General features: G+C 39.1%; 1 protein-coding gene across 5 annotated transcripts; it reads right to left on the bottom strand.

Moving 5' to 3' along the window:
- Nucleotides 1-89,395: 89,395 nt before the first annotated feature.
- Nucleotides 89,396-230,905, bottom strand: PPA2 (inorganic pyrophosphatase 2). Of its 5 annotated transcripts, none has more exons than XM_003410473.4 (12): nucleotides 230,686-230,905; nucleotides 211,596-211,660; nucleotides 207,888-207,932; nucleotides 204,499-204,552; nucleotides 203,003-203,122; nucleotides 198,436-198,522; nucleotides 158,877-159,003; nucleotides 122,919-123,046; nucleotides 109,161-109,246; nucleotides 102,330-102,399; nucleotides 90,774-90,810; nucleotides 89,397-89,591 (listed from the first exon to the last, which is right to left on the bottom strand). In XM_003410473.4, the coding sequence occupies exons 1-12, from the start codon at nucleotides 230,867-230,869 to the stop codon at nucleotides 89,563-89,565; spliced, it is 1,032 nt and encodes a 343-aa protein (XP_003410521.3). In that variant the 5' UTR covers nucleotides 230,870-230,905; the 3' UTR covers nucleotides 89,397-89,562. The 5 variants fall into 5 exon arrangements, 3 of the variants coding, with proteins under 3 accessions (XP_010588786.2, XP_003410521.3, XP_064141556.1); XM_064285486.1 differs by lacking the exon at nucleotides 230,686-230,905 and adding an exon at nucleotides 213,330-224,422 and having other exon boundaries at nucleotides 89,398-89,591; XM_010590484.3 differs by lacking the exon at nucleotides 207,888-207,932 and having other exon boundaries at nucleotides 89,396-89,591.
- Between the last annotated feature and the right edge of the window lie 18,967 nt (nucleotides 230,906-249,872).

Genomic DNA, 249,872 nt, shown 5'->3' with positions numbered 1-249,872 from the left:
TTTAAAAGTTTAGGGACTCTTTTGACTGTTTCAAGCAGGAAAAAAATTACAGTAAGTCCCCGGATTACGAACATCCCAATTTATGGACAGCTTGTACTTGCCCTTTAATGTTATATAAATTTGCCCTCACTTTGAAATAACTGAAGCAACCCTCAACTGGCAACAAATTCTTCATCACCAACACCTTCACTTGCTGCACATGCAGCTTTTAAATAAATTCACTGAAACGCCCTCGAGTCTTTTCTTGCACTAAAGTAAGGCCAAATAAGAACCGGATGCACCTGTCCGACTTACCTGTCAATTTGACTTCAAGACACACTCAGGAAAGGATCTCGTTCGTAACCCAGGGACTGCCTGTACATGAAAATAGAATGCACTGAGTTGATAAAGGGAAAATTGTAAGGCAGGAGTTTGGCAAGTGGCTGTTGGTTAGAGTCTGTTAACTCTCTAAATAAAGCTTTTTTGAACCTGTAGTAGGTACAGGTGCAGAATCCATGAGGCTTCCCTAAACCAGCAAGCACTGAGAGGTATGGTGTGCAATATATTGTATTACATTGTGCTCTAAGTACAGTTTTGCTTACTAGGATTTCAAATAAGTTCTTAGTCAAAGGAGGCCTCTCAGTTTATAACATGACTTTTGTCTTTTGAAAAAAATTGGCTGTATCCTCTTTACACAGAAACATTTCAACAATGTTTGTATACACCAAACCACATGATTTTAATGTCCTGCATACACCATGATTATGAACGCAATGTATCCGGTTACTACATGGGCGTTTATGTTAGTTTTGAGTCTGCCATCCCTGATGACTATTTGGTTTCTGTATCTTCCACTGTCATTTGTCAAACTGCTGGCCAACAAGCAAAGGAAGTGCAGTTTGGGGAGCTGGGGAGACGTTAGGGAAAGGGGGGAGAGGGAAGTGAGTTGCATATTGTAAATATCGGATCTATAATTGTAAATATCAAACCTGCCTCAGTTAGAATGAATGGGAAGCAGATGTATAATTTGCTTATATAGGAATATCAGGTTGACTATATAGCCATACTTGAAAATGCTTCTGAGTGGTGTCAACTTTACTTGAATGAATTTTTCATCTTGATTGACGCACAGTGATGTACAGTTCACTTCTAAAGCTAGTGGTTAACTTGGGTAGGAAACTTTCAGCAGTTTGACACTAAGATAATGAACTTCTGTGTGCATTTTTCTATGCTTTTTTAAAACTTAGTTTCATTTCGTTTTCATGAAATGTTTGGTTTGTCCATAAAATCTGAGGATGGTTATAAATACTGTAAGTATTGTAATGTAATGAATGCAGGTTATTTGAAAGCTGTTAATTATTATATCATTCCTGATAACGCTATGTGAGTGTTTTTAATAAAATTTATATTTATTTAATGCACTCTAAGTGTTGTCTTGCTAAAGCTTCTGTTTACTGCCTGAACAATTTGCTACCTCACGTAGGGAAAAGGGAATGAAAAGAAAAAAATTTTTTTAAGATAATGAGTGGCGCAAACAGTCAGGTGCTCAGCTACTAGCCGAAAGGTTGATGGTTTGAACCTGCCCAGAGGTGCCTCAGAAGACAGGCCTGGTGATCTGCTTTCAAAAGGTCACAGCCTTGAAAACCTTACTCTGCACCCATGGGATCACCATAAGTTGGAAATGACTCGATGGCAGCTAACAGCAACAGGGTTCATAATGTTAAACTCTAAAAAAAAAAAAAAAATGAAACTCTACCTAAGATAATATTCAAAAAATTAAGGTCAAGGTATTTCTCTGGTTACTAGCCCAGATACTCAGCCTACTTTTTAGGCTGACATTTTAGCCTGTTTACTTTCCATGCGTTGTTATTGTTGCCGTCAAGTCTATTCCAACACATAGCAACCCCACGTGTGCAGAGCGGAACTGCTCCATCGACTTTTCAAGGCTATAGCCTTCTGGAAGCTGGAAGCAGATCGCCAGGCTTGTCTGATTCCGAGGCAGCTCTGGGTATGTTCGAACCCCCGACCTTTCAGCTAGTAGTGGAGCACATAACAGTTTACACCACCTTGCATGTGTAGACAGTGTAAATCGGGAACAGTAGTAACAGTTCTCCTGGCCTTAGACTGACTGCTCCATTCAGTGTGCCGTCTATGAGGACTATTACGGACAGCACGTACACTCGGTTTGAGTTTGTATTGCCCAAGTCTAAGACCACCTCTGTTTTCAGTGCAATGGCTGCTAACTAAAAGGTCGGCAGTTTGAATCCACCAGATGCTCCTTGGAAATTTTATGGGGCAGCTCTACTCTGTCCTATAAGGTTGCTATGAGTTGGAATCGACTCGTTGGCAATGGGTTTTTGGCTTTGTATCTTCCTCCTTGCCCCTGTTTTTCTCCCCAGGGAGAAATTCCTCTTCCTGCCTATCAGAAAGGCAGGCAAGTGAGTGTCAGGCAAGTTTCAGGCAAGAGGAATGGGGCGAGGTGTCCTGGAAGACATCAGACAGATGTGGATGTCCTCATCCAGTCCCAATGGCTTCAAGGGGCTTCAGACTAATTTTGTCGTCTTGTCTACCTGTTCTCTTCCCTGTGAATCACCCTGACACAACAAAAATGAGATGCTGCTGAATTGCTCCCTAGAACCACAAGATATTTATTAAAATACTTAACAGTTATATGAGTCTTCCAACCCTCCATCCTCCCCAAATTGTCAGAAATTTCATCATGCATGAAGTATGGGAATTCCCTTTCTCGTATTTCCCTCCCTATTTAGCCTGGGCCAAATTTGAATTAAATAGGGAACGGCTGCCATTTAGTAACCTTTGAGCTCATCAACCCTGAGATTCCTCTAGGACTTTGCTTCAAGCCAGGATATCAAGTTACAAAGTAGTGATCTAATGACTTTCTTTTTAACTTCAAACCACTGGGCACATTATCAACCCCCATGTCACCATCATCATCCCACTGAACCTTGCTTGAGAACCACTCCCACTGTCGCATTCACAAGTCTCCACTGCCCAGGGCAAGCAGGATATGGAACTCAGCAAGCTCAAAAGTTTTTACTGCTAGAGCCTCACCCTGAATGAGGCTGGTGATTCTTGCCAGCTGTAAATGAAGGTGCAGGCAGGCCTGCTGCTTGTGAGCGTTCAGGTGGACTTCAATGGGAGGGTGGGGCACTGCAAATGACAACTGAGCCAACATTCACAAAGCCTTATTGACCCCTTGCTTCCCCTGGAAATAACTGCCAAGAATGAACCCCTTCATGCAGGCATGCATGCACATAGTCTCCCAGTCACATAGCACCACTTGCTCCTTCCCTGTCTCTTCAGTCAGTTTACAGTTAAAAAACAAAACAAACTAATGTAATTCTAGCTTTGCTGTGACTCCTGCCTAATTCCCCTGCTCTGCACTCCATCAGCTGCGGGAAACCAGATCAGTGAGAAAAGCCGTTATTCATCAAGGCAACCACCTACCTACTCCTCAAACTGCTAAGAATTTCAAACTGGTTTTGTTGGTTTAATGGCCATCTGGAGCGGAGTCTCCCGGAAAAAAAAGGAAAGTTGACGGAGCACATTTTCTCTCCAAGATCAAGGTAAAAGGAGGACACTTGTCACATGAAGGCATTTGCTCACTAACTTCAATCCCTGGGCTTCTCAGGTAGCAGAGTTGAGAGCTCTCTCTCTGCCTCCCTCCCTCCTGAGAAATACAATTTCAGCCTCAGGTTGTTGTCAGCGTAGCAAGAACACACTGAAAAGAAAATTAACTGCAGTGACAGACAATTTCGGTTTTACCAGAACTGATCAGTTTCAAAAGAACAAAGTAGTTTGTTCCCATATATTCTAGCCCACCCTCTCTCTTACCAGATAATTTCTTAAAAATTTCTCTGGTTGTCTAGTCCAGCATCCAGTCTTTAAAGGAGCCATTCTCTTCTTTGCATATACACTTGATGGCTATGCTTTCTTTGGGTGTTTCCTTTTAGATTGTTTCAAAAGGAATTTCTCTATTTCACTTTGACATTTAACTGTCTAATCAATTCTTAATTCAAACTGAAATGAGATTTCTACTAAGGTGTTCAGTGAAATAGTAGTTACATAAAGACACCCCATATCTGCCCTCCCAACACAAGAATGAATTCAGATCATTTAAATTCACTGAAGTAAGGATTTATTGGCATATTCACTGAGCACTTGCTCTTATTTCTTGCATAGTGTAGTCACATGACTATATAAAAATCACCTAAGTAGAAGTTTAGATAGAAGAGATGCCCAAGGACTGAGCCTAAGACCACTCCAGTGTCATAGTTTGAGAAACAGAAAAGAAAGCCACAACGACAGCGGCCGGGCATGGACAGAGAGAAATGTCCTAGAAACCAAGCGAAGAAAAAGCTTTAAGAAGGTCATGCTCAAATGTGTCAAATGTTCTGAGAGGTCAAGATGAGGCCTGAGAATGGACAATTAGATTTAGAAACATGGAGGTCACTGCTGACACAGAAGCTGTTTTGATGGAATGTTGTTGTTGTTATGTGCCTTCGAGTCAAGCCTGACTCATAGCCCACCTCATGTGACAGAGTAGATAGAACTGCCCAGAGGGTCTTCTTAGTTGTAATCTTCACGGAAAACTGCCAGGTCTTTCTCCAGCAGAGCCAATGGATGGGTTTGAACTGCCAACCTTTTGGTTAGCAGCCTAGCCCTTAAAACATTTGTGCCGTCAAGGCTCCTTTTGATAGAATGGCGGGGGCCGCCTTGGTTAAATAGTGCTGCTGTAACAGAAATACTACAGGTGGATGGTGTCAACAAAGAAAAGTTTATTCTCTCACAGTCTATTAGGCTAGAAGTCTGAATTCAGGGTGCCAGCTCCAGGGGAAGGCTTTCTCTCTCTGTCGGCTCTGGAGGAAGGCCCTTGTCGTCAGTCTTCCCTTGGTCTAGGAGCTTCTCCACACGGGAACAAAAGACATACTCTGCTTGCTTCTCTCTTTTATTATCTCAAAAGAGATTGACTTAAAACAATTTAATTTTGTAGATCTCATCAACATAACTGCTGCTAATCTATCTCATTAACATCATAGTGATAGGATTTACAAGAAAATCAAATCAATCACAAAATGGAGGACAACTACACAATACTGGGACTCATGGCCTAACCAAGCTGACACATATTTTTGGGGAACACAATTCAATCCATGACAGGGGCGAAAGACTAACTGAATGGAATTTGAGAATTGGAGAAGAGAAACTTAAGTCAACATAGGTGGTTTTTTCAAGGAATTTTGTTATAACAAAGGGAGGAGAAAAGAAATGAGGAGATATCTGGAGAGGAAAGTAGAATAAACGAAGGGACTTTTTAAGATGGATATACTGAAGCATATTTGTATGCAGATGGGAATGATTCATAGAGAAGAAAATTGATGATGCATGAGAAAGAATGAGGAAGAATTTCCAGAATTTCTGTACTTAAGTAGGCAAGAAAACCAAAAACCAAACCCATTGCCATCAAGCAGATTCTGACTCATGGCGACCTGGTGTGTTACACTGTAGATCCACAGGGTTTTCTTGGCTATAATCTTTAGGGAAGCAGCTCACCAAGCCTTTCTTCTGCAGTGCCACCAGGGCAGGTTCGGGCCACCAACCTTTAGATCAGTAGTCAAGAGCAAACCATCTGCGCCACCCAGGAACCTTGAGTAGGCAAGAGATTTAAATAAGAGGACTGATGAGGAAATTGAGCCTAAAGACTCAAGCACTTTGGCCAAGGAATAAGGCAATGAGGGGCAGAGCCCAGATCTTCCTCCATTTCCTCCAAGACTTCTCCTGAATCACAGCTGTATGCCATAGAAAACCCCACTGATTTGCTAAAATCAACTTCTGCATCAAATAAATGTCATTTTATTACTATCAAATATGCACCCCAATTCTTACTAAAGTGGTTTATTTTTCCTTAAACAGAGATGCTGGTAGGTCTTTCATACATAAGAGCTCATTTATACTTATAATAACTTTATACAGTGTTAGCTCAGGTCTCAAATGCTAAAAAATCATTTTAAGATAAAAAAATATGTAAATCTCTCTCTTACCTCAAATGCGTACATGCTATTGTTTCCTTAGGAAGCATTATCATCATATATGATACAAAGGCGCAGTGCAATCTAGTCCCAGTTATTGTAGAACTTGAATAAGGGTAAGCTTTACAGAAGTTTATTCCTATTTTGGAGTCTCTGGGTGGTACAAATGGTTAATGTGCCTGGCTGCTAACCTAATGGTTAGTGGTTCAAGTTCACTCAGAGGCACCTCAGAAGAAAGGCCTGGCGATTAACTTCAGAAAAATTAGCTCTTGAAAACCCTATGGAGATCAGTTCTACTTTAACACACATGGGGTCACCATGAGTCGTAACCAACTCAATGGCAACCAGTTTTATTTCTGCTTCATTTTTGCATACACCACCACTGTAAATCTTAGGAAGCTACACTGTATTTTTACTCAAATAATGTGTACCTTCTACATTTGTCTGCCAACCACTCCCTCCCTCCGAGAGGTATTTTCATAAGCGCCACTATGCCAATTTTTTTTACATGTTCCTGTAAAAAAATTAGCATAGTGTGCTCATGAAAATACATCACGGTTGGCAAACAAACATAGAAGGCATGTGTTGTTTGCATAAAAAAAGGTAATAAACAAGTGAGAGGGAATAGAATATTAAATACATTTTTTAATAAAGGCCTATGAAGTGAGTTTCAATTGAGAATTAAGGGTAAACTGTAATAAGGTTTTTCTTGGCCACTTCAATCACAGTGACTGGTTTACTTAATAATTATTATTAAAACCAAAAAAATCAAACCTGTTGCCGTTCAGTCGATTCCGACTCATAGCGTCCCTATAGGACAGAGTAGAACTGCTCTGTAGGGTTTCCAAGGAGCAGCTGGTGGATTTGAACTGCCAACCTTCAGCTCTTAAGCACTGCGCCACCTAATAATTATTATTAGATATTGTTATTTATCAAATCATCTGACCTCTTTAAGCTTTGTTTACACATCTGAAAAATGAAGAATAACACATCAACTGCTATGTTGTTATGGATATTAAATTATTTACATAAAATAGTGTGTTACATAATGCCAGGAACAGAGTAAGCACTCAAAAGCATAGCTTGACACCACTTTCCCCCTCTTCAATTCTATTTCAGGTAATGGGGCCGTTAGGAGGAAAGCCAGGAAATTGGCCCTGCCTCCATCTTGTCATTATCATTAACAAAGCAAGGCACTGTAGTTTCAGAAAAGATACAGCATGATGTCTGCCTTCAAAGACTCTAGCACACAGTCAGGGTGACAGGGCTTAGACAGTGTCCATAAAAAAAAAAAACCAAAACTAAACCCATTGCTGTCAAGTCCATTCTGACTCATAGTGACCCTATACGCATATCCAAATCCCCTCTGTGCTTCTCACTGCCTTGAGGATCAAGTTTAACCTCCTTGCCAAGGTTACAAGGCCCTTTATTACGGGCTCTGATTTGGGCTCTGGCCACATCTTTTGTCGCTCCTCCACAGCACACACTTAGTCCCATTTTACACTCTAGTAATTCTCTTTATTATTACTAAGTGTAAAATAGGTCTAAGTGTGTGCAGTCGAGGAGCAACAAAAGATCTGGCCAGAGCCAAAATCCTCTTTGATGCCCTGGTGGCACAGTGGTTAAGCAGTCGGTTGCTACCAAAAAGGCTGGCAGTTTGAATCCACCAGCTGCTCCCTGGAAACCCTACAGAGCAGTTCTACTCTGTCCTATATGGTCACTGTGAGTCAGCATCAACTCGATGGCAACAGGTTTTTTATAGGGCTGCAGCTGTTGCCCAGCTACCTCAGTAGGTAGAGCATGAGACTCTTGAACCCATGGGTTTGAGCCCCATATTGGGCATGTACTCTCTTTTGGGGCCCTGGTGGTGTAGTGGTTAAGAGCTCAGCTGCTAACCAAAGGTGTTCGAATCCATCAGCTGCTCCTTGGAAAGTCCTACTGTGTCTTATAGGGTCACTGTGAGTCAAGATTGACTTGAAGGCAATGGGTTGTTGTTGTTGTTAAGTCTTTTTAGTTCCTCTACCGGGGAAACTCCTTATGGAAACTTTCACTAACTCCTCAAATTTGGGTTGTATTTCCCTATCTCCCCTTTCTTGCCATTCATCAGGCTATGGCAACGGCTTGCGTAGCTCTCAAAAGCAGGCACTAGGGTCTCTCTGTGCCTTGGTTTTACTCTCCCCTTCCCTGCCCACCACTATCTAACCTAGTACGTGGCATGAAAGAGGAGTTCAAATAATGCATCATATTGTCCTGAAAGAATGAATTATGAATGGATGTTTATTGATACAGGACTGCGTAGGCTTAGAGCCCAGTGAAGGCTGCTGCTCTTAAGAGATACAGGAGGTCAAAGAAGGGAGACATCACCAGAGACTGAAGCAGGTGACACTTAAGCAGCCTGGAAAGACACAAAGGCTTTTGTGAGAAGAGAGGAAGGGGAAACTCAAGAGTAAGTCCTTGAATACAGGAGGCGGGGGGACAGGGAGGAACAAAATCCAAAACAAAAAAGAATAACTAGAAACTACAAAATAATCCGGAGATTTGATCTGCTCAGTTCATCAAAATATGTTAACTCGGGGCCAATCTAAGTTCAGGGCAGTCTGAAAGAGAAAACAACACACATGAAAACACTGCCATCCTTAAGAGGTTTATGATGCAGAGATGGGGATGGGCTTTGGTATGAAGACCAAAATAAGAGCATGCCCATTAGTAGGTGCCAACTAAGTGACTAAACAAGCCTCACAGGTATTCATATGAAGAGGACTGCACAGGGAAGGGCTGGTTCCAGGGAAGGCTTTGAGGAAGAAGTGAGATATGAACTAGACTTTGAGGCGTAGTGGTTAAGGGCTTGGCTGCTGAACAAAAGGTTGGAAGTCTGAGTCCACCAGCTGCTCCTTGGAAACCCTGTGGAGCAGTTCTACTCAGTCCTATAGGGTAGCTATGAGTCAGAATCAACTCAACAGCAATGTTTTGTTTTGTTTTTGAGCTATGGAGGATAGGCAATGGACAGAGAAATACTGTCTGATACCTGTTGCCATCGAGTCGATTCCAACTCATAAAGACCCTATAGGACAGAGTAGAAATGCCCCATAGGTTTTCCAAGACATGCCTGGAGGATTCAAACTGCAGACCTTGTGGTTAGAAGTCAAACTCTTAACCAGTACGCCACCAGGGTTTCCGCTGCCTGATAAGCCCCATATTTTAGGAGAAACTCCCTCTAACAAATCGTAAGATGGGACCCCTCTCCTCTGAACAATATTTTTTTATAATTAGCAAAAGGACTCAGAGGCAATGGGGTATAAAAAAAAAATTGCCTTTAAATAAACCCAAGTTTGAACCCCAGCTCAATTTTTACCAGCTGTGTCCCTTGGGGAAACCCTGGTAGCGTAGTGGTTAAGTGCTACGGTTGGCAGTTCGAATCCACCAGGCACTCCTTGGAAACTCCACAGGGCAGGTCTACTCTGTCTTATAGGGTCGCTATGAGTCGGAATCAACTCGATGGCAGTGGGTTTTGGGTGGGTGCCCCTTGGTGAGTTACATAAGCTTTATAGCAGTTTTTTTCATCTATACCAAATGAAAGAGTAGCACCTCCCTCACAAAGGTGGTGGTGAGGATTACATGGGATTACATGGATTACACTGAGAATGTGCCTAGCAAGATGCATGGCACAAATACAAAAAAAACAAATCTGTTGCCATCAAGTCGATTTTGACTCATAACGACTGCACAGGACAGAGTAGAACCACCCGATAGTGTTTTCAAGGCCATAATCATTACGGACGCAGACTGCCGCATCTTTCTCCTATGGAACCACTGATGGGTTCGAATGGCCAACCTTTGGGTTAGCAGTCGAGTGCTTCATCACTGTGCCAAAATAAGCCCTCCATAAATGTAGCCTTTTTCTTTGTCCCTTCCAGATAATTTAACATGAGGCTGCCTGTTGTGTCAAGTCGATTCTGACTCATAGCGACCATACAGGACAGAGTAGAACTGCCCCCATAAGGTTTCCAAGGAGTGCCTGGTGGATTCGAACTACCGACCTTTTGGTTAGCAGCCATGGCTCTTAACCACTACACTATCAGGGTTTCCAACTGGAGGCTGCAGGGAATATGAATTTGTAGTTACAACTTTAAAGTTATCCTTTCAGACAAGAGGAAGTGTAACAGAAAAAGGAGAGTCAGAAGAAAGTTGTCTTTTTAAGAGCGAATCTGACCTGCAGAGGCAATTAAGCAAAGGCTACAATCATAAAACCCTGGAGGGCATTGTTATTGTTGTTGTTAGGTGCTGTCCAGTCAATTCTGACTCATAGCAACCCTATGTACAACAGAATGAAAACACTGCCGGGTCCTGAGCCATCCTCACAATCATTATGCTTAAGCCCATTGTTGTAGCCACTATGTCAATCCATCTCATTGAGGGTCTTCCTCTTTTTTGCTGACTCTCTACTTTACCAAGCATGATGTCCCTCTCCAGGGATTGATCTCATCTCACAACATGTTCAAAGTATGTGAGACACAGTCTCACGATCCTTGCTTCCAGGGAGCATTCCAGTTGCACTTCTTCCAAGACAGATTTGTTCATTCTTTTGGCAGTCCATGGTATAGTCAATATTCTTCTCCAACACCACAATTCAAAGGCATCAATTCTTCGGTCTTCCTTATTCATTGTCCAGTTTTCATATGCATAGGAGGTGACCGAAAACACCTTGGCTTGGGTCAGGTGCACCTTAGTCTTCAAGGTGACATTTTTGCTTTTCAACACTTTAAGAGGTCTTTTGCAGCCAATTTGCCCAATGCAATGCGTCTTTTTATTTCCTGACTGCTCCTTCCATGAGTGTTAATTACAGATCCAAGTAAGATGAAATCCTTGACAACTTCAATCTTTTCTCCATTTATCATGATATTGCTTATTGGCCCAGTTGTGAGGATTTTTGTTTTCTTCATGTTGAGGCGTAATCCATACTGAAGGCTGTGGTCTTTGATCTTCATCAGTAAGTGCTTCAAGTCCTCTTTGCTTTCGGCAAGCAAAGTTGTGTTATCTGCATAACACAGGCTGTTAATGAGTCTTCCTTCATTCCTGATGCCCCGTTCTTCTTCATATAGTCCAACTTCTCGGATTATTTGCTCAACATTCAGACTGAATAGGTATGGTGAAAGGATACAACCCTGACACACACCTTTCTTGACTTTAAACCACGTAGTATCCCCTCATTCTATTCGAATGACTGCCTCTTGATCTATGTACAGGGTCTTCATGAGCACAATAAAGTGTTCTGAAATACCTCTTCTTTGCAATATTATCCATAATTTGTTATGATTCACAGTCAAATGCCTTTGCTGAGTCAATAAAACACAGGTAAACATCTTTCTGGTATTCACTGCTTTTAGCCAGGATCCATCTGATCTGACATCAGCAGTGATATTCCTGGTTCCACAGCCTTTTCTGAATCCAGCTTGAATTTCTGTTAGCTTCCTGCTCATGTACTGCTGCAGCTGCTTTTGAATGATCTTCAGCAAAATTTTACTTGCATTTGATACTAATGATATTGTTCAATAATTTTCACACTTGGTTGGACCACCTTTCTTGGGAATAGGCATAAATATGGATCTCTTCCAACTGGTGGCCAGTTGGAAGAGATCCATATTTAGCTGTCTTCCAAATTTCTTGGCATAGATAAGTGAGCACTTCCAGCTCCACATCCATTTGTTGAGGCATCTCAATTGATATTTTGTCAATTTCTGGAGGCTTGTTTTTCATCAACACCTTCAGTGCGGCTTAGACTTCTTCCTTCAGTACCATCGGTTCCTGATCATACACTATCTCCTGAAATGGCTGAACATTAAGCAATTCTTTTTTGGGTATACTGACCCTCTGTATTCCTTCCATCCAGAGGGCATAATACATCTTTAAAGGGAACAGAGAGACAAAGGAAAGGAAGGAAAAGTGTTTAACTGACATGAAGCTGATGATGTTATAACAAGAGCTTTCTCCAAATGGTTATGGCTTGAAATAAAAGGCAGGGGACTGGAAGACAGGGGGAACGTTTTTTCTTTTCCTCTGAGCTGAGGAAATGAAAGATCTAAACCAAGAGTTAAATGTGGGCAAAATGTATAAAATTAGCAAATAAGGCATTTTTTAAATAAAAATTAAAGGTAAAAGGAGAAAGGACAAATAGGGTACATCCTGCCTCACAAAAGGACAGGTCATTTGGGAGATAATACAGAGAATACAGCCCTTTGCTGGTGCCAAGTGGGTGTCTCTCTCCTTGCTCACTGATAATCTCCAAATGGATACAAAAGTCAGAGTCAAAGTGAGCCTGCAATGTATCAAGCACATAGAAATGGGAGAAGGCCACATATTGGCCCAAGGAAAACCAAATAAGAAAAAAATATTCATCTTTCTGAAGAGTGGGTTAAAAACAGCTTGGAATTAAACACTGTAAGTCCCAGGATAGGAGATTTGCCTCTAGAGAAAAGTTTCACAAATACACTTACCACCCAACAGAGGAATCCAGTTCTCAATTAGGGTTGATTCAAACCAAGGTCACCACTTCCTAAAAAGAAATTGAGAACAGCTGGTGTGGAGTTGACCTCTAGCTGGGCCTACTGACCCATGACTGTTGGGGCCCACAGAAACAGGACGTGGCCAGAGACCATCCTTCCTGACTTGATCCTGAGGCCCAAATCTGTAATGCAGAGGCCACGGGGCCAGGCCCAGCTCCTCCTCTTCTTTTGGACAAACCATATGCACAGTTTAAGACAGGAAAGAGGCCCTAGGAAACCGGCTTATCACTTGGTGCAAAGAACTAAAAAAGCTAATAGAGAGCCATCTCTAAATTAGTACCAGCCCTACATGCCTCCCCTTACTGTTGTTGTTGTTAGTTGCCATGGAGTCAATTCCATGTGTGTAGAGTAGAACTGTGCTCCACAGGATTTTTTTTTTCCTTGTAATTCACTCAGATTTAACGACCCATTCTGTATTTTGCTATATACAGTAAGTACCTATAACGTGCCAGGGACACTTCCTGCCTTCAAGGACATTACAATCCATTCGAGTAAGTAAAATGTGAATAAAGGAAAATTTAAACTCATGGCCACGGCAAGTCAGTTATTGTGGAACTTGAACTCACCCTGAATGATAGCCTGGCCCAGTGACCTTCCCACCACGACTGCAACTTCCCAAGAATCTTTTCCAAGTATTTTGTTCACACTGAAGATGGGAAGAGAGCATCACACCAAGTGAGAGCTTAGTCACCAATACCAAAGTCAACAAAGCACAAATTTGCTTGGCTTCCCACAAATATTCTCATGTTTAACTTAGTGCTTTAGCTTTAAAGCAGAGAAAGAACAGTCTCTCTGGTGATGAAATCTCACTGGTCTTCCTTCCTTGCCAGAACACAGTGGGAGGATGCTTGCTGCAACCTGCTCTGCTCACTCCGAGATGTAGATGTTGGTTGATTCCCCAATCTGGGTATTTCTTCCCGTGGAACAATGAGTAGACTGTTACCCAGAAGTGGCTAAGAGAACCTTCTCTGGTCTGGGTTCCTTCTTTTGGTGTTTCCTAGTTCTGAAATTCTGAGCCTCCACCCCTGTGATCTCAGGAATCTACCATGTCTGAGGCCTACCTCACCAGCTCATATCAGAGCAGCCCCTTCCTCATTCCATGACCAATAGTCTGATGGCAGAGAATTCTTAGCCATGCTCTGCAGTTGTTCAGACTTGAAAGTGTACAGTCTTCATCAAGTTTTTTTTTTTTATTGTACTTTAGATGAAGGTTTACATAACTAGCTTCTCATTAAACAGTACACATATTGTTTTGTGACATTGGTTAACAACCCCTCGACATGTCAACACTCTCCCTTCTCGACCTTGGGTTCCCTATTACTAGCTTTCCTGTCCCCTTCTGCCTTCTAGTCCTTGCCCCTGGGCTGGTGTGCCCCTTTAGTCTCGTTTTGTTTTATGGGTCTGTCTAATCTTTGCTATACCAGGCGTTCCTTGGAAACTCCATGGGGGCAGTTCTACTCTGTCCTATAGGGTCGCTATAAGTGGGAACCGACTCGACGGCACTAGATGGTTGGGTAATCTTTGCCCGAAGGGTGAACCTCAGGAGTGACTTCATTACTCAGCTAAAAAGATATCCAGGGGCCATACTCTCCTGGTTTCTCCAGTCTCTGACAGGCCAGTAAGTCTGGTCTTCTTTTGTAAGTTAGAATTTTGTTCTACGTTTTTCTCTAGCTCTGTCTGGGACCCTCTATCGTGATCCCTGTCAGAGCAGTCAGTGGTGGTAGCTGGGCACCATCTAGCTGCACTGGACTCAGTCTGGTGGAGGCCATGCTAGTTGTGGTCCAATAGTCCTTTGGACTAATCTTTCCTTCGCGTCTTTAGTTTTCTTCATTCTCTCTTGCTCCCTAAGGGTTGAGGCCAGTGGAGTATTTTCGATGGCCGCTCACAGGCTTTCCATAGGGGTTTTAAGGCTGTTGACCTTTAGGAAGCAGATCACCAGGGCTGTCTTCTGAGGTATCTCTGTGTGTGTTCAAACTGCCAAGCTTTAGGTTAGCAGTCCACTGCTTAACCGTTTACACCATCCAGGGACTCCTCGCCTACTTTTACCTAAATGCATATTCATTTAAAATAGTTTCTTAAATGCAAAAGGCTAAGGCACTTGACTGCTAACCAAATTAGAGATTGAGTCCACCCAGAGGTGCCTCGGAAGAAAGGCCTAACAGTCTACTTCTAATAAAATTTAGCTACTGAAAACTCTATGGACAGAATGGATATACATAAAGGGACCAATGCTCATTGGTGGTTACCAGGGATGGGTATGAGAGGGGGAGGTGGAAGGGCTATTGAGATAGTAGACACTTGTTATTTTTGGTGATGGGAAAGGTAGCAGCAAATGTGGGTGAAGTGTACACATCTTCACCCAGGTAAATAATGTCACTAAGAAGTGCACAAGAGAAAAGGATGTCTTTGGTAAAGGATATGAAAACATAATTTTGCAACAATACCAACAACCAAAAAATACATATGTGGTTATACAAATATGTATATAGGCATATGAGTATAAATATGTGGGTGTATACACATGCACAGACGGAAGTATCTATAGGCATTGGTATACAGAGGTATGCATGTGCATACATGTGTATTTGTATACATAATAAACCACATAGAGGACACAGGTATAGATACTTCTTAGACATAAACAATCACCTCATGAGATTGATTTTATGGGTTTGAAGATGTAGGGCCATAGTCTCGCAGGACAACTTGAGTAAGTGGCATAATAAAAAACCCAGTGCCACTGAGTCGATTCCGACTCATAGCGACCCTATAGGACAGAGTAGAACTGCCCCGTAGAGTTTCCAAGGAGCGCCTGGCAGATTTGAACTGCCGACCCTTTGGTTAGCAGCCGTAGCGCTTAACCACTTTGCCGCCAGGGTTTCCAGTGGCATAATACAGTTTATAAAGTACAGGTTTGACATCCCAATGTGGTGAGTAGTGTTTGGGGTCTTAAAAGCTTATGAATTGCCACCTAGGACACAACTGTTGGTGTTCATTCATCTGGAACAAAAGAGAAAGAAGGAAACCAAAGATGCAGAGAACAAAGTAATCTGCAGCATTAACAGTCTACACAAAGCATGGCCTCATCCACCCTGAGACCTAAAGAACTAGATGGTGCCTGACTACCACTACCCATCATTCTGATCTGGGCCCCAATAGATGGATCCTTATAGAATGAGACAGAAATGTGCAGAATTCAAATTCTTAAAAAGTCTAGGCTTACTGGACTGGTTGAGACTAGAGGACTGCCCTGAGATATGATTTAAACCTTAGACTACAATTATCCCTTGAGGTCATCTTTAGCTAAATAACAGGTTAGCTCATAAAATAAAGACTATCACCTATAAGTCATGAGCTTCTTAAAGAAAAATCATCTATAGGATACCAAATGGACAAAAATTACTCCAAAGTGAAGAAGAGAAGGTAAGGGAGCAGGAAAACTAGAGTACTGGTAATGGTACAACCAGAATAGAATGAATTAGAATAATGATACATTGTGAACAATGTAACCAATATTACCAAATAATTTGTGTAGAAATTGTTAAATGAGAACCTAATTTGCTATGTACACTTTCACTTTATATACAATAAAATATTAATTAAAAAAAAAAACTTCTACAGAGCAGAGTTCTACTTTGACACCCATGGGGTCACCATGAGTTGTCAACTCAGTGGTTACTTTTTTATGGGAGACAGAAATTAGAGTAATGGTGACTAGAAGAACAGGCCTGGTTGATTGAGGGACCTGGGTTCAAATGAGGGTTTCATCAATTATAAACTTGTTTGTTTACCAGCAAGCTACTTAACTTCTGCATGTTTATTTATCAATAAAATGGGTGTTATGATACCCACACTCCAGTAAACTGTTGAGGGGATCAATTGAGATAAAGTATGTCAGTTCTTAGCATTGTGTCTGTCACGTAAGTGCTTGATAAACAGTAGATATTGAAGGTTATTATCCTTTAAATCTTGAATTTCACCTAAAAAAAAGATTAATTTCAAACTAAAATGTGTTTAAAAGTTTCAAAAGTTAACAAAACTCAATTACAACTTTGCTCAACATGGATGAACCTCACATACAAAATGTTGAATGAAAAAAGCCAGACGCAAATATATACAGTTTTATTTAATGTATGTGAATTTCAAAAATAGGCACAATGAATCCATGGCATTAAGAATTCAGAGTAGTTCTTACTCTTTATAGGGAAGATGGGGGGTGGTGGTGGGTAACTGGCAGAGTCACTGGCATCAGGCAGGGCAGCTTCCAAAGGGCTGGAAATGCTCTGTTTCTTTACCTGGAAGCTGGTTACATGGGTGTGTTCCCTCCATAAAACTCACTGAGCTATGTACTAACGACATGTGCACTTCCCTGTAATGTTGTACTTCATTATAAAGTTCACTAAACAAAGTTTTAAAAAGATAACAAAGTCCTCGTTTTTCCTCTCATATACTATAGGAATCTAGGTCTTCGTTAATTCAACAAATATTTATTGAGCAGCTACTATGTGCCAGGCACTATTGTAGCTACAGGGCAATACATCAGCAAATAAGTCAGAGTCTCTGCTTTTGGCTCTGATGGAATCTTTCATATTTAGGGAGGGCAGGGGTGGCAGCACAGTAGAGTGGAGAGGAAAATACTGTCTAAAAATGCTGTCTCTTAAGTTTCAGTTTCCTCCTCAGGCAAATGGACATAAAAAATATCCTGCCTACTCTTCAGAGTTTATTTATGGATTCTAAACTTTACCAGGAAAAGAAAAAAACTTCTTTCCTAAGATTTCACAAAGAACACACTTTGATCTTGTGAACAACGTCTTCAGTGATGTCCTCATAATAGATACTGCAAAGGCTATTCCTTGAGTCCACATAAAGCTCTCTCTAATTCTTTCCTTTGCCTTCTAGTGGAAGTTTCCAGTTACATTCATGTTTTCTAAATCCTGAAATCAGGGATCATGCCAAAAAGCAACTTCAATGGAGAGTGCACTCAAAAAATATTACAATTTCCATCAATGCCCCTCAAGGCTACTCCAAAAATAACTCATAAAACCTAAATTGAAAATGCAGTAGCTCTGCAAAGATAAACTAAGAAAAGTCAATCCTTGAGTGCTGCCTTCCAAACACATTACCAAATTGAAGCCCCTCCAATATTTTTTCATTTATTCATACCTTCAACAAACATTTATTGAACACAGACCATGTGGCAGACACTGTTCTAGACACTGGAGGTAATATACATACATATATATATTATATATATAACGGATGTCACAAATCAGTCGCTCATGCACGGCAAAGCAAAAGTAACATTTTCATGGTAACGATTCAAAATGGAGGTCCTAGACAGCCCTCAACGTTAACTCAATTGAGCATCTACAATATTCCAGGCTTTGTGGGGGAACCACAAAGAGAGTTGGAAATAAGGATAAATATGACACATACCCACCTACTATAGGCTTCTTTTTAAATACAACTGCAGGTTGTTGTTAGCTGCAGTCAAGGTGACTCCGGCTCATGGTGACCTTATGTCTACCAGAATGAACTGTTGTCCAGTCTTGTACCATCTTCATGATCACTGGTATATTTGAGTCCATTGCTGCAGCTGTTGTGTCAATCCATTTCACTGAGGGTTGTCCTCATTTTTGCTGACCCCTCTCCGTTACCAAACATGATGTCCTTTCTAGTGGTCTTTCCTAATGACATATCCAAAGTAAGCAAGTCAGTTCCGCCATCTTTTCTTCTAAGGAACATTTTGGTTGTATTTCTTCTAAGACTGATTTATTCTTTTTTTGGCAGTCTACGGTATATGCAATATTTGTCTCCAACACCACAGTTCAAAAGCATCAATTCAATTGCAGGTAGAGAAAGTTATATTCAAGGAGTACTCAGGTGCTTATGGATAGTGAGTGATGGCATTGATGACTAGTGCTAGTTCTAATCTTTTCAGGTCAAGGCACAGAACTTTCTAAAGATTCTACTTTCAGTTTCAGGTAGGCTATGATATTATTTAAGTGTTTGCAGCTTAGGAAGTTTCCAAACTAGATGCTCAGTAACTTATAAAGAATTTTAGTACAGGCCAAATACTGATCTAAGTATCTCACATGTATTAACTCATGCAAACCTAACTAACTGCCATTTAATGGAGGTATGAATATTACTTCTATTTTATAATTGACAAACTGAGACACAGAATTTAAATAATGTTCTCAAGGTCACAGAGCTAATTAGTGGTTCCAGAGCCTGTTCCCTTAAACCACCAGACAGGAAGGAACACAGATGTGGAGGAATTATGTTATATAATCAGAGCAATAGAATCTTGGTCTGACCAATCAGTACAGTCAGAGGCCCAGTACGTCAGCCTTGTACCCAGCTGTCCAATTTACAGCATAGTTTCTAGGAAGCCACATACATATTAGCCCCATCCAGGCCTGTCAGCACAGTCCTGTGATAATGTCCTGGCTCCATTATTGAAAGGGAAAAGATACCCTGCCCATTATTTTTCCATTCCCTGGCCAAGGGGTCTAGGTCAGCAAGAAAGGGTGAGCGGAAGGGAAAGACAATAGCCTCAGATCTAACAACCCGCCTCAGGATGGTGAATGAAACCCTCCTAGGGCTGTGGACTTCTCTGTGACTCTCTCAAAGTGTCAGTGGAAAACATCACACCATGACGTTATGATACCTGGGATCCGGTTCTGTTCAGCACTTTAGGCTCTGAATGACAAAAGCAAAGAGTGTGGGTGTAGGTGGGTGAGTGACTGCCTGGTACACACGTAGCAGCTGGTGATGTCAGAGAGCCTCGCCTACCCCTTAGAATATTAATTAAACGGAGGTGAGTCACTTGCTTTCGTGATAGCCATTCATAACCAGAATTTTAGAAAAGGGAAAACCCCAGGGCTGCACAGAATGACAACCTACACCGGAAGAACAGAAAGATATCCAAAAGCTGCTCGCCGAATCTACCCATGAGATCTTGCAGAGAAAAGAGGGTGTTCAGCTTCTCTGAGTCACTGTTAATGTGAGCCATCTGGAAACAGAAAGAATGACTCAAGAGAGCACTACTACTACTGGAAATGGGGTCAAAGCAGAAGGGTTTTGGGGACGAGGCTGAAGGATGAAGAAAGAGATAAGAAAGTGCATTTCCTCAAAGTTGATGTTCTTCTCAAATCATTACTTAATGATGACACCAGCACTCTCAAGAGGCCAGAGACTCAAAAATGGCCAAATTCCATCTACCTTAGAGCTTCAGGGACTGAGCCCAGAAATAAAAGAGCTTTCCCTCACACTCCAGTGTGCCCAGCATCTATGTTTGAAAATTAAAAAAAAAAGGAAAAAAAATTTTTTTTTTTTTGAAAATTAGGGAGAGAAAAATTAACCAGGCTAGGCAAAGAAAATGCCCTATCTGCTTTCTCTTCCATCTTCTACACATGGCTTCAATATACAACTATGGATGCCAGGATTAATGAGGGAACTGGGGCAGGGGGAGAGAGAAGCTAGACTAAAAATAGTTCCTTTCCCCACTGGGAAACCAGAAAGTTCAAAACAAAAAACTTCTACCTGCTACTCTGTTAGAAAATGTACGTAAGTCTAATGGCCAGTAAAAAGTTGTTGGACAAACATCACCTCTTTGGGTGATGATTAGACTCCCCAAAAACCATGTCACTTATGGTCTTCTTGAGACCCAGGAAGAAACTTGCTGTATGAGGACAAGAGCCTGGTCTCAAAAGGAATACCATAGCTTTGTTCTCAGACAGACCTGTGTTAAAATTCTGGTTCTGCCATATCTGAACTGGGAGACAAGTTACTTAATCATTCTGAGCCTTATTTTCCCCAGTCTGAAAAATGGAAATGGCCATCTTGCAGATTTGTTAGAAGAATTAAAGGAGGTGATGTGATATGCAAGGCACAAAAACTAGCTGCCATTTTAGAACGGAGGTGCTTCTTTTCCAACAACCAAATGAAGCCACCTCCTCCTTCCTGCCCTGCCCTCTTTCCCGCCTCCACCCAAGAGCAATGAGTACCAAATAAAAAGCTTGGCCTAGACTTTTACATTTATTACATATTTTTATGTGTTTCTGATTTGTCTGTATTTATCCCTACTAGAAAAAATGAAAATGACAAAGAGAGAAGTGTGTCTGAGCACATACCTATTCCAAAGTATAGATTCAATTCTCCTGGGGCATGTCCCCATCTGGCCTCAGGTGCTGCCAGGAGTTTTGATCTCAGTAAGAAGTGGGCCGGATTCACTTGACAGAGGAAGGGACATTCACTTAGAGTTTAGAGTAACTGCTTCTAATTTTTACTTGACTTTTTCCCCAAATGGACCTGGGCAAGTTTATTTTCTGCTTCAAGGTGAGGAAGATTATATTTCTGGTTTTCTGAAAAAGGTAGTATAGGTTCAAGAGCCTGAGACGCACAAAACCCTAAACCCAAGAACCTGTTTTGTTCTCACAAATCGTTGATCACATCCAGGGATGACTTCATGGGTGTGTAACCAGTGCAGTCATTCAGGGCCCCATGCTCAGAAGGCCCCTTACTTGGGCCATAATGCTCTGTTGTCACTGTCTTGAAATTCTTAATGATTTTATATTTGAAATTGTATTTTGTAAAGGAATTCTGATGGGACAATGTAGAATGTGCCAGAAGCTTGAAGCCTGGGTGGTCCTGCATCCTGCCACCTCCCTGGGATGGATTACCTACTGAACACACTGTCAGCTCTGTCCAGCCCGAGTCAACTACTGCCCTCCATCCTCAGCAGGAATGAGCATGGGATCAGGCAAGGTTGGAGTCAGGCAAGTGAGCATCTTGCGGCAAAACGTAGAAGAGACTGTTCTCATGTTCCTGTGATAGCACTGTGGAATGTCTTGTGCATGGCTGGCCTGAGGCTACATTTTAGCAGGGGCAAGCCTTTCACCATCCCTAATCCAGGTTCTGAATTTTGTCATGGAGGTTTTAAGATTCTTGGGGTCTCTATGGATTGGGGTTGTAGGCCTGTTGGAAGGGGACATGCCTAGTCTGACTTCCCTAGACCCTGTCCCCGGTGGCTGGTGGGAAGAAGAAACCACCCTGTATCCCAAAACATGGGTCCAGGGTCTATACTTGCCTTCTAGTATCCCTGTGCCCAAGAGTGCTCCCTCAGCCAGCTGGGAGGATTCTCTCTTCCTCCCTTCAACCTTCCTAAATCTGGGGCTTATATTTGTTTCTTCTAGGAAGTTCTAGGCACCCTCTGGGGATAAGCCAAGAAATCCCAGTTGCATAATTTTGGTGATTCTACATAAGTTAGATGCTCTGATATTTGCATTTTAAACTAGATTGTACAATTTACAGGCGAATAGTAAAATTTATGCAGATAATTTAAAATTTTAACTTTTCTTAACTTAGAACATTAAACAGCAAATAAAAAAACACCAAGACAAGTTGATTGAAGAAAGGAAGAAGTTTATATGCACCATTAGTAGCACTTTTTTCCTACTTTTTTGAACAAGGGGCCCCACATTTGCATGTTACACTGGGCCCCACAAATTATGTCAATGACCTGATTACATCATTCAATCAACAAAGAAATACTGAAGTCTTTTTATGAGTGTCCTCTGATCTCCTTAGCAGGAAGGAATAATACTTTTCTCTATGCCTCAGAGCATTTCACTTATATCTCTATTTTTATTTATTTACTTATTTTTAAATTTTATTTTGCTTTTGTTGTTGCTAGTTGCCATCAAGTCAGTTCGACCCCATGTGTACAGAGTAGAACTACTTACTCCACAGGGTTTTCAAGGCTGTGTTCCTTTGCAAGCAGATAGCCAGGTCCGTCTTCAGAGGCATCTCTGGGTGATTCTGAACCATCAACCTTTCAGCTAGTAGCTGAGCGTCTAACCATTTGTGCCAGCCAGACTCCAGGATTTCGCTTTTGCTACATTGTAAATTCTCTTAAGGACAAGGACTGTACCTTACTCATCTCTGTTTCTGACCTGACACTAGTGCAGCGTTTGGAACATAAAAGATTCTCGATTTAAATATTCTTAATGACAGAACGAAAATGCTGGTGGTGTATCGGTTAAGAGCTACAGCTGCTAACCAAGAGGTTGGCAGTTCAAATCCACCAGGCGCTCCTTGGAAATCGTATGGGGCAGTTCTACTCTGTCCTATAGGGTCACTATGAGTTGGAATTGACTCAATACCTCTTTTTTTTTATGACAGAAAATCAGAGAAACAAAGGTAATATCTGAAGTGCCCTCAAGGAGCTTATCATCTTGTTACAGAAATAAGGACAGACAAAAGATAAATCTAAAATTTCCATGTTTAGCCCAGATTCCTCTCCTGATTGATCCAGCTGCTTACTGGATGAACACCTCCATTTGGATAACCCATTAATATCTCAAACTCAACATGTCTAAAACTTGATCAACCTTCACTTAAACACCTGTTCTTTCTCTTCCTGAGATTTATATCTCAGCAAGTGACTCTACCTTCCAGCCTGTTACTCAAGCAGAAATTTTGGCCTCACGCTGAACTCTTCCCTCTTCCTATCCTCCATATAAATTAACCTTCAAATCTATGCATTTTACCTACTAAATATCTCTTGAAATTTACCTGTTAAATCTGTTCAATTCCAGCACATTTCCATTACCCCAGTTCAGAACATCACTCTCTATTGCCTGAATTATAATTGTCATTCATTCTCCCTGCTTCTATTAATTGCCTCCTCTTTAGTTATGGAAACCATTTAATTTACATACAATATCTTGAAATATTTATTGACTGATAGGCTGATTTCATTATATTGGTGAAATGATAAAAAATTTTACCCAAAAATTGTTTTTAAAATGATAAACCTCTATTTTGTTGCATCCTAGCACAGAACGTAGATATATCTAGTTGAAAACAGGAGCTACATTAAAAGAGCATTCCCGTAAGTCAAGATACTCTGAAGCATAAGTTTAAAATTTAAAAATGAAATTGTACACTGTGTTAGACTATGTTCTCTAGAGAAGCAAAACCAGTGAGACACACACACACACACATAGACAGAGAGAGAGAGAAAGATTTATATCAAGGAAATGACTCACATGTTTGTAGAGGCTGGTGAATCCCAAGTCCTTGGGTCAGGAGTCAGGCTGGAGGCCTTTCATGACTCATGTTGCTGCAGGGGCTGACAAACCAAAGACCAGAAAGTGAGATGGCAGGCTGCTGGCTTACAGGCTGTGGAGGCCAACAAATTGGCAGGTAATATAGTAGGCCACTGCTTCAACTTCTAAGAACCAGAGGTCAGATGATGATATGCCAGATGCAGAATCCAGAGCAAGCAAACAGGCTTTGCCAGAATATCCATATATATATTGAATGCAGGCCACAGCCCTAAGGGAATTCCCCTTACAAAATCAGATCACATCATGGAGAATGACTACATCATTACATAACTGCCAAATTACACCATTACATAACCGTCAAACCACTGAGAATCATGGGCCAGTCAAGATGACACACAATCTTAATCATAACATATGCCACATGAGACCTCTTTATTTCCATTCTTTTCTTGCTTTAGTACAGAAAAATTTCAATATTCTGTTTCTAAGCCTTTTTTTTTTTTTTTTTGACAATAGCTCCAGTTTGCTTAAAAAAAAAAATCATATTTTTTGGTGTTCCATTTGTTAAAATGCTTGAATTAAAAATTCTATATTATTGGGGAAAAAAACTGTCAACCACACAAAAAAAGACATCAAAATGACAGCACTAAAGTCATACCTATCCATAATTACGCTGAATGTAAATGGATTGAATGCACCAAAAAAGAGACAGGGAGAGGCACAATGGATAAAAAAGAACACAGTCCGTCTATATGCTGTCTATAAGAGACACACCTTAGACTAAAAGATACAAACTAAAACGCACAGGATAGAAAAAAATATATCAAGCAAACAACAATCAAAAAAGAGCAGGGGTAGCAATATTAATTTCTGACAAATTAGACTTTAAATTTAAATCCACCACAAAGGATAAGGAAGGACACTATATAATGATATACCAGGAGGATATAACCATATTAAATATTTACGCACCCAACAGGACTTCGAGATACATAAAACAAACTCTAACAGCATTGAAAAATGAGATAGACAGCTCCGCAATAATAGTAGGAGACTTCAGCACACCACTTTCAGTGAAGGACAGAACATCCAGAAAGAAGCTCAATAAAGACACAAAAGATCTAAATGCCACAATCAACCAACTTGACCTCATAGACATATATGGAACACTCCACCCAACGGTAGCCAAGTACACTTTCTTCTCTGATGCACGTGGAACACTCTCCAGAATAGACCACAGATTAGGTCATAAAGCAAGCCTTAGCAGAATCCAAAACATCAAAACATTACAAAGCATCTTCTCTGACCATAAAGCCATAAAAGTAGAAATCAATAAGATAAAAAGCAGGGAAAAGAAATCGAACACATAGAAACAGAATAACACCTTGCTCAAAAACTACTGGGTTACAGAAGAAATTAAGAGTGGAATAAATAAATTCATAAAATCCAAGGAGAATGAAAATACTTCCTACCAAAACCTTTAAGACACAGCAAAAGCAGTGCTTAAAGGTCTAAAGGTCAATTTATAACAATAAATGCACACATTCAAAAAGAAGAAAGGGCCAAAATCAAAGAATTATCACTACAACTTGAACAAATAGAAAGACAGCAACAAAAGAAACTCTCAAGCCCCAGAAGAAAGCAAACAATAAAAATTAGAGCAGAAGTAAATGAAATAGAGAACAGAAAAACAACTGCAAGAGTTAACAAGACTGTAAGCTGGTTCTTTGATAAAATTAACAACATTGATAAACCATTGGTCAAACTGACAGAAGAAAAACAGGAGAGGAAGCAAATAACCCAAATAAGAAATGAGATGGGCGATATCACAACAGACCCAACTGAAATTAAAAGAATCGTATCAGATTACTATGAAAAATTATACTGTACCAAATTTGAAAACCAAGAGGAAATGGATACATTTCCAGAAACACAAACGGAGATAGCACAACTAAATAAACCCATAAAAAAGAAGAGATTGAAAAGGTAATTAAAAAACTCTCAACAACAACAAAAAAAAAACTGTGGCCCTAATGGCTTCACTGGAGAATTCTACCAAACTTTCAGAGAAGAGTTAACACCACTACTACTAAGTAGATCAGAGTATAGAAAAGGATGGAAGACTCCCAAACTCATTCTATGAAGCCAGCATATCCGATACCAAAACCAGGTAAAGACACCACAAACGAAATTACAGACTTACATCCCTCATAAACACAGACCAAAAATCTTCAAAAAAATTCTAGTGAATAGAATTCAACAACTTATCAAAATAAATAAATAATTCACCATGACCAAGTGGGATTCATACCAGGTATGCAGGAATGGTTTAACATTAGAAAAACAATTAATGTAATCCATCATACAAATACAACAAAAGACAGAACCATATGATCTTATCAATTGATGCAGAAAAGGCATTTGACAAAATCCAACACCAATTCATGATAAAAACTCTCAGCAAAATAGGAATAGAAGGGAAATTCCTCAACATAATAAAAGGCCTTTATATAAAACCAATAGCCAACATCATCCTAAATGGAGAGAGTCTGAAAGCATTCCCCTTGAGAATAGGAACCAGACAAGGATGCCCTTTATCACCACTCTTATTCGACATTGTGCAGCAGGTCCTAGGCAGAGCCATCAGGCTAGATAAAGAAATAATGGGCATCCAAATTGGTAAGGAAGAAGTAAAAGTATCTCTATTTGCAGATGGCATGATCTTATACAGAGAAAACACTAAAAAATCCAGAAGAAAATTACCGAAACTAATAGAAGAATTCAGCAGAGTATCAAGATACAAGATAAACATACAAAAATCAGTTGGATTCCCTATACCAACAAAGAGAAGGTTGAAGAGGAAATCACCAAATCAATACCATTTACAATAGCACCCAAGAAGATAAAATACTGAGGAATAAACCTAACCAGATATGTAAAAGACCTATAAAAAGAAAACTACAAGACACTACTGCAAGAAAACAAAAGAGACCTACCTAGGTGGAAAAACATACCTTGCTCATGGATAGGACGACTCAACATTGCGAAAATGTCTATTCTACCCAAAGCGATCTATAGATACAATGCAATCCTGAGCCAAATTCCAATGACAGTTTTCAATAAGATGGAGAAACAAATCACCAACTTCATATGGAAGGGAAGAGGCCTCGGATAAGTAAAGCATTACTGAAAAAGGAGAACAAGTGGGAGATCTCATGCTACCTGATTTTAGAACCTATTATACTGCCGGCAACCCTGGTGGCATAGTGGTTAAGTGCTACAGCTGCTAACCAAAGGGTCGGCAGTTCGAATCCACCAGACGCTCCTTGGAAACTCCATGGGGGCAGTTCTACTCTGTCCTATAGAGTTGCTATGACTCGGAATCAACTCAATGGCACTGGGTTTTGTATTATACCGCCACAGTAGTCAAAACAGTCTGGTACTGGTACAACAGCAGATACACAGGCCAATGAAACAGAATTGAGAATCCTGACGTAAATCCATCCACATATGAGCAGTTGATATTTGACAAAGGCCCAAAGTCTGTTAAATGAGGAAAAGACCAACTCTTTAACAAATGGTGCTGGCATAACTAGATATCCACCTGCAAAAAAATGAAGCAAGACCCACACCTCACACTATGCACAAAAACTAACTCAAAATGGATCAAAGACCCAAATATAAAACCTAAAATGATAAAGACCATGGAAGAAAAAATAGGAACAACATTAGGAGCCCTAATACATGGCATAAACAGTATACAAAACATTACTAAACAGGCACAAAAACCAGAAGATAAACTAGAAACAGGGAGCTCCTAAAAATCAAACACTTATGCTCATCCCAAGACTTCACCAAAAGAGTGAAAAGACTACCTACAGATTGAGAAAAAGTTTTTGGCTACAACAGATCAGATCAGCATCTAATCTCTAAAATCTACATGATAATGCAAAAACTCAACTACAAAAAGGCAAATAACCCAATCAAAAATTGGGCAAAGGATATGAACAAGCACTTCACCAAAGAAGACACACAGGCAGCTAACAGATACATCAAAACTACAATGAGATACCATCTCACTCCTACAAGAGTAGCATTAATCCAAAAAAAACACAAAATAATAAACGCTGGAGAGAATGTGGAGAGATTAGAGCACTTATATACTGCTGGTGGGAATGTAAAATGGTACAAGGACTTCGGGAATTGATTTGGTGCTAGAAATAGAACTATCATACAATCCAGTAATCCCACTCTTTGGAATATATTCTAGAGAAATAGGAGCTCTCACATGAACAGATATCTGCACATCCATGGTCACTGTAGCACTGTTTACAATAGCAAAAAGATGGAAGCAACCAAGGTGCCCATCAATGGATGAATGGATAAATAAATTGCAGTATGTTCACATAATGGAATATTGCTCAACGATTAAGAACAACGATGAATCCGTGTAACATTTCATAACATGGACAAATCTGGAAGGCATTATGCTGAGTGAAATTAGTTAGTTGTTATAAGAACTTAAGAAAAGTTTAAACACAGAAGAAAATTTTCTTTGATGGTTATAAGGGTAGGGATGAAGGGAGGGGGTATTCACTAATTAGATAATAGTTAAGAACTATTTTAGGTGAAGGGAAAGAAAACACACAATACGGGGGAGGTCAGCACAACTGGACTAAACCAAAAGCAAAGAAGTTTCCTGAATACAACCAAATGCTTCAAAGGCCAGAGTAGTAGGGAATGGGAGTCTGGTGACCATGGTTTCAGGTGACATCTAGGTCAACTGGCATGATAAAATATATTAAGAAAATGTTCTGCATCCCACTTCCGTTGAGTGGCGTCTGGAGTCTTAAATTCTAGCAAGTGGCCATCTAAGATGCATCAATTGGTCTGAACCCACCTGGAGCAAAGGAAGATAAAGAACACCAAAGACACGAGGAAAATATGGGCCCAAGAGACAGAAAGGGCCACATAAACCAGAGACTCCATCAGCCTGAGACCAGAAGAACTAGATGGTGCCCAGCTACTACCAATGACTCCCCTGACAGAAAACACAACAGAGAATGTCTGATAGAGCAGGGGAACAGTGGGAAGCAGACCTCCAATTCTCATAAAAAGACCAGACTTAATGGTCTGACTGAGTCAGGAGGGACCTCAGAGGTCATGGCCCCCAGGCCCTCTATTAGCCCAAGACTGGAACCATTCCCGAAGCCAACTCTTCAGACAGGGATTGTACTAGACTATAAGACAGAAAATGATACTGGTAAGGAGTGAGCTTCCTGGCTCAAGTAGACACATGAGACTATGTGGGCTGCTCCTGTCCGGAGGTGAGAAGAGAAGGCAGAGGGGGACAGGAGCTGGTTGAATGGACAAAGGGAATACAAGGTGGAGTGGAGGAGTGTGCTGTCACATTAGGAGGACTGCAGCTAGGGGCACATAACAAGGCGTGTATAACTTTTTGTATGACAGGCTGACTTGATTTGTAAACTTTCACTTAAAGCACAATAAATAAAAACAAAAAAAAAATTCCACATTACTTTAAACAAAATGCAGTTAGAAATTAATGGAATTGTCCACAAAAATCTTATAACCAGTGTAAGCCAGGTGGATTTACAAAGAAGTCCTTCAAAGTCTCAGTTTCTTCCACAACCCAATTTATGAGAAACAAGGAAAGAAAACCTAAGTTCAGCCATGTTTGTGTATTCAACGTCAACATCATAAAAAGTTGTAGTTACTCTGTAAACATAAAAAATGTCTTTTATGTTCTGCATCCCACTTTGGTGAGTGGAGTCTGGGGTCTTAAAAGCTAAGTGGCCATCTAAGATGCATCAATTGGTCCCAACCCACCTGGAGCAAAGGAGAATGAAGAACACCAAAGATACATGGAAAATATTAGCCCAAGAGACAAAAAGGGGCCACATAAACCACAGACTCCATCAGCCTGAGACCAGAAGAACTAGATGGTGCCCAGCTACTACCAATGATCACTCTGACAGGGAACACAACAGAGAGACCCTCATGGAGCAGGAGAAAAGTAGGGTGTAGAGCTCAAATTCACATAAAAAGAGCAGACTTAATGGTCTGACTGAGACTGGAGAAACCCGAGAAGACATGGCCCCCAGACTTTCTGTCTGTCAACCATTCCCGAAGCCAATTCGTCAAAAAATGGATTGGACTATAAGACATAAAATGATACTCATGAAGACATGCTTCTTAGTTCAAGTAGATACACAAGACTAAATGGGCAGCTCCTGTCTGTAGGCAAGATGAGAAAGCAGAAATGGACAACAGCTGGTTGAAGGGACATGGGAAATCCAGGGTGGAAAGGAGGAAAGTGCGGTCACATTATAGGGACAGAAACTAGGGTCACATAACAATGTATGCATAAATTTTTGTATGAGAAACTAGAGCTGTAAACTTTCACCTAAACACAGTAATATATATGTATGTATTTTTTTAGTTGGCAAATAATACCGTTTAACTACAGTTATAAAGTACGTGTGCCCATAATCAGTTTCAAGTACATTTGAGTTCCATAAATTTCTTAGTTTAGTATTTAAAAAATGTCTACACCACATGTCTGTGCTTCAGCAAAATTTATATTTCTATAACCACTAAAATAATTTCTTGTTCAATGTTGAACTTCTAAACTGAATTTGCAATAGCATTCACAATAATTCACATAATTGTTCACCTTGTGTAAGGAAATTCAAGGAAAATTTGTGGTACCTGATATGATCTGAAGTGACCAACTTGAGGACTAGGTGCAATTCCCTGTTTGCAGTTCCGTTTTCACCCTAGAGGCAGCCATCTTCCATACCGTTCCTAAGAGAGGACTGTCCGCTAATGACGTACCTACACTGCAACCCTTCCCTGTCACAGATCGTGTAATTGCTGCACTGTAACCAATCTAAGAAAGATACGTATACCTCTTTAAGCCAATCGCATTACAGAACTGGGCACAGGAAACCCCACCCCTTACAAGTTCCGCTTTAGGAACTGATGCATCATGAGTTTCTGCCACAGAAACCTTTGTTTTAACGGGTTGCCAACACCGGAAGCCCTGCCTTAAAATGATTGACTACCAATCGAGTAATGCCTTTCATTGATTTAAGCCTGTGATTATCAATCAAGTAATGTCTTTCAGTGATCTAAGTTTGTAAATACCAATCAAGTAATGTGTTTCATATCTATTTTTCTCTTATAAAACATCACCGCTGAGTTGCCATTTTGAATTTCTGGATTCCTCCACTTGGAGTTCAGTTTATCCCCTGCTCAAGTTGTCATTTTCTTTCAATAAGTTTCTAGATTTTACACTAGTCAGAGTACAGATAATTACTCTATGACAACCTTCAACTGAATGAACTTCCAAAGGTTTACTATGATTCCATCAATTGGATTTAAAAAAAAAAAAAAAAGAACCATAATTGGACTTAACTGATTTTCTATTTGAAACATCTGATGACACTCATATAAAACTGGTGTCTAACTGGCTGGGAATTTCTCTTCCGCTAATGGAGCCAATATATTGGTAGTTATTACTTAACATTTTATATGCACGCCAGAATTGAAGCTGAACAACGGAGCAGTCATTTGATCTAACGAAAAGTCATGCTTCACAGAGTGAACGGTAAATGAACTTTCTGCAACTGTGCGTATAAGTTGTCGTCATACAGTTTCTTATAAAAACAAAGTTTTGAAATAGATGCTGATTTTTCAGTAAGATTTCTCTCCTCTGGTTTTCATTTGGTTGGTGCTATCACATTGCACAAGTTATCCAATCAACATCAACTTTCTCAGGAAACGATAATTTAGTACTTAATATTTCATTAAACATCATTTTGGTTTTTTTTTAACTCATTGCTACTGAAAGGGTTTACATCAAAACAAAAGAATGTCTCCAGATAATAAAATTAAACAAAGTTATCGACTTAGACCATACAATAAATGACAAAACCACTGTAGCAAGTATTGAGATTTCTCTTTATATGCCTTACAGCAAGACAACCCGACTTCTATTGTCTACACCTTAATTCATTTACATTTAATGCTGTCCCTTGTTTCACACTGATCACGATGGTTTACCAGATCTCACAGGCTTGGTTCATGGCACAATAAGCTAGTACATCATGTAAGATAGCGGTTTCAAATACTTCTCCCATCACTCCCTAAAACTTAAAAGACTTAAATGTAGTTAGTCATTGTACTGCTATACCACGAGGGTCTGTATGCAGGCTTTGAAAGGGAGGTGTCTTTCAGAATTAAGTACATGTTAAAATGAGAAGTCTCTTCACTGACACATATCAAACACTACTAGAAGAGACCATGGTAGAAGCTGGAAGTATAAAGTTCTTAATATGTTAAAAATCAAAATCTAGGACAAATGCTAGAAAGGACAGAACACTAGTACAAAGTCAAACCAGAACGTCTGGTTACCCAACTCGTACTCAATCCTTCTTCCACTGAAGCCAGAGTTATGTCTCCGAAATGCAAATTTGATCTTGTCGCCCCCGTTATTAAAACATTTCAGTGGTTCATTATAAGATAATCTTCAAACACCTTGTGATAAAGCCCTTCATGATTTGCACCCCCGATCTCTTACCAAAGGGGTCCTGGTGGTGCAGTGGTTAAGTGCTCCGCTGTTGATGGCAAGGTCGGCAGTTCAAACCCACTAGCTGTTCCACGGGAGAAAGATGTGGTAGTCTGCCTCCATAAAAATTTACAACCTTAGAAACAGTTGTTGGGGCAGTTCTACTCTGTCCTATAAGGTTGCTATGAGTCAAAATCAACTTGACAGTAATGGGTTTTTTGGTTTTTTTATCTCTTACCATCCCTCACCTCATATAGTACAGTCCAACCTACTTAGAATAAGGAGAAAGGAAGAAGTATAGCGAGAACTAACTCAATTTACTAGTCCAATAAACTACTGTGCCATGATTTTCTTGAAAGAAATAGGATATCTCACCTGTGGGCCTGGCTTACTCTTCTTCTGAACCCCAAGAATGGGTAAGGAGTCTTTCCTATCTGCTCTCATGTGCTTGTACTTTCTCTTTACTAACACTTAGTTCACCCCATTATAATTGTCTATTTTCTTCTCTGATTCCTCTGTTGAGCTCTTTATAGGTGCCTGATAAGGCACATCCAACATGGTATGCCTTGTTTACTGTTATATCATTAGCATCTGGTACAGTACACAATTAGCCCTCAAAATATTATTGAATACACAAGTAACAGTAGAACACAATATACAGTCAGTTCCAAATTAGTAGTGTAGGCAGACAACAACTGCTCAAAGAGTACAAAGGAGTAAGGGTACTCTTGAGATTCATTAGACTTCACTGAAGATATATTTGCTCCAGGTCTCAAAGTACAAATAGTAATAGGCAGGGCCTTGGTTAGAGTTAAGCTTAGAATTGGGTTAGAGTTAGAATGCAGTGGGATGGGGTCTGGGAAATGATGATTGGAGCCGTTTGCCAGCAGGGTATACATAAGAGCAGGGGGTAGAATTGAAAAGAACAGTGGGGACCAGATTGTAGAAGGTCTTGGATTCCAGGCTATGGCATGCCTTATAGGCATTGGGAAGCCATTGACAATTTGTGAGCCAGAGAGTTCCACAATACAGATAACTGGATTAGTGTTGCTAAAGCATAAACTTTGGGAATCCTGCAGCTCTACATTTCCAAAAAATACTTCCTTAATTTAGACTCATAGCTGCCCCTGCCTTCCATAACCACAATCTCAAACCCACAGAATCAAAATAAAATAGACAACTAATTTCTGGGGATGCCCAACAGATTCCTGGGAAGTTGAAGCATACCATTTGGGTTTCTGAAAACACAATGCACCCAGTGTTAGCACCTCAGTAATTGGGAAGGGACTTGAAATCGTCCCAGGTCCCTAGGTGGCACAGTTTGTGCTTGACTGTTAACCAAAAGGTTGGCTGTTCGAATCTACCCAGCAGTACTACAGAAGAAAATGCCTGATGATATGTTTGTTAAGATTACAGCCAAGAGAACCATATGGAGCAGTTCTACTCTGTAACGCATGAGATAGTGATGAGTCAGAATAGACTCAAGGGCAACTAACAACAACATACTTCATTTTAGGCAGTACTATTCAGCTAGTTTCTCAAATATGAATTTGAAAACTCTCGTTATATAGCTAAACAGAGGTCTTCTCATTTATTTGCTCCTTACTCTGAAGGCTAGGGAGTCCCTGGGTGCTGCAAACAGTTAAGCACCTGGCTACCAGTTGAAGGTTCGAACCCACCCAGAGGTACCTCAGAAGACAGACCTGATAATCTGCTTTTGAAAGGTCACAGCCTTGAAAACCCTATGGAGCTGTTCCACTCTGCTCACTTGGGGTCACCATGAGTTGGAATCAACTGGATGGTAACTAACAGCAACAACAACAATCGAAGGCCAACTTCCTCTGGCAGAAACCTCTTGTCAGTTGAATGGGAGCGAGGGTGGAGGTGTAGAAAGTTTCTCTCTCTCTCTCTCTCACCCTAGAGCCAAACAAGTCAATTCAGTGACTCAGAAGTGAATTATTGACTTAGCACAAACCAGTCACCAGCCATGTTATTAAATATAGTGCTCTGGTAATGACTGCCCCATTCCCTGTGCCAGGGTCCAACCTCCTGCTGACCAGGCTGCCTTTCATTTTGAATTGAAGCACCAATTAAAGGAATCCAGAATGGCTGTTTCTCCATTAACACAAGCAACATTTTATCATGTACAGTCTGCTTGGTTGCCCATATGTATCTGTGTTTCTAGCCATAACACAAGAACACATGTGGCACATCTGTCCTTGTGAAGTACCAATGCACGTGACAATTTGGGTGGAGTTCACATCATCAATTCAAAAGGCAAAGGGGAGAAAAATGGTAAATTTCACAGTTCAATAGTAAAATGATAGTACCCTGTTATTTAACTGACATGGCCAACAATCCTGTCTTGAAAATATGCATCTGATAATTTTCTCTTACACCCAAGGACTTTGACCTTGCAGAGACGTAACCAACAATTTTGCTCATCTGGAGACACAGCAGACAATTTTATTTTCCACAGTCTAGATTGACAATTTGTTCTTGAGAAATGAAGCTGACAGAGTTGTACCCATCAGTCACCACCAAAATGTATTTCAGCTAAGATAATGGAGCTTAAATATTTTTCCTGCCTTTAAAATAGCAGCCTATCCCCAAAACTTCTCATCATTTTCTATTTTTGGATAAAAGAAAAACAAATACAAAAAAGTTTGTTTATGACAACGGAAATAAATAATTCCTCACAGCTTGCTTGCATATAACACCTTGTTTTCATCAGCTGTTTTCTACTCCCTGTTTTAAGAACTTGGATGGTGGTTTATTTTGATGCAAAAAATGTGTCGATCTCATTACAAGAATGATTCCCATATACATTCCATACATTGTTGCAGAATAACCAAGGTAGCGTAATCCACTTTATTTGAATGGAATGTAGACATTGAGAACTCAGTGAGATATTGAGGATATCTCTTTTGCTCAGAAATCTAGAAAATGAGCCAGAACTAAAAAAATTAATAGAAGTACAATCATTTACAACATCATATTTTGACTACTATATTCCCAAAGAAACAATGCTGAGTGAATTAAGTCAGACACACAAGGACAAATACTGTATGATCCCACTTATATCTAGAATAAGCAAATGCATAGAGACCAAAGTGGTTACCAAGGGCTGATCAGGATGGTGGGGGAATGGGGTGTGTTGTTTAAGGGGTACAAAGTTTCTGTTAAGGGTAATGGAAAAACGTGGAAATGGTTAGTGGTGGTGGTAGCACAATATGATGAATGTAATTAATGTCACTGAATTATATATGCAAAATTGGTTGAAATAGAAAATGTTTTGTCCTATATATTTCACCACAATAAAAAATAAATAAATAATTTCCCAAAGTAACCAACCTACCAGTCCTCAGTGTTTCAGGAGATTTGACCTCTCAGCAGCCCAACTTTGAGTCTCCCACCATCACCCACCTTAGTCCAGCTCTGCCATTGACTTGACATCGTTGCCCATTGTTCTCCTCTTGCTATGGGATATTCACAGGTTAATGGAGACAATTAGAGGAACATAGAGGAGAATGAAATCTTTCCTTGATAGAAAGAATAACATGGTTATCTTTTCTTTTATACTCATGCTGTTTCTACCTCATCCTCTACATATGGAAGCTATGAAGCCGGAAAAATATTACTAGATCAATACAAGTCAATAAGCAGTAGCTAAGATATATTAGAAACTTCCTAGATGGCTCTAATAAAAATTTTTTTTCCTTTTGGCAAGTGGATTAAATTCCCTTCAATAGCCATAGGGCCTATGCCCTCTATTCTCTTTAAGAAAGCTATTTGAGGCAAAGTACTTTATTAGCCATTTTTAATTGTAGCATACACAAGGGGGCCAGATGCCCTTAAGAATCTAGCCTTTGTAGGAGGGCTTCCAACAAAGCTCCTCCATCGCATTCCTCCATCCTCTCTGGCTCCGCCTTCACCCACGTCTTCCTGCTGTCCCCCTCCATGGAGGGAGTTTTGTTTGCCATGAACAAGTCTGCTTATTATGAACAAAGGGAAATTAGGGTTTCCAGCCCCTGCCTCCCTTTCTCAGAGCATCTTCAGACAAGAACAGCTGCTCAGCATCTGTGGGAATTGGTTTTATTAAAGACACTGTGTGGGGGTGGGGCACTGATTCAATCTAGTGGACAGGAGAAGTCAGAATTGCAGAAAGCTGCACTAGCGCTCTTGTTGCTCCAGACTGTGAAAGGAATCATGTGGCTCCTCACGCAGAGGCCACATGAGGGCAATGAAGAAACCACAATTACTTCCCTGAAGATCCTCTCACCAGGGCGGTAACTGGGCACCCCATGGTACTCAGTTTTAGCCACAGTGATGAACAGCCAGCCTGTCACTACGTGTACAGAAGACATCCTGAAGCTAAAGATCTGGGTGACTTTTGAATTGATTTCTCATAATGTGATCAATAAGATGCATCGTTAAACCCAACCCAACCACCCACCAAATCCTGAAGACATAGTTCTCACAGCTCTGTGAAAGAGCACATGGAATTCTGAGTTCACTGCTTATCCACACCTATGGGCAAGGGAAAAAAACACAAATACAAACACTCCCACAGCCCAATCTCCACATCTTTCCATACAGCCCTGTTTTATTTCAGCTCTTTCTCAAACTGGCTTTTATTTGGGGTCAGAGTCTGGGAAGGCCCTCGTGAAAAGCACATACTTCTTAAGAAAAACTGATTCTGATTTTGTTTTAAATGTAGGCCGTGTGGAGGAATCTGGGGCATAAAGAAAAGTGTGCAGCATTGCGGCTATTGCCACCTAAAGCTTAAAGGAAGAAATAAGGCTCCACATTTCCTGTGCTTTTAACTTCTCACCCTCCCTGATGAGATCCCAAGTCGTAATTCTAAATTTCTTAGGTGCTCACTAAGAGAACCTGACTGCCAGACCAAAAAACCACTGAGAAACGCTTGATGGGTTGGAAAGTGTGGTTAGTTTGTTCTTCAAAACTATGAACTTTAAAAATAACTTAGATCACAGAGGCAAGCACATGCACTTTCCCTAGAAACGGCAATCCACATTTGGTTGCTGGAGAAATGGGCTTAAAATAGCCGATGTGGCTCATGACCCTCTCCTCCCCAGCTACAGCTGACACCTCACAAAAGGGAACTACATTAGTTTTCCAAGGTTGCTGTAACAAAGTACCACAAAGCGAGTGGCTTGTAAGAATAGAAATTTATTGTCTAGTTCTGGAGGCTAGAAGTCCAAATCAAGGTGTTTTCCAGGTTTATCCCTTTTGAGGGATCTGAGAGGAAAACTGTTGCATGCCTGTCTCCTAGCTTTTGGTGCCTCCAGGTGTCCCTTGACTTGCAGCTGCAGCACCACAGGGGGTCCTTCCTCTGTCTCCCTGCCTCTGTATCCTTCTCCTCCTTTATGAATGACACCAGCCTCATAGGATTAGGACCCATTCTACTCCAGTATGACCTCATGTTAAGCTAATAGATAACATCCTCAAAGATCTTATTTCCAAACAGGCTCACATTTATGGGTACAGAAGTTAGGATTTCAGCATACCTTTTGGGGGGGGCAATTTAACCCATAATAGCAATAAGATGTAAACCAACCACAGTGATGCAGTGCTGAAAGTGCTCACTCATCTATGTCAAGAAATTTGGAAGACAGCTACCGGACCAACCAATGGACAGGAAGAAATCCATATTTGTGTCCATTCCAAATAAAGGTGATCCAACAGAATGCAGAAATTACCAAACAGCATCATTAATGTCACACAAGTAAAATTTTGCTAAAAATCATTCAAAAGGGGTTGCAGCAGTACATCGACAAGAGAATGGCCAGAAATTCAAGTCAGATTTAGAAGAGGCCGTGGAATGAGAGATGTCATTGCTGATGTCAGATGGGTCTTGGCTAAAAGCAGAGAATACCAGAAAGGTGTTTACCTCTGTTTTATTGACTATGCAAACTCATTCACCCGTGTGGATCATAACAAATGACAGATAACATTGCGAAGAATGGGAATTCCAAAACACTTAATAGTGCTCATGAGGAACCTGTACATAGATCAAGAGGCAGTCATTCGAATAGAACGAGGGGGTACTGCATGGTTTAAACTCAGGAAATGTGTGTGTCAGGGTTGTATCCTTTCACCATACGTATTCAACCTGTATGCTGAGCAAATAATCTGAGAAGCTGGGCTATATGAAGAAGAGCGGGGCATCAGGATTGGTGGAAGACTCATTAAAAACCTGTATTATGCAGATGACACAACCTTGCTTACTGAAAGTGAAAAGGACTTGAAGCACTTACTGATGAAGATCAAACACTTTAGTATGGATTAACCCATTGCTGTTGAGTTGACACCTCAACATAAAGAAAAGAAAAATCCTCACAATTGGACCAATAAGCAATATCATGATAAACAGGGAAAACATTGAAGTTGCCAAGGATTTCATTTTACTTGGATCTACAATCGATGCTCATGCAAGCAGCAGTTAAGAAATTGAAAGATGCATTGCATCAGGCAAATTTGCAACAAAGACCTCTTTAAAGTGTTAAAAAGCAAAGATGTCATTTTAAAGACTAAGGTGCACCTGACCCAAGCCTTGGTGTTTTCAATCGCCTTATATGCATGAGAAAGTTGGACAATGACTAAGAAAGACTGAAGAAGAATTGATGCCTTGGAATTATGGTGTTGGTAAAGAATATTGAATATACCATGGACTGCCAAAAGAACAAACAAATCTGTCCCGGAAGAAGTACTGCCAGAATGCTCCTTAGAAGTAAGGATGGTGAGACTTTGTTTCATATACTTTGGACATGTTATCAGAGGGACCAGTCCCTGGAAAAAGACATCATGCTTGGTAAGGTGGAGGGTCAGGGAAAAAGAGGAAGACCCTCAGAGATGGATTGACACAGTGGCTGCAAAAATGGGCTCAAATATAACAATGATTGAGAGGATGGTGCAGGTTCAGGTAGCGTTTCGTTCTGTTGTACATGGGGTCGATATGAGTTGGAACTGACTTGAAGGCACCTAACAACAACCTAACAATGACAATGTAATATACAGGCATGAGTCGCTTAACATCCAGGATACATTCTATGAAATAGGACGCTATGTGTTTTGGATGTTGTGCGAACACCGTATTATTTTCTTATGGCAACTTTGACATAGTGGAAGTGTTCATTACCAAGGGACAGGGAGGGCCCTAAGTTCTGCTCCTTGCTGGGTCAGTGGCTGCATTTTGGGGAAGCAAGGGCACTGCAAGACCACAAGCTGAGCTGGAGGAGCCCAGGGACTTTAGGCGATGCCCTGAGGCACTCAGGAAGGCATTAGGACCTTTGGAGGCCCAGACAGCCCTGCAGGCCCAGTTGGCTGAGGATCAGGTCTAGGGGTGTGATGCAAGCCCAGGGTAGGTTCCCCAAGCACGAGCTGGTCCAAGGCTCAAAGGTGACGGCTCACCCCTGACTACGTCCTGTTATGTCCACGACATCCCATTCTCTGACTGGGATTTCTGAACTTATGGGACCATGGGTGTATATGTGATGGGATATTGCCCAAATGATCCTTATGTGATGCATGACTGTAATCCATCGATCAGTTGACAGGGGAGTTCTTTAGGGTGTGGTCTCCAACTATAAATAGCTATTTGGAAGAACTTTCTCTCTCCACTCTTCTTGTCAACTAGCCTAAGGATCTTGGGACACAAGCCTACAGAAGTCTCCAGTGTGCTGCCTGACCAATGAATTTTTTAATTGCTGGCCCCCCACAATCCAGTGAGTACATCCTTTGAAGTAAATCTCTATAGATATATATCCATATATTTCACTGGCCCTGTTTCTCTAGAGAACCAAAACTAAGTTAGCTAATAAGTGCTAAATTATAATGGTATGAACATACTAGGATTGATAATGGTTAGAGGTGAACATAAGGTCTCTGGATGGTCCAAATGGTTTCCATTCAGCTACTAACTGAAATGGTGGAGGTTAGAATCTACCCACTGTCATTGCAGAAGAAAGTCCTGGCAATCTACTTTCACAAGATCACAGCCATTGAAAACCCTATGAAACACAGTTCTACTCTGAAACATATGGGGTCACCATGAGTTGAAATCAACATTTTTTTGGCTTGTTTGTTTGTTTTGTTTTGTTTGTCGAGGTGACCATAAAAAAATTAAGGCTGAGAAGTCATAGAAATTCTGTGGATGGTGTGTATCCACAAACATTGGGAAATTGTGGGTTTTAGTCAAATTTACCTAAATCTTCAAGAAACAGAGAAGCCTCAAGTGACATCTGAGTTATACATCTATTTCCTTGTTAATAGCTGGAGCTACAAATGCATCACTAGTCTTCTGTGAAATAAATGAGACAAGTTATAAAGAGCTAATATACTAAAATTACATAAGAAAGTTAGGATGTTAAAATTAGGCCAACACCAATTATATTGGAAATCTTCCCTCTGAATAAGGCAGAATGCTTAGTGATAGAGCTCATGAAGACAAGCCTGCTCTATACACTGACTAAAAAATTATTTGTTCTGACATGATATGTGAGACTGTTTGCTTTTATACCCACCCAAAAGTAATAATCAAAATTAAAAAAGAAATTTTCTCAGGATACCTACCTTTAAAAATTCACCATGCCAATAACATCTAAATCAAAACTGTCAACAAAAGGAAACCATAAAAAAAACGCTAAAATAGGTCAGCATTATTTTGAGGAGCAAAAATTGAAGCGAAAGATTTTCGCCCATCTAATTACTGGGCATTTTTCAACCTGCTTGACTTTCACATTAAAAATGAGCTCTAACATATTCCACAAAGTGTCAACCCTGTTTCCTAAGCCTCCAACCACTCTTTTATCAGGAACCACTTACCATGACATCTAAGATTATTCATCCCAGGATGCACTTGACTTATCAGTAAAATCATCACTTGAAAGGGAGCAATCATATGCCCTACAATCATACAAGTAGCTGGGAGGTGACAAGTCAGAAGTTAAAGAAAACTAGAGTTATATTGAGGTCAGCTTCAAAAGGAACTCCTTTTCCCCCCAAATGAAAACTTTTGTTTTTTTTCCTGATTATATAAAAAAGTTTGTTGTAAAGTTAAAAAAAAAAAAAAGGCAATAGAGAAGAGAATAAGTAAGAAGGTTAAATATCACCTAAACCCACCAGACAGAGATAATCATTGTTGGTATTTTGAACATCTTTTTAGATGTCTTTTTATGGCAAAAACATAATTGTAAAATTTTACATAAATGAGTTCACAGTTAGTCCAGGCTGCTTACTACCCATAAAGGTGTATCACAGATATTTAAATTCATGTCAATAAACATAGATCAAGATGATCATTTTAATGGTTTCATAATAATCCCTGGTATGGATATGCCATCGTTTAAACAATCACACAATTACACTCTTTCTATTTACTTATTTATTTTTTGGTTACTTTAATGTTGCAATGAAATACTTGTATATGTATGTGCATGAATGCTTGCACTCTTATCCAATTACCTCCTTAGAATAAATTTTAGGTAAAGGATTACATGTGGGAATTGAGGCTCGGAGAATTAGCCCAAAAATACGCTGATATTCTGGCTACTGCTATTGCTGTGAGTAATAGAGTCTTTGTCTCTGACCTAGGAGTTTCATGTCTTTGCCAGCATCCATGAAAGTGGCAGTCTTATTTGTTAGCTTGTAAGTGGGGTAAATTCTCACAACAGCGACACTTTTATGACAGTGTTGGTTATCCCTTGCCAACATAAAGTACTACCTCTCTCCTCCCCTATTAGGCTGATCATTTTTTAAAAAATAGAATCATTTTTTATTTTTAGTGGTCATTCCTATTTCATCTTTTGTAACCACAATTCCATTAAGTGTCATCTTTTTTGTATAAATTTGAAAGAGTTCTTTGTATATGAGGAATATTGATATTTTTTCTGTTAACACATTTGTAAAATAGTTCATCTTTCAACCTACACGTATTTTTTCTAAAGTCAAATCTAAAAATCGTTCACCTCATGGGTTTTAGACTTTGATGTTATGCCCTATCCTCTGCAAAATATGTGAATACTGCCATGTTTTTGCAGCAATTCAGATGAGCCACAAATTTCCTGACTTATTTATCCAGTTAGGTTAAAGTGAAGGGGTTGCACAAAGCAGAGACAAATGCTTCACATCTTAAGGTGGCTTCCTTTGTCCACACCCTAATATACTATCTGGGGTGGGGAGGGACCATGTAGCCCAGTAACACTATCCTGTCCACACTGGGGCACCATAATCCTTTTATACTTGGGAACTTACATCCCTATTGAGAAAGGCTTATACAAACAATCGCTGTGCTTAACAATTCCATTTAAGGGAGCTCTGGTGGCCCAATGGTTAAGAGCTCAGCTGCTAACCAAAAGGTCGGCAGTTCGTATCCACTAGCTGCTCCTTGGAAACCCTATCGGGCAGTTCTACTCTGTCCTATAGGGTCGCTATGAGTCAGAATCAACTTGACGGCAAGGTTTTTTTTTTTTGACCAGGCTATTGAATCAAATTCAGTTTGGCCACATCTTCATCCCCTTTACTTCTCTTTTGCAGACTTCTGGCTATTCTCATATTTTCTTTGTCCAGAAAATTTTAGAGTCATTTTGTAAGGTTCCCCATTTCATTCCCACCCACAATGCCAGTTAGTTGTTAATTAGGATTGCATTAAAAATACCATTTAATGTTCATGATCATTAGCCATTAGAGAAATGCAGATCATAACTACAACGAGATTTCATCTCACTCCAACAAGGCTGGCATTAATCCAAAAAACACAAAAATAAATGTTGGAGAGGCTGTGGAGAGATTGGAACACTTCTACACTGCTGGTGGGAATGTCAAATGGTACAACCAGTTTGGAAATTGATTTGGCGCTTCCTTAAAAAGCTAGAAATAGAACTACCATACAATCCAGCAATCCCACTCCTTGGGATATATCCTAGAAAAATAAGAGCCTTTACACGAACAGATATATGTACACCCATGTTTATTGCAGCACTGTTTACAATAGCAAAAAGATGTTAGCAACCAAGGTGCCCATCGACGGATGAATGGATCAATAAATTATGGTATATTCACACAATGGAATACTATGCATCAATAAAGAACAGTGAGAATTCTGTGAAACATTTCATAACATGGAGGAACCTGGAAGGCGTTATGCTGAGTGAAATTAGTCAGTTGCAAAAGGACAAATATTGTATAAGACCACTATTATAACTTGAGAAATAGTTCAAACTGAGAAGAAAACATTCTTTTGTGGTTACAAGAGGGGGGAAGGAGGGAGGGTAGGAGAGGGGCATTCACTAATTGGATAGTAGATAAGAACTACTTTAGGTGAAGGGAAAGACAGTACACAATATGGGGGAGGTCAGCACAATTGGACTAAACCAAAAGCAAAGAAGTTTCCTGAATAAACTGAATGCTTCAAAGGCCAGCGTAGCAGGGACAGGGGCCTGGGGACCATGGTTTCAGGGGACATCTAAGTTAATTGGCATAACAAAATCTATTAAGGAAACATACTGCATCCCACTTTGAAGAGTGGCACCTGGGGTCTTAAACACTAGCAAGCAGCCAGCTAAGATGCATCAATTGGTCTCAACCCACCTGGATCAAAGGAGAATGAAGAACACCAAGGACAGAAGGCGATTACGAGCCCAAGAGACAGAAAGGGCCACATGAACCAGAGATTACATCATCCTGAGACCAGAAGAACTAGATGGCGCCTGGCTACAACTGATGGCTGCCCCAACAGGGAACACAACAGAGAACCCCTGAGGGAGCAGGAGAACAGTGGGATGCAGACCCCAAATTCTCATAAAAAGACCAGACTTAATGGTCTGACTGAGACTAGAAGGACCCCGGTGGTCACGGCCCCCAGACCTTCTGTTGGCCCAGGACAGGAACCATTCCCAAAGCCAACTCTTCAGACATGGATTGGACTGGACAATGTGTTGGAGAGGGATGCTGGTGAGGAGTGAGCTTCTTGGATCAGGTGGACACTTGAGACTACATTGGCATCACCTGCCTGGAGGGGAGATGAGAGGGTGGAGGGGGTTAGAAGCTGGTGAAATGGACATGAAAAGAGAGAGTGGAGGGAGAGAACGGGCTGTCTCATTAGGGGGAGAGTAATTAGGAGTGTGTAGCAAGGTATATACAGGTTTTTGTGTGAGAGACTGACTTGATTTGTAAACTTTCACTTCAAGCACAATAAAAAGTATAAAAAAAAATTTAAGAGGAATTGCCATCTGAACACAGTAAATATTTGCATATATTTTTTCAAGAGTCCTTTACTATCCCTTACGTTATGGTTTTCTTCATACTATCCCACACACGTATTGCTAAGTTTGATTTTAGGTATTTTTTTATTGATAATTTTTTAAACAATATTATTGCCCATTATGTTTTCTAACTGGTGTAGTTAGTATATGGAAAAGCCATAGATTTCTGTATAGTTTATACCCAGCCACTTAACTTTTATTGATTAGTTGCAGATAATATTTATATCTGTAACAGGTAAGTAGTCAATAGTGATTAATAGTTTAGATTCTAGAGTCATATTCTCTATGTTCAAATCTCACCTCCATTTTTTATTGACTACCTGATTCTGGGCAAGTTTCCTCAGAGCCTTAGGTTTCACATCTGTAAGATGAGAACAAGGATAGTATCTATTTTATAGAGTTATTATGAGGATTAATTGAAAAAATTCACAGTAAATAATTAGTGCAATGCCTGGCATAGAGTATTTTGAATAAATTATATCTACTTGTAGAAGTTATTATTATTGCTACTATTTATTGAATGCTTAGCAAGGGGTAAGCACTGTTCTAAGCATTTTACATGTGTTATTTCATTTTAAGTAATAAGAATAATAATCTTCACTTTTGTTTCCTATGCTTCAGAACATGGATACCAAGAAAATGACTGAACTTTTTCAGAAGTCTGTGAACTGGTAATAACAGGAGATGTTCAAAAGATAAGCCAATGATTCTCAAAATAGTTGTTCTGGGACCAAAAGCATCAGCATTATCAGGTGTATTAATTTTCTATTGCTGCCATAACAAACTATCACAAAGTTAGTGGCTTAAAAAACAAAAGCATTGTCTCACATTTTCAGTAAGTCAGCAGTCTAGGCATAGTGTGACTCAGATGGTTCTCTGCTTAAAGTCTCACAAGGCCAAAATCAAAGTGTTAGCAAGACTGCGGTACTCTCTGGATGCTCTGGGAGTGAATCCACTTCCAAGCTCATTCAAGTTGTTGGCAGAATTTAGTTCCAGAGAGAATTGAAGCCCCTGCTTCCTTGGGCTGTGGGTAGGAGGTCATCCTCAGTTTCTTGAGGCCAACCACATTCCTTGGCTAGCGACCCCCTTCCTCTATCTTCTAAGCCAGCAAGTGCAGAGTGAATGCTTCTCTTGTAATATCTCTGACCTCTCCTTCTGCCTCACTTCTCCTGTCTTCCTCTTCTGCTTTTAAGGGCTCATGTGATTACACTGGGCATACTCAGATAACTCAGGATAATCTCTCTACTTTAAGGTCAGCTGATGAGTGGCTTTAATTTTATCTGCGAAGTCCCTTCACAAGCACACCTAGAATAATGTTTGATTGAATAACCAAAGGATGGGATTCTTGGGGGTAGATTGGGAGGGTAATCTTTAGAATCCTGCCTATCACAAACTGGGAAGTTTCAGAAATTCAAATTCTCTGGCCCCATCCCAATCTAACTGAATCAGGAACTCTGGGAGTGGGGCTTAGCAATCTGTGTTTTCACAAGTGCTGTAGCTGATTCTGATGCATGCGAAAGTTTGAGAACCACTGAGGTAAGTAGATGGTTGAAAACATATGGTTTGATATCAAAATTTAAAGTTCAGCCAAGAAAGTCTATTTTCAATTTTTAAGTGAATCTCCAAGAAGAACTCACCTTAATAAATTATTTTATAATACATGACTATATTAATTACATTATATCAACTATTACTGTTTTAAATGTTATTCAGTGGTGATAGATCTCAATTTAATTTTTAATCAATTAAACTTTTGTCCTCCACCCCTCTACAAAAAGTTCTTAGCCTTCTCTGGGTAGTTCAAATGGTTAATAGACTTGGCTGCTAACTGAAAAATTGGAGGTTTGAGTCTACCCAGAGGAACCTTGGAAGAAAGGCCTGGCAATCTAGTTCCAAAAAATCAGCCATTGAAAACTCTATGGAGCACAGTTCTACTCTGACACACAAGGGTTGCCATGAATCAGGAACCACTTAATGGCAACTGGTTTTTTTTTTTTTTTCCTTTAAAAAAAGAGTCTAGCTTAAGGCAAAAAGTCTTTAATCATAGAGGACAATATATAATTAAGAACATATAAGGAAATTCATAAAAGAGCCTAGAAACTCCTTTAACTCTAGAGATTTAGGGAATCTCAAAAGGACTTTCCAGGGTCTATTAATTTCTTATTCTTTGCCTTCTTGATTTGCTCTTTTATTTCTGATTTCTTTTGACTTCTTCTGAAGTTTTGAGTCTAACTTTAAAATTAAATGAGATTAATGCAGAAGAAACCTGGTACCAAGGGCAAGAGGAGGAGAGAAGACAAACGTTGGCTGTAAAATACAAGCCTTTAGAGTTGGCTTCTCAGTTGGTCTGAGTGAGTGTACATAGTTTGCAAATGTAGGCTAGAGGGAATTTATTTCCCCACTAAAATACTTAAACCCTTTTATTCTATATAACTATATTAAAAACTTTGAAGACATTTTAAGGGAGGCACTGGTGGCTCAGTAGTAGAATTCTCACCTAACATGTGGAAGACCCGGTTCAATATCTGGCCAATGTGTTTCATGTGTAGCTACCAGCCATCTGTCAGAGGAGGCTTGCATGTTGCTATGATGGCGAACAGGTTTCAGCAGAGCTTCCAGACTAAGACTAGGAAGAAAGGCTTGGTGGTCTGCTTCCAAAAATTAGCCAGTGAAAACCCTATGGATCACAAGAGTCTTATCCACAACCGATCATGTGGATGGCACTGGACCTGACAGTGTTTCACTCTGTTGTGCTTGGGATCACCGTGAGTCCAGGTCAACTCCTCGATGGCAGCTAAAAACACCACCACCAACAAAGACATTTCAAAATGAAAGAAGAATAATGCGGCATAAACCCTCTTCGCAAATAAAATTCCAAAGGATTGACATAGCTGCTTTAGCCTATAATAATAAACAATTTTCATTCAAATTTGTCTATTGTCTTTAAATTTTGGGGGTGTGCAATCACAGCTTTATATTAAACCTGATATATGAATTACTATGGAATGTCTTTTTGAATTTCATTTCATACACCTTGAAAAATCTACCAAAACCTCAGTGGGCAGTGGGCATATCATTGATCCCTTTTATCATATCTCCTACCATAGGATCCAGATTCTGGATCAACTTCCCAAGCCATCACATGGCTAGCCTATATCCATAAATTTAATTGAACTAGTCTATCATGTTTTTGGAGCCCTGGTGGTACAGTGGTTAAGAGCTCAGGCTGCTAATCAAAAGGTTGACAGTTTGAATCCTTGGAAACCCTATGGGCCAGTTCTATTCTTTCCTATAGGGTTGCTATGAGTCAGAATTGACTAGGCTGGCAACGTTTTTTTTTTTTTTTTTTAAATCATGTGTTTTCTTGTTGTTTGTAATTTCTAAAACACTTAAAACAGCTCTTGACCATCAGCCTCAAAAACTCCAGGAAGTGTCCATGCAGAACTCCCCAGAATCATCTCTCACACTGCATTCTCCCCACAGGCATACCTAGTGAGGGCTGCTGGGGATGAAGGCCCGGGTAGATGATGGAAATTGCTTAGAGACTTGAGAAAGGAGTGGTCTCCCTTCAATGCCTTTGTAAAAATACCCACCACTAAAGCAATCTCACCATTAAACTTGTCACTTAAGGAGGAGATTAGTTTAAAAGAATACAAAACGATCCTTCTTGCTAACCTTTTCCTTTCCCTCGTGTGTTTCTGAAACAGAAACAGTTACAATTCTATTTCAAGCTTTTTAAAAAAGGCTCAACCTCATCCCCTTGGCATTAGACCTGGTTTATCACTTCCCCCTGCAGGCATTTACACAAGAGGATTGCACATTAATGTGGCATGTCAGTAAATTGAGAGTCTCAGAGTTAAGGGTTAATCAAAACAATTTAGGTGATAACAGTTAGCTCCCTGGAGATCCTGAGCCCTCATCAGAAGCTGGCTGCACATGAGAGGGGAAATAGGGAAAAAAAAAAATGTTAAAGTCAGGGCTCTCTCAGTAGAAATCTCCAGGTCTCAGCTGGCATCCAGGCTCAATTATCGGCTTTTAGCTTAGTGGAAAGTCAAGCCTCCCCAAACCCATTGGTGCTCCAGGCATTTTATTGGCTCGTTAAATATAAGATTTTGCTTTTCAGCTCCAGCCAAATGTGATATGCTATCCAAACAGAAAGAATGATGAGAACTGGAAGGAGCTGACACATGCGCCTTCCTTTCCCCCTTTCTCTGTGCTTCTCTCTTTCCTCCCTGGCCCCCCATACACTTTATTGCAATCACAGGATTCCTGCAGAAATAAACAGCAAGAGGCTCATGTTTTCAGCATGTATGTTAGACTAAGTCAATGAAACATAGTTCCTACCTCAAATGGCATACAAAGTAGATGATACTGAAGAAAACAAACCCAAAGGACAGAAATATTACTAAATAATTGTGATTAAGCAAACTAAAATGCTTTAAATCATCGGTGGAGCATGAGACGATGACATTGGAAAGCTGCTTGATGAGATTAGAAGTCAAGACAAGCTCTTCCCTCAAATATCCATCCAAACAAGGGATAACTTACTCCCTAGATTAATTTAGTATGTAACAAACCTTCAGCTCATTTTGGAATACTGACTTGGTAGGTGTATTCATGGGGATGGGCTTTTCATGTTTAAGTCCAACACAATGGGAGCAGAGGAGAATGAAGACGGATGTGCTGGGGTCAGAACCCAGCAGGCCCCAGAGGTCCCTGTGTCTCTGAACACTTCCAGATTCTTCTCCCTTTTAGAAGTAAGCAGCTTAGAGGAACTGAAGAAACATATCTTAAAACAGTCTTCCGGACCATTCACATGCTACTAGATTATTTAAAAAATAAGTGTTAAAACAATATACCTGATATGAGCAAAGTTGCAGTAAAATGTAGTACATCCATGTGCTACTTCTGGCACTGTAAAGTAATAAAATACCTAATTGATAAAACTCTAAGAGCAATCTCGCAATAATGCATTACGAACCAAATGGCTTTTATACCTTTTGACTCAGTGATCCCACCTGGAGGAATTTATCTAAAAATAAATACATAAATAGAACAAAAAGCCATTTACTATAGTTTCTGTACAAAAATTATGGAGCTCCTAAGTAGTTAGCCCACAAAGATAATTAAGAAATTGCCTTCACCTACAAAGAACTTACTATCTAGTGAGGGAAGACAGGGGCATAAATAATTGCAATATGATGAAATAAATATGTCACCTGAGATATGTGCTAGGTACAGTAGTAACACAAAGGAGATGGGGGTTGAAATAAAGGGGTATTTATTCAACACATACTATAGAGCACCTCCTAAGTGCTGTGGTAGACTCTGAGAATAAGAAATAAGCAAGACAGATAGTCGCTGCATTCAGAATGCCCAGTCTAGTGATTCCAAGTAAAAAGAATGGCAGGTACAGTGGCCCGTAAGGGATGGTGTAACCCATTGCCACTGAGTCGATTCTGACCCATACCCTCTCTATAGGACAGAGTAGAACTGCCCCATAGGGTTTCCAAGGCTGTAATCTTTATGGAAGCCGACTGCTACATTTTTCTCCTGTGGAGTAGCTGATGGGTTCGAACCACTGACCTTTTGGTTAGCAGCTGATTGCTTAACCACTGCACCACTAGGGCTCCTAAGGGATGGTGTATCCTGCTGCCATCGAGTTGATTTCGACTCATAGTGACCCTGTAGGACAGAGTAGAACTGCCCCATAGGGTTTCAAAGGAGTGGCTGGTGGATACGAACTGCCAACCTTTTGGTTAGCAGCCAAACTCTTAGCCACTGCACAACCAAGACTCCTTCATTAGCAATAGATAGTAAGTATTAAGTTCTTTATAGAGTCATATTTCCTAAGAAACGCAACTTCGTTTTTGTCACTACATATACTAGGACAAGTAGGGAACCACAAAGCTGAGTGTGGAGGCAGGGCGATCGAAGAGAATCATAACTGCTTTAGAAAGAGTTCATGGATTATTTTCAGAATAATGTAGTTCTATTCCCCAACAGCATTTTTGAAATCTTTTGCTGGCAACAAAGGTTCACATGCTGAGGGTGGTTGAGCAAGATGCAAAGTGATTTCTCAGTTGCTTTTGAGGTGTTTTTAAGTTCATACCCCGTAAACACATATATTTCCAGAGGGTTGTGTTGTTTCTTATTGTTTAACCTTTTAAGGGTTTACATACCTGTAAAATGTCATTTAATGTCACTGGGATTCATGAAAATTGAAGTTTTTACTTCCGGTATAAAAATAGAGGTTATCATCTACACTGAAAAAAAAAACAAAAAGAATGAGAATGGGTCCTCTCTCTCAGTGGCAGTTTTCACCAGAGGGACAGCATCGGTACAACTGTGACAGTGTTGCCAATATTGAAGAAAAAGGGTCAAGTCTCAAACTTCCTCCAGTAAGGCAAAAAAAAAAGAGGTATTGGGCAAGAATTTCTGGAGTTTCAGATTAGTGTGACTATGAAGGCTAAGGCCTTTCTACCGAAAATGGGGTCTTCTAACCAGCAGCATCAGCACAGGGCTCCTTAGAACTACGTACAGAACTTCAGGCCCCAGCCCAGACCTGCTGAACCAGAATCTGCATTTTAACAATTGGCATTTAACATTAGCACATTAAGGTGTGAGGAGGACTAAACTTAAATCTTAGCTTTTTGGGGCACCGTTATTAACATTGTTTTTTTTAATTTCCTGAAAAACACTATATAGTCCCTTTTTATAAACTGTTTTATTACTCTTTTTAGTACAACATGGCCATTTTATTTTACCTATATAAATATACCTCTGATGTTGTTGTTTTTCTTACGGAAAGTTCATTTGTTTTTAATTTTTTTTTAACGACTCACTTTTAAGAAACTAACCATCATTTAAATTGAGACAGGAAAATACTATATGTGATGGAACTTACAGGTAGCCCATGCATAGTACAAACGACACTGTTGAGGATTTACTAGGAGGCAGAATTGACACGACTGTAGTGAAATTGGATATGGAGGCAAATGGAAATGGAATTGCTAAGAATAGCTCCCGGATTTCTGGTTTAGGCAAGTGGGTGGATGCTGGGACCTATTTGCCAAAGGAAGACAGAGAGTTTTGGAAGGAAAAGTTATGAGTTCAATTTTTGGACCTACTGAGTAGGAGATGCCTGTGGTTTTCCAGGTGGGCATGTCTAAAAGGCAGCTGGATATACAGGTTAGATTTAGGAGACAAGTTTGGACTGGTCATGTATACTCAAAGCCCTACAGCATCAGCATTGAGGCCGAGGACCTCTACTCTCTATCTCTACCCAACACGGGCTGTTGAAAAACACTAGTGCCACTAACGTCCTCCACAATGTCTGTGCCCTATGAACAAAACTTACTGTGTCCGTCAGACATTCTGTTTCCACCAGGAAAACATTATTTTTACTCTCCTTCAGTGAAGAGTAAGTCCAGTCTTAGCAAGCCCAAGTGGGGCAATTTTAGGAAGTCTGGACCACAGTGGGCTGGATCCAGGCAGGACAAATACAGATCTCTGATGCTATCCTAAACCAGAATAAAGACTGGATTTCTCTTCCAAATTCTCTAGCCCAAAATGAGAGGTAGCTGTAGCCATTTCACTGACATGTGCATGACACTACATTTCGCCTCATCTCTTGTGCATCACTCTTTTCTATGAAACATTCCCTGACAACTGCATTGGTACCTTTGCTTCTAAAATAAATATTGGTTTTAGACTAAAGTAGAACTTAGCCCCAAAGGGTAAAGTCTGGAAAACTGCAAGTGAGGAAAAAAAAGAAACATATTAGGTAATGTCTCCCACAAGTCTGAAATCATAAAAAAAAGAAAAAAAAAATCTTTCAGAGAGAAGTTAACTTTTTGCCTTAATTTACATATCTTTTTAGTCTTAACACCTAACATTCCAGCAAGTGACTACATTTTAAAAACTTGGTTCATTAATAAAATCAAGTTACCTCAAAGAAACCATTTGGCATGCTTGAGTTGTTGAATTTTTTAAAAAAGTTATCTAGTATACAATATCAACTATAGAACTTACTGTGATAATTTTTCTTTTATAGACAGCACCACCTCTAGACACCAAAACTGATGCAGGTGCAGGAGAAAAACTGCCTTCACATCTACTTCATAATGTTTCTTTAATTAAAGGAGATATTTAAATTCTAAATACAGACTCACCTTATTTAAGCAAGAATGAAACAGCACATCTTGGGCAGTAGGTTTTGTTTTAGCTGAGCTCAGCAACTTGGGGGATGCTTTCTCATACCCAGAGAAGAAGCACTTATTAATAGGAAATAATATTTCAATGTTGAAATATTGAGGTTTCATTTGGGCCCAATGTCTTGCCTCAGATACCCAGCACTGTCATCCAAATCAATATAGGAGGAGAAAGTAATTGACAAAAACTGTTGCTCAGTGACCACATGTCTTCTACATAAACTCAAGAATATCCAAACAGATTAGTCCGTTTTGCTAGGCAACTTTCCAAATAGCCATCTGCTTATGTATACAGGAAGATCAAATGAGACCACAAAGGTGGGAGGTGGGATGCAAGCATTCACCAGGTGGGAAGAACTTGGACACAATAACATCAGCTGCAAGGGCAGCTCCTTCCTAACATGGCCTCCTCTGTCAAGAAGAAAATATGTCATAGATATCACATAACCAATGTTTCTATAAGCTTCCTTTGGTGATGACAGGTGTGGAAAAATATGATTTCAAAAGTTAGGTGGATGAGAGTTTATGGTCATTGCCCATCAGCTGTATTATTTCACAGCCTTCGTGTACTGAGCTATAGACACTATTCCAGGTACTTCAAATACATGATCTCATATTGTTCCTAATGAGTGAAGTTTCAGTTATAGAGACACAGATCATTCTCCCTTTCCTCTCACATCCTTATCATTACATTCTAGGGAGGGGTAACCTTCATAAGACAAGATGCTGACCTACCAGGCCACAGCCAACTAGAGCAGAGGGCACCCCTGACATCAGATAAGCTGGGCCACTCAAACTCATATTTGTAGGAATTTGGAGTTGGATTTAGATAAACCAGGTTGGTCTCTGTTGAGCATTAGAACTGATAAGTGCGGTAAAACCAGGTCGGACTTATTTGTAAGTCTTTGAAAAGAATGAAGAATGATGCAGAAACAAAAGCCTAATTGGCCCTAACAGATACTGACGGCCTCAGAAGTCACCTTGATGCCTGGCTCTGATTCCTGGATTCACGTCCTATCCTTGTGGGCTCATAAGATAACCGGCATCCTTACAATTATTTCCCCTTTATTAAATTCTCTTGAATGGATTTCATTCAATACAACACAATGATCTCTAAGACAGTATTCTTATTCCCATTTTTCAAAAAGTTACCCACTGTCTGAGAGTTTAAGCAAGTTGCCCAAGATCATGCAGATAGTAAAAACTGGAATTCAAGTCCAAATCTATACGACTCCAAAGTTTGTGCTTTTTGCTACTAGACTGAGTTACATCTAAACATTTCAACATACCGTGGCGTCTGCAAAAGTTTTCTGAATCTACTCGGCTAAAGTCTTTGTGATTTTCAGAAGTTATTGCTGGTTTTCTTAGAGTTTAATATTCAAAACAATTGCTTCTTGGAAACAGATGAGTGTCCATATTTTCATCTACATCATTAAGTTAAGGGAAGTAGAATTTCCTGCTTTCTAGCAGAGCTGGCCTTCTTTCAAGGACTTCAATTCTAATTGCTTTTGCAGAACACGTATACTGCTGGTAACCTACCTCTTCTCAAACAAAGATTTCATTTTTTTGGTCAATTTTCTATGCACAATTTATCATCACTAGACCATCCTTATTGCTTATCTTTATGGACTGTTTCCCAGAAGAAACTGACATATTTTTTCTCTTTTTAACTCGCCATGGATCCAGAGTTACTCATGTAACTTCTCAACAGCTCAGCTTTAGAGTTTAGTTCTTAGCCTTCCTTTATGGAGAAAGAAAGCTCATTCAAGTGATCCTATTACTATTTTGAGCTCTCTTGGCTCTCGTCCTGGGATGTAAGGCCTCATCACCCTATGTAACTGGTTGGTTCACAAGAATCTGGACTTGGGCCACTCTTTGATTAGGTGATTATGTGCATGGTTTAGGTTAAGATGTTTTTATTGTAGTTCAAGCAAAAAAACCATCATAATACTTGCTATAAATCCATCAATATTGGTTCCTTTAAATTTATTTGTTACACTCATTACAACACCAACAACAATTTTTTAAATCATCCAGATGAGGCAAGCAGCTTCGAGCCAAACCCTTCTAAGAAACACTGGCTCTGGCTGATCCTCCTACACCAAGCAGAATAGACTGCATATTCTTCTGAAATTATCCTTGACAAGGTAACCACAGAAGGGGCCACAGATGGACTCGACCCACCTCTAGGTGGAGACAACATTCTAATGAAAGAAAATCAACCTCTTCCTCCATCCTGGGGGATCGAACCCTTGTCTAAAGAAAATGCAGTCATCCCCAAGCTCTGAGTGCCTGCATGAAGGTCAATCCTAAATATTCATGATGAATTTGCATTTTCTTTTCTGCTCTCTGTAAAAGCCCACCTCTCCAAGCTGCCTACAGGCAGTCTTGGAGGCAGCAGTCCCACTTGTTCCTTTCCTTGTGCAACAAAATAAAGACGTCTTTCTGATCTCTCACCTTGGCCTTTTGTTAATTGGCTGTAACAAGTCATGCTGAGCAAAACCCGGGGTTTTCACCCAGCAACACAGACGTCTACCATTTTAATAAATCACCTTTTAGATTTTCCATTTCCTTTAAAAAAAAAAAAAATTTTTTTTTTTTTTTTTGAGTTCACCTAACTTGTCAGGAAGCACTTTTCTGCATTGCTAATTCTTCTTATCATTTGAGTGTTAACTTTGCGTTGCTATATCCACTGAGGTTGGATGTTAAATTTTTAGAGTGTTTCAGTTAATTCTTTAAATAATGCTAAACCTGGTAATTAAGTAGCCTGTTAGTTGAAAATCTTACCCTCACCCCCTGTCATGGATTGTGTACCCCAAAAATATGTGTCAACTTGGTTAGGCTATGATTGCCAGTATTGTGTGATTGTCCACCATTTTGTCATTTGATGAGATTTCCCTGTGTATTGTAAATCCTATCACTATGATGTAATAAGTTATATCGAGGAGATCTACAAGATTAGATAGTGTCTTAAGCCAATCTCTTTTGAGATATATAAGAGAGAGGCAAGCAGAGAGACAAGGGGACCTCATACCATCAAGAAAGGAGCAGAGTGCATTCTTTGGACCTGAGGTACCTGTGCTGAGATGGTCCCAGACTAAGGGAAGACTGCTGCATCACAAGGACCTTTCTCCAGAGCCAACAGAGATAGAAAGCCTTCCCCTGGAGCTGGTGCCCTGAATTCAGACTTCTAGCCTACTGGACTGTGAGAGAATAAACTTCTCTTTGGTAAAGCCATCCACTTGTGGTATTTCTGTTATAGCAGCACTAGAAGATTAAGACACTTTCTTACTACAAGTGTTGACATGCACTTGTCACATGTAAACAAAACCAAACTGGCAGTGGGATAGCAATCAGAATATTATGAGTTTCTTTTATTTGCCTGGAAGGGGTAACAGTGCAGCCTAGCCTCCAGCACCCATCTCTTCCTTGGCAGTAATGTAGGCAGGGATTTTGAGAGTTTTCTTCATACTTAATCAGGGTCCAAAAGCAAGAGGAAAAGCAGCTGGGGTCACTGCAATGGCACATTTTGTCAGTAGGAGACATGCAGCACAAATTTAAACTACTATTTTCTAGGCACACCCGAAGTTGTGTCTCTAGCACCTCCGAGATAGGTCTCAAACATGTTACAGAAAAATCCAGGATGGTATCTCTCCCCTCTGACCACAGTGGGATTAAGCTGAGCTTCAGAGGGACCCGAGGTTACATGCGTTTCTGATGCTTTGTGGACATCTTTCATTTTTTCTTCTCTGGACACTTCTTTTACCCTCAGTCAGGGCTCCTGGAAGATCTGTGTGCCTCTTTTGGCTGGTGGAGAAGGCACAGTGGTTTGGGCCTAGAGAAATGTAAATCTGAGCAACCAACAGCCTATTACTTAAAAAAAAAAAAGTACACTTTTTGAAACAAATCAGTTCATTTCCTTATCAAACCCAAATACATGGAATCACACAATAACAAGAAAAGAAAAAGGGGGAGGGATAAGAGGCATCCTATATTTCATAAAGTGTTAATGCTGACCATCCCTAAGCCTTACTTTTATAGGAGACTCACTGCTAACATTTTATAAATCCCAGCATTTAAAAAGCTAGGCAATTTGCTATTTTGTTACTGTTGCAAAGAGCTACACTGTACTAAATCCACCTGTTCTGAATCTTTCTTGATTCTCAGAGAAACCTATCCCTGCCCAGCTCCATTCTTCTGGGTCACACACTTCATTCTGATGTAGGCTTCTCCCTTCCATGAAGGTCTCTATTTTAGTCTTCCTGGAACAGCCTCATGTTCCCCTCTTCTTCTTCCTTTTATAGTGGTGACAATGATATCACTCCTAGCTGGTTCCTAAACTCTACACTAAGTGAATGATTCATCCTGAATCAGTAATCTTGCCATTAAAAGCTCAGACTATTTTGAACCATAACCAACCTTGTTGGTTAAGATTGTGTGTCAACTGCCTGGGCCATGATTCTCAGTGGTTTGGCAGTTGTGTGATATTGTGATCACTTCCATGTTGAGATCTGATACAATTTGATATAATGTGTTCACCCCCATGATGGGATTTGCCTTCCCTACATGCAATGCTATTGCCTAAACTACCATCCATGGACTTAAAAAATGCCTGATCCACCATTATGGTATCCTACATAGCACCACCTTGGATCAAAGGACTCACTTCACAGCAAATGAAGTGTGGCAATGGGCTCGTGCTCATGGAATTCACTGCTCTTACCATATTTCTCATGATCTTGAAGCAGCTGGCTTGATAGAACAAAGGAATGGCCTTCTAAAGACACAATTACAGCACCAGCTAGGTGGCGATTCATTGCAGAGTTGGGGCAATGTTCTCCAGGAGGCTATATATACTCTAAACCAGCATCCAATATATGGTACTGTGTCTCCCATAGCCAGGATTCATGGGTCCAGGAATCAAGGCATAGAAATGGCAGTAGCACCCCTCACCATTACTCCAAGTGACCCATTCACAAGACTTTTGCTTCCTGTCCCTGTGACCTTATGCAGTTCTAGAGGTCTTAGTTCCAAAGGGATGAATGTCCCACCTGGAGACAAATCACTGATTCATTGAATTAGAAGCTAAGAATGCCAGCTGGCCACTTTGGGCTCCTTACACATCTGGATCAACAGGCAAAGAAGGGAATTACCATAGTGGCTGGTGTGACTGATCCTAATTACCAAGAGGAAATTGGGTTGATATTACATAATGGAGGTAAAGAAGAGTATGTCTGGAATATAGGAGATCCCTTAGGGTGTCTCTTAGTACTACTATGCCCTGTGATTAAATAGAAAACTACAGCAACCCAATTCTGACATGAATATTAATGGCCCAGACCCTTCAGGAATGAAAGTTTGGGTCACCCCACCAGGCAAAGAACCAAACCGGCGCTTGCTGAGGGCAAAGGGAATACGGAATGGGTGGTGGAGGAAGGTAGTTCTAAGTACTAGTTAAGACCACTGCACCAGTTGGAGAAACAAGGACCGTAATTGTTGAGTATTTCTGCTTTGTATATGTGCCTCAAATATTTTTGTTTTCTTCACTTATAAAATACAAGATGTAAACAAGGCCAGTATATTTTTGGTTATTGTGTTCATTGTATCACGTCAGGTGCAAGTATGACTTTATAATTGTCTTTATTCGGAGATTATGTATGGTTTCAGGAGATGTGTACAGATGCCAAGTTGACAAAGGGTGGACAGTTACGGTTAAGACTGTGTGTCAACTTGGCTGGGCCATGATTCTCAGTGGTTTCGCAGTTGTATGATGTTGTGATCACTTCCGTATTGAGATTTGATATAATGTGATCACCACCCCCCCACCATGATGGGTTCTGCAGTGAGTAGCCAATCAGTTGAAAGGGAGTTTCCTTGGGCGTGTGGCCTCCATCAAATATAAGTGGATACTCTGGCAAGGCTGGTGGGCTTTTGCTCACTCTGGATCCTGCAGTTGGCTCCTATTCGTCTGACTTCTGGTTCTTGGGATTTGAGTTAGCAGCTTACCTGCAGTCTTGCCTGCTGATCTCAGAATTCATCGATCTTCACAGCCTGTGAGCGAGAGCCCTGCTCTCTGACCTGCCGATCTTGGGTTCTCCAGCCCCTGCGGCTACATGAGTCAGTGGAAGACTCCAGTCTGACCCATGGACTTGGGATCTTCTAGTTTCTACAACTGTATGAGCCATTTCCTTGATATGAATCTTTCTCGCTATATGTATTTATACACTTTACTGGTTTTGCTTCTCTAGAGAACCTAGCCTAAGACACCAACATAGATTTAATGCAATCAGTCCATTTACCCAACAGTTACAGTCATACTCAACACATGTGCTAGGTAAAGAAGACTCATTAAGGAAGGAACACTATTTGCCAAGCTTCAAAAAAGTTTTAACCTAGAGATTTACTACAGTTAGTCTGTTGAGAATGGTAGACAGTTTTAAAGTTACCAATGACCACCAAAGACTAAAGCTTTCCTCCTCGTTCTTCTTGATATGGCTGTCCATCTCTCTATTCATTTCCTGGCTTCCATGGCACCCACAGTACTGGGTTCATTTCACTCGAATTCCTTGCACTGCACCTTTCATGTTCCCTTCATGGTTTCTACTTTCACCTGTTTCCTCAGGGAATTTATTCATTGGAAGCATTACCAATTATCACCTACATGGGGCTTTTTGGTATTAGTTGGGAATTGTAAGTACTAGAAACCTAATGTGAACAAGCATAAATGTAAAAGAGATATTTAATTTAAGGATCCTAGTCAAGAATGAAGCTGAATCTTGGAAATACCAGGCATCAGGGAACCAAATTCAATGAGATTTTTACCCATTCTGCTTTCTTTCCCTGTGGGACAGTGTCATGGTGCCATTTTTCTTTGTGCAGTCTGAGTTTACATCTTTTTGGTTCCAGAGAGCAGGAATATTGGGCTGTAATGTCTTGGTCTCAATTCCCAATTTCTGATGAAGGGCACTGATTGGCTCAGCTTAGGCTGAGTCTTGAATAAATCAGTTACGTCTGGGGGTAGTCAAGGAGAAGGTCAGGTGCTAACCTTGGACCAATCCAGTTGTCACCTGCAGATTTAATCTTCCCCTCTGGCGACCATAGTTTGCTAGATGTCATCACATACTGCCTTCTCAAAGTTAACAAGCCTGAAACTGACCTCATCATTTCCCACCCAAACTATATCCCCCAATGTTACTACTTGCGAATAAATCATTCTTCCAGCTTCCTTGGTTAGAACCTTGAATCATCCTGTCTTCTCTTTTTCTCCCTCTCCTCTGCATGGCTATCATAAATTTGATAATATTAATATTAATAATAGCTAATACTTATTGAATAGTTACTGTGTGCCACTAAATGGAATATACATTGTCTCATTTAGTTCTCACAGCAAACCCATGAGGTAGATAGTATTAGTAAGGCCACTTTACAGATAAAGGAGACCAAGGCTCAAAAAGATGAAGTAACTCGCCCAAGATCACACAGGTACTAAGTAATAAATCTAGGGTGCAATACTTAAGACTGTTTAACTTCGGGACTCAAGCTTTTAACAATCAGACCATACTATCACCTTTCTTCTGAAAGATTTTGTTACTTAATATCCTCAATATCTCATATCCTACAAATCCCTCTTCAATCCTCTTGTCCACCCACACAAACAGCCCTGGCACTGCCTTTCCCCTACAGCTGTTCCGAGTTCTGAAACTCCCATAGCAACTTGGCATCAAGTGTGAGAAACCCAGACTTCATCAGAGGTTCCAGTGTTACGTTCTTCGACAGTTGTATGTTAAAATCCCTAATAGTTGTTCAGAGCTTTAAAAAAAAAAAAAAAAAAATCAGTTAATGTGTTAGCTCTGTTTTCCCTTTAAATCATTTAATTCTCTGAATATTCCACATTTTCATGACTGTCCAGATGCCTACAAACGTCCCCCAGCATAAAATCCTTTAGATGAGTTTAACTACTTATTCTTGGCCTAAGTTACGGATATCTTGTTTTCCTTAAATTGGATGCCCCTTGCCTTAAGACTTCTATCTACTATTCCTAGAAAAAACTTGCAACATAATGTGCCTCAATTTTCTAAAATAATACTTGTCTGAAAATTCAACTCAGGTAAACCCTCACAAATCCACCACCACTACACATTTTCCCTTGGGACATAACTGTATTGATCTCCCCTCACACACAACCTCTGCTGATCTGTGTTAAATTTCAACTGATTATGGTCAGTAGCTGTAGTAGGCAGACTTTAATATGGTCTCCAATGTTCCCTGCCTCCTGGTGTTCATGCCCTTGTGTAATCTCCTCCCCTGAGTGTAGTCTAAACCTAGTGATTTTCTTTTAACCAAATAGAATAACCAATAAAGATGATGGGATGTCTTACTAAAGATTGTGACTTCTGTCTTGCTCGTAGACTCCATTGTCTTCTCAGCCCGCACACTTTGATGAAGCAAGCTGCCATGTTTCAGAGGTCTACATAGCAAGGAACTCTGGCCAACACCTAGCAAGAAAGCGAATCCTCTAAAAAATCATGTGAGCTTGGAAGCAAATCATTCCCTGGTCAAGTCTTGGGAAGATCCTGAAGTAGAGGACCCAACTACGTTGTGCCCAGGCTCCTGACCTGCAGAAACTGTGAAATAATAAATGTGTGTTGTTTTAGGCTGCTAAGTTTTGTGGTAATTTGTTATGTAGCAAGAGATAACTAACACACTAGTAAAATTAAAACAATCAAAATTTCCCTCATTACACTATTATGTAGGAGCTTCACATAGTTGACTTTGGGGTTAAAATTATTACAGTAACAATTTAACTTTCATGTGTTGGTCAGTTGATAAGCTATTTTTGCTCATCCTTGGAATGGTTCCAGTCCATGGCTCCCAGTGTCCTTTACTAGGAACAGGAAAAGAGGTGAATGCACATCTGTGGCTGTTTTCCCCTGAACACTCCAAACTCTGGGAAGTGGGCACAAATGTGCTGCAGAAATAATGATGAAACTTCTCAGTTTGAAGGGCAGTCTTACTATAATTACTCATGTGAACCTTACCATGGGACTACTTGCCGAGGTCACTCAGCACTCATTTGCCTAAATATTGCATGCTACAAATTTAAGTTCCAAAACTTAGAAATATACTAGTTTACATCATTAATGAGAAATGAACTCCGAAATTAATCCCAAAGTAAATGCAGATTCGGTTGTCAAATAATCTACGCACTATCAGTTGCAATAAAGAAATTACGATTAGCCCCTTCTCATCCTATTATAACAACTTTGGTCTTAATGCCCATTTTCTCAGGACCAGTGAAGTGTAAAAGGGGCACCCACTCTCTAATGGTGAGATTAATTTCCTTAGATGCGAAGTTGTTATACTCCTATTTTCATAAATAACAGGAAGATAATAGTTTTTGTGAAATTATTTTCTTGGAATGAGAATTTTTACATTGATCCTATCATCAAAGGTTGATGTTCTATATAAAGCAATAGCCAAAATTCTGTCTGTGAGGAACATAAACAGAAGCCTCACTGTTTCTTCCTTTCTCTCCAATAATCACCACCTTAACTATATATATGTATATATGGTGTGCACACACACATAAACAGTCAAGTATAATAATGTCTGCAAGTTAGATGTTCCATCCTAGGAAAGGAAAGGTGGTAGATGCCAAATGCAAATTTGAATATAAAAAGTACCCCCTTTCTTCAGGAAATAAGTAATAATCAAACTTGAAATTTCATTTTAAAACTGGACACTTTTTGTGTGCATGCAGATATCAGGAAATAATTCCTTGTTACAAATCTCCACTTCTATGCTGAGGCCAACTCTTAACGCTCCTCAAAAAATATGTTCCCTGTGTTTGTAAAAAGTTCCCATGGGATGGACAATTGGTTAGAGAGGATGACTCTGTGCCACAAAGTATTTGGCCACCATCAATTCCAGCTCCCATGCCACCTGTTTTCTCTGGAATTCTGTCTGTTTTAAATCTTGCATTCAATGCACATTAGAAAAAAGTCCTGAGGAATGGCAATCCCAATTCGCTGCACTTTTTGTTTCACACCATGGGAAAAACATCCACACTAACAGACGCTGGTATAAAGACAATGTTTTTAAAAGCTTGGCTAGTTTATGTTCCTCCCATTTGCTCAAAGTACTAACACATCAGTAACACTGATCACTGAAAAGTTTAAGACTGACACACTTTCACTGTCCAAGATAAGTGTTAAGGGGAAATAGCCACACATTGGCATTCTCCTCTTTCCTGTTCCTAGAATGGTATACTGGGAGCCATAGACTGGAAGCACTACACGCATGAGCAAAAAGAGTCCACTGTCTGACTCACATGTAACAATTAAACAATTTTGCCAAAATAGGTTGCTGGGAGACAATCACAAGCAGTATCTTTTCATTTAAAATGTTAAGCCACACAGTATTTTACTGGACTTATATTTGATCTTTAATTCATAGTCACATCTGGCACAGTGGTTAAGAGTTCGGCTGCTAACCAAAAGGCCGGCAGTTCAAATCCACCAGCGGCTCCTTGGAAGCCCTGTAGGACAGTTCTTCTCTATCCTATAGGGTCGCTATGAGTCAGAATTGACTCGACAGCAACGGTTTAAAAAATTTTTTTTATTACCAGGTTGGGCACTAGTAAAAATCAAATTTGGTTTGAGAGCCTACCAAGAAGTTTTTGTTACAGAAAGAAATCTCCACATGAAGAATACTATTCTGTGTTAAAACAATGTTTTAAATTGCTATTAGTTGGAAAGAAATTTACAGCAAAGAATGGTATGTAAGGTATATCTGCACTTCCACAGTCATGACAACACAGTTATTTTTAAACGCATATATCATGAAGGGGCAAATGCAATCATTTCTGCTTTAAAGGTGATAAAATACACAGGAAAGCTTGGCAAAAACAAAAATTAGGCTTGCATTCAGAAGATATAGTCTCAAGTCAGGAGGCCCTGGATGGCACAAATGGTTAATTAAGCTGAAAGGTTGCTTGTTCAAAACCCCCAGAGGTGCCTGGGAAGAAAGGCCTGGTGATCTGCTTCTGAAAGGCCACAGCCTTGAAAACCCTACGGAGTAGTTCTATTGTGCACACATGGGGTTGTCATGAGTCGGAATCTAGTAGGTGGCAACTAATAACAGTTTCAAGTCAGTCACCACAATCTGCTCACTGTGTTGCTTAGGCAATTAACACCTCTGGACCCTACACTTTTCATCACACATGCAAGACTCTTTCTACTTTGAAAAGTTCTATATTCTACATTCTCTTTCAGATTCCAAAAAGCAGCTTGAAATCTACAGCTATTTTATGTTCTTCAGATTTCTGAACGACAATAAAATCTACTTTTTAAGTGGTTAGGTATATTTTACAGGCAACTACATTGTAATGTAATTGTAAAATATATTTTGGTAATTTGTTTTGAGGAGCAGGAGGATGGACGCCAAGTTGGGTAATGGTAAAGATCAAATTATAGTATGAAAGCCTACCAAGAGTTCTAAATCTTCCTGAGTAAACAAGTTTTAGCTTGTTCTGAAAACTAAAGAAAAAAAAAAAAAGAAAGAAATCAGAGGAGAGTCATTTGATATTGTGGGAAGAAAAGAAAAAATACTAACTTTTCTCTGAGAAAAATATCCTCTGAAACATAGTAGTTTAGAGTAAATGAAGTTTTAAGTGCAACAGATGTCCTTTAAACTATTTTTCATGAGAGTTTACCCAACTCAACTATTTATATTAGATCCACATGGACTGTTTTTCTTATTTCTCACTACATATCATTCTTTTTTGCCCTCTACCACTCCCTAAAGATTATTCAGGTCTTCAATCACTACGTGTCTCTTGGCATTTCTATTCTGAAAATCAAAATATGTTATTTCTACTTTCAAGTTCAGAAGGTCCAATCTCAATCATGGAATTGATATTATCAGTGATAATGAACCCCATATAAGAAGCCACTCTGGAACAAGAATTTTGGCCCTCTGAGCCCTGGGTCTATTTTCATCACTAAGCATTTCATATGCTTATTTTTGCCTCATACGCTACAAAAAAGTAGCAGTGAACATGTGATGATCAGCCTTAATCTTTTCATAATTGTAGCATTTTGAAAATGTAAGTTAAACTTTTCTCTGGGGCATTAGAGGAATCTTGTGTAAGAACTATCAAAGAATCTTAAGCATTACTTCAATAATAGAGGAGATCCCTCCCAGAGAACCTTATTCTATGGGTATCACTTATTCCCTTGGGAAAAAACAAGTAACACTAATCATTTATTCAAAAAGCATGAAATATTCTAAAAAAAAAAAAATTCTAGGATGCATTAAACAAGTATATGGAATGCATGAAGAATGGGGTATCGATTTCTTTCTTTTATACTAGGCAGAAGTTTACTGTATTTATTTTAGGGCTTCATAGCAAAAAGATAATAAAACTTTAGAAAGGATTTCAAGAAAAAACTCAATGACAAATAGAATTCTAATAAGTAAGGATTATGCAACTTGAAAAGAAGAAATTGAATTCTTAATTTTATACCTTGAGATCTATGAGGAGTTCTCTGAGTATGGTAATCAGATCCATAAAAAAAAAAAAATCAGATCCATAGATACTAAAAAGCACTAGATATTTAGGTTAGATATGTTAAGCTTCCTTTTGGGGGGGAATTCTTGAAAGGAATAGATTCTTCCATTTCAACGATACGATACAGGCTTCTAGAACAGAGCAGACAGATACCCCTCAAAATGCTTTAACTGCGGTAATAGAGCACTGACTTAGGATGCAGAAGGCTTGTGATTTCCAGGAACGCACTTAACATTTCTTATCTTTACTTAATGTAATAAGTAAAATGGAAAGAACAATCTGTCTTCCTCATAGGATGCTGTGTCAATTTAATCCAACTTCATGAATTGTTACTGTGTGAAACAAGGATGCAAAAATTATCATGATATGACCTCTGCTCTCAGTGAGTTTATTATCCACTGGGAGAGACACTATGAACAATTTGAATACAAACCAGAAGGACCTGAGTGCTATAATGGCGGAATAAAAATAATGCTATGGGGACCCAGAGAAGAAAATAATTGATTCCAACAGGAAGGGTTGGAAAAAGTTTCAACAGAAAAGATAGCAGTCGAGCTGGGCTTTGAGGATAAGGAAGAGCTCAAGAAGCACTGTGTACAGTGGAAAGAGGGTTAGGTAGATTCAGAGTCAAAAGCCCAGAGTTCTGGTTCCTTTTCTGTCTTCACTGTTCACTAGATGTGCGCAGGACCCTCCTCCACGGAAGGAGTCATGGGCGTGTGGTTTTGCCTGAGTTGCTGTGGGTTTGGACAAGAGGTTAAATCTACTTGTTGATTTCACTGTGGGCTTAGCTGTTTTTGCCCATCTGTGGGTAGAAATGCTCCCCAGGCACGAGATTCTGGCCTGAATCGGACTATTCATGCTCTACTTTCCAACTGGGGACAACTCCTGCTTCAGGGTGGTCATCTCTGGTCTTGCCAACTGCAAAGCTCTTCTAATAGAGGACCACAGATGCATACCTGCCATCCAGTTTTAGAGACTTAAATTGGATAAAAGTCATTGTTGGGCTTTTTTTTTTCCCCATGATTTAAAACTGTACTAGTTTTACTATTTTATCCATTTTTAATTTAGGTTGCTATTGGAAGCTTTTAAAAATGTATCTATCTTTTCATTTTTAACAAACAGGGAAAGGTAGCATAACAGGGGTGGTCTTACAGCTAGCCCTGCCTCAAATAAGGAAAATTTGTACATTTTCATCCAGTGTTGGCTTAGTATAAATACTTTCAGTATAAATGATTTTCAGTTTAGATTTCTGATTCTAATGTGGCCTAATGCCTTAAAATAGGATCCAATATTCAGGATCCAAGTTTTGTAACTAAAACTAAGAATATCATATATACTGGATAAAAACATTAAGATCTAGTAGATAAACAGGTAAAGAAAATTACATAAAATATTCACTAAAGACACTATAACTAGTAAATATGTAGGAAAAGCTTTAAATGTATTATGAATAATGATTGTAACAATAATAATAAAAAATACTCTATCTTAGGAAAGATAATAGAGAAGAAACTAGAAATCTCATAGATTTCTACTGGCAATATAAACTGGAATAACCCTTATGAAAATCTATTTGGCTGTAAAATGTTCTTATTCTCTGACTCCACCTTAGGGAATTTATGCTAAGAGCATGATTGCAAAGAGGAAAAAACTCTTTGTAAGTTTATTGGGTTACTGCAAAAATCTTGTAAATGATACTCCTGTTTCCATCCTTGGCCTCCCCCCTCCTCATAATCTATTTTCAACACAACCGTCAGAGTGATCCAGTCCTCTGTTTAAAACCCCCCCAGTGGCTCCTCATTTTACCAGAGTAAAAGGCCAAGTCCTTACTATGGCTTTTGGGGCTCCGTATGATCTGGCTTCCTGCTACCTCTCTGGCCTCATCTCTGCTACTCTCCGCTCATTCCTTGTACTGCAGCCAGAGGCCTCCTTGCTGTTCCGGGAACAAACCAGTTGCACTCCTGCCTTAGGATTTTTGTTCTTGGTGTCAACTCTGCCGCAGTCCTTATCCACGAGACCCATGTGGGCACACTCGTTTTTCTTCAATTGTTTTTTTCTGGTTCAACTTCCCAGTGAGGCCTACCCTGATCTACTCAATTTAAAATTTCAGCTCACTTCTCCTAACTGAGCCAAACCTGGATTCCTGACGCCCTCCCCCTTAACCCTGTTCTTAAAAGTACTGTTGTTGTTGTTAGGTGCTGTCGAGTCGGTTCTGACTCATAGTGACCCTACGCACAACAGAACGAAACACTGCCTGGTCCTGCACCATCCTTATAATTGTTGTTACGCTTGAGCTCATTGTTACAGCCGCTGTGTCAATCTACCTCGTTGAGGGTCTTCCTCTTTTCCGCTGACCCGGTACTTTGCCAAGCATGATGTCCTTTTCCAAGGACTGATCCCTCCTGATAACCGGTCCAAAGTATGTAAGAAGCAGTCTTCCCATCCTTGCTTCTAAGGAGCATTCTGGTTGTACTTCTTCTAAGACTGATTTGTTCGTTCTTTTGGCACTCCATGGTATATTCAATATTCTTCGCCAACACCACAATTCAAAGGCGTCAATTCTTTAGTCTTCCTTATTCATTGTCCAGCTTTCACATGCATATGATGCGATTGAAATTACCATGGCTTGGGTCAGGTGCACCTTAGTCTTCAAGGTGACATCTTTGCTGTTCAAAACTTTAAAGAGATCCTTTGCAGCAGATTTACCCAGTGCGTGTGTCTTTTGATTTCTTGACTGCTGCTTCCAAGGCTGTTGATCATAGATCCAAGTAAAATGAAATCCTTGACCATTTCAGTCTTTTCTCCGTTTATCACGATGTTGCTCATTGGTCCAGTTGTGAGGATTTTTGTTTTCTTTATGTTGAGGTGCAATCCATACTGAAGGCTGTGGTCTTTGATCTTCATTAGTAAGTGCTTCAAGTCCTCTTCACTTTCAGCAAGCAAGGCTGTGTCATCTGCATAATGCAGTAAGTACTACCTATTTATTTACTATGTTTATAGTCTGTCTTCCTAGCACAAAATACAATTTTACATATTCTGTACTGATGTATCCTAAAAACTTGGAATAGTGCCTGGCACATAAATTTAGGCGATATATAAACTATAGTTGAATGCTGTGATGGTTAATGTTATGCATCAACTTTGCTAGGCCATAGTTCTCCAGTGGTTTGGCAGACATTATGTAATCATCCTCCATTTTGTGATCTGATGTGAGCAGCCAGTAAGTTGGAAGGATAATTTCCTTGGGGGCTTGGACTGCATCCAATATATATCAATGTTCTGGCAAAGCTTGCTTTTTGATACTGCATTCATCTTTTCATCCTCTGGCCTGTGGTTCTTGGGACATGAAAAGCCTTCAGCCTGCTCCCTGGCCTGCATATTTTGGATTCGTCAGTTCCCACAGCCTTATGAGCCAGCAGCCTGCTCCCCGATCTGCAGATTTTGGGTTTGTCAGCCCCTGCAATCAGGAGAATTCTCCAGCCGGCTGCCTGACCCACAGATTTGGGACTTGCCAGCCTCCGCAACTGTGTGAGCCACTTCCTTGAAATAAATCTCAATCTCTTTCTCTCTCTCTCTCTATATAAATACACTTCACACGTTTTGCTCCATTAGCAAACCCAGCGTAAGACATTTGGTAGCAAGAGTGGTTCTAGAATTGGTTTTCTGAATTGGTTCTCAAGTCTGGCTAGACTTAAATACACTGATGACTCTAATTCCAGTAAGGAAGAGGGCACAGCTAATCCGTGGCATGAGCTGGCAGCAGAAATATGTAAAATATCACCACCATTGGATCAAACATTTGTGAGAAACAAGGCTCTGGGTGATTCTGTATTTGATACCTTTCAACATTTCTTTCAAACTGAGAAGTACAGAGAGGGTGGTTGGTTAATAATGCTTTCATTAAACAAAGTGGTGAAAGAAAGAGATGAGCTCAGGGCTTCAGAGTCAGCTCAAGTGACACGTAAAAGACCTGAAAGTTGCCACTTGTACCCTGAAAGAAAGCCTTATTTCTTGTAGTAACAGCTGATATTGCAAAACATCAAACTCAGTATTATCCTAAGGGTGGGTGAATTACAATGTCAATTAAACTCCCAACCTCAAATGGCGTTTGAAGTTAAAGTGAAAGCATTACTTGGGAAGAAATGGGACCCTGAAACTTGGGATGGGGACATACGGGCAGATAATCAGGAACTGGGGGACACTGAGCCCCTAAATTCTGTTGAATCACTTCTGCCAACAGAACCAGATATTTCACTCCCATCTGAAGAGATTACTCTATCTTTGTCTGCTAAGCCATCTTCTCCAGTAAAACCATTATCCCTTCCACCCCCATATGATGAGATTAACCCAGCCGTGATGAAAAGTCTGTGTCTGAGACATCGCCTGGGGCAGCACTGGGGGCATTGCCTGGGGCATCGACTAAGGGAGCTGCCTTACAAGACATTGCTGAATGTCCCCAGCAGTCACCCCCACCACCCATTTTTGCTTCTAGACCTTTCCGAATGGGCCAAAGAAGTAAAGATACTTGTGTCTCATGTGAGTATTCACCAAAAAGTGATCCTGGCAGAAGGGGATTTTAACAATCAAGTGGATAGAATGATGCCTTCTGTGGATACCAGTCAGTCTCTTTCAACAGACACTCCTGTCATTGCCCAATGGGCTCAAGAACAAAGTGGCCATAATGGTAGGGATGGAGATTATGCATGGGCACAGCAACATGGACTTCCACTCACCAAGGCTGACTTGGCTATAGCCACTGCTCAGTGCCCAATCTGCCACCAGCAGAGACCAACACTGAGTCCCCAATATGGCACCATTCCTTGGGGTGATCAGCCAGCAACCTGGTGGCAGGTTGATTTCATTGGACTGCTTCCATCATGGAAAGTGCAGTGTTTTTTTCTTACTAGGATAGACGCTTAATTCTAGATATGAATTTGCCTTCCCTGCAAGCAATGCTTCTGCCAAAACTACCATCCCTGGACTTACAGAATGCCTCATCCACCGTCATGGCATCCCACAGAGCATTGCCTCAGATCAAAGAACTCACTTCACAGCAAATGAAGTGCAGCAATGGACCATGCTTATGGAATTCACTGGTCTTGCCATGTTCTGCATAATCCTGAAACAATTGATGACAGAATAGTAGAATGGCCTTTTAAAGGCACAATTATGGCACCAGCTAGCTAGCAATACATTGCAAGATGGGACAGTGATCTCCAAGAGGCTGTATATGCTCTACACTAGCATACAATATATGGTACTGTTTCTCCAAGACAGGATTCACAGGTCCAGGAATCAGGGAGTGGAAATGGGAGTGCTATTACTCACTATTACCCCTAGTAACCCACCTGCAAAATTTTGCTTCCTGTCCCCACGATCCTATGCTTTGCAGATCTACAAGTCTTAATTCCAAAGGGCAGAATGCTCCTACCAGGAGACACAACATCGATTCTGTTGAACTGGAATTTAAGAATGCTACCCGACCACTTTGGGCTCCTCATATCTCTAGAGCAACAGGCAAAGAAGGGAGTTAACCTATTGGCTGGTGTGATTGATCAGGATTAAGAAGGGGAAATTGGATTGATATTACATAATGGAGGTAGAGAAGAGTCTGTCTGAAATACAGGAGATCCCTTAGGGTGTTTCTTGGTACCACCATGACCTGTGATTGAAGTCAATGCAAAACTACAGCAATCCAATTCTGACATAACTACTAATGGCCCAGACCCTTCAGGAATGAAAGTTCAGGTCACCCCACCAGGCAAAGAACCATGACTAGCTGAAGTGCTTCCTGAGGGCAAAGAGAATATGAAATGGATGGTGGAAGAAAACCTCAAAACCTAGTGCCGTTGAGTCATTCCGACTCATAGCGACCCTATAGGACAGAGTAGAACTGCCCTGTAGAGTTTCCCAGGATCGCCTGGCGGATTTGAACTGCTGACCCTTTGGTTAGCAGCCGTAACACTTAACCACTACGCATGGTGGAAGAAGGTAGTTCTAAATACTGGCTATGATCATGTGACCTGTTGTAGCAACGAGGACTTTGTTATATTTCTTCCTTGTTTTGTTATATGAGTGTGTGTGTATATGCATATATATAGCAAATATCTTTATTTTCTTCCCTCCCTTATCCCATTTATTATTTATTTTTATTGTGCTTAAGTGAAAGTTTACAAGTCAGACTGTCATACAAAAATTTATATACACCTTGCTATATAGTCCCAGTTGCTTTCCCCCTAATGAGACAGCCTATTCCTTCTCTCCACCCTGTATTCCCTCTGTCCATTCAGCCAGCTTCTGTGCCCCTCTGCCTTCTCATCTCACCTCCAGAGAGGAGATGCCAACATAGTCTCACGTGCCTACTTGAGCCAAGAAGCTCACTCCTCACCAGTATCATTTTCTATCTTATACTCCAGTCCAATCCCTATCTGAAGAGTTGGCTTTGGGAATGGTTCCAGTCTTGGGCAAACAGAAGGTCTGGGGACCATGACCTCCAGGGTCCTTCTAGTCTCAGTCACAACATTAAGTCTGGTCTTTTTATGAGAATTTGAGGTCTACATCCCACTGTTCTCCTTTTCCATCAGGGATTCTCTGTTGTGTTCCCTGTCAGGGCAGTCATTGGTTGTAGCTGGGCACCATCTAGCTCTTCTGGTTTGAGGCTGATGTAGTCTCTGACTTATGTGGCCCTTTCTGTCTTTTGGGCTCATAATCGCCTTGTGTCTTTGTTGTTCTTCATTCTCCTTTGCTCCAGGTGGGTTGAGACCAATTGATACATCTTAGATGGTCACTTGCTAGCATTTAAGAAACCAGATATCACTCACCAAAGTGGGATGCAGAATGTTTTCTTAATGGATTTTATTAGATGTCCCCTGAAACCATGGTCCCCAAACCCCCACCCCTGCTACGCTGGCCTTTGAAGCATTCGGTTTATTCAAAAAAATTCTTTGTTATTGGCTTAGTCCAGTTGTGCTGACCTCTTCTGTATTGTGTGTTGTCTTTCCCTTCACCTAAAACAGTTCTTGTCTACTATCTAATTAGTGAATACATCTCTCCCTCCTTCCCTCCCTCCCCAGTCTCATGACCATCAAAGAATATTTTCCTTTCTGTTTAAACTATTTCTTGAGTTCTTATAATAGTGGTCTCATAAAATATTTCTCCTTTTACAACTAATTTCACTCAGCATAATGCCTTCCAGTTTCCTCCATGTTTTGAAATGTTTCACAGATTCACCATTGTTCTTTATTGATACATAGCTTTCCATTGTGTTATTATACCATAATTTATTTATCCATTCATCCATTGATGGGCACCTTGGTTGCTTCCATCTTTTTGCTATTGTAAACAGTGTTGCAATAAACGTGTGTGTGTATATCTGTTTGTGTAAAGGCTCTTATTTCTCTAGGATATATTCCAAGGACTGGGATTGCTGGATCAAATGGTAGTTCTATTTCTAGCTTTTTAAGGAAGCGCCAAATCGGTTTCCAAAGTGGTTGTACCATTTTACGTTCCCACCAGCAGTGCATAAGTGTTCCAGTCTCTCCACAACCTCTCCGACATTTATTATTTTGTGTTTTTGGATTCATGCCTGCCTTGTTGGAGTGAAATGGAATCCAGTTGTAGTTTTGATTTGCATTTCTCTAATGGCTAATAATCATGACCATTTCCTCAAGTATCTGCTAGCCACCTGAATGTCTTCTTTAGTGAAGTGCCTGTTCATATCCTTTGCCCACCTTTTAATTGAGTTATTTGTTATTGAGTTTTTGCAGTATCACATAGATTTTAGAGATCAGACACTGATCAGGAATGTCAGAGTTAAAAACTTTTTCCCACTCTGTAGGTAATCTTTTCACTCTTGTGGTGAAGTCTTTTGATGAGCATAGGTGTTGGATTTTTAGGAGCTCCGAGTTATCTAGTTCCTCTTCTGGCATTTGGGCGTTGTTAGTAATGTTTTGTACACTGTTTATGCCATGTATTAGGGCTCCGAAAGTTGTCCCTATTTTTTCTTCCATGATCTTTATCATTTTAGATTTTATATTTAGGTCTTTGATCCATTTTCAGTTGGTTTATGTGCACGGTGTGAGGTATGGGACTTGTTTCATCTTTTTGCAGATGGATATCCAGTTATGCCAGCACCATTTGCTAAACAGACTGTCTTTTCCTGATTTAACTGACTTTGGGCCTTTGTCAAATATCAGCTGCTCATACGAGGATGGATTTATGTCTGGATTCTCAATTCTGTTCCATTGGTCTATGTATCTGTTGTTGTACCAGTACCAGGCTGTTTTGACTACTGTGATAGTATAATAGGTTCCAAAGTCAGGTAGCGTGAGGCCTCTCACTTTGTTCTTCTTTTTCGGTAATGCTTTACTTATCTGCGGCGTCTTTCCCGTCCGTATGAAGTTGATGATTGGTTTCTCCACCTCATTAAAAAATGTCATAGGAATTTGGATTGGAATTGCATTTTATCTATACATCGCTTTTGGTAGAATAGACAATTTTACAATGTCGAGTCTTCCTATCCATAAGCGAGGTATGTTTTTCCACTTATACAGGTCTCTCGCTTTCTTGCAGTAGCGTCTTGTAGTTTTCTTTGTATAGGTCTCCTACATCTCTGGCTAGATTTATTCCTAAGTATTTTATCTTCTTGGGGACTACTGTAAATGGTATTGATTTGGTGATTTTCTCTTCAATGAGTTTTGTGTGTTTATCTTGTATCCTGATATTCTGCTGAACTCTTCTATTAGTTTCTGTAGCTTTCTTGAGGATTCTTTAGGGTTTTCTGTGTATAAAATCATGTCATCTGTAAATAGAGATACTTTCACTTCTTCCTTAACAATCTGGATGCACTTTATTTCTTTATCTAGCCTAACTGCTCTGGCTCGGACCTCCGGCACAATGTTGAATAAGAGTAGTTAAAATGGGCATCCTTGTCTGCTTCCCATTCTTAAGGGGAATGCTTTCAGACTCTCCCCATTTAGGATGATGTTGGCTGTTGGCTTTGAATAAATGCCTGTATTACATTGAGGAATTTTTATTCTATTTTCTGACAGTTTTTTATCATGAATGGGTGTTGGACTTTGTAAAAAGCCTTTTCTGCATCAATAAGATCATGTGGTTCTTGTTTTTTGTTTTATTTATATGGTGGATTACATTGATTGCTTTTCTAATGTTTAGCCATCCCTGCATGTTGTTGTTAGGTGCCGTTGAGTTGGTTCCAACTCATAGCAACCCTACGCACAACAGAATGAAACACTGCCCGGTCCTGAGCCATCCTTCCAATGGTTGTTACGCTTGAGCTCATTGTTGCAGCCACTGTGTCAATCCATCGCGTCGAGGGTCTTCGTCTTTCTGCTGACCCTGTACTCTGCCAGGCATGATGTCCTTCTGTAGGGACTGATCCCTCCTGACAACATGTCCAAAGTGTGTAAGAAACAGTCTCTGCATCCTTACTTCTAAGGAGCATTCTGGTTGTACTTCTTCCCAGACAGATTTGTTCATTCTTTTGGCAGTCCATGGTATATTCAATATTCTTCGCCAACACCACAATTCAAAGGCGTCAATTCTTCTTCAGTCTTCCTTATTCATTGTCCAGCTTTCACATGCATATGATGCGATTGAAAATGCCATGGCTTGGGTTAGGCACACCTTAGTCTTCAAGGTGACATCTTTGCTATTCAACACTTTAAAGAGGTCCTTTGCAGCAGATTCACCCAATGCAGTGTGTCTTTTGATTTCTTGACTGCTGCTTCCAAGGCTGTTGATCATGGATCCAAGTAAAATGAAATCCTTGACAATGTCAATCTTTTCTTCGTTTATCCTGATGTTAATCATTGGTCCAGTTGTGAGGATTTTTGTTTTCTTTATGTTGAGGTGCAATCCATACTGAGGGCTGTGGTCTTTGATCTTCATTAGTAAGTGCTTCAAGTCCTCTTCACTTTCAGCAAGCAAGGTTGTGTCATCTGCATAACGCAGGTTCTTAATGAGTCTCTCTCCAATCCTGATGCCCCATTCTTCTTCATATAGTCCAGCTTCTCGTATTATTTGCTCAGCATACAGATTGTATAGGTATGGTGAAAGAATACAACCCTGACGCACACCTTTCCTGACTTTAAACCAATAAGTATCCCCTTGTTCTGTCCGAACAACTGCCTCTTGATCTATGTAAAGGTTCATGATGAGCCAAATTAAGTGTTCTGGAATTCCCATTCTTCGCAACGTTATCCATAATTTTTTTATGATGCACACAGTCGAATGCCTTTGCATAGTCAGTAAAACACAGGTAAACATCCTTCTAGTATTCTCTGCTTTCAGCCAGGATCCATCTGACATCAGCAGTGATATCCTGGTTCCATATCCTCTTCTGAAACCCGCCTGAATTTCTGGCAGTTCCCTGTCCATGTACTGCTGCAACCATTTTTGAATGATCTTCAGCAAAATTTTGCTTGCGTGTGATATTAATGATATTGTTCTGTAATTTCCACATTCGGTTGGATCACTTTTCTTGGGAATAGGCATAAATATGGACCTCTTCCAGTCAGTTGGCCAGGAAACTGTCTTCCATATTTCTTGGCATAGACGAGTGAGCACCTCCAGCGCTGCATCTTTTTGTTGAAACATCTCAATTGATATTCCATCAATTCCTGGAGCCTTGTTTTTTGCCAATGCCTTCAGAGCGGCTTGGACTTCTTCCTTCAGTACCATTAGTTCCTGATCATATGTCACCTCTTGAAATGGTTGACCAGTGACTAATTCTTTTTGGTATAATGACTTTGTGTTTTCCTTCCATCTTCTTTTGATGCTTCCTGCATTGTTTAGTATTTTCCCCGTAGAATCCTTCACTATTGTAACTTGAGGCTTGAATTTTTTCTTCAGTTCTTTCAGCTTGAGAAACGCCGAGTGTGTTTTTCCCTTTTGGTTTTCCATCTCCAGCTCTTTGCACATGTCATTGTAATACTTTGTCTTCTCGAGACGCCCTTTGAAATCTTCTGTTCAGCTCTTTTACATCATCAATTCTTCCTTTTGCTTTAGCTGCTCAACGTTTGAGAGCAAGTTTCAGAGTGTCCTCTGACATCCCTCTTGGTCTTTTCTTTCTTTCTTGTCTTTTCAACGACCTCTTGCTTTTTTGTGTATCATGTCCTTGATGTCATTCCACAAGTCATCTGGTCTTCGGTCACTAGTGTTCAATGCGTCAAACCTATTCTTCAGATGGTCTCTAAATTCAGGTGGGCTGTACTCAAGGTCATATTTTGGTTCTTGTGGAATTGCTCTGATTTTCTTCCATTTCAGCTTGATCTTGCCTATGAGCAATTGATGGTCTGTTCCACAGTCGACCCTATTCTGACTGATGATATTCAGCTTTCCCATCGTCTTTTTCCACAGATGTAGTCAATTTGATTCCTGTGTGTTCCATCTGGTGAGGTCCATGTGTATAATTGCTGTCGATGTTTGTGAAAGAATGTATTTGCAGTGAAGAAGTCGTTGGTCTTGCAAAATTCGATCATTCAATGTCTGGCATTGTTTCTATCACCAAGGCCATATTTTCCAACTACTGATCCTTCTTTGTTTTCAACTTTTGCATTCCAATCACAATTATCAATGCATCCTGATTGCACATTCCATCTATTTCAGACTGCAGCTGCTTATTAAAATCTTCAATTTCTTTATTTTTGGCCTTTGCGGTTGGTGCGTAAATTTGAATAATAGTAGTTTTAACTGGTCTTCCTTGTAGGCATATGCATATTTTCCTATCACTGACAGCGTTGTACTTCAGGATAGATCTTAAAGTTGTCATTCCCAGCATAGTAGACTATATGACTGTCTGATTCAAAATGGCCAATACCAGTCCACTTCAGCTCACTAATGCCTAGGATATCAATGTTTATGCATTCCATTTCATTTTTGATGATTTCCAATTTTCCTAGATTTATACTTCATACTTTCCAAGTTCCGATTATTAATGGATGTTTGCAGCTGTTTCTTCTCATTTTGAGTCATGCCTCATCAGCAAATGAAGGTCCCAAAAGCTTTACTCCATCCACTTCATTAAGGTCGACTGTACTTTGTGGAGGCAGGTCTTCCCCAGTCATCTTTTGAGTGCCTTCCAACCTGGGGGGCTCATCTTCCAGCAGTATATCAGACAATGTTCTGCTGCTATTCATAAGGTTTTCACTGGCTAATTGTTTTCAGAAGTAGACTGCCAAGTCTTTCTTCCTAGTCTGTCTTTGTCTGGAAGCTCACCTGAAACCTGTTCTCCATGGGTGACCCTGCTGGTATCTGAATATCGGTGGCATAGCTCCCAGCATCACAGCAACACGCAAGCCCCCACAGTTTGACAAACTGACACATGGGGGCATCCCTGCATACGTCGCATGAATCCCACTTGGTCATGATGAATTACTTTTTTGATATGTAATTGAATTCTACCGGCTAGAGTTTTGTAGAGCTTGTAGAGTTTTGCATTTAAGTTCGTGAGGGATATAGGTCTGTAATTTTCTTTTTTTGTGGTGTCTTTACCTGGTTTTGATATCAGGGATATGCTGGCTTCAAACAATGAGCTTGGGAGTATTACATCCTTTTCTATGCTCTGAAATACCTTTAGTAATAGTGGTGTTAACTCTTCTCTGAAAGTTTGGTAGAACTCTCCAGGAAAGCCGTCAGTGCCAGGGCTTTTTTTGTTGGGCATTTTAAAATTACTTTTTCAATCTCTTCTTTTGTTATGCATTTATTTAGTTGTTCTACCTCTGTGTCAGTTTAGGTAGGTAGTGTGTTTCTAGAAATTCATCCATTTCTTCCAGGTTTTCAAATTTGTTAGAGTACAATTGTTCATAATAATCTGAAATGATTTTTTTAATTTCAGTTGGGTCTGTTGTGATATTGCTCATCTCATTTCTTCTTTGGGTTATTTGCTTTCTCTCCTGTTTTTCTTTTGTCAATTTGGCCAATGGTTTATCAATTTGTTATTAATTTTCAAAGACCCAGGTTTTGGTATTCTTAACCCTTTCAAATGCTTTTCTGTTCTCTATTTCATTTAACCTCTGCTCTAATTTTTATTATTTGCTTTCTTCTGGGGCTTGAGAGTTTCTTTTGTTGTTGTCTATTTGTTCAAGTTGTAGGGATAATTCTTTTTGTTTTTCTTTTTGTATGTGTGCGTTTATTGATATAAATTGGCCTCTGAGCACTGCTTTAGCTGTGTTCCATAGGTTCTCATAGGAAGTGTTTTCATTCTTATTGGATTCTATGAATTTCTGTACCCCGTCCTTAATTTCTTCTATAACCCAGTTGTTTTTGAGCAGGGTACTGCTCAGTTTCCAAGTGTTTGATTTCTTTTCCCTGCTTTTTCTGTTAATGATTTCTACTTTTATAGCCTTTTTATCAGAGAAGATGTTTTGTAATATTTCAATGTTTTGGATTCTGTTAAGCCTTGTTTTATGACCTAATATGTGGTCCAAAGAATGTTCCATGTGTGGTTGAAAAAAAAAGTTTATGTCATGGATTGAATTGTGTTCCCCCAAAAATGTGTGTATGAACTTGGTTAGCCATGATTCCCAGTATTGTGTGGTTTTCCTCCATTTTGTGATTGTAACTTTATGTTGAGAGGATTAGGATGGGATTGTAACACCACACTTAGTCAGGTCACCTCCCTGATCCAAGACAGTTTCCCTGGAGTGTGGCCTGCACCACCTTTTATCTCTCAAGAGATAAAAGGAAAGAGAAGTAAGCAGAGACTTGGGGACTTCATACCAGCAAGAAAGCAGCACAAGGAGTAGAGTGTGCCCTCTGGACACAGGGTCCGTGGCCTGAGAAGCTCTTTGGCCAAGGCAATATTGAAGACAAGGATCTTCTTTTAGAGCTGACAGAGAAAGTAAGCCTTCCCCCAGAGTTGACATCCTGAATTTGGACTTGCAACCTCCTAGACTGTGAGAAAATAAAAAATTTCTCTGTTAAAGCCATCCACCTGTGGTATTTGTGATAGCACCACTAGATGATTAAGACAGAATTTGGTACCGAGAGAGTGGGGTGCTGCCTAACAGATACCTACAATATGGAAGTGGTATTGAAACTGTGAATGGATAGAGTTGTGACAGTGGCAGAGGGCCAGTGCAGCAGATAACTTGCAACAGCAGAGAAGCTGCAACAGCTGGGAACCGGCAGCATCAGAATCAGGAGACCAGCATGAGGTGGCACTGAAGCCAACCCATGGAGAGAGCTGTGTGTTTGTGCGCTGGAGGCTTCCTGGCAAAGTGGGGTTCCTCCGGCCACTTATCAGTGGAGCTACTGAGCTTTGGAACACTTTCCCCAGCAGGGCAGATGTGCATTTGAGTCCCGAGGAGTTGAGAGCTCAAGAAACCAGGAAAGAGAAGCTGAAGGGACAAGGAACACAAGAAGCTGAGCTGCCTCAGTCTCAAAAGGTATGGCCATGACCTCGGTGTTTCAACGGGTGGAGCCATGGCCTCTGGTGTTTCTAAGGATAGAGTTGCCACTCAGAGGGACTGGAAAAATGGTACACCTAAAGCCCAGGGAGCAGAGTTGAAGTCCTAGTAGGGTTGGAAGGTAGAGCTCAACCCCGGAGCTGAGGGGCCTCCGCTCAGATTCCAGAGAGTGTGGCCAATACCTAGAGGCTAGAGGGCAATGTTATTGTGTAAATTGTCTCAGAGAGCAGAGGATTATTTTCCAAAGCTTTGAGGGCTAATGTAATGTGTTCTGCTGACTTGCTTGGTGCCTGTTATGGCTTCTTTCCCTTCAGTTTCTCCCATTTGTAATGGAAATGCCTAGCTTGTGCCTGTTCTGCCATTGTACCTTTGGAAGCAGCTCACTTGTAGATTTCACAGATGAAGATGGATTTTTTATTTTGGACTTTAAGACTTTTGTTTTATGATGGGGTGAATATGTTTTGCATGTTGCAAGGATGTGATTTTTGGGGGGCCAAAGGGTGGAATGTCATGGATTGAATTATGTCCCCCCCCCAAAAATGTGTGTATCAACTTGGTTAAGCAATGATTCCCAGTATTGTGTGGTTGTCCTCCATTTTGAAATTACAATTTTATGTTGAGAGGATTAGGGTGGGATTGTAACACCACCTTTACTCAGGTCACCTCCCTGATCCAAGGTAGTTTCCCTGGAGTGTGGCTGGAGATAAAAGGCAAGGGAAGTAAGCAGAGAGTTGGGGACTTCATACCACCAAGAAAGCAGCACCAGGAACAGAGTGCGTTCTTTGGACACAGGGTCCCTGCACCTGAAAATCTCCTTGACCAGCGCAGGATTGAGGACAAGGACCTTCCTTTAGAGCTGACGGAGAGAGAAAGCCTTCCCCTGGAGCTGACATCCTGAATTTGGACTTGAAACCTACTAGACTGTGAGAAAAAAAACAAAAAAAAACCCTCTTTGTTAAAGCCATTCACTTGCGTTATTTCTGTTATAGCAGCATTAGATGACTAAGAGTATACTTGGCTGTTGTTGGATTGGGTGTTCCGTAAATGTCTATGAGGTGAAGTTTGTTGACTGTGGCATTTAGATCTTCCGTGTCTTTATTAAGCTTTCTGGATGTTCTGTCCTCCACCAAAAGTGGTGGTTGAAGTCTCCTACTATTATTGTGGAGCTGTTCTTCTCATTTTTCAATGCTATTAAGAGTTTGTTTCATGTGTCTTGAAGCCCTGTCATTGGGCGCATAAGTATTTAATATGGTTATATCCTCCTGGTATACTGTCCCTTTAATCATTATATACTGTCCTTCCTTATCCTTTATGGTGGATATAACTTTAAAGTCTATTTTGTCAGCAATCAACACTGCTACCCCTGCTCTTTTTTGATTGTTTGCTTGATATATTTTTTTCCCATCCTTTGAGTTTTAGTTTGCTTGCGTCTTTAAGTTTAAGGTGTGTCTAAGCATATAGACAGATCGTGTTTTTTTTATCCATTCTGCCACTCTCTGTCTCTTTATTGGTACATTTAGTCCATTTCCATTCAAAATAATTATGAGTTCGGGGCTGTCATTTTGATGTCTTTTTTTGTGTGTTGTTGACAGTTTTTTTCCCACTTTTTTGTGCTGAGTAGTTTATCTTTATATATTGTCTTTTCCTCTTATTTGTTGTTATTGATTTTGTTTCTGCTGAGTCTTTATTTTTTTCTTGCATTTTATTTTGATGAGTAGGATTGTTAGTCTCCTTTGTGGTTACCCTTAATATTTACCCCTATTTTTCTAAGTTTAAACCTAACTTTTATTTCTTTATATTGTCTTGGATTCCTCTCCATATGAAAGATCCATAACTACCTTTTTTTAGTCCCTCTTTATTGTTTTAATGTTGCCATATTTTACATAATGACATGACTGTTTCCCCGTTTTGAGCATTTTTTAATCTTGATTTATTTTTGTGATTCCCTATCTGGGTTGACATCTGGTTGCTCTGTCCTCTGTTATAGTCTTGGCTTGAGACCTGTTATTATTGATTTTGTAACCAGAGAACTCCCTTTAGTATTTCGTGTAGTTTTGGTTTGGTTTTTACAAATTCCCTAAACTTCTGTTTATCTGGAAATGTCCTAATTTCTCCTTCATATTTGAGAGACAGCTCTGCTAGATATATGATTCTTGGCTGGCAATTTTTTCCTTCAATGCTTTGTATAAGTCACCCCATTGCCTTCTTGCCTGCATAGTTTCTGCCAAGTAGTCCGAGGTTATTATTGACTTCCTTTGTAGGTGACTTTTTGTTTATCCCTAGCCGCTCTTAAAATTCTCTTTTTAGCTTTGGTTTTGGCATGTTTGCTTATAATATGTCTTGGTGACTTTCTTTTGAGAGCTACCTTATGTGGAGTTCGATGAGCATCCTGGATAGGTATCTTCTCATCTTTCACGATATCAGGGAAGTTTTCTGCCAACAAATCTTCAACAACTGTTCTGGTACTCCAATCATTCATAGGTTATTTCTCTTGATAGAATCCCACATGATTCTCAGGGTTTCTTCATTTTTTTTTTAATTCTTTTATCTTGTTTTCCTTAGAATATACTGGTGCCAAGTGTTTTAGCTTCAATCTAATTCTGCCTTCCAATTCCTCAATTCTGCTCCTCTGACTTTCCGTTGAGTTGTCTAATTCCGTATTATTGTTAATCTGAATTTCTGATTGGGGTCTTTCTATGGATTCTTGCAGCCTATTAAATTTTTCATTACGTTCTTGAATAACCTTTTTAATTTCTTCAACTGCTTTATCTGTGTGTTCCTTGGCTTGCTCTGCATTTTGTCTGATCTCGTTCCTGATGTTTTAAAGAATCTTCATTTGGACGACTCCTTGATCCTTTGTTTTGAGAGCTTGCTGAAGCAGCTTCTTTATGTGATTTGATATTGACTGTTTTATCTGAGCCATCTCTAAGCTATTGTATTGTTTGCTTACTGTATCCTAGCTTCTTCCTTTATTTTGTTTTGATATGCTCAAATAGGCTGCTTGAGTGAGCTAGCTTATTTTCACCTTTGAAGCTCTAATATCCTGTCACCAGATGCCTAGAGGTGTTACCAGGTATGAGTCTAGGGGTCCATTCACTTTTCTTGTGTGGATTCAGCTCAGGTGTCCAGGTAGTTGGTCATCAAGTGTGTTGTACAGGCTCTGTCCTACAGTCTTAGAGGGGCAGGGGTGATTGGTGTACATACAGGTATCTTGTAGCAGGGGTCATGCTCTGAACAAGGCAGTGGCCTGGCAACCATCCCCCAAGTGTCTTGAGGGAAATTGCATCCCTGTTCCCTAGAGTGCACAGGTGGGTGGGTTCTGCAGCCAGACCATGGGCATCCAATAATTTTGTTTGTAAGGATTGTACCACCTCCTGGGACCCCTGTTGCAGATGGCTAGGTGATATAGGTGGAGCCACCAGTCCTTAGGCCCCTCATGTAGGTAGGTGAGGACCCTGTTTAATAGGCAAAGTGGTGTTAAACATCAAAATCCCAGCTCTCCATTGCACAGCTGAAACAGTTGCAGTCTGCCAACAAGGGCCTATTCTCCTGAAACGGGCCCACAAAGGTCCATGCGGGGGTGAAACGTATTCAAATTCTGCAGACCGTTTGTGCCTGGACAAGAGCTGCTTCTGTCTTGAGCTCCCCTGTTTAGTGGAGCTGGCAGATTATCTTTTCCCCCAACTGTTAATTTATTCTTTCTCCAAGGCTGGAAGAATGGCTTAGGGTGTGCAGCAGGACCTATCTCAGATCCAGGGAAGTCAAAAGCCACTGAAGCCAGCTTGGCGGCTGGGGGTGTGATAAAATAAATGCAAGTTCTTAGCTTTTGCCTAGAGTGCCATTTTTCTCTGGTTCCAGAGGTGTGAGTGGGCTGTGCAGCTTGCTGTCTCCCTGAGGAGAATGCTACTGCCAACCCCACCATGGTCACTCTAGGGGATCATGCCTGAGGGTTTCTGCCATGTCAGGTCTGGCAACTCCTTGCTGCTTCTGAACCCTCTCTCCCTCCCTGCTGCCTCTCGGTCTGTTTTCAAACTTTGCCTTTGATGTTCAGGGCTCCTAGCTTGTCATATATATTATCGTTTCACTTGTTTTTTTTGGTCTTTGTTGTAAGAGGGATCACTGGAAGAGTCTGACTACTCTGCCATCTTGGCCCTGCCTCCCCATGTTATTCCATATTACTTATAAAATATATAAAGGAGGCAAGTGCATTTTCGATTATACGCATATTAGTTGTATTATGTTAGGTACCAAGTATGATTTTACTATTGTCTCTATTTAGAGGTTATTTTTTAAGGAGATGTGCACAGGTGCTAAGCTGACAAGGGGTGGACTGTGATAGTTAATTTTGTGTCAATTTGGCTAGGCTGTGATTCTCAGTGGTTTGGCATGCGTTATGTAATCCTCCTCCATTTTGTGATCTGATGTGAGCAGCCAATCAGTTGGAAGGAGAGTTTCCTTGAGGGTGTGGCCTGAATCCGATATATATATATAGATGTTCTGGCAAAGCTCGCTCACTCTTTCTGATCCTGCGATCATCTCGTCATCCTCTGACCTCTGGTTCTTGGGACATGAGAATCCTTCAGCCTGCTGTCTGACCTGCAGATTTTGGATGCACCAGCCCCTGCAACCCTGTGAGCCAGGAGCCTACTGCCTGACCTGCAGATTTTGGGTTCCTCAGTCCCTGCAACCACATGAGTCAGAAGAAGCCTCCAGCCTGGCACCTGGCTCATGGATTTGGGACTTGCCAGCCTGTATAACTGTGTGAGCTATTTATTTGAAATACATCTGTCCCTCTATGTATATATATATATACACATACATACATATACACTTCACTGGTTTTGTGACAAATGAATTTTAAAATAGCATAAAAGGAAGCATGTCTAAAAACAGAGGGCTGGATAAATAAAATCATTGTAATTGGCTGACTTCTGGACTCATATAAATAAATCTCCCCTAATCTTTCTGCTAACCAAGAGGTTGGCAGTTCAAATCCACCAGGCACTCCTTGGAAACTCCATGGAGCAGTTCTACTCTGTCTTACAGGGTCGCTATGAGTCAGAATCGACTCGACAGCAGTGGTTTTTGGCGGGGGGCGGGGGGAATCTTTCTGCACAATTCAATCTTTTGCAGCCAGGTACTTAAAAAGGAGGAAAGAGCCCTATGTAATAGGTATTCTGAATGTAGAAGAGGAAGTATTGACATCTTTCCTTTCAGGGTGAACCTGGATACCTTTAGTCTTGGCATTCAGAATATGGCTGACAAGAGGCAATGTTGGACCTGACATAAAGAGAGCTCATTTAATACATTTTGACTGAAGGAAAGTAAGGCTTATACTTTCAGTCCTGGGCCCCTACCTCGTCTTACGATGAAGAATAACCTAGGAAGTGGGGTATGTTCTCAATAGATCATCTGTACAGGGTAGATGTCAGGTCAACCACAGAAGCCCTCATCTGTGGCTAGAGCTTAGACATTTTATAAAGCTCTTCCACCTTCTGCCACCATGACCATCCTGACTCCTGTCAGAGCACACTCATCTCTTCACTGTTTCAGTTCCCGCAAGGTTGTGACATCCTAAGCGGAGGCTGATCTTTCATTGGGTCTTAGGACATAACACAGGGTGTGAGAGTCTCAGGGTGTACATATGATCATGGGCTTAATTAACTACTTTGTCCAACAGACTTTGCTAACTTAGACATCAAAAGGTATTCTCATGAGGTGTAATAAACTTTTTCCTTACAAACAGTCTATTTTAAGTTAAAAACACTTATATTCAACACTACACTTAGTATGACATTTCTTTTTGTTTTTCTAATGGGAGGTAATAACATTCTATATATGAGTCCACTATATAGGTAGATACCTGGTTTTCTTTCTCTTTTTCTTAGGGGGAGATAATCACAAACAGAATATTGAGAAACTTCCAATATAATCCATTCCTTGATCATCTAAACCAGTGGGTTTAAAACTTTAGTTTATAAGACTTATGGGGAGAAAAGAGAACATATTTGTGGCCCCACTTCTAGGACTTCTGAATTGGTAGGCTTTCAGAGTAAGTCAGAAATCTACTTTAAGAAGCACTCTAGGGGATTCCGATGCAAGTGTTTCACGTTGTTGCTGTTAGGTGCTGTTGAGTCGGTTTCAACTCATAAAGACTCTATGTACAATGGAACTAAAAAAAGCTGCCTTGTGTTTCATAGGCTCCACTAAAAATTACTGATACACATATTGGACAGAATGCAGAAAGAAGGATGGAAAGAACAGAGAATAATCAGAATTTAAATATTTCACCCACCATATAATAGTTAAATTTTTAAAGCATATTGAACCTCTCTTTTCTCTTTTCCTATCTTTGCTCCTTATGAATACCATCTAAATGTTTTTTTAATCTATTATCTCCATTCCATTACCACCCAAGAGAATAATAATAAGTAATAAATATTAACAAGCAGTCACAAGGTATACCTTACCCTTTAGTGTCCTGGTGGTGCAGTGGTTAAGCATTTTGGCTGCTAACCAAAAGGCTGGCAGTTTGAATCTACCAGCTGCTCCTTGGGAATCATATGGGGCAGTTCTACTCTTTCTTATAGGTTCACTGTGAGTCAGAATCGACTCAAAGGCAATTTTTTTTTTTTTTTAATGGCAAGGCAACAAACCCCTTTCTGGAAAAAAAAAAAAAATCAACCAATGTTGCTATTAATAAGTACATAAACTGCTAAAAATGCATACAGCTGTCGATGGAAGAAGAGATTTTATAAAGTAATTCAGTTTGCTCCTTCTGTATGATGCCAGAGCAATACTAAATACACCACATATGAAATGATTCTGTATGTGAAAAATATATAAAAGGTCATAAAATGTCTGATATTTGCAATTATTAAAAATTTGAATAAAATGAAAGCTACATAGTACACCCCTTTGATTTTTTTGCATCCGTTGGTACTGGCTGTTGGTGTTGCTTAAAATCCCCTTAAAATTTGGCCTCCTAAGTTGTTGTAGGCAGTTTTAACAATCATCCACTGTATTTTTATCCCAGGAGCATTCCTTTGTGTTTAGTATAAAGGTTACTCAATTTAATTGTTCCATGGGGATGGGCTGGCAAAAATTAGATAGGTAATCTGGAAGATATTCCACAACGATCAAGAAATACTCAATGAAACATAAAAGTCACCATAGTAATAATGATGACTGTAGCAATGTGGAAAATGCTTATGACATAATGAAAATTAAAATTCCAATATTTTATATTTATTAAGATTATAACTATGTACAAATCATACACTATAAAGACAACTGTGGTGAATTAGAGGGATTGCCAAGTGGTTAAGGCATTGGACTTCAGATCCAGTGGGCTAGTGCCTGCATGGGTTCAAACCCCACTCTCAGTAGATCAACTTGTCGTGGTCTCTGTGGTGGAACTGGTTAGCGCATTTGGCTGTTAACTGAAAGGCTGGTGGTTCGAGCCCACCCAGGAATGCGATGATCCACTCTTATAAGGAACTCTGGTAGTGCAGTGGTTAAGTGCTGGGCTGCTGCCTCAAAGGTCAGTGGTTTGAACCCACCAGTCGCTCTGCAGGATAAAGATAGTCTGCTTCTGTAATGATTACAGCCTTGCAAACCCTATGGGACCATTCTCCTCTGTCTTATTAGGGTCCTTATCAGTGGGAACTGACTCAATGGCCGCAGGTTTTTTTTTTTTTTTTTTCTGGCTAGAGTACTATAGAGAGATTGGTTTGTCTCTTCTGTAAGGCTTACTAACTAGGCAGCATCTGGATCCTACTAACTCCTAGAAGAAAAGGAGCTAAATACTAGGTGTGAGTTGTCCCACAAAAAGCCAAGCAGACATGGTTTCTCTCTTCGAACTTCAATAGGACTAAATAGGTCACATGCCACAAGCCCATTAACCTATACCTTGATAATCTAATTTACTGTTTACAAATACTGCAATAGTAGTTGTTCTCTATTTTCTATCTTTCTATAAAAAAAAAAAAATAGGTTATATTATTTTCACAATTTAAAAAATCAATATATCTATAAAATTATATAAAATTAAAAATAATATATTTTCCCATTATACCCTTTCAAATTCTTCAAAGAGGTTCACACATTGCCAAAGACACCTCGAGTGAACATTGCTATATTACCCTTGGGCTAATCACTTAAACTCTATGTGTCTGTTTCCTCTTCTCTAAAATTGGGATGCCCTGAGCTTTGGCTACATCACAAGGTAGCTGTTTGTGAGACGCAGCATGCATAGTGCAAAAACCATAGGATTTAGAGCCAGATAGTGATGAGTTCTAATTCTGGCTCTGAAACTTACTAGCTGTGTGACCTTGAGCAGGTTATAGAACTTCTCAAACCCTTAAGTATTAAGTGGGCAATATCCACCTGACAGGGCATATGAATGTAAAGCACCTAACAGTGCCTGATACACAACAGAAGCACAGTAAATGGTAACGATTATATCATAACAGTGCTATTATTATCTCAAAACATACTGCGCAAATGCAAAGTGTTGACCATAATAATAGAAAGAAAAAGGAGAGGAAAAGACATGAAGAGAAGTGACGAGAAGAGCAGCACAGTGCCGGGAGTGTGAAAGTACAGAAGCGCCTGAAGAGTAAGTAGCACGACAGGGCCGGGGGGGGGGGGGGGGGGGGGGGCGGGGCGCGTGGAACTCCTGAGGAAATGAGAAGTGCGGGCTAAAGTACAGCCTGATTTTCATTCTCAAGAATAGGCGAAGCCAGTGAAGGCATTTTATGCAAGAAAAAAAAAAGACATGACCTATGTTTTAGATAAACTACTGTTTGGAAATGTGCAGGATAGGATGGAAGGAGAAAAGCTGCAGGCAGCACAACCACTCGGTTTGGAGAAAAGAGAAGTCATCACTGAGCTAGAGAAACGGGGATGAGGTCGGAGGGCTGGATCTGAGAAGCATGGAGAACAGATAGGAAGCTGTTATAAGAATTCATATGAAGTAACAGAAAAAAACAGCATGGTATGGGCTGTAATGAAATGAAGTGAGCAGTTAAACATTGCAATGATCTTCATGAATACTATAATTTCAAGGTTTCAAATAGGGGCCTAACAGAATGTTAATTCAATTCTTCATAAAAAGGCACAAGGAAAGAGGAGCAGCTATGTAAGGCAAAATAATGAGTTCAGTTTTAGAAAGAGAGGTCAAAGGCATTTAAAGAGATGTCCAATAGGCAGAACCTAGGACAGAGACCTGGGTTTCTTATGTATATTTGGGAGTTCAAGAGATGAGAACTGAAATTAAGAGAACCAGATGAGAATCAAAGCGAGTTTAGGGCCTGCAATATCATAAATTACAGGAAAGAGCTTTAATAAATATAAACACATCTGCACAGGCACTAATAGGAGAGACAGAGGCTGGCTAAATGAAGCCTCCACCAGCATACAGATAATCTGGAATGAAAGTAAGAACAATAGTATCTACAAAAACCATATTAACTTACTAATAATTTTTACATTAAGCTATCAAGATAGAAGGTAATAAAAAATCATTGGGTTCCTTTAGGTATAGAAATGAGAACTGGTCGAAACTCAGTACTTCTAAATTTCTACTATGAAATTAAACCAAATCTTCTTTCCATACCAATAAATATCCAAAGGAGACTAATTAAAAAATTTCAATGTTTATTTACATACTACATATTTCAAGAAATGTGGGGGAAAAAAAGAAGTTTCAACAGGAAGTCAGCAAATGCTTATATACCTGCCTGTCTCTAACACTTAGGGGAACAGGACGATTGGAGTCTTGATTGCAGGATTTGAAATGTCTCAATCACTTGTCAAGGAAGTGCCACACTTGCTCTGTGTTTAAAATGGAAGAGGAAGGTATTAGGGAAGGGGAGAAGAGGAAGAAGGACCAAGGAAGGGAGGGATAAGACAAATTTCATTTAGACCTTCAGGAAGCATTTAGGCAGATAAAAACAGTCACGAACTTAATATTTGACATTGCTCTATTTAAAGCTATTTCCCTAAGTTTTCTCATTTGGCTCAAGCCTTACATAAAACTACATTAAAAATTTCAGAATCTTCCACCTTGATTCCATACATCTTTCCAGGTCATTGTAGTCCCTACTGGAGCCCTGGTGGTGTAGTGGTTAAGAGCTCAGCTGCTAACCAAAAGGTCGACAGTTCAAATCCACCAGGAGTTCCTTGGAAACCCTATGGGGCAGTTGTACTCTGCCCTATAGGGTCACTATGAGTTGGAATTGACTTGATGGCAATTTTTTTTTTTTTTTTAAGTCCGTACTGAGCAATACTGAAGTTAGTACCCTAGCTATAGCATGACAGGTCTAGAAAAGCTGTAGTATAAAATTTGACTGCCTGTCAAATACCCCAAATAGAATAGTACTTCAGAGAAACAATCTGTTAGAGTACCATGTAAGGAATACAGCTTGCTGTTCCATAAAATCATGTCTGTGGATTTGCTCCTTTTCTAAACATTTTACAACTTGACTCAGCAAATAAATATTTTTCATTTTTCCTACAAATTTGCACACTGAATATTCTTCTAATATTTTACATTAAAACAAAAGGCCAAAAGACTTGCAATATTTTGAAAGAAAAGTGATACGAGAATATGCTTGTATTTTGAAATTTTTACCACAGAACATTTTTACTTATTTCTCAAAACAGCTTCAAATAATGATAACAAAAAATATGGAAAGCATTTTTAAGCCTGCTAAAGATTTTTTTTTTTAAATCCTCAGTTAAAATGAATGGCTCATTAAAATCATGGGTGATAATAAAATTTCCCAGATTCAGATAATTGGACTCTTTTCAGATTTATCAGAACCAGTTGGAACCTCTTGGTACTTCATCAAAAAAAGTCACTGCATAATCAAACCATTTTCCTAGACTAAAAGTAATAAATGTCCTCCCACTTATTTCCTGAAATTAATTTAGTCTATTTATTTTTGGTTCCTTTTTTTACTGTTATGAGCAAATTAATACACTTTGCTCTTTAAGTATCAAAATATACCATACCTTCTTCATCATTTTCTTTATTCAATGAAGTTGGAACCTGAAAGATAAGAACAGAGAAAGGATCTCTTCTTATAATGAATATGTGGAAACTGTATCCAGAAGTTTTTTTTTTTCATGAAATTATAGAACAAAGTTTATACACAATGGCTCTCCAACTTGAAAAAGCAATTATCCCTTTTTGCCTATTGATTATCATTGCTCATTCTTTCAGTTAAGAAGTCAGATTTAGTCAAATGTAAAAAATATGCATTAAAATACCTTCTCTCATTAATCCATGGGAAATACTGAAGACCTTTTAGTTATTAATAAATTAAAAACATCTTAAATGAAATTTTAATTAAAAAAAAATTGAAAGCATGTTTGAAAATGTTTTTCTCATTAACCCATGGGAAATACTTTAGGCCTTATTGCTGAGAATGTGAAGAGAAGAGAGAGAGGCTTTCTTTCAAATGCTTCCTTGCCTGAGATCTCTGAGAAGAAAAATCACACACACACGTATGTGCGCCAACACACACACGCGTTATATAACTTATTTAGCTGTCTTCTGGAACCTTTAAATTAATTTCTGTTTATTTCGATGTCTAAGTCAAGACCTTAGAATGGATGTAATATAATCTATGGTAGATAAGTTTAAAAGGAAGGTTTTTCTGAAATTTAAATTTTTTTCCTTAATTAAGAATGACAGTACTTTCTGAAGTTTTTTTTTTTCTTTTAACATTTTATTGGAAGATCCATTATCCATAAAGTGCAAAAGTCTATACATTTAAAGAATAATTAAGAGTGAACATCCATATGGTTAATCACCCAAGTAAAAAACTGGAACACACCAGACTCCTCCTGTCACGACTCTTCCCCTCTCATGATAACCACTACCCCTGCTTTCATAGCAGACTTTTCCAATTTCAAACTTAATAATCAACTTTTAAGTCTCTGAACTTGCTTACCCTTAAAAGAGGAAAGACCCACTTCTAACATCTGTAAGGTTTGGGGCAAAGGTAAAAATAGAGGAACATATACCATACAACTAAATAGTGTTATAAATCAAGCTAACAAAATGATAGGAGTCCCTGGGTGGTACAAATGGTTAAACACCTGGCTACTAACCAAAAGGTGGGCATTTCAAACCTACCCAGAGGTACCTTGGAAGAAAGACCTGGCCATCTACTTCTAAACGATCACATCCATTGAAAGCCCAATGGAGCACAGTTCTACTTCTGAAACACATGGAGTCTCCATTGTTTGCATCACTCATCGGTAACTAGTTTTTGGTATTAAACAAAGTGATCAACAGAACATAAAATATGTTCCGTCCTATGATCTTTGCAGTGAACTAGTTCTCATGTAGAATTCTGGACACCTTGAGACATATGTCAGAATGTGGCAGAGTGAGGAAAAGAGGCAGGTGGCCATTGTCCTGTCCCTACTTATCTTCCTACCTTAGGCTACATTCTGCATCGTCAGGGCCTCATCTGCACATGAGGGGCGGGGGGGAAGCGCAGCCCATGCATCCAACGTCTATCTACCCTGTACCTCCAAAAGACCACCAAAGGCCTTGACAGAAGTAACTGTGAGCACATAGTCCACACACTCAAGAGGGTGCACCTGGGGAGATCCCCATGCAGGACCTGGAAACAGGCTTGAAGCTGTCTGAGCAAAGAATTTCAGGGTCTTGGGCAGCCAGACTATGGTCGAAAAGGGAGCATGGGCTCCTGATCAGTCCATAACTTTGGGCCCTCAGTCTTCCTGACTTCTGTGGAGGGGTGTGACTTAACGTGGGCAAATCCAGGACCTTCTAAAAAAGCAGAACCCAAAGCAGAGGCCCTCCTTGCTTAGGTCTAAAGGTGATACTGCATAGGAATGACTTAGCAAGAAGAAAAATGTAAATTTTAGTGATATTAAAATAATAAAAACAACCGAACTCACAGCCGTTGAGTCAACTCCGACTCATACCAACTCTATAGGACAGAGTAGAACTGCCCCATAGGGTTTCCAAGGAGTGGCTGGTGGATTTAGCATATCCCCCAAATTATAAATAAGGAGCCCTGGGGGCACAGCGGTTAAATGTTCGGCTGCTAACCAAAAGGTCCGTTGTTCGAACCCATCAACTGCTCCATGGAGAAAGATGTGGCAGTCTGCTTCTGTCAAAATTACATCCTTGGAAACCCTATGGGGCAGCTCTACTTTGTCCAATAGGGTTGCTATGAGTCAGAATCAACTCGACGGTGATGGATAAATAATAAATGATTTAAAGTAATTTTCTCTTTTTTAGAAATTTATTGTGCTTTAACTGAAAGTTTACAAATCAAGTCAGTCTCTCATACAAAAACTTATACACACTTTGCTATGTACTCCTTGCTGTTCTCCCCCTTCTATTTTAAGAGTGATAAAATGTGCATTGTTCTATTTTCTTTATGTCATAGAAAAGGATGATATGATTATGTAACAATATTGTGCAATATTATATAACAGATCATTGAGATTTTCCAAGTACTTCAAAAAAGAAGAAAAACTCAATTTAGTTCCTGTTAAGACTTAAATCTGGATGTGACAGTAAAATTTGACATAAAAATTATATTCATCAGGATTAAGTCTTTGGAGTTTGATGGCTCCATTTTTCTAAACTGACTAGAGTAGCTTATTTTTTGAAATTATTATCATCTCTTTAAATTGTGTAGGACACCGATGACAAAGTTTCCTGTAAAGTTAGCTGTTTAGCCTTCCTGTTTAAAATTAGCAGCTGCTTTTTGCTTGAGCTGCCAAACATTTCAGAGGAAGAAAATGGATGGTGTATAAAAATAGAATATTTGAGCAGCTTCTAATTAACAAAAAGAATTACAGAAAAGACATAGGCAAGCTACTTTATCTAAAACATTTATAATTTTATTATTTTTTTTTTACAATTTTCAAAATGTTTCTATTTCTTCATTCTTAAAATGTATTTCTTGATTGGTAGAACATATTCAGAACATACAAAGCCTTGTATAAAAAAAAAAATAAATATCATGGGAAAGTCCAACACTCAGAGATAATGGCTATTAAAGCTTGGGAGCAATTTTGAGGATATTTTTCCGTATTAAGGCATGACAAAAGACAGACCAACATTTAAATTTGAAAACAACAAATAGCAATGGGTTCATCACACACATATCACCTATGTAACATTTCACCTACTATCAATGATTTCCTGATTCTTAAACATGATGACAAATATAATACTTACTTATTAAAAAATGGAAGAACAAAGAAATGCACAGACTGCCACTTAAAAGTGCTCTGATCCCAACTCTCACACAGAGAGGTCACGATCATTACATTTTCATTGTCAGAAAATAAGGAAAGATTTTGATGGCAAAAACAAAGACAGACTGAGGCTGCTGAGACTTGTCTGGGAGGCATTCTAGCCTCCCTATTTCAGAAGTATGGTGAAAATGCACATCCCAGGAGGTCTTTAGTTTTTTGGAGCTTCTCCCATTACTACTACATCTAGAGGTTCAGAGATTCATGGGGCTGGGCCCCTGCAGCTGAGCATGAGTGTAGCGTAGTTACTCTCCTTGGCCTGAATCCCAGATTCTATGAATTTTAAACCTCTGGGGCTGCTAGGCTGTGTATGGAGGGCCGGAGGCAGGCCTGGTAATTCCTTAAGCAAGAAAGTGATTCTTTCTCTGTCCTACATGCCTTGAGTTTGTGTATGGAACCTCACAGATTTCCATTATATTTTCAGTAAAATGATCGTAGTCACCAAATATTAGAGAACCTTACAAACTACCTAATTGAAACTCCCCTAACTCTGCATGGAGCCTAGAGGTTTTCAGTTTCCTCAGTGAGCAGAACACAAGGAAATTGCATAAACAGAAGCATGTGGGAGAATTGTGAGGAAAAATTTTCATAGCTGGAAAGAGTGGTTAAGTATTGGAATAAGTTATTACATTACGGAAATATTCTCCCTCTGTCTTTCCTTCTCTTTGTTTGCCCTTCTTCCTTTCTTCCGTCCTGCTTAAGGCTCTGAACTTAGGACTAATTCTTATATGTCTAGAATGCGTTAATTTAGTAAGGTTAACTCTTCCAATTATCTAACTGTTACGGATTGAACTGTGTCCCTCTCCCCACTCCCCCACCCCTCAAAAAAAAGTGTTGAAGTCCTAATCCCTGGTGACTGTGAACATGTGTGACCTTGTTTGGAAACAGGGCCTCTGAAGATGTTAACAGTTAACCTGAGGTCATACTGAAGTAGGGTAGGTCCTAATTCAATATAAAGTGTCCTTATCAAAGAGAAGAGACACGGAGACACAGAGGGAAGATGACTATGTGCCATGATAGAGGCAGAGATAGGAGTTACAAGCCAAAGATGGCTAGTTGACAACAAACTGCACATGTTTAAGTTATACAACTTAATAAGCTTTAACATATATACACTTATGAAACTATCATCACAGTCAAGATTATAAGCATATCCACCACCATCCCCAAAAGTTTTTTCCTGCCCATTTACAATTCTTTCTTCCCTTTTCCTCCCTGGTTCTCTCCTAAATCCTGCAACCACTAATCTATTTTGTGTCACTATATATTAGTTTGCATTTCCTAAAATCTTGTATAAATTTATGATATGACATATGTGTAATAAGACTGGCTTTTATCACTCAATATAATTATTTTGAGATTCACCCATGCTGTAGTACTGTATCAATAGTTCATTTATTTTTATTGCTGAGTAGTATACCCTTGAATGGATATGCCACAAGTTGTTTATCTGTTCATCTGTTGATGAACATTTGGATTGTTTCCAGTTCTTTGTCTATTACAAATTAAGCTGCTACAAACATTTTTGTACTAGTTTTTGTATGGGCATATATTTTTATTTCTCTTGGGTAAATATCTAAGAGATGAATCATATGTTGAACTTTTCAAGAAACTGTCAAGCTCTTTCCAAAGTGGTTGTACCATTTTGCATTCCAAACAGCAGTGTATGAGAGTTCCAGTTCTTCCACATCACTGCCACAATGGATATCGTCAAGCCTTGAAGCTTCAGACGTCTTAATAGCCGTGTAGAGTTGCTCTGAGTTAGAATCCACTCAACGGCAGCGGCTTTGGACTGGCATGCCGTTATGGTTTTAAACTGCATTTACCTAACAACTAATGAAGTTCAACATCATCTCATGTTCTTTTTTGCCATCAGTACATCTTCGGTGAAGAGGCTGTTAAAATATTTTGCCCACTTTTTTAAACTGGGTGTTTTGTTTTCTTACCATTGAGTTTTGAGAGTTCTTATATATGCTGGATACAAACAAAACCAAACCTGTTGCCACTGAGTTGATTCTGACTCACGGCGACCCCATGTGTTACAGAGTAGAAATGGACCATAGTGTTTTCTTGGGTGTAATCTTTACAAAAGGAGATCACCAGGCCTTTCTTCTGCAGGGCCACTGAGTGGGTATGAACTGCCAACCTTCAGGTCAGTAGCTGAGCATAAATCGTTTGCGCCACCCAGGGACCTTACATGCTGGATACAAGTCCTTTTTATCAGATATATGATTTCTAAGTATTTTCTTACAATATGTAGGTTGTCTTTTCATTCTTTTAAGAGTGTGTTTTGCAGAACACAAATTTTTAATTTTGATGAAGTCTAATTTGTCTTTATTTTTTGGTAGATCATGCTTTTGGTGTTATAGCTAAAAAAAAAAAAAATCTTTGTCTAACCTAAGGTCAAAAAGGTTTATAATTTTAGATTTTAGGTTCCGACTCATAGTGACCCTATGTACAAAGAATGAAATACTGCCCCGTCCTGTGCCATCCTCACAATCATTGCTGTGTTTGAGTCCATGGTTGCAGGCATTGTGTCAATCCATCTCATTGAGGGTCTTCCCCTTTTTTGCTGACCCTCTACCAAGCATGATATCCTTCTCCAGGGACTGGTCCTTCCTGATAACATGTGCAAAGTACATAAGACCAAGTTTCGCCATCCTTGCTTCCAAGAAGCACTCTGGCTGTATTTTTTCCAAGACAGACTTGTTCGTTTTTCCGTCAGTCCATCTTATATCCAATATTCTTCTCCTACACCATAAATCAAAGGCATCAATTCTTTGTTCCTCCTTATTCAACATCCAGCTTTTGCATGCATGTGAGGCTACTGAAAATACCATAGCTTGGGTCAGGCGCATCTCAGTCCTTAAAGTGACATCTTTGCTTTTTAACACTTTAAAGAGGTCTTTTGTAGCAGATATTTCCAATGCAATACATTGTCTGGTTTCTTGACTGTTGCTTCCATGGGTGTTAACTGTGGATCCAAGTAAAATGAAATTCTTGACAACTTCAATTATTTTCTCCATTTATCATGGTGTTGCTTATTGGTCCAGTTGTATTTTTGCTTTCTTTATATTGAGGTGTAATCCATACTGAAAGCTGTACTCTTTGATCTTCATCAGTAAGTAATTCAAGTCCTCCTCACTTTCAGCAAGCAAGGTTGTGCCATCTGCGTATTGCAGGTTGTTAGTGAGTCTTCCACCAATCCTGATGCCACATTCTTAATTACAGTAGTTTTATAAAAAGTCTTAAAATCAGGAAGAGTTACCACTCCAACTTTGTTCTTTACCAAAGTTGTTTAATCTATTCCAGTTTCTATAGCATCTCCATATAAATTTTAGAATCAGTTTATTAACTTCTACCAAAATGTCTAATGCAATGTGACTGATACTGCATTGAATCAATAGTTCAATTTATGGAGAAGGGCTATCAAAACAAAAGTTGAGTTTTGTGCCTCTGAGCATGGTATGTCTCTATATTTATTTAGTTCTCTTGGCAAAGTTTTATAGTTTTGAGGCACAAGTGTTTGATATCTTTTGTCAGATTTATCCCAAAGTGCTTCATATTTCTGATGTCATTATAAGTAATTTATTTTAAATTTCAGTTTTCAACTGTTTGTTGCTAATATATAAAAATATAATTGCCTGCTGTATATATATTTTTATATATCCTAGAAATCTGCTAAATTTACTTATTAGTTCTAGCAGCTTTCAGGTAGATTTTATTGGATTTTCTACATAGGCATTCATGTCACGTGCAAATAAAAGCAATTATAATTCTTGCTTTATAATCTGAATGTCTTTTCTTTTTATTGTCTTATTGCACTGGCTAGATCCTTCAGTACAGTGTTGAACAAAAGTAGCGGGAGTGAATCTCCTTGTATTGTTCCTGATCCACAGGGGAAAATATTCAGGCTTTCATCAGTAAGTAATGATGTTAACTGCTGATTTTTTATGGATGACAATTACCAGGTTGAAAAAAACACCTTCCATACCTTCTATGCTTAGTCTTTAGAAAGGAATTTTGTTGTTAGCTGCCATCGCATAGACTCCAACTCATTAGAGACCTTATGACTTTCATCATTGCCTGCTCGTGCGTCATTCTCACAACTGTTAGCATGTTCGAGGCCATTGCTGCAGCTACTGGGCCAAGCCATCTTACCGGGGGTCTATGCCTAGCCATGATCTTGCTGGCTGTGCACTTCACCAGACATAATGACCTCCTCTACTGATTTATCCCTACGGGTGACATGTCCAAAGCAAGTGAATAGGACAATCTTACGTAGTGATCCAAAGATTTTCATGGATGTTGGATTATTCATTTATTTTATTAACAATGGTGAGTTACACTGATTGATTTTTTAGTGTTATACCAAACTCTGCATTCCTGGCTAAGCACTACTTGGTCCTGATGTATTACCCTTTTTTACATATTGCTATTATGGAAACCCTGGTGGCATAGTGGTTAAGAGCTACATCTGCTAACCAAAAGGTTGGTAGTTTGAATCTACCAGATGCTCCTCTGAAACTCTATGGGGCAGTTCTACCCTGTCCTATAGGGTCACTATGAGTTGAAATTAACTCAACGGCAATGTTTTTTTTTATTTTTTTATTCAAATTGCTAAAATTTTGTTTAGAATTTTTGCATCAATGTCTGTGAAGGGTATTGGTCTGCGTTTTCTTTTCTTGCAATGTCTTTGTAGGTTTTGGTATCAAGGTAATGCTGGCCTTGTAAAATGAGATGGCAAGTACTCCCTCAATTTCAATTAGAAGTTTGTAGAGAATTGGGATTCTTGCAGTGTGAACATGCCGGTATGAATTCTTTTGCCTTCACTTTTGAAAAATATTTTTTTCTGAGTATAGTCTAGCATTTTAGGTTAACATTTTTTTTTTTCTTTCAAGATATTGCTCTACTGCTTTCTTGCCTGCATTGTTTTTGACAAGAGATCTGTTGCCATCTTTGTTTCTCTGTATTTTAAGTGTCTTTTTTCTCTGTTTGCTTTGAATAATGTACTGTTAATCACTGGTTTTGAGCGATTTGATTATGATGCACTTCAGTGTTGTTCTCTTCATGTTTTCTGTGCTTGTGGTTAACTTGGACTTCAGGAGCTATGAGTTTATAGTTTTCATTAAATTTGACTCTTATTTCTTTAATTATTTTTTTCTCACCCTTTCCCTCCACTCTTCTGCTTCAGGGACTTCAATTACATGTACACTAGGGCTGTCTGAAGCCCACAACTCCTTGATGCTATCTTCATTTTTTTTTTTTTTTAATTCTCTCTGTATTTCATTTTGCAGCTTCTATTGCTATGTATTCAAGTTCATCATCTTGTTTTTCTCCAATGTTATTAATCCCATACAGCGTATGTTCCATCTCGTACCTTGTAGTTTTAATGTTAGAAGTTTGATTTCAGTCTTTTTAAATGCCTTCCATGTTTGTACATAACTTTTTGAACATACAGAATATAGTTATAATAATTGTTCCCCCCCCCCCTTTTTTTTTTACTAACCTTAACATCTGTGTCAGTTCTAGTTGGTTTGGATTTTTATCCTCAATATGGGTCATATTTTCCAGTTTCTTTCAATGGGTAAATGGTATTCTTAAATATCATTATTTAAGAAAAGAGATTCTTAAATCTATCTTCGGGCGTACAAATTTTTTTTTTTTAGTTTTATTGTGCTTTAGGTAAAAGTTTACAGCTTAAGTTAGCTTCTCAATCGAAAAAATTTATACACATATTGTTTTGTGACATCAGCTGCAGTTCCTGTTATGTGATAGCACTCTTGCCCTCTCCACTCCAGGTTTCCCATGTCCACTCGTCCAGTTTTCTTGCGCCTTCCTGCCTTGCTTTTGGGCTTGACTTGCCCATTTGGTCTCATATACTTGATTTAACTAAGAAGTACATTCCTCACATGTGTTATTGTTCGTTTTACAGTCCTGTCCAATCCTTTTCTGAAAAGTGGGTTTTGGGAGTGGTTTCACTTCTGAATGAACAGGGTATCCAGGGGCTGTAGTCTTGGGGGTTTGTCCAGTCTCTGTCAGGCTAGTAAGTCTGGTCTTTTTGTGTGAATCTGAATTTTTTTGTACATTCTTATTTCGGTCTAGTCGAGGACTCTATATTGTGATCCCTGTCAGAGCTGTGGGTGGTGGTAGCTGGGCACCATCTATTTCTTCTGGGCTCAGGCTGGTGGAGGTTATGGTTCATGTGGTCCTTTAGTCCTGTGGGCTAATATATTCCTTGTGTCTTTGGTTTTCTTCATTCTCCTTTGCTCTGGATGGGATGGGACCAATAGATGTATCTTAGACGGCCCACGTAAGCTTTTAAGACCCCAGATAATACTCACCAAAGTAGGATGTAAAACATTTTCTTTTATGAACAATGTTATGCCAATTGACCTAGAATGTCCCCCAAGATCATGGTTCCCAGTCCTCAGCCACAGAAACTCTGTCCCTCAAGGTAATCTGCATGTCTAGGAAACTTCCATAACTTTGCCTTGGCCAAGTTGTGTTGACTTCCCCTGTATTGTGTGTTGTCTTTCCCATCACCAGAGTTGACACTTGTCCAGTATCTATTTAATGATCTGTTCTCCCCCTCCCTTCCCACCTTTTTAACCATCAATTTTTTTTTTCCTGTGTGTAAATCTTTTCTTGAGTTTTTATAATCGTGATTTCATACAGTGTTTGTTCTTTTGTGACTGACTTAAGTGATACGGCTGCTAACCAAAAGGACGGCAGTTCAAATCCACCAGCCACTCCTTGGAAACCTTATGGGGCAATTCTGCTCTGCCCCATAGGGCTTCTATGGGTCAGAATTGACTCAACGGCAATGGGTTTGGTGTTTTTGGTTTTTTATTTCACTCAGCATAATATCCTCCAGATTCATCCATGTTGCAAGATGTTTCCCAGATTCATCATTGTTCTTTTTTATTGCATAATATTCCATTGTGTACATGTCCCATGATTTGTTTAGCCATTCATCTGCTGATGGGCAGTTAGGTTGTTTCCATCTTTTTGCTATTGTGGATAGTGCTGCAGTTAACATGGGTGTGCATATGTCTATTTCTACAATGGCTCCTATTTCTCTAGAACATTCCTAGGATTGGGATTGTTGGATCATATGGTATTTATACTTCTAGCTTTTTAAAGAGGCGCCATATCATTTTCCATAATGGTACCATTTTGCACTCCCATCAGCAGTGCATAAGAGTTCCGATCTGTCTGCAACCTTTCCAATATTTATTATTTTCTGTTTTTTTAATTTGTATCAATAATGTCAGGGTGAGATGGTATCTCACTGTAGCTTTAATTTGAATTTCTCTAATGGCTAGTGATTGCAAGCATTTCCTCATATGTCTGTTAGCCACCTGGATATCTTCTTTGGTGAAGTGTCTTTTCATATCCTTTGTTCAGTTTTTAACTGGATTATTTGTCTTTTCCTTGTTGACATGTTGAAGTATTTTATAGATTTTAGAGATTAGATCCTTGATGGATATGTCATAGCCACATTTTTTTTTTTTAACCAGTCTGTATGTTCTCTTTTTATCTTTTGGTGAAGTCTTTTGATGAGCCTAAGTGTTTGGCATACAAATTTTTTAAATGATGATATATTTCAAACACATGAAAAATGCAGACTGTAGGAGGAGTAAGTGAAGGGGGATGAGAGATTAATGGCTGGCAGCTGGGGTCTGAACTGACCAGCATTATCACAAAGGGTGATTTAAATAGTACCCCCCCCATTTAAATTTTCCTAAGACATGTAAAAATCCAAGCAGAGCTTGTGATTTACAATTTAACAAAATGATGGCCAAACTAAATGAGACAAAAAAATTTGTAAATAGGAAAAAAAAGAAAAAGCCTTATGCATTTCATTTTTCTTGAGCCAAAATGCATTTGTACCAACAGTCTGTCTGACTTCAGATCTAGATGGCAGATAATTCATGGGAACACAACAGTACTGAGGAGAGCTAATGCATATAAACAAAAATGATTTAGTGATGTTAAGAAAAATAGCCTCATAAAAAAATTAAACTGTTATTGTGTTTTCCAAAATAAAATAAAATAAAAAAGATTCAACTAAACAGTGTAAGGTTTTTGATTCAAATTCCTTAGATTAAAAAAAATAGACTTCAACATTACATTTTTAACTTCATGCTTCCCAAAAAGACTTGCTACATTTCACTGCTAGATTTTCAGAACCTCTGCTAGACTTCTCCATGATATTTTTAAGGTTAAAGGATGCCTTGGCCATTTACTCCTTACCAACTCAACCAATGATCTTGCTTCCTCTTCAGTGCAACGGAAAGGGCTATCACACACCTGCACGTTTGTGCTGGAGAGGAAAAGAGAATGTTATTATTAAACAGGATAAAATAGGAGCAAGTACCAAAAAAGAAAACCAACTTCAAATACTCTGCATTGACTGCATAATTCCAGCCAGTAAACAAGGAACTGAAAGAATATAAACAAGGACATTCTTTCTGACAAGGCTGCAAATATACAGTGCTCCACAGACTGCATTCTCCAGAAGTGAAAACAAAAAATTTTAATATTATACAACTCCTAAGAATTACCAGGTATATATAAAAATGCAGTATTACAATTACAACTTCATCTTTATTGAAGAAAAAAGGAATCGAATTTAACACACAGAATGACGGCTATAAGGACGAATTTTCTGGCAAAGTGAAGTGATGAACACTGGAGTTGGCCACTGAAAAATACTGCAGGATCTCTTTCTCAGACAGCTGTGGGAGATTAGAACTAAAAGTGGTGAAAAGATAATTTGAAAATGAAAATTTTGTGTTTTCTTAAAAGCAGGGAAATTCAGCAAGCGCAAGAATAGCAGTTCCTTCCGATTAGTAAAAGCTCAATAAAATCAAATGCCTTCCTTTTATCTCCACAGCGTGCCACCCATTACATAGTTCCTGCCTCCTGGACGAAAGCAAAGGCATCATTCCTCCCAAACATGTAAGACTGATTTTTTTTTTCCATTTCATCAAAGAAACCAGCAGATTAAGATAAAAGAGATAGTGGCTAAGAAAGTTCAAGTCAAATGATTTTTTAGAAAAGTGATTAGCAGATCCCTAAAGAAGATAAATACAGGCGAAACACACATGCACAAGCACGCACACATATTCCCCCAAGTGAATCTAATATACATTACCAAATTTATTTTCATAATGGATTTGTAAAAAATGTTGTGATATCTATGATACAAATATCTCTAGTTATTTGTCATTTTAACTATATTTGTAATTAAACATTGTGTATACAGTAATTATGGTAAGCAATTATTTCGTTTCTATGGAAACCCTGGTGGCACAGTGGTTAAGTGCTGTGGCTGCTAACCAAAGGGTCGGCTGTTCGAATCCGCCAGGCGCTCCTTGGAAACTCTATGGGGCAGTTCTACTCTGTCCTATAGGGTCACTATGAGTCAGAATTGACTCAATGGCACTGGATTTGGTTTTTTTTGGTTTGGATGCAGACTCAAAATACGGGGTTTACTTTCATTTTTCAGCATCAATAAAATCTGATGAAAGTTGGCATTATCATCTTTATAACTTTTGATAGTGTCTTTCACAACCCATGTTTAAGAAACCTAAAAATTGAAAAAAATACAGAGCATTATAAGTTAGACGTTTCCTTAATAAAAGTCAAAAAATATATTTAAAAAGAACTAGGCAAGTCTCAAATGCTAGTTCTCTGAGAAAAGCATGAAATATATCCTAAATATGGTATATACAGTGACTTTAACACTAAAACCTAAACCAAAGTAAAACATTCCTTGGAAATTCTGGGGAAATGATGATGAGAGAGTAGGGAGGCCTTCTATAAGTAGCATTGCCAGATACAATACAGAATATCTAGTCAAATTCGAATTTCAGATAAACAATAAATTATTTTTTTAGTCCTAAATATTGCATGAGACATGTTTATATTTAAAAAATTGTCCTGAAATTCAAATTTAGCTGGGTGTCCTGCATTTTTAGCTGCTAATCTGATAACCTTATTTCAAATGTAATCCTCTGTGCCTACAAAGCAAAAACATCAACACGGATATTAGAAAAGTGAGAATATTGAAATGAGCACTGTAAATTTTAAAAACACTGAAAAGGTTTTTTTTTTTTTTTAACATCTCCAATAAAATATCTTGACAAGTAACTAGTGGAAACCTAGAAAACCCAAATGGTTTTGTTATTTTTCACCTTGGACAAATTATTAGCATGATTATGAAACACAAAAAACCAAATACACCCTTTCCCTGGGATTTAACGAACTGATTTGTACCTTCAATGTTTGAAAGTATAATTAAAGGCATTTTAATTTTCTCTGAATTGGATCTCATGTACAATTGATTATTTAAAAATCATTTTTATTTATTTTACTGGGTTTTAGGTCAACTTTTACAGTGCAAATTAGTTTCTCATTCGAAAATTTAACACAAATTGTTTTGTGACTTTGGTTGCAATTCCCGCAATGTATCAGTACTCTCCCCCTTTCCCTTTAAACCCTGGGTTCCCCATGTCCATTTGTCCAGGTTTCCTGTCCTTTCCTGCCTTGTCTTTGCTCTTGTGCAGGTGTTGCCCATCAGGTCTCCTATCCTTCACTGAACTAAGCAGTGCGTGCCTCACATGTGTTACTGTTTGTTTTATAGGTTTGTCTAATCCTTGGCTGAAAGGTGGACTTTGGGAATGGCTTCAGTTCTGAGTTAGCAACGTGTCCAGGAGTCATGGTTTCGGGGGTCCCTCCAGTCTCCGTCAGACCAGTAAGTCTGGTCTTTTTTTTTTTTTGGTGAATTTGAATTTTGTTCTACATTTTTTTCCCACTCTGTCCAGAACCCTCTATTGTGATCCCTGTCAGAGTGGTCAGTGTTGATAGCTGGGTACCATCTACTTCTCCTTGGCTCATGCTGGTGGAGGCTGTGTGTGGTTCATGTGATTCATTAGTCCTCTGGACTGATATTTTCCTTGCGTCTTTGGTTTTCTTCATTCTCTTTTGCTCTGAACGTGACGGGACCAATAGATGTATTTTAGATGGCTGCTAGAAGCTTTTAAAACCCCAGATGATACTCATCAAAATAGGATGCAGAACATTTTCTTTATGAACTGTTGTCTTAGTTATGTAGTGCTGCCATAACAGAAGTATTTCAAGAAGATGGCTTTAACAAAGAGAAATTTATTTTCTCACAGCCTAGAAGGTTGTAAGTCCAAATTCAGGGTGTCAGCTCCAGAGGAAGGCTTTCTCTCTCAGTCGGCTCTGGAGGAAGGTCCTTGACTTCAATCCTCCCTTGGTTGAGGAGCTTCTCAGGTGCAGGGACCCCGTGTCCAAAGGATGAGCTCTGCTCCTGGTGCTGCTTTCTTGGTGGTATGAGCTCCCCAACTCTCTGCTTGCTTCCCTTTCCTTTTATCTCTTTTGAGAGATAAAACGTGGTACAGGCCATACCCCAAGGAAACTCCCCTTACTTTGGATCAGGGAGGTGACCTGCGTAAGGGTGGTGTTACAATCCCACCCTAACCTCAACATAACATTACAATCACAAAATGGAGGACAACCACACGATACTGGGAATCATGGCCTAACCAAGCTGACACGTATTTTGGGGGTACATAATTCAATCCATGACAATTGTTTTATGCCACCTGACCTAGAGGTCCAAGACAATGGTCCCCAACACTCGGCCCCAGTAACTCAGTCCCTCAAGGTGTTTGGACGTGTCTAGGAAGCTTCTATGGCTTTGCCTTGATCAGATTGTGCTGACCTCCCCTAAACTGAGTGCTGTCCGTCCTTTTACCAAAGTTAACAACTGTCTACTATCTAGTTAGGCTTATTTATTGATTACGAAATTATTCTTATACTATGTGCCAGGTATTTTTTTAGATGCTGGGAATATAATTTTGAACCATGTAGTTCATGATCTCTAAGGTTTATTAGCTCTCAAACTCTGATGATAGCCTACAAGAGAAAAAGCAGAATCACTTAATGGAGGGATGACTAAGCTGATATACCTATCATAAATGAGATTAAAAATAGTTGATAAAAAGAATGTTACTTTTCTTTTTATAAGATACTAAAATATTTTGTTCTAAATTTATAAATGTTACATAGACCTATATATAACCTTGCTGACCAAAACAAGCACAAATGGCATTACAGTGAAGGATCAGCAATACTGAAACTGCTTGTACACAATAAACCCAAACTAGATTTAAAAATAATAGCTAGATGGGTATTCTTAAATTTATATCCTAAAATTTCTTAACTTAAAACAAATATTATTATTATTTTTAATGTAGAAAAAGCTGTAGAATACACCTGATAAGGGAACAGGTTCTGGAACCTGGGTTTAAATCTTAGCTCCATCATCCATTATGACAGGTTACTTAATTTCTCTGTGCCTGATACTCCTAATGTAAAATGGAGATAACCATGATACATAACTTACAGGGATTGAATTGTGTCTCCCCAAAAATGTGTGTATCAATTTGGCTGAGCCATGATTTCCAGGTACTGTGCGATTGTCTAACATTTTGTCATCTAATGTGATTTTCCTTTGTGTCATAAATCCTGCCTCTGTGATGTTAACGGGGGGGGGGGGGGGGACAGGTGGCAACTGTGCTGAGGAGGCAGGACTCAATCTACGGGATTGGATTGAGTCTTGAGCCACCTTCTTTTGGGAGATAAAAGACAGATGCCAGCAGAGAGGAGGGAGACCTCATACCACCAAGAAAGCAGTGCCAAGAGAAGAGCGCGTCATTTGGACCCGGGGTTCCTGCGTGGAGAAGCTCCTATTCCAGGGGAAGTCTGAAGAGAAGGACCATCCTTCAGAGCCAATAGACGGAGAAAGCCTTCCCCTGAAGCTGATGCTCTGAATTTGGACTTTTAGCCTACTTTACTGTGAGGAAATAAATTTCTCTTTGTTAAAGCCATCCACTTGTGGTACTTCTGTTACAGCAGCACTAGAGCTAAGACATAGGGATTTTGTGAGTATTAGTTGATAATACATACAGAACACTTAGAACAGTGTCTGGAACATAAGAAAAAAAAAATTAGTATAATCAAAACCAAATCCACTGCCATCAAGTTGATTCCAACGCATAGTGACCTTATAGGGTTTCCCAGGCATAAATCTTTACAGAAGCAGATTGCCACATCTTTCTCCTGAGGAGACACTGGTGGTTTCAAATGGAACACAGTATAGAGGTCAAAAAATGCCAACTCTTATTGTTAACATAATCCTTACCATTACCTAGCAGGCTACAGCAAAAGAACTACAGAGTTTAGAAATAAATTTACCCTCAGAGTAAAGAGAATAAGAATCAGCAAGAAGTAAGGGTATCAGGCAGCAGATAAACTAACCAAAGAGATGGTCTCTAGCTGTGTAACTGAAACAACCTGGGACTCAAGTGCCATCGAGACCAGCATATGCTTTTCAGAAGGTATGACTGAAAGGAACTAAGAAAGCAAACAGCTAGCAAATATTCCCTCAGATAGAGAACCCTTCTTTTTGGAGGGAGTCACTGCACTAATATCTGATTTCTAGACCATAAATAATAGCTCAGTCTTTCAGTTACAAGGGCAGCCAGGACTAGAGGATATGTTAACTATCCAGCCTTGTTGCTAATAAATTGTCTTATTTAAATTTAAAAAATTACCTAAATTTTAAGAGCATGCTAACAAAAAGAGGGTGATCTTCATAAGAGGTAGGAAAAGGGGAGCAAAGACCAATGATTTGGCAGTGTTTCTTTAGCTTGCATGATAAATTCATGTTGTAGACAAGATGAACCTTCTCCATGGATTGGATAAAAAGATTTCTTAAGATTAATTCTTTTCTCCATATTATTACTTTATCCTAATTATGTCTTTAATGTCTCTCTTAAATCTCAGACTTCAATCTTTGAGAGGGCAAACCCCACAAGGTTTCCAAGGAGCGGTTGGTGGATTCAAACTGCCAAACTTTTGTTTAGCTGCCGTAGCTCTTAACCACTACACCACCAGGGCTCCTCTGCTGTGAATACAGGGAGTCTAATAACTGTTCGCAGCAGTATACTTAGTATCTACTGCACGTGACCTGGCAGTAGACCTTGGATCAGTATTTGCTCAAAGAGTATACGGAATTTCTCCTGATTCTGGGAATGGGCAACGAAGGTGGGTAATATTCTCAGTCTCCAGAATGACTATGTGCTTTTGCCCCCAACAATTAGGCTTACCAAGAATGAGTTGTTTTTGTTCCCAAACCTGTTTATATCAGTTGTGACTATAATTTCATATTTTAAGTAGTAATTATGTACACCAATGAGAGGAGTATGGAACGAGAATTGCTCTATGACCGCTAAGCAGAATGCTCTAAAAGGCCTCAATAAAGGTGAATCACTATAAACACTTTGTGTCATGTTATGTGTAGCTAAGAAAACTGTAAAAGATTATAAGAACGATCTGCAAGGGTTTTAAGTCATATTACAGGACCTTTGAACTCCTGGTTCAGTAGTGAAATTGAAACTGGAAATCCTAGATGATGCATGGTGTGTATAGTTTTTATTAAGAAAGATAATGTGAAACTACATTGGTGAAACCACACTCATAGAAAAGGTCTTAGACTTGTATCCAAAGACTGGCGAATAAATGTATATTTAAATGTTTTAAATTAAAATAAAATGTTTGTGTTATTTATGTTACTATTGCTTGATTCACCTCAATCAATCAGCTAACAACCATGCTGGATAAGAAGGTTTTACTGTTCTTACCAAGAAATGATGTGGTCGTTAGATAAAATAGCCAAATATTTGCATGTTGGAAATCACTAATGTTTTTTACTCCATCTTTGCACTTATCATAATGTATTGTAATTAAACGTCTGTTTACTTGTCAGTCCCTTGAGAAACAGGACCATTTCTAGTTTTTCACTCTCTATTCTCAATTCCTAGCATCATAATGCCTAGCATTCAGTAATACCCTCTGAAAAGGAATTTCATAGGTACTTTTTAAATGGAAAAAAAAAAAAAAATTCCCCTTAAAAAAATCAGATCTCAGTGATATTATATGGCTGTTTATTACCAATTAATAATAAAATACATAGAAAAGACAAATTCTTACCAATTTATAGTCCCTCTATCACACTTCTTCATAAGTAGTGCTTTCCAAAATTCATGAGCACATTTAATAACTTCAAGAGCAAAAGCCTAGTTACAAAACAAAACAAAACAAAAAAATACAGCAATCACATTATTATTTTATTCAATCTGTTAATTCTATTGCTAACATAGAACTGCTATAGCTATGACAGCCTAACTATGAAGAGCAAGAGCTCTGATGTCAGGCCAACCTGAGTATAAATTCTGGCTTCCTCACTTGCAAGTTATGTGATTTGGGGCAAGTTACTTAATTTCACTAAACCTCAGCTTATTCATCTATAAAATGGAATAAAATGGGGATAATCTTGAAGATGGTGGCTTAATCAGACATACCATGACATTCCCTTACACCAAAGACACAAGAAACTAAGTGAAACAGATACAGATGACAATCTTAGAATCCTGAGTAGCAAACAGAAGGATGAACAATTAGATCGAGTATTGAATGGAAGAAGAAACTGAATAACAACAGCAAACAAGGAGATCACAGGCACCTTGCCAGCCAGCCCAGTGCAGCATGGCCATCTTGAGACAAAGCAAGCAGCCTTCCTGGGTGAAAAGCACAGGAAAGCAACTGCACAGAATCCCCAATAGGAGACAGAGATACTGTGCAGACAAACCCGGAATGAAGCAAGGTGAGAGAACATGAACCAGATCTTTGGAGGGAAAGTGCAGGAAGGCAGGCAAGAGCAACCAAGGATCTAGGCAACGACAGAGCGGGAGGGAATCAGGAACCAGGGACAGAACTATTCACCAGCAGCGGTCCTTGATCATTTGGTAGGTGGTGCCCACAGAGTAGAGGATCCACAAAATGGCATCTGGAGATCCCCTACCCAATTGGAATCCAGACAGGCCCTCCCCGCCATGCATTTGGTCGGGTCCAGATCTTAATTACTGACTGCACTCTACAGGGAGTGCCTTGGTGCCCATGCCAGCAGAGGAGCAGACTCCTTCCTTACCTCCCTAGCCCTCGAGGTGACCAATGATGTGCAACCCTGCCAACTGGGCAACAAGCAGCAACCCCCCTCCCCCCGCTGCCACCCTCCCCCACCAGGCGATCTGCATCACATACTCCTGTGCCACCAGACTGGTGACTGATGGTATGTACCTGCCTTGCCTGCCCCCCTCACTACCCTGCCCACTGAGGCGGCACATACTCCAGCGCCACCAGACTGACAAAAAGTGGCAAGCACTCTCCGCATTGCTTCACTCCCACAGTGATAGGTGACACATACTCAGTCACTCCCACTCACCCACCCGTCCTGCCTGCCCAGCAATTGGTGGCACACTCTTGTGCCACCAGACTGGTGACAGGTGGCATGCACTCATGGGCCACTGGTCTAGTGGCGTGAGTCTCCCCCCACCTCCCCACTCCACCCAGAGATTGACAACAAGCATTCCCGTGCTGCCCACTTGGTGACTGGCAGCAAAAGCTCCCATGCTACCCACCCAGTGACTTGTGCACCCCCACCCTGATCACCCAGCAACTGGTGGTGCATACCTACATTGCCCATAACCTGGTGACCGGTAAGAACAGTCCCTGCACCCACGCCCAGGGATCAGCCGGACAGGCACACATCACCTCATCTGCAATGCCCATCATATCCTAACAGGTACAAGCTATATCCCTGCCAATGTCATACATCCCAGACCCAAACAGCTTCTGGAGGCCGACTGCACATGCACTGAAATCCCCTGATCCCCCACCACCTACTGAGACGTCAATTCATGACACACAGAGGGCTTACCCCGTCCATTTGGGTAGCACTCCCCCATAGCAGCTACAGACATGTCCTCCCCTGACCTTCAGAGCACACATTAACTGCTAACACCAATCTGGAAGGGCTCCATCGCCCCATAAGGGATGTGAAGGGACCCTGACCCCCCAACACTTGTCACCCAATATCAGGGAAAGAATCTGTTCTCTTATCTCCACTCATCCCAGTAAAGGAGACATATGACCCTAACCACAGAGGACTCATGTGGGTGACACCCACCATACCCACTAGCGAGAGGAAATCATGCCCAGTCAACAGATACCACCAAAGTCACACATAGACCAGAACCACAAAACAATAATGCATAAAATAATACAAAGGAAAAAAGACATTCTAAGGAGAAACAGGAGGAACAAAGCTCGTAACATATCAAAACAAAACAAACAAAAAATCAGGACAAAACAAACAAATATACCAATAAAGAAACATATTTTAAATAAATAGATTAATACCTTAATGCCTTGGAAACAGCAAAGAATAACAAATCATATGAACAAATAGGATAAGTTGGCTCAAATAAATGAGCAAAACAAAGGGGCTGAAAACCTTCTTGAGCAAGAAATGGTAATGGAACAACCTGACAAAGAATTCAAAAGACTTATATTTAGGTTTCTTAAAGAAATAAAGAAAAACACAGACAAACCTCTGGAACAATTCATACAGGAACAAAATGACAAACTAAATAGACAATTAGAAACCACATAAAAACAATGGCTAAAAATTCAGAAAGTTAACAATATCAGAAGTATATAAATTAAAGGAAGGACGCAGAAGTAGAATTGAATCAATGGAAGAAAGAATCAGCAAAACAGAGGACAAATCCCTTGGTACTAATTTGTTTGAGGAACAATAAGAAAAAAGAATGTTAAGAAAAATGAAGAAAGCCTAAGAGTTATGTGGGACACCATCAAGAGGGATAATTTATACATAACAGGAATTACAGAAGAGGAGGAGACAAAAAAAAGTACAGAGAGAATTTTTGATGATATATTGGCAGAAAAATTCTCAGAGACCATGAAAGATGAGAACTTTCCATCCAAGAAGCTCAACGAACCACACACAGGATACAGCTCAAAAGACATTCACCAAGACATATTTCAATCAAACTTTCCAAAACCAAAGACAAAGAGAATTCTTGGAGTAGCTCATGAAAAACAAAGTATCACTTACAAAGGGGCACCAATAAGACTGAGCACTGATTTCTCATCAGAAATCATACAGGCAAGAAGGCAATGGGATGACATATAAAAATCCTGAAAGAAAAGAGCTGCCAGTCAAGAATCATACATCCAACAAACCTGCCTTTCAAAAATGATGGCAAAACTAAGGACATTTCCAGACAAGCAGAAATTAAGGGAATTTATAAAAACCAGACCAGCCTTACAAGAAATATTAAAGAGAGTCCTTTGGGCACAGAACCAACAACATCAGACAATAACCTGTGATTAAGACATACAACAGTATTATCCAGATACCAACCCAGATAAAGACTTCACAAAAGTAAAATAAACTGCAAAACTGGTAACAGGGAACCAGAGATGTTAAACTGTAACTTCAAAACAAAAACTGGGAATAAATGGTATAGTTATAGAACTTCCACATGGAGAAGAAGCAAGGTGTTATCAAGATACAACAAACTGTTTTAAACTTAGGAAGATAAAGGTAAATTTCAGAGTAACCACAAAGAAAATTAATAAATCTACCACCAAAATAATGAAGTACTATTATAAAAACTCAAGAATAGATATACACATAGAAACCAAAGTTCTTTGATAGTTACCATGGATGGGAGGGGAAAGGAGGGGGAATCGCTTTCTAGATAGTAGGCATATGTCATTTTTGGTAATAAGAAAGGCAATACTAAATATGGGCAAAATCTGCACAGCTGACCAAGGTAAATAAAGACACTAAGAAGTACACAAGAAAAAGGGACAATTTCAGTAAATGCTACAACATATACAATTCGACAACCACAGTAACAACAATCCAAAAAAATATGTGTGTGATTACATAGCTAGCTATATATACATATATGTGTTTAGGAAGGCATGTGTGATCAAATGCATGTGCATGTATAGGTTTGTCAGTAGGCATCTGTATAAAAATGTGTGGGCCGCATATATATCCATATATATGGATATACATGTATACACATACGTGTATGTATACACGTGTGTATAAATATATATATATATATATATAAAAGCATGCAGGGGCCACAGTTACAGAGACTTTCTAGATATACATGAACAACTTGTGAGATTGGTTTACTGGCTTAAAAGGCTTAGGGCCACATTCTTGTGGGACAATATAGTCTCATGGGTCAGTTGGCATAACACAGTTCATAGAGATAATGTTCTATATCCTAATTTGGTGAGTGGCGACTGGGGTCTTAAAAGCTTGCAAGCAGCCATCTAAGATACAACTATTGGTCTCTACGCATCTGGAGCAAAAGCGAATGAAGGAAACCAAAGACTCAAAGAAGAAACTACAGAGCCCATAGGACTACTAGCCACATGAACCACAGCCTCTTCTAACCTGAGACCAGAAGAATTAGATGGTACCTGATTACTACTACTGACTGTTCTGACCAGGGACACAACAGAAGGTCCCACATAGAATGAGAGAAAAATACAGAACGAAATTCAAATTCCTAAAAAAGGCTAGACCTGCTGGCCTGATAGAGGCTAGAGGAACCCCCAAGACTATCACCCTAAGACACCTTTGAATTTGGAACTGAAGCTATTTCTGGAGGTCACCTTTCAGCTAAATATTAGATTGCCTTATAAAATAAACAGTAACACCAGTGAGTACTGTGCTACCTTAAACAATCAGTTACATGAGACCAGACAGTCAACATTTACCCAAAAGCAAAGATGGGAAGGCAAGGAAGAGAAGATAAGCTAGATCAATGGAAACAGAAGAACTGAATGGAAATAATAAGAATGCCGACACACTGTGAAAACTGTAACCAATGTGACACAGCAACTTATATAAAAAATGTTAAATGGGAACCTAATTGGCTTGTAAACGTCACCTAAGACACAATTAAATATTTTAGAAAATGGAATATATCGGGGATGATCTAAATCAGGGATTGACAAACTAGGGCCTGTGTGCCAAGTCCAGACCACTTTATGTTCTTATATAGTTTAACTGAAACCATCATGTATCTATGGTCTATGATGGCTTTAGCAGAGACAAACGGCCCTCAGAGCCTAAAATATTTACTATGTAGCCCTTTACAGAAAAAAGTTTACCAACCTCTAACATGAATCATGGAGTTGTTGAAAGGATAAATAAAATGCCGTAGGTAAAATGCTTAGCCTAGTACCTGGCTTATAAGTAAGAATGTAACATCAGTATCAAAATTAAAAAGTCTAATTGCATAGTCTAAAATTTTCCAATGTTTTCTGAGGAAAACTTACATTATTAATCCAAACCTGAAAAATTGTTAAGATTTTCCCCAGAATGCTGCTTATATTCCTTATGAAGAGTCCTCGTTAATTAATCAAAACTAGTTCCTCACTCCTTCAGTGACAACTAAACACATTACGATAATGAAGAAAATAAAGAATCTTAAGAATTAAGATATAATAATATTAACGGGAAATTTACCTCTCAAAACAAAAGTTCTCTCAGGTGTACTGTTGCCTGAGTTACGGGAGAACGACTAAATTGTTAACAAAGTGGTCTCGGGTATTCTTTTTTAAGATATACGACAAAAAGCCCAAGTTATCTGGAAAACACGAGGAAAGATTTTTAACCAAATTATTCAAATTACAGTGATTATTCAGAACCAATTCCACGGAGTCCTGGTGGCACAATGGTTAACCACTTGGTTGCTAACCAAAAGCGTGGTGATTTGAACCCATTGGCAACTTTAAGGAAGAAAAGACTTGGCGAGCTGTCCCCTTCCCTTCCCCGCCGAATTCCAACAAACGATTACAGCCTGGGAAACCCTATAAGGCAATTTTACTTTGTGATATAGGGTCACTATGAGTCAGAATCAACTCGAGAGCATATATTACCACCCCCAACAGAGCCAATTTCAGTATCACTTAAAGGACTAGGCAGGAAAAATCTAGATTAAAGGATGGCAGAAGAAAAAGAATGGGAGTCATCCTTTCAATCACGTTAAAGAACCACAATTTAATTTTCCTGAGTTAGACACTATATTTTAAACAATAGAAAAATCAACGCACAAAATGATTATATTCTGAAAAGAGGGTGTATAAATGACCTAGTCTTCATACAGAAAAGAAGTAATGCTTGACTAAAAACGAACAAACTAAAAACGAACAAACAAAAAACTCCAAAATACTTCACGCTTTATGAATTCATGACTTGGCTGACTCACCCTGAAGCAATAACGGTAAATAAAAGTACTATACGGGTTAGAAAATTTTATTATTTGATGTAAAATATAAGATACATTTTGAGGAAAAGCTAAAAATAATTTATTTTATACATTTTCAATATCTTATTTATATTTACTGATCCCCAGTGGTGCAGTGGTTAAGCATCTGGCTGCTAATCAAAATGTTAGCAGTTAAAATCCACCAGTCACTGCTTTGTAACCTTACGGGACAGTTCTACTTTGTCCTACAGGGCTGGATGAGTTGGAATCGACTTGATGGCATTGGGTTTGGGTATTTACATTTACATAAATATAACATTTAATTTAGTGTAGATCCAGCTTTAAATAATAATTTTATATTTACATTTAATAATCCTAAACACCCCCACACGTCTGTCAAGTTTGTCGCACTGTGGGGGCTTGCGTGTTGCTGTGATGCTGTGATGCTGGATGCCACCGGTATTCAGACACCAGCAGGGTCACCCATGGAGGACAGGCTTCAGCTGAGCTTCCAGACTAAGAAAGAGTAGGAAGAAGGACCCGACAATCTACTTCTGAAAAGCATTATCCAGTGAAAACCTTATGACTAGCAGGGGAACACTGTCTGATTTAGTGCTGGAAGATGAGCCCCCCAGGTTGGAAGGCACTCAAAAGATGACTGGGGAAGACCTGCTTCCTCAAAGTAGACTTGACCTTAATGACGTGGATGGAGTAAAGCTTTCAGGACCTTCATTTGCTAATATGGCACGACTTAAAATGAGAAGAAAGAGCTGCAAACATCCATTAATAATCGGAACCTGGAATACAGGAAGTATGAATCTAGGAAAATTGGAAATCATCAAAAATGAAATGGAACGCATAAACATTGACATCCTAGGCATTAGTGAGCTGAAATGGACTGGTATTGGCCATTTTGAATTGGACAATCATATAATCTACTATGCTGGGAATGACAACTCAAAGAGGAATGGTGTTGCATTCATCGTCTAAAAGAACGTTTCAAGATCTATCCAGAAGTACAATGCTGTCAGTGATAGGATAATATCCATGCGCCTACAAGGAAAACCAGTTAATACAACCATTATTCAAATTTACGGACCAACCACTAGGGCCAAAGATGAAGAGAGATAAGATTTTTATCAGCTGCTGCAGTCTGAAATTGATCAAACATGCGATCAAGATGCATCGATAATTACTGGCAATTGGAATGCAAAAGTTGGAAACAAAGAAGAAGTATCAGTAGTTGGAAAATATGGCCTTGGTGACAGAAACAATGCCGGAGATCAAATGATAGAATCTTGCAAGACCAACAACTTCTTCATTGCAAATACCATCTTTCACCAATGTAAATGGTGACTATACACATGGACCTCACCAGATGGAACACACAGAAATCAAATGGACTACATCTGTGGAAAGAGACGAGGGAAAAGCTCAATATCATCAGTCAGAACAAGGCCAGGGGCCGACTGTGGAACAGACCATCAATTGCTTCTGTGCAAGTTCAAGCTGAGACTGAAGAAAATCAGAACAAGTCCACGAGAGCCAAAATACGACCCTGAGTATATCCCACCTGAATTTAGAGACCATCTGAAGGATAGATTTGACGCATTGAACACTAGTGACTGAAGTCCAGATGAGTTGTAGAATGACATCAAGGACATGATACATGAAGAAAACAAGAGTTCACTGAAAAGACAAGAAAGAAAGAAAAGACCAATATGGATGTCAGAGGAGACTCTGAAACTTGCTTTTGAGCATCGAGCAGGTAGAGCAAAGGAAGAACTGATGAAGTAAAAGAACTGAACAGAAGATTTCAAAGGGCGTCTCGAGAAGACAAAGTAAAGTATTATAATGACATGTGCAAAGAGCTGGAGATGGAAAACCAAAAGGGAAGAACATGCTCAGCGTTTCTCAAGCTGAAAGAACTGAAGAAAAAACTCAAGCCTTGAGTTGCAATAGTGAAGGATTCTATGGGGGAAAATATTAAACAACGCAGGAAGCATCAAAAGAAGATGGAAGGAATACAGAGTCATTATATCAAAAAGTATTAATCGATGTTCAACCACTTCAAGAGGTGGCATATGATCAGGAACCAATGGTACTGAAGGAAGAAGCCCAAGCTACTCTGAAGGCATCGAAGAAAAACAAGGGTCCACGAATTGATGGAATATCAATTGAGATGTTTCAACAAACAAATGTAGCGCTGGAGGTGCTCACTCATCTATGCCAAGAAATATGGAAGACAGCTTCCTGGCCAACTGATTGGAAGAGATCCATCTGTATGCCTATTCCCAAGAAAAGTGATCCAACCGAATGTGGAAATCATAAAACAATATCATTAATATCATATGCAAGCAAAATTTTGCTGAAGATCATTCAAAAATGGCTGCAGCAGTATATCAACAGGGAACTGCCAGAAATTCAGGCCAGTTTCAGAAGAGGACATGGAACCAGGGATATCATTGTTGATGTCAAATGGATCCTGGCAGAAAGCAGAGAATACCAGAAGGATGTTTAGCTCTGTTTTATTGACTATGCAAAGGCATTCGACTGTGTGGATCATAACAAACTATGGATAACATTGCGAAGAATGGGAATTCCAGAACACTTAATTGTGCTCATAAGGAATCTTTACATAGATAAAGAGGCGGTTGTTCAGAGAGAACAAGGGGATACTGAATGGTTTAAAGTCAGGAAAGGTGTGTGTCAGGGTTGTATTCTTTCACCATATCTATTTAATCTTTATGCTGAGCAAATAATACGAGAAGCTGGACTATATGAAGAACGGGGGTCATCAGGATTGGAGGAAGACTCATTAACAACATGTGTTATGCAGATGACATAACCTTGCTTGCTGAAAGTGAAGAGGACTTGAAGCACTTACTAAGGAAGATCAAAGACCACAGCCTTCAGTATGGACTACACCTCAACATAAAGAAAGGAAAAATCCTCATAACTGGACCAATGAGCAACATCATGATAAACGAAGAAAAGATAGAAGTTGTCAAGGATTTCATTTTACTTGGATCCACAATCAACAGCCATGGAAACAGCAGTCAAGAAATCAAAAGACACATTGCATTGGGTAAATCTGCTGCAAAGGACCTCTTTAAAGTGTTGAAGAGCAAAGATGTCACCCTGAAGAGTAAGGTGTGCCTGACCCTAGCCATGGGATTTTCAATCGCGTCATATGCATGTGAAAGCTGACAATGAATAAGGAAAACCAAAGAAGGGTTGACGCCTTTGAATTGTGGTGTTGGTGAAGAATACTGAATATACCACGGAGTGCCAAAACAACAAACAAATCTGACTTGGAGGAAGTGCAGCCAGAATGCTCCTTAGAGGCAAGGATGGCGAGGCTGTGTCTTACATACTTTGGACGTGTTGTCAGGAGGGATCAGTTCCTGGAGAAGGACATCATGCTTGGTAGAGTACAGGGTCAGCGGAAAAGAGGAAGGCCCTCAACGAGGTGGATTGACATGGTGGCTGCAACAATGAGCTCAAGCATAACAACGATTGTAAGGATGGCGCAGGAGCGGGCAATGTTTGGATCTGCTGAGCATAGGGTCGTTATGAGTCGGAACCAACTCGACAGCACCTAACAACAACAATAATCCTAAACAAATACCTCCAGGTAGTAACAGTTTTGTTAATGTGTCTTTTAAAAAATATTGAGCCCAGCAATAAATTCTTGGATAGCAAAATATTTACTGTACACTTTAAGTTTTCATTAACACACCTTACTTTACTTACAAAACATATTTTACTTATTAGCATCCACTTAACATTAGTTTACAATATGCAATTTACTTAGTGGTAATAACTTTAAAAAATATTCCATATTTTAGACTTGTTTAGGCTATTCTTTCCATTTATGTCATATTAGAAACACTTCCCGATGATTTCTATGGTATTCAAATAGAAAAATTCTATGACAGTAAGACAATTCAATTGCTTTCTTAATTGTTAAGCAGCTCATTTTGGTCATGATAGAATAAAAACTTAGGAGGGAAGTTCCTGTGTATCTACCCTAAGGGTAAGTAACTCTTCCCTTCCTGAAACCATAAATGGAGGATTTTTGTTCATATACAATTTACAAGGAATTCTTTCATTTTCTGAAATAAAGGAGATAGATAGAGATGTTTTTAGCCTCACTGATTCACTTAGAGAAATCTCCTGAAAAAATATTTAAATAAAAATCATAAAATAATACCCTTAACTATGAAGGTTAGTCAAAATACTTTTTAATCATTCTACATACAAATCCACCATGTATCTGTCAGTTTGTCGTACCGTGGTGGCTTGGGTGTAGCTGTGTTAACTAGAAGCTTTGCTACTGCTATTTTAAATACCAGCAGGGTCACCCTTGGTAGGCAGGTTTTAGCTGAGCTTGCAGCCTAAGACAAACTAGGAAGAAGGAACTGGCAGTCTTACTTCTGAAAAAACTGGTCAATGAAAGCCTTATAAATAGCAGTGGAACACTGTCTGATACAGCACCTGAAGATGAGCCCCTCACGTTGGAAGGCTCTCAAAATGTGACTGGGGAAGAGCTTCCTCCTCAACGTAGAGTCGACCTTAATGATGTGGATGGAGTCAAGCTTTCACTGCAGGACCTTCATTTGTGGATGCGTCATGACTCAAAACAAGAAACAGCTGCAAACATCCATTAATAATCAGAACATAGGATTTAAGAAGTATGAATCTAGGAAAATTGGAAGTTGGTCAAAAATGAAATGGAACCCATAAAGATTGTTATCCTAGACATAAGTGAGCAAAAATGGACTGGTATTGACCATTTTGAATCAGACAATCATATGGTCTACTATGCTGGGAATGACAACTCGAAGAGGAATGGTGTTGCATTCATCATCAAAAAGAACATTTCAAGATCTCTCCTGAAATACAACGCCGTCAGTGACAGGATAATACCCGTAGGCCTATAAGGAAGACCAGTTAATACAACTATTATTCAAACTTATGCACGAAGCACTAAGGCAAAAGATAAAGATATTTAATATTTTTACCAACTTCAGCAGTCTGAAATTGATCGGATATGCAATCAGTATGCATTGATAATTACTGGAGATTGGAATGTGAAAGTTGGAAAAAAAGAAGGACTGGTGGTAGTTGGAAAATATGACCTTGGCGATAGAAACAATGCCGGAGATGGCATAATAGAATTTTGCAAAACCAACGACTTCTTCATTGCAAATACCTTTTTTCAACAACATAAACAATGATTATATACATGGACCTCACCATATGGACTACACAGGAATCATATTGACAACATCTGTGGAAAAAGACAATGGAAAACCTCAGTACCATCAGTCAGAACAAGGTCGGGGGCCAACTGTGGGACAGATCATCAACTGCTCATATGCAAGTTCAAGTTGAAGAAAAACAGAATAGGTCCAGGAGAGCCAAAGTACGACCTTGAGTATATCCCTCCTGAATTTAGAGACCATCTCAAGAATAGATTTGATGCACTGAACACTAATGACCGAAAACCAGATGAGTTGTGCAGTGACATTATGGACATCATACATGAAGAAAACAAGAGGTCATTAAAAAGACAAGAAAGGAAGAAAAGGCAATAATGGATGTCAGAAAAGACTCTGAAAGTTACTCTTGAATGTAGAGTAAGTAAAGTGAAAGGAAGAAATGAAGAAGTCCAAGAGCTGAGCAGAAGAGTTTAAAGGGCTGCTACAGAAGACAAAGTATTATAATGAAATGTGCAAAGACCTGGAGTTGGAAGACCACAAAGGAAGAACAAGCTCGGCATTTCTCAAGATGAAAGAAATGAGGAAAAAATTCAAGCTTTGAGTTTCAATACTGAAGGATTCTATGGGCAAAATACTGAATGAGGCAGGAAGCATCAAAAGAAGATGGAAAGAATACACAGAGTCACTATACCAAAAAAAATTGATTGACGTTCAACCATTTCAGGGCGCAGGATACAATCAAGAACCGATTGTACTAAGGAACAGATCTAAGCTACCCTGAAGGCATTTGTGGAACACCAGACTCCAGGAACTGAAGAAATGCTAACTGAGATATTCCAACAAACAGATTCAGTGTTGGAAGTATTCACTTATCTATGCCAAGAAATTTGGAAGACAGCTACCTGGCCAACCTATTGGAAGAGAACCGTATTTGTACCCGTTCCAAAGAAAGGTGACCCAACAGAATGAGAAAATTATTAAACAATATCATTAACATCACACACAAGTAAAATTTTGCTGAAGATCATTCAAAAGTGCTTGCAGCAATTCATCAGCAGGGAACTGCCAGAAATTCAAGCCAGATTCAGAAGATGATGTGGAACAAGGGACATCATTGCTGATGTCAGATGGATTCTGGCTGAAAGCAGAGAATACCAGAAAGATGTTTACCTATATTTTATTGATTATGCAAAGGCATTCAACTGTGTAGATCATAACAAATGATGGGTAACATTGCGAAGAATAGGAATTCTGGAACACTTAATTGTCCTCATGAGGAACCTGTACTTAGACCAAGAGGCAGTTGTTCGAACAAAACAAGAGGATACTGCATGGGTTAAAGTCAAGAAAAGTATGTGTCAGGGTTGTATCTTTCCACCAAGCCTATTCAATCTGTATGCTGAGCAAACAATCCAAGAAGCTGGACTATATGAAGAAGAACAAGGCATCAGGATTGGAGGAACACTCATTAACAACCTGTGTTAAGCAGATGACACAACCTTGCTTGCTGGAAGTGAAGGCTTGAAGCACTTACTGATGAAGATCAAAGACTACACCCTTCAGTATCTATTACACCTTAACATGAAGAAAACAAAAATCTTCAAAACTGGACCAATAAGCAACATCACGATAAATGGAGAAAGCACTGAAGTTATTAAGGATTTCATTTTACTTGGATCCACAATCAATGCCCATGGAAGAGCAGTCAAGAAATTAAACAATGCATTGCACTGGACAAATCTGCTGCAAAAAATCTCTATAGAGTGTTAAAAAGCAAAGATGTCACTTTTAGGACTAAGGTGTGCCTGACCCAAGACATGGTGTTTTCAATGGCCTCTGGTGCATGTGAAAGTGGGACAATGAATAAGAAAGATTAAAGAAGAATTGATGCCTTTGAATTACCGTGTTTGCAAAGAATATTAAATATATCACAGATTGCCAGAAGAAGGAATAAATCTATCTTGGAAGAAGTATTGTCAGAATGCTTCTGAGAAGGAAGGATGGCAAGACTTCATCTTACACACTTTGAACATGTTATCAGAAGGGTCCACTCCTTGGAGAAGGACATCATTCCTGGTAAAGTGGAGGGTCAATGAAAAAGAGGAGGACCTTCGACGAGATGGATTGACACGGTGGCTGCAACAATGGGCTCAAGCAAAATGATTGTGAGGATGGTGCAGGACTGGGCAGGGTTTCATTCTGTTATAGTGTGGCTATTGAGCTAGAACTGACTGGTCGGCACCTAACAACAACAACAACACATACAAATATTCACATTAGAAATTCTCGAAATTGAGGTAAGTATTGTACCTATACTGGAAGGTACATTTTAAAATAAAAATTATCAAACTCACCTTGTCTTTGAATTCCCCATTAAAAGCAAATTTGTTTTTTGGTTTTCCTTCTGGCACTTTATAATGTTTAAACCAATCAAGGGTAGCTTCCAAGTAACCTGGTTTATACTTCTTCACATCACTAATGTCTGTAAAACGAAAAAACAAAAAGTCCTTTTGTTAAAAATCAAAATTCATTTTATTTAACGGTAGAACATTGGACTCGAGGAGGCAGGAAACACAGGTCTTGTCAAAGTCTGCTGCTAAGTAGCAGCATGATTGTTGACATGTGTCTTATCACCTCTGAGCTTGTTTTTTTCATATATAAAACATTATTCCTTCGTTGTACAAACATTTATGAAGCACCTTCAGACACTGTGGTGGGTACAAACGGTAAGAAACTGAGTATAACAAAGTTTTTTTTCCTCAAGGAGCTCAGGATTCTAGTTAAGAAAAGCAGACAAATAGACAACAAATTTCAGTAAAGTGAGAAAAAAAAAAAAGGTTCTAACAGATATATTCAAGAATGGAAAAGTTACATAAGGCGAAGTGAGAGAAAGCATCCTAAAAGAGATGCACATCACCAAGCATACAAGAGGGGAAAAAGGCAGGAAGGAACAGCACACATAAAAGCAAGGAAGTATGTTTCAGAAAACACGAATGTAGGTAGTTTTGCATGGTCAGGATATCAGCTTTACCAAGTTTCAGGTATGTTTACTCCCAAATCATTTATGCCAACTACATCTGTTGTTATAATTAGGAGCCCTAACAGCCAAACTCTTAACCACTGTGCCACCAAGGCTCCAAACACTATACACGCCAGTACATTTCTCAGTACAAAATGAGTTGTCATTTTAAAAAGTTGAGGAAGCGAAGCCAAGATGGCACAGTAGTCCTGTTGTCCCTCTTACAACAAAGGCCTGAAAAAACAAATGAACTGACAATATACGACAATCTAGGAGCACTGAAGACCAAAGTTGAGGAGCTGGACTGAGCAGCAGGGGAAGGGAGAGACAGTTCAGAAGCAGCAAGGATTTGCCAGACCTGGCCTGGCTGGCACCCTGCAGGCTTATTCAGTTGGCTCCCACGGGCTGAGAAAAACAGTAGTGCTTGGGACGCATTTTCCACATCTGGAGAAACAGGGTGGTGGAGATTCCGCTCAAACCTCCCGGAACCAGGAAGGAGCACTCAGTGCTGAACTGACAAAAGATAAGCACCAGTGTCTAACCTTCTAAAAACCTTCTGCACGGATCAAAAAACCCTCCCCTCCCCTTAGGAAGTAACTCTCTCCCACTTACCTGCCCCCTCCATGCTCTGCTCTGGGTCCTGGCCAGGCTTCAGTGATTGCTGCGCCCCCTGGGTGGTAAGTAGGACCTGTCTACACACTCAGAGCCATTCTCCCAACTTTGGAGAGGGAACAAATTAACAAACTGGAAAAAATAATCTGCCAGCTTCCCTAAGCCAGGAACTGGGGGCTCCAGGACAATGTTAAATAGGAGTGGTGACAAAGGGTATCCTTGCCCTGTTCCTTTCTCAAGGAGCATGTTTTCAGTCTGTGTCCATCAAGAATGATGTTGGCTGTTAGTTTTGCATAGATACCCTTTATTACGTTGAGAAATTTCCCTTCTATACCTATTTTATTGAGAGTTTTTCTCAGGAATGGTTGTTGAACGTTGTCGAATGCCTTTTCTGTGTCGACTGAGGTGATCATGTGATTCTTTTCTTTCCTTTTATGTGGTGGGTTATCTTGATTGATTTTCTAATGTTCAACCATCCTTACATACCTGGTATGAATCCTACTCGGTCATGGTATTTTTTTTTATTTTAAATATGACGAATTCTATTGGCTAGAATTTCATTGAGAATTTTTGCATCTATAATCATGAGAGAGACTGGTCTATAATTTTCTCTTTTTTTGGGTGTTTGGTATCAGGGTTATGCTGGCATCATAGAATGAATTCGAAGTATTGCACCAGTAAGGATTACACCAGTATTACTCAAAATAGTTTGAGCAGTACTGGTATAAGCTCTTCTCTGAATGTTTCATAGAATTCACCAGTGAAGCCATCTAAACCAGGGCCTTTTTTTGTTGGGCGTTCTTTTATTACCTTTTGAATCTCTTGTCATGGGTCTGTTCAGATGTTCAATATCATTTTGTGTTAGTTTTGATAGGTAGTGTGTTTCTAGAATTTGTCCATTTCCTCCAGCTTTTCAAATTTGTTGGAGTATAGTTTTTCATAGTACTCTGTTATGCTCCTTTTTATTTCAGTTGGGTCTGTTGTAGTGCTGCCCATTTCATTTATTTGTGTCCTCTTCTGTTTTTCTTTTGTCAATTTGGCCGGTGGTTTGTCAATTTTGTTGATCCTCTCAAATAACCAACTTTTGGTTTTGCTGATTCTTTCCATTGTTTTTCTACTCTCTATTTCATTTATTTCTGCTCTGATCTTTACTGATTCTTTTATTCTGGTGGCTGTAGGATTCTTTTGCTATTCTCTACTTGTTCAAGTTGTAGGGTTAATGTTTTGACTTTGCGCCTTCCTTCTTTTTGGATGTGTGCATCTATTACTATAAATTGACCTCTCAGCACTGCTTTGCTGTATCCCAAAGATTTTGGTATGATGTGTTTTCATTCTTGTTTGTGTCTAGTAATTTTTTAATTCCATCTCTGATTTCTTCTACCCAGTGGTTTTTAAGCAGAGTGTTATTCAGTTTCCATGTAATTGATTTTTTTTCCTTGCTCTTCCTGTCGCTAATTTCTACTTCAACGGCGTGGTGAAAGAAGATACTTTGTATTATCTCAGTGATTTGGATTTTGTTGAGGGTTGCTCTGTGGCCTCAGATGTGGTCTATTCTGGAGAATGTCCCATGTGTGTTGGAAAAGAATGTGTACTTTGATGCTTACGAGGGAGGGGAGGGATGCGGATGGAAAAACACTAAATAGACAATATCTATGAGGTAACACTGGTGAAGAGTAAGATAGTACACAATACTGAGAAAGCCAGCACAACTTGTACAAGGCAAGGTCAAGGAAGCTCCATTGTTGTTAGGTGCCGTCCAGTCAGTTCCGAGTCATAGCAACCCCATGCACAACAGAACGAAACACTGCCCGATCCTGACCATCCTTACAATTGTTGTTATGCTTCAGCTCATTGTTGCAGCCACTGTATCAATCCACCTCGTTGAGGGTCTTCCTCTTTTCTGCTAACCCTGTACTCTGCCAAGCATGATGTCCTTCTCCAGGGACTGATCTTTCCTGACAACATGTCCAAAGTATGTAAGACCCAGTCTTGCCATCCTTGCCTCTAAGCAGCATTCCGGACGCACTTCTTCCAAGACAGATTTGTTTGTTCTTTTCGCACTCCATGGTATATTCAATATTCTTCACCAACACCACAATTCAAAGGCGTCAACCCTTTGTCTTCCTTATTCATTGTCCAGCTTTCGCATGCATATGACGCGATTGAAAATCCCATGGCTAGGGTCAGGCACACCTTAGTCTTCAAGGTGACATCTTTGATCTTCAACACTTTGAAGAGGTCTTTTGCAGCAGATTTACCCAATGCAATGTGTCTTTTGATTTCTTGACTGCTGTTTCCATGGCTGTTGACTGTGGATCCAAGTAAAATGAAATCCTTGACAACTTCAATCTTTTCTCTGTTTATTATGATGTTGCTCACTGGTCCAGTTATGAGGATTTTTGTTTTCTTTATGTTGAGGTGTAGTCCATACTGAAGGCTGTGGTCTTTGATCTTCATTAGTAAGTGCTTCAAGTCCTCTTCACTTTCAGGAAGCAAGGTTGTGTCATCTGCATAGTGCAGGTTATTAATGCATCTTCCTCCAATCCTGATGCCCCGTTCCTTTTCATATAGTCCAGCTTCTCGTATTATTTGCTCAGCATACAGATTAAATAGGTATGATGAAAGAATACAACCCTGATGCACACCTTTCCTGACTTTAAACCAATCAGTATCCCCTTGTTCTGTTCAAACAACTGCCTCTTGATCTATGTAAAGGTTCCTCATGAGCACAATTAAGTGTTCTGGAATTCCCATTCTTCACAATGTTATTCATAGTTTGTTATGATCCACACAGTCGAATGCCTTTGCATAGTCAATAAAACACAGGTAAACATCCTTCTGGTATTCTCTGCTTTCAGCCAGGATCCATCTGACATCAGCAATGATACCCTTGGTTCCATGTCCTCTTCTGAAATTGGCCTGAATTTCTGGCAGTTCCCTGTTGATATACTGCTACAGCCATTTTTGAATGATCTTCAGCAAAATTTTGCTTGCGTGTGATATTAATGATATTGCCCTATAATTTCCCCATTCGGTTGGATCACTTTTCTTGGGAATAGGCATACAGATGGATCTCTTCCAATCAGTTGGCCAGGAAGCTGTCTTCCATATTTCTTGGCATAGACGAGTGAGCACCTCCAGTGCTGCATCTGTTTGTTGAAACATCTCGATTGATAGTCCATCAATTCCTGGAGCCTTGTTTTTCTTCCATGCCTTCAGAGCAGCTTGGACTTCTTCCTTCAGTACCATGAGTTCCTGATCATATGCCACCTCCTGAAATGGTTGAATATCAACTAATTCTTTTTGGTATAATGACTCTGTGTATTCCTTCCATCTCCTTTTGCTGCTTCCTGCATCGTTTAATATTTTCCCCATGGAATCCTTCACTATTGCAACTCAAGGCTTGATTTTTTTCTTCAGCTCTTTCAGCTTGAGAAACTTTGAGCATGTTCTTCCCTTTTGGTTTTCCATCTCCAGCTCTTTGCACATGTCATTATAATACTTTACTTTGTCTTCTCGAGATGCCCTTTGAAATCTTCTGTTCAGTTTTTACTTCATCAATTCTTCCTTTTGCTTTAGCTGCTCGACGCTGAAGAGGAAGTTTCAGAGTCTCCTCTGACATTCATCTTGGTCTTTCTTTTTGTCTTTTCACTGACCTCTTGCTTTCTCATGGATGATGTCCTTGATGTTCTTCCACAACTCATGTGGTCTTTGGTCAGTAGTGTTCAATGCGTCAAATCTACTCTTCAGATGGTCTCTAAATTCAGGTGGGATATACTCAAGGCAGTGTTTTGGCTCTTGTGGACTTACTCTGATTTTCTTCAGTTTCAGCTTGAACTTGCATAGGAGCAATTGATGGTCTGTTCCACAGTCGGCCCCTGGCCTTGTTCTGACTGATGATATTGAGTTTTTCCATCGTCTCTTTCCACAGATGCAGTCAATTTGATTTCTGTGTGTTCCATCTGGCAAGGTCCATGTGTACAGTTGCCGTTTATGCTGGTGAAAGAAGGTATTTGCAATGAAGAAGTCATTGGTCTTGCAAAATTCTATCATTTGATCTCCGGCAATGTTTCTATCACCCAGGCCGTATTTTCCAGCTGCTGATCCTTCTTCTTTGTTTCCAACTTTTGCATTCCAATCACCAGTAATTATCAATGCATCTTGATTGCATGTTCGATCAATTTCAGACTGCAGCAGCTGATAAAAATCTTCCATTTCTTAATCTTTGGCCCTAGCGGTTGGTCCGTAAATTTGAATAATAGTCGTATTAACCAGTCTTTATTGTAGACGTGTGGATATTATGCTATCACTGATAGTGTTGTACTTCTGGATAGATCTTGAAACGTTCTTTTTGACGATGAATGCAACACCATTCCTCTTTGAGTTGTCATTCCCAGGATAATAGGCTATATGACTGTCCAATTCAAAATGGCCAATACCAGTCCATTTCAGCTCACTAATGCCTAGGATATCAATGTTTATGCATTCTATTTCATTTTTGATGATTTCCAATTTTCCTAGATTCATACTTCATACATTCCAGATTCTGATTATTAATGGATGTTTGCAGCTGTTTCGTCTCATTTTGAGTCATGCCACATGAGCAAATGAAGGTCCTGAAAGCTTTACTCCATCCACGTCATTAAGGTCAACTCTACTTTGAGGAGGCAGCTCTTCCCGAGTCATCTTTTGAGTGCCTTCCAACCTGGGGGGCTCATCTTCCAGCAGTATATGAGACAATGTTCTGCTGCTATTCATAAGGTTTTCACTGGATAATGCTTTTCAGAAGTAGACTGTCAGGTCCTTCTTCCTAGTCTGTCTTAGTCTGGAAGCTCAGCTGAAACCTGTCCTCCACAGGTGACCCTGCTGGTATCTGAATACCGGTGGCATAGGTTCCAGCATCACAGCAACACGCAAGCCCCCATAGTATGACAAACTGACAGACATGTGGGTGGGAAGCTCCGTAGATACATCCAAACTCCGTAAGGGATGGAATTCCTGGGCTGAGAGCTGTGAGGACCATAGTCTCAGAGAACATGTAGCTCAACTGTCATACATAGCTCATAAAGAAAATGTTCTAAATTCAACTTTGGTGAGTAGTGTCTGGGGTCTTAAAAGCCTGTGAGTGGCCAACTAGGATATTCCACTGGTCTCAACCCTTCGGGAGCAAGGAAGAATGAAGAAAACTAAAGATGCAAGGGAAAGATTAGTCCAAAGGACTAATAGACCACATCTACCATGGCCTCCACCGGACTCAGTCTGGTACAATGAGATGGTACCTGGCTTCCACCACTGACTGTTCTGACAGGGATCACAACAGAGGGTTCTGGACAGAGCTGGAGAAAAATGTAGAACAAAATTGTAACTTAAAAAAGAAAGACCAGACTTACTGGTCTGATAGAGACTGGAGAAACCCTAAGAGTATGGCCCCCGGACACCCTTTCATCTCAGTAATGAAGTCACTCCTGAGGTTCACCTTTCAGCCAAAGATTGGACAGGCCAATAAAATAAAATGAGACTAAAGGGGCATACCAACCCAGGGGCAAGGACTAGAAGGCAGGAGGGGACAGGAAAGCTGGTAACACAGAATCCAAGAGTGTTGACATGTCTGGGGGTTGTTAACCAATGGCATAAAACAATATTTGTAGTGTTTAATGAGTAGTTTGTTCTATAAACCGTTATCTAAAGTACAATGAAAATGAAGAAAAATAACCAATGTAATCCATCACGTAAATAAAACAAAAGACAAGAAACACATGATCTTATCAATTGATGCAGAAAAGGCATTTGACAAATTCCAACATCCACTCAAGATAAAAACTCTCAGCAAAATGGGAATAGAAGGAAAATTCCACAACATAATAAAGGATATTTATACAAAGCCAAGAACCAATATCATGCTAAATGGATAGTCTGAAAGCATTCCTCTTGAGAACAGGAACCGGACAAGGATGCCTTTTATCACCAATCTTAACATTGTGCTGGAGGTCACAGTCAGAGCAATAAGGCAAAAAAAGAAATAAAGGGCATCCAAATTGGTAAGGAAGAAGTAAAGATATTCCTATTTGCAGATGATATGATCTTATACACAGAAAACCCCAAAGAATCCACAAGAAAACTAATGGAACTAATAGAAGATTTCAGCAAAGTATGAGAATACAAGATAAATACACGAAACTCAGTTGGATTCCTCAACACCAACAAGAAAATTTTGAAGAGGAAATCACCAAATAAATAACATGTACAATAGCCCACAAGAAGATAAGATAGTTAGGAATAAATCTAACCAGTGACATAAAAAACCCACACAAAGAAAACTATGAGACACTACCACAAGAGACCTACATAAGTGGAAAAACATACCCTGCTCATGGACAGAAGACTTAACATTGTGAAAATGTCAATTCTACCCAAAGCTATCTACAGATACAATGCAATCTTGATCCAAAGTGCAAGGACATTTTTTACTGAGATGGTGAAACAAATTACCAGCTTCATATGGAAAGGGAAGAGGCTCCAGATAAGTAAAGCATTAGTGAAGAAGAACAAAGTGGGAGGCTTCACAGTACCTGATTTTAGAACCTATTATACCATCACTGTAGTCAAAACAGCCTGGTACTGGTACAACAGATACATAGACCAATGGAAGAGAATTGAGAATCTAGACATAAATTCGTCCAACTATAAGCAGCTGACATTTGACAAAGGCCCAAAGTCCGTTAAATGGGGAAAACAGTCTCTTTAACAAATGGTGCTGACATAATTGAATATCCATCTGCAAAAAAAAATGAAACAAGACCCATATCTCACATCATGCACAAAAACTAACTGAAAATTGATCAAAAAATTAAATATAAAATCTTAAATGATAAAGATCATGGAAGAAAAAATAAGGACAATGTTAGGCCAAAATGTATGTCAAAAGAGACTCTGAAACTTGCTCTTGATGGTTGAGTAGCTGAAATGAAAGGAAGAAATAAGGAAGTAAAAGAGTTGAACAGAAGATTTCAAAGAGCTGCTGGAGTATTAAAATGACATGTACAAAGACCTGGAGATGGAAAACCAAAATGGAGAAACATATTCGGCATTTCTCAAGCTGAAAGAACTGAAGAAAAAATTCAATATTGAAGGATTTTATGGGGGAAAATATTAAACAATTCAGGAAGCATCAAAAGAAAATGGAAGGAATACAAGGAATCACTATACCAAAAAGAACTGGTCGACGTTCAACCATCTCAAACCAACCCAATGCCGTCGAGTCGATTCTGACTCATGGCGACCCTATGGGACAGAGGAGAACTGCCCCATAGAGTTTCCAAGGAGTGCCTGGCAGATTTGAACTGCCGACCTTTTGGTTAGCAACCATCTCAGGAGGTATCATATGAGCAGGAATCAACAGTACTGAAGTTCTTCCTTCAGTCCAAGCTGCACTGAAGGCACTGGTGAAAAACAAGGCTCCAGGAATTGACAGAACACCAATTGAGGTGTTTCAACAAATGGACGCAGCACTGGAAGTACTCACTCAAGAAATCTGGAAGATAGGTACCTGGCCAACCGACTGGAAGAAATCTATATTTATGCCTTTCCCCAAGAAAGGTGATTCCATCAAATGCAGAAAGTATCAAACAATATCATTAATATCACATGCAAGTAAAATTTTACTGAAGATCATTCAAAAGCAGCTGCAGCAGTATATCGACAGGAAACTGTCAGAAACTCAAGCCAGATTCAGAAGATGCAGAACCAGGGATATCATTGCCAATGTCGGATGGATCCTGGCTAAAAGCAGAGCATACCAGAATGATGTTTATCTGTACTTTATTGACTATGCAAAGGCATTTGAATGTGTGGAGCATAACAAATTACGGATAACATTGTGAAGAAAAGGAATTCCAGAACACTTCACCATGCTTATGAGGAACCTATATATAGATCAAGAGGCAGCCATTTGAACAGAACAAAGGGTTACCGTGTGATTTAAAGTCAGGAAAGGTGTGTGTCAGGACTGTATCCTTTCACCATACCTACTCAATCTGTATGCTGAGCACATAACCCAAGAAGCTGGACCATATGAACAAGAATGGGGCATCAGGATTGGAGGAAGACTCATTAACAACCTGCATTGTGCAGATGACACATCTTTGCTTGCTGAAAGTGAACAGGACTTGAAGCACTTACTGATGAAGATCAAAGACTACAGCCTCCAGTATGGATTACACCTCAACATAAAGAAAACAAAGATCCTCACAACTGGACCAATAAGCAACATCAGGATAAACGGAGAAAAGATCCAAGTTGTCAAGGATTTCATTTTACTTGGATCCACAATCAACACCCAAGGAAGCAGCAGTCAAGAAATCAAAAGATGCATTGGATTGGACAAATCTGCTACCAAACATCTCTTTAAAGTGTTGAAAAGCAAAGATATCACGTTGAAGACTAAGGTGCACCTGACCGAAGCTAAGGTGTTTTCAGCTGTCTCCTATGCATGTGAAAACTGGACAATGAATAAAGAATACCGAAAAAGAGTTGATGCGTTTGTATTACAGTGTTGGAGAAGAACACTGAATAAACCACGGACTGCCAAAAGATTGAACAAATCTGTCTTAGAAGGAGTATAACCACAATGCTCCTTAGAAGCAAGGATGGTGAGACTATGTCTCACATACTTTGGACATGTTATCAGGAAAGATCAGTCCCTGGAGGAGGACACCATGCTTGGTAAAGGGTCAGGGAGGTGACACGCAATGAGGTGGATTGACACAGTGGCTGCAACAATGGGCTTAAGCATCAAAATGACTGTGAGATGGCACAGGACTGGGCAGTGTTTCGTTCTGTTGTGTATAGGGTCGTTATAAGTTGGAACTAACTTAATGGCACCTAACAATTTTTTTTTTTTTTTTTTAACAATGACAACAACATTCATGTAGATTGCTTTGTGAATGAGGGGGGGAGAAAATTTTAGATGTGAGTGACCTGGAATGGCTTCTGATAAAATGCATTTTTGCCAAATATTGGATGAAATATGGGAGTGACTTATTCAGATATGTACAGAAAAAGCAGTCCAAGGAAGAAGACAGTAAGCACAAATAGTTTGAAGCACGACAACTGAGTATGTTCATAACGTACCAAGAAAAGTAAGAAAGTCCTGTGGCTGGAGCAGAGTGAGGAAAGAGAGAGGGTTACGAGATCAGATTAGAGGAGTGGCCACAGGCCAGTCACACAGGACTCTAATGGCCACACTAAGGGCAACTGGCTTTGTCTTTTAAAAGAGAAGCTATTGGATGGATCTAAACAGAAGAGAGAACAGGGAGATCTATCCGTTGTGTGAAGAACTGATAGTATGAAGGTAAAAGTGAAAGCAAGAGGCCTAAAAAAGGCTACTGAGAGAGTTGAAGTAGATGAAATATAATGAAGGCCTGGACAAATGTACTCATGCAAAGGTGGTGATAAAGGGTCAGATTTTGAACATACTTAGAAAGCAGAGCTGATAGAAATTGCTGATGGATGGGATGTAGAGTCTGAAGACAGAGCAAGAGAAAGGAGTCAAGGATGACTCTAAGGTATTCAACCTGAAAAACTGAAAGCATATTTAAAGTGCCAAAAGGAGAAAAACACCAACCTAGAATTCTGTACCCATTAGAAAGATAAAGACATTCTCAAATAAATAAAAACTGATGGAATTTGTCACCACTAGACTTGCCTTGCAAGAAATGTTAAAAGAAGTTCTTCAGCGTGAAGGAAAATGAAACAGGCCACAAACTTGGATATATAAGAAAGGAAGAGCATTTGAGAAGGAAGAAATGAAGGTAAAACAAAAGCTTCTATTTCTTCTTATTTTTAACTGGTCTAACAGACAAGAGTTTGTTGAAAATTGTAATAACAATAATATATTATTAATGATTATAGCTTATGGATATGCAAAACAGATATACTTCTTATCTGGTACAATGTTAATTTAAAATGAACTTATATGGCAAACTCTATAGCAATCACTAAAAATAATTTTTAAAAACATAATACCTGACATTTATGAAAAAAATTACTAAATGGTCTCAGTAGCATAATGAAGCAGAAGAGAGGAAATAGATAATGAACCTGATGATAGATCATTAGAATTACCCAACCTTAAGAATACAGAAAGAAAAGACTGATGAAAATAGCCTTAGGAACCTGTAGGGCAATATCAAGGGGTCTAACGTCATATCATTGGAATCCCAGAAGGCAACTAGGGACACACTGGAAGTGAAAAAAAGTTTTTTTTGAGGGAATGAAGGCTGAATGTGTCCTAAATGCTGTGAAAGACATAAATGTAAAGATTCAAGAAGCTCAGGAAACTCCAAACAAAATAATCTGAAAGAAAACCATGCTCAAGTGAGAACCAACGACAGAAGAAACTCTTGAAAGCAGTCAGAGAGTATTACATACAGGGAAACAACAATGTGAATGCCTACAGATTTCTCATCAGAAATCATGGAGGCCAGGAATTAGAACATCTTCAAAGTTCTAAAAGAAAAGAACTGTCATTTCATAATTACAGATCCAGCAAAAATATTTTTTAAAAATGAAGGCAAAATGAAGATATCCTCATATAAAGAAAAACCATGAGAATACATCAAGATCAGACATTCTGTATTAGACAAGCTAAAGGAAGTTCTAGCTAAACGGAAATGATACCAGAGAGAAATGTGGAACTTCAAGAATAAAGGCAGACCAACAGAAATGGTATATATCTGGGTAAATTTAATAAACTACTTTTCTCCTCTGAAGTGCTTTAAGATATGTATGACAGTTGAAAGCAAAAATTTTTACAGTGCCTGATGGGGTTCACAATGCATGTGCAGGTAATATATATAACAACTAGAACATAAACCAGGAACAGTAAAGAAATCAACAACGGACATTGTACTTGAAGCGGTAAAATGTTAACTCTTAACAGACAGTGAAAGGTTAGGTGTATATATTATAATCCCTAGAGCAGGTGCCAAAAGCATATGAAAAAGAAATACAGCCAAAACCAAATAGATAAACTAAATGAAACACCAAAATAATCATACAGACCAAAAGAAGGCAGGAAAGAGAGAACAGAGGAACAGAAAACAAATGGGGAAAAGAAAAATGGTAGATCTAAATCTAACCACGTCAATAATTAAGACACCAATTAAATTACAGATTGTTACATTGAATTAGAAAAAAAAAAGGACCCAGTATATAGCATCTACAAGGAACCACCTTTAAATATACATATATATTATACAGAGTAAAAAGGGATATAAAAAATAACACCAGCCACTAGTCAAAATACAGCTGGAGTGCCTAGATGAATATCAGAAAGCTAACTTTTAAATAAAGACAAGTACCAAAGAGGGTCTTCACATAATGATAAAAGCGTTAATTCACAAAGGACACAGAAAAACTTCTAAATATGTACAGAACAACCAAGCTGCAAAACACATGAAGCAAAACCTCATAGAAATAAAGCAAGATATAGACAAATGACCCACCCACTAAATTGGAGATTCAACAATACACCCAGGGATAGAAGAAATATAAAATCAGTAAGGATGTAGAAGACCTGAATATTATCAAAATACTTGAACTGATATTTATAGAATTCACCCACCATTAAGAGCACAAGACACTTTCTAAAATACAAGAAAATATTCACCAGGACGAACTGTATCTTAGGCCATAATACAAACCATAACAAATGTAAAACAAGTGAAAAAAAATCATGCAAAATAGGTTCCCTTATAATAAGGAAATTCAATTAAAAATAAAAACCAGAAAGACATACAGAAAATTCCCCAAATATGTGGAACTAAACAACACGCTCTAAATAACTTTTGAATCAAAAAGAAAGCCTCAGGGGGAAACTAGAAAATATTGCAAACTAAATGAAAATAAAAATACATTTTAAAATTCCTGGGATGCCACTAAAGCATTGCTTAGGGGGAAATTTGTAACACTGAATACTTACAACTAGAAAAGAAGAAAGGCCTCAAATCAATAATCTAATCTTCTACCTTATACGTAAAAAAAAATCTTTTTTAACTAGAAAAAAGAGCAATTGAAATGGAAAGCAAACAGAATGAAAGAAATAACGAAGATAAGAGTAGAAATCAATGAAACAGAAAACAAGATAGAAAAATCAGTGAAACCAAAAGCTGGTTCTTTGAGAAGACCTATACGGTTAATAAACCTCTACTCTTTCCACAATGAGAGGGACTGACACAGTGGCTGCAACAATGAGATCAAACAGCAACGACTGTGAGGATGGCACAGGATAGGGCAGTGTTTTGTTCTGCTGTACACAGGGTAGCTATGAGTTGGAACTGACTTGAGGGCACCTAACAACAACAGTGAAACTGACAAGGAGAAAGAGAATATGAATGAATGAATGAGGGGGAGGGGGGAGAGAAAGAGACAGAGGAAAGGAGAGGGGGAGGATAAAAGGACACAACTACCTATATCACAAATAGAAGAGCAGAGACCCTACAGATGTTACTAAGTATAAGAAAATACTATGAAGAGCTCTAAAACCCCTAAGTTCAAGAACTTACATGGAATAGACAAATTCCTAGAGACAAACTACCAAAGCTCATTCATGAAGAAATAGATAACAAGAAGAGTTCTGTATCTATTGAAGAAAGTTAATTCTTAATTTAATAATTTTAATTAAAAAAAAATCTTTAGACTTAGATGGTTTTGTACTGCTCCCTGAAATGCTCTATCAAATATTTAAGAAGGAAATAATACCAATTTTATGAAACACTGTCCAAAAAATAGAAAAGAAAGGCATACACTACAACTCATTTTCTATTTCCCTGATAACAAATGCAGACAAAGATATTACAAGGAAAGGAAAATACACACTAACATCCCTCCTAAACAAAGGCACAAAAAACCTCAAGAAAATAGCAATCAAATCCAGAAAACTATAAAAAGATTAATATATCGTGACCAAGTGGGGCTTATCTTGAGAATGCCAGGCTGGTTCAATTTTGAAAATCAAAAATCACTGTAATTCACCATGTTGAGAGACTAAAGAAAAAAATCCATGTGATCACCTTAATAAAGTGTTAAAAAGAATGATAATAAACTTTAAAAAAAATGAGTAGTTATGCTTGATAAAAATTTAACAAATTAGAAAAAGGAACGTCTTGATTCAATAAACAATATTTACAAAAAAAAAAAAAAAAACCCTACAGATAACATAGTATTTAATGGTGAAAACTGAATGCTTTCCCCTTTAAACTGGGACCAAAACAAGGCTGTTCGTTCTCATGGCTTTTACTCAGCATCCTAGCAGTTCAACAAATACAGAAAAAGAAATAAAAGGCACACAGACTGGAAACGAAAAAATAAAACTCTCTGTATTCACAGATAACATGATTATCCATATAGAAAATACCAAGGAATCTACAAAAAAAAAAAAAACTTGAACTAATTAATGACTTAAAACAATGTGTCAGAATACAAGTTCAATATACAAAAATTAATTATACTTCTATATATTACAAATGAACAATTAGAAACCCAAATTTCTGAAAGGTATCATTGATCATACCTCTACAGATAATTAAATACTTAGGTCTAAGTCTACAAAATATGTACAGCATCTGCATGGTGAGAACTACGAAACACTGATGAAAGAAATTAAAGACCTAAAAAAAGAGATACACCATGTTTATGAACCGAAAGTCTTAATCATGTTAAAATGTCAAATTTTCCAAAATTATTAACAGATTCAACACAATTCCAACCAAAATCCAAGCAGAAATTTTTGTATGTATCAACAACTTAATTCTAAAACTTGCTGGAAAAAGCAAAGGAACCAGAATAGACTAACAATTTGAAAAAGAACAAAGAGTACTCACACTACCTGATACTTAATATAAAGCCAACTGTGATATCGGCAAAGGACAAACACACAGGTGAATGGAACAAAACAGAGTCCAGAAGAGACCACACTAATATGATAGGCTGGTTTTTGACAAAGGTGTAAATGCAACTCAATGCAGAAAGGCTTCAGTCTTTTCAACAAATGAACCTTAAACCCATACTCCAGGTCTTATAGAAAAGCTGACTCAAATGGATAATGAGCCTAAACACAAAATATAAAGATAAAACATTTTTAGAAGGTGGGAAAATCTTTGTGAGCTTGGGTCACACAAACACATTTTAGATACGGCCCACCAAAACCAAAATCCATAAAAGAAAAATATTGGCAAGTCGAACTTTTATAAAAATTAAAACTTCTGCCTTGCAAAATAACTATTAAGAGAATAAAAACAAAAAAACAAACAAAAAAAAAACCCCACAGACTTAGAGAAGATATTTGCAAATCATATATCTGACAAAGGACTTGTATACAGGACATATGAAAAACTTTCAATGCTAGACAATCAAAAAAACAAACAAGCCAATTCAAAAACAAGCAAAGGATTTGAACAGCCAATTTACAAAAGAAGATAAACAGATGGCAAACAGGCACAAGTGAAAAAACATTTTCTACTATTATTCATCAGGAAAATTCAAATTAAAACCACAGTGAAGTACCACCGCACTCCTACTAGAACTGCTAAAATAAAAGTCAACCGACAACAAGTGTTGGTGGGAATGGAGAGCATGTGGAATTTCTCATGCATTGCTGGTGGGGATGCAAAACGGCACCGTCAATTTGAAAAATAGTCGGACAATTTCTTATAAAAATACACTTACCATATGACACCACGATCCCACTCCTAAAGAAGATAAGAACTTACGTTCTCACAAAACCTATATCCACGTTTACAGCAGCTTTTATTCATAACTGCAAAAAATGGTAAACAACCCAAACATAATCAACCCAGTTAGTGAATAAATAAGCTAACAGTTGTACACACATACAATGGAAAACTAACTAAGCCATAAAAAAAAGAAACTAATGGTACATGCATGAATAAATCTCAAATGCATTACGGTAAGTGAAAAAAGCCTACTCCAACAGGTACAACCGTATGGTTGCATTCTTGTGACATGCTGGAAAAGGCAAAACTATTAGGGACAGGGGTCAGAAACGTAGTTCTCAGAGGCTGGGAGGTGAGGAAGTAGGGTTGAGTACAAAAAGTTTTCTGGGGTGCTAGAACTGTTCTGTATCCTACCTGTAGCATTGGTTATACAACTCCGTGTTTGGCAAATACATAAAACTGTAATCTAAAAGAGTGAACTTATTGTATTTAAATTTAAAAATAAATTTAAACCCAGTGCCCTCGAGTCGATTCCGACTCATAGCGACCCTATAGGATAGAGTAGAACTGCCCCATAGAGTTTCCAAGGAACACCTGGCGGATTCGAACTGCTGACCCTTTGGTTAGCAGCCGTAGCACTTAACCACTACGCAAATGCATTTTTAATTAATAAATTTAAAAGTAAATTTATTAATTAAAAATGCATTAATGCAAATATTTTTAAGTTCCTAAAAATGCGTATCTCAGAAAAACGTAAACACTAACTTGGTAAATCATGTGTAAGAAGACGACTAAGGGAATTTTTTTTTTCTAGATATACAAGCAAAAAGTAAGCAAAAATTTTTAGCAGTAAGTACAAAAATGTGTTCACAGTTTAACACTATTTTATTATATGTGTAAGTATAAAAAGATTAAGCATATTATCTGTTGAGCTATAATATAAATTCATAAATATAAAAACTTGAAAAAATACATATTTGAGTTTTAACACTACATTCGATTTTAATTTAACAGACAGTAAGTTATACTCGAACAGAAATAGAGTTGGTTTTGATAACATTGTTATGGACATTATCTTTTGTTTTAATGGAGGGCTATTTACCAATAAAAACTAGATGAGGGATTCTTCTAATCTAGGGCATTAGCTGTATGACTTTATATATGATTCATATAAATACTAATAAAAACTACTGTTTAATCTCTCCTTTTACATTGATCATTATGAAATTTAAATTTTTTGCAAAGAAAAATAAATGAACCTTAGCACAAAGCAGATCCGTGAATATCTGGAACAAGGCCACCACCATCAATGTAATACAGAACACCAAAGGCTTTATACGATTTCAGCCTTTCCATTTTTACCTAAATTAGAACACAATTTTCTGCTTCCTCTTTTGATGGTTTTCTATAGATCCAAAACTAAAACATAAGTACATAAAAAATGCAGACATAAAACCTGAATGCTATTCAAGCATAGATTTAAAAACAAAAAGGCATTTCAGAACTATTATTAGCTATGGTTTGATAGCTTAATTATCCTTATATTAATGCAACAAGCAAATCAAGATAAAAATGTGTTCTCAATTTTAACAGACGTAAGAGAATAAACAGACATTTTGAAAGTTCGTAGTTTTAAAAGACGATGCATTAGAACAAGGAGATAAAACCAGAGAATCACAAGCTTACAAAATAAATTTTTGAATAGAAAATTAAAAATAACAAACCTGTAGAGGTTAGACTTATATAAAATTCAAAGTGTCAAAGGACACACTTGTAACACTAAATATCCAGTACAGCTTATAGTAAAAGAGGTCATCAAAAAATATATTACCCTGTATTTTTTAAATGACTTTATAAAATGTGTCATAGGTTCTGGCAAATTGTGAGACACAATGGCTTAGTTTTTAAGTTGTTTCCAAATTTGAAAGGTTAATTAACAGAGATTATACGGAGTCTCTTTAAAAGGATCTTTACCAGAAAACTAAAAATACATGATTTATAAATAACCGTACTTTCATATAAACCCTTTGGAATTTTTTAAGTTCCTTCATGAAATTCCAGCTAAAAAGCCAAAGGGGCAACAATGATGTAATATAATACAGAAAAATCTTAAAGCTTAATTTGGTTATTCCAAGTCCACAGATCGCCATTTTAATTTAGCTTTTCTTAACAGTTTTTTCTAAAAATTCAACTTTAGATAAAGGTTTACAGAATAAATTAGTTTTGCATCAGTTAGGACACGTATCATTGTATGACACTGGTTAACAACCCCACAACATGTCAACACTCTCAACCCTGGGTTCCCTATTACCAGCTTTCCTGTTCCCTCCTGTCTTCCAGTCCCTGCTGCAGGGCTGGTGTACCCCTTTAGTCTTGTTTTGTTCCACGGGTCTGTTCAGTCTTTGGCTGAAGGGTGAACCTCAGGAGTGGCCTCATTACTGAGCTGAAAGAGTGTCCGGAGGCAGTACTCTCAGAGTTTTTCCAGTCTCCATCAGGCCAGCAAGTCCAGGCTTCTTTTTGAATTAATATTTTGTTCTACATTCTCTTCCAGCTTTGTCCGGGATCCTCTATTGTGATCCCTGTCAGAGCAGTCAGTGGTGACAGCCGAGGACCATCTAGTTATACTGGATTCAGTCTGGTGGAGGCTGTGGTAGATGTAGTCCATTAGTGCTTTTGACTAATCTTTCCCTTTTGTCTTTAGTTTTCTTCATTCTCCCTTGCTCTAGAAGGAGTGAGACCAGTGGAGTATCCTAGATGGCCACTCATAGGCTTTTAAGACCCCAGAGGCCACTCACCAAAGTAGAATGTAGAACATTCTTTATAAACTCTGCCTTAACTTTGATTTACGTATTTGTACCAAAGCAATTAAAAAATACTTTGATCAAAGCCTAATATTGTATCTTTACAGATATGAGAGGAAAATAAATTTTTCAATTTTTAAAAGCCTTTTTTTTTTTTTTTTTAAATTGTGGTAAATATAGGTAACAAAACATTTGCCATTTCTATAATCTTCACATGTACAGTTCAGTGACATTACAACCTATCTTCTTCCTTCTCCAGAGATAATGTATGTCTTTCATATGATCAAGTTTCTTTTCAGTATAAACCAATTCACTTGTTTATAAAATATAACAAAATGTCACAAATTGTGATATACTTAGCAAAAAAACCCAAAAAACAAAATCAAGTGGTTTGTGAATTAGAATTTTCTTTCTGTCCTTTTTTTAACCAAAAATATACTTTCTCACACCAGGAGGAGTTTCTAGACTTCAATTTTACCCAGGATTCAGTATTAAACACACTTTAAGGCAATACTCTAGTCTTGGCAAAATCAGATTTCCAAATGCCGAAAAGTGAAACAAGATCCATACCTCACACCATACACAAAAACTAATTAAAAATGGATGAAGGACCTAATGTTAAATCTAAAACCATAAAGTTCTTGGAAGAAAATATAAGAGCAATGCTGTGTGTGATGGTTAAAGTTGTGTGTCAACTTGGCCAGGCCATGATTCTCAGTGGTTTGGTGGTCATATAATGTTGTGGTCACTTCCATGATGAGATTCAATATAATGTGATCACCTTCATGATGAGATCTGCTGTAAATAGCTAATCAGTTGAAAGGGAGTTTCCTTGGGCGTGTGGCCTTTAATCAAATACAAGTGGACATTCTGGTAAGGTTCGGGGGCTTTTGCTCGCTCTGGATCCTGCAGCTGGCTCCTGTTCATCTGATCTCTAGCTCTTTGGACTTGAGCTAGCAGCTTACCTGCCTTCTTGCCTGCCAATCTTGGAATTCGTTGATCTTCGCAGCCTGTGAGCCAAGAGCCTTGCTCTATGATCTGCTGATCTTGGGTTTGCCAGCCCCTGCAGCTACATGAATCAGGAGAAGACTCCAACCTGACCCACGGACTTGGGATGTTCTAGCCTCTACAACCACATGAGCCATTTCCTTGATATAAATCTCTCTCTATATACATTATATGCTTTACTGGTTTTGCTTCTCTAGAGAACCCAGCCCAAGACACTCAGGAACCTAAGTTTTTTCTTTTTTTAATGATAGATTATCAAACACAATAACGAATGCATGATCAGCATAAGACGAAATAGATAATTGGGACCTCATAACAATTAAATACTTACGTACATCAAAAGACTTTATCAAAAGAATAAAAAGACAACTTGCAGACTGAAAGAAATCTTCAGGAATCATATATCCAATAAGGGTTTAATGTCTAAATATATGTAAGACTTATACAACTTAACAACAGCAAAAAATTTTAAAAAATGGGCAAAGGACTTGGGAAGACATTTTACCCAGGAGAATATTCAAATGGTTAAAAAAAACACATGAAATGATGCTCAGTGTCTTTAGCTATCAGAGAGATGAAAATCCAAACCACAATGAGATACCACCTCACTCCCATTAGGGTAGCTAAGATTAAAAAAAAGAAAATAACAAGTGTTGGCGAGGATGTAGGGAAACTGGAACCCTTATCCATGTCTGGTGGGAATACAAAATGATAGCTTGGTGATTCCTCAAAAATTTAACATAGAACTACCACGTAACTCAGCAACTCCACTCCTAGGTATATACTCAAGGGATTTAAAAAGAGCAATGGGAAGTGACACATGTACACTAACATTCACCGCAGCACTATTCATACCAGCCAGAAGGTGGAAACACCACAAATGTCCATCAACAAAAAATGGGTAAGCAAAATGTGGTACGTACATACAATTATACTACTCAGCCATAAAGAGAAATAAAGTCCTGATACATGCTATAACATCGATAAATCTTGAGAACAATCACAAAAGACAAATATTGTATGAAATGACAGGAACAGGCAAATATAAAGAGACCAAAGTTTATTAAGGGTTACTAGGGGCAATAGGGAGGAGGAGAGCAGAAGCCATTGTTTGGGAAGTAGTAGGTTTCTGTTTATTGTGAAGAGAAATTTAGCAGCAATATAGGCAAATAGTTGTACAACATGATTAACATACCACCTAGCCCATCAATTCTATTCCTAGGTATTTCCCCAAGAGAAATTAAAGCATATGTGCGCACAAAGACTTGTACTTGAATGTTCATGGTAGCTATATCAGCCAAAACTGAAAATTCAAATTCCATCAACAGGTGAATGGATAAACGGTGGTATATCTATATAATGGAATACATTCTGCATTAAAAACTGATATATGCATGAATCTCCAAAGCATTATGCAAGGCAAAGAAGTTATACATCACAGACCACATGTAGGATGCCATGTATACATTTGTTTAAACTCACTGAATTGTACATTTAAAACGGGTGAATTTTATTTTATGTAAATTACCGTTGCATTGTTACGTGTCACTGAGTCAATTCCAACTCACAGAGACGCTAATTAGCATTTTCACTGGCTAATTCTTTTCAGAAGTAGACTACTGGGTTCTTCTTCCTAGTCTGTCTTAGTCTGGAAGCTCAGCTGAAACCTGTCCACATGGTGACCCTGCTGGTATTTGAATACCCATGACATAGCTCCCAGAATCACAGAAATACGCAAGCCCCCACAGTAGGACAAACTGACAGACGTGTGGGGGGTATGTAAATTAATACTCCAATAAAGCTGGCAACAACAACAACAAAAAAAAGTAAATGAGAAATAATCCTAGTCTAGAGTTCACAGCTGAATGGGTGGGCAGATTTGGAAACAAACAAATTACAAATCTGTGAAATCAATGACATTTCACAAAATCAACCAAAACGGTGTGGGGACAGAAAATAGTGGCAACTACCTTAGCCTTAAAAAGTCAAAGACGCTGCATTGAAAGGTGACATTTAAACTGATTCTCAGAAGACAACCAAGTGTTTCCAGGCACAGAAAGGGCATCTTAGAGGGAGGAAATGCATCTGCAAAGCCACTGAGATTCAGGAGTCTGGCATATCTGAGAAAGGGTAAGAAGCTCAGTGTGTTAAGAACTTTGGGTAAATAAACAGGGCGAATGTCTAGAAAAACAGGTGGGAAGGAGATTATTATACACTTTTACCAAGCTAGAAAACTTAGATTTTTCTATGAACTGTAGGAAGTTAAAAGGTTTTCTATCTTTCCTTTAAAGTAAGATGTTTTCCTTACAGTAAGATAGGTCTGTTAGGCAGCATGGAAGATAAATTTCAGTGACAAGAGCCTGACAGTAAAGAGAAATAGCAGAGAAAGAAATGTTAACACTGTTTAAATGGAAGAGCAAGATGATAGGCTGAAGCAATGGGAAAGTGGAGGAGAATAGATTTGAAAGACATTTCTGGGAAAGAATTTGGTGACAGCTCTTCTGTGGAACTAACTGACTTAATAAGAAAGATCATGGAAGACACAGTGATGACAAAGTTTAGAATATTACAAATGTAAAAATAATGCAATATACATGACTAAAGAAATACAGTTGCATTTGCTAAAAATGTCAAAATTTTAAGTACAGATGAATGTTTTCTCATAAAAATAACTGAAAATGCACTTATTTTAAAGATATTTTCTGACTTTGCTCACAATGTTCATTTTGTTTATTACTACATACATGCATGCCTTGAACTTATTCATCAATTCAAAAACATTTATTGAGCACCTATAACATGCCAAGCTCTGTGCAAGGCTTTTAGTAATGCAAAAATTAGTATGACTGAGCACGAAACCCTGGATGGATATATAACCCACACAGGCAGACATGAACATAGCTGTATTACAAATATTAAACACCTAGGAACAAATCTAACATAAAATTTAACAAAACTTTCACTAATAAATCCATATTGGTTTACTAAAAGATATATAAGAAAACCTGAATAAACGGAGATATAAATACGTCATATTCATGGATGTGAAAAGTTAATATGTTAAGGATAGCAGGAATCCTTAACAATTGAATCCCAAATTTTGTACAGAATAAAGGCATAAGAAAAACAAGTGTGAAAAAGTAGACCAAAAGGAGGTTAAGTAATTCACTCAAGATCTCAAGGGAATAAATAGTCAACTCAATATGCATACTAGATTTACACATGGGACTGTGAGTGGAAGAATATTATCAACTAGAGTGGCCAACATGCACAGAAGGATAGATTAATAGAATAGCTCTCCACTTAGAGGAATCTATCAAAATCACTGTATATATCTTATTAGGAAGCTATGGTAACTAAAATGACTCGGCACAGGAATAGATCCTCAATACCAGAGAATCCAGAAACAGACTCTTTGTATAGGTAATAATATGTGATAAAGGAGACATTTCAAAATAATCGGGGATAAATAGATTTTTTTTTGTAAATATTGTTTAGAAGATTGTCTCCTTGGAGAAAAATAAGGTAAACTGCACATGGATTAAAGATTCAGTTGTAAAAAAATTAAAGTATAAAGGAATAAAAAAAAAATAGAAAAACATCTGAATATTGGGTAAGAATTCTTAAACAAGTCAAAACACTTAAGCCATGCATTAAAAAATTAATAAAATAGAATACATCAAAATTTAAAGCCTCTATAAGCCAATACAAAGTTTTTTGTCCATGGATGGAGAGAAAATATTTGCCACCCAAATAATAAAGGATTAATACCCAAAGTTCCCAAGCAATGCCCATGAATCAAGTATCAATGCAAGAGGAGAACGGGCGAACAATGTGGATATGCAACTCACAGAATGGGAGACAAAAGAGCAAGTATATGAAAAAGACGGTTATTCACAGTAGCAAGCAGAAAAACTCAGTATTAAAACAAGATACCATTTTAACTTATGAGATTGGAAAACACATTTTAATTCAAATATTGTTGAGGAAGCATTGAATTCCATACACTGATGTTGCAAACATAAATTAGTACAGTCATTGCAAAAAGAGATTTTGGTAAAATCTAAATGATTTAAACCTATGGTCCAGCAACGGCATGTCAGGAAGCTTTAAAACCAAACTGGGGTTCCAAGAGGTTAAGTCATTTGCTCAGGATCTCGAGGGAATAATTATCTCAATAAACATACTAGATTTAAATATGAGACCGTGGGTAGAAGAATATCAACTAGAGTACCCAGCCTGCACGGAAGAATAGATAGATTAATCGACAGCTCTCAACTTAGAGAAACCTATCAAAAGCATCTCAGATAGCTTTATTAAACTATATAAATTCACATCTCTCACTTTCCCATCCAAACCCCCAGATTTACTTATTTACAATCAGGAGAAAAAAATTAAAATGTTACTTTCATACGGATTAAATCCAAAAATCGTAACATGAAGTGAGGAATGCAGATAATCAGATGAAAAATTTTTATTTTTAGGTAATAATAAAACATCAATGGAATACCATATCTCTTTGACCTTATTATTTAAAAGAAAAAAAGAGGCATTAGGAAATGGCCTCATGCTACAAATTTTTCCAAAGGGAGGGGAGAGAGAAAAAGAAGTTTCCAATTCTATGGGATTTTACCAAAGGAAATGATGCAAATACATTTGCACAACACTTATTCCAATACTATAAATGCTGCTTCTCGCAGAACTAAGCGTGTGCACAACTAGCCCTCTAAACAGCATCTGTGGGAAGTAAGAGCATATGCTTTTAATGACATCTTATAAATATTCACAAGAAGCAACTGTTCCATTCCATATAAACAAATTCAGTGTAGTTTCTGTGTCATAAATAGAGGTTCCAGCTCAGAGAATTCATTTTAAGTTTGTGCTTACCCAGGATCTCTAAAAGATTTTCGTGTTTCTCACGCTGTTCTGCATATTTATACTTAGTAGTATATAGTCTAATAAACGTTTACCTTCTTTTTGACTGATATTTTCAGCTCCATTCTCCTTTTCCACAAATTCTATTCTTAATCAAGTCATAACCTGTATTAAAAATATATACTAACATCATGGAAATAATGGAAATCAACACACTTTAAAAATAAGTATTACTGGGGAGAGGTGGGGACGGAAAGACACTAAATGGACGATAGGTAAGTGGTAACTTTGGTGAAGGGTAAGACAGTACATAATACTGGGGAAGCTGGCACAACTTGCATAAGGCAAGGTCCTGGAAACTCCGTAGACACATCCAAATTCCTGAGGGACCGAAATGCTGGGCTGAGGGCTGTGGGGACCCTGGTCTCAGGGAACATCTAGCTGAATTAGCATAACATGGTTTATAAAGAACATGTTCTACATTCTACTTTGGTGAGTAGCATCTGGGGTCTTAAAAGCCTGTGAGCAGCCATCTAAAATACTCCACTGATCTCACCCCTTCGGGAGCAAGGGAAAATGAAGAAAACTAAAGACACAAGGGAAAGATTAGTCCAAAAGCCTAATGGACCACATCTATCATAGCCTCCACCGGACTGAGTCCAGTACAACTAGATGGTGCCTGGCTACCACCATGGACTGCTCTGACAGGTATCACAATAGAGGGTCCCAGACAGAGCTGGAGAGAAATGCAGAACAAAATTCTAACTCACAAAAAAAGACCAGACTTACTGGCCTGTCAGAGCCTGGAGAAACCCCAAAAGTATGGCCCCTGGATATCCTTTTAGCTCAGTAGTGAAGTCACTCCTGAGGTTCACCCTTCAGCCAAAGATGAGATGGGTTCATAAAACAAAATGAGACTAAAGGGGCACAACAGCCTAGGGGCAAGAACGAGAAGGCAGGAGGGGACAGGAAAGCCCGTAATAGGGAAGCCAAGGTTGAAAAGGGAGAGTGTTCACATGTTATGGGGCTGTTAACCAATGTCATAAAACAATATGTGTACTGTTTAATGAGAAGCTAGTTTGTTCTGTAAACCATCATCTAAAGCACAATTAAAAAAAAAGTGTTATCAAACAAGATAATTCTACATAGAGACCTACATGTATTGTACCAGAAAACACTTGATGGATTTAAATGTATATATATACATATATATATATGTATTCATTATCAGTTTACATGAAGCTTCACATGACCACTAAAAAGAAAACCACACAGGTTCTTGTGCATACTAGAAATTCAAATATTTTTCTGATCTGATCTGGTTTTGATTTGGAAACCCTGGTGGCATAGTGGTTAATTGCTACAGCTGCTAACCAAAGGGCTGGCAGTTCAAATCCGCCAGGCGCTCCTTGGAAACTCTATGGGGCAGTTCTACTCTGACCTACAGGGTCACTTGAGTGGAATCGACTTGATGGCACTGGGTTTTTTTTTTTTTTTTTTTTTGGTTTTGATTTCACGTATATAGCAAAGTAGCTAAAAATACAGGCTTCGGATCTGACAGATCTCCACTGAAGTTCTAGCTCCATCACTCAAGGTCCCCTAGAAATCGATTTCAAGTTCCTTTAATTTAAACTATGTTTTCTTTAGCATTAACTTTGAAGATAATTTTTGGGGGGTGGGGTATTTTTTACATATTGAGAAAGACAGGCTAAAAATACAGATTCAAAATATTTCTCTGAACAATAAAAATTAGAGTTGAAAAAAAACCTAGGGATCATCTATTGATTAGATGCTCAAGCTCTGTAATTTCAGAGATGAGGAAATCACAGCTTTGCGAGGTTAAAGAGCGTATTTTAGAATTTAGGTCTCCCACACTCTTTACCACATCACAGGAATATGGCTGAAACCTAAAAAAACTAGAAGAGGTAAAGGTACAAAAAGAGGCAACGGATCCCTAGCAATTTAATTCTAACCTTAATCACAGAACATTTGGGCAATTTGTTCCTGTTCCTCAACGACCTCCCCACCCTCTTTTGACACAGCCACATCTATTAAGTTGTACATATTAATGAAATCAAAGGAATAAAGAACAGAAGAGCCACCTTTGTACTGGGCCTCTAATTTCCGTTATCTTACTATTTCTAAATAGTTTATGAGTAGATGATCGGCACTTTCAGAAAGCAACACTGCCCAATGTCACAGATACTACTCAACTGCGCCAGCAGTTTTCAGACGGACAGTGCAATGCAGCGGTGAAGATGACAGGCTCTGCAGCCAGACTGGACTGGAATGACTCCATTATTAGCTCACTGCCTGACTTTAGACAAATTACTAACCGCCTCTATCCCATTGCTTCAGTTTCCTAATTTGAAAGAACAAAAACTATGAATAGCACATCTTGATCGAGGTTGTGTGAAGATTAAACAAGATGTTCCAAAAGAAGCAATCAGCATAGTTCCCAGCACATAGTAATTGCTCTACAAATGTTAGCACTATTAGGACAATGGTGATGTGCTAGTCCCTTTCTATATCAAAGCGTCTAGTCTACTGACTTCCAACATGCACAGTGAGATGGACAGTCATAAAATCACTTACTCCTTTGTGATAGAAATTTCAATTCATAAACAGTAATGCTTATTTAAAGTTACCTCATAATATATGTTAAATTTATTTAAGTAGAAAGTTAAACAAGAAGATTTTTCCTTAAGATTACTAGGCTATGTCCTTCTTTCTCCTAATGACAAGATAAAATTGGGTTTTAGGAAGAAAGAAAGTCTGACACTTTGCTATTTTATTTTCATTTTTTAAATAATAATTGCACACACACAGGAGTATTTATTAGCAAATGAAAATTTAAGCCAAACAGATTCAGTTTCAACATGATCATTCTTGCTTTGCAGGACAAGAAAAGGAACTATGTAGTTCTATTTGACTTTTAAATTTCCCTAAATGTGAGTCGAGATTCTACACATATGAAATATATGTAAACTTTGATAATTTTAGGACATGTACAATGCTGCCTTTAAAAAAACCCCAGCTGTCTCATTTTACATAATTCCCTTATTTACTCGTGTAATTTATTCATCCTAGAATATATTTACATAGGTGTAATTGTTATGATTTCAATTTCTGTTTCTGCACATTTCATTTTTAAAAACAATAAAATCTCTGAACAGACAAGAGTTACTGCAGGACAACAGACAACAGTTTTCATTAATTTAAAGACCAGACAAAAGAAATCGCCATTATTCTGCAACTTGAACAGCTTCTAGGCCTGAGACATCACCTCCCCGGACATAAGATCCTTAGGCATCACAGCAGCTTTGAAGAGACTCAAGACATCTGTTTGATGAATATCTGAAGCACTTACATTACAGTGGGTAGTTAAATTAACCATGAGAGAAATTATACATGCCCTAGCATTTCAATCTTCTTAAAAAGCTCTGAACTTAGTTATTTCATAAGCAAGCACTATTATCTGTAATGGCCATGGCATTCTCTAAAAACAATTTAGGTGCCTGAGAGTCTTATTAACTCTTTCAGGCCGCTAAAGTATCATTAAGAACATTAAGTCCTGGAACTTACTTACAGCATACTAGATGGTCTTAGTGGTCTCCAAGTGCTTGAGCCTGCCAAAGTGCCCAGTTTTCTATGCGAGAGTGACCTAGTGATTACACGGAATTTGGCTTCAAATGTTATTTAGACCTTTCTGAGACTTTCACAGCAGCTACTCTAGCTTCAGAAGGTGAAACTTGAAAACTTAAAATAGTAATGGTAAAATTACAGAAATCTAGCCAGCAAGAACAGTTCCTTTCTGATTGAAGCATTTGTGTTCTCTGACGCAATGATAAGTTTTAGTTCACTTATGTCAAAGTTAAAACAGGATATTCTAGCCTACCAAATGCTGCACGTACGGTAACTAGGGTCAAAGAAGTTATTTCACCACAAGTAAAACAACTCTAAAACTTTCTTGAAGAATCATAATTTAAATGTGTCTGGGTTAATATAAAAATATATCTATGAAAAGACACACTGTCTATAAACTAAAACAGACTGGTTTGTTTTCCAAAAAAAGAAAAAATATATGATTTAACTATGTCAAATAACAGCTTTTTCTTAAGGTGGTAGAAACTAATAGGATGGATTTATCTTTCAAATGTCTAAACGAAAACAACAAAAGGAAATGATAAAGAAAACATTTCTTTATAAATTCTCTATAAATTTCTATATTAGGCACAGCCCTAGGGAGACAAAAAATTCAGAATTTAAAACAGTTTTCAGGTAGTTATCCTTCCCTAAGTGTTTTTAATCCTTTCTCTTGCTTACATGTTTCTATAATAAAAATGCTAATAAGTGTAGGTGACAGAGCTTAAAGTGTCATAAAATCACTTAGTCTTTTGTGATAGAAATTTCAATTCATAAAGAGTAATATTTATTTAAAGTTACTGTACTAAATATTTTAAATATATTTAAGTAGAAGGTAAAAAAAAAAAAAAAAAGACATTTACGATATGTACAGATTTGGAGAAATTTCCCATGCAGTTTTCTATAAAACTTTTTGGAAAATGTAACCAGCAGCAATGAGAAAGGAATATAAAAAAGAGGAACTGGTAGACTCTGAGACCGGTAGAACTAATCCAGAGGACAATGAAAAGAAAGCCTAGAATGAGGATGTGTGGCAGGCTCACAGAGTAGCCTATCCAAAACTGATCATTCAATAAACAGTATGACAAACTAGGTAGATAATATATACATAATACTATCAATAGTATTTATTAGTTTCATATTTTCAGAGTCAATCATGAGACAAAACATAAAAAACAACTATAAAGAACAAACTTCAACATTATAAATTTTGACACTACAAAACTTAAAGCACGGCTGAGAGATGGTGGGTTGTAAGGGGCAGAGAGAGAGAGAAGTATAGAAACCTCAATTCCCTAGTTGACATGCTGGGCAGTTAAGACCTACTTTTTAAAGTTAATGAAGCAGTAAATATAGGTCAAAGTATAATACTTAGAATTATGAAGACAGTAGAAGATATATAATTGAGAATTCACATGACAAGTTAAATTCCTTGTGTTTCAAAGCAGCAACTTGAGTCAACAGGGAAAAGAACACTAATGAAGAAATAGAGGTGTAAGCATATTATTTACAGATGAAACGCAACTAGTAAAAGAACTAACAACATGTGAGGAAAAAGGTTATGAGAAGTAAGGCTCAGGGTGTGAGGTAGGAAGGAAAACTTAACTTTAAATTTTATATACCTTTTCAAGACTTTTGAATTTTTATTTTCAAGTATACGGCTAATTTTATAATTTTTAAAAAGTGCCATCTAAAATCCTGTCATTTTAGCAGGTAAATATGGGAAAATATAATAAAGATTTTAAAATTTCCTCAATTTAAACATTGCTGATTAACGAAATTTTTCCAAAGATGTACAGTAGATAGAGAATGGCAACAAACTTGTAATATCTATTAGATATTACTGACTGAATCATATGAATCCAAACATACATTTTTATTTCATTTTCATAAAGAATATATAGGATTGCTATAAGTCGGAATCAACTTGATGGGCAACGGGTTTTTTTTTTTTTTCTGGTTTATAAAGAATCATAAATTTAATAAAAGGCATTCCACCTAATCTCAAAATCATGAAGTTGGTTTCCTTATGTATTTCTGAGGCCTCCTCATTCCTGTCAAGGTCTACTTCTAACCTACAACATCATTATAAAATAAAGCACTACGTGCTTACAAAAATTAAACTCTTCCCCCTGTATTATAAGTTAGTTACCTTCAGAACATGAATTAATTATAATGACAAATTGAAATCTATTAAGTATTATAATCAAATCATATAAACTGCTCTTTTTGGGATACACTTTAAAATAATCTTCCACAAATTTAGAAAGCTTCGAATTCCTGCATTACTGAGCATCTCTTGGTTCCCACCTCCTCGCCCCTCCACTTCAAGCCTCCCCACCCCCACGCAGCAACTAATGAGAACGGACCAGTCTAAGGACTTTAGAAGAAAAAGTAGTTCAGAATTTCTGTCCATTAAGAGTTGCTTCAGCATCAGGACAACAGAAATTCTACCTTTTGAGTAAAACTTTTGAGAGAAAAACTGGATGATGGCTGACTCATACGGTAAAACCCACTGCTGTCGAGTCGATCCTGACTCATAGCGACCCTATAGGACATAGCAGAACTGCCCCCATAGAGTTTCCAAGGAGCACCTGGTGGATTCGAACTGCCGACCTTTTGGTTAGCAGCTGTAGCACTTAACCACTATGCCACCAGGGTTTCCTCATACGGTAAATACAAGTCAAAAAAAAAAAAAAAAAAAGCTGAGTTCAAAATGAAAAAGAAAAAAGAAAAAAAGGGTACTCCATAGGGCTAACGAGTATCCCATGATTTGTGATAAAAAGCATTTATACTATAATTTCTTCTGCCTTTCAATTTGTGCCTAATATATATATATATATTTTTTGCCCTAGGGACATTTTAAAGTAAGAGAGAAGATAGAAGGAAACCTAATAAAGACGTGTGAGATATATTACGATAATGCATAGAAAAAAAAGAATGAAACATAGTAAAGGAAAAAAATATAAATCTTAAAACTACAGAACTTCTTTTACAAAATCTAGATATGTAAGAATACGTACAACACTAACCAGTTGAATATGCAAATATTCTTAAACAATGTCCATTTTCCCCTAAACCCCTACTCATTCTGAAATAAATGCAAAGCACAACATCAGCATACCATTTCAGAGCAAAACACGACAATAACAAAAATACCAGTCTTTTCAGATTTTAAAAATGTATCATGAAGAAGCTTTGTTGTATTTTTCATGGTAAAGGAATATGTGTTCCCTTTTAATGGAACGGAAAAAAAGTCTTTTTTTTTTTTTCCCCAGTTCAAAACCAAGTCTAAGGTGGAAAGAATCTAAATGCCCATCAACAGATGGATGGGTAAATAAAACGTGGTACAATGGAATACTACTCAGTCAGTAGGAGAAACGAAGACTTGATACATGCCACAGTATGGATGAAGCTGGAAGTCATTATGCTGAGTAAAATAACTCAATCACACACACAAAAAATGGACAATATTGTATGACTTCACTTATAAGAAAAGGCACATGCATAGAGAACAAGGTTTATTAGTGATTACCAGGAAAGAAAGGGTGAGGAAAGAGCAGGTTAAGGGTGATGGAAATATCACATGGATTAAAGGAAGGGTTGCACAGTCAATTACTGTACTTGCTGTCAACAAGGTGTATACCTGCCAAAAGCTGAATTGGCAGAAGTTGTGTGATAGATATGTTTACATGACCAAAAAAGAAAGAAAGAGTAGCTGCTGAGGCTGATTAAGTACAACCACATATCTCATGGGATTTGGTTTCTCGGTCTGGAGGTTTAGGGTCATAGTTTCATGGGACATCCCAGTTAATTGGTCTAATAGCAAGTTTAGTGCCTCTGTTCTACCTTCTAGTTCAGTGTGTAGTGTCTGGAGTCTTAAATGCTTGCAAACAGCCATCCAAGACACAATTGCTCCCTATTCATCTGGAACAGATGAAGAAGGAGTGTCAGGAATAAGAGGAGGATATGGAGTGTATGGCTAATTGCCTCTATCAACAACTGCCTCCACTGCCATGACACCAGAAGAACTGGATGGATAGTGCCTGGCTACCATTACTGAACATTTTGATCAAAGATTCTATAGAAGAATCCTGATCAAAAGAGGGAAAATGCAGAACAGAATTTCAAATTCTCAGGGACTCCAGACTTCCTGGAGCCATGAAGGTTGGATGAACCCCTGAAACTACTGCCCTGAGATAATCTTTAAACCTTAAACCAAAAATATCCCCTGAAGTCTTCTTAAAACTAAACAGTGGTTTAGCTTAACTAGTAAAAAATTTCTGTCTTGAACAGTATGGTCTACATGGGATCAAACTGATAACCGCAACTTGAAAGGTATGAACCTTAGGGGGCAGTGAATTTATGTTAATGGAGGAGGAACAACTCAGAAAAGGAGGATGGGAACGTTCATCTAATTCAAATAATTTAATCAGTGTTGCTAAATGGTACATGTAGCAACTGTTGAACTGGTGTATGTTCTGTTGTGTATACTCTCAAGAAAATAAAAAAATTACTTCAAAAAAAAAACAACAAAAAAAACCTAGTCTAATGATTTCTTTTCAACCTAAATCAGCAACTGGCTTCTGTATTTCTGCATGTGTCTTTATACCCTCCCCCCGCAAAAAAAAAAACCCAATGCTATCAATTCCAACTCACAGTGACCCCATAGGACAGAGTAGAACTGCCCCACAGGGTTCTCAAGGAGTGGCTGGAGGATTCAAACTGCCGACATTTTGGTAAGCAGCAAAATGCTTAACCACTGTGGCACCAGGGCTCCTACACAAGCACAGACAAAAGAAATTTAGAAAGATGCTCAAGGTGCAAAGTCATCTCCAATCTGGGTACACAACAGATATAAAGTGAAAAGAGAGTTAATTTTTTTATTCTATCCTTCAGGAAACTCAAGAAGGAATACGGCACATAAGCTTATGTTATCTAGTCACAATACTCCTAGTTACAAATACAAACTACCAGAATAAAGTATGACTTGCTCAGGCAGTCCCTGGGTTATGCAAACACTTAAGCACTTGGCTACTGACCAAAATGATGGCAGTTCAAATCCACCCAGAGGTACACCGGAGTGATAGCCTAGTGATCTGCTTAGAAAAATATCATTGCCATTGAAAACCCCATGGAGCTGGGTGCGATTAATTACTTTTGTGTGTGGCCTTTCTAGCCATGATCTTGTAACTTCCACCCAGGTGATTGTGTGATAGGGTTAACTGTGGCCTAGCAAGGGGACTGGTCAGTTTTGCCTTAAAAGAGAGTCAATTCCAGAACACAGAAGAGGAATCAGCCATCACCAAGGAAGGACAGACCAGCAGCAGAGAACTGGCAGCAGGAGACGGCACAGTGGGCTTCCCGGCCCATGGAGAAAGAAAGCTGAGTGCCTCTGGCAGACACTGAGGATCAGGGAGAGGCATGCCTGCCAGTGCAGTTGGGAAGAGGCCGTCCTGACAGAAGAACTGTATCCTGAGTGTTCCTGAGCCTGAATTGTAACTGTTACTTCCCTAACAAAGCCCATAATCATGAGTGTTGTTCATGAGTTCTGGGTGGCCGCTGCCATGAATTACTGAACCAGCAGAAAAGTAGAGTGTGCTGTGGTAGGGATGGTTGGTGTCAGAATTGGCAAAGATGGTGGAGAGAGGCGGTATGTCTGACCCGTGCCTCATAGGAATCAGCCTTGGGGCTTTTAATCTTGGTTCTCCTCCCCACTTGTGAAGTTAGAGGAGGTCAGACATCACCCTCAAGCTGTTTTTACAAGAGCATAGTTCTATTATGAAACACATGAGGTCACTGTAAGTCAGAATCAACTCAATGGCAACCGGTTTTGGTTTGACTTTTTTTTTTTTTTTTGCTTAGTATAATAGTATCATATGTGAACAACAGATTTTAGAATCAAACAAATCGGTTCAGACCGTTTTTCTACTATTTACTGGATATGCAAACTTGGACAAGTCACTAAAAATCCTCTGAGCATCTTCTAAATTAGGGTCAACAGTACCTACTAGAGCAGGCACCAGTGCTTGGCATATGGTAGATAGTTAAAAACGTCAAATCAGGTTTCAGCAGTGTCTAGCTAATTCCACCTAAAGACGAGTTTCATTCAGGCTCTCAGCTTCTCCTACTTCCAGTTAAAAGGGGCATACTTCAGTAGTGTTCCAAGGCTTCTGTGCACCACATCACAAATGAATGAGCTGCATGGTTCGTTTTGGCTGGCTATTGCACCACCATATCAACTTTCATTTGAGGAGAGTTAAGGTACTAAAAAATAAATAAAAAACTTGATAATATTTACTATTTTTATGTATGTATGAGAACTATGAAGATAAGCAAATCCTGATTAAAATAACGAGACAGGTGAGAAACATGGTTTATGGATTCAAGTCTCGTAACTGTAGTTTTCATCTTTAAGTTTTGATTCTGAGGTTAGATGCATTCATCGAACGTTCCCTTTTTCAAATACATGCAAAAGACTGGGAAAAAAATCCCTCTTGCTGGTCCATGTGTAAAGAAAGGTACTACATGCATATAAACTAAAAGAAGTCAACACGTAAGTGTTAAGGAATTTCAGTCAACTCACAAATGATATATTTTCCAGTTTAGATGAGAACTGAAGTCTAGAAGGCACCAGGATCCCAAACAATTCAGGATGAAATGGAAAGGGAAAAGGTTATTAAAAAAAAAAAAAAAAGGGCGGGGGGAATGGTCAAAGAATAATAATAGCTGCCATATATTCAACACCTGATATGTGAAAGGCAGATGCTTTAAATAAATCATCTATGCCCAAAAACCTTACCAGTAGGCATTATTATCTCCATTTATAGATGAGAAAACTGGAATTTAGAAAGGTTAAATGATACACCTGATGACACTCAGGAAGTAGCACAGCCAGAACTCAAACTGAAGTCTGTCTGACTCTAAAGAAAATCAACTCTTCATGCCATGCTATGTCCAGAACTTAAATTTCTGGGACACCAAAATTTTGTCAGAGGGCAGTTATTTTTACTTTCTTTAGCATAAGAGAAAAACTAGGTATAGAAACAGCTATGTCCTTGATGAACATTTTCCTTAGTCCCACCAGCCCCGCCTCTAATTGCTCACATGAACAAAAGTAAGATTTCAGGGTGAAAGTGCTAGTATTATATGCTTTCATTCCTAGTCCAGGTATGCTTTGAAAACTCACAATTCCCAGTTAGGTCATCACAATCCATTCAAGGAAGGAGAGAGGAAGGAAGGATGAAAGTATAAAAGGGAGGAAGAGAGGGGTAGGTGGGCAAGACGGCAAGAGGAAGGAAGAGGGAGGGATAGAGGAAGAGGAAGGGAAGGGAAGAAAGAACACAAATAATAAACCAAGTCTTTTAAAGTCAATAAATACTTGAAAATGGTGTCAATAACCCAAAGTGTACTTTCTTAGTCTGAAATCATTTGTCTACATCTTTCTCTCCTGTTCCTCCTATCAATATGACACAACTTAGACACAATCATGTTAGATTCCTGGAAACACAATAGAAAACAAAACATAAAATTTAACTCCCAAATATATAAGCAATGAGCCCCTTTCAAATTCTAAAAATCCTAATGAAACATTGATTTGCTTCTGTTTTCTAGCCTTACCATGAATCTTTGAGGCTTCAGGATCATTCACACTGATAGCAATTAATTTCCAATCTGTTTCACCTTCATCAATAAGAGCCAAAATTCCAAGGATCTTCACAGGGATAACCTCTCCACGAGAAAAAACCTTTAAAGAGAAAAGAAATTCAGTATTTGGGAGGTTTTGGAAAAGTTTATTCATACATCATAAAAACTTGTATGAAAGATTAAAAGCACAATAGACTGAAATTTAACAAAGCTTTAACAATTAACAATAATATAAAAATAGCCATAAAACCTGCCTTGCAATATCCCTTTCAGAATTAAGTGTCTCAGGACTTCAACTTCCACCCATGATGGAATTACTGATAAGTGACTAGCCCTTGTAAACAACTAGAAAGCTGGATAAAATATACAAAATCACTCTTTCAGACATCAAACAGCAGGCAGTGCAGAATTGTGGCCACTGAGAGAAGAAAATTAATGAGAGCCCTGTGATTGCCCTGGCTTTGAGCTTGACACGCTTTCCAGACCAGAGAAAGGGAAACAAAGAAGAGCACAGGGGTTTCACTGAGGTGAGGAGTCAAAAACAGAGGACAAGGTAGCTGGAATATGTGGGATAGATTATTGGAGATGAGGGACCATCACAGAGAAAAGAACTCCAAAAATCTAAATAGGGGTTCCTTTGGGTCACTGATCAAATACTAAGCTGTACATGCACAGGGTGAAACCCTGTAGGTTTGAGCAAATAATAACTACCAGAGAGCTACAAACAGAGATCTGACAACCAGGAAAACCTCATTTAACATGACGGGCATTCGACAGGCAGCCGAGAGAGTCACGCCTTAGTGGCAGAACTAAACCAGTCCTCGAGTAAATGTTACTCTAAACCTGCCCGAACACAGTTCTAAAAGATTCCTGGACAGGATCAAGCTGATCTGAGAGTAACTTAACTACCTGCAAAAACCAACATTCTTTAAAGGATGACAACAAAATCTAGGCAATCAATAACATTCACAACATCTAGAGTCCTGTCTAGAAGCTGGAAAATGTAACCCCTAAACAAGAGAAGGGAAAAAAAGTGACAAACATAACAGAATTAACAGACAAGGACTTTAAAATAACTATTATAAAGATGCTCAAAGACTTAAAGAAAAAGAGGAACATAAAGAGAAGGGGAAGATACAAAAAAGAACCAAAGAGAACTTTCACAGCTGAAAAAATACAATATCTGAAATAAAAAAATCGACTAGATTGGCTTAACAACAGAATAGGCACTACAGAAAAGATCAATACACTTGAAGACACAGCATTTAGTAACTTAAATTGAAGCACAGAGACAAAAAGCCTAAAAAGAAATGAATAACCTCAATGACCCGTAGGCGACATGAAGCAAAAAATCTAACTTATGCATAACTGGAGTTCCAGAAAGAAAAGGAGGAGGCAGAAAAATATTTCAAGAAATCATGTCTGAAAATTTCCCAAATTTGGTGAAAACTATAAACAGACTGAGGAAACTCAAAAAGCCTCCACCAAAAAAAATGAAAGAGGAATATCATAATCAAATTCCTAAAAACCATTGATAGAAAATCTTAAAGGCAGACAAAGGAAAACAAAGATTATCAATATGGGCACAAAGATAAGAATGACAGCTGATTTCTCATGAGAAACAATATAAGCCAAAAAACAAAGGAATGAAATCTTTAAAGTACTGAAAGAAAATACAGGCAGTCCCCAGGTTACAAAGGCTATCTGTTCCTAAGTGTGTCTTTAAGAATTTGTAGATAAGTCAGAACAGGTGCATACGGTTCTTATTTAGCCTTACTAACCACCAGTGGCTCTTCGGGAGAAAAGTGTGGCAGACCGCTTCTATAGAGATTCACAGTCTTGTAACCCTAACGGTCGCTATGAGTTGGAATTGACTCAAAGACAGTGGGTTTGCTTTTTTGGGTTTAGTACAAGAAAAGGCTCAAAGCTTTCTCAAAGATCTAAATGCTGCACATGCAGCAAATGAAGGTGATTGTGATGAAGAATTTGTTTTGAGTCGGGGTTGGATCAACCATTTCAAAGTGAAGGCAAATTTATATAACATTAAAGGGCAAGTACAAGTTGCCTGTAAGTTGGACATTCATAACCTGGAACTTACTGTATTACTGGGCTTACTAGAATTTTATATCCCACTAATATATGCTTCAAAAATTAAGTTTGTTCAAAATCTAAAAGAAGTTATCAACAGAATTGCACTATAAGAAATGTTAAAGGAAGTTCTTCAGGCTGAAGGAAAATGACAGCAGATAGTAATTTAGATTTACACAAATGAATGAAAAATGTTAGAATTGGTAACTGTGGGTAAGTGTAAGAAACGTTCGTTTTTTTAAATTTCCTTAAAATATAATTGTTTAAAGCAAAAATAATAATCTCTAGTGGGGTTTATAAGGAGAAGTACAAGACATTACAACAAAGACACAAAATGGGGCCATAAAAGTTTATTCTTATAGAAAAAAAGAAAAATTCTTATAAGGTTCATAAATTATAAAAATTCTTATAAGGTTCATAAATTATATGTTATTTTAAGGCAGGTACATTAAAGATACACATTGTATACCCAAGAGCAGGGATCAGCAAACTATAACGTGCTGGCCAAATCTGTTTTGAACTAAGACTATTTACATCATTGAAAACTTAAAAAATACTTAAAATTTCTTGACACATGAAAACTATGTGAAATTCAAATTTTGATTTCCATAAATAAAGTTTTATTCTAACAGGGGCCTACTGCAGAACAGACCATCAATTGCTCACATGCAAATTTAAGTTGAAACTGAAGAAAATTAAATTCATGACAGCCAAAGTACAACCTTGGGTATATCCCATTTCAATTTAGAGACCATCTCAAGAATAACCCCCACATGTCTGTCAGTTTGTCGTACTGTGGGTGGTTGTGTGTTGCTCTGATGCTGGAAGCTATGCCACCGGTATTCAGACACCGCAGGGTCGCCCACGGGGGACAGGTTTCAGCTGAGTGTCCAGACTAAGAAAGACTAGAAAGAAAGACCTGGCAGTCTGCTTCTGAAAAGCATTAGCCAGTGAAAACCTTATGAATACCAGCAGAACACTGTCTGATATACTGCTGGAAGATGAGCCCCCCAGGTTGGAAGGCACTCAAAAGATGACTGGGGAAGACCTGCTTCCTCAAAGTAGAGTTGACCTTAATGACGTGGATGGACTAAAGCTTCCGGGACCTTCATTTGCTGATGTGGCATGTCTCAAAATGAGAAAAACAGCTGCAAACATCCATTAATAATCGGAACCTGGGATGTATGAAGCATGAATCTGGGAAAATTGGAAATCGTCAAAAATGAAATGGAATGCATAAACATCGATATCCCAGGCATTAATGAGCTGAAATGGACTGGTATTGGCCATTTTGAATTGGACAATCATATAGTCTACTATGACGGGAACGACAACTCGAAGAGGAATGGTGTTGCATTCATCGTCAAAAAGAACGTTTCAAGATCTATCCTGAAGTACAACGCTGTCAGTGATAGGATAATATCCATACGCCTACAAGGAAGACCAGTTAATACGACTATTATTCAAATTTACGCACCAACCACTAGGGCCAAAGATGAAGAAATAGAAGATATTTATCAGCTGCTGCGGTCCAAAATTGATTGAACATGCAATCAAGATGCATTGATAATTACCGGCGATTGGAATGCAAAAGTTGGAAACAAAGAAGGATCAGTAGTTGGAAAATATGGCCTTGGTGATAGAAACAATGCCAGAGATCAAATGATAGAATTTTGCAAGACCAACAACTTCTTCATTGCAAATACCTTCTTTCACCAACATAAACGGTGACTATACACATGGAACTCACCAGATGGAACACACAGAAATCAAATTGACTACATCTGTGGAAAGAGACGATGGAAAAGCTCAGTATCATCAGTCAGAACAAGGCCAGGGGCCGACTGTAGAACAGATCATCAATTGCTCACACGCAAGGTCAAGCTGAAACTGAAGAAAATCAGAGTAAGTCCATGAGAGCCAAAATATGACCTCGAGTATATCCCACCTGAATTTAGAGACCATCTAAAGAATAGGTTTGACGTATTGAACACTAGTGACCGAAGACCAGATAAGTTGTGGAATGACATCAAGGACCATCATCCATGAACAAAGCAAGTGGTCACTGAAAAGAGAGGAGGGAAAGAAAAGACCAAGGTGGATGTCAGAGGAGTCTCTGAAACTTGCTCTTGAGCGTCGAGCTGCTAAAGCAAAAGGAAGAATTGATGAAGTAAAAGAACTGAAGATTTCAAAGGGCCTCTTGAGAAGACAAAATAAAGTATTATAATGACATGTGCAAAGAGCTGGAGATGGAAAACCAGGAGGGAAGAATACGCTTGGCGTTTCTCAAGCTGAAAGAACTGACGAAAAAATTCAGGCCTTGAGTTGCAATAGTGAAGAATTCCATGGGGAAAATATTAAATGATGCAGGAAGCATCAAAAGAATATGGAAGGAATACACAAAGTCATTATACCAAAAAGAATTAGTTGATATTCAACCATTTCAAGAGGTGGCATATGATCAGGAACTGATGGTACTGAAGGAAGAAGTCCAAGCTACTCTGAAGGCAGTGGCGAAAAACAAGGCTCCAGGAATTAGTGGAATATCAACTGAAATGTTTCAACAAACAGATGCAGCGCTGGAGGTGCTCACTCGTCTATGCCAAGAAATATGGAAGACAGCTTCCTGGCCAACTGATTGGAAGAGATCCATATTTATGCCTATTCCCAAGAAAAGTGATCCAACCGAATGGGGAAATTATAGGACAATATCATTAATATCACACGCAAGCAAAATTCCACTGCAGATCATTCAAAAATGGCTACAGCAGTATATCGACAGGGAACTGCCAGAAATTCAGGCCAGTTTCAGAAGAGGATGTGGAACCAGGGATATTATTGCTGATGTCAGATGGATCCTGGCAGAAAGCAGAGAATACCATAAGGATGTTTACCTGTGTTTTACTGATTATGCAAAGGCATTTGACTGTGTGAATCAGAACAAGCAATGGATAACACTGTGAAGAATGGGAATTCCAGAACACTTAATTGTGCTCATGAGGAACCTTTACATAGATCAAGAAGCAGTTGTTCGGACAGAACAAGGGGATACTCATTGGTTCAGTCAGGAAAGGTGTGCGTCAGGGTTGTATTCTTTCAGCATACCTATTTAATCTGTATGCTGAACAAATAGTACGAGAAGCTGGACTACATGAAGAAGAACGGGGCATCAAGATTGGAGGAAAACTCATTAACAACCTGCGTTATGCAGATGACACAACCTTGCTTGCTGAAAGTGAAGAGGACTTCAAGCACTTACTAATGAAGATCAAAGACCACAGCTTTCAGTATGGATTACACCTCAACATAAAGAAAACAAAAATCCTCACAACTGGACCAATAAGCAACAGCATGATAAACGGAGAAAAGACTGAAGTTGTCAAGGATTTCATTTTACTGGGATCCACAATCAACAGCCATGGAAACAGCAGTCAAGAAATGAAAAGATGCATTGCCTTGGGCAAATCTGCTGCAAAGGACCTCTTCAAAGTATTGAAGAGCAAAGATGTTACCCTGAAGGATAAGGTGCGCCTGACCCAAGCCAGGGCATTTTCAATGGCATCATATGCATGTGAAAGCTGGACAATGAATAACGAAGGCTGAAGAAGAGCTGACGCCTTTGAATTGTGGTGTTGGCGAAGAATACTGAATATACCATGGACCGCCAAAAGAATGAACAAATCTGTCTTGGAGGAAGTACAACCAGAATGCTCCTTAGAAGCAAGGACGGCGAGACTGCGTCTTACATACTTTGCACATGTTGTCAGGAGGGATGAGTCCCTGGAGAAGGACATCAGGCTTGGCAGAGTACAGGTCAGCAGAAAAGAGGAAGACCCTCAACGAGGTGGATTGACACAGTGGCTGCAACAATGAGCTCAAGCATAACAACGATTGTAAGGATGGCGCGGGACTGGGAAGTGTTTTGTTCTGTTGTGTATAGGGTTGCGCTGAGTCGGAACCAACTCGACGGTACCTAACAACAACAACAACAACTCAAGAATAAATCTGATGCACTGAACACTTATGACTGAAGACCAGGTGAGCTGTGGAAGGACATCGTGCATGAAGAAAGCTAAAGTTCATTGAAAAGACAGGGAAGAAAAAAAAGAAAAAAAATGGATGTCAGAAGAGACTCTGAAATTTGCTTTTGAATGTAGAGTAGCTAAAGTGAACAGAAGAAAAGACAAAATAAAAGAGCTGAACAAAAGATTTCAAAGGGCAGCTCAAGAAGACAAAGTATTATAATGAAGTGTGCAAAGACCTGAAGTTAACAAGTCAAAAGGGAAGAACATACTTGGCATTTCTCAAACTGGAAAAAAAAAACAACAAACCTTGAGCTGCAATATTGAAGGATTCTGTGGGCAAAATGTTGAATGACGCAAGAAGAATCAAAAGAAGGTGAAAATAATAGAGTCACTGTACCAAAAAGAACTGGTCGACATTCAACCATTTCAAGAAGGAGCATATGATCAAGAACCAAAAGTACTGAAGGAAGAAGTCCAAGCTACATGGAAGGGAGGAGAAAAACAAGGCTCTAGGAATTGATGGAATACCAATTGAGATGATTCAACCAACAGGTGCAACGCTGGAAGTGCTCACTCATCTATGCCAAAAAATTTGGCCAACTGACTAGAGGAGTTTCATCTATTTGTGGTCATTCTAAAGAAAGGTGATAAACCAGAAGGCGGAAATTATCGAATGACATCATACACAAGTAAAATTTTGGTGAAGAGCACTCAAAAACAGTTGCACCTGTACACTGACAGAGAACTGCCAGATATGCAAGCCAGATTCAGAAGATGACGTGGAACGAGGGATATCATTTCTGATGTCAGATGGATCCTGGCTGAAAGTAGACAATACCAAAGAAATTTTTACCTGTGTTTTATTAACTATGCAAAGGCATTCGACCGTGTGGCTTATAAAAAATTACAGATAACATTACAAAGAATGGAAATTCCAGAACACTTAATTGCGCTCATGAGGAACCTGTACTTAGACCAAGAGGCAGTTGTTTGAACAGAACAAGGGGATACTGAGTGGTTTAAAGTCAGAAACGGTGTGTGTCAGGGTTGTATCCTTTCACCATGCTTATTGAATCTATATGCTGAGCAAATAATCTGAGAAGCTGGGCTATATGAAGAATGTGGCTTCAGGATTGGAGGAAGGCTCATAAACAACCTTCGATATGCAGATGGCACAACCTTGTCTGATGAAAGCAAAGAGGACCTGAAGCACTCACTGATGAACATCAAAGACCACAACCTTCAGTATGGATCACACCTCAACATAAAGTTAACAAAAATCCTCACAACTGGACCAATAAGCAACATCATGAAAAACAAAGAAAGTATTTAACTTCCTAAGGATTTCATTTTACTTGGATCTACAATCAGTGCCCATGGAATCAGCAGTCAAGAAACAAATACTGCATTGGGCAAATCTGCTGCAAAAGACTTCTTTAAAGTGTTAAAAAGCAAAAATGTCACCTTGAGGACTAAAGGGAACCTGACCCAAGGCCATTGTATTTTCAATCACCTCATTAGCACGTGAAAGCTGGGCAATGAATAGGGAAGACTGAAGAAGAATTGATGCATTTGGATTATGGTGTTGACAAAGAATACTGAATATACCGTGGACTGCCGGACAAATCTGTCTTGGAAGAAGTACAGCCAGAATGCTCTTCAGAAGGGAGAATAGCCAAAGTTTGCCCTATGTACTTGTTATCAGGAAGGACCAGTCCCTGGAGAAGGACATCATGCTTAGTAAAGCAGACGGTCAACAAAGGAGAGGATGACCCTCAATGAGATGGACTGACACAGTGGCTACAACAATGGGCTCAAACATAGCAATGATTTTGAGGATGGTGCAGACCCAAGCAGTGTTTTGTTCTGTTGTACATAGGGTCGCTGAGTTGGAACTGACTTGACAGCACCTAACAAAAGCATAATAAAATTTTATTCTAACAGACAAGTTCACTCATTTATTTCATTTGTGCCTGCATTCATGCTACAGTATCAGAGTTCAGTAACTGCCAACAGAGGTCACTGTGAATCACAGAGACACAGTTATAATTTGACAGTGTTTTGAGTGCCATGAATGTCACTGTACATGACTTTTCTTTAAATTATCAGTGCACATTCCCCAAATCAAAGTAAGAAATGAAGAAAAAAGTGGAATCTGAATGTTGCACTTCTAAGGCACTTTAAAGTGAGGTTCTTTTGTTACTGCATTAGATGGCAAAGCCATCTAATTCTATAGCTGTGCTAAAAGAATTTAATATACCTCGATATTATTAGACTAAGCAAGCATCAAAATCTTCCCAACTCACATGAAAGCCACAGAAAAATCAGAACATTTAAAATGGAATATCTCATCACAGTGAAATTTGCTCACAAATATAAAAAATGAAAGGTGGCTGCAACCAAAGTAAGTTTCCAAGTAACTCATTTGTTAGCCAATCAAGTAAAGCCTTTTTCCAATGGCCAAGTTAATTAAATCATGTTTGATTATGGCATCCAAAGTAATGTGCCCAGGGACAGTAAACTTGTTTAAGGCTATTAAGGCGAGAACAGTTGCTCCAAGTATTGAGGACACCGGTAGCGACATCAACAATCAATTAAAAAACAAGGCAAACCATTTCGAGTTTTCCTCGGTCTTAAAGAATCGACAGATTTTACCAATACATCTCAGCTGTTGTTGATATGAGGCATCAATACCAAGTTTAAAGTAACAGAAGAATCAGCCTAAATGAACAGTCTGTGTGGAATAACTACAGGTGAGAGTATTTGCAGACATTGAGAATATTTGCAGACATTGAGAAAGCACTAATTCAGTACAATCTTAAGTAGATTTTGCCAAGATGCATTATAACTGATGGTAGTAAAAATCCATGTGGAGCAAAAAACCTTAGTTGGACAAATACACAAGGCTTGTGAAAATGTAAGGTATTTCTAAAAATGTACAGTGAAATCTGACAGCCAGAACTTGACAGGAATACCTTGTTTTTTTGGGTCTCATAAGTTTCCCTTCTTTGAAAGAGTACAATCTTAGCACTTGTCTATCATTCTCTATTAGCGGAAAATACTGCATTTGAGTTTTCCTTCTCTGACAGGTTTCCACCTTAGAAAATTTTTGGCTTTCACAAGTTTTACCGTATTATGCATCTGCAAATACTTTGTGGATAATATTTACATCTGTCGTGCATTACTGGACTAAGAGTTTCAAAAAGGAATTCCACTCACTCTTCTGGACCTTCACCATCATCAGTCCTGTGAATTTCTGTCAGAAATATGGGCTGAATATCTTGACTTGTCTAACACATAGCAGCTTGATGGTTTAGTAGCAATAGTGTTATTGCAATATTTTTTAGCTCAGGACAAAGGCTGCAATTTTTCTGGATGAGGAGAATCACCTTAATCACTATTAGCAAACTACCAAATGGCTTTGGAAATTAGTTTTTGCTGCAGACTCGAAGTTTCTTAATGAAATATACCTAAAAACACATGGCAAACAGCTTCTATGCTATAGTTGTGCTGTGATTTAAACAATGAACATTGTTTGATACACAAGGAATGTCAAGCTGCTTTATACACTCTTTGTACTGTCAAAAGTTAAAACCAGAAGTGAGATTTATAGTTCCACACAAATTGCAGCAGATATATTTTCTGAGCCAAAGCTACAGTTCCAGTAGCGTTTTTCAAACCTCAATATAAGTGCAAAGAAAATTTCCACATTTCAAAATCCATTTAACTGTGCAATTGATGACGTCCACATGACCTTCAATTGGAAGTGATTAATCTGCAATGTAATAACATGTTAAAAGGTAACTAGAGAAGAATCTAACAAGAACTCTAAAAATGCCTTCCAACTGATAAATACACTTAAAATTGAAATCATGGACTGGTGGATTGTTATCAGTACATGGTAGTACCTACCTGCGTGAAAAGGCATTTTCAAAGATAAAATGTTTTTAAATCTTATTATAAATCAACATTAACAGATGAACATTTGCTATCAATTTTGATAATAGGAAACACTAACTTGAATCCCAATTAAACAAAATAAATTCCCCCCGAAAGAATTCCAATATTTTCATCAGTAGACAGGTATGACAAAAACTGTACTCAATTAAAAATGTACGGAATTTTGATTCTCTCTTGTAATACAAACCCAGTGCCTTTGGAGTTGATTCAAGTACCTACAAAGTTTCTTCAATTTTGGCTCTTGGCCAAGTCTCAAATACTTACTATCTGGCCTCTTAGAGAAAAAGTTTCCTGACTGCTGCCCTAGAGGAAGCTCTGAAAAAAATAAAACAGTCAGGCATAGCTAATAAGCCAACAGAAGATATAAAATTAAACACTAAAAATACTAAATTAAGCCAAGGGAAAAAAAGGCCAGGGAAAGAAAAAAAAAAGATGGGAAGAATGAGAAAATGGTAAACTTAAAATCAATAATTGATAATTATATTAAATGTATATGGTCTAACCATGCCAAAACAAAGGCAGAATTAGATAATGGTGATGGTTGCACAGCTTTGTGTACATACTAGAAGCCACAGAATTGTACACTTTACAAGGATAAAGTTTATGTATGAATTATAATCTCCAATTTTAAAAAATGAGGAGAAAACTTCAGACCAAAATCCATCATGAACAGCTAAAAAATCTGTAAAAAAAAAAGAAATACTGCAAAAAATACAAAAAGAACATATCATGACCAAGGTTTATTCTAGAACTTTAAAACTGCAATGAATGACACTGAAAGAATTATTACAATGTTAAAGGGACGATAAAACAGGTACCATAAAATGCTTAAAAAAGATTTTAAAAGAAACCCAGAAACAGCAAGATGTTCAAGCAGATGTCCCATGTGCTACAGAACGTTAGTCACCTCAGTGGTTCACCCAGTGCTGCCAACGCCAGGTTTATATGCAGTCATTCTTTCTACATCCTTTCATTTTTAAAGGTTTAGTTGGCTATAGAATTTCACTGCAAGCTGAAATTAGAGCACGTTTCAAAATAAATTTTTTCATGATTCAAAATGCAGCTTTACATTTGGAAAGCAAAATACGTAAAAGAAAGTGAATTCTGTGTGTTGAAATTACTAATTTTGAGAAAAAGAACCTAGGATCTTAAACCATAAAGTTAAATAAATCCTTTCAGAACATTTGAAAATGACCCTAAAATCTTAACATAAATCTGTATGGTTTTATTAGTTTACAAATGACTGTATATAGTATAAACTAAACTGAAATCTCACTTTTATGGAATATACACATCATATTAACCAGACTCTCACAAGTTTAGGCTCTATTAAGTATTCAGAACTATATTAGGCACTGTTGTGTATAAAAAGAAGAATCAAAGATATCAAAGATTTGCACCTTAGCTAGGAGAGAACAACAGAATAGAGAATACGGGAAGTCTAACATATGACACTCAACACTATGTAACTCATAGCTGTGCCTTCATTTCCAATGCCACTGCCCTGATCTAGGCAATGGAGTGTGTCACAGTAGGTTTTCCAACAGAGAAAGTATATGATAAAAGGACAGGCTGGTTGAGATATCAGAAGACTATTGCAATACTATGGATATAAGGTAATTTGGTTCTAGATTAGGGATGTGATAATGGATCTTACAGATAAAAACAGGGAAATACTTAAAAGAAAAAATAAATACATCAAGGGAGAAAAGGAAATAAGCATTTACTGAACACCCTGGTGGTGCAGTGGTTAAAGCACTCAACTGCTAACTGAAAGGTCAGCAGTTAGGACCCACCAGCTGCTCCACGGGAGAAAGATGTGGCAATCTCCTTCCCTGAAGATTAAAAAAAAAAAAAAAACCACCTTGGAAATCCTATCGGGCAGTTCTACTCTGTCCTACATGGTTAAGTCAGAATTGATTTGATGGCAATAGGTGGGTGGGAAGACATATTATGTGATAGCATTGTCCTATGTCAGCCATGTATATCATCTCATTTAATGCCCACAAAACATTACTGCACAGGGTAGACATTATCCCCATCTTAGAAATGAGGACACTGATATTCATAACAGTTAATTAATACGTCCAAGACCACAGAGCTAGTAAATGGAAGACTTGGAATTCACACCTAGATTTGAACCAAAGTCTTTGCTCTTTCCATGAAAATCAATAACAGAGCTACCTTTTATTGGTGGCTTGCTTTCAGTGAGGCACTGTACTAGGTACTTTACCTGTATTTCTCATTTATTCCTCTCACTGATGGGAAGCAGAAAACATTATCACCTATATTTTTGAGATGAGGAACATGGGAGTAAGTGTGCACTTCAAAAAAATAATTAAAATGCACAGGCATTCTGGACCTCATAAATTAGGAAAAAGCATACTTAAACCAATTCGTATCTATCCAAGAGCTCTGGAGGATGCCAAAATTCTTGCTCAAAAGATAAATATCTTACCATAAGAGGTGGCAACTCTGCTGCAGAACTAACAGGGTTCTAAACAATTTTAATACACAATAAGATTTCCACTGAGTATTCCAACTGTACAGACAAGTCTACTTAGGTGTCTTAACGCTTAAAACATAACTAGCTAACGTTATGTTTACCTGCACTATGCCCCTCACCTCTTCCACTGTGCTTCAATTCTCAACCCATTGAGATCTGGCCTCAGCTCCTATTATTCTACTGTAACTGTCCGTTCCAGAGCCTGCTTCCTAACCAGTAAATCCAATAGTTACATTCTAGTCTTTATTGTTTGCCCTCTCAGCATCTGAAGGTAAAATCTGCCCTCCATTAAAAAACTCTCTTCCCCTTGGCATCTAGGATCCCACTCTTCTTGATTCTCTCCACACCTCTTGGATTATTTCTTCTCAGATTCCTTCAGTCTTTCTTCCACCTACTTTTTAAATTAAAGCTTGGCCAACTGTCTCTCGTGAGCTCTGTAGAGATGACCTGTATTTTCTCCTTAGATCTATTAGTGAGACAAATTATAGTAACTGATTGTTAAATATTGAACCATTCTTGTTTCCTAGAATAAACCCCACTTAGTCATGATATCATTATTCTTTTAAAGCACAGAATTTAATACTTATATTATTTTGTAATGATATTCATAAGTAAAATTGGTTTGGGGTTTCCTTTTTAGTGAAGTCTCAAATTTGGTTTCGGTATGAACTGTAATATTCTCTTTACAAAAAAATTTTTTTCAGTAAAAACTTTTCATTATATTTGCTTTGCTTTTGATTTTTCTTTTCTCCTTAAGCTCTACCCTTTAAAAGTCTGTGACAACATTCCTAAAAGATAGGCTGTGCATGTTGATTGTGGGTAGGTAGCTATTTCACATCTCTATTTCTTTCATGGAAATCAGTTCAATTAAACTTTTTTTTCTCCATCAGTTTTAGTATATTTTACTAGAATATTACATACTTTGTCTATGTTGTACAATTTAACTGAAGAGAATTATGCAATACTATCTCTTATGATATAAACACATATTTAATTTCCTATTTCTGAGGTTATTCTAAATTTTCATTTTTTTTTAATTTGTGCTTTCTCCTTTTTTCTTTGACTCAGTTACCAACTGCATTTCCTATTATATTGATTATTTTTAAAGAAGAAGCTCTTTGATGCCCTATGATTAAAGACTCAGATCTTTATAAACCATATGCAAAACACTCTTAGTTAAAAGCAGAAATTAATACATTATAAAACAAAATAAAAATCTAATCATAGGACATAAAAATGCTTCTTTAAAAATAATCAATAGAAAAATCACTACCAGTTTATAAAGACATGGCTTATTATGCTACTGGAGTCAAAAGAGAGGTTAATTATAAGTCATCCTGAAGAAGGATACTGAGAAACAACCAATAACCAATAATAATAAAAAAATTCTACTATGTTCATCATCACTGCCTATCAGCATCTGGCAGCCTATAAATATTCATTATACCTCCAAATAGATAATCTCCAATGAGGCGGAGCTAAAAAGATACGAATTTTTTACACTAGAAAGGAAGCCAGGCGAAGAAATAATCAAGCTCTAAGGATTGAAGGTATAGAATGAATACCTTCAATGGATTTCTAATTTACGAAACTCATTACTCTAAAAAAACTAATACATAACCCTCCTAACAAAGGTTTAAATAAATTCAGAGACAGATTTGCAATAGGCTATAAAAGGAAAGGAAACTTCATAGGCTTTGAAATCAAAACATAAAAATTATCCTTTGCAGCCTAAAATAATCAGTGTATTATATGTCATACTTTCATGGGCCAAGAATTTGGAGAGCGCTCAACAGAGCAATTCTTCTACTCCACATGGCACCAACAGCAGTCACCCAGGGGTTTTCAGCTGGTGATGGGGCTAGTCTTGAGGGTCCAAGGCAGTTTCATTCATACGCCTGGTGCCTTGTCAGGGATGGCTGGAAGGCTGATCAGCTGAGCCCCTTAGTCATTCCATGTAGTCTCAGTGTCTTTCTACATACTATCCTCATCAGGGTAGCTGAGCTTCATAAACATGGGCACAGGGATCCAAAAGACCAAGGCAAATGCTATCAGTCCTCTTAAAGGCTAGGCTTGGAACTGACATTGCGTCACTTACATCATATTCTATTCATCAAAGAAGTCATATACAGTAAAACCTATGAAAGCTACAACTTGGTAAGGTGGAGACCTGTCAGAGAAGGAAAACTCAAATATTTTCCACTAATAGAGAGCAAGAGAATAGTGATACGACTATACCTTGTCAAAGGTGGATAACTTGCAAGACCCAGAGAAATAGGCAGTCCCATTGAGTTCCAGCTCTAACAGGTTTCACTGTACTAGACTAGATTTAAGGGAAAGAGAAACAGATCTCACCTCTCAATGGGCAGTGCGTCAAAGAAATTGTAGCCATCTTTAACCTCCTGAACAGAAAACTTCTAATTTTCGGAGGACAATTATGTTGTTCCTAATATGTTCAGAGATAAAACTAAAGTAGAGTTAATAAAAAATACAACATTATAATTCTCAAGTTGTTAGATCTAAAATGTTGGTCTTGATAGATTCAACAGCTCATTTTCTTTTCTTTTTTTTTTGAAATCTGTTACTTTTATTGTAAAAATATGGTTGAAGATTTTGCTCCTCATTCAGTTTCATCAGAACACTTACTTGACTGTGGGCTGGAACTGGTGATTTTTTTTTTTTTTTCAGAAACTAATATTCATATTCTTGATGGAACGTGCAAATTACATAAATATTATTTATTTGGGCTTCAGGAAGCTCAGTGCTAAATTTACAACACACCTTTAATAACTGGGTGTGATTTTTTTTTTTAATAACTTTTATTAAGCTTCAAGTGAACGTTTACAAATCCAATCAGTTTGTCACATATAAGTTTACATACATCTCACTCCCTACTCCCACTTGCTCTCCCCCTCTTGAGTCAGCCCTTTCAGTCTCTCCTTTCTTGACAATTTTGCCGGCTTCCCTCTCTCTCTATCCTCCCATTCCCCCTCCAGACAAGAGTTGCCAACACAATCTCAAGTGTCCACCTGATATAATTAGCTCACTCTTCATCAGCATCTCTCTCCCACCCGCTGACCAGTCCCTTTCATTTCTGATGAGTTGTCTTCGGGGATGGTTCCTGTCCTGTGTCAACTGAAGGTCTGGGGAGCATGGCCGCTGGGATTCCTCCAGTCTCAGTCAGACCATTAAGTTTGGTCTTTTTATGAGAATTTGGGGTCTGTATCCCACTGATCTCCTGCTCCCTCAGGGGTCCTCTGCTGTGCTCCCTGTCAGGGCAGTCATCGATTGTGGCCGGACACCAACTAGTTCTTCTGGTCTCAGGATGATGTAGGTCTCTGGTTCATGTGGCCCTTCCTGTCTCTTGGGCTCTTAGTTGTCGTGTGGCCTTGGTGTTCATTTTCCTTTGCTCCAGGTGGGTTGAGACCAATTGCTGCATCTTAGATGGCCGCTTGTTAGCAAGCATTTAAGACCCCAGACGCCACATTTCAAAGTGGGATGCAGAATGATTTCATAATAGAATTATTTTGCCAAATGACTTAGAAGTCCCCGCAAACCATGTTCCCCAGACCCCCGCCCTTGCTCCGATGACCTTTGAAGCATTCATTTTATCCCGGAAACTTCTTTGCTTTTGGTCCAGTCCAATTGAGCTGACCTTCCATGTATTGAGTGTTGTCTTTCCCTTCACCTAAAGCAGTTCTTATCTACTGATTAATCAATAAAAAACCCTCTCCTTCCCTCCCTCCCTCCCCCCCTGGTAACCACAAAAGTATGTGTTCTTCTCAGGTTTACTATTTCTCAAGATCTTATAATAGTGGTCTTATACAATATTTGTCCTTTTGCCTCTGACTCATTTCGCTCAGCATAATGCCTTCCAGGTTCCTCCATGTTATGAAATGTTTCAGAGATTCGTCACTGTTCTTTATCGATGCGTAGTATTCCATTGTGTGAATATACCACAATTTATTTACCCATTCATCCGTTGATGGACACCTTGGTTGCTTCCAACTTTTTGCTATTGTAAACAGAGCTGCAATAAACATGGGTGTGCATATATCTGTTTGTATGAAGGCGCTTGTATCTCTAGGGTATATTCCGAGGAGTGGGATTTCTGGGTTGTATGGTAGTTCTATTTCTAACTGTTTAAGATAACGCCAGATAGATTTCCAAAGTGGTTGTACCATTTTACATTCCCACCAGCAGTGTATGAGAGTTCCAATCTCTCCGCAGCCTCTCCAACATTTATTGTGTTTTTTGGATTAATGCCAGCCTTGTTGGTGTGAGATGGAATCTCATCGTAGTTTTAATTTGCATTTCTCTAATGGCTAATGATCGAGAGCATTTTCTCATGTATCTGTTGGCTGCCTGAATATCTTCTTTAGTGAAATGTGTGTTCATATCCTTTGCCCACTTCTTGATTGGGTTGTTTGTCTTTTTGTGGTTGAGTTTTGACAGAATCATGTAGATTTTAGAGATCAGGCGCTGGTCGGAGATGTCATAGCTGAAAATTCTTTCCCAGTCTGTAGGTGGTCTTTTTACTCTTTTGGAGAAGTCTTTAGATGTGCATAGGTGTTTGATTTTTACGAGCTCCCAGTTATCGGGTTTCTCTTCATCATTTTTGGTAATGTTTTGTATTCTGTTTATACCTTGTATTAGGGCTCCTAGGGTTGTCCCAATTTTTTCTTCCATGATCTTTATCGTTTTAGTCTTTATGTTTAGGTCTTTGATCCACTTGGAGTTAGTTTTTGTGCATGGTGTGAGGTATGGGTCCTGTTTCATTTTTTTGCAAATGGATATCCAGTTATGCCAGCACCATTTGTTAAAAAGGCTATCTTTTCCCCAGTTAATTGACACTGGTCCTTTGTCAAATATCAGCTGCTCATACGTGGATGGATCTATGTCTGGGTTCTCAATTCTGTTCCATTGGTCTATGTGTCTGTTGTTGTACCAATACCAGGCTGTTTTGACTACTGTGGCTGTATAATAGGTTCTCAAGTCGGGTAAGGTGAGGCCTCCCACTTTCTTCTTCTTTTTCAGTAGTGCTTTGCTTATCCGGGGCTTCTTTCCCTTCCATATGAAATTGGTGATTTGTTTCTCTATCCCCTTAAAATATGACATTGGAATTTGGATCGGAAGTGCGTTAAATGTATAGATGGCTTTTGGTAGAATAGACATTTTTACTATGTTAAGTCTTCCTATCCATGAGCAGGGTATGTTTTTCCACTTAAGTATGTCCTTTTGAATTTCTTGTAGTAGAGCTTTGCAGTTTTCTTTGCATAGGTCTTTTACATCCTTGGTAAGATTTATTCCTAAGTATCTTATCTTCTTGGGGGCTACTGTGAATGGTATTGATTTGGTTATTTCCTCTTCGGTGTTCTTTTTGTTGATGTAGAGGAATCCAAGTGATTTTTGTATGTTTATTTTATAACCTGAGACTCTGCCAAACTCTTCTATTAGTTTCAGTAGTTTTCTGGAGGATTCCTTAGGGTTTTCTGTGTATATAATCATGTCATCTGCAAATAGTGATAACTTTACTTCTTCCTTGCCAATCCGGATACCTTTTATTTCTTTGTCTAGCCTAACTGCCCTGGCTAAGACTTCCAACACGATGTTGAATAAGAGCGGTGATAAAGGGCATCCTTGTCTGGTTCCCGTTCTCAAGGGAAATGCTTTCAGGTTCTCTCCATTTAGAGTGATATTGGCTGTTGGCTTTGCATAGATGCCCTTTATTATGTTGAGGAATTTTCCTTCAATTCCTATTTTGGTAAGAGTTTTTATCATAAATGGGTGTTGGACTTTGTCAAATGCCTTTTCTGCATCAATTGATAAGATCATGTGGTTTTTGTCTTTTGTTTTATTTATGTGATGGATTACATTAATGGTTTTTCTGATATTAAACCAGCCTTGCATACCTGGTATAAATCCCACTTGATCAGGGTGAATTATTTTTTTGATGTGTTGTTGGATTCTATTGGCTAGAATTTTGTTGAGGATTTTTGCATCTATGTTCATGAGGGATATAGGTCTGTAATTTTCTTTTTTTGTAATGTCTTTACCTGGTTTTGGTATCAGGGAGATGGTGGCTTCATAGAATGAGTTGGATAGTATTCCGTCATTTTCTATGCTTTGGAATACCTTTAGTAGTAGTGGTGTTAACTCTTCTCTGAAAGTTTGGCAGAACTCTGCAGTGAAGCCGTCCGGGCCAGGGCTTTTTTTTTGTTGGGAGTTTTTTGATTACCGTTTCAATCTCTTTTTTTGTTATGGGTCTATTTAGTTGTTCTACTTCTGAATGTGTTAGTTTAGGTAGGTAGTGTTTTTCCAGGAATTCATCCATTTCTTCTAGGTTTTCAAATTTGTTAGAGTACAATTTTTCATAATAATCTGAAATGATTCTTTTAATTTCATTTGGTTCTGTTGTGATGTGGTCCTTCTCGTTTCTTATTCGGGTTATTTGTTTCCTTTCCTGTATTTCTTTAGTCAGTCTAGCCAATGGTTTATCAATTTTGTTAATTTTTTCAAAGAACCAGCTTTTGGCTTTGTTAATTCTTTCAATTGTTTTTCTGTTCTCTAATTCATTTAGTTCAGCTCTAATTTTTATTATTTGTTTTCTTCTGGTGCCTGATGGATCCTTTTGTTGCTCAGTTTCTATTTGTTCAAGTTGTAGGGACAGTTCTCTGATTTTGGCTCTTTCTTCTTTTTGTATGTGTGCATTTATTGATATAAATTGGCCTCTGAGCACTGCTTTTGCTGTGTCCCAGAGGTTTTGATAGGAAGTATTTTCATTCTCGTTGCTTTCTATGAATTTCCTTATTCCCTCCTTAATGTCTTCTATAACCCAGTCTTTTTTCAGAAGGGTGTTGTTCATTTTCCAAGTATTTGATTTCTTTTCCCTAGTTTTTCTGTTATTGATCTCTAGTTTTATTGCCTTGTGGTCTGAGAAGATGCTTTGTAATATTTCGATGTTTTGGACTCTGCAAAGGTTTGTTTTATGATCTAATATGTGGTCTATTCTAGAGAATGTTCCATGTGCACTAGAAAAAAAAGTATACTTTGCAGCAGTTGGGTGGAGAGTTCTGCATAAGTCAATGAGGTCAAGTTGGTTGATTGTTGTAATTAGATCTTCCGTGTCTCTGTTGAGCTTCTTACTGGATGTCCTGTCCTTTTCCGAAAGTGGTGTGTTGAAGTCTCCTACTATAATTGTGGAGGTATCTATCTTGCTTTTCAATTCTGTTAAAATTTGATTTATGTATCTTGCAGCCCTGTCATTGGGTGCATAAATATTTAATATGGTTATGTCTTCCTGATCAATTGTCCCTTTTATCATTATATAGTGTCCTTCTTTATCCTTTGTGGTGGATTTAAGTCTAAAGTCTATTTTGTCAGAAATTAATATTGCTACTCCTCTTCTTTTTTGCTTATTGTTTGCTTGATAGACTTTTTTCCATCCTTTGAGTTTTAGTTTGTTTGTGTCTCTAAGTCTAAGGTGTGTCTCTTGTAGGCAGCATATAGATGGATCGTGTTTCTTTATCCAGTCTGTGACTCTCTGTCTCTTTATTGGTGCATTTAGTCCATTTACATTCAGGGTAATTATAGATAAATAAGTTTTTAGTGCTGTCATTTTGATGCCTTTTTATGTGTGTTGTTGACAATTTCATTTTTCCGCATACTTTTTTGTGCTGAGACGTTTTTCTTAGTAAATTGTGAGATCCTCATTTTCATAGTGCTTGACTTTATGTTAGTTGAGTCGTTACGTTTTTCTTGGTTTTTATCTTGAGTTATAGAGTTGTTATACCTTTTTGTGGTTACCTTATTATTTACCCCTATTTTTCTAAGTAAAAACCTAACTTGTATTGTTCTATATCGCCTTGTATCACTCTCCATATGGCAGTTCAATGCCTCCTGTATTTAGTCCCTCTTTTTGATTATTGTGATCTTTTACCTATTGACTTCCATGATTCCCTGTTATGTGTATTTTTTTTTTTTAATTAATCTTAATTTGTTTTTGTGATTTCCCTATTTGAGTTGATATCAGGACGTTCTGTTTTGTGACCTTGTGTTGTGCTGATATCTGATATTATTGGTTCTCTGACCAAACAATATCCTTTAGTATTTCTTGTAGCTTTGGTTTGGTTTTTGCAAATTCTCTAAACTTGTGTTTGTCTGTAAATATCTTAATTTCGCCTTCATATTTCAGAGAGAGTTTTGCTGGATATATGATCCTTGGCTGGCAGTTTTTCTCCTTCAGTGTTCTGTATATGTCGTCCCATTCCCTTCTTGCCTGCATCGTTTCTGCTGAGTAGTCAGAACATATTCTTACTGATTCTCCCTTGAAGGAAACCTTTCTTTTCTCCCTGGCTGCTTTTAAAATTTTCTGTTTATCTTTGGTTTTGGTGAGTTTGATGATAATATGTCTCGGTGTTTTTCTTTTGGGATCAATCTTAAATGGGGTTCGATGAGCATCTTGGATAGATATCCTTTCGTCTTTCATGATGTCAGGGAAGTTTTCTGTCAGAAGTTCTTCAACTATTTTCTCTGTGTTTTCTGTCCCCCCTCCCTGTTCTGGGACTCCAATCATCCGCAGGTTATCCTTCTTGATAGAGTCCCACATAATTCTTAGGGTTTCTTCATTTTTTTTAATTCTTTTATCTGATTTTTTTTCAGCTATGTTGGTGTTGATTCCCTGGTCCTCCAGATGTCCCAGTCTGCACTCTAATTGCTTGAGTCTGCTCCTCTGACTTCCTGGTGCGTTGTCTAATTCTGTTATTTTATTGTTAATCTTTTGGATTTCTACATGTTGTCTCTCTATGGATTCTTGCAACTTATTAATTTTTCCAGTATGTTCTTGAATAAGCTTTTTCAGTTCTTCAACAGTTTTATCAGTGTGTTCCTTGGCTTTTTCTGCAGTTATCCTAATTTCATTTGTGATATCATTAAGCATTCTGTAAATTAGTTTTTTATATTCTGTATCGGATAATTCCAAGATTGTATCTTCATTTGGGAAAGATTTTGATTCTTTTGTTTGGGGGGTTGGAGAAGCTGTCATGGTCTGCTTCTTTAAGTGGTTTGATATGGATTGTTGTCTCCGAGCCATCACTGGGAAACTAGTTTTTCCAGAAAATCCGCTAAAAAAAAAAATGCAGTCAGATCCCTATCAGAGTTCTCCCTCTGGCTCAGGCTATTCAGATGTTAATGAAGCCGCCTGGGGAGGGTGGGGGAGGGAACAGAGAGATAGGAGAGTAGCACCTCAGAATATAGCCAGATTTGCTTGTCTTGCTTGGAATGACTATTATATCTGAGACTCCTGCGGGGCGCGTCGCCTATGTGTGCTGGCTGTGTGGAGATTGCCCCCGGGGGGTCTGGCCCGCTGGAGTCACGGTCAGATCCTCCGCTTCCAGCCCCACACCCAGCGTCAAGGCTCCCCTACTGGGACGGTGCACTCTCGACTCCAAAATCAGTCGCTGCCTCCCGGGGACTTCTCGTCCCTCCAGCCGCGTGGCCTTGCCGCCCCCGAGAACCAGTTGGGCCTCCTCCCGGGGTTAGTTCAGATGGGTGGAGCAGGTCCCCGTGCTTGTGCCGTGACCGAGTGTCCCGGCTGGGGCGCTGTTCTCCCCGCTCCAATACCAGTCGCTGCCTCCCAGGGACTTCTCCTACCAGTTGCGTCCCACGGCGCCCGCACGACCCGGCTGGTCCCCTTCCCGGGGTTAGTTCAGGGGGGTGGAGCAACTCTCCGTGTTTATGCCGTACCTGAGTGCAGTCCAAATCCCTGCGGGACGGTTCCCCGTCGCAGACGCTGCTCTTTCTGCTCCAAGATCAGTCACTGCCTCCCGGGGACTTCTCCTACCGGCTGCGTCCCACGCCGCCCGCGGAACCGGCTGGTCCCCCTCCCGGGGTTAGTTCAGGGGGGTGGAGCCGCTCTCTGTGCTTGTGCCGTACCTGACTGGTACGCTGGCTCCAGGCTCTGGAAACAATCGCTGCTTCCCCGTAGTAGTTCGTTCTCCGTCTCTAAATCTGTGTTTATTGTTCAGGGTTTGTAGATTGTTATGTATGTGATCGATTCACTTGTTTTTCCGTGTCTTTGTTGTAAGAGGGATCCGAGGTAGCGTCTGCCTAGTCCGCCATCTTCGCTCCGCCTCTCTGGGTGTGATATTTTGACTTGCAAAATCACATCTTAACTTCCTCTTTGACCTTAAACTTCCATTTTATCTGTTCTGTCCCTGCTCTAAAATTTTTTTATTAACTTTTATTAAGCTTCAAGTGAACGTTTACAAATCCAATCAGTTTGTCACATATAAGTTTACATACATCTCACTCCGTATTCCCACTTGCTCTCCCCCTCTTGAGTCAGCCCTTTCAGTCTCTCCTTTCGTGAGAATTTTGCCGGCTTCCCTCTCTCTCTATCCTCCCATCCCCCCTCCAGACAAGAGTTGCCAACACAATCTCAAGTGTCCACCTGATATAATTAGCTCACTCTTCATTAGTGTCTCTCTCCCACCCACTGACCAGTCCCTTTCATTTCTGATGAGTTGTCTTCGGGGATGGTTCCTGTCCTGTGCCAACAGAAGGTCTGGGGACCATGGCCGCCGGGATTCCTCTAGTCTCAGTCAGACCATTAAGTATGGTCTTTTTATGAGAATTTGGGGTCTGCATCCCACTGATCTCCTGCTCCCTCAGGGGTCCTCTGCTGTGCTTCCTGTCAGGGCAGTCATCGATTGTGGCCGGGCACCAACTAGTTCTTCTGGTCTCGGGGTGATATAGGTCTCTGGTTCATGTGGCCCTTTCTGTCTCTTGGGCTCTTAGTTGTTGTGTGGCCTTGGTGTTCTTCATTTTCCATTGCTCCAGGTGGATTGAGACCAATTGATGCATCTTAGATGGTTGCTTGTTAGCATTTAAGACCCCAGACGCCACATTTCAAAGTGGGATGCAGAATGATTTCATAATAGAATTATTTTGCCAATTGACTTAGAAATCCCCGCAAACCATGTTCCCCAGACCCCCGCCCCTGCTCCGCTGACCTTTGCAGCATTCATTTTATCCCGGAAACTTCTTTGCTTTTGGTCCAGTCCAACTGAGCTGACCTTCCATGTATTGAGTGTTGTCTTTCCCTTCACCTAAAGCAGTTCTTATCTACTGATTATTCAATAAAAAACCCTCTCCCACCCTCCCTCCCTCCCCGCCTCGTAACCACAAAAGTATGTGTTCTTCTCAGGTTTACTATTTCTCAAGATCTTATAATAGTGGTCTTATACAATATTTGTCCTTTTGCCTCTGACTCATTTCGCTCAGCATAATGCCTTCCAGGTTCCTCCATGTTATGAAATGTTTCAGAGATTCGTCACTGTTCTTTATCGATGCGTAGTATTCCATTGTGTGAATATACCACAATTTATTTACCCATTCATCCGTTGATGGACACCTTGGTTGCTTCCAACTTTTTGCTATTGTAAACAGAGCTGCAATAAACATGGGTGTGCATATATCTGTTTTCAACAGCTCATTTTCTTAACCAGCATTCTCTACACTTACTGGAAAAAAGGAACACTGGTTAAGGTGAGGGCTCTAGCTATTTTATCTTAAATGTCTAGGCTAAGTATAAATAACCATAACAGCAAGTAAAAAGTTACATGGCTAGAACAAGGCTGCAAAGGAAGCAGAGGAGACCGAATATAAGCCCAGGTTCTCTGACTCATAGTTCAGTGCTCTTAAAAATATTCTTGTTAAAGAGTTTAAGAACAGTAATACCAATGAATGCAATAAAATCAAATATCTGAATTCATCAAAAATACACTCTTAAAGGAAAAATTAAAATTTATAGCTCAGTTCTTAACAAAATATGGTTTGGTATACAATTTTTAAAATGTGTTCTTTTTTCAATATTTTTAGATGACGGGAAAGAAAGAATCATTTAAATATATTTCTTTTTAAAGGTGATGATGGTAGGCATTAAATTAGGTGTATGACCCAATGTATCAAAATTTCACAAGGATCTACCATTAAGAGAGTCTATGTTTTAAAATATCTTCATAATATACACCTACTAAAGGACAGTAAAATTTAAAAGCCTGACCATACCAAGTGTTGGCAAGGCTATGGAAGAACTGGACTCTCATTCACTGATGATGGAAATGTAAAATGGTATAACTACTTTGATAAACAGTTTGGCAGTTTCCTAAAAAGTTAAACATACATTTTGTCCCAGAGAAATAAACGCAGATCTCTATACTGAAACTTGTCTACAAATGTTCATAGTAGCTTCATTTGCAATAGTCAAAAGCTGGAAACAAACCAAATGTCCATCAACAGATAAATGAATAAACAAATCATACGGTTATACAATGGAATACTACCTAGCAATAAAAAGGCACAGACTATTGATTCACGCAACAGTGCGGATAAATTTCAAAATAATTATGCTGAGTGAAAGCCAGATTTAAAAAAGAGTACGTATATCATGATTTCATCTATATAAATTCTAGAAAATACAAACTCATCTGTAGTAAGATTAGTGTTTGCCTGGGGATAGAGAGTTGGGGGGGATGGAAAGATTACAAAGTCTGGGTATGATGAATATGCTCAATATCTTGATTTTGGTAATGGTTTCTGTATATGCTTATGTCAAAAGCCATCTAGTTGTACATACTTTAAATACATGATTGATAGTTTGTTGTAAGTCAATTATGCCTCATTAAAACTGGAAAAGCCCACTTTATATTTACAGCTAAACCTTTTAAAAACATATTCATTGCTTTCTTGGATAAAGTAACTATTCGCATTTAAGGAAAATGGGACACAAACTATTTTGATTAATAGTTAAAAACAAATTATTTTTGATGACGGTAGTTGTTCACATTATATAGTATGGTCAAAAATGAACCATAATATAACGAAGAAGTACAACTGTCCCTATTTGTGGATGATACTATACTATACATAGAAAACCTAAAAGACTCCATGAGAAAACTATTGGAACTAATAGCTTCAGCAGAGTAGCAGGATATAAGAGAAACACAAAAATCAGTTGGATTCCTATGCACCAATAAGGAGAACAGGGAAAAGGAAATCAGAAAAACAATACCATTTATAGAAGTGCCTAAAAAAAATAAAATACTTAGGAATAAATCTAACCAGGGATATAAAAGACCTACACAAAGAAAACTACAAAACACTACTGTAAGAAACCAAAAGAGATCTACATAAATGGAAAAATATGCCATGCTCATGGATAGGTAGGCTCAACACTGTGAAAATGACAAATCCTACCCAAGGCAATCTACACGTACAATGCAATACCGATCCAAATACCAACAACATTCATTAAAGAGATGGAAAAACTAATCATTAACTTTATATGGAAAGGGAAGAGGTCCCAAATAAGTAAAGCACTATTGAAGAAGAAGAATAAAGTAGGAGGACTCACACTACCTGACCTCAGAACCTACTGTACAGCTACAGTAGACAAAACAGCCTGGTACTGGTATACACTGACCGATGGAACAGAATTGAGAACCCAGATGTAAAATCTATCCACCTACAGTCACTTGATCTTCGACAAGGGCCCAAAGTCCATCAAACGAAGAGATGGACTTTTTAACAAGTGGTGCTGGCAAAACTAGATTTCCCTTTGCAAAAAAAAATGAAATAGGACCCATATCTCACACCATACATAAAAACTAATTCAAAAAAGATCAAAAACCAAAATATAAAACCAAAACCTATAAAGATCATAGAAGAAAAAATAATACCAACGCTAGGGGGCCTAATACATGGCATTAACAGGATACAAACCATAACTAACAACACATAAACTCCAGAAGGTAAGCTAGATAACTGGAATCTTCTAAAAATTAAACACTTACACTCATCAAAAGACTTCAGCAAAAGAGAATCTACAGACTGGAGAAAAAAATTTAGCTATGGCAAATCTGACAAACATCTGATCTCCAAAATCTACAGGAAAATCCAACACCTCTACAACAAAAAGACAAATAAAATTAAAAAATGGGCAAAGGAAATGAACAGACACTTCACCAAAGAAGACATTCAAGTGGCTAACAGACACATGAGGAAATGCTCTTGATCACTAGCCACTAGAGAAATGCAAATCAAAACCACAATGAGATACCATCTCACCCTGGCATTACTGGCAAGAATCAAAAAAACAGAAAATAACTAATGTTGGAGAGGCTGTGGGGAGACTGGAACTCTTATGCACTGCTGGAGGGAACTGCTGGAAAAGAATATGGTGCTTCCTTAGAAAGCTTGAAATAGAAATACCATATGATCCAGCAATCCCACTCCTAGAAATATATGCTAGAGAAATAAGAGCCATCACACGAATGGACATATACACACCCATGTTCACTGCAGCACCGTTCGTTATAGCAAAAAGATGGAAACAGCCTACATGCCTATCAACAGATGAATAGCTAAACAAACTATGGTACAAACACGCAATGGAGCAGTATGCAACTATAAACAACAATGATGAATCTGTGAACCATCTCACCACATGGATGAATCTGGAGAGCATTATGCTGAAAAGATAAATATTGCATGAGACCATTAGTATAAAAACTCATGAAAAGGTTTACACACAAAAAGAAACAATCTTTGACAGTTACAAGGGAGGGGAGGGGTGGAGACGGAATTACATTAAATACATAATAGATAACTTTGGTGAAGGGTTAAGACAATACCCAATACTAAGGAAGCCAGCACAACTTGTCCATGGCAAGGTCATGGAAACTCCATAGACACATTCAAGCTTTCTGAGGGACCAAATTACTGGGCTGAGGGCAATGGGGACAATGGTCTCAGGGAACATCTAGCTCAATTGGCATAAAATAGTTTATAAAGAAAATGTTCTACATTCTACTTTGGTGAGTAGCGTCTGAGGTTTTAAAAGCTTGTGAGTGGCCATCTGAGATACTCCACTGGTCTCACTCCTTTGGGAGTAAGGAAGAATGAAGAAAACTAAAGACACAAGGGAAAGATTTGTCCAAGGGACTAATGGAACATAAGTACCATAGCCGCCACCAGACTGAGTCCAATACAACTAAACGGTACCTGGCTACTACCACTGGCTGCTCTGCCAGGGATCACAATCGGGTGCCAGACAGAGCTGGTGAAAAATGTAGAACAAAATTCTAACTCACAAAAAAAGATCAGACTTAACTGGCCTGTCAGAGACTGAAGAAACCCCGAAAGTATGGCCCCTGAATATCCTTGTAGCTCAGTTATGACGTCATTCCTGAGGTTCACCCTTCGGCCAAAAACTATACAGACGCATAAAACTTAAGGGGCACAACAGCCCAGGGTCAAGGACTAAAACGCAGGAGGGGACAGGAAAGCTGGTAATAGTGAACCCAAGGTCGAGAAGGGAGAGTGTTGACATGTCGTGGGGTTGGTAAACAATGTCATAAAACAATATGTATACTGTTCAATGAAAAGCTAGTTTGTTCTGTAAACTTTCATCTAAAGTACCATAATAAATAAAAAAAGAAAAAAAAATGAACCATAATATGCCCCTTTCCTTACCCTCCACCACTATCCACGCACAAACCCTCAGATATCATTCACTAAGTGAATAGTTCACTTTTTTCAATACATGCTTCCATTTGTTTTAATAAATGGAGAAAGCAAATCATGATTTTTTTTCCTCGAATAGCTTCTTGAAAATATGTCAATTAAGGAAAATATAAACATCTATCCCATAGTTAAACTTAAGCAAAAGACTCAAACTTTTTGCAGAAAAAGTCATTGAAATGCACCTGATTTAAATAAAACTTTCCAATTTAATCAAATCTACCTTAAAAAAAAAGGAGCCCTGGTGGCACAGTAGTCACGTGCTCAGCTGCTAACCAAAAGGTTGGTAGTTCAAACCCACCGGCTGCTCTGGGGAGAAAGATGCAGCAGTCTGTTTCTATAACGATTTATAGCCTTGGAAACCTGTGGCGCAGTTCTACTCTGTCCTATAGAGTTGCCATGAGTTGGAATTGACTCAGTGGCAATGGGTTTGGTTTGGTGTACCTTAATAAATGTACACTTCTTTCATCTCGAATAATAAAGATTGAAATAATATAGCTAAGACCTGCAAATTTTAAAGGATGTGGATGTTGTAGTTGTTAGTTGCCATTGAGTCTATTTCGACTCATGGCAACTCCATGTGGTGCACAGTAGAACTACTCCAAGGGTTTTCTAGTAGATCACCAGGCCTGGCTTCCGAAGTGCCTGTAGGTGGGTTTGAACTGACAGCCCTTTGGCCAGTAGTCCAGCACTTAACCATTTGTGCCACCCAGGGACTCCAAAGGATATGGCTAAGATGGATATATTTGTCAAATAGTATAGGGGCTAAAAGCACAGACTCTAGAATTGACTACATGAGTTTCGATCCCTGCTCTGCCAATTACTAGCTATGTGAGCTTGGGTAAATTATTTAACTTATTTGGAATATAATTTTATGTAAAACTGTGTCAATAAAAATATGTTTCATAGGGTGGCAGTGAGGAATAAATGACATAATCTATACAAAGTACCTAGCAGAATGGTTTATATACTAGTTACTTACTTTTTCAGGAAGAATTAATATTAAGATTTGGGCTCCTAGAGAAAATCATAAATTACTTTCCCTCTTACAATTCTGGGTAAACATTACGGGGAAAAAGAAAAAGTTTACCTTTAAGAAATATATCCTGACAGGTCAGAAGCAAGGAATCAGATTTCTAAGTGACATTTCATGTTCTTTTCTATACTGATCTAGTTTTATAAAAGGACATGTAACTACTGCTTTTTAAACATCCTTAAAAAAAAAAAATGGATTTCTTAGCATTTTTTTTTAACAGAAAAAAAGTCTCTCTTCCCTATGTCTGTTAATTACAAGTAAACAATTGAACTTCTTCTACTCCAACATTATATAGATTCCTGTTAGAATCTACAGAAAGATTCCTGAAGGTACAGGGTGCTGTTGGTTCTGTAGAGGGGGAATGGGAGATGGACCCCTCTCAACTGATTTTTTGGCACCAACTCACGGAAACCACTGTTTGATCAGCTCAGCGGCTCTTTTCAACATGCCTGAGGGGTTAATTGTTAAAGCCACATCTGTGAGAGAAATATAACAGCAACACTGTTTGCAGTAAGTGACATTATGAATAAAGAATTTCCCCTTACAGTTGTGACCCAATTGTCTGAAATACTGCCCTTCCCTTCTCTCCTCCCACTCTGTCGTGTTTCTCACCAGCTGCAATCACAAAGTAGTTCTGGGTACTTGTCCTTAAGTTTAGACTTTGTTCTCTTAAATTCTAGATTCCCAAATCCAAAGGGAAGATTTGACAAATAATTATAGAGATATGGGTGATATTTGTAGCTACGAATGTATAATATATCGAAACTACAGTACTTCAAACAGATTTTACAACTGCTTATGCAAATAGCTAACTCATACAGGCTGGATCATATTTAGAGAAGAGTGGTTAGAAGAGGTACTCCATTCTCAAGAGGGCATTAGCAGAGAAGATCTGGAGAAAGGAAACCAAGATGGAAAGGAGCTAGAAATTGTCATATGAGCAGCAATTATAGGAAGTAGAGGCAGCCTTGAAAACAGAAGGCTTCAGGAGGGCATGATAGCATTGGGCCAAAAGACCTTTAAGTTCCTTCATAAAGCTAAAATGTTCAAATTAAAAGAATTACCACATAGTCACCAACGAAGGGCTGGCTTCACTGGTTTTGTTAGTGATGTACTAGATCAGTAGTTCTCAGCCAGTGGCAATTTTGCTCACCAGAGGACATCTGATGATGTCTAGACACATATTTGGTTGTCATAACTGGGACATGTTACTGGCATCAAGTGGAAAGAAGCCAGGAATACATCACAGGACAGCCCCTTAAAACAAAGAACTATCCAGCCCCAAATGTAAACAGTGCTTGCTGGGTTTGAGGAGCCTTGAAGTAGAATGTGGTTGCAGGATTCCTGGGAATCATAAATTATTTTTAAAAAGTACATTTTAAAATTGTGTAATTTGTTTTTATTCACAAAATTTATTTTGAAATTTTATACATGGGATTTTTACGGGTTCTATGGCCATTAGGAGCATGTCCAAGTGATTGTCAAGTTTCATCAGCAGAATAACACACACTCTTTGACTGCCTAACAACAGAAAGGGATAGCTATCTCAGTTAGACCACTGCCTTGCTACACAACACTTAAAAAACAAAAAGGAAACTCTCAGTCAAACCAAAAGCTAGGGAAAAGAGACTTAGGAACAAATGGCAAAATTCTTATAAAAACTTCCACAATTCAAATCAATCTAAATAAATTCAACAAACTTATGCAAGATGTTATGTTTAGTCTTGTTAGACACCAAGCAAATAATACAAATTCTCAAGAAACTTACAACATTAAAAATTTCTATATTTGGGGATGTCCTAAATCTATTATCAATTTCCATGACCCTGCTCTTTTCCCTTTTCCTATGAACAATAAAAGGGACTTTCTACCACACTGTTCCTTGAGGATGATTTTAGCACTGTTCTCATACACGTACCCGAACAAAGGCTTATTCTTTAGATGGTATTTAAGTATTTATTTTATATCTGGTAAATATTATTTCAGGACTCATTAGCTAAAGGAATAAACACTCTGGCTAGAAAATGAAACCTATTTTCCCACTTTCATTATAAAACTGTTACTCTATCCTTCCGAGGTAACGTACATTAACAGATTCTGTTACCAATTCTTTGTGAATCGCATAGTTCAGCATGTTTGAAAAACCGAGTTGAGACTCTCAAACAAGAAAATAGATACACCTCAAAGATTTTAGGCAGAATCTTAGAATAACTAGGGTTATTGCTGATGTTTTTGATTATTGTAGAAAAATTTCAAAAGACAAGATTTTTAAGTCACAAATATGTGGGGTTAATTTCTTCCTCCACCATCCCTACATGTTACCTTAGGCAAATTACTCCATCCAGTGTTTTAGGTCTTGGTAAAATGGAGGTGATATCACATATTCCTCATAGGGCTAAAGAAAGGAGCAAAGGAGATAACAGATACATTAACTAGAACGTAAGAGGTCTTCTACAGGTGTTATTTTTTTTCTCTCTGGGCTCTATATGTACTTACCAGCTCACACTTATCAACTGGTAATTCCCAGAAGCTTGGTGTGAGCAGAATATAACAGTGGACTACAACAATAGTTCTATCTTGATCTAAAACTTGAAGAAAGGGCAAAACTTCAACTGGACCCAATCAACATAGGAAAACCATGAAAGCAGAACTGTTTAATAACTCTTATCCTATATACTGGAGCCCTGGTGGTGCAGTGAGTAAGTGCTTGGCTGTTAACCAAAAGGTCAGCAGTTCAAATCCACCAGCCACTCCTCAGAAACCCTATGGCCCAGTTCTACTCTGTCCTATAGGGTCACTATGAGTTAGAATCGACTCGAAGGCAACGGGTTTGTTGTTTTTTGTTATCCCATATATTAGTTTCCTATTGTAGTGTAACAAATCACCACAAACTTAAAACTTCAAACAACACAAGTTTATATTTTACAGTTCTGTGGGTCGAGTCCAGACATGGCATGGCTAAATGCATTGCTAAGGGTTTACAAGGCAAAAATCAAGGTGCTGGCCAGGCTGGGCTCTTAACTGAAGGCCATAGGGAAGAATACACATCAAAGCTCATTTCAGTTTGTTGTCCAAATTCAGTTGTTTGCCGTTGTAGGACTGAGATTCTTGTTTCCTTGCTAGATATCAACCAAGGACTGTTCTCTGCAACTAGAAGCTAGCCACGTTCTTTCTCACATGCCGTCCTCTTCCTCCATCTTCAAATTTCATACACATCTTCAAACCTGTCACATCTTCAAATCAGCAATGGTGTGCCAGACCTCTCAAACTCTGAATCTCTGATTTCCTCTTCTGCCGCTTGGCAGACAAAGCTCTTTGCTTTTCAGAACTCATGTGCTTATACAGGGCCTACACAGATAATCTGGGACAATCTTGCTACTATAAACTGTACCATATAACATAACATAATCAAGGGAGTGATATTTCATTATATTCATAGACGCCAGAGATTAGGGGGGACATCTTTGGGAGGCAATTTTAGAAATGCTGCCTACCTCATCCAAAAGAAATTAAAGAGGAAAACCTATATTCAGAAAAAATTTTAACCATATCAATTCAACAGTACAAAATAAACTGGAAAAAATGACCAACAAAATTAAAATGTTTATATATTTATCCAAAGAGGAAGGAAACATAAGATAAAAACAATATGATTTACTGGGACAGCAAGATTGTAAAGTTTCTCTTTGAGTTAATTTCCATTAATCATTAAAATTTTCTTGTATGATAAAAAATACTGGAAAAAAAAACAACCAAAAAAGAAGGAATTTGGGTCAAAGATAAAACAGAAGCAGGCAAAAATTAGAAATCTGTCGCACGGTAAGAAAAAAAACAACCTTTTATTAGGACCAGATAACGTTTTACATAAGGTTACCGTGAGCTGGAGTCGAATTGACAGCACTTAACAACAAAGCAGGTTTAAACAGCAGTCAGATCTAAAAAATGCTGAGTTCTAGAATAAACTAGCAATATTTTACTTACTGACAACTGTAGTGCCTAGAAATCCATTTTTTCTCTCATATAACTTCTAATAATTCCATCATCCTAGGATGTCTTTCTTACTCTTGATCCACAAGAATTTTTCCTATACCTCATGATATTATGGTCTACATTAAGCCAGAAGTATACTCATCTGTTCATTTATATTTATGCACAAAATAACAATCAATATATTTGTCAGTAATTAGACAATAAGCACCTACTATGCACCAACCTTTCCATGTAAAAGAAAGACAAAAATGCTTTCAAGATTATTATTTGATTATACATACCATATTAAAATTTTGCTTGTGTGTGATATTAATGATATTGTTCTATAATTTCCACATTCAGTTGGATCACTTTTCTTGGGAATAGGCATAAATATGGATCTCTTCTAGTCATTGGCCAGGAAGCTGTCTTCCATGTTTCTTGAAATAGACAAGTGAGCACCTCCAGTAATGCACCTGTTTGTTGAAACAACTCAATTGATATTCCACCAATTCCTGGAGCCTTGTTTTTCACCAATGCCTACAGAGCAGGTTGGACTTCTTCCTTCAGTACCATCGGTTCCTGATTATATGCCACCTCTTGAAATGGTTAAATATCAACTAATTCCTTTTGGTATAATGACTCTGTGTATTCCCTCCATCTTCTTTTGATGCTTCCTGTGTCATTTAATATTTTCCTCATGGAATCCTTCACTATTGCAACTTGAGGACTGAATTTTTCTTCAGTTTTTTCAGCTTGAGAAACGCCAAGCGTGTTCCTGGCTTTTGGTTTTCCATCTCCAGCTCTTTGCACATGTCATTATAATACTTTGTCTTCTTGAGACACCCTTTGAAATCTTCTGTTCAGTTCTTTTACTTCATCAATTCTTCCTTTTGCTTTAGCTGCTCGATGCTCAAGAGCAAGTTTCAGAGTCTCCTCTGACATCCATCTTGGTCTTTTCTTTCTTTCCTGTCTTTTCAGTGACCTCTTGCTGTCTTCATGTATGATGTCATTCCACAAGTCATCTGGTCTTCGGTCACTAGTGTTCAATGCGTCTGTTCTTGAGATGGTCTCTAAATTCAGGTGGAATATACTCAAGGTCATATTTTCCTCTTGTGGACTTGTTCTGATTTTCTTCAGTTTCAGCTGAACAATATCATTAATATCACATGCAAGCAAAATTTTGCTGAAGATCATTCAAAAACGGCTGCAGCAGTATATCGACAGGGAACTGCCAGAAATTCAGGCCGATTTCAGAAGAGGACGTGGAACCAGAGATATCATTGCTGATGTCAGATGGATCCTGGCTGAAAGCAGAGAATACCAAAAGGATGTTTACCTGTGTTTTACTGACTATGCAAAGGCATTCGACTGTGTGGACTGTAACAAACTATGTGTAACATTGCAAAGAATGGGAATTCCAGAACACTTAATTGTGCTCATGAGGAACCTTTACATAGATCAAGAGGCAGCTGTTCAGACAGAACAAGGGGATACGGATTGGTTTAAAGTCAGGAAAGGTGTGCATCAGGGTTGTATTCTTTCACCATACCTATTTAATCTGTATGCTGAGCAAATAATACGAGAAGCTGGACTAATGAAGAAAAACGGGGCATCAGGATTAGAGGAAGACTCATTAACAATCTGCATTATGCAGATGACGCAACCTTGCTTGCGGAAAGTGAAAAGGACTTGAAGCACTTACTAATGAAGATTAAAGACCACAGCCTTCAATATGGATTACACCTCAACATAAAGAAAACAAAAATCCTCTCAACTGGACCAACGAGCAACATCATGATAAACAGAGAAAAGACTGAAGTTGTCAAGGATTTCATTTTTACTTGGATCCACAATCCACAGCCATGGAAACAGCAGTCAAGAAATCAAAAGACGCATTGCATTGGGTAAATCTGCTGCAAAGGACCTCTTCAAAGTGTTGAAGAGCAAAGATGTCACCCTGAAGACTAAGGTGCGCCTCACCCAAGCCATGGTATTTTCAATTGCATCAGATGCATGTGAAAGCTGGAAAATGAATAAGGAAGACCGAAGAAGAGTGACGCCTTTGAATTGTGGTGTTCTCGAAGAATATTGAATATACCATGGATTGCCAAAAGAATGAACAAATCTGCCTTGGAAGAAGTGCGGCCAGAATGCTCCTTAGAGGCAAGGATGGTGAGACTGTGTCTTACACAGTTTGGACATGTTGTCAGGAGGGATGAGTTCCTGGAGAAGGACATCATGCTTGGGAGAATACAGGGTCAGCGGAAAAGAGGAAGACCCTCAACAAGGTGGATTGACACAGTGGCTGCAACAATGAGCTCAAGCATAACAACGATTATAAGGATGGCTCAGGACCGGGCAGTGTTTTGTTCTGTTGTTCATAGGGTTGCTCTGAGTCGGAACCAACTCGACGGCACCTAACAAGAACAGTAACAACCATATTAAAAATCACTTACATATTTAATGCCTTTAATTTTATTCTGCATACTTAAAGACTTTAGAAGGTTTATTTAAAAATCCATATATTAAGTTTTCTTAGGGTGATTTATTTGTTTTGTCAGTAACAAAGTACTGTTATTAGGTCATATCAATTTATCAGGTATATACATTCTCCTATGAGTTCTTTCTCTTACCAATTTCATTAATTACATGCTTACTGACAAATTTTTACATGGTTGAAAATAAGATGCTTCCATTTGGTATTTTCATTCACACCTAATACTTGCATGACGGTTTAACTTAATAACTTGAACTAAATATGAACTGAATAGACCCAGGGATTACCTCCTCAGAATAAAACTTTTCTAATATATAATCTTTCCATCAGTGTAATGTTATTTAATTTAGTAACCCTTATTTATCATGAAATAGGACATGGGAAGTACCTACTTAAGATACCTAGCATAATGCCTAAAAAAGGAGGTACGCATTAAAATATTCATATGCTTCTTTCCTTCTGATCCATTCATTTTAAATACAACTTTAGTACCCTCTGGGGAGAAAATGTCTAAAACTAAATTTCTAAGCTACAGCTTAAATTTGGAAAAAAGTTAACAATTTGGCCATATTTCTCAAGAGACAGGAATTATAGAATCTCACACACATATACAAAAATAATCTAACCCTTATCTGCACACAAAAACTAGAAATATAAGTTTGAATGGAGATCTCCCACCTGCAGAAAAGGAGTAAGGAGGAGGGAGAAATAAGGGAAAGAGGAGAGGAGGAATCATGGGGAGAAGGAGAGTAGAAAGGAAAAGAAAAGGTGAAGGAAGAGGAAGAACGGGGGAAAAAAGCAAAAGGAAGAAAGTAAAAGACACAGAGCTGGATAAAGAAGAAAAGGAGGAAAAATAAGGAGAGAGAATGAGAAAGAAGAAGAAAAAGAGAGTAGAGCCACAAAACAATATGGTAAATAAACAACTTGATAAACAGTAAGCAGCAACTATTTACTAAATAATATTCTAGAAGTAGGTAAGAACTAATATGAGCTTCCAGGGATAACTGACTTAATCTAAACGAGAAGAATATGACTAAATAATTGAATTTGGTATTTCTTAAAGTAAGAATATGCTACGTGTCAGGCAAGGTCCATGGGTGACGCAAATGGTTTGCGCTCAACTACTAACCTAAAGATTGGTGGTTCAAACCCACCCAATGGCACCGCAGAAGGAAGGCCTGCTGATCTGCTTCCATAGAGATTACAGTCAAGAAAACTCTATGGAGCTCAGCTCTGTTCTATAACACACAAGGTTGCCAAGAATCAAAATTCAACAGCAATTTTTTTTGTGTGTGTTTTAGAATGTGTTAAGCACTATCAACAGTTACAGTGGTAAGTCGAGTCTTACCCTCACAGAGCTAACTGTCATCTCATAGAGAAGACAACAAACAACAAAGCACAGTTAATACTATGGAGCAATTATTTTGGTCTACAGAGGCTCAAAGAAAGCTTTCCAAAGAAAGTGATATTTTAGCTAAGATCTGAAGGATGAGGAAGGGGAAGTGAAATGAGAGAAGTAAAGTAAAGAGAAGGCGGAAGAAAAGTCCATCTCACACTTAGCTAAGATCTGAAGGATGAGGAAGGGGAAGTGAAATGAGAGAAGTAAAGAGAAGGCGGGGAAAAAAAGTCCATCCCACACTTAGCTAAGATCTGATGGATGAGGAAGGGGAAGTGAAATGAGAGAAGTAAAGTAAAGAGAAGGCGGAAGAAAAATCCATCCCACACAGAGGGGATAGTTTGTGCAAAGGTCTAGACAAGAGCAAGATGCACTACAGGAACTGAAAGAGCAGCGCTGGGAGGTTCTGTGGAGAAAAGAAGTCAGAAAAAGTGGTAGGAACCAGGTCCTGAAAGAGTAAAGCAGGAAAAGGGTTTGCAATAAGTGATGGCAGGGAAAATAATATTCAGTAAGGAAACCGGTTAGTTGCAGTAATAATTCTAGTGAGAAATAACAGTGCACCAGACTAGGCTAGCAACAGTGAGAATGGAAAGTAGTAGGCAGATTTAAAGGCTATTTAGGACATACAACGAATACTTTATGATTAATGGATGAGGAAAAGCAAAGAAGAATCAAGGATGACGCCTGCATTTCTGGCTTAAGAATCCAGGGAAGAGGAGAGATGTCATTCACTAAAGCTAAAAATATTTAGAGAGGAGTAAATAATGAACTCAGTTTTGGACATCCTGAGTTTGAAATGCCTGGGTGGCATCCAAGTGTAGATCTAGGCAGTTGATTGTATGGGTCTGAGCAGGAGGTATCAATTTGGGAACAAAACCATGATTTCTTGAGATTGGATCACCAAGGGAGTCCCTATATGGAGGGAATAGAAGAGGGGCAAGGTACAACATTCAAGTTAATCAATACTTAATGAGTAGGCAGTAGAAAAGGAGTTGGCAAAAGAAATCAAGGAGAAGGAACCAGAATGATAAGAGAAAATCCACGGTATCACAATATAATGAAAGTCAAGCAAACAGATCGTTTCAAGAAAGAAGATGGGGTTAAAAGTTTAGAATGCTAAGGTATATTCAAGTTAGACAAAGCCTAGAAACCAGCCTATTGGATTTGGCTAAAAGAAAGATGCCACTAACCTCAATGAGAGCACTTTCATTGAAATAATGAGGATGGAAACAATTTTGAAATGGGTTGAAGATTAAGTTGTTGTTGTCAGGTGACATCAAGTCAGTTCCAGCTCATAGCGACCCTGTGCACAACAGAATTGAACACTGCCTGGTCCTGTCCCATTTCACAATCGTTGTTATGTTTGAGTCCATTGTTGCAGCCACCATGTCAATCCATTTCCTTGAGGCCTTCCTCATTTTTGCTGACTCTCTACTTTACCAAAGTAAGAAGATTAAGTGGGAAGTAGGAAGTACAGATGAGTGTTGAAAACTCTTTTTATAAGTCTTCATGTGAAGAGGAAGAAGAGAAGAGGCATATGGGAGGAAGCCGGTAAAGAAAGTAAAGTGGTAAATACAGGAAAGAGAGGTGACAAGAAAATATCGTCACTCAAGAGGCAGGAGGGGACACAATCTAGAGTACAGAAAACCCTGGTCTTAGGTAAGAAAGACAACTCGTAGTAACAGAACAAAGGGAAGAAACAATATTTGCAGGTACAGTCTGAGAAAGAAAGGTGAGAGAAGTCTTTGCTGGTTTCTATTGTTGTTATTATGTGCCATCAAGTCGGTTCTGACTCATAGTGACTCCTGTACAACAGACTCTGCTGAGGACAAGATTTTCTGCTGAGGACATGAAGACAGTACCAAGAGTTGAATGTGTGCAGAGAACAAGAAACATCAGCAATAGAAAACAGGAGAAAGAATTGACTAAGGACACACAGAAGAACTGATGGGTAGCATGAGCCTAAGAGACAGTGGAGTTTGTTTTTCCCCAGTGCAGCCTGGATGGAAGTACCAAAAAGACTGATAACTGGATTTCTTCACTACTGAAGTTTCTGCCTGGATAATGGACAAAAGAATTGAAGGCAGAAGTCTACAAACTTTTTCTACAAAGGGTCAGATAGTAAATATTCTAGGCTTTGTGGACCCTAAGGTCTCTACTATGACTACTCAGCTCTGCTATTGTGGCACAAAAGCAGCTATAGACAATATGTAACTTAATGGGCATAGGTTTGTTTCAATAAAACCTTACTTACAAAAGTGGTGGGCTGGATGTGGCCCATGTACTGTAGTTTGCCAACCCCTGGTTTAAGAGAAGGAAGTAAAGATACAAGAAGGGACTGATATCAGAGGGATCAATGGGCTAGAATTTTGAAGAGTTAAAGAACTGGTGCCTTCAGAAGAGAACTAAAAATTTATGACATGAATAAACAGGAACACATGTAAGAATTAGCACAGTAAATAAAACAAACCTTTGAGCCTATTTCACAAACATCAATAGGATCATTATCTCCACAGCAGTCTGTGCTCTTATCTTTTTGATGAGGATCTTCCCAAGTCTAAACAAAATAAAAAACCAAAATATAGGTTAGTACTCATATAATTTATCTTAATCTTTCCAAAGAACCATGAAGTTTTACAGATAGCCATAATTCAAAAAAAAATTCTCCTCAGAAATCATATAAGCAAGGCCAACATGCTAGTACACCTTTAAACATCACAATAATTAAATCAGATTTTTATAGTATTTCCTCTCTTCTGTCTCTCATTTATCTGTATAATCACATCTGAAGGCAGGTGGTATTTCCAGACATAATCCAAACATTTCCAGACATTTTCCAAATTTACTGAGTGTCTAAGTTCATGTTCACATTTAAAGTCTCTCTTTGGATGTTTCCATCATCTATGAACCCCACTGTACAGATGAACATGTAGGCCTAGAGAGACTAAGTCACCTGTTCCAGGTAATAAAGCTAATGAATAGTACTTTACGATATTCAGGGCTGATGAATCAAATGTATAATGAAATTCAAAATAACAAACACATCAATATTACATTAAGACTGAAAAAGATTTTGAATTTAAAGTTATTCGAGTTCTTTAACATTATCCAAATGGGTTCTTCTAAATATTCACTCACAGAAATAAAACACTGGAAAAACCAGCCACATTTGGGTAAAATGAACTTTCGGGATAAGCAAATATGATTTTCACCCAGGCCACGCTCAAACTTTAAGGTAAGCATTTTTGCTAGTGCAAGGGAAGTTAGTAGGGTTAACAGCCTAGACAGGTTATTAGGGTTAACAGTCTAGACAGCTCATTGTCTGAAATAATGAAAGCACAATGATGATTCGCAAGCTTAAGTGGAGAGACTACTGCTTACATGTTCTTCCAAGTATGGTCAGGCCTGGTAACTGGCCTGAACAAATTTCCTGCTACTACAAAACAAATCATGGACCCACACACACGCCTATGAAACAAATGCCACACATACACACACACACAAATAAATTCATTAATCCCACAAATATTTATTGATCTGTACCAGGCCTATGCTAGACAGTTAGACTGTATCTGTAAACAAAACATACAGAAGTCCTGACCTCATGGAGTCTGCCTTCTAGCTGGAAGAAACTCACACACACACAAAAAAAACCATAATAAATAACTAAATTACACAACATGTTAGAAGATGATAGGTATTGTGGGAAAAGTAGAAAAAAATAGAGTATGGAAGGGAGAATGGGAGTAGGGGAGGTAGGGTTAAATGTCTTAAAGGGTGTTCAGGGCAGACATCGTAACAACAAAGGTGACTTAAAAGCAAAAGTGAAGAGGGTGAACCATGTGCACACCTGCGGAAGGAAGAGTGTTCCAGGCTAGAAGTCACAGTGAATGGGAGGCCTAAGGCAGCGATGTGCCTGGAGTATCAGGAATAGTGAGAAGGCTGGTATGGCTGAAGGGGAGCGAGGGAGGAGAGAGAGGAAGACGGGGAGTTGGAGATGAGACGAGAAAAGTAAATGGGACTAGGGGCTGGCTTTTTTTTTTTTAATTAAAAAAAATTTTAATTTAATTTAAATTTTTTTTTTAATGACTGTCTGAATATCAACAATCAAGCAAAAAGATATTAGGTAGAAATATCACTTCCCATAAACAAATGGCATAATTTAAACTTTTTAAAAACATCATTCGAGTTAGTTATTTTTGTTTGCTAAATAATTAACATCTGTGCCATCTATAGTGTATTCTCTCCCTAAAGACTAAAATACATACACACACACACAATTAATACAAGATCAGTTGGGTTTAAAAAGATCTCTGGTTGCAAAGGGCAGAGAGAAAGAAAACAGGTCTATTTCTTCTCCCTCACTTCCATTCTAGCCACACTGGTCTCCTTTTTCTAACTCAAACACACTGGGCCTACTTCCACCTCAGAAATTACATACTTGCAGTTCTTTGTTGAAATATTGTTCCCTTAGGAGCCCACACTATTTGTTCCCTCATTTCCTTTAGGTCTTTACTCAAAAACACCTTCTCTCATCCAGGCCTCCACCCTACCTAAACTGCAACAACCCCAGAACACACTAGCTCCATTCCCTACTTTATTTTTCTCTATCACACTTACCACCATTTGACATAAAATCCGTTTTACTTTTTATTTTGTTTATTGTCTGTCTCTCAGCCTAGAATAAAAGTTGCAGAGGAATTTTGTGTCAGTTTTATCACTACTTTACCACCAATACTTCCAACAGTTCCTGGCATATATCAGGTACTCAAAAAATATTTATTGAATGAACAGCACTGTGAAGGCCTGGGGTAGGAAAGGATAAGGGAAGTTAGAAACTCTGAAGAAGTAATTGTGAAGGAATCGAAGCGAAGGAGGGTGAATGTGGCAGAACAGGCTGGAGATGTAAGCAGAGGCCAGGTCATGCGAGGTGGAAGAACCTTGTTAAGAATTTTATATTCTATTCTTTTAGCAAGAGGAAACCATTAGAGGATTCTCACATGGAAAAACATTAGCCAATTTATGCTTTTAAAAGATAATTTTGGATGCTCATGGGCTATAAAATTCAGGTAGATAATGGTAAATGTAGGGGAACAAATTAAGAGATGGCTGCAATTAATAGAGCAACTACTTAGTGTACCTAACAGAATAATGCTTTAGCATCTTGAAAATTTACACACATCAGGAGAAGCACAAAAGTATGGCAGGGTTTTAAACAGATAAACTACAGGAGCTTTTGTGTTTTTACCTTCATTCCCCACCTCCTTGCCTTCCTATCAATTGTTTTGCTTTTTTGTTTTTTTCACAATAAAACAATGGAATTAGTATACAAGTAGTACCCATCATTACACTGTAACTACTGCTTTAGATGTTGTTCACCCCAGGAGACTATAAATTCCTTCAGAGAAACGGCCATATAATAATAACTGTAGTAGCAGTTACAATAATATTAAATAATACTAAATTATTACTATCTGTTAGGCATTACTGTAAGCGTGTACGTGCAATTACTCATTTAACCTCAACACCAGATGTAGTACCAGATGCAGTAGGCACTTATCCTATTTTATAAGTGAAGAAAGAGGCACAGAAAGACGAAGTAACTTGACCAAGGTCACACTGCTGGTAAGTGGCAATGTGGCTTCAAAGCCCACACACTTAGCCATTTATTACGCTGTTTGGATCTTACATCTATATCTCATTTGTCTTTATACAGCTAACACCTGGTATACTGCCTACACACAAATCCTTAATAAATGTTTAATGTAATAAATAAATAAATGAACTTTAGTTTACACCTGTCTGCTGTATTTCTTATCTCTGCTTTGTCTGTCTCTCTGTAATTCAATGGCTTCTCCTCATCTGTACATTCCTGTCCTACAGACAGTATCCCCTAAGCCTTTCAGAACCTCCTTCACCCTTTTACTCTTAGGTCAAAGAGAATGTCTATTTAGGCACCTGGGGGAGTCAGAAAACCTGCTTTTATGGTTTCAACAGATATTCTCAATCTTAACACATGAGTTTAGAGATGCCTGTTTTAACCAAGAATGTATCCATGTGGGTGGTCTAACTGCATCAAAGACAGTCTGACTCCTTAGACAACAGTTTTCTCTTTTCTTTTCCTGTGAATGTTTATTTTACATGGGCAGCTGTTTTCTCAGAAGTGGATAAAGAACCCGTTTTTGAGATATTTCCCCAAAAGAATCTTAAATCCCATTTAAAACATTAAAATTAATAAAGAACATAAAGATACAAAAATAAAATCTTCAGACAGACAGCTCTACTAATGGTTCCTTTAAACACAAAGGCAGATGCTCTCTATGCCCCAAACACCTAGACTTTTGGTTCTGCATACTCTAAGTTTACTCACTCAAATGATCTGGAAGGAGCTACCACTTCCCAGAAGTGAGGGAACATGACAGAAAACTAAAATGGGGTAGGAAGGGAAACAAAGCAAGTGCTATTCTCTGACAGAAATGCTGCTTTACCATTATTTAGCCCTTGCTTTCCTTTTTTTCATTGTTTCCCACTTAAAAATAACAAACTCAGGACAGTGAGTAGTACAAGTTGCCATAGTCAATCTGCAATGAGTTCTGAAAAAAAGTAAAAAATTTAAAAAGTCATCTGTTAAAAGTTTAAAAAATAAAATTCCTGCTATCATATATGAATTTTATATAAATGCCTAACTTGTTATATTCAAAGCAATGATTGCAGATAAAGCCTTTCTGAACACTTTTCTCTGACACTTCATAGGTTAAGACCAAAAAAGATTAATAAATAAATAAATAAATGTGTTCAAAATGCTAAATGTGAGGGTTCTACATGCCTAACTCCAAAAACCTGAGTATAGTACATATATATGGTTTGGAACAAAATTTATTGATACAACAAAACTCTACATTAAAAAATTTCAAGTTTACAAATCTCTCAAATCGACACTGTCCTCAGAACTGATTTAAATTCATCTCATTCACAGGATTTACAAGGCAATTTACTCAGAAGACAGAAAAGTTTCACCATTATAACAAAAATGTTACCTGAGGGAGGGCACCGTAATTCCATATATAACCCTTGTGAGGGAAGATATTTGCCACGTAGCGCAGCTTGCCCCCTTTTACATCTTGTTTAATGGGATTCAATGGCTCCTTGGTGGCAATCTAAGCAGATCATAGGGGGAAAAAGGAGGAAGGGGAAGAATGAGATATCATTAATCCTATAGCCAAGTAGCGTTTTTAAAATCTGCTATTTTCAGACTAAATACTCGTATTCCAACTTGCTGATCAAAAGTACTTTAAAATAAACTAAAGCAGCTCTTATTAGTAATATATAAAATGTCTATTAAGCAAACCTGTGTGGCATTCCGTTATTTCTAACACAAATAAAAAAATGATTGAAATGGCAGGAAGGTTAATATTAGTCAATTGCTTTTCATTACTAACCTCAGGTTTTTTACCGTTAAACTTTATACTTAGGATAATGAAGTTAACTCAAAGACTCTCACCAGGTGATTTCATCTCAAAGTTAGTGTGCTATCAAACACATATACATTACCATTCAAAGAGAAAAAAAAAATACACATTATAAAGCAAACAAACAAACAAAAATAACAGAAGCCATGTTTAATGAAAAAAAAAAAAATGAGGCAGAATCTCATAGAATCTTAGATCCTATACCCAACTGATGTGGATAGTAGAAAAATGACAAAACATTATATTTGAAGCCAGACCAAAAGAAGAACCTAATATCTTTTCTTTTTCCTATTAAAACATTAACAAAAAATACTATCATGAACTGATGAAATTATTGACAATTCTCTGAATAGAAATTCTGAAAAATACACACCTACATAACAAGTTCAAATACTTGAAATAATACCATTACATCCAAAGTGGTAGGGGAAAGGCTTCAAATAGCTAAACAAACTAAACTGCACAAATTAAATTTCACTCAGAACTTAGAAGGAATCTTACCTAACATAAGATGGAACAATAAAATTTGGGGGGAAAAAAAAAGGGAAGTTTTAATTAGTGAAGCTTTGACAATACAGTGAAAAAGATTTTTAAAAAACTTATCAGGGGAGTAGCAAAAGCTTTTAGATAGTGATCATAAATCAAGATTTGGCCAAACACTGCTTTCATTTCTGGCAAAGTAAAATCCAAAGCAGAATGAAGTCTTTAGAAACTAAAACTGCCACTAGCCCCAAATTAATATGTTTCAGTGTGTCTATGAACTAAACACATCTCAGAATCTACTAAGTAAACCGAAAATTTTTGAAGAAAGAAGAGTCAAGGAAAATTAAATAAGAATGTGTGCCATAAGCTAGAGAGGCAAAAATATACTCTATATACTCAGTGATCAATGTTTTTCTTTTTGAAATTAAAATCAAAGTAAGTTCACAAGACCATTATTAATTTTCACTATAAAGAAGTTTGTCAAACATTCCAAAATCAAAATAACTTGAAACAAAGTTTTCTATGTGATTATTAAGTTATAATTCTCATTTGATATTAATAGGATATATCTAATCACATACCTCCATTTTAGCATTTGTCCACCGAGGTACTTCTACAACCATATTAAACAAATTCTGCAGTTAAGAAAAAAGAGACAGATATGAATGCTTATCCTTTTTTTTTTCCACTAATTTTCTTTATAAGAATGCTTTAGTTTTTTTCTCACACAAAAAAATCGTTATAATCTGCATCATGCTTTTGCATATGTCTTAAATTTCCTCTAAATATTAGAGGAGAAGTCTGAAACACAGCAGAACTAAAGCCATCATGTCACGTGACCACTATTTCACAGTAGTAGAGCTTAATACACTTCTGGAAATACCTTTGCAATGTAGCGACAGAACTAGAACAGTCAGGAAACTCGCTTTTTTTTTTTTTAAGAAAAAATTGAAAAAGGAGTGAGAGACTGTATCCATCATTTAAGTACTCAGTCTTACTTTTCCAATCCATAAAATGAGTATAATAATTTCTGTCCTATTCACCACACAGGTTATATTACGAAGATCAATTACATAATTTAAATGAAAATATACAGAAAATTATGAAGTAAAATATTTTGAAAATTATAAGACAATATTTAAATCCAAGTTATTATTCTGACTATAATGTAAAATAAAGGACATCAGCACAGGCAGTTGTTGAAGTTTGATGGTACACACAGAAAGATTACAAAGAATGAGACTGACACTTTTCTAAACTTAGCTTGCTTATCTATTGATCTAAGGTTCCATAAAGTTACAAAAGGACTGATGCTTCATTTTATCATTTCTGAACTTTGTGGAGTGCTAAAAACAAAGGAGATACTTTAGGCCAATGGTGTGTAAAAATAATTTCCCACAGTCCGTCTTACAAAGTGGAAGTCTTAAAGGTTAAAGCTGACTCGTACGCCATTTTGATGTTAGTTACTAACAACTTATCACGGCAAAGCAATGTGCTTATTGCCATTGGTCCACTTAGAAACATTTATAGCAATTTTACATAGGAATTTTTACATGTGTTCAATCTAACAATAAAAAATTGAAGCACGAATTTCATTGCTCTAATAATTCATTTTTATTGTATTTTTAAAGTATCAGTTAACAACAGATTAAAAATAAACCAAAAAACTACTCCTTCACTACATATCATTTGATAAACAGTGGCTTAATATACTTAATCCTGCCATACATCACAATCACATACGGAGCTTTAACCAATTAAAAAAAAAAAAGATTCCTAGAACCCCACCTCCCACACATTCGAATTCAATTGGTGTGGGCTGGAGTCAGGGCAGCGATTATTTTTTAAGGCCCTCCAACCAATTTTAATATGTAGTCATGGTTTAATGCGTTACTAAATAATTAATAAATGATACGGTTTCTTAGCAAAACATGGAATGCTGTTAATTCAAACCACACCATGTACACAATTAAATATAAACATAGCCACAAAAGCAATGACGGTTTTTCCTAAGTTTTTCTAGATAAGGTTTATGGTTACAAATGGCACAATGAGATGAATAAAACTGAGAATGAATTCTCAACAATTGCTCCTTAAACGTTATCTCTCACACCTATCTTAAGCAATCTTATACACAATCCTGAGGCTGTTTCATTTTCTATGCTCTTTCATGAGGCACCTCTACACCTGTTTAAATACGCCTGAAGTAGACGTTAAAAAAGAAAAACCTAAGTAAATGACAGATGTTCACATAATTTATTCATCCCTGAAAACCTGGCTATGAGAGAACAAATGCATGGGGATGAATACCTAGAGGTGAAGGTGACAGAGAAGCCCAAGCTAGTGGCAATCGTTTCACACAATGACACCTACCAAAACCACTCACAGAGACTTCAATTAGCCCAAAAGAAAAATAGATGAGGTTTGACTTTTAAGCCTGCAAACCATAAAAAAAAAACACTCCAGAAATTCCTTTGCCCCCATATTCACTCCTGATCACTAAGCTTATTCCTAGCCTGTCTTCTGACTAACATGAACATGGCCTGTAGTTTTTTAAAGCTAATGTTAGTATATTTTTCCAAAGATTAGTGTTAATTATAAACCAACAATGGGGTGCTGAAATTTACTGGAAACTCAAAAAGATACAAGGAGACACAAATCAAATCATAAAGTTATGTATGTGGCAGGGGATTTATTTCCTCCTTCAGTCCTTTTGTCTCTATTTTCCCCTCGTATTTTTGTTTCACCTTAAAATCAAAAAGAAAAGCTACTAACATATGAAAAAGCAGTCAGTAAGTTTGATATTCTTGGGGGAAAAGAAATCATACTTCTTTCCTCTCAAAATTTCAAATAAGCTCAAATCAGGCAGTTTTGAGTTTTAAGAATTAATTTAAGAATTAAATTTTAAATTGGCTGGGCTCAGAATACATTTTTGCACTGAAACAACTGTTCGCAGGCCAACATACAAAGTCCCTGGAACATATAAAGCTTTGAGCTCCTGAGCATCTGTCTATTCACCTGGTATGTATGGCAGTGGTTTTTAAACTTCAGTGTTCTTAGGACTTAATATCTGTAGCACTTGTTAAAAATGTAGAGATTCTGATTTAGATCTGGGATGGAGCCCAGGAATCTGAATTTTTAACAAGCATGCTAAGTGATTTCAGTGCAGATTGTTAGAGGGCCATTTTGACAAACACCAGTTTAAGAAAATAGAAAATGTATGGCAGACAAAAGTTCTAAGAATTAAACAGCCCCCACAGCTGTACTTACAAATAGATCCAAAGGCTGGACTCACAAGTTTCAGTCGGGCTAGAGAATGGATGGAAATAAGGTCGGGAAGGGGAAGAAGGAAGGTAGTTGGCAGGAAGAGCTGGCAGCCTCAGCAGGCTAAAAGGGCACTGATAACAAGATCTGGACGACAGACATCAATCAAATGTGCTGGTCCTAAGTCAAGAACTATCAAAGTTTGATAGTCACATATGTATTGATATAAAAAAAAATTTTTTTTATGTGTGTGTGTGCATACATATATATACAGTTTATATATATTTAGAACGTATTTATTTTAGTATACAGTTGTATAACTATTTTTTTCCTCCTCTGCTCCCAAAAGACTGTTGTCCCAGGATTCTAAAACAGCCTCAAACCATCTTCCTCCTTATAATAAATAAAAGATAAACTGACAAATTTTCATAAAGTATATTTATCTTAGACCATCTGCCACGGAAAGTAACTTGCTACTAAAATCTGGGTTCATGTCCTGATCCTCTCAGGTTTTTCACTTGCAGAATGAAATGGTAATATCTGCCTGAGCTGCCTTACAGAAATGCTAAAAGAAGAAAAAATCAGAATGCACATGAAAGCCTTGCAGGGAAGAAATTTTGAAGCACCTTACAAACGCAAACTACTGTCAAGATCTTTAACAGACAGTATAAAAGTGATCCACAAAAATAAAAACCTTTAGATATACCTCATACTCATCATTTCGCGCTTTCTTTGTAGGAATACCATTTTCCTATAAAAGAAAAAATGATATTTATGATTGTAATATTTCATGAAAGAACACAGCTGCACTATATATCAATAAAATATGCCTATTGTACAGACATCCAACTGCCAAGGCTATCCAGAAACCTGATTCAACAGAGCCTACCAAATGACCAGTTAGTCTTTTCCCTCTGCATTCTAGCATCCCCTGTGAACGGATCATCAAAGTGTTTCATAAAATAAACGATCAGAAAAGCTAAATCTCTTTCAAATATATTTTCCCAGTTTATATAAAACAAGCGAAGTCTCTGTTCAGAGTTTAAGGGAAGACTGGCAGTTTCCAGTAATTGCGCTTAAAACAGTCATTTCATTACTGAAATGAAACTCCAGGGAGTGTGACTAACAAGACGTGAAAGTACTCGGCTGCACCTCATGCCTTTTAATTCTACCCAGGTGTGATTACAACGCCTCTATCAAGCACTTTCGCTGGTTTTAAATTAAAACACACTACTCAGCGGTTTGAGGAGAAAAATCATGCCATTCACAAAAGTTCACACGTTATACATAACTTCTACACATCAAAACAACTACAATAAAGGGAACAGAACCATGATTATTCTGAGTCACACCTCAAATATTATTTCTGCTCCTAAAATACCACAACCCAAAGTACAAGGTGCAACAGTTCTAATCATTACTCTCTGAGAATGTAGAAAACCTGTTTATACCACCCCTGTGGGCTCTCATCTCCACATCACCAGGATTCACTGGTATATCCTGTTAATATTTTGCCCTGCCCTATCCTCAATTTTGCCTGGCCTAACCCCAAATTTCATACTTCCCCAAACCTAACGTCCTTAGGAAGAATGTTAGCCCACTGACGTTTCAAGCCCACTCTTTGTACCACCTCCACCCTTACCTCCTACATGATTCTCAAATATATAGCTTTCTAAAAAAATTACCGTTATTATTATAGACCCTGAGTGGCGAAAATGGTTTAAGCTCTAGACTACTAACCTAGAGGCTGTCGGTTTGAACCCACCCAGGGGCACTTCAAGAAACAGGCCTGGTGATCTGCTTTTAAAAGGTCACAGCATTGAAAACCCTATGGGACAGTTCTACTCTGCACACGTGGGTCGTCATGAGTTAGAATCAATTCAGCAACAACTAACATCATTATTATGAGGTACACAGATTCTGTCATGGTACACTCCTACATGAAGCAGAACTCACCAGTCATTCTTTAACTTACATTACCCTGTTCTATTTTTACAGCATTTAATACTATCTGATAGTAATACTATCTGATTGTTTATTGGTTATCTCCTCCAATGGAGTGAGAACTGTGTCTTAATTACCCCAGCACCCTAGTGACTGGAATAGTGTCTGGCTCATAATATGCATGCAATAATTATTTATCAAATGAATAAATCAATAAGTGAATGCATGTACTTTGGGCCAAGAGGGAAAAGAAGTATTGGGAGGCATGAGATATTTAGGTTCAATAGTTCACTGGCCAAAAAACAACAACAAAAAACACACAGAGATGCACACACTCACATAATCACAGAGACACATATAATAACATAATGGAATTCTTTTTGTACTCTGATTTCTTTCTCTCTCCAGATTATATGGCCCCTGGTTCTGAATTTTACCACTTAAAACCAATGAACTTGGAGGCATTACACAACAGCAGTTAAGAGCACTAGTTCTGGAGTTAGAGCACCTAAGCTCAAATCCCACCTTCACAGCTGACTGGCTTAGTGATCATGGACAAGGTTCTCAATCTCATTAGTAAAATAATGGTAATAATAGTAACCCCCAGAAGGTGAAATAATGCACATCAAGCAGTGAGCACAGTACCTAGCTAAGCACCACACACAAAAAAAACAAACCAAACCCACTGCCGTTGAGTCAACCCCAACTCACAGCGACCCTATAGGACAGAGTAGAGTTTCCAAGGAGCAGCTGGTGGATTTGAATGGCTGACCTTTTGGTTAAGCAGCCAAGTTCTCAACCGCTGTGCCACCAGGGCACTAGGTACATCTTCACTATTATTCTCCCTATTGCCATTGTTATTGACAGTACTCTGAAGGGCTGGAGAACAGCACAAATCCTATTTCAATGTCCCATAACTTTAGTGAGGTGCATGATATTTAGCCTCTAAGGTGAGCAACACGAAGGTCAAACAACCCTAGCATCTAAAGCAGCTTCCTCACTTCTTCACTGTCCTCTGCCCCTACACCGATCTCTCCACAGTTCTAGAAAACCTAACCCCATTAGCCAGCCCCATACAATCTCGATCAGGAATATAGTTCTGGTCATTTATTTAACAGCTGTACCTCCCTAACAATTGTGGTCATGAAATTCACCAATTCACTAGAAGGACTTTAAGGAAATAACTTCCAACTTAGTGATGATCTTTAACATCTGCTACCAATTATGGCAGAGGCATGTGGTTCAGTGGTAGAATTCTTGCCTTCCATGTGGGAGACCTGGGTTTGATTTCTGGCTAATACACATAATGCGCAGCCACCACATATCTGACAGCGGAGGTCTGGGTATTGCTGTGATGCTAGGAGGTTTCAGTGGAGCTTCCAGACAAAGTACGAGGAAAGGCCTGGTGGTCTACTTTTGAAACTCAGTTAATGAAAACCCTACAGATCACAACTGTCTGATCCACAACTCGTCACGGGGATGGTGCAGGACTGGGCAGTGTTTTGTTTCGCTGTGCACGGGGTCGCCATGAGTCAGGGGCCAACTCTGTGGCAGCTAACAACAACCACCAGCAATTATGCCATCTTGCCAACAATCAGGACAGCCCTCAATATGTCCCAACGATATTGGGCCCCTCTCAGTTCTGCCTATAGCAGCAGGCCTCTCATTCCTATTTGACTAGCACCTTTTACAGCCTCACTACTGTCAAGTGATTTTAGGCTCTAAAAGAACAACTATTCAAACACCACCATTATCCCAGCATTATTTTTTTAGCAACTGTTTGATAGAGTGGTTAAAAAGCGTGAGCTCTGTGGTCAGAAATAAAGGTCCAAAACCTGGCTCTGCCACTTAGCTGTGTGATCTTGGACAAGTCAACAAAATACCATCAGCAGTTTCCTTGCAAATAACAACAGCAACTCATAAAACCAAACCAAACCTACTGCTGTCTATTCCAACTCATAGCAACCCTATAGGACAGAACAGAACTATCCCATAGGATTTCCAAGGCTGTACATCTTTACAGAAGTAAACTGCCACATCTTTCTCCCACAGAGTGGCTGGTGGGTTCAAACTGCCGACCTTTTGGTTAGCAGCCGAGTGCTCAGCCACTGCACCACCAGGGGTCCTTTATGTACACATAATAAACAAATAGGAACTAATCCACAAATGTTAACTATATTGTTATTATTAAAAATAAGCCTTTCATTAACCTCTTAAATTATTACCCTTAAATCTTTATTTCCTATCAAATTCTAAGCTTTATGGGCCACTAACTCCTTTCTCCCTAAGTCCTCCTAGAATGATCCTTTCCTCATGCAAATTCTAATTCATAAAGGAAGCTTACTATAACCTCTCTGTCTCTCTTCATGACTTCCAATCATCTTCTGTCTTTTCAAGATGCTTCCAAAAAGCATTTTATGGTGATACTAGAAGTGGATAATTTCATCTCCAAAATAAGCTAAAACAATACCTCTGTAGAGTCCACATTCAGAGGAATATCATGGAAGGGGGAAATGTAGTGACCAGCTACATTCTCTGAAAAGGAAAAAGAAAACAACAGAGAGTTAAAGCAATGGTCTACCCTCTTCTTTACTGCCATAATAACCTCACCCACTTTTAAATTTACATACTTTTTTTCAAAGCTTACTTTAACTCCCAATTTGAATAAATGTCTAATTCAACTTCTAAAACTTGTTCCAATCTGACAACCAAAAAGAAATTTATGCCAAATAAACTATACTTGGTAAATGCTGAAGTTATTTTACTTATCTCTGTGGCTTAAAATACCCAAAGCAGAAAATGTCAAAAATAGACTAAAACTCAAAAAGTTAATAAATTCACATTTAAAAAAAAGATTAAAACTGATATTCATTTCCCTAGGAGAAATCAAACAACAGAATTCCCAATAGCCACCTACAGTCCACATGAAGAAAGGTCCAAAGGCAAGAAGAGTTTCCACTCAGTTCAAAAAAAAGGAACAAATCATTTGCTTCAACTCAAAGTTAGGATGCTAATATATTAAGGTAAGCTCAAAGCAAAAACAAATAAAAACAAACTTCAAGAACAGAAAATTTCTCTTCTTTAAAGTTATATACTGAAGCTTACATTTTAAATACTTTCCAAAGTATAGATTTAAACAAATAACAATAACTCAGTATGTACTTTTACCAGAATTTTAAAAGGTATACATCCATTTATTCTCAGAAATGTCGACGGAAATTGACTGTCATAGAAATTTTTTATTTTGTAATTTTCTAAGTCAGGGTGTGTTTTACTTTTTGGCAGTTCAACTCTGTCCTATAGGGTCGCTATGAGTCAGAATTAACTCGACAGCAATAGGATTTTTTTTGTTTTTAAACTTCCTAGCATAATTTTCTAATTTATACCTTACAAATACTTTAACAAAATAAAATAACCACTGGCTAACATCCCAGTAGCAATGAGCATGCCCAGCAACCAGATCTTGGTTTCTAAATATGACTCTCCAATAAAAGGAACTAGGGCTCCTTGGGGAAACAGTTAATTCTAAGACTAGGGCAGAGAATATAAAATGAGTCTGGAGCATCTTATAGTGCCAGAAAGTAACTAAGTGCTCGAAAAACAAAATGTTGGAGTTACAAACCAAAAAAACCCAAACCCATCGCCACCATTGAGTCGATTCCGACTCATAGCGACCCTATGGGACAGAGTAGAACTGCCCCATAGGGTTTCCAAGGAGCACCTGGTGGATTCAAACTGCCACCTTTTTGGTTAGCAGCCGTAGCTCTTAACCACTACGCCACCAGGGTTTCCAGTATAACAGGAAATAAGAGTCAACCTGAAAGCACTCCCAAAGCTGGACCATTTTGAGCTACAAACTAAATAATGAAGTACTGGATTATAACTGAAAGTATAAAATAAATATACATGAGTCTATACTGATATAAATAAATGAATAAATAAATAAACAAGGGATAAGAGACTCATCATCCTTACAAAAGAATTCAAAACAACGTATGTAGATACACTCCTGCCCAAGAGGCGAAGCTTACCCTGTCCTCCTCCCCACCTTAAGTGTGAACTGGACTTAGTAACTCGCTTCCAAATGCCAGAATATGGAAGGGAAAAATAGTAACTTTACAGTAGAGAAAACTGACAAACAGTACCCATAACCAAATGATCAAGGTTACTACCATGAGTGATGAATTAGGTTGACAGCACATACCTCCTGATAAGCATGCTGTAATGAGAAGGCACTTCACCTCTGTAGTAATCTTCCCCAAAATCAATAACCTTAGTCTAATCATGAGAAAAACATCAGGGTAACTAGCAACTACAAAATACCTGACAAGTACTCTTTGAGAGTATCAAGGTCAAAATACAGCAGAAAGACTGAGAAACTGTCTCAATTGGAGGAGACTAAAGGAGAGAAAACAACTAAAGGGAATGCTATCCTGGAATGGATCCCTGAACAGAAAAAGGATATCGGTGGAAAAACTAGTAAAATCCAGAGTACAGTTAATAATAAAAACAAAAAAAAAGGAACCAATATTTATATCTCAGTTTTGATAAATACATAATCGTAATGGAAGATGTTAACGTTGAAGTAAACTGGATGAGCGGTATGTTGCAACTATCTGTACTATCTTTGCAACTTTATTAAATCTAAAATTATGCCAAAATTTAAAAACAGACTAAACCAGTTACCATCAAATTGCTTCTGACTCATGGTGCCCCACGTGTTTCAGAGTAGAACTGCACATAGAGTTAGTTGTCAGTGGCTGTGACCTTTTGGAAGTAGATCACCAAGCCTTTCTTCCAAGACACCTTTGGGTGGATCTGAACTACCAACCTGTTGATTAGCAGCCAAGCACTCAACCACTTGCCCCATCCAGTTTATAAAAACAAAAATACAAGTACTGGCTCCAGTCCAATAATTACAACGGCCCCCACCCCACCAAAATTTCATTTCTTCCTGGCCTTCTTTGTTGTTTTCCTTAGCACTTGTCACTAGAAGCTCGCTCCTTGAAGGAAGGAGATTTTGTTGTTGCCTAGTATTGTTTCTTTCGGTTCTAGTATACTCCACAGCACCTAGAAAGTACCTGAAGATAGGAGGCACTCAACTTCAAATAAACTACAGGGACAAACAGCAGTATCAGCGGTTGCCAGGGGTTGGGGGTAGAGGGAGAGGCTGACTCTAAAGAGGGAGCACAAGGGAATTTTTTTGGAGTGATGGAATGGTTCTATACTTTGATAGTGATAGCGCTGACACAAATCTACACTTTTGTCAAAACTACTGCTTACAAAAAAAAGTGAACTATCCTGTAGGTAAATTTAAAAATTAAGAAGTATGGAGCTGGGGTGAGAAAAACTACAAACAGGTTAGGAAAATGCATATTAATGTATAAATGGAAACTCTTGTTCCAAAGAGCAATCATCAAGCTGTGATTGTTCTGTACTTCTGCTTTAAATCAAAAAGATGAAGAGAAGAAAAATATAATCCTTTAGCACACTACCTCAATTGTTACATTTGGGACCTATCTCTGTGATGCAAATTAATAATTTCAGCTCTAAGAATCCAAGAAGTTGCATAAGCCGGGAAGGTTTATTATTAAATCAAGGAAGTACAGGAATCTTTCAAGCCTCAAGTTGCAATAGTGGAGGATTCTATGGGGAAAATATTAAACGACGCAGGAAGCATCAAAAGAAGATGGAAGGAATACACAGAGTCATTATACCACAAAGAATTAGCTGATGTTCAACCATTTCAAGAGGTGGCATATGAACAGGAACCGATGGTACTGAAGGAAGAAGTCCAAGCTGCTCTGAAGGCTTTGGCGAAAAACAAGGCTCCAGGAATTGATGGAATATCAACTGAGATGTTTCAACAAACAGATGCAGCGCTGGAGGTGCTCACTTATATATGCCAAGAAATACAGAAGATAGCTTCCTAGCCAACTGACTGGAAGAGATCCATTTTTATGCCTACTCAAAGAAAGGTGATCCAACCAAATATGGAAATTATAGAACAATATCATATGCAAGCAAAATTTTCCTGAAGATCATTCAAAAATGGCTGCAGCAGTATATCAACAGGGAACTGCCAGAAATTCAGGCCGGTTTCAGAAGAGGATGTGGAACCAGAGATATCATTGCTGATGTCAGATGGATCCTGGCTGAAAGCAGAGAATACCAGAAGGATATTTTCCTGTGTTTTATTGACTACGCAAAGGCATTTGACTGTGTGGATAATAACAAACCATGGATAACACTGGGAAGAATGGGAATTCCAGAACACTTAATTGTGCTCATGAGGAACCTTTACATAGATCAAGAGGCAGTTGTTCGGACAGAACAAGGGGATACTGATAGGTTTAAAGTCAGGAAAGGTGTGCATCAGGGTTGTATTCTTTCACCATACCTATTTAATCGGTATAATGCTGAGCAAATAATCCGAGAAGCTGGACTAAAGAAGAACGGGGCATCAGGATTGGAGGAAGACTCATTAACGACATGCGTTATGCAGGTGACACAACCTTGCTTGCTGAAAGTGAAGAGGACTTGAACCACTTACGAATGAAGATCAAAGACCACGGTCTTCAGGATGGATTACATCTCAACATAAAGAAAACAAAAATCCTTTCAACTGGACCAATGAGCAACAACATGATAAACGGAGAAAAGATTGAAGTTGTCAAGGATTTCATTTTACTTGGATCCACAAACAACAGCCATGGAAGCAGCAGTCAAGAAATCAAAATACACATTGCATTGGGTAAATCTGCTGCAAAGGACCTCTTCAAAGTGTTGAAGAGCAAAGGTGTCACCTTGGAGACTAAGGTGCACCTGACCCAAGCCATGGTATTTTCAACCGCATCATATGCATGTGAAAGCTGGACAATGAATAAGGAAGGCCGAAGAAGAACTGACGCCTTTGAATTGTGGTGCTGGTGAAGAATACTGAATATACCATGGACTGCCAAAAGAACGAACAAATCTGTCTTAGAAGAAGTACAGCCAGAATGCTCCTTAGAGGCAAGGATGGCGAGACTGCGTCTTACATACTTTGGACATGTTGTTAGAAGGGCTGAGTCCCTGGAGAAGGACATCATGCTTGGCAGAGTACGGGGTCAGCGGAAAAGAGGAAGACCCTCAACAAGGTGGATTGACACAGTGGCTGCAACAATGAGCTCAAGCATAACAACGACTAAAAGGATGGCTCAGGACCGGGCAGTGTTTCGTTCTGTTGTGCACAGGGTCGCTAAGAGTCGGAACCAACTCGACAGTACCTAACAACAACATAAGTAATCTACATAGACTAGATGGTCTATATTTGTAATTAGAATAAATAATAACTGTAGGACACAGACTCGGTGTTAGATTTCCCTAAGGCTCCAATGTTCCTGTTAACTGCGGATTGTTGTTGTTAGGTGCCATCCAGATGGTTCCATCTCACAGCGACCCTATGCATAACAGAATGCAACACTGCCCGGTCCTGTGCCATCCTCACAGTCGTTGCTATGTTTGAGCCCATTGTTGCAGCCACTGTGTCAATCCATTAACTTGGATAATCCAATTAACTGTGGAGAAGCCCCTCAGAATTTACAAAACTTCAAAATGAGTGTTACTCAAGCCCAAGGAAAAAATCGGACTAGACTAAATCGGGATAGCAGGAAATTAAGGATTTATAGGAAGATTACCTAGATGTCGTTCTCTTTGAGTCAGAAATTAAATATATTTAAACACTAAGACAAGGCCAGTATACATGCTTAAACTGTTTTTAATTGCCAATTTAATTTTTAATTAAATTACATTTTAATTCGCTAATTTCATTAATTAGTGAATGCTCTACAACTACTGACTGGGATAACTATACCTACCACAAGCCATTTGTATCATAAAATATTTATAAATAAAAATGTAGTAATAAAGAATAAAAACTACTGAAAAAATAAAATATGGCCTTAGACCTCAAATAATGGTTAACACTTTGATGAGCAATATAATTTGCACAGGAAGGATGAGTGCAGAGGCCAAGGGCCTGACTTCTAGTTACTGACCTTGATAGGGCAACTCAATTTCTTTGAAGCTTAATTTTCTGATTCTTTAATTAAGCAATATTCATTTACAAAGCATTTAGTGTATAAAAGGCAATGTGCTAGATGATGGGACACGAAAGAGCTAAACAGTGATTCACGTGCATGAGGAACCACACGCGGACTGAGGAACTAGCTGAGAAGCTGGGGCGAGTACTGCCACTGCTGCTGCTACCTCTTCATCGTCATCCTCATCCTCTCATAGTGTAAACATAAGGAGTCCTCTCACCATGTTTACACAGCTAGTCATTTATCTATGCACAAACAAAGGATATGAGAACTCCATTAAAGCTCGTCTAGGGTCAGTTTTAATTACATTTCATTTAAAGATTCTTCAAAGGTTGGTTTAAAGATATGCACTATCTACCCTTGCCCTCTCTATAGAGTCGCTATGAGTTAGAATCAAGTTGACCGCAATGAGTATTTTTTTTTTTTTTACCCTGATCCTCTATAAAATAAAAGGGATCATATGTACCACACATACGAGCCACAGTATATAAAACAGACAATGGTTGCCACTTTTCAAAGAACTGAACACACAGAAGAGTCAGCCCTTTCTCAGAGCCAGAGTAAACCAGTGATACATCTTATGTAAAACTTCATTACCTGAAGCTCTAGCTCTTTAAAGTTGAAAACAAGTTGCTGTTGCTGATTTTAACCAAGTCCTGCATATGGTTAAAAAAATAAAATAGGTCCCATCTCTCCCCAAGCAGCCACTTCTACTTCTTATAACGTATTTTAGGTCTAGTGGTTATCTTCATTTCTCTAAATAATATATTCATATTACTATTTGTTTTTTTGTTAGCTTCAGAAATTACCTAGTATATTAGTTCCCTAGGGCCACCATGGAATCCTTCACTATTGCAACTCGAGGCTTGAATTTTTTCTTCAGTTCTTTCAGCTTGAGAAACGCTGAGCGTGTTCTTCCCTTTTGGTTTTCCATCTCCAGCTCTTTCCACATGTCATTATAATACTTTGTCTTCTTGAGAGGCCCTTTGAAATCTTCAGTTCAGTTCTTTTACTTCATCAATTCTTCCTTTTGCTTTAGCTGCTCGACGCTCAAGAGCAAGTTTCAGAGTCTTCTCTGACATCCACCTTGTTCTTTTCTTCCTTTCCTGTCTTTTCAGTGACCTCTTCCTTTCTTCATAGATGATGTCCTTGCTGTCACTCCACAACTCATCTGGTCTGCAGTCACTAGTGTTCAATGCGTCAAATCTATTCTTCAGATGGTCTCTAAATTCAGGTGGGATATACTCAAGTTCTCATTTTGGCTCTCGTGGACTTGCTCTGATTTTCTTCAGTTTCAGCTTGAACTTGCATAGGAGCAATTGATGGTCTGTTCCACAGTTGGTCCCTGGCCTTGTTCTGACTGATGATATTGAGCTTTTCCATCATCTCTTTCCACAGATGTAGTCAATTTGATTTCTGTGTGTTCCATCTGGTATAGTCACCATTTATGTTGATGAAAGAAGGTATTTGCAATGAAGTAGTCGTTGGTCTTGCAAAATTCTATCATTCGATCTCTGGCATTGTTTCTATCACCAAGGCCATATTTTCCAACTATTGATCCTTCCTTGTTTCCAACTTTCACGTTCCAATCACCGGTAATTATCAATGCATCTTGATTGCATGTTCGATCAATTTCAGACTGCAGCAGCTGATAAGAGTCTTCCATTTCTTCATCTTTGGCCCTACTGGTTGGTGCGTAAATTTGAATAATAGTCGTATTAACTGGTCTTCCTTGTAGGCGTATGGATATTATCCTATCACTGACAGCGTTGTACTTCAGCATAGATCTTGAAACGTTCTTTTTGACGATGAATGCAACACCATTCCTCCTCGAGTTGTCGTTCCCGGCATAGTAGACTATATGATTGTTCGATTCAGAATGGCCAATACCAGTCCATTTCAGCTCACTAATGCCTAGGATATAGATGTTTATGCATTCCATTTCATTTTTGACGATTTCCAATTTTCCTAGATTCACACTTCATACATTCCAGGTTCCAATTATTAACGGGTGTTTGCAGCTGTTTCTTCTCATTTTGAGTCATGCCACATCAGCAAATGAAGGTCCCAAAAGCTTTACTCCATCCACATCATTAAGGTCTACTTTGAGGAGGCAGGTCTTCCCCAGTCATCTTTTGAGCGCCTTCCAAACTGGGGGGCTCATCTTTCAGCATTATATCAGACAATGTTCCGCTGCTATTCATAAGGTTTTCACTGGCTAATGCTTTTCAGAAGTAGACTGTCGGGTCCTTCTTCCTAGTCCGTCTTAGTCTGGAAGCTCAGCTGAAACCTGTCCTCCATGGGTGACCCTGCTGGTACCTGAATACCAGTGGCATACCTTCCAGCATCACAGCAACAACAAGCCCCCACAGCACGACAAAGCATCAAAAGAAGATGGAAGGAATACATAGAGAGTCATTATACCAAAAAGAATCAGTCGATATTCAACCATTTCAAGAGGTGGCATATGATCAGGACCCAATGGTACTGAAGGAAGAAGCCCAAGCTGCTCTGAAGGCATTGACAAAAAACAAAGCTCCAGGAATTGATGGAATATCAATTGAGATGTTTCAACAAACAGATGCAGCGCTGGAGGTACTCATTCATCTTTGCCAAGAAATATGGAAGACAGCTTCCTGGCCAACTGACTGGAAGAGAGCCATATTTATGCCTAGTCCAAAGAAAGGTGATCCAACCAAATGTGGAAATTACAGAACAATGTCATTAATATCACACGCAAGCAAAATTCTGCTGAAGACCATTCAAAAACTGCTGCAGCAGTATGTCGACAGGGAACTGCCAGAAATTCAGGCTGGTTTCAGAAGAGGACATGGAACCAGGGATATCATTGCTGATGTCAGATGGATCCTGGCTGAAAGCAGAGAATACCAGAAGGATGTCTTCCTGTGTTTTATTGACTATGCAAAGGCATTCGACTGTGTGGATCAGAACAAACTATGGATGACACTGAGAAGAATGGGAATTCCAGAACACTTAATTGTGCTCATGAGGAACCTTTACATAGATCAAAAGGCAGTTGTTCGGTCAGAACAAGGGGATACTCATTGGTTTAAAGTCAGGAAAGGTGTGTGTCAGGGTTGTATTCTTTCACCATACCTATTTAATCGGTATGCTAAGCAAATAATACGAGAAGCTGGACTAAAGAAGAACGGGGCATCAGGATTGGAGGAAGACTCATTAACAACATGCGTTATGCAGGTGACACAACCTTGCTTGCTGAAAGTGAAGAGGACTTGAACCACTTACGAATGAAGATCAAAGACCACAGCCTTCAGTATGGATTACACCTCAACATAAAGAAAACAAAAATCCTCTCAACTGGACCAATGAGCAACAGCATGATAAATGGAGAAAAGACTGAAGTTGTGAAGGATTTCATTTTACTTGGATCCACAATAAAAACCCATGGAAGCAGCAGTCAAGAAATCAAAAGACGCACTGTGTTGGGCAAATTGCTGCTTAGGACCTCTTCAAAGTGTTGAAGAGCAAAGACGTCACCCTGAAGACTAAGGTGCGCCTGACCCAAGCTATCGTATTTTCAATCACATCATATGCATGTGAAAGCTGGACAATGGATAAGAAGACCAAAGAAGAGTTGATGCCTTTGAATTGTGGTGTTGGCGGAGAATATTGAATAATATACCATGGACTGCAAAAAGAACAAACAAATCTGTCTTGGAAGAAGTGTGGCCAGAATGCTCCTTAGAGGCAAGGATGGTGGGACTGCGTCTTACATATTTTGGACATGTTGTCAGGAGGGATCAGTCCCTGGAGAAGGACATCATGCTTGGCAGAGCACAGGGTCAGCGGAAAAGAGGAAGACCCTCAACGAGGTGGACTGACACAGTGGCTGCGACAATGAGCTCAAGCACAACGATTGCAAGGATGGCGCAGGACCGGGCAGTGTTTTGTTTGGTTGTGCATAGGGCCGCTATGAGTCGGAACCGACTCGACGGCACCTAACAGGGCCACCATAACAAATGACCACAAACTGGGTGACGTAAAACTGCAGAAAATTGTTCTCCCACAGTTCTGGAAGTAAAAATTCAAAATCAAGATGTCGGCGGACTCTAGGGAAGAACCTGTTCCATGCCCTTCTCTTAGCTTCCAGTACTGCTGTCAAGGTGTGGTTAGTAGATGCCTCACTCCAATCCCTGCCTCTATCAGATGGCATTCTCCCTGTACTTGTGTCTCTTCGACTATTCTTAAAAGAGCATCAATCATATTGAATTAGGGCCCACCATAATGACTTCTTAACCTGATTGTATCTGTAAAGAGCCTATTTCCAAATAAGGTCACCAGGGGTTAGGAGTTAACATATCTTTTTGGACAGCATAATTCAATCCATAATACTTATTGAATCCAGTTCTGAAGGTAAGGATTCAGTTCATTTGACCTCAAACTTTCCCCCTTAAATCCTCTATTGGTTAATTTTAACACTTTACACTTTTATGCCTTATTCCATCAAACATAAATAGCACTTCTTGATTTCCTACTAACTGGTTTTTTACCTGTTCCTCATTGTTCTCTCTCCCAGTTCTTGTTTTCTGCACTTTTGTTTTTTCACTTCAAGTCTATAATCATATTGGATTTTTTATGCTTTTCCTCTATTAGTCTATTTCCAAAACTTTTCTAAGAAAAACTTGGAATGCTTGTTAAAATACAGATGACTGGACCCTCAGCCCATACCTAGTGAATCAGAATCTCAAGGAGGGACGCCCAGAAATCTGTATTTTTTCAGCCAAGTACCCCCAAGTAATTCTTACACTCAGGCAAGTTTGAGAAGCATGTCTATGTGTTCACTCTTGGCCAAATAAGATGTTACCATTAAATTTCCTTTCTTGTTCATCTTTTTCTTTGTGCTTCTTTCTTGCAACGTTGGTCATAACCATGTCTATAAATTCTACTAGTGCCTCACAGATACCATCAAAACCACAGAATCCTCTCTTTGCTCAAAAAGCTTATTCTGGTACCCTCTATCCTCTTGCTGCAATCTGGACTGGATGCTCCCTTGGCACCCCAAGTCTCTGCTTCTTCAAGCTCCAATTTAGATGTTTTCTGGGTCCCACGCATTGACCTTTTTTTGGTTTATTTACCTATTTTGCAGTATTTTATCCCTAACGTGCTCTGTAAGAAAGGCGGCATGTGAAATAAACTTCTAAATCCTTGAACGTCTGGAATACCTTTAATCAGTCCTCATCTTAGGTCACTGATTAGTTGAGTAAAGAATTCTAGGAGGAAAATTCTTTTCTCTCAGAATTTTTAAGTCATTATTCCATACTCTGAGCACTCAGTGCTGCTCATGAGAAGTCCGATATCAATTTGATTCTCATTGCTTTGAAGGTGACCTGTTTTCCCCTTTTAGGACTTTTAGGGGCTTCACTATACATTCAGTTTTCTGAGATTTCACAGTGATGTGTCGAGGAGTCAGAACACTTGGGTCTTTTAATTCTTAGAAAGTCTCTTCTATTATTCCTTTGATAATTTCCCCTCCATTTCATCTGTTCTTTCCTTATGGAACTCATATTAGTTGGACTTCCTAGATTGAGCCTTCATGTGTCTTCTTTCTACCTCTTTTCTCTGCCCCTTTGACATTTTATTCTACTTTCTGGTAGAGTTCTTTGACTTATCTTCTGATCATTCTATTGAGTTCTATGTTAACAACCATATTTTAATTTCCAAGAACTCTTGTTCTTTGTCTTTCATAGCCCCTTCTACCTTTTTTATGGATGCAATAGCTTTTAAAAATGAAAAGACTCATTTGACTTTTTAAATTCACATTCTCTTCTTTTTTTCCTACTTTCTAAGTGTTCCTTAGATCCATTCATTTAATAAATATTTCCTGAACACACACAATATATCAGCCAGTGTTATGGGTTTTGGGGGTATAAATTCCCTGCTCTTACGGAACTTATACTCTAGCTGTGGGAGGAGAGAATTGATGCAACAAACGAAAGTGTATACACATCAGGGATGATAAGCTCTACAAAGGAAAAGAAACCAGGAAACGAGAATAGTGAATAATAGGAGAAGGTAATATTTTATACTGAATAGTCACGGAAGGTGTGATAAGTAACACTTTAGCACGGACCTGAATGAAGGAAAGAGTGAGGTAGGTATCTAAGGAGGAGCATTACAAACAAAGCAAGCACAGAGGTGCTGAAGCAAGAAATGCACAGCATGCTTGAAAAACTAAGGAGGCCAGAATGGCTGAAGAAGTGAGCAAAGGGAAGAGTGGCAGGAGATACATTCAGAGCAGTAGCATAGCATTGTTTCACATAGGACCCTGTAGACTAAGGCAAATGTTCTGAGTGAAACAGAAAGCCACCGGAGTTTTGAGCAGAATCTGTTTATAACCTGACGTGTATTTTAAAAGGATCAATCTGAGTGCTGTATAGAAAGCAGACGATAAGGGGGCAAGGATAGAAGCAGGAAGATCAATTAGGTAGTTAATGAAATTGATCAGGTATAACATGGTGGTGATATGGAGTAAAGTGGCAGAAGTGAAAATAGAGAGGCATAACTATATTCTGGATACATTTCGAAGACAGAATTGATGAAATCTGCTGATAAACTAGATGTCAACTGAGAGCAAAGGAAACTACAAAATTACTCCTAGGTTATTGGTTCTAGGTGTAAAGACAAAGAAACAAGCTAGAGTGGAGGTGCTGTTTAACACATGAAGCCCTGATGATGCAATGGTTAAGATCTCGGCTACTAACCAAGAGGTTGGCAGTTCAAATCCACCAGTCCCTCCTCGGAAACCCTATGGGGTGGGTCCACTATGTCCCATACACTCATTATGAGTTGGAATTGAATTAGTGACAACAGGTTTGGTTTGGTTATTGGTTTAACACATGTTAACCTTGAAACACTTCTTGGACGCTGAAGTGGAGATAGAGAGTAGACAGCTGGACATGTAAACATTAAGTTCAAGGAGAGACTGGAGCTAGAGTTAAAAACACAGGAGTCGTAAAACAAAAACCAAACCCACTGCCGTGGAGTCAATTCCGACTCACAGTAACCCTACAGGACAGAATAGAACTGCTCCATAGGGTTTCCCAAGCTGTAATCTTTATGGAAGACTGTCACATCTTTCTCATGTGGAGCAGCTGGTGGGTTCAAACCACCAACCTTTCAGTTAGAAGCTGAGCACATATAAGCACTGCGCCACCAGGCCTCCTCATGGGAGTCATAGGTGGCATCTAAAACTATGGGAATAGATGTGATCACCTGGAGCAAGGGTCAGCAAATGATGGCCCATGGACTAAATCCAGACCACTGCCTGATTTTTGTTTTTGTAAATAGTTTTGTCGGAACTCAGTCATACCCATACATTTACATATTGTCTATGGCTGGTTTTGTACTGCACTGGCCGAGTAGTCGCATCAGAGTTTACATGGCCCACAAAGCCTAAAATACTCACCATCTGACCCTTTACAGAAAACATTTGCTGACCCTTGCTCTAGAGAGAGTACAGATAGAGAAGTGGACTGACCTCTGAGGCACTACAAATTCCAGCGTTCGGAAACACGAGAATGAACAAGCAACGGAGTCTTCGAAGGAACAGTTATCAAAATAAAATTACTACGAAGCAGTGTTGTCCCAGAGGCAAAGAGAAAAAAGGTGTTTTAAGGAGGAGAAAGTGGTAAGTCACGTAAGATGAGGATATAAAATTGCTGACTAAATTTGCCACAAGGAAGTTACAGATAGCCTTGACAAAAGCAGTTTTGGTACAGCAGCAGTGATGAAAGCCTGACTATTGTTGGTGATCCTTGCCTAGTTGGTTTATATTTAATAAAAGGATAGAAAAGCTGACTGAGAAGTCCGTGTACATGGGAGAGCCTCGCTGACCAGTCGGCTTCGCACTGAAAGGAATGGGTAAGAAGCTGGCTGTTACACAGAGGGGTTCCTAAATGCCAGCACGTGATGAGCTTTTCACCGGACTGTTAGGCAGCAACACTATCAGCTTGACCGACCCCGTCCCCAGACACTTTTTAAAATTTCTACAGAAGGAACTAACCTACCCCTAAAACCTCAGTCTTATGTGTTAAACACGTGTGCTGTTCCATTAACAAAACTTAGTCTTCCTGTGTTAGCTTCACATTTCACTCTCTTCCTCTAGCCTATCTGATATCAGCATGTCCACAATCTCTGAAGTTCTGAAAAAGAGCTCAGCTTCTTCCTAATCTACAGTCCCCTCAGCACAAATTCTGAGACTTCCTCTACACTGCTTCACTAATAGCCATACCTACTTTCACCTTTTTTCATCTTTTACAAATATTTCTAAATCTCAAAATCGGATGGCTCCTTTTTATTTGTTTTAGGGTTATCCTCTTTTACTGACCAACTATCACTTTACTAGGATATTTATTGGAAGGGAAATGAGATGAACAATTGCTGTCACCCTGCTATCCCGTCTTGGCATTTCACTCTTGCCAAAAATTAGACTGCGTCTGTAGGCATAAACTAGTGCATTCTGTCAGGCCCATCAATACATACTAGATACTGCCAAACAATGTCAAAACTTTCCCTTCAACTGGTCTGAAATAAGATTTTATTATATCACTTTGTGAGTTATGTATGTGTTTCTCTCATAAGAACAAGTTATATCAGGATAAGTTTATTCCTCATATTAACAAGTAAGAAAATCAAATGGAATGTGAAACATACACTGGATTTTATATGTGGATAGCTAAATGTATGCCAAGCACCAACATACTATTACTAAAACCATTTAGAGACTCACATTGCAAGCTTTAGCGATGACTAAACTAGCTTTGTTTTGTTTTTATTTTCTGACTGTAAGATTAATACAAAAAAGTTTAAAAATCAACTTTAATAAAAATGTGTCCTCTCTTCCAATTAGATCACAAGAAAATTAAGATTTCACAGTACTCTTTTTTGGGCGTTTAGAAAACTAAGCTGTTTTAAAACTAAGGTTTTATGGACCCATAACCAAATGGATATAATTTTTTTCCTTTCTTTATTCAAAGAATACCCATTTTGTGACACTGTATCAATTCACGTTCTATGATACAGGCCAACTTAAAAGAAAGGTACAGCTAGCTACTCATGTACTAAGCCTCAAACATGCATTTTGTGGATTATTCACAGGCAATTTCATTAAGTCCAAATGTGTGGTACATTCAACGGCAGATTCCACCTACTACGCAAATGATGTACTGAAAAAAGGAAACCTACGGTAATTTCAGCATAAGCACACGCTTACAACAAACGATAAATTCATTGTTAAAGAGCCGCATGATTCATTTCCATGCTAAATAAAAACAGATTACCCACAGCACTGTTTCCCTAAGTGAACCAGTCATCTATTCCATAGCAACAATAATCCAAAATTATGGAAAGCAACTTCAAAAAATCTGAAGTGGCAAACAAACAAACAGAACAAAAAAACAACACAAGCGGGATGTCAAAGGAGTACTGTCGTACAGTGCTAGGTCTCCGGTTCCATACAAACAACTTCAACTTCATTAAAACTTCACAATTGATTCAAGAAACTGCAGGGCAGTTGGTACCCTTAAAACTCTGAGATCTATGAATTAATAAATCGGGACATATTCAGAACATTCAGTATCACCTACATTCCATTATTCTCACCCTTCATAGAATGTAACAATAAGAATTTTGTTCTTATGCCTTAAAGCCTAATAAATATCTACCAGATGTGAGACACTGATAACTTTTACACACATGGTCTCATTTAACTGCCACCACAGTTCTTTAAAATTATTGGTGCTATCTCCATTTTGGAGCCCTGGTGGTGCTGCGGTTAAGAGTTCAGCTACTAACCAAAAGGCTGGCAGTCTGAATCCACCAACAGCTCCTTGGAAACCCTATGGAGCAGTTCTACTGTCTTACAGAGTTGCTATGGGTCAGGATTGACTGGACAGCAGCTGGGGCAGTGGGGGGGGGGAGGGATCTCCATTTTACAGATGGAAAAACTGAGCTGAGGGACATAAAGTCAAGTAACTTGACCAAGATGACCTAAGCCAATATGACAACATGAGTGTTTCGACTATCAATCTAGAACTTTTTCCACGCGACAACCATTGCTTCTGAAAGTTTCACAAATCAGCCCACTCAGTGCAACCCAAAGTGAATTCCGTAACATTCTAGTGTCACTGAGAAGCCAGTAAATGTTCTGAGAAATAAGAGCTTTGTGGTTCAAAAATTTGGGACAATTTACAGAAGAATTTCCCAGAACTTTAATATGCATACTGTGACACTCCAAGAAGGTAATAAAAAACAAGAAGTGGTCTCCAAATTCACTGAACCATGGAGTACCCTCCCCCCACACCTTTTTTTTTTCAAAGAAAACATAGTAACATTCCCCGGAATGCTTATGCATAACCAAGCAGTTTGGAAAATAATCACCTAGTCCAATCTTCCCATTCCAAGGTTTAATGAGACACAGAAAGGTTAAGTGACTTATTCAAGGCCACACAGAAAGTTACTAGCAGGTCAGGGCTGACACCAAGGTGGCCGGTTGATCCCCACCAGGGTGCTCTTCCCCTACATCATCCTGTCTCACTTCAACATTGCCTAAGTAATGCATCGTAAGTATTGCATCAATCACTTATTCTGATTCTTCTGAATGGCAATAAAAAGTATCCATTTACAGAGATGAAGCTCAAAAATGTTCTACCTTCCATTTCACTAGTCTTTCAGAGTCTTGGGTCATATTTGGAAATGTGGGAACGGATTCCACCTTAGGAACTCTGAGTAATACTTTTTAGCCAAGTAGTGCTATAGTCACACTTCCCGCTGAAGTCAAAGAGTTGCACCCTAGTGCTGCATATAGACACTGGGTGCATTAAAGATATCCAATTTGTGAACACCTTTACCAAAAGCAATTTGTTCGCTATTTTCCCCTTACCCCACTTACCCTGAAGTTGCTTCCTTTCACTTGTCCTACCCTTCCCAGCAAACGGTCCTGGGCCAAGGATGCCATCTGGTGATTACTTCAGGAATTGTTTTTAGCCCAGTATACCTTCCAACTACCACCTCAACACCTTCTCCCTCCCCAAAACCACACTCCTCTTTCTTCAATTCTCACCATTTACCTCAGTACAACCTTTTTTTCTTCTTTTCTGCTCTTTTTGTCCCAAGTGAATAAAAATAGTATTTCACTAACTGCTATTCTAGCTACAGGAAAAAAAAAAAAAGCAAGAGTCTGAAATGCATTTACAGCTAAAGAAACAAGCCATAGTCCGAGGCCAATATAGCCTCAGAAATGCCCCCAAGATCTTTGCTAGAATCTCTATGCCTCATGGAATATCAGAACTGAGGAAGCCAATGCAGATCACTGCTAGGTCAACTGCTTCATTTTATAGCTGAAGAGACTGGTTCCCTGAGAAACAAAAGGGAGTCCTTGGGTGGTGCAGTTTACCCACTTGGATGCTAAACAAAATGTTGGCAGTTTGAATGCACCAAGAGGTGCCTCAGAAGAAAAGCCTAGACATTTTTGAAAAATCAGCCATTAAAAGCTCTGTGGGGTACAGTTCTACATATGGTGTCACCATAAATAAGAATCGACTTGGTGCCCAGTTATGGCAATAAGAAATGAAGTCATCATCTGCCCAATCACACATTCCCAGAGTTAATGGCAGAGCTGAGATCACGGCATAGGGAGCCTCCCCCGAACCCCAGTGCCAAATACAGTGCTCAGTCCACTATACTGCATGCTCCAGACTCATCAAGCCTATTTTTTCTCAACTAACATGCAAACAAAATATACTTCAGTATTTTTATATTTTAATTATATTACTATTATAAATCTCTGGGGCAGGGCTCATAATTAAATCGCCTTTGTACCACACCTAACAATGTCTAGTAGATTTCATAAATATTTATTGATTACTATTCTGTTGTTTACTATTGATTACCGTATTTACTGCAAATCTAGAATACTTTCGCCATATTATGGGTTTGCTGCTGTTGTTATGTGCCATCAAGTCAGTTCCCACTCACAGCGACCCTACAGGACAGAGTAGAACTGCCCCACAGGGTTTCCAAGGAGCGGCTGCTGGGTTAGAACTGCTGACCTTTTGGTTAGCAGTCATAGTTCTTAACCACTACGCCACCAGGGCTCCTATTACTTTTATCTGGTTAAAAATCTACCACTTTATAACATTGTTTCTGTAGAAAACTATTCTCAGTGGCTATCACGTTGACTTTTCTGGAACACAATCCATTCAGAAATTTGGGGCTTCTTGTAAATGATTTCTGTCCACATGACCAATCTTTACCACACAAGGATGGAAAATATGTAGCATGGAGTGGGCGAAAACCTTCTTGAAGAACATACGAATTCTAGTATAATCATTATAATCACAAGGCTTTAGGCAAGCTCAGCTTTCTCTCCCCTAAGATACTCCTCCATCCTAAGTTCAGTCAGGATGTTAAACATTTTATAAATCACAGGTATCAACGACTACAGGTATTATTAATAATAGTATTTCTAGTCCAAGCGCTGTGACCAAACATGTAGACTATGTAATTCTTATAGCCCTGCTTTACAGAAGAGAAAAACCAAGGCTTTGAAAATTAAGAAACTCGCCCGGAGGCAGAGAGCTAAAAGACGAAGAACTTAAGAAAGGCTCCAAAGTGAGCAGGTGTTCTTAGCAGGTGCGAGATAATGCAAGGCACACTCTTCAGACAGAAGGTACTACTCCTCTCAGGGATCTAAAGTCAACGAAGCACGAAGGCAACTCAAATGACCTCGCTATTCTCACTTTACAGCTTATCTACACAGTGAAATATCGGATGCAAACGAAAACGAGAGCCAAGGAGACCTGGGACCTTTCCCGTCCCTGCCAGCCAGCTCCGCGCCCCAAAAGGTAACTTCGGCCTCCGGGTTAGTTCATACTGGGGTGGAGCGGGCAGCTCCACTGCAGGCCCATCACCATCCAAAGGGGCTCTCGCATCGCATTCAGAGCGCAACCTTGTCAGTATAAAGTCATGTTTCTGGGAGATCCTTCATCAGAGTCCCGAAAAAGTCCCGACGGGCCGCCTGCCTTTCCACTTGCTGAGTTCCCTCGGGAGTTTTCCGGGTTCTGTGCCTCCCCTTTCGTAACTAAACGCAGGACGGCGGCCGGGGCTTGGCAAAAGGCTGCGAGGCGGCGGCGGCGGGTCGGCTGCGCGCGATTTGCGCTCCGCCGGCGGCTCGCGGAGGGCGGTTGACCTGACCAAGGTCGACGCGGAGAACACCGCGGGCGCGCGCCGCTCCGCGTCCCTGCGCACCACGTTGGGGGTCGTAGGCCGCACCCTCGCAGGAAGTTCCCGGTGTTCCGCGTGAGCTCCCGCGGGCAGGAAGAGGCGGAGACCGCCGTGAGCCGGAGGAGGGAGGAAGGAGACCGCCAGGAGCGGCTTTGGTCCCACCCTGAGGTGCCTCCGGCGCCCCGCGCGGCACTGCCTCCGCGAGCTACTTACTGAAGAAGATGCGGTAATCGGAAGAGCAGGGCTGGCCGCGCTCCTCCGTGCGGTATAGGGCCATGGCGCGGCGCGGCCCTGGCCCTGAGCACAGTCCCTGCAACCGGAGAGCGGCGGGGTAGGTGCGGGCAGGCCAACCCCAGCCTGTACGCAGTAGCGGCAGTAGCGGCAGTAGCGCGCGCATGGCGTCGGCTTCAGTCTGGCTCCTGGCTGGGCTGTACCTGAGGGCACGACCGGGTCGCACGCCAGCGCCCCCTGCCGCCGGGAGTCGGCACCTTGAGCCGGGGGATTGGGCTTTGATCACGTGGCCGCCTGCTCAAGCCCTTTTACTAATATCTGACCAGTTCTTAAGTAAGGAGAATTCTAGGAGCAATTTAACTCACCAGTAAGTGAGCCATTATTATACGCAAGGTATAATACTCCCTCTGCATGGATAGGAAAGCTTGCACGCTTACAGTGTAGTGGGCTCGTCAGGGGGAAACAAGGAACAGTGTACTTGTATCTTGTTTGCAAATACACAGGTACAGTGTTGTTAGTTGCCATGACGAATTCCAACTCCTGGCGACCCTATGTGTGCAGAATAGAATTGCTCTATAGGGTTTTCAAGGCTGTGTGCTTTTGGAAGCAGATGTCCAGGCCTGTCTTCAGAGGCACCTCTGGGTGGGTTCCAGCTGCCAGCCTTGCAGGTAGTCAAGCACTTAACCTCTTGGCCACACAGGTATAGTACCAAGTGCCATTGTAGAAGTGAAAATGTAAGACAAAGAAAGGAGCAGTTGAAACAGGCTGCTCAGCCATATCTTGAACAGTACCGGGGCCATTTTTTTTCTTTTCTTTCCCTCCCCCAGCCCATCCCTGCTTCCAAGTAAGATCCTGATGTTAGCTCTCCAAGTGGTTAAATGTTAACCAATGTTTCCTCTAGGGCTGTGGAAAACAAGTGATATTGATCTAAGCCTGTCAAATAAGATGAAGGATGGCACCAACTATCACACCCCCCACCCCGCCGCCAGCTGATGGGATAATGGCAGGAAAAGATCAACATGTTTGAGATACAACCACCAAAACCAAACAGAAGAAAGAGTGCACGTCCCGCAAGTCCGAAAAACATATGGCCCCCTTTTCCCTTAAAACCCTGAGCCAATCGGTAGCCTGGTGAGACAGACGACTTTAGGAGGAGATCATTCCTCTCTGTCTCTTGCTACCCACCTCTACGCTGTCTCAAGAATTGGCTATTTGCGGCTGGGGGCTCTAACTCACGAAATTGTGGTAACAATTTGGTGGCCCATAGGGGACTCCAGACATTTGAGACGCAGTGGCCCTGTGGCAGGGCCTGGGCCTGATTGACAGTTCTCCTGCCAAGCGGCCGCTGGGGACTCTGTTTGTCCCCGAAGGCTATCCCCGGACCTAGGCTTCCCTGCAGCGTCACCAGTCCCCAACCACGCCAAAGAAGTGGGTTAAGGCAAGACCTAACCAGGATCCTGAGGTGCTCAGGGCCGGGGCAGATAGGGCGGGCCAGCATGGCTTCCGGAACTGGACCCAGGCCCTTGGTTTCTAAGGCGAGTGGAGCCTTGGATGACTGTCCCTGTGAGTAGGATCACAAGGAGGGACTCTTGGTGACTCTAGAGCTGGGCAGTGGTATGAGTGTGTATCGGCCGTGGGTTTTTTTGTTTGGATTGTTGTCTGTCTCTGGTTGGCGTACCCTGGTTTTGGGGAGTGGGTATAGACATCTCTGTCGGTTTAGATTGGGAGATTGAAGCCCCTCCGTCTGGCATTGAGGATAGGAGGTATCTGGAAGATTGAAGTGGAGATTCAGACATTCCTAGTAATGTGTTAGACGTCATTAAGATTATCCTCATTCCCCCTTTCCTTTCTGGCTTTTTTGGTCTGAGTGTTTTTCTCTGTTTATCAGGTTCGTCTTATGTACAACCCATCTTGCTATCTGGGAGATTGAGACTGCAAGGTTATCTCCCTTGCTTTTGTCGGTCTGTCTGTTTGTCTTATGCATGATTACTTGTCCTTGTGAGGTTTTTTTTTGTGTGTGTGTGTGGTCATCTCATAAATCCCTATTCATACAAAACCCCTCACCAGGTTCAAGAACAGTTTTAACCTAAGTTTCTTGAGATTGGCAATTAGTTTCATCGGTCTGAGAAAGCCCACCATGTACAGACTATTTTAGAAGACTGTGCCCAAAGAAATGAGGGTTCTAAGACAGGAACCCAAGAAATCCTGAAAGAATTAAACCTAATTAGAGAAGAGATAGATTAAGCATTGTGTTTGAGAGGCTCAAACTCTCCCTTTTGTCAAGCAAGGTTGATACTGCCTGAGGCAGGAAAAGGAGAGTTCAAACAAAAGAGATATTAGCATGGGAGGAGGCCCATCTATTCCAGCTGAATCCCTGCTGGGCTATGTTTTGGCCAATTGGAAAAGGTATAGTTATGAGCCCATGACCAAAAAGCAGATGATTCGCCTGTGTAACAGCATATGGCCCCAATACCAGTTGGGGGACCAAGAACACTGGCCCCCAGAGGGGTCTTTACATTATAATACAATACTTCAATTGGATTTGTTCTGCAGAACAACTAAAAAGTGGGATGAAGTCCATTATGTACAAGCCTCCATGTCTCTCTACCAGACCTTGCACCCTAGTCAGGTTTCCTTCCAGGGAAGATAAAAGGCCAGAGTACTCCCTGAATCCTCATCAGAGGACTCCCTCCTAGAGGGATGAGCTCTGGCCACCATTTCGGCTCCCCCTCCCCCGTATAGGGGAGGTGCGGTAGAAGCTGAGGAGTCGGACTGTGAAATGACAACAAAGTCCCCAAACAGAATGGCCGAGCCCGATTCTAGCTTGGCCAGCACACCAAAGGTGGATGGAGGAGGAGGATCAAACAGTGAAGGTCCAGTTACTTCAGGTATGGTTTCCCCTTCTCATACCCATCAGGGTACCTTTCTCAGTGAGGGTGTGTCAGGAGTCCGGGCAGGCCAATACCCACTGAGAGAAGTTCCTGCCGGAGTGGATGATAAACGGCAGCCACGGGGGACAATGCTGGTACATACTCCATTTTCCATCTCTGATCTATATAACTAGAAGAGCCGTAACCCCCCGTCCTCCCACCAGAGTGACCCAAACAGAATGGCTGAACTGTTTCTTTCTATTTTCTCTACTCACCACCTTACCTGGGCAGATATACAGGAGCTCCTCACCACTCTGTTAACTTCAGAAGAACACTGTATGGTGTTAGAGCAGACTCGGAAAAAGGCTGATAGGCTCCATAACTTAGACCCTAGTAATGGAGCCCGACCCTCTGGGACAGAAGCCATCCCTACTAGGGTCCCGGGTTGGAATCACAATCGTGAAGAAGGGGCGAGTAGACTTCAGTTCTATTGGGACTACGTAATCGTTGGGTTGAGAAACGGGGCTCCCAAACCCAAGAGCTTACAAAAGTTTAGAGAAATTATCCAGGGAGAAAAGGAAGACCCATCCGCTTTCTTAGAAAGGGTGACAGACACGTTTCTTCAGTACACTGATATCAACCCCAAGGATCCCAACAATGCCTGGCTTATAAACATGACTTATTTCGCAGAGTGCCCCTGATATTTGAAAAAAATTACAAAAATTAAAAGGAGGACTTGGGATGCCAGTAGGGCAGCTGGTTGAAGTAGCTTTTAAGGTCTTCAATAATTGGGACCAGGTAGCAGAACAAAAAGAAAAACAAAAGATGAAACAAAAGGCGGCCTTACTAGCAGCGGCCTTACCCCCCCTGAATGAAGAATGGGGAAAGGAGATAAGAGCCGTAAGAAGGACCACCTCTGGGCGAGAAGGGAGACCTTCAGAACCTGACCAGTGCACCTTCTGTAAAAGACGGGGCCACTGGAAGCGGGAATGCCCAGAGAAAAGGGAAAGGCAAGACAGACCAAAACCCGCCACTCTCTAGGCTTATCAGGAAGGGCCTGCACGGTTAGATGATTCAGAATGACAGGGCCCAGAGGCTCAGACCTCGTTGGCTATCTCCTACCGCGAGTCCCGGGTAATTCTAAAGGTGGGAGGACGCCCTATTGACCTTATTCTGGACACGGGTGCTGCCTTTTCAGTTTTGAACACTGTGGAATCTCCCCTTAGTCCACGTACTGCCCCAGTGGTAGGGTTTCAGGAAAACTTTCAACCCCTCTTTTCCTCCAACCGCTGAATTGTGAAGTTGGAAAAGATTTGTTATACCACAAGTTTCTTTATATGCCAGAATGCCCCTTCCCTCTTCTCGGGAGGGATCTGTTGTCAAAACTTGGGGCACAAGTCAGCTTTGGACCGTCTCGAATTTTGGTGCAAATTCTGCCCGAAAAGGCATGCGCTTTGCAAGCAGCCTTGTTGCTAGAGGAACCAGCGGTGCCTAGCGACATCCCTGTCCACATACGACAAGAAGTGAACCTGGAAGTCTGGGCATCAGGGAGGCTGGGAAGGGCCAGGTTCTCTGAGCCAGTCAAAACTGCCCTAAAGCATGGAGCACCTGTTGTAAATCAGAAACAATACCCACTCTGTAGAGAAGCTCTGGAAGGGATTGCTCCACTGGTCCAACGATGTATAGAGATTGGACTTTTAACACCATGCCAGTCCCCATATAACACCCCCGCTCTACCAGTGTTAAAGCCCGGGACAGGAGAATATCGGTTTGTGCAAGAATTAAGAAAAATTAATCAAACAGTAGAAGATACTCACCCAAGTTGTGCCTAACCCATATACTCTCCTAGGAAGCATACCCAGCAGATATGCTTGGTTTTCAGTATTAGATCTGAAAGATTCTTTCTTTTGCATGCCCTTGCATCCTGAGTCTCAACTTTTGTTTGCATTTGAATGGACAGATTTAGAAACGGGGGCAAAAAGACACCTCACATGGCAGGTGCTGGTCCAAGGGTTCAAAAACTCCCCCACAATTTTCAGAGAGACATTGGCTAAAGACATGAGGGTCTTACAACTAGAAAAGGGAATGGTCTTACAGTATATGGGTGATATTTTAGTGGCAAGTGAAACTCAAGAAGACTCAGATCAAAATACCATCCTAGTCAAACCATCTGGCTAGGTGTGGGTACTGAGTTCCAAAAAGAAGGCCCAAATATCACAACAACAAGTAAGATATCTGGGGATCCAAGTATCACAGGAGCAGTGGAGCCTTTTCCAGGACTGGTGAGAAGCTGTAATGTGGGTAGCGCCCCCTACCTCTAAGCGACAACTTAGAGGTTTTCTTGGGATGCCAGGTTTTTGTCAAATCTGGATACCAGGGTTTGGGCTCATGGCAAAACCCTTGTATGAAGCCCTGAAGGGAGAGGATAAAGAACTCCTGTTTTGGACTGCTGAATGTCAACAAGCTTTTGAAAAAATTAAATATAAATTAATGACTGCCCCAGCATTAGGGTTACCGGATCTCCAGAAACCATTTGAACTGTTTGTACATGAGAGACAGGGAGCTGCTCTGGGAGTGTTCACCCAGACTTTGGGACAAGCCAAGAGGCCAGTAGCCTATTTTTCCAAACAGTTAGACAGCGTGGCTCGAGGATGGACCCCTTGCCTCCAGGCCGTGGCTGCAACATGTGACTTACTGCAAGAAGCTGAAAAATTTACCCTAGGACAAAAAGTGATGGTTCACACGCCTCACATTTTCCTTCCCCTCTTAGAACAAAAAGGGGGGTTTTGGCTTACAGCAGGATGCATGGGGAAATATCAAGCAATCCTGTTAGACAACCCAAATGTAATCTTAAAGGCTGCCTCTGCTTTCAACCCAGCCACCCTACTATCCATCTCTGAAGAAGGGCCAATACATTATAGAAGAGGTTTATTCCAGCAGGCCTGATCTGTCAGACACCCCTTTAACTGATTCCGAGCTAGAAATGTACACCGATGGTAGCAGCCTCATGTATAAAGGACATCGAAGGGCAGGCTATGCAGTGGTGACTCGGGTTGAAGTTTTAGAAGCTGCTCCGCTTCCTGCTGGCACCTCAGCACAAAAAGCCAAGTTAATAGCCCTTGGACAGGCCCTACGGCCGGGAGCAGGAAGGCATATAACAGTGTACACTGACAGCAGATACGCCCATCTTGTGCTCCACTCTTACAGGGCACTGTGGAAGGAGAGGGGTCTCCTTACGTCTGCTAGCAAAGAGATAAAGCAAAGAGCTCCTAGGAGCAGTCAGCGATCCTCTCCAAGTGGCAGTGGTGTATTGCCCCAGGCACCAGAAGGGAAAATCCCCTGAAGTTGTAGGGAACTGGAAAGCAGACGCAGAGGCCAAAAGGGCTGCGATGCGAGGAGATGAGATAGAGAAAGAAATGGCCCTGATCCCTCCCCTGGACCCTGCTGACCTTCCTGCACCTATCTATACTATTCAAGACTTAAAAAGGGCTGAAGAATAGGGTTTTCACCCGGCTCCCCATTCCAGCTGGCTAGTGAGCCCGGAAGGGAAAGTACTGTTACCAGAAGCCCAAGTATATAGTGTAGTATCAACTTTACACAAAGGAACTCGTTATGGAAGAGATGCCAGTCTTGAGTGGATCCAATAGGTGGTCGCAGGACCAAGTCTCCTCAAGGCCATTCAAGAAGTCACAAGAAGGTGCCACCTTTGTGCAAAGAACAACCCAAAGACTGTGCCCAATCCAACAGAACCGGGAGTCCAACATCGAGGAACTAACATGGGAGAAGATTGGCAGATTTTACAGTGATGCCCCAGGTACCTGGAAACTTCAGGTATCTGTTGGTCTTTGTGGATACCTACTCAGGGTAGGTAGAGGCTTTCCCTTGTCAAACTGAACAAGCCTGAGAAGGAACTATGATACTACTCAAAGAGATTATCCCTTGGTTTGAATTGCCAATTTCAATTCAAAGTGACAATGGAGAAGCTTTTGTGGTACAAATAACCCAAGAAGTCAGCAAAGCCCTGGATATAAATTGGAGGCTACATTCTGCCTGGAGGCCACAGTCGACAGGAAAGACTGAGAAGATGAATCACACCTTAAAAAAGGCTCTGGGAAAAATATGTCAGGAGACTAACTTAACATGGTTGCAAGACCTGCCTATTGCACTGCTTAGAATCCGAGTGGACCCTCAAAGTGGTCTAAAGTTAAGCCCTTATGAATTAGTATGTGGGAGACCATTCCTGAGAAAGTCCACCTTCCCCACCTCAGTAATGACAGAGGTGGAAAAGAGAGACTGGATCCATTTTCTGGGAGCTGTTGTAAACATTATTAACCAATATGCCTCTCTCCATCTGTCTTTTCCCTCTGATACCCCTCTTAGCTTCTGGCCAGGAGATCGGGTATTACTAAAGACTTGGAGAGACCAGCACCCTGAAGACCAGCTTTCTCCCAAATGGGAGAGGTCTTTTGAAGTCCTCCTGACCACTCATTCATCTTTAAAGTTGGCGGGAGTGACTGCATGGGTACATCATTCCAGAGTAAAAACAGCTCCGCTTGAAAAAGAAGGAACTGAAGAGTCACCTTATTCCTGCACACCAGTTCAAGGTTTAAAGTACAGGTTTTAAAAAATTATAGTTTTAACCTTTGTTTTCCTTTTCTTCCAAGGCGCACACAACACCGTGGCAACAAATCAGGCCCCTGTGATTCTGCAAACCAGAGGGACCCTGACCTTACAAGTAGGAGATGCCCTGACTCTTCCTTGTGTCATATCATCTCTGACTCCCGTTGGCCCCATCAAAGGGATACTGGTAACCCCAGAGAAAGAACAGACAGTTGTCTGGGACTTTAAAACTGCTGGCTCCTCCCGAGTGACCCCCATGGCTGACACCACTCAGTCATACAATTGAGACTTTTCGATCATTACTTCACGTATAACTTTGTCTGATGCAGGGTTTTACTACTGTGTGAAGTTTAAAAAAGGGTTGCCAAAAGATATTGAAATCAGTAGGGGGGAAGGAATCCAGGTAGTCGTTGTAGGATATCAAAAGCCTGCCCACCTCCCAGATGGATGGGACTGGTCATCCAATGGCCTAGTCACCATGTCCCAAGCAGTGGCCGGGGGGGGGAGATTTTAGCACCTGCTGGATATGCCATCATCTTCCTTGGTCAGGAGCACCTTTGAGCCCCATGGCAGCCCCAATTTTTGACTCTCACAAAGATGTCCCTAGCTATACCTTGACTCACCATGCCCTCAAGGCCCCAATCCGAGCTCGGCTCATACAGTACCCATTTTCCATACCTTGTTTTCTCTTCGCTAATCTTTATAATCATACCTCGGGAACCAGATGGGAAACAAAATCACAAAGCCCCCGAGCTAAAGTCACACGGCATGTTTTTCGAGACTTCCGTCCTGCAACGAATCTTTGACCATACCCCAGTTGATTCATATCAATTCTAGTATTCCCAGTGACCCCAATAAGAACCTATCTTTGTGTGCTCCACAAGGATACACCTTCCTATGTGGAGGGAGACCCTACCCACCAGTGAAGTCCCTGTCCCTAGGCCATCACCTTACACCTGGGCCAGTCAATGCTTAACAGGAGTTCACTTTGTGGGACAGTATACTCTAGGGTTCCTGACTTTCCCAACCCAAGTTCATCCACCATCTGCCCAACACACCAAGAAGATCCCCTGAAAGAAAAGAGATGTGCTTTCAGTAGATCCTACAGCCCTAGAAGTGACAGGGATGGAAAGTAACCCTGTTCTAGAGGAAAATGGGTTTGGGTGGTGGTTCTTGAGAACGATTATTCCAGGTTTAGGAATGTACCACAGGGAGGTGGCCATTAGAAACTTGTTGGACACTATGCACGTGCTAGCCCTAGGAACTGAAAAGGTGCTTAGAGCACAACAAACCTCTTTAACCTCCTTAGCAGAGGTGGTTCTAGATTATAGAATAGCCCTAGACTTCTTATTAGCCAAATTGGGAGGAGTGTGTGCTGTGATTAACAAAACCTGTTATGCCTGGATAAACACCACTGGAGAGGTAGAGGTAGGACTAGATGCTATGCACAAGATAACCAAATGGACTGCCCCAACACCTAGGCAAGAGAGCATGTGGGTTCACTAACCTTTTCCCCACCTTGGGGTCCTGGTTGACCCCTTTAATAACTTAGGGAGTAATAGTTGCTTTGGTCTGCATTTGTACTCCCTGTCTAATAAAAGTGGTTAGCAGGGGCGCCACCAACACCCTCAAGGCTGGAGAGGTCTTTGCCCTGGACTGAACTACTCCTTTCCCAGACCCTGGGGATGTGCGTCACTTAATCCAACGAGACGTTGCCAAATTTCATCTTTCCAAACTGCAACCTGTATATGACCCCTAGTAGGTGTCTGGTTTCTCTCCCCATCCAAGATACCCATCCAGCAGGAAGTAGCCAGAGAGAGACACGGCACCCTGTTTCCCAAGATTGAGAAACCTACAACAAAAAGGGGGGGGTTGAAACAGGCTGTTCAGCCATATCTTGAACAGTACCTGAGCCATTTTTTTCTTCTTTCTCTTCTTTCCCTCCCCCAGCCCATCCCTGCCTCCAAGTAAGATCCTGATGTCAGCTCCCCAAATGGTTAAAGTGTTAACCAATGTTTCCTCTAGGACTGTGGAAAACAAGTGATATTGATCTAAACCTGTCAAATAAGATGAAGGATGGTGCCAGCTACCCTCCCCGAGCTGATGGGATAATGGCAGGAAAAGTTCAACATGTCTGAGATACAACCACCAAAACCAAACAGAAGAAAGAGTGCACATTCCACACATCCTAAAAACTTATGGCCCCTTTTTCCCTTAAAAACCTGAGCCGATTGGTAGTCTGGTGAGACAGACGACTTTAGGAGGAGATCATTCCCCTCTGTCTCCATATACCGGTATATCTAATAAGGCTCTTGCTACCCACCTCACCCCGTCTCAAGAATTGGCTATTTGCGGCAGGCGGCTCTAGCTAACAAAATTGGGTAACACAATCACCTCTACTAGGATTAAATAGGAAAGGACTTCAGGAAGGAGATGGCATTTAAGGAGGTTATTCTTTTTTTTGGTGTATAAGTTGGTGTCAAAACCAAGTGTTCACAGGAAGACCTGATCACTATGTCTTATACTGATGTTTTGGTATGTGTGCATGCTTGTCTCTGCGTTGGGTGGGGTCCAGAGCAGTGCCTGGTGCTGAATAATCATTCAAAATTATATTATTATAATAATAAATACGATAGTAAATATTCCTCCACTTGTCAGTTTGTCATACTATGGTGGCTTGTGTGTTGCTACCATGCTGAAAACTATGCCACAGCTATTCCAAACACCAGCAGGGTCACCCATGGTGGACAGGTTTTAGAGGCATTTGCCAACTAAGACTAGAAGATCTACTTCTGAAAATTAGCCGGTGAAAACCCTATGGATTACAACAGAACATTGTCACATAGAGTGCTGGCAGATGAGCCACTAGGTTGAAAGTGCTCAGAATATACAGTGGCCACAACAATGGACTGTGCACGCCAATGATCGTGAAGATGGTACAGGTCTGGGCAGCATTTTCGTTCTGTTACACTTGAGGTTACCTTCAGTTGGAGCTGACTCCACAGCAGTTAGCAAAACGATTAGATGGATGAATAAATGTTAGAATTACTAAGTGGCAGTGAACTCCTCAGGGTTTACCTTATCAGGGAGTGGCTGATCTTATCTTGTTTATATTGAACCCTGGCCTAGTACAGGCTAATGTACGGTAGAAGTAACTAGCAATTCCATGGGTACTGTGATTCCACAGATTAGTTTCTGCCTTAGAGTTCAGATTTTTGGAAACCTTCAGATGACTGGAAAGGACTGAGGTCTCTATTGATTTCTATTCCAATTGTAAACAGGGTTTACCCACTTCTACGGCCACCTGGATTCTTTCAGCATTCTCAATTATTTTGTGACTATTAAAATTAGGAAATTGGCCCACTCATGTGCCAGAAGGGATATTTATGAGATGTTACTAGTTACCTAGACTGTCTGCTTAGATTGTGGGTCTTAAAAAACATCTGTCAACAGTGGTGGCTTTGTAATGTGTCAACTTCAGAAGACTAAAGTACAGGACATACTCTCCTATTAAGAGGGAGAGGGTCTTTTATGCATATATCACAGTGTTTGTGTAACTTACTCTTTCCTTGTGTAGAAAAAAAAAGGCTTAATTTTTCTATTAACCTTTGAAGATCAGATGTTTCAACAAGACAAATTCCTACTGAGACAAAGTTGTGTGCTAATTCTTAATGATCTATAGAGTCTTAAAATAAGATCAAACATTCCAGGTGTCTGATTTGCAGACATATTGCTTCATGGCATTAAAATGATAGCTTTCTTTAGGATATGGTGCAGAGCAGAATTTTCTCAGAGAATTATTCCTCAAATTAACACAATTCTTTGTTTCCTGACACAGTTATCCATTGAGAGACTCCAACATACAGTTCTGAGACTCCTTGTCATGGATTGAAGTGTGTCCCCCAAAAATATGTGTCAACTTGGCTAGGCCATGATTCCCAGTATTGTGTGGTTGTCCTCCATTTTGTGATCTGAAGTATTTATCCTGTGTGTTGTAAATCGTAATCTCTGCCTGTGGTTAATGAGGCAAGATTAGGTTATGTTAGAGAGGATTAGGGTGGGATGCATCATCATTTCTCAGGTCACAGCCCTGATCCGATGTAACGGAAGTTTCCCTGGGGTGTGGTCTGCATCACCTTTTATCCTGCAGGAGATAAAAGAGAGAATCGAGCAGAGAGATACGGACCTCATGCCTCCAAGAAAGAAGTGCTGGGAGCAGAGCATGTCCTTTTGGCCCAGGGTCCCTGTGCTGAGAAGCTTCTAGACCAGGGGAAGGTTGATGACAAAGACCTAGCCCCGGAGCCAACACAAACAGAAAGTCTTGCTTGGAGCGGACACCCTGAGTTTGGACTTCGGTTGCAAGTTAAGATTTCCCATTCAAAACTAAGTTCTGCCTAGGTTCTTGCCTTCTCCTGACCAAGAATGACCAGGAGAGGCTCAGAAGTTCCACACGAACAAAGGTTTGTTTTCTTTAGTGGCAGGGAGAGAAGGCAGAGGCTCAAGAGGTGGAGACAGAGAGGAGCTTCTGCTTATGCTAGTGGTCCAGCCTCTCTCTGAACAAAGGACCTTCCAAGGTTTATAAAGGTTTTAGGGAGGTAGGGCAAAGGCATTATCTTTATTCATGAATGGGTGGAGCTTTCCAAGAGGAGGGGAGAGATTATGAAAATCAGATTTTTTTTATGCAGCCAGAACTCAGGATGGGCCCCTCCCTTCCAAGGGCTGTCGGAACAAAGATGGAGTCCATTGTGTGGACTGCTGGGGGTTGAACAGGACTAACTCTGGGTTGCTGTGCAAGCTCTGCACCCTGCGGGAAACCAGAAAAACAACCCTGAGGAGGTTGCCATTTACCTGCTGGTCACAAAATGTAAGAAAAGGTTATTTACTCAAAAGAGAATACATTCTAACTACCCACAGGAGAGGAGGGGTGGTGAAGCTTGTGTGAGGCTTCAGTTGGGAGTATTCAGCCAGAGTTTATCTACTTTAGCCAGTCCAATGCTCTTGTCTGTCTCACTTCTACCCTTCTAGACTGTGAGAGAATAAAATTGTTTGTTAAAGCATCCACTTGGGTATTTCTGTTTAACAGCACTAAATAGCTACGGCATCCATCCCTCTTGAAATAGCTTTCCTTAACACTGGCAACACATCACGAACATCTTGATTTGAAGAAAGCAATAAAAAAATCTTAAGCGTTTTAGAACGTGAAATATTAAAATGATTCTTGACACTAACTTGTTATGAGATTTTTAAATCTTACCATATTATATATTAAGAAAAGCAAACAATGGATTTGTTTAATTTTATTGTTAATCACTCGAATCCCCATCTTTCATTCCCTACAATTTACTGAAATATTTGGGCGTCAGAATTAAGAGATTGTAATATCAGTGATAACAGTCCCTGGGTGGTACAAATGGTATTAAGCGTTCAGCAACTAACCAGAAGGTTGGCAATTTGAACCCACCCAGAGGCATCTTTGAAGAAAAGCCTGGCAATCTGCTTCTGAAAGATCATAGCTGGGAAAACCCTGTGGAGCCGTTTTATTTGAAACACGTGGTTGCCATGAGTCTGAATTAACTTCAAGGCTTTTTTTTTTTTTAATAGCAACAGAAATAACAGTTGGTAAACAAGGTTGGCTTTTTTTAAGTTTTAAAATGTGAGTTTCTGAGGTAATGTTTATTACATATTCAAATTTAGTCATTCAGGTTTAAAACATTGGACTTTTATCATTAACATCTCCTGCTGCCATCACATAGATTGAATATATCTCAATCCTAGGAGTTTACAAGTTGAAGATGAAGACAAGTATACATGAAACTTTAACATTTTCAGAGTTTATGAGATATGAAACCACCAAATAATCTTGAGTAGGGAAATGATTTCATAAAACCTATTATTTAGGAAAACTAAAATAATATGTAGGAGGGACCAGGATAGGAAATAAGAGACAAGGTGGCCAGGTAATGACAATAACTCAGATATCAGGTGACAAAAACCCAGACAATAGAATAGTCCTGGCAGTGAAAACAGAAAGTGTTGAATTTGAAAGAAATATCAAAATTTAATGCAAAATTGGAAATAGTGGAATGATTATTGAAAAGTCAAAAAATCACTGTTTCCTAGACAAAATACATAGAAGATATGTTATTCTCAGATACAAGGAAATTAAAATGGGCCAGGAGATGATAAATTTGGCTTGAACCATATTGAGATTGAAACAATGCAGAGATGTTCAATTGAAGATGAAACTGTTTTCACAGATGGGATTCTCTGAGCAGTAGACTGATGTAGTTTCACATGTGTGATGTTTATTAGGTTATGCCTTTGGGATCAGTATCTGTGGAAGTGAAAGCAAGATTGGGCAAAAGAAGTTGAGTTGTGATACAAGTGCAACAAACAGCCTCAGCTGACCCGACAGAAAGCTCTGGAGTTTAAAATGGCCAATTTGAGTTGTCCAACATAGGGCCAAAATCCCTGGGCCTTTATAACCCTAATGATTGGATATGGGCTGCCCTAGGAAGTGGCATGATTTGGGCTAGGCAGCTAAGCCAATCTCTTGAAGAGGCTGACCCCAAAGATGACTCCCATTACTCCAAGCAGCTGGAGCAAAAAGCCCTTCTTTAAAGGGAGATTTAGGTGAAACATCACAACTCTAAAACTCCAAACAGATGAGAGTTGTAACTAGAGAATAATTAGATAATTAATCGTCACAGTTCAGTTTCTGCTTTTAGTATTAGTAAACATAATACAAAATCCACCATGGTTATATTGTTATATTTTTGAAATGCTGCCTTATCCTAATAGGAAATTAAAGAGTTTTGGAATGTGGCATAGTTGTTTAGGCATTAATTGTTATGAAAGCATTTTAGACTATAAAATGTTTACTTAAAATAAGATCTAAAGAGATTTCATTTCAGAGATCCCTAAAATGAATTATTACTCTTTTCAAAAAAAAAAAAAAATTTTTTTTTTCAACAATGTGAGAAATAAGAAAATTAACAAATGTGTTAATTGCTCAGCTTTGCTAGCCAATAGCCAGCTTTGGGGTTTGGGGCATGAAATATAGTAATATTTAATAAAAGGAGAATTTTAAAACATTTTTGAACATTTTCTAATTTCCAGCATGAGAATTATAAACTGAAAATTAGGCCAGTTTAGCTCTGTCACACAGTTGTGATATGTCACAAGCTTTCGGAATACTTTATCCAAAGACCAGACTTTTAAAATATTTTTATGTTACCATACATTTAAAATTTTTTCATGTTACCGGAATAAATGTTTGGAAAAAATTTCTGAATATTACCTAGAGTTCGTGTTCGTTCGATATTTTCAGCCACACATTTTTCCTTCTAAATGTATATTATTAAAAAAAACACAAAAAAAGTATAGTTCTATATAATTTCTTCTTTGAAGAGTCATTCTATTAAGAAACAAATGTTGTATTCATAAGAATACAACAAACAGAGCTTTGCGAACTTCAGCCCTTGAAGTGTGCACACATACACACTTCATATTAAATACTGTAGTGATTGTGTGTGTGTGTGTGTGAAAACAATGATGCTAAGAGCTTCAGATTTCAGAAATTAATGAAGCAATGTCTACTGTGGTAATTTAAAGTTTTGAAATTTAAATGAAATATTTTTATTTTCTTCTCTGTGTTAACTGTACCATCTTTTAAAATCTAGTGAAAATCATTGTTTTATTTGAGCTTCCAAACTAATAGTACCTGTGAGTACTTTGAGATGCTCTGTTTATTACGTGAGCTTGCTCTCAGCTCGAATTGCCGTTGCTTTGGTTGCAGCACATATGCCCTGCGCTGCTACTTCTGATACTAGGCCGCAAGATCGTAGATCATTTTACCTTAAATGGAACTAGACTTCCCTGTTGGACAGTCCACAGGCATTTCCACTCTTTTGTAGATTCTACTATATTACTTATTATTATTGAGAAAACCTTATATCATTTTATTTTTAAGAAAATGTCTGATCTACTTTTTATTTTACAGAATTTTACCCACCTTCTTCACTACCCATCTACCTCCACCAACTTAACGAACAAAGCTTATGTTCTCAGAGGCCCTTTTTTTTTGAAGGGCTTCTGAATACCTAATTTGAAATAGAAAAATTCTTTTTCCAACATATGCAGCTATTAAATAGCAACTAATTTTAGCTCCCAATTCCAAAACGTCTTTAAATAAATAGGATGATCTTCTGAGTGAGGTGGTAGTTCACTGCTAATCAGTTTTCTCTTTATAGTTCATGGATCTTATATGTATCTGCCAGATCCTTACCTGTATTATAAAAATTTAATGGGATGTTTTTGTGAAAATTCGAAACACGGAAAGACTGTTCAACTCAGCTGTTAGGACAGAGCTCTGGGTAACTGGAATGAAGATGAAAAAGAGGTTTTCAGTGGGACCAACAACTCTAACCACCACACAGAGAGCAAATACTGGGTCTCTGAAGCCTCAAACTGGGTGGCTCAGCCATTCAGATGCCCAAGAACAAGCTGAATTTTGTTTTATTTTCTAAAGTGACATTATTTCAAAGTTCTTTTCTTAACTTTTCAATATCAGTAGGAGTCCCTGAAAACAAATCGATTTGTTTTAAATCAATTCTTAAGGAGGCACTACTTGAAGCAAGGCACTGTGGGTGTCAGCAGTACAATTTGCTTGAGTAATCAATAAGACAGACCTTAGAATGAGTAGGGCCGGAAAGAAGAGACACCAGGACCAATGTGTTTATGTAAGTTTGTTCCTCATGTCCAGAGGCCTTACAGTGAAATCCCCGATGCTTAAATGCCTTACTCTACCATTTTTCTCACCATAAATCTACAAAAGAACAAATATCAAGATAACCCTTGAAGAGTGTGTTTTCTCTGAAGCGAGGGAACAAAAAACCTGGTCACTGGATTTTATTTTGTAATTGTGCTGGATTAATTGCTTTTGTGTATGGCCTTTTTAGCCATGGTTTTGTAACTCCCACCCAGGTGATTGGTCAGGACTGTGTGATAGGGTAATTGTGCCCCTCCCACCGAGGGGATTGGTGAGGCCCTGGTGGCACAGTGGTTAAGAGCTTGGCTGTTAACTAAAAGGTTAGCTGTTGAATCCACTAGCCACTCCTTGGAAACCCCTGTGTGGGGCAGTTCTGCTCTGTCCTGTAGGGTCGCCATGAGTCGGAATCAACTACATGGCAATGGGTAAGGGGATTGGTCAGTTTTGCCTTAAAAATAGAGCCAATTCTAGAGCAAAGACTACCACCAAGGAAGAACAGCCAGGAGGGGAGAGTGCATCCTTTGTACCCGGGATCCCTGTGCCAAGAAGCTCCTGGAAACAGGAGACAGAGAGCAAGCTGTAACCCTGAAGACGGTGAGAAGCAGTGACAGGAAAGACCTGACCTGGCAGCAAAGAGATGGCATAGAGGGCTGGCCCACAGAGAAAGAAAGCTGTGTGCCTTTGGGGAGAGGCCTGTGAGCAGGGAGAGGTGTGCCTGTGAGCACAGTTGGGAAGAGGCTGTCCTGATGGAAGAACTGTATCCTGAGTGTTCCTGAGCCTGAATTGTAACTGTTACTTCCCTAATAAACCCCATAAAAGTAAGTACGGTCTGTGAGTTCTGTGGCCATTGTGAAGAATTATCGAACCCAGTAGTGCTGTGGGAGGGACGGTTGGTGTCAGAATTGGTAAAGATGGTGGAGAGAGGAGCTTAATCTGGCCTCCACCTAATGGGAGTCAGCCTTGCGCTGTTGATCTTGGCTCTCTTTCCCCGTTGTGGGGTTGGAGGAGGTCAGATACCGCCCCTATGCCATTTTTTACAGTAACCTTTTTTTTTTTTTTCTGTTTAGTGGGGTATGTTAAGATAAAAGATTCAGAGAGAACTGTGGTGGAAAGATCTGAATACAGCCTGCCTGGAAAAACTGAAGGATAGGTAATTTGGTGAGAGGGAAAAGAGAGAAGGACTTTGGGAAAAGAGCGAAGGACTTTGGGAAAAGAGCAGAGAGATTTAAAATGAATTTTAAGGAAGTCTTGCTGTATGTAGTAAAATTTAACTTTTCCCTAAGACTCCCTTTGAAAAAAAAAAAATTTTTTTTTTTTTTCGGAAATACTGATATCACTCATTAATGCTTTTGGAGTTCGACTTGTGTTTCGAGGAAGATGAAATATACTAATACTGGCCTCTAGACAATTCAGATACACATACATACATACATACACACAGTCACACTAATACTGCATCATAGAATACAGAATTTGCATTTAAAGGATAAAACACGAATCTTCTGAGAACTTCAAGATTCGAGGAGTAGATTCTGGATCGGGTTCTCGAAGGAGTAGTAGTGACCTCAGGGAGGCATTTTTAAAAATGCACAGGGTGTTTTTTGACGTCACAATAATTGAAGAGCATTACTTGCACTTAGTGGATGTTGTTGTGCGCCATGGAGTCGATTCCAACTCACAGTGACCGTATATGACAGAGTGGAACTGCCCCATAGAGTTTCCTAGGTTGTAATCTTTACAGGAGCAGATAGCCAGGTGTTTTCTCCTGAGAAGCTGCTGGTGGATTAGAACAGCTGATATTTTGGTTAGCAGCCTAGAGCTTAACCATTGTGGGTACACACACACACACACACACACACACACACACACACCTACACACCTACCTGTTGCTGTCCAGCCGATTCCAACTCACAGAACCCTATAGGACAGAGTAGAACTGTCTTGTCTTTCTTTCATGGAGCAGCTGCTGAGTTCAAACTGCTGACCTTTTGATTAGCAGCCGAGTGCTTAAGCACTGTACCACCAGGATTTAATGAAAATAAAGATGTAATTAAAAAAAAAAAATCCAAGTTCACTAACTGTGTAAATTCTGCCTCAGGTTACAAACACCTGGGTTGTATCCTCCAGTCTAGCAAATGGGAGTGGCATGTTTTCTTTCTCCTTTGCTATTAGGGGTATTTTGGTGAAGTGGTGAAGAAGCACTGAATAGGAGGGTAATAGACGACAAAGCAAAAGAAAACAGTAGGTTGTGCATTGCATCCCTCTTGCGGAAGGTCAAGATAGAAGAGCAGATAAAAGATATGGCCTTTACTTGTTTTTTAAAAGATTTTTTTTTCCTATTTTAAAAGAGATTGATTGACGTTTTAATGAAACAAATAGTCCCAGAATCAGACTCACCCAGCAAATAGTAACAGGGTTTGTTAAGAGATGAAAAATTAGCTTGATTCTTCCTTGTTTCAGGAAAAAAGTCATTTTTAGCATGTAGAAATCCCTTTCTGATTGATTATATCTACATAAAAATAAGTCCATGTCCTGATACCCATACACCTCTTGAAAATAGTAATGAGGACAATCAAGTTGTTTTTCACAAAGGTCTCAGAGCTTTGCAGAATAAGTTTGGCATTAAGCTTTTAGTCTTTCTGGCTGTTTACAAAATTGGACACAATAAAATGTATCCATCATACAAGAATCACGTGATTTAACTACACATTGCGATATGGCATTTAAAAAAATAGAGCTTTGCTTGATTGTTATTACTGCTTCTAGGCTAAAATAATCATGAGAAATTTCAGCTCCAAGTGACACATTATAAATTCCTTGTAATATTGTAAATATAGTAATCATGGTAATGCTCTAATCCAATTCAAAGTTAGCTACTAAATTGGTAATAATAGGTCCTGAACAAAATC

Source organism: Loxodonta africana, chromosome 5, assembly GCF_030014295.1.
Source record: "Loxodonta africana isolate mLoxAfr1 chromosome 5, mLoxAfr1.hap2, whole genome shotgun sequence".
NCBI lineage: Eukaryota > Metazoa > Chordata > Mammalia > Proboscidea > Elephantidae > Loxodonta > Loxodonta africana.
This window is presented reverse-complemented; position numbering and strand designations above follow the sequence as displayed.

Coding starts and splice junctions, on each gene's coding strand:
- PPA2 (XM_003410473.4), bottom strand. CDS start 230,869: ATGCGCGCGCTACTGCCGCTACTGCCGCTACTGCGTACAGGCTGGGGT. Junction 207,933..211,595: donor TGAATGTGGACTCTACAGAG/GTATTGTTTTAG, acceptor TTTCTTTTATAG/GAAAATGGTATTCCTACAAA. Junction 109,247..122,918: donor ATGGGGAATTCAAAGACAAG/GTGAGTTTGATA, acceptor TTTTGTAACTAG/GCTTTTGCTCTTGAAGTTAT.